The sequence below is a fragment of the Empidonax traillii genome, unplaced genomic scaffold, assembly GCF_003031625.1.
Source record: "Empidonax traillii isolate 1590-97213 ecotype Southwest subspecies unplaced genomic scaffold, ASM303162v1 scaffold210:size766637, whole genome shotgun sequence".
In the NCBI taxonomy this organism is placed as follows: domain Eukaryota; kingdom Metazoa; phylum Chordata; class Aves; order Passeriformes; family Tyrannidae; genus Empidonax; species Empidonax traillii.
This window is the reverse complement of record NW_020955403.1, coordinates 290,376-578,733: the sequence shown is the minus strand read 5'-3', so window position 1 is coordinate 578,733 and position 288,358 is coordinate 290,376. Positions and strand designations below refer to the sequence as shown.

At 37.2% G+C, this 288,358-nt stretch overlaps 3 protein-coding genes and 1 long non-coding RNA gene across 6 annotated transcripts in view; 1 reads left to right on the top strand and 3 right to left on the bottom strand.

The window, feature by feature from the left end:
- Positions 1-59,399: 59,399 nt before the first annotated feature.
- Positions 59,400-83,121, bottom strand: NEDD1 (neural precursor cell expressed, developmentally down-regulated 1). Of its 2 annotated transcripts, none has more exons than XM_027887442.1 (15): positions 83,078-83,121; positions 81,930-82,073; positions 79,899-79,993; positions 78,410-78,526; positions 77,184-77,324; positions 72,132-72,361; positions 70,921-71,122; positions 69,832-70,018; positions 66,962-67,093; positions 66,740-66,787; positions 66,078-66,298; positions 65,207-65,351; positions 64,744-64,900; positions 62,387-62,453; positions 59,400-61,701 (listed from the first exon to the last, which is right to left on the bottom strand). In XM_027887442.1, the coding sequence occupies exons 2-15, from the start codon at positions 82,063-82,065 to the stop codon at positions 61,597-61,599; spliced, it is 1,983 nt and encodes a 660-aa protein (XP_027743243.1). In that variant the 5' UTR covers positions 82,066-82,073; positions 83,078-83,121; the 3' UTR covers positions 59,400-61,596. The 2 variants fall into 2 exon arrangements, with proteins under 2 accessions (XP_027743243.1, XP_027743242.1); XM_027887441.1 differs by having other exon boundaries at positions 81,930-82,076; positions 83,078-83,118.
- A 6,995-nt stretch (positions 83,122-90,116) lies between these two features.
- Positions 90,117-197,817, bottom strand: CFAP54 (cilia and flagella associated protein 54). The gene is made up of 69 exons (XM_027887449.1): positions 197,673-197,817; positions 192,285-192,390; positions 188,175-188,321; positions 185,436-185,607; positions 183,491-183,549; positions 181,997-182,140; positions 181,573-181,686; positions 181,378-181,476; positions 180,645-180,849; positions 179,511-179,600; positions 178,123-178,235; positions 177,842-178,010; positions 177,149-177,234; positions 175,303-175,437; positions 174,101-174,248; positions 172,270-172,328; positions 171,137-171,265; positions 169,686-169,833; positions 168,813-168,890; positions 168,608-168,729; positions 166,825-166,998; positions 163,646-163,738; positions 161,168-161,353; positions 160,327-160,469; positions 157,623-157,770; positions 156,616-156,771; positions 154,898-155,020; positions 152,749-152,892; positions 151,088-151,184; positions 148,064-148,153; positions 147,276-147,402; positions 146,593-146,689; positions 145,484-145,599; positions 143,758-143,976; positions 143,213-143,349; positions 141,289-141,458; positions 140,642-140,869; positions 140,204-140,427; positions 139,970-140,105; positions 138,180-138,294; positions 137,465-137,617; positions 136,776-136,973; positions 135,813-135,900; positions 135,179-135,385; positions 133,576-133,639; positions 131,117-131,299; positions 128,575-128,661; positions 127,800-127,922; positions 124,851-124,904; positions 123,280-123,496; positions 122,853-122,947; positions 121,317-121,486; positions 114,361-114,463; positions 112,818-112,956; positions 111,728-111,885; positions 111,348-111,533; positions 109,961-110,087; positions 108,548-108,703; positions 107,357-107,465; positions 104,767-104,872; positions 103,947-104,039; positions 103,274-103,415; positions 100,957-101,157; positions 99,531-99,739; positions 96,351-96,533; positions 94,875-94,981; positions 93,870-94,059; positions 92,476-92,553; positions 90,117-90,393 (listed from the first exon to the last, which is right to left on the bottom strand). Exons 3-69 carry the CDS (start codon positions 188,244-188,246, stop codon positions 90,274-90,276), a joined length of 9,111 nt encoding a protein of 3,036 aa, XP_027743250.1. The 5' UTR covers positions 188,247-188,321; positions 192,285-192,390; positions 197,673-197,817; the 3' UTR covers positions 90,117-90,273.
- A 17,352-nt stretch (positions 197,818-215,169) lies between these two features.
- LOC114059241 lies at positions 215,170-218,941 on the bottom strand. Its single transcript, XR_003571619.1, has 2 exons — positions 218,208-218,941; positions 215,170-218,117 (listed from the first exon to the last, which is right to left on the bottom strand). It is a non-coding gene; the product is annotated as an uncharacterized LOC114059241 (long non-coding RNA).
- Positions 218,942-219,130: 189 nt separating this feature from the next.
- Positions 219,131-288,358, top strand: part of CDK17 (cyclin dependent kinase 17) — a 91,834-nt gene continuing 22,606 nt past the window's right edge. Inside the window, exons 1-5 of one of the 2 annotated variants that reach the window (XM_027887439.1) lie at positions 219,131-219,591; positions 256,542-256,690; positions 261,184-261,222; positions 269,812-269,976; positions 276,108-276,241. In XM_027887439.1, coding sequence (XP_027743240.1) covers positions 256,573-256,690; positions 261,184-261,222; positions 269,812-269,976; positions 276,108-276,241 — 456 coding nt within the window. In that variant the 5' untranslated portion in view covers positions 219,131-219,591; positions 256,542-256,572. The remainder of the gene's footprint in view (positions 219,592-256,541; positions 256,691-261,183; positions 261,223-269,811; positions 269,977-276,107; positions 276,242-288,358) is intronic. The other variant, XM_027887440.1, reaches the window with a different exon arrangement.

Below are 288,358 nucleotides of genomic sequence, written 5' to 3'. Positions count from 1 at the left end.
TTTATTGATGGTGTTAGTTCCGTAATGAGATATCTCCAAGAAAATTTCTTGGGCACAGAGCCTGACAGTCATTAGAAATCTATTTATATCTCAGCAAGACATTTTGCCAAGTAGATAGAGTTGTAACATTTTACACTGACATTACACAAAATGCTCAGAAAATGGTCTATTTCATTGTGTCACAAAAAATCAAAAATACATGCAAACACATATATAAGTAGCCCGAAGAATATTTTACTTTTGGTTACAATGCAGAATTATTCAGGAGTTTAACATACAATAAAAAAACTGATAAAACTACCATTTTCAGGAACTACAGCCAATGCTCCTTTGTGTCGAGCTCCCTTTGGCATTGCTCAAGTGATCCCCAGGATTAGCCAGGCATAAATAAGCAACAATTCAAAGTGGAGTCAATAAAAATTTGTCCTCTACTCTAACACTGGATTTATCTCGAGGGTATTTTTCTGATATGGATGGGGGCATACCTTCATACTGTCTCCAAAGTTTAACTGAAAAAACGCCACTGTTAATATTTTAACTTCTTTTTATAATGTTTCCTCAGTATTTCTTTGCTAGTGAGAGGACTTCCTGAGAAATAATCAGGCTGTACAATGCAACCACATGTTCTTTGTGGCCACACTAGCATTGAGTGATAATCCAGGACCCTTCATACATCTAGTTCTCACTGGGAATGTGAGACCAGCTATGAAAGATGGCTCATAAATCCTAGACACTAACAGCAACCAGCAGCACCTGAGTCATGGCAAGCCACAGAAGAATGATGAGGAAGAGGAGAAAGAAAAAAAAAAAAAAAAAAAAAAAAGACACAGTAAGGCCAGCAGGAGCAGAATCAAATCTCAGCTCTGTTAAACACACAGTGCCTGTCTGGCAATGGCCTTATCACCTGCTTGTCAGTATGGCCATGTAGTGTTCAAATAAAAATCAGAGAGTTAAAGTTACCAAAAACAACTATCAACTGAATTTCAAGTTCCAAAACTTGTAGTCAAAAGAAATAAGTGGTATGACCTCATATTTAAATCTTTTCCCTCACACAGTGCAGCCAAGTAATACTTCCATTTAGCAACAACACAGAAGGAAATCCAGTGGTCAGTATCGGCTCTGTTTAAATTTCAGCTAACTTGCTCTTCAGCTGTGTCTGCAAGAACAATGCAGACTCAGAAATAGGAGATACTAAGAAAACAATAGCAGAATATCCCTATCTGTGTCTTCCAATTCTGGGCACTTTGAAACAGGAAAGGATAAGATCTTTGGTTAAAACGAATAGAGCTTTTATATAATTCTGCTTGTAGAAGAGATACATGTTTTCTCTATATCCCCTCTGGTAGCTGCTGTTAACAGCTGCCAGTGTGTTACCACACTTTTTTCTCCTTGGCAGGACAGGCAAATTGCTCCCCATAGATCAGATGCCAGTCAACATGGCAAAAGGAACTGTGCTGAACATAGTTTCTCCTCCCGTAACACTAAGTTGTTTTTAAAATATTTGGCTGCATCAGACCTCTGCTTGGGGTGAGCTGTTGCTTCTATATTTGTTTTCTTTTGAGCACAACATTAAGTTGTACTCAATTTCCATAATCAATTAAGGAAATACAATGCATATTTTTACTTCAGAACCGTAACAAAATTTAACAAACCATTCAACTGAAAAAGGTCTTGTTAAAAAAACTATTGAAAACTTAATATTCAGCTAATTTATGTCTTAAAGATTAGTTTTGCACAGTATCACAAAAGCTGAATTCTACTACTCAATATAGTTCTCTACCAAGTTTTTCAGAAGATGATATTTGCTTTGCAAGGCTTCATGTCTAACACAACAAGATACTGCAATTTTGAATGGGGAGAGCTGCATGTAGGCTATAAACTACAGTGTGTAAATGTACAAATATATAAAATAAAGCTACATCCTGGCTGCTGCTTCAAAATAATTTTTTTTGCACTTTGTAAAAAAGTCCACTTTCTGAATGAAAACAAGAATTGCACTCTCTACTTGACTAATTAGCTTGAATTCATGCACGAGCCAGCGTACTCTCAGTATTAATGCAGATGGTTACTCAGACAACAAAAACATTCACTGAATCTTTCTGGAAATGGTAATGCTGACTTCTACCTTCTTAAAAACACATGTCAAAATCCAGAACAACTAAACAGAAATCTAAATCAAATTCAGCAAGATAAGTCTTCCCTTAAAGCAGAGAAGTTTTCAGCATAGTTTTACTACAAATCTGCTTTCAAAAAACAAATCTTACAACAAAACATAATTAGTACCATAGCTAGAATTAATAATGAGTTAAAGGAAAATGGACTTAGTTGGACAACAAACTAACCAGACTTAGGGAGGCTGTCAGTGGTGATATTTCTGTTTGGTTACAGAATTGTATGTGCATTTTCAGTGTTGCACGAATAATAATTAGCATGTCAATATTCCAACTAAGAAACACTACCCCCACACTAAAGTTTATACAAATCTTCTACCTCCAGTTTACAGACAAAAATTTTCCTCGTCTATCATTTGATATTCCAACTGTGGTCAAAAGAATGTCAAGATAGGAAGGCCATCCACAAGAGGGAATACAATTTGAGGGAACCATGGCACTTGAGTAACTCCCTAGTACACGAAAAAGGGGAAAGAAAAACCAAACCAAAACTCTTTCACTCTTGTCCTCTAAAATATTTCCATTTGAGAAGTGAGAATGTGTATTATTAAAGCAGGTAAGGTAGATAGGACAACATCTACAAAACATTAGCCATCATTAATAACTATGTGACCACTTTTGGCAGCTACAGTAGAGTGAAGATGTGCTCCCTAGAAAGCAATGCCTTGGTGCTATATGTCAGTAGAATGAGAGTCCAGATATTGGTGGATGCATCAATCTCCTATTTGGTCTTCGGCAACCAATTTGGGAGTTTTTTGTTGGTTTTTTTTTTTTTTTTTTTTTTTTTTTTTTTTTTTTCTGGTAAGATGGAAAGTAGATTGGTCATTTAAGCCCTGTTTCAAATTAATCTCTTCTTAAGTCTAAATAGTGAAAGGCAAAGAAAGCAAAACACCTGAATTCTCTGAGACTAAATTTAAGAAACAGCCTTCATCATCCTCACTTGCATCAACTGTATTTTCAATCTCACTTCCATGGCATTTCAAACCTTTTCCACAAAGATCTACTGCAAGTTTGAATGTTTAGTAATGACTTAAAAACCCTGATATTTTTCATTCAAAAATCAACAGCCCCATTTCATGCAATACTGAGGACTTCTGTGTCAACTAAGCTGTGGTACAACTCTCTATGGGCACTCAGAAGGAACTATTAGCATTTAATAACTACCTTTAGAACTCTCTTCTGTAACTGCTCCCTCCCTTTTGGTCCATTATCTCTCCAGAGTGGCTTCATCTGCCTGAAAGCACCCTTCTGCCACAAGCCTGGCAGCCAAAACCCTTGCAGTATTTTGAGGGAAGTACAAAGCGGGCTGGAAAAACCTCTGGATCAACCTTTTAAAAAAGATATCACATCAATCTTCCCAGGAATATCAAAGACAGCAATTAACATGGGAGAGGAATATCCAAGCACACAGGACAATGGTAGGGAAACAGTAGGTGAAAAAAGAAATCCCTAAATTCACCTGTTTAGTCTACATAAAGATGAGATAAACTTTAAACACTTAAATGCCACTGGACTTGCATTGTTATAATCCATTCTCACCCTCCCCTGAACCAGTTATCTGTGTTCCCAGGCAGGCACAAAGACCTTGAAGCCCTCAGTAGTGTTAACAGTGCAGGCTCCCCTCTTTACCGATGGGCATTTGTGATCACTAGAGCTAAAACACACAAAGTGTGCCTACTGAGTTGCACGATTCGGCACAAGACCTGTTGTTTTTGCCCTCAAAGCACTATGCATGCCTGAAGTGCTTTGAGATAGAACAGGAACCACTGCACCCCCAGGAAAAATAACTGTAGTCTCAAATTTATCAACTAACAGGATTTAAAAAAAAAAAAAAACACCTTTCTAAAAGCACAACTTGTTCAGTATATCTTAGCATAGGCAACACTGAAAGTAAAGTCTCTACCTTTTTCAGTTTTCAAACCTGCCCAAGTAGCAGATGAAGGAACAAGATAGTCATCTTTGGACATACAGACATACAGTGCAGCATCTCAGATATCTTCAAAACGCAGACTCTGCCTGAGCACCCTTATTCTGAAATAGAATGTCTGCTAGAAGAGGATATCATCATTACTTTTGTTATCCAATGTCAGAAAATCATAAGTCTTTAAGCAATGCAGGAATGAGCAATAAATTGGCTGACAATGCTGTCCTTTAACTCAGATTCAACACTAGCCTCGGCTGTGCCCACTTCCAGTACATGGTAATATGCTAGCATAAGAGCAATTGAAATCCTCTGTATTCTTTTTACTATTTTTATAACATTGATTCAGATCCTTGGCAAAAGAAGCAGAAGCAGTAGAAGTAGAAATATTCACTCAGTATCTGAAAAGTATAGATAAATTTCAAGACGCCTCAATCATGGTTTGAAATAAAAATCTGCTGATTTCTGGTATGGATCGGCTGGTTGAATTGCTTTGATTGCTAATCCACAGCCAAGCTCTTTTTTATTTATTCATTTACTCATTTGTTTCAGGGTTATAATAATCTGTTTCATAACAAATATGGAGAGTGACAACACTGTGCTGATTAACAAATATGATGTTCCCAATTTCTTTAACAGATTGCATTTTTTGTGTCTGCAAAATTGTCAGTCCTAAATTTTATCCATGCCTTTGCTGCCAAAACTTGGGGTTGATTTTCTTTGGATATGCTAAATTAATAGATGATGACAAAGCATGAAGAACTACAAGAAGAAAGACTACTTCGGCACTTGTCAAGTCACACCTGAAATACTGTGTTCAGTTTTGATCCCCACTATACAAAATAGATGTAGACAGGCTGGAGAGGGTTCAGAGAAGGGCCACAAAGGTCATCAGAGGGTTGGGAAGCCTGCCATGTCTGAAAGGAGAGGATTTGTTCACCTTGAGAAAAGGAGGCATTATCACCATGTTCCAGTAGTTAAGTTGCGGATATAAAGAAGAGGAAGACTCCCTTTTTACAAGCAATCATGTGGAAAAGACAAGGTGTTCTGGGTACAAGTTACTTCTGGTGAGATTCTGATTGGACATAGGAATAAAGCTTTTCACAATGAGACCAGCCATTGGAATAACCTCCCCAGGGCAGTGGTGGATTCCCCAGTATTGGACATGTCTAAGATTCAGCTGGACAAGTATTGGGCAACCTTCTCTAGACAGTGATTTTGCCATGAAAGTTTGGACCGGATGATCCTTGAGATCCCCTCCCACCATGGTTCTATGATTCTGTGGAATTGTATTATAAAGACACATTCTCCTCTAGCACAGGACAACTCTGAGCTGCAAACCACAGAAGGCTAAGAGTCTATCCTGGGGAAATACAAATACAGGTATGTGTATATTGACTCCAAAAAGAGAGCTCAGAGGCTTGATCACTTGTTGAGGGACTGAGTTCTTAACTCTAGAGTTGTTATAGCAGCCTTTTCTGATGTTAACTCTGATAATGTTTTATTTTCTTCCTCAATTTCCTCAACTTCTCTTGCAGCAGCTTTTGGTTGCCTTCTCATTTTATTAAGGACCTCCAAGAGTAGTCTTGCTCCAAATTCTCTATAATCTCCTTTTAGACAACTAAATACAGCAATTCAAACTTCCCCTTTGGTCTTCTACTCTCTATACTTAGCCAATCCAGCCCTCAGCTTTTTATGTTCCCTTTTTATCTTCATGTTCTTCAAAGCTTTCTAGCCAGGCAGCCCTCATTGTGTAGTGTTGAATACAGTTGTTCCACCGTAACTGCAGCAATCTGCATTTGTCTTTGCTGAAGGCAATGTTTCTAGAAGCCCATTTCTTCAACCTTTCGAGAGCACTCTAAAGAGCAATCCTGTGCTCCCACAAATTAACCCCTTCCCTCCAAAAGAGAAACATTGGGCAAACTTATGGAGATTGAATGCAATAGAATCATACAGGTTATTATGAAGAAGCTGTGCAGTACTGGCTCCAGCACTGAGCCCTATGAAACTTCTAGGTCAACCAACAACCTGATGCCAAGCTGAACTTCAGACCACTGACCCTAAGTCTTGGATTCTATCAGTCAAGCCTGTTTTACTGCTACCTTAGTCTGCCTAATTAGTATCTCATCAGTTTAGGTACCAAGACATTACTGAATCCTGAACTCCAGGGTTCTAATCTTGCTGTTCACCTTCCTTACTTCCCTCATGATCCTAAACTCCACCACAGTTATGGAAGCTACCACAGACCTTTACACTCTTCACCAGGTCCTCATTACTCATGAACACCCGATCACCTTCTCTGACTTACGGGGCAGCATTTACATCCAGACACATCCTCAACACATCCCAAAGATCTCCTCGGTTGCATAGGCCACAATATGTTACCCATCCAGCACATGTTGGCAGGTCAAAGTTGGCAACAAGAAACAGTGTTTCCAATCAAGCTTCTTCCAGTTCTCTTAAAAGAAGGCCTCAGACGATTCCTTTTTTTTGATCAGGCAGTCTGAAATAGATGGTCACTCAGAGGCATTCATGTTGGACTCTCCTTTGTTCTTGACCAGCTTGTTACTCCTTCCAAAGCCATTCTGGATCTGCAAATTCAAGTCCTTCTTTCATCTTACCAGCTAGTACTTCCAAAAGAGTCTGCATTCAGCCATTGCAGCAAACCACTTGTGTGAGCTATCCCTCACAACATTTTTGTGACCCTTAAGAGGTATTGTGATGGTACACAGAACTTCGTATTACTCCTTGTTTTCTATGCACTATTTGTTTCTGTACAGGTACTTCAGATAGGCCACCAGGGAAAGCAGGAAAGGCTTGCTCGTAATTCTGCAATTTAAGTACATCTCTGGCTCTCCTTTCTCCACTTCTCTCTGGGTTTCAGTCTTCATTTCCTGAAAGAAGACTTACTGAAGATACAGATTCATTGAAAGTGGTAATATCTTAGCCCAGGCTCAAACCCTTCTCCCTAGATTAACAAAAGCAGTTGTGTGCCAGAGAGTAATGACCCTATTACTTTCCAGCCAGGCTGCTCACTTTTCCTTACTCCCGCAGTCAGAAAGAATACCTTGGACAATGTGAATCTACCACATCTTGACTTAATGCTTACTTGAACCTGTAAATTACCTGAAAGGACAGTCCTAAAAACTACTAGCACCCATGCATCTTCATCAAAGCTTTTTAGACAGCTGTTCAGATTTAAGATCATATGTGAATCATTCTTCCCTGAGGATAATCTTCACATTGGAAGGACATAAATTTACGTTCATATTGTTGAAGAAGAGATCAGTAGAAACCACAGAACTCCAAAGGTGTACAAGATGCATGGGTGCACTTGCGATGAGCTCCTGAAATTACAGGAAGGCAACAACTATAGGTGGTTTGGTTATGCAATGAGATAAAGACATACATTATCTTTTCACCGCATGTTCCAGCAATGCTTCTTTTTCTACTACTTCATATCTCAGTAAAGCAGAATTTTCTGGCAAATCTGTTGTTAAAAACAAGTACAGTAACCTGCTGAGTACTGAGAATGAGCTACTTTTGTATCTGAAACTTCCCACTGTTCCTAAACAGATTTGTGACTCCATGCAGACTCATCTATCTCATTAATAAGAAATACTATTAGGGGAAAGACAGAAACCTTTGAATTTAATTAAAATTCAAGTACATTTTGTCTGAATGCACATTTTTATATATGTTGTTACATACAAAAGGAAGAACATTATAAAATTGTATCTATGCACTTGTTTACAGAGAAAGAATAATCAGCCAATATTTTGAGAGACTGCTACGAAAACACTCACACAGCAGGGGAAAAGACACCAAGTACTAAAGTTTGTCAACTCCTGCTTATATCTTATCTTTCTATGCCATGGCCTACTCCAAAAGTTACCCAGTGGAAAAGGATGCACCTTGCTACCATAATTTCAAAGCGATATTCAAGTGTGTTCCAGTGTAAATAAAAACAGTTGAAATGCAAAAGACCATGGAAATCCACTGACCAATTATTGAATGGTTTGAGTTGGAAGGGACCTTTAAAGGTCATCTAGTCCAGTACCCCTGCTATGACCAGGGACATCTTCAACCAGATCAGGTTGCTCAGAACCCCATCTAACCCGACCCTGAATCCCAACTCCCATTAACATTATCATGTGACTAGGAGGATGCACCAATAGAAAAGTCTTAATCATACAAACATATTTTTAAGTAACCTTGTAATTTCGGAGGACTACTTCACAGTTGCTTTAGATAACTGGTCACCTTTTTAGATTGCCTGCATAATGTGAAACACAAAGCCTAGCCACTGTAGGTTTTTTTAAATTATGTAGCCAGTGGATATCACAAAACCTATAATCCCCTTTCAAAAGTAAAACTAACAAAAAATACGTATTACCGAGAAAATATCCAGAAGAAGAGGGGAGGCTCATAAAGGTGTTGTAGAGAGAGAAGAGCGGGGGGAAGACAAAGCAGAAATAAGCATAGAGTTAAACCAGAATGAGTTTCAACTGTTCTTCATCTAAATTCTAAAATATTTCTACTGATATCACTGAAAGCACGCTTATTTTACTTTTTCTTCCCCACAAACTCAGGAAGGAGAGGGATTACCCAGGGAGGTTCACTGGACTTAAGACAGTTAATGAAAAATTCTGCCCTCATGCTCAGTGTCATACATTCTGTTTTGCACAGTGACTGACAAACACAAGATTCAAACAAACATCCACTTTGTTATAAATGCTCTATCCCTAGCCAAAAAAAAAAAGAAAAAGCCAAAGGTCAGTAAAAAAAGCAATCAAACAGAACCCAACAATAACAACTTCAGTGTCATAAGGGACCCTCTCCTTCAGAAGCAAAACACATCTGAGGAAGCCCATACACATGGTGGGTCTCTCCTGCAGCCTGAACATTACATATTACACTTGAAGATGGGCATTTTGAACCAATTTCCTGAGGTAAAGTCTCACTGACTTTTACTACTCCTTTGATGAAAGAGTATCAAAGGGGAGACATTTGTCTTGATCCTGTTTCAAATTCAATTTCTTCAGATACGTTCTATGGTATCCAATCTCCAACGTGAGAACTTGCTGACAAGATCCTCTGGTCACCCCTGCACACATGATGTGGAGCAATAGTGAATTCCAAGAGGCACAGTTACCGAATACAGCCCCAGGCAGCTTCTGGAAGCACAGCTCAGGCAGCTTGAGCATAGCCACCAGACTGCAATAAAGGCAACCCTACTTGACGCTGAGAGAACATTTCTCTCTGACTCTTCATCCTTAGCAAGCAGAGCAATAACACTAATTTCACTTGAGCAGGTTGCTACTGTGGCAGAATGGGAAAAAAAGACAGGGCGGTATGACAGCCCCACACTTCATGACGTGCTGCTGGACTGACTAACGTACGCATAATGGACCCACCCGGCTTATCTCTGGAAGCATAGGCTGCCAGTCCGGAGCACTTCATCAGTTTACCTACCCAATACATGTGAGGTGACTTCAGTCTGACAGCAAGCTCCTGGACTACAGTCACACTGTAGCTTGAAAGCGGTGATATCCTAAAGTCAGACCAACAAGATCCCAGTGGTAGTTCAGAAATGAGTGTTACAGAGATCAATATCCAGCTCAGAGGCCATACTCCTAGAGATCAAGATGATAAGGGCTGGAAGCTCAACCTTATAAGAGGTTATAGCTTGACCAGGAAAAACAGCAGTTACGTCCCTGTAACCTAGAAGGGTCCTATGCCTGTGAGATCCAGCACTCCAGATCTGGTTCTGGTCAAGACAGCAGACCCAGCATAAGAGATGAACCTCCCAAACACCATCCAAGCAACTTTCTTTTCTGAGTCATATCAAAAGGCCATCTAAACCAGCAGAAAACAGCTCATACTTGGATAAGGAACATAAGAAATGGCAAGTATGGAATGGTCATTCTCCAATTTTACCTTCTGGCTTCCACTAAAGCTGAAAGCTTTTTCTTTCTTTTCCCTGTAGGCACTCTTTCCATTTAATTCTACCCCTACAGAGTGCACTGCAAGCTATAAATATCAAGGCAGATCCACAGCCTTCCACCAGTCCCATGGCTACAAACACCTCACTCATATAGGAGTAACAGTCTTTTAGTTCCTGAGGTACAATACTGAGGCTCCCTTGTAGTGACAACACCCATTCAGTACCACACTTTCAGGAGCTATTGATTTGACAACTTAGTGGCATTAACATCTTCGACAAAGGCTGACACCGACCTGTGATACCTGGTATTCCAAACAGAACATCTTATTTCTGGGAAGTCATGAGACTTCTTTCTAATGAAGAAAATTAGCATGCAAGCTTCTCTCATTAAAAAAAGTATTGTATGCCAAGGAAAAGAATATTAATTTTCAGAAGCAGCAGGTTCCTGAGGAAAGGGGAAAAAAACCCCAAAGCAAAACAAATCAGACCAAAATCCAACATATCGCACACACAAATAAACAAGAAAACTTGGTCCCTCAAGTCAGGGTTCCAGAAACTTGCTCAACTTTTGCTTGACAAACTTCAGAATTCAGAAACTTTGAAAGTTTTCCACTGCAGTGAAAGGCAGAGTTCTAAAAAAAACAACAAGACTTTAATTAGACATTAAGTAAGATAGCCCTTTCCCAGCTCCATCCCCTAGGATATGTTCAAAGGAAGCTGCATTTGAACAATTTTCAGCACTGGTAAACAGTAGTCTGGGGAAAGAGCATTAACTTTCAAGGCTTTGCTTCTACAATCTGACAAAATCAGCCAGGTTGGAAAACTCTACCGACCTATCTCTGAAATACACCACAACATTTTAATGAAAACAGTTTTGTGCTTGTATCCTTTGATCTAGGATCAAAGATTATCACCCCAGATGAAGCTGAACCAAGTATCCAGGTATTTCAAATACTGAATGACAGGCCAACTGAGGATTAAAGGTCAGGCCAACAGCTTGAAATGTAGTAAAAACAGACAATACTGAAGAACATTTAGAAATGCATATAGCCTTCAGGCTTGCTATAAGTTTACTCAAAGTGAGACAGCATGATCTATTCAAGTTATGCTCCAGGCTGGATGTCTTAAGACAGGGTTGTGCTCATGACTGTGGTATCAATTTGCTGCATGATGTATTCCCTTGGATTCACTACCAACAGGGCAGATTTATTCTGCAGTTTCACATGAGTACCATGGGACTAAAACCCTATGGGATTTATATCATTTTACTTTGGCCTTCTTGCTGTCTGGCCAAAATGCTTTTGCATGCTGGTTTTTCATACAGGTGAAAACAAAGCTGAGGCTTCCTCAACAATCATGGTTTCTCAGGGACTATACATGAAATTGTTACTAGTCACAGAATAAATTCCCTGAAAATGCATATTGATGAGAGCAAGAATGCTCTTTTCAATGGTTTATTTAGCTGTTGACTTTAAGTTTCTTTTCCATGTAATAGCTTTCTGGGTCTTTTATTCAGAGACAAGAAAGTGTCTGAAAAGTTCTTCTGGTTTAATACTGGGCTATCAGATACTCAAAGCGTTACCAATAATTCATTAAGGGCCCCTCATGGCCTTAATCAACAGGTTTTGATTGAGATTTGCAAAACCATCACAGACTTTATTACAGGTCAATTGGAGCAACTAAGTCCAAGCAGTAACTTTGCCAACTGCCCTGGACCTCTCTTTTACAAATGCTTTTTGGATTATCTCCTGCCTGCAATCACCTGTCTGCAGCAAACCTCATTCAGCTACATGTTGATTGACATGGTATCACGGGAAACAATAATAACTTTTACTCCTTGCATCAGTTTGACACTATAATACTACTGTAGAGATACTGCACAGAAACGACTTCAAAATATGAATTAAAAAAATCACACACACACACATAGAAAAAGGCAAAAAAGGGTGATTTTTGTAACAAATCTCATCTTGAAAAACAAGTTTTGTCAGGTTTCCAGAAAAGGCGGATATTCACACAACTGAAGCTTAGCAGGCAGCTAATATCCTTTGGCTGCTCAATACACAACAGAGAAAGAAAGGCTTCTCCAGGAATAAATTCAGAGCAGAGACCCAGAATAAGCACTTGGTAGAAAAACTTTTTTCTAGAAGTGAAGAAAGCATAAAAGGAACACAAGAGAAACTATCTGACTGAGGCTTAGTGGTTCACACTGGAACACAGGGAAAGAGAAAAAGTCCTCATTATATCATACTGTTTCTTCAGGCTGGCAGAGTTCAATGAATCAGAATTTTGATATGACTGGATTACTGCCTTCTCATATTCTTTGAGGAGTCTCGCTCCCGGCAATTCTGAATGATGGCCACAGGAAATAGATTTCATGGGTATTTTGATAAGAAGGTAAACAGAGGTCATATCCTCCCACATAGAGATGATAATGTTTATCTAGTTTGGGCTTCTGTGGTTATACACTTTAATTAACCTCATGGCAATATCAGCATGATCTGTGGTACAATAAAAGATGAGGCTTGAGTTGTCTCACTGATTTCAGTTTTACTGTCAAGTTTCAAAGCAGTGATTGGGAAAGTAGAACAGAAAGATTCCTATCATATTCTACAAGATTCCTGAGCAATAGAGAAAGTACTGTAAATTACCTTCAATATGCAAACTACTGACCTTTTAATGTTACCAAATATAGAGATGCATTAGGAAAAGCTGATAATGTGGGTTTATGTCATCCACAACTCAAAGGTTTCAAGGACTCAAAGATTCATGGGTGCTCATCACCTGGTTAGTTAATAATCTCATTCATGGTCCTGTATTTGTTTAGGGAGCAGATATCTTTAAGATAAAGGACTTAGGTTCTTGATTCCATTTTATGTAAATCATGAGATCATAAGTCTGAATTATGCATTTTACAGGAGGGATGCATTTATGACAGTTTGCACTATGAAGAGCAATGGTAACACAATTCACCTTGAGAATACCTGAAAGTTAGTCAGAGCATATGGCAAGTAATTCACATTAAGTGGCAGATGGAATGGAGATTTTGCTGTGGAATGGAGATCAGATCTCCAGCATTGTAGACGTTCAGAGTTTTCTGAAACAAAAGATGTGATGATTTTCTGGTATTACTCAGAGGGTTTAACACATCCTAGATGAGTTACATTATTCAGGAATTTCTTACAGTAGATTCTAACCTTAGTCTTACTTATTGTCTTTTATTCTTAAAGAAAAAAAAAAAAGGGAAAATCTTTTCATTAGAGGAAACAAAAATATAAACTTTCTCATGGTTAGATTTTTTTCAGTTTCAGACTACGCCATTTGATAAGCATTTGCTCAATTCTTGCCCAAAACACTTCTGCACCCAGCTATAATAAGCACTTAAGATTAACAGGAGTCGCAGAGCACATAAGAATCCATAATCCAGGCTACAGCAGTCGCAGCCAACACAGTTTCAATGAAGGGAGAGTCCTGCTTGTCAAACCTGATTTTCTTCTACGACAGAGTAACCCACCTACTTGATCTAGGAAAACCATTAGGTGTAATCCTTCTAGACTTCAGCAAAGCTTTTGATACCATCTCTCACAGTATCCTTCTGGACAAAATTTCCCACACACAGCTGGATAACTGTGTTACAAAATGGATGAGCAACTGCCTCACCAAAGAGTTAAAGTGAATGGAGTAACATCAGGCATCCTGTCAGTAGTGGGGCTCCATAGGGCTCCACCCTTGACCCAGTTCTCTTCAACACCTTCATTAACAACCTGGACACAGGACTGGAAGGAATACTAAGTTTGCCAACTACACTAAACTAGGAGAAGATGTCAACTCCCTCGAGGGCAGAGAGGCCCTGCAGAGAGACCTCGGTAAATTAGAGGACTGAGCAATCACCAATCATATGAAGTTTAACAAGGGCAGGTGCCAGATTCTGTCCCTGGAACAGGAGGCTGGAGAGCAGTGCTGTGGAAAAGGACCTGGGGGCCATGGTCAATGGCAAGTTGAATATGAGTCAGCAGTGTGCCTTGGAGGGCCAACTCTGTCCTGTGTCCTGTTAAGCACAGCATCACCAGCTGGTCAAAGGAGGTGATTGTTCTCCTCTACTCTGCACTTGTGCAGCCTCACCTTCAGCACTCTGTTCAGTTTTGGGCACTACAAAATAAAAAAGACATAAAGCCGTTAGAGAGCATCCAAAGCGGGGCCACGAGGCTGGGGAGGGGTCTGGAGGGGAAGCCTTAAGAAGAGCAGTTGAGGTCGCTTGTTTTGTTCAGCCTGGAGAAGAAGAAACTGAGGAGGAACCTCATTGTGGTCTGCAACTTCCTCCTAAGAGGAACAGGACAGGCGAGTACCGATCTCTTCACTCTCATGACCAGGGACAGGACTTGAGAAAACAGAATGAAGCTGAGGGAGTGAAGGTTTAGGTTAAATGTCAGGAAAAGGCTTTTCACCCAAGTAGTGACTGAGCACTAGAACAGGCTTGCCACCTAAGTGGTCACAGCACAAAAGCTGCCTGAGCTCAAGAAGATTTAGACTACCCTGTCAGGCACACAGTGTGATTCTTGGGGTGTCCTGCACAGGGCCAGGAGCTGGACTTGACCCTGATGCGTCCTTTCCAACACAGCACATTCTGTGATTCTGTGATATCTGTTCCTCCATCTAGAATATGGGTAGAATCATATCAATTTTGGAGAAGGATGAGGAAACCATTGTGAAGAAGTTTCACTATGTTACATACAAAATAAAGAAGTTCGAACACTTCACATACTGATATATAAGATATCTTAAGTACTCTTTCAAGTGTGGATCACTTGTTAATACTTTTAGAATATCTCGGTTGATATTATTGACATAGAAAGGAACAATGTGCAAATACCAGACACATATCTCAGATCTTCTCTTTCACCCAAGACCTTTTCCTTCCTCCAAGTAATTTTTGTGAAAATAGTAATTTTCACTCAGAATATTCTTAAGAATATAAATTGCTCTAATACAAAGGTTACTAGCCAGTGAGATCAGATGTGCAATCTGCCTAATACCACGTGTTGGATATAGATAATAACATGTTACGCCTTATTTCTTGTTTTAATTTTGGCTGTGGATTTTTAAGGCTGGACTCTTCTATGAGTGATGTGATTGCAAACACATGCCTTAACCTTCCATTCTAGCCTCTGCCCCCCAGGTGTTCTTCAATGCTTGCTATAGAAGATCGAGTGATTACTGACATTTCTCAAAGGAAGGGATAAAAAAAGCAGTAAATGCAACAAAGTGCCATAGTGGCCTGGAATAATTTCAGAAGGGAAACTGAATGCAGGGCACAAAAAATTTTATATTGTATTATAAAAGTCTCATCAGTGCAACCGAAGAATAATTAGAAGCTCATAAACAACCTTTTTGGATTAATTTGCAGTCTGTGTCTGGTCATCTGTGACTGAATTTCAGTCAACAGAAGGAACAGAAGAGCAAGTACAGGACCTTAAACGAACTGTTCTTCGAGCAGCTAAACTAATTTGCCCGACGTCTCCTATGTCCCTCACAAATTCCAGTTTTCCTTCATATTCCTAACACGTGTCATTGTAACACCCCATATCCTCCCAGCATGCCCAGAGCCATACCAAGTTTATACGGATTTCTTCAGTTTCAGACTAAGCCAGCTGATATGCTTTTGTTCGATTCAAAATTCAATTCAACTAAAAATTTTGGTCAATTCACTTCTGCACACAACACCGTGTATTCAGGTTGGTTCCTAGACTCCTCAACACAGTACTCCTATCTTGCTTCCTTTTCTCCCAAACAACGATGCATCTAGCTTCTTCTAACAAGACATACTGAAAACGAAGGCGATAAGAGCAGAACTCTCCCTTCCTTCTTCACAATGGGAACATTAACATGGGTCTCTACTCCATGTCAACACCAATTTCATACAGCCTCTAAGACCTCAAAAATTTTTAGATCCTGCTTTAAATTGGACAGAAGATCCATTAGCTATTAGAGTGCAGATAGAGATGAAGTAACGGCATATACCTCATTTCCTTAAGCAGGAAGGCAACAAAGCAGGTAAAAGGATGCATTTTACAGAAGAATGTTCATTTCACTCTGTGTGCCATCTAAAATTTTCAAATTTTTAACTTATGTCACCTAATGCACATCCATTTGAAAATGGCAGATAAAGAAAGAATGTCAATATAAAAAATACTCAAAAACATTTCTTAAGCCTAGTGATACACATCCCAACATTATGCAGCTAGTTTAAATAAATAAATAAAATCTGTAATGTTTAGCTGGGTAACAGCAATAAAATTACTAGTGCTTTGCTGCCTTGACAGTAACTCAACATAAAAGATTTTAAAAAATGTTTCCTGTCATGTAAATGAGCTAAAATGCTGCTTTCTGAATAATAAATATTTGGACCATGCTGTGCTACAGCAAGTCCTTATAAACAGAATATGCAGTTAACAATAGAGATAATGGAAAAGCTGACACCTTAAACATTTTGTTATTTTGCATTTTTTTTCCTGAAATATGACAGTAAAACACTGTATGACACACTTCAGAGAAGTCCAAGAAAAGGACTCGGCAATTAAATTTCCCAAATTAATGACATTTTTGACATTTCTCTTCCCTTAAGAAACTTCATGACATATGGTGGTTTTTTTGTTCTGCTTTTTGCTAGAAAAAAAAAAAACAATCAGAATAATGATAGTAATTGGTAAACAGATGAGTGAGTGAGAAATCTCAGAAGCAATCTCATGTTAAAAGGCCACACTAGATATTACTGAGGAATACTGCTCTATAACATTTTTGGTTGACTCATAGATGGTTTATTTAGCTCTGGGTTGTTTGTTTTTTTTTTTCTTCAAATAAAACTCTCCAGAAAACAAGATGACACATTAGGAAGGTCTGAGCAGGTCACCTAATCCAGCTCCTGCCCCTGGTAGGATCAATCACTTCTGCTACAGACATCAACATAACTTCTCCAACTAGGACTTCTAGCAGCAGAGACCTCCACAACCCTCCCCAGGTGTCAGAGGAGGTTACTTCCCTCATTCACTTTCACAAAAGTAATTTCCTAACATCTAATACAAATCACTCTCATTGCAAAATAACTCCCTGCTTCTCCTGTTCTCAGTAGGCCTTGTAATTGCTCATTCTCCCCTCTGTTATTCTTACCTTCTCAATTCTGCTGTTTATCCCATTTTTCTTTAATTTTAGTGTCCCAAAGGTGATACATCACTTTTGACAATATCCTATTATACAAAACAAAATGTACTGCTATTTATAAATTATTTTTAAACAGCAGAACAGTTTTGATTCACATTTAGCACAGTATCCAGTACAGCTATCATAACCTTTTCTTCCATTTTGTCTAAGCAGGTGTTCCTTCACCTTGTATTTGTGCAGCTGATTATTCCAAAGTGTAGCACACTGCAAAAGTCCTTACTAAATTTCACCCGTTTATGAACTATTGCTTCAGCACGTTTATCTTAATCCTGTCCTCCAAGCTTCCTGCTTCTTCCTCCTCATGAGCACCTGCAAAGTAAATAAGTATGCTGTGCAGACCCAAACTAAACCCTCCAGAAACACATTCATTCCCCTATTCAATAGCAGATGCTCCACAGAATTAGTATGCACAGCTTTTAACTACTGGTTGATGCAGCTGTTTCATCTACCATGTATCTCTTTTGATAGCTTTTAAGTGCAGCGTGCAAAAAAAAGGTGTCCAGATATCTAATGCAAGATACAATTCTCATCCACAGCCTCTCTGACTCCAAGAGGCCTGCCACTTTTATTATATTAAAATTAAATTAGACTGGTTTGAAAAGAGTGGCTCTCAATCAAGACACCTTGTTTGGGTTTTTTTTTCAAAGTATTTGCCAAAGATTGTAAGCTCTAGCACTTTTCTTGAACTTAAGTTCAAAATTGCAAACACTGTTTGCATTTCTCTCATCCTCTTCTTTCTCTTCCATTCTCTTTTTCCCATCTTTCTAAAAACCCATTCTCTGCCAATGTTTCCTTGAACATGAATATTTTACCCGTTTGTCTAAATGGGATGACATTCATCATGATCAGCCAATACAGCAATCTTTTTCTTCCTCTTTCTACCCCTATATCGTTTACAATAATCATGCTAGTTACATGAGGAGATCACCATTAAATCCCTTTTTTTCCTTTAATGATTATCCATAGACTTTCATGCCCAAATTCCACTGCAGTCTGAACCTCAGAACAAGCACGTACAACCTTGATAAACCAATGTCACTCCTGTTAAAAAGGCAACATAAATATTCAAGTCTCTTCACCAAAGTTTTTTGAAGCATGTAACTTTGACAGTTTTTCCTCTGTATTTCTTGCATATCTTGTATGCCATTTAGAAATTTAAAAAGGATAGCAGACTGCTGCTTTCTTCTGTCCTCTCCCCCATGAGCCCATCAATCATGAAGTAGATATCAATATGTCCCGAGGTTACCAATAATATATATTTTAACATCATTATGCCATTTTTACAACACTTCCTTGACTCTCATATCAAGTTTTCCAGAAGAGATAAAAGCCACATTCCCATCCCAACAACCACTAACTCCAAGTGTCATAACCAGTGTCATTCTTGCTCACCTACCAACCCCAGAAACAAAAAGCCCAGCTGGACAGTGTAAGTGTGAATCTTGGCTCTAACAGCAATGTCTCCCCCCTCAAGCAGGACCTATCTGTGATAAACCAAAGCAGTTTATCACCTCCAAGAAAAAGGATACACGCAAACCCTATCTGTGACCCTTTCACCCCATTTTGCCTCCCCCACATACAAGAACTCCACTTTTAAGTCCCCCAGACAAAGAAACTACATGCATTGTCCTCTCTCAAATAGAGGCAAATAGAAATATTTTTCATTGAAATCAGAACAGATTAGCAGTAGTCGTTTTGAAAAGAGTATTGAGACTTCCAAAACTGAAAACATCACTTTAAATCTCTCAAGTATATAGTCAATTGTATTTAGACTTTAAGTGCTATGAAAGTATGTTGGAAAAACGGAACTGTCTTTTATTCTTGCTGTTAGCAAAAGATAAAAGGAAAGAAAATCAAATCTTTGTTGTTTTGGTTTTTGTTTAACCTCAACACTTCCAAGAAGTGAGATTCCAAGAAGTTTTGTTCACCTCAGGAAGTCTCCCATCATCCCCATATCACCATTGGTGAAACAGAGCTCAAATCAGTCCAGCAGTTTAATTACCTGGGAAGCATCATGTCCTCAGACAGTAAGATTGATGCAGATTCATTCATGGCTAGGCTTTGCGAACAGTTGCTGCTGCTTTTGAGAACACACACAGGATCACTCTCGAGGAGAAAAGACAATGCAGAAAGAATCGCGTCTCGTCGCTATCACCTGGGGAGTCTTTCTGCTGTACCTTCTGCAACCGGACTTGTCTATCTTACATTGGCCTTTTTAGCCATCAGCGTGCTTGTAGCAAGTGTGGGTAGAGCCCTTCTCGAATCTTTGTTCGCAAAGCCTAGCCATGGTAATGAACCTTAACACTTCTAAGAAGCGAGATTCCAAGTTTTGCTCAAATTACTTTAAATCTGCCAAAAGGAAAAAAAAACAAAAAAAACCAACAAAAATAAAACCAACAAAAAAAGTCAACAAACGAAAAAAATCACCTACAGTCTTAGACTTTACCAATATTATTGGACTTTTAGAAACATGCGGATCTTATTGAGGTTGTAGTTTATTAGGACTTAACGGGTTTGGTTTTTTTTTTTACACTCCTTCAGACACAATATTTATAGAATAAATTACAGCAAATTTCCTAAGATCAGAAACCAATGAATATACAGTGTCAAGAGCCTGTAAGCAGTGAGAGATAGCAAATAAACATTTTGCTAACAGAAAAAAGCATATATATGTTTTTTACAAGTATCTGTAAACCCCACACTAACTACACAGATTAAGAGCATGCATATAGATGTGCACACAGAGATCCCTATCTCATTTTATTAGTAATGAACTAAATCATTGGAAATTCGTAATAAATGTCATTCATTGTTCTCTCCTGTAAGTTGTTGGGCAGCTTTGGTATGTGTCCAAGCTCACTCTTCTGTAAACTTGTACTAGATCAATGTCCAGCTGCAAAGTAGGAAAAACGCCTCTGCACTGATTGCAGTCTCCAGTCTCAGGGTATCACAAGCCCATAACTCTGCATGTGACCCAAGTTTAGCTATAATCTTTATCTCAATTTCCAGAGGTGCTGTGCTATACAAAAACAACTGGCTTCTCTGGAATTTGGGATGTTGAGTATAATTAGCAGAGTTAAAATATGGATTTTTCAGGGGCCGTATTAAATTTTAATATCTAGTACTAGCAGGGTTTAGGAGACTTTTTAGCTGACAGACACAGGAAATGCTATATAACCTCAAATTTCTTCTTGTCTTCCCCTTCCTTTCTCTCCTCCCCCAATAGTAGATATTGTATTAAGTTTACCTATGAAGATCTTATTTCAAGAGTTCTTTGGGAGGGGAAGAAGGATTCCCCATTGTTTTCATTAAAATTATTATATTGTAATTTAGAAAAAAGGCATCACACCTCACATAATGGATGCCAAAAAAGGAAGAGCAATAACTTTCAGGAATAACTGATTGCCAAATCCTTCTTACCAGCAAGAGCAGGGTATATGTGAGTAGTGGTACTATCTCAACCATATTCTTTCCTGTGTTTCCTCACCCACCAAGATGTACCTGTCATCTTAAACACGTGACCAGCCGAATCTTAGCCCCATAGGTGGGAAGCAATCTGAACTGATTAATTTGTTTACCAAGAAGTGGAATGCCATTGGACTGCCTCTAGCCCACTGGTAGTAATTAATTATACAAACGTGCCCTATATAAACCTTCCAAAGGGATTCTAACACCCACGCCCCCACAATCCATTCTCAAATGCTGTTTTATGTTAACTACACAAAATACACAAAACTTCACCAGAACTGAAAATGGAAAATGCAGTTGCTAGTAAGAAATTAACTCCACTGTTAATACTCCCTGCCCTTCCCTGAATTAGAAAGACAGGCAAAAGATGTACATTTTGCAGATTTCTACTCTTCCAGCTTTATTCTTTTGTCACTACCTTAGTAGTGCCTCAATGTAACTACAGTATTTGGGGTTTTGTTTGGTTGGGCTTTTTATAAAAGATATTTGGTAAAGTCCAATATCACTCACAATATACCAAAAGCATAAATATTAAAAATAAAAAACAAATTATATTGAAGCAGCTAGAATATCAGCAAGCCTCTCTCTTCTTACTATGTAACCTTTTATTAAAATCTAATACTAACACCAGATTAATGTGACAGCCATGAGTATACAAACCAAGTTACAAAGGAAATAAGCTTTTATTACTTTTTCAAAGATACAGCTAGCTTAAAAGTAACAGAGGGATGATGAAAATTGCTAAGGGGGGAAAAAAACCCAGAGTACTTCTGGAAAAAAATATTCAAATTGCTAGGCAGTTAATTGGATTGCCAGGCTCACATTTAATACAGCAATTCTCCTCACACAAAGTCTTTACTTGTCCCGTGTATTGCCCCATGTATAAGACAAGAGAATTTAAATAAAAGTTTAGCATTTGAGGCATTTCAGTACTTATGATGGAGTTATGCACTAGTACACAGCACCAATACAGACAATAACCAGGACCAGTAAGAAAAAATAGAACTGGATTAGTCGGACGCCAAAAATACGCACAATAAACCACCTCAAAATAGGTTTTGTCCTGCTGGAATTCTCCAGGAGTGCTATGACTTCAAATGCAACAGTTGCAGAGCTCCAGCTGGAAGATTCCTTCTCAAAAAGTCATCAGACATCGGTGAGTCATTCTTTACTGAACATTAATGATAGAAAGCTTCAGTGCCATTAGTGAAGTCGAATGTTAAACTTTTTCTAAACCACTGAACAGATGTTTCAGCCTTTATGTTAGCATGACTTTTTTTCTAATTGCCTCTATTACATCCTACCAGAAACCTGTTGTTCTGGCAACTCTGCACAGGACTTGAACTTCAGATGAAACTTTTCTCATCTCCTTCCACCTCTGCAGTTCCTTTTGCCAATTCCCTTGCAGAGGAAACAGGAGCTAACACTTATGTTGCTAACAGAGCGAGGCCTTACAAGGAGATGAAGAGACAGAAGTAACAACAGCAGAGGAAGGAGGAATATTTGTCACAGGTGTGTCTGAGTACCAGAAAAGCACAGGGGTAGGCTAGGAGGGAGCACTGAGCAGAAAGGGGCCAGACACCAATCCAACTATCCTGTTTACATTGGTCCCTCAGCAAAAATTCATTATCATAGGTTAACGGCCTGCTAATCACAGAACAGGTCTTCAGAATGAGCTGTAACTAAGCCTTTTCTCTCCTTTACTCCTCCTCACCCTTAAAGGCCATTTACTGCATATCCTTCTGCCTTATAAGAGTCCTAAGAAGCTGGGAATGAAACCAACACACTTCTTTATTTTGAGAGGACATGACTGCAAACGGCTTCCAGCTGAAATACCAGAAATCTTTTCAAGTAAAGTGACTTGCTATGACTCATTTGCTAATGTCATAAGCCTGTGGCACAAAGCATCTTAAACAGTTTTGTCTAAATGCTTATTAAATAGAGTCAGTTTTTATATCACTATGTTTTTGTTTTCCTTCTACATCTCAAATAATCTAATTTCTCAACAATTAAGGAGTTTGCTTTAATATACTCCTGCTGATTTAGTCAGGAAACAATATAATTAAAAGAGTATAACCTTCATTAGGTCAGTGATAGTTTCAATAGGTTGCAGTAAATTAAAAATTTCATTATATGTAATTAACTAATTTCATCAATATAATTGTCTTTTTCTTCACTCTTTTAGCTGAGTATATTTAGTATATGCAAATAATTATATTGAGATATACACTCACACATACAATTTCCACCCACTAAACTTCTATATTATTTGCAGGTAAAAGTCAGTAATGTGGTTCTGAAAACCAGTTAAGAAACTACACCTAAAAAACAGCTTCCCATCATGGACAATAGTGTAAGAATCACCTTTACAGCTGTGTAAGTAAAACACATATCTGTTCCATACTGGCTCATTAGTTCATCATTCTCTAATTAAGCAGAGCCTATTTTTTTTCCAATTAGGGAGCCATGACAAGAGTCAGAACCTGGACTGAGATCTGAAATGCCATGCCACAGTGGAACGCTGCTCCACTAGCTGATAGAACATTGGTCTAAAACTTCATGTTTCCAACTTTGCAAAAGAGGGAGTTATGTTATGAAACTAGTATTAAAAAAAAAAGTCCAAAAAATGTTATGATTGTCTATCTTGCAGAAGGGAAGCAATTTTCAGCCGAGTAATTGGTACATTTTCTTAGTGCATTATGTTTCTCAAAACATGCTACTGTAGGTGGAGATTAGCATCCCTTTTCTTCAAGAGGAAAATTACTTGTCTTCTATAGTGACTGGAGCTGTCATTCCAAGAGCTGACAAATGTTAACAATCTCTGGAGGTGTTCTTTACAAACATCTCAAAAATAAATAAATATATTCAGATAAAGGATACAATGATCAAAGAGAGGTTATAAATAGAAGAAAAATACCACAGTTTGAATATTCAGATGCATCATCCATTCCAACATAAGGACAACTATTTTAAACTATTTTAACATAGCTTAATTGTCACATTAACAACTAATATGGAACTTTGGCAGAGAAAGAACACATTATTTATTTATTATTTATTAACAAAACAAAAACTTTGCTGAACCTCCCATTTTGCAGATAACATCAAAGAGAAAATGAAATTAGACAATAGCTTTTTTCCAGCCATCCAATCCAGTCATCTGTGCAGACAGATTAGTAAAACCCTTACATTTGCATTTAGAAAACTTTTCTTTAAATTGTGTGTTTGTTGTTCCTCATCATATTCTCACTGCATTTTCTTGAAGCTGTTTCCAGTGCTTGCAACAACAAAACATGAAGCTGTACTGCATTATCTTACATGCTGAAAGCAGATCCACGAAAATCCAAACAAACTAATTAGCTCATATCAAATTATTAAACCACAGTACCTACCATAATTTGTTCAAATTATGATGCCAATGCCCCAAGACACTTTCTATCTTATAACACACTTAAATATTTAAAATTTCAACAATAAAACTCATCTCTGTTTAAAAGATGTATAGTAATACACCAATACACACAACATGAAAAGACACACGAACACTATTCCTTCTTTGCAAGAAACTGTCAACAGCAAAACAAGGTGCTTTACTGAGATACTTTATCATACCCTTTCTGTAATACTTTCAAGAAGCAACTATTAAAATTAGAACCAAGTGGTGAAGCCTCTTTTCCCAAGGTGATACTTTTCCTAGGAGCCACCTACCAACATGTCAGAAAACCTTAGCTTAAATTACAACTATGCATGATGTAGGACAACCTTCAGAGAACTACAGTCTGAACAGCAATCAAAATAATAGGGAAAAAATTAAGCTCACTAATACAATACCCAAGAAAAGTAGGAAAGAAGGCACAGACTAGGAGATTCTCATTATACTTTCAACTTTTCATTTCTCAATCTCCCAATGTAAACCAAGGATTTAATTTTAATATAAAATTTGTGCTCTATCAGATGAATAACAGAAATATAAATAAATCAGCCTAGCAACTAGTTTAGCCCAGGGCTATAAATAACTCTTTCAAATGAACCAAGAAGCATGAATTCTCAATGCATTTAAAGAACCTCCTTCTTGGAAGAGATGGACCTTCTTCATCCTGCTCAGAGTTAAAATTGAGCACATCATCATCATGAGATGGGTTCTGGCCAAGACACAACTCCATGTAAATTCACAGACTAAACAATGCAATTTAGAAACTGCAGACAAAAAATTTGCTGTGGGGAGGAGAGGACGGAAAGCTTAAGATATTAATGACTTCACTCTTACTACAGAATTAGCATCTCAAGAATAAAGAAGACAAAGTAATGCAGATTGAAGGCATGCGAGCAGGCAATGTTTTTTTAGGATCAGACTATTTAAAAAAAAAAAAAAAACCTGCTTTGTGTAGTAAAATAAGAAATTACAGCTTCAAATCTAGAACTGCAAAATACCCCATTGGATACAAGGCAGAGCTTCATGTGTTCTTAGCTTTTCACCTTCTCCATTAGGAGGTCTGAACTTCGCCAGATGCAGTGCCCGATTTCAGCATTTTCTTTCGGTTACTGTGGAAACAGATCACATCCCCTCATTCTGCAGGTGGAAGGGACACAAGGCAGCCCACTATGGATGAAGTACACCTGCCCCATCTAAGAAAAATGTTTCATGTATCCTCCCACACTTAGCCAATTATTTACATCCTACAAAGTTTAGGAAACAGAATTATTCATCGGGATCAGATTTGTAACGGAAAGGTAGACATCAAAATTTTCTTCTGCTGATTAAATGAAAAAAGAGAACAATCTAGACCATTTAAGCCCCTGAAAGGCTTAAATGAAAGACTCACTGTCATTTTCTTCATTCAGTTCATTCCACGAAGGTTCATAGAGTGGAGAAAGGAAGGAAGCTGTGATATCCTATCAATTAATAGAAGGTCATTATTTAAAAAGTAAATGTAACTAATAAAAAGAATAATATGCACTGTAGAAAATAATTATGCAATATAATATGCACTATTTTATATAGAATACATTCTGCCTTTATACAGGTTAAGAGCCTGAGAAAAATACTGACTGTTTCTCCTAAAGACAGAATATCACATCCATACTTTTTACATCTATAAGTAGAACTGGATTTATTCCTTAAGTGACTGAAGCCTGCACTACAGTTCATACACCGACTCGGTGCAATGCCTGTTATTAGTGACTTATTTGATCATACACCTTCCTTGTTTGCAAATAGGAACAGCTTTTTGTCATTAGCCACGGTGAGGTGCCACTTACACTGGAACAAGGAAAATGTGGGAGTAAGCCAAACTTAAAACTTTCTGATACTAAACAGCAGGTTGCCTGATGTCTTCAGCATTAGCATTTAAGTTCACTGCAGCTCAACTCATTTTGTATCAGAGGAGATTTATATCAAGCAGTGGGAAAGCACGTCAGCTTCTGGTTCTGTCTTACAGAATTACCATCAAGAACACAGATTATAATAAGCAACAGATAAAAGCAAAGTTAGGGGAACATTTCCTTTGCTATCAAAAGTTGCAAAGGTTACTCTGGTGCTAGAAGTATTTTCTGAACATCTTGCCCTTTGAGATACTCTTGCAATGAAATCTTTTCTTTTTTAACTGAATTGTATCGTGAAGTGGAATTCTATACACATGCAAGCCAATATCAAACTACATAATTTTCTTTGTCCTACACCATTATGAAGTAAAATTTACTGTTCATTCATCCTTTTTTTGTCTTGAGTTTCCCAAAGGTGTAAAACAGTGCCAGCTGCAAACATTGACAAGGGCCTTTTGATGATCTCCCATTTAAGCTGAAGCTTGGTATGTACCATGCCCTTACTTACATTTTAGCTTAGACTGGTTTGGGTTGGAAGGGACCTTTAAAGGTCATATAGTCCAAGCCCCTTGCCATGGGCAGGAACATCTTTGGTATTATGAAGAAGGCATCATTTTTTCTGCATAATTCTTTCCCCTGAAAATAGGTACTTTCGCTACACAGAAATTGAAATTTGTGTTTGAAAGACCAAGCTTCTTTCCTTCTTTTATAAATCACAAAAATAATTATTCCACCACAAACTCACCAAGCAACACCAATTTACTTCTTTTTAAATACAGGTTAAAAACTGCCTATCGCATTAGCACGACAGAAATAAGGATTTCATCATCAAAAATCAGCAAAGTCTTCTACAGAATATCAATTTAATTACAGTATATCAACCCTGCAGCTCTGACAGCTTACATTAATTTAACAACGAAGAAAATAATTAGGGTTTCTTCACTTAACCAGTTAATAAAAAATGCAGGACTAGCTAACCAAAGTCTGGAACAGTTTGTTGCATGTGAGACCTGCATAAACATTCTTTAGAAACTACTACCTGTCCTAGCCTTGCTTTGCAATTTTTACATTATGGTATTTACATCCTTTACAATTTTTTCAAAAATTATTCCTATAATGAGCATTTTCTGGCTTTGAAAATGATAGTATTAGACTACTTAAATTGAGGAAAAAAGCACCTTAAGAGTGATACATAGGTAATTTATGTCCTGAAAAGAAAATCACAGTTTCTATCTGGGAAGGAGCAACAGAAAACCCAAGTAATTGTGATATTTCCTCTCTGATTTGTAAGCAAAAATGTTTCCAATAGCAATCTCAAATTTTCTCTTTGTTCAAATATACATATAGGAACATACTTTTTCAAACACAAAACAACTACCTAAAAGCAAGGAAATTTCACTGCCTGAAGATAGAACTTTATTGGAAAATGTTTGACATGACCAAGTCAAAGAGAGCCCACATCCAAAAAAATCCCTATTGTTCTACTGCATTCCATTCCTGTTACATCAGCCCAATATTTGTGACAAATTAACTCTACCCTGCAGCCTAGTGAATTTATATCAACGACTTATTATGGAGGAAAGTAAGAACAGCACAGTCGAGATCTCTGCCCATCAGACAAAGAAAGCTGTCATTCTGCTTAACTTCTACAATGAATATCCCCAGACCCACGAGAGAGAAAAGAAACACTATTTGGCATTTAAACTTGAGGTGCCAGGATGCATTAAAGCGGAAAACAAGCCTGGATTGATTACTCCGATTTAAAAGGTCACGAATTGCTAAGGTTTTTTTGTTTGTTTTAATGCATATTTAGTTGATTTACAAGGCAATTGTTTTAAATTGTAAATTATAACCTTGTATAATGGGTACTGCCTTAATTAGATTTTAACTATATGCTAATGTGAAAGGGAGGGGGTTGTTTCATGCTTTCTCAAGGTCTGCTAATAAAGACTGCATATCCCATAAAAATACTGATTCAGAACAATATAACTAACTTTTATAATTGAGTATATTCTTGTGGTTTAAAGTGCAGGGCTTCCACAAATGATTGCCAATGTCCACCAACAAATGAAAGCCTTTTTAAAACATTTAAATTTCATTGGAAAGTACCATTTTTACTTCCCTCACATGACCAACAATTTACAACAACCCTTTTCCAAACAGACATGGAGAGGAAAGAAGAGCAGAGCAGAACATAGTCACAGTAAAATAAGTAGACCAACTCATAAAGGCTTCATCCGTGCTATGTGGTTTCAAGATACATCATTAAAATCAAAGTTTAGCTTGGTCTCAAAATCAAACCAAGGACCTTCTAGAATCAGCACTAAAAAAACTTTTTCACCTTCAACATTTCCCTCAGGCTTTGCTCATGGACTCACACAAACCTGTAGCTATCTTTTTTCTCTTACAGATTGTACTGATCATTTTTATTCCTAACAAATTTACCACAGTGATGACCAAAGAAAAGATAGAAAGCTTATTGGTACAATCATTAGTAAAATAGCTGCAGTGTTATTTTCACTCATGACCTCATCTTTGAAAAACAAACTTTTTCAAAAGCATTTCTCCTTAAAGAAAGTAAACATTCTTTAGGCAGCAATGTCAAATTTAAGTCACTGGAAATTGAGAAGAAATAAGGCCAGGATGCCTGTTGTATCCATTAGACTAGGAAATGAATAGCAACCAAACCAGCCTCACCCTTGAATGCCTGGATTTGGGCTTGCAGATCCCCAAGGCGGAGAAGCAGTCAGAAGGGAGCAGAGGATGGCTGCACAGCTAACAGGATGTATCAATCCAATACAGCCACCACAGAAAAGGTGCTTTAATTTGGTGGTTACCACCTATCGCTCTAATATCTCGGTAACAGGAAGAAATGCAAGTATGTGCTTAAATATGCTGCTGACATCACACAAAAGTTAAAGGCTAATCTTACTTCCTTTACATCAATTACTCCAATGGAAAATTGGTATGGAGGCAGTTCTGTTGAATCTGACCTTTGCAGCTGCGTCACTGTCTGCAACCGCTGACCAAAATTACTGCATAAAGACTGCTCCACCCCTTCCCATATCTCAGTTTTCCACACACAGCCACCCAATTTCATCTTTAGCATTCTGATTAATAAAAGTATTATCACATGATCTAAAATGTATTTAAGGAAACTAGTTTAGACTTATTTAACTGTTTCAGAAAGGCTCTATGTTGGAGCATGATTAGCAATTTCTTTACAGGTAAGCTGTCCCTACACAGCATACACAAAACCTATGAAAAATCACTAGTACCTTCTCATGCTTCTGAAATAGCTAAAGACCAAAGATGTAATGAGAAGCAAAAATAATGCCCATACACTTTCCCCCCATTATGCATCACTTCAGAAGTTCTCTTCGGGACCAAAGTGCATCTTAAGTTACTTCTAGAGATACCCACACAGAAGTCCAGAAATGGATCGATCCAAATGCTCAAACAATGTGCACTAATGTGCACATCCAAATTCTCAAATGTGCACCGAACTCTGAGCAAAGCTGCACAGAAAGTCTTACCCAGCCATGCAATGAGATGTGGGAAGCAAATTAATTTTGATTTGTCAAAGCTGCCCATCTGGAGCTGTTAGTCACTTCTACATTTACACTGGAACTTCAAAGTGCACCTCAGTGAAAATATACGTTCCTCTTGAAGCTGCAGACCTAACATCCATCTTAGCACAAACTTACTTAATTTCTGTCCTGAGCAGCATTCCAGACACTATATACCATAACTATGACTTTTGTTATGGCTTTTTTTGTTGTTGTTTAGGAGTTTTGTTGTTGTTTTTAACTTGGGAGTACTTTACCTCTGCTAAAGCAAATTGCTTCTTCCCATAGTGCACTGTCAATGACAATCCTGCACACTAAAATGATGTTAAGTCTTCATAATGAGATTTTCTGTTGGGGCCCAGAAACACATCTGTGAGAAAGGATTTATTCAGAACTAGGTTTTTACATTAAAATATTATTGTTCCTGTTCCCTCTCCCTCACAGCTGCTGATGATTACAGACTCAAGATGAAACATAGGCAGAGGCTGGTTCTGAAATACAGACCTTAAATACTGCCCTTTTATATCACTATTTATCTTCTGATCTGACTCTTGCTATCCACAGTTTATAATCAACAAACATTTTTAAAAGCTTTCATATTTTAATTACAGATAGAGGTAGAACACAGGGAAAAAGACCTTCACACTCAAAGAGCTGGCTGTCTCCAAAACCGTGCCTGCCTATTTCACCCAGCAGATAGACTGAGTGCTGTTGGAAGGAAATTTAAAATGTCCTCTGGTGATAATAACTAGAATTTCCCAATGTCAGCCACACACTTGTGTCCAAAGTTGCTCCATGCAACATTGCCGTGTTTCTGCATGCTGCTGGTGTGCCTGTGAAGGAATTCACTTCCGTGTGCTGAACAGCACTTACCTAGCAATGAAGAAAGTATTTACTCAGCTTCTAGAAATGAAAGGACCCTAGGGTTTGAGCGCATCATCTACACACAATTTGGAAACAGGTATTTGTTTAATGCACATGTTTGCCTTTAAACATAACCTCTGGACACCAATATTACATTAACAGTAACCACCATTAGTCAGGATGCAACAGGAAACAGAACTGATACAAACAATTACCAGTTTCTTTCTGACTAATTGAAAAAAATTATTCATGTTGAAAGGGACCCCTGGAGGTCATCTGGTCAAATCCCTCACTTAAAGCAGGGCCAATCGCAGCAGGTTGCTCAGGGCTGCATCCAATCAAGTTTTGAATATCTCCAAGGATGGAGATGCCACAAAGTCTCTGGGCAGCCTGGTCCGTTATTCAGTTGCCCTGAAAGAATAAATAATTACTGCATCCAAACTTATTTTCCCGTATTTCAGATAGTGCCCATTGCCTCTTGTGATGCCAGTGGGGACCAGTGAGAAGAGCCTGACTCCAATTCTTTACTCTCCCGCCTCAGGCAGGTTGTTACACACATGGTTAAGATCTGTCTGAGCTTCCCCTCTCCAGGCTGAACCCTCTCAGCTCTCTCAGGCTCTCTGTGCATGTCAGATGCTCCAAGGTCTTTGATCCTCTCCATGGCACTTTGCTGGACACACTCCAGTATCTTGTAGTGAGACAGACAACACTAGACACAACCCTCCATCTGTGTCTCACCAAGGCTGAGTAAAGGGGAGTAGGATAAGTGAGTGTCTAATTCTAACTACATTCAATGTTCATACACTCTTCCCACATGGCTGAGAAGGAATAACCAATCTAAAAGCAAGAGCAATCCTACTTCAAAACTAGAGAATTTGAATTTATACTTCAAAAGTTCACACTCCTGTGAAAGTAAAACCGCTTTTATCCTGAGGTGTAAATCTAAGTTAATAAAAGAAAAGAAAATCATAATTCATGATGACCTCCAGCCTTCAGAACTTCTAGTAAAATAACACCAAATTAGACTTACAGCTAACAGCTAATAATAGTAATAGCTAATGCAAAATCTACATGACTCCATTTTTATATTTGTGTATGTATATAAATCACACACATACCCACACACACAATTCTAAAAAAGGACCGAGTTCATCTTAGATCTTAGAACTTCTGAGCTAACACAGGAGTAAATATAGCTAAAGTTTAAAACTCTTCCTGTGATGATTCATTTGTTTTTGCCATGTGCCTTGTGCAATGGGATCTATACATTAGGACAGTGAAACTGCCTTCCTCTGCGTGGGCAGTACCTAGTGTGCTGTCAAGGCTACTGAAATACAAGCAGAAACAATAAGATTAAAACTAGCTTTTGAATTCACGATATTTAAACAAAATTTAGAAAATAGATTTCCTGTCCTTTTTTTTTTTTTTTTTTTTTTTTTGGAAGCCTAATTCCACCTTACCAGATCATACAGTTCAGCTCCTCATACCAGAAATTTATGTAAGACACTGCATTACAAAAACAACTGATATGAAAGGGCATTTTTAAGAGTATTGGTGCAGTTATTAGAACAAGCCAATTGCTCCTTAATGGGAATACAAGTTCCGGCTGCCTTTTAAAAAAGCTGGTCTAACTTCACACAAGTTTTCACTTCCTAATGCTTAACATATTAGAACAGAACTGAAAAAAATTAACAAATGCATGAACACATCCCATTTTTGTACTACTGGGAGAAATCTTTGTAAAGTAATGTGGTCCTGTGATTCAAAATCTTGCACAGGCCCCCTCTATACCTTCAGGACTGTATATAATACCGTACAAGTGGATGCCTAGAATATCCCTGACCTAAGAAATGCTGGAATGACACACATTAACATATCTAGGAGACAGTCTCTAAATAAGTGGTTTACTTCAAGTAATTGCCCTTTTCAAGATTATAACTTTTTCTTTGTCATCTGTGAGTATACATACAGATACATATTTATCAGCAAAGGTTTAAAACTACAGCAGTAGGTAAATGCAAGCTCACTCTGTTCATGGATTAGGAAGACATTTCTTAGTAGGATACAATCAGACTGCATCATACATACCCAAGTCCCATAGCTTTTCTATTGTTTTTTTTTGTTTTGTTTGTGTTTTTTTTTTTTTCTTTTTCTATTCTGTTGCTATTGTTTACCAGATACCTCTCTGCAAAAAAACTGTTTAGGTACCTATTCTCACCTGTTTAGGTATTTTTGCCTTTCGTCATTTGAATGCCGTTATGCTTTCTTTAGATTTTTCCAGATATAGTTATGAATTACTAGTCAGTCAAAAAAATCCCATTTTTCTAGCAGGCATTTATAAAATTGAAGTTTAGAGAACAAAAATCCCATACAAGCCATTATGTCTTCCTTACTACCTCTTAAAGTCCCAGAGTTAAGCTCTTGCAATCCAGCAGAGATTGTATTTATAATCCAGGAGAAATTATTTCAAGTTAAGGTAAAACTCTGCCAATGAAGTTCAGTCAAAGCAGAAGGTATTTTCAGGTCCAGCCCTAACAGCATTTTATCTCTCTGCCCCCCCTCCCTCCAGTCCCCTGCCACCAATTCTGGTTCTCAGGTCCATGTACCTTCATGGGACTGACAGTTTAGTTCAGTGACAAACAGGAGCTGTTTTGAAAAGTGATTAATTCCACAACAGTAATGAAGTACTTCAAAACAGTCACTCAGCAGACTGTCACTAGCATAACATGGTATTATTTTAATACAGACACTGCAGATATTCTTCCTTTATGTTATAGGATCTTGAGGTATGAATCTGAATTTGACTTATACCTCCTTTGCAGAAAGAACACAAATGATGTCAAATCTCTTTTTATTCAGGTATAAAACTTGCTGCTAGAGACTAAATACTAAAGTTTGAAGGCACAGCCTTATTAAATATTAATATTCAGATGGATTTTTATATTCTATTTCAATATATTTGTGGCCAATATCCATCCATTTTCCCTCACTTGCAGAAGCTGAGCAGGTGTGCAGGTAACTGGTTACCAAGACAACATACTGGCAAGGGATTAGAGCAGACACTTGTATGTGTATAACTCTGAATAATGCAAACACTGTTAAGTGATACATTTTTCATTATTTGAATATCACATGATGTTTTATGCCATTTAATTTTTTTTTTTGCCTGTTGAACATGCTCCTGTTAAGAACCCAATTCAAACCTCACAAGCAAATGTAATTATAGTTTCATTATAACAATGAAAATACCACTTTATGCATTCCTTCCATGAGCTCAATAAGTACTTATCCAAACATCTGTTCCATTTCCTACATCTCACATTTAGAAGAACGAGGCAGCAAGACACAGACATTTATAAAAACAAAAGTAAGAGGAAGAAATGTATCAGAACTTTATCAAATATACCTGCACTTCACCGAGAAGTGAAGGTTGGGTACTTTGACAAGGCATATCTTTGCACTAATTCTCATCTCATTGCTCTAGAGACAGATATGAGTCCTCCAACAATATCTTTAATTTTGGATTGTTAAACGGTGGAAAGCACTGCAGAACATCTGTAACTTTTATATCAACAAACTTTGAATTCAAACGTTAAGCAACAACTTTTAATATAAGAAGTGAGCACAGGTAAATAGAAGCCACATATTAAAAAGCCTTTCTGTTCTTAGGGATAACTTGAAATGCACCTATTCAAAACCAAACCTTTAAGGAGATTTGAATATATACCACCACATACTAATTTCAGTGGTTCGTTTTTATTTTACACATACTGCCAGACGATAGAAAACCTAAGGCCCTCTCCATACCTCTCATAATAAGAGCACACTTTAACTACCAAAATATGTCATCTAGGAATGCACAAAATAATGAGAAATGGCCCTTTTTCAATACAAGATCATACAGCTATGTTTTATTATTCAGCAAACCTCAATCCCTGCTTTATTCACAACAATGGTCTATATTATGAGAGAGAGAAATGCTGAAGTTTCTTCATGCGGATGCAAACATTAAGTGCTACTGTCATTCTGCTTTCAGCAACATGAGGTACAAAGGGGTCCAAGTACACAGTCCTTCAAACATGTATTTCTAGAACTGGAACTAGAAGTAAAACTTTAAGTGCTGCTACTTTGAATTTGTAAATTTGAAAACTTAAAAGTAAAACCTGATATATATTAATGGATACTCTTAGCGTTTTCAAAAGCAAAGAAAGACAGAAAAGACAAGTTTGTGTGCTTTTCATCCTCCTTCTGTACTGTAACTGCTTTCTGCTATGAGCAAACCACCTTCCCTTGCCCAAAAGCATAGCAACACTTGTTCTGCCTCAACAGACATTTTCAGATTCATTTCAAAATCTTTATGAAAAGATCCCCAAAATGCTTAAAGTTACTTGGGTTTAAATCTCATTTCCAACTTTTCACTGAGCTCAGAAGACATAGAGGCATGTGGTGGATGTCATAAGCACTTCTACTAATTGAAACTATCCTTTCAAATACTTGATGGCTAAATAACTCACCTGTCCCGGTGCCTCTGAAAGTCCCACTAAAAACAAAAATGCCTTTGAAAAACCTGCACATTCAGGAACTAATGGTAGACAGGAACTAAGGCTAGAGTCTCAACAGCTGAGTACCTAAAAGCAAGCTTAGACAGCTGAAGTTTGTGGGGTTGCAGTAAGTGTTTTCGTATTTCTCAGTGGCTTTAGAGCCTTCAATATCACAGAAGGTCAGCAGAAATTAGACTCCCTGAGCTTGAAAAACCTTACTCTAGATCTTTACAGATTAAAGATGAAAACCCTGGAAACACTTCAGCACACGTGACTGACCACTGGAGAAATCTCACTGAGTTCAGTGAAGCAACTTGCATGACAAAATTATGCTTTTAATTAACTACTTCCAGAATAAGCGTTTTTAATTTTGCTAGACTGTGTTGAAATTCTTAGACTAACTTCCTCCAAAGAAATAGCCATCTGTTTCACATTGCAAACATCACTAATGTCTCATCCTGCTTTATACTGAATTTAAGAGAAATACCTCTTAAAATCAAAGATGACATCACACGAGGTGGAGTTAATACCTCCATAAGCTCATGGAAGTCAGTGCAACTTTACAATAGAATTAATTTGTCTAACTTCCGTTAAGTGCTTTGTCAGAAATGTCAACAAAATATTAGACAGGCTTTGTCAGGATGCCAAGGACACCCCAAGTATCACTGCCCCTGCCCAGCACCCCTGGGCTATCAGTCCCTGCCCCAGCAACTCAGCAGGAGTGCCAGTCTCCAGCTCCTCATGGCCCTGCCCTGCCTGGCCACTGGACTGCATTCTCAACTACCCACAGTAATGAAGGAAGATAAGAGATAACATGCATTAACTGAAATTCCAGATAAACCAAGATGTATTGAAATTAAAAACGGTGTAAGTATATTTCAGACTCTAATTTTTAAATAATTCAACTAGATCTCTGCTTCTATTGCTTTTCACAGAATATTTGTGCCTAGTGTGCAACAGTGGTATAAAACACAACTAAAGTTTCTTGCCATTGGAAGGCAGACCAGTATCTGGCTTAAACCTACCACAAGCACAAAGTGTTGGAGAAACCTTGGCAAACAGCCAAATGCCCACCCAGCTACTTGCTCACTCCTCTTCAGCAGGACAAGGGAAGAAAATAGTATGACAAGGCTTGTGGGTGGAGATAAAGGCAGGAATATTGCTTACCGATTACCTTTACATGCAAGACAGATTTGACATGAGGAAAATTCCTTCAATTTATTGCCAAGAGAAACACAGACACATTAAACTCTTTCTCCTTTCCCTCCCAGACTCGATTTCGCTCCTCCAGGCTTCTCCATTCTCCACCCCCTGAGCAGCACAGGGGGAACAAGGGGACAGAGACACACAGTGGTTCCTCTCTGCCACCTCTTCCCTCTCAATCTTCTGTCCTGCTCTGGCAGGGGCTCCTCCCAAATGCTATAGTCCTAAAGGAAAAATTTTGGTTCCAGTGGGGGCTCCTCCTCAGGCTGCAGTATCTGCTCAGACACCATGAAGCATCTCCTGCTGATGCTCCTCCTCCTTCTCTGACCTCTGTTTCCCTCTGCTGTTTGTCACACTTTCCCTCCTTCTTTTTCTGTTCAGCCTTTTTTGTCCCCTTGTCAGTTGTGGCTGATGGGCTCTCCTGTGTCCAGTGGTGGGTCCACTGGAGCTGACATGTCCAGCACAGGCAGACCTTGGACTCTTCTCACAGAGACCACCACTGCAGCTCATCACGTTCAAAACCCTCCAGGGACACCCAGTTCAATGCCAAACAGCATTCACATGCAACACCTAAAAGTTCTTGGGAAGAGACAGAGATTGAACAGTATATCCAAGTCTCAAGTCTCAGGCACAATCTAAACATCATGGCATCACCCACAAAGAATTACGGATTAGAATGGGCCAAAAGATGAAAACAATCCTTATGATACAGCATAGAGCTCCAAGGATTTTAAGGAACAGTAGGACAGATTTCATTCTCTCAAAATAGAACCATAAAGAAAACCACTTCATTTCAGCTCTTAGAGAAGGGGGAAGACAGTTTACTGACCTTAAAATCTGGTTCATCTTCGCAATATAAGCAAAATTTCTCAACTGCATTTACTGTAGGACTGCAAAAGGCTAAGCAGTGCTGTGGCAGCACAGAACAGTTTGTGCCACAGACATCACAGGCAGGTGAATAATTATCCACTCCGCTCCAGCCACTTGAGAGCTATTGGTTTTTGAGATTTTGTGATTCTTAACCTTTGTTTTATTGTGCTCATATCATGATCAATTATATAGGGTTTAGGTTGGTGCATTTGCCCAAGTGTTTGTGTTTTCAGTTATCTCTGCGCTTGTCAAACTTTGGTCTCTAAGCTTTCTTCATTAAAAAACATATGCTTGTATCAATACACACTACATTTGTTTACAGCATTTCCCTTGCTGAAGGGGACTATCTTACATGCCTTCAAACAAGGGTTTTCAAAGATGTAATATAAACATGACCCTGTTCAAGTTAACTACAATAGAAAGAGATAATTCCTGTGGTCTCTGAAACTCCAAACATTACAAAACAGAGAATTCAACTAAGAGCTAATCAGATTTTAAAAAACTTGTTTGCAAAACAGGTTTAGTTTAAGCATCCATAAGATTCTAACATGTTATATTTTATTTTCTTGAGGTTATGTATGTTATCTATTTAAGTTAGAATCTAATTCTACATTTTTAATAATAAATCTAAAGCATTTAAACTAATAGCTTTAAAAGATTCCATACCAATCACAGCCACCCTATTAATCATTATCACACACACATAGCTGCCTGTACAAACTGTGATGGCCTCCAGTAAACAAAACTGAAATAGAAATTAAATTTTCACACTAATATAAATACAACTCAGCAACTACTCTTTCATAAGTGATACTGTTTATATATCAAAGTAGTATTTTTCAGGCAAAATAAATTATAATATCCAATAGTTCTATCTTTCCATATGTTTTGGGTGGGATTTTTTGTTTTGTTTTTTTAAAAATCAAAGCACTGCTGTAATTTGATCTTCTAATTTGTTACCATAGCCTGAAACTTCTGAATTGCAAAACACCAATTTCTGCATCCTGCTGCTGATTCTTCTTTAATGAAAGAGAGCAAACACTGCTGGTCATCCTCTCCAGCCTTTCAAATACCTTTTACACAATCAACCTGATAGTTCTACTGAATCCTGTAGAGTTAAACTGAAGGATTTCTGATAAGGTTTTCTATCAAATCCAGTGCCACTCCAGAAACTGAGCATTAACAGTGTTTACAAAACTGCTCCACTATTTCCTCCCACTAACAAGGAAAAAAAATAAGCCAACTATACAGATTATAAAATCTTGTTGTCTTCCATATTTTCAGTGTCTAAAACTAGCAGAATTGCGGTTGTTTCAAATCTCTTTCTTTTCATAGCAAGAGACAGTTACAGGCACCTGTAAAGGTAACATTTTCAGCTGAGAACTCTTCCATGAATTGCTTTCCCTGGATATCCACTTTCTGTCAATGCACACACCAAGATGATGAGTGCTACAACACCCACAGTGGCAATTTCTCATCATGTTTCTCTAACATGTCTGACCTAATCATCCAGAGGGACAGCTAATTGATTTTATAGTTGTGGCTAAAATTTAGTCCACTTGAAGCTGAGGCAGTATGGCCAGAAGAAGACAAATGTTAAAACCTAGCAAGGATCTCAACTCATGCTTAAAGGGGTATGGTATGCCTCCGGTGTGCATTACGTGCTGAGACTGTGTTTTGATACTCATATGGAAGACAATCAATTGCATTATTTCTGCGTACACAATCATCTATTCTCCACACTCACATTTAGCACAGATGTAAAACATCCCGACACCCTACAACAACCTCCAGTTATAAAGCAGAACAATGGAAGACACAAATCTGGTGTGGAACAAAAATAGTCAGAGGTCAAGGGGACTGTCAACGGGCATGGAGGACCTTTAATAGCAGGAAGCTAGTTAGATCTGCTTTCTCTGATGATCACAATTATAGAAAGAAAGTAGATTGCATCTCAGATGAAAGAAAAGGTAAAAAATCCCTGCTGACTCCCAATAAGCAAGCAGCAGAATTCTTGAAGCCTACCTAGCATTTTTATATTATCATGGTACAGACACACATAACCAAACATTTATTCCTTTCCTGAATACTAAGTAAACAGATAGTTAAAACCATGTATCTTAAAGCTCATGCTATAGGCTCACCTCTACCTGTTAGAAGAACATACTGCATGTCATTTTAAAAAAATCATCACCATACACACAGATACATCAGCCTCGGTAAAGTGAAACAGCCATCTACTGCAGGTGCAGGTCCAGCTAAATCCAACCTACCTTTGTTTTACAGTTTACGCAGTTTGCCCTAGGAATGCTGCTTGCCTCAGCCAGATACTTTAGGAATTAAATTCCAAAACACCTGAGGTTAGTGTACCCAAACCTTTACAGAAAAACAAACAAACAAACAAACATGAAATCAGCTCAGGTTCACAGGCACTTGTCTCCTGCCCTGATTTAGTTCTAACAGGCTGGTTCTGCAACAATACTGGTGGGTCTGCATTGAATTCGCTAGCACTCTGATTCTGGGAAGACTTGCTAACTCACCATGGGCATAGCACGAAAATCTGGGTTAATTTCAAGTCTAGTGCTCCAACCTGATAAACTCTCCAGAAACCCAAGCACCTCTTCATGGACCTGACCTGGCCCTAGCAGGATTCACATGGTCAGGCCATGTCAAGAGACAGTAGTATTTCTGAGATGAACTCTGTAACAGCACAGTTCAGCATAAATCTCACAGTACTAGAGCTACCAAACCCTGCCAGAACTGAACAGGTTCTTCACGAGGTCAGTTCCCCCACACTGTTTCATTTTCTGATCACACACTCACAGCTGGAACCCCATTTTGCACCTGGACAAAAGATGTGGACATCTTCCTCCCACCACTCAGCGCTGTCTCCTCAGGTCGCAAACTGCTTCAGCTTCCAGAGTGCTACAGTTTCTCAGGTGGATGGATCACAGTGGACACATCTTACACACAAGGCAGCAGACATGGATATTTAAGATAACAATGGCAGCACACCACTCATAATATTTTCTGTGTCCTTTTAAGCAAGGTACCCTAACTTAATTTCTGTATTTCCACAGAAGCACCAGACCAAAACTAAAACCACCCCCGTGCTGCTTTCAGAAGGTAAAAAAGAGTCCATGAATTGTCCACACAGAATTAGACTGGTACAGTTTAGATTCATTCAGAACTCACTGCGTAGTTATGTCCTTATAATGGAGCAATTAAAGCTGGCTAAAATGTTTCTAAAACCATGTTGCTTTTGCACCACTACGATCATTTTCTGTTGTGTGAACTTTCTTCAGAAAGAAAAAGCTGGCATCAAAAGTCTGCAAAGTCCCTAATTGTTAGACTTCTAAAAAAACCCAGAAAGATAGATCAATGCTTTCAAATTCTTCCACAGAAACACTTTAAAATTCTATGGCTTATTTTGTGATCTGCTCCACTGGCAATGGAGGTGCTCTGGAGCATTTCAGAAATATTGAGCCTCTCCCTCAGTAGGTCATAGAAGGCCCAATACTAAAGAAAAGCAACTAGCTTCAGATTAATGAGAAGGTTTACCTGTAGTCTGCAATACTTTTTACAGAACATGCATGCACTGGCTCTCTTTTTTATTCGAAAGACAACCCATATCATCCCTCTGCACTCCCACAATAATTTTATTTCCATAAAGTCATCAAAAAAAGAACAACAGAGACCCTTCATGACATGTGTGCAGCAAGCTGAATTTCTTATTAAATCAGCCTCTATCCCAAGGGAAGAAAGTCTTCTAAGAGAAGGGTCCAGCCCCAAATAGTTACTAACTTCAAGTGAAGGAGAAACAGTAAAAGGAGATCTCACACATGGGAAAGGTTAACTGCTGATTGTGTTCTGCTATGCTAAAACTCACAAGCGTGTGTCCACAGAGTTCATGAGATACGGAGATAAAGGCACTGGTTGCTGGAAAAAACAAACAAACAAACAAACAAACAAAAAACCCAAAAAGCCCCACGCACCCAGCATAGGAAAGAAGCATGAAGTTCTTCATTGAAGTAGAGTGGATCTCATGTGCAATGTACACATTGCTTCCAAAAGAAATTACTATCTCCAATCACTAAAAAACAAAACAAACCCAAAACAAAACAGTATGATGTTGAACTGTAGAGCAGACACATGACAGCTAATAAGAATGAGTTTTCAGGGATAGAAATTACTGAGATGGAAGCAAAATCCAAAAAGCTTATTGCTGTCAAGTCTGGGTGGCAGAACAATCTTAATCACAGAACACCAAAAGAACTGGTACATGAAATTGCAAGTCTGATAGCACGGATATTAAATAAATCCATCAAATGAGGGAGTACCACATGACTGAAGAAAGCCAAATATGGTGCCTATACTTGGGAGGAAAGATAGAGGGAAAAAAGTCATTTTGGTAATACAGACATATCACTCATCTACATATAGCACACAAATCTTGAAGAAAGAATGGAAAACAAAAGCATATCAAATGAATTACAGAAGACCGATCATGGCATACTAGTCCAAAATGTCTCTTTTCTATTTTATTCCCTCAAAAAAATGTTGTGAATATAATATGTTTGGATTTTAATAAATCAATTGGCAAAGCACTACACAGGCTAAACTGGGAAAAGTGGGAAAAGTCAGCAGAAGTATAAGATGTATAAATCAGATCAACTAAACAAGAGCAAGGGAAAAGTATCAGAAAGAAAGCTCGTTACTAAGGAAGTTCCTTCGCAATGGTCTCCAAGGACATAGAGCTGATGATCAGAAGGTAAAAGTCATGACAGTGAACAGTTTAGGATGCAGCACCTGTAACAACTGCGAGTGCAAGTCCAGGATGATTCCAAACCATCAGCACAGCACCATCATGAGACCAGGAACGTGCAGCCAAGAGAACAAGCAAATGCAACTGATGTTGCTTGCAGAACTATTTTGAAGAAGGGCCCTGAGGCTGGCCAGAGGCTTGAGGTGGATCACACTATACTGAGATTTCTAAAGGCAAGCACAAGTTTTCTCCAGCAGACTTAAGTCTTCAGTCTCAAAAGTTAGGTTCTATTAAAACCCCCCAAAACCAGAATACTCAAATTGAGTGTGAACCTGGTCACCTGGTACTGACCTTTACACTGAGGCAAATGTGCTGCTATCAGTAAGCTCAAAGGTGTTTCAGGTGTGTCTACAGGGGCTCACTTGCAGAAACAACTCTACTGTAAGAGGAACACATGAGCATTTGTAATATGGGCACAAATAAATTTAAACTCAAGAAGACTGCTAAAGAGTTTGGTTCTAGAGCAGCTTTTCAGTAAAACAAACAGTGGGCAGTCATTTGACTGATGTGAGGATGAAGCTGAGCTGGTTTTGAGGAGAAGCTTCACCTGCAGAGAACTGTATGGGGCACCTGACAGTGTTAGAAGAGAATGAACTCCGTGATTGCGTAGCACTGCCCACCAATCAACACCAAACCCAGCCACATCTGCCCGTGCCATCCCATTCTCTCCTTTGCTTGTGTGTGTCACTCACTTGCTATGTCTTTCTCAATTCAGGTGGCAAACCCTCCAGGGCAGTAACTTGTTAGGTATACATAGGGTTCATGACTGAAGCCCTAGTAAAGCCTCAAGGCTTCAGCAAACACGCTTAGAAATTATGCAGGTGTGGATAAAGCAGTGGAGCTTAACGGGTGGGCAGGATCCATGAGCACGGTCAGTGAAACTGATGTCTAATGTGGTGGTGCAGTGGGAATTTAGACTGGTTGAGAGGTTAGATCAGACAATTTCTATTTGCTTCCTCCTGTATGGAACTGGTAAAACTCATACTACAAACTTAATCACAAAATATTGCATGTGTAAGAAAAGAAGCCCTCAAGACAAATCCTGTTTTGGATAACTTTCATCCTATTTAAATCATGTCTCAGGTTAGGTCACATCTATAAATAACAATATGTTTTGTCAAAACAATGCAAGAATGGTGCATATAGAGAGGGATAAATATATAAAAATATTAATATATTTTTATATATAAAACATACATATAATCAAAGTTCAAATAAGGTATACACGAACATTTTACAAGACAAAAAGTATAAACACTCTCTGAATCTCAGTGGTAAAAGACACTTATCTCTGCATGAGAAAACTCAAAGTGCAAATGCAGTGGCATCACCTGTCTTATGTGACAGGCAGAAATCGATGTGCAAAACCTGGTACCCAACCCCTGATCCAAAGACAGAACTTAGCCTGTCACAGGGACCCCTTCCTCAGGCTTGTGTAGCTCTTTATAGAAACCAGGGAGGGGTGAGGTTTGGGGACCAAAAGAGACACTTAGAGATGCATCTCTGAGCAGCCACAGAATATTCCAGTAGAATTCCTGTCTTCCAAGGCAACCTTCCTCTCTTTCCCACCTTGAGTCACCAGGGCCCATGTCCAAACCCCTCCTGTCTCATTCCTTCCCTTTTTCCACCTTCTGACACAGCCTGGCTTATATTTCATCTGCATTTAAATAGCCTGCTGATCACCTAGTGCTTTGGATACAGAAGCTCTTTTTCTGTTTCAGATTGCAATTTCACCTCAGCCTGCAGCAACAAGGAACTTCTTAGGAAGATGTGCTTAACCATACAGTAAATCCTGGGCTGCAATATTCTTGCTTGCTCAGCAAGGATGGGACATGTGCTGCTTAATTGCACAGAGATGACAGGTAAGCTTTCAGAATTTATTTCAGAGTTATTACTGACACATATTTTTCAGAGACTTCTAAACTTGGTGAGAATTAAATAGGAGCAGCGGAGTATTTTCCTCTAAAAACGCAGACTTCTGCCAAATCTACTCGGCAAAGCCCATGACACTGTGGTTGAAGGGGTTTTTGCAAGTGACAAAACATTTTTCCCCCGCATAATCATTCTCAAAAATAACCCTAAACATTTTGATGAGGCAACAAACAAAAAAGATAGCATGAAAATTTTCAATACCAATATTTAAGTTTTTTACAGCTCACCATGAGGGAGCTAGCAGGCCTGATAGAAAAAAAGAATATTCCCACCTTAGAGTTCAGTAAGCCAAATGTTTTTGATGCCTTGAGTTCCATATTAAACTCACTCCAAAAAACAGACTACATGCAGAGCAAAGGATATTTACTCTAGCAGAAATACCAGAAACCATTTGGAATTAAGAAAAAAAGAAAGCCTTCTCTATGAAGTTTAATTTTGAAAAAGACTGATAACTCAAATTGGGTTATCTGGTACAGATGAAATTGGGATGAAATATTGGGCCAGAACAAAAAACCACAACCAGCACCAAGCACCAACTTCATGGAAACCACAAACAGGAGGCTTAGAGAACAGAAATACCAGCTCAATCAGCTCCAGTGGGAACTGCAGTCAGCAGAAATACTAACTCCATTGTATTAAGGGGGGGGGGGGGGGGGGAAGGGGGGAGAAAAGAAGAAAAAGAGGCACATTGACTAAGATCTGAAGACAATGTTTACAAATCTAACAGTATATGCCGGCCTGGTAAACAGCAGACTGGTTCTCTCTGTATACTTCAAGTCACCATAGCATGCTGGACAGACTGCTTTAACCAAACTGCAGCACTGTAAAGCCTATACATTTGAGAAGGACCAAGTCAAGCCATTCCAGGTTATGCTAAGGTTCCATTTATGAAGCGACAAATTTCTCCCATTTGACCAGGGTTAGGCAGTATAACAGTAAATATAACGATAACCAGCCCATGCAAGTGCTTCCATTTTTGATGGCAAGGCTAAAGGTAAAGAAGCACTAGAGGAAACAGCTTAACAAATCCTAACAATGACAGCAACACCTGCACTGTGCAGAGAGGGAACCAGACAAGCGTTTATTGCTGCTGTTGATTGCACAGAAAGAAGAGCTTATCCACAATGTACCAAGTTAGCCAAAACTGTCTTTCCTCCTATACTAATGTAAGATGGCTGAAAAACCTACCATGTAGTCTGGCAGTGCTCCTCTAGTAAATTCTGAGCCAGACAGTTTCCACATTTACAGCACAAATCTCAAAGAATGCAATGGGGAAGAGCTACAGTAGTGCTCATTGGCTTCAGAGGTGTCTGGGAAGGCTGCAAGTAATGGTGGGTAACCAGATAAAAATGAAAGGTACTGAGAGGACATCCCCCACTGGGGATTTAGAGATGATGGATATCAACTTGATTGGATTGGTGAAGAGTGAACAAGAGTATACGAAACCAGATTTCATTGGTGCAAATATTTACAAATTATTGTTTCTTCATTTGTTGTGGTTATGTCCCATGCAATTCAAACTTGCCATGGTGAGGGGTGCAGAAAGAGGGAAGGAAGAAGTATAATACAACATTCCCTCTGTATCCCATTCCAAATGCCTCTGCATCCAGCTCCTGCTGCTCATGCATGCATCCTTCCTCACCTTCACTCCTCTCCATAGTGCAGTTTTATGTGAGTGTGAGAAAAACAAGGCTGCTGGAGCACACAGGTGGGACTCTCACATCTAATAACTTCTCAAATATTACTGCAAATCCCTTGCCATTCTCTCCAGAGACATCTTACTCCACTTATTATTTCATTTCCTGTTTGTTCCATTGTAAGTTTCCTTTTATTTAATTTCATGCAGCTTGGCAAAATAACATCAAGCAATTAAAATGAGGCGCACATAACACTCACAAAAATGCAAAAGTCTCCAATGTTCTCCATATCGTTTGAATTAATTCACATTTCACAGATACTGGCCTACGATGTGTCTTTTACTCTGTGCTTCATTCCCATTTGCAGGTATTACAGTTAAATTATATAAATGAATCATTATTCATCACCAGAACATCTAACTATCCACCTTCGATGTCTCTCATGCTAGAGTTGGCCCAGAGATGGTGACTCCCAAGGCAGGAAAGTTTCAGCAGCAGGAATGCAAACACTGATCTTGGCCCTCAACCACACAGTAAGTTTTCACTCGCTGTGGAAACTGCTCCTTGAGTGTGGGACCTCACCACATCAAAAACATAACCTTTAATTTAAGAACAAAACACATTCTCCATTCTCACAGTCATGAAATCATTGACATGGACCAAATGAAATCCAATGCAATATCATCTTCCTTACTCTGGAGACGGCCTGAGCAAATCTGAAAAATTAAGAACAGAGTTGTTCAGCTAATCAAGTTGATTCAGAAACCTAAATGGGGGAGGGGAGACAGGAGGGGAGGGAGGAAGGTCTTAATCAATTTTGTGTCCCTGATGAGCTTCTCAGGAACATCCAGTTAAAACTGTCAATCTAAATTCAAAACTGTTGAAGTGTTCAGCATCCTTTACAAAGCTATAAAAACTCAAAAGTCTTTCCAGCTCCTCTTTCAAAACTCAGCAATATAGTGAAGTACTGTCAATATAAAAGTATAGCATCTTAGCACAGAACATATAGAAAAATTATGTGAAATGCAACTCAATTCATAAGTTTCAGGCATCTGTTTATATGCTGCACTCCTCTACGTATCTATCTCACTTTTCCATGAGAAGCTGCTAAATGATTTCTAATTTACTGTAAAATTAGATGAGGATATGTCATACCTCCTATCGCATCTTTGCAACTCTATACTGGTGCACCAAAAACTCCAGCTCAGGAAATCTTCACTGCAAGTCTAATTTGCCCAGCAATCACGGAACGTAGAGCAATCTCTCTGAACACTGTGTTTCAAGATATCATGCATGTACTCACTCAGTCCTTACAGAAGCGCAGTTAAAATACTATGAGAGGTTGAATTTCCAAAGCCGCTAATAAATAAATCATCTGCAACTTCAGATCACAAGGGGGCACCACATTCACCGCACTATTCCAGGCCAATTAGCACATTGTTTGGGAATGAGCTCTTAGAACAACCAGTAAATTACAACATGAAAATAACAGTTTCCCAGTTGTTCTAATTAATGCAGAACAGGAAACTTGAACAAATCCTCTGCTGCTATAGATCGATCTTCTTCAGCTGAGCTCTGTTACAAATAATTTCAGCTTTATTACTTAGAAAGTATGCAAGTAACAATTCATTTGAAATGAAAAATCTCTGGCACTTTGAGTGGATCATCACATGACTATTAAGATAAAATTGATCACAGGTTTTCTATCTCACCTTGGTGGTTTTCATAGTTTCTCACTATTGTAGCAATGAGTCTATACTTCCTCCCTGTAAGTAAACAGTAAAACACTGTCTAGAAGTTAAAGAAGTTTCCTGAGTCATTACATTACCACAGCTATTTGTAGATTATAAAACTCCTACACTCTGTACCCGTTGGTTGTGTCTTTCCCCCAGCTTCAGGATAACCACCTCTTCACATAATGCAGCTTTACAATCTCAGAAAGCAAGATAACAGAATCACAAAACCAAACAGGTTGGAAAAGACCTCTGAGATCATCGGGTCCAACCTATGACCCAACACCACCCTGTCAATAGACCACAGCACTAAGTGCCACATTGAGTCTCTTCTTAAATATCTCCAGGGACGATGACTCCACCAACTGCCTGAGCAGTCCATTCCAATGTCTGATTACCCTCTCTCTAAAGAATTTCTTTCTAATATCCGACCTAAACCTCCCCTAGCAGAGTTAACACTGTGCCCTCCTGTCCTACTGCTGATTGCCTGGGAGAAGAGACCAATCCCCACCCGGCTACAACCTCCTTTCAGGGAGTTCTAGAGAGTAATGAGGTCTCCCCTGAGCCTCTTCTTCTCCAGGCTAAACAGCCCCAGCTCCCTCAGCCTCTCCTCACAGGACTTGTGCTCAAGTCCCTTCACCAACCTGGTTGCCCTTCTCTGGACCCGCTCCAGCACCTCAATATCCTTCCTGAACTGAGGAGCCCAGAACTGAACACAATACTCCAGGTGTGGCCTCACCAGCACTGAGTACAGGGGAAGGATCACTTCCCTGCTCCTGCTGGCCACACTGTTCTTGATGCAGGCCAGGATGCCATTGGCCTTCTCGGCCACCTGGGCACACTGTTGGCTCATGTTCAGCCTCCTGTCAATCAGCACCCCCAGGTCCCTTTCTGCCTGGCTGCTCTCCAGTCACTCTGTGCCCAGCCTGTAGCGCTGCAGGGGGTTGTTGTGGCCAAAGTGCAGAACCTGGCACTTGGTCTTATTAAATGTCATACCACTGGATTCAGCCCATTTATCCAGCCTGTTCAGGATCCTCTGCAGAGCCCTCCTACCCTCCAGCAGATTGACATTCCCCCCACAACTTGATGTCATCTGCAAATTTGCTAATGATGTATTCGATCCCCTTGTTCAGATCATCAGTAAAGATATTAAAATCCAGCCAATCATCTTCAGCCAAGCAACCAAGAAAGAAAGTGAACATCATAAGTTTCACTTTTAAAAGCTACTGTTCCTTAAAATGGGATAATACTTGTTTCAAATTTATTTACAAGTTGTTTATCTGACTCATGCAGCTCAATAAAATTAGAGGTTCATTATTCTGCCCTGCCTTGGCCACATTTTTGGTTCTTTATTTTCAGCTAAAACCACAAGTTCATCTCTGCTTGCTTTCCCAATACATTTCAAACCAAATAACCATCAACCTTCACATATGGTCTCAAGCAGACATTTGACTTTGTTTTTGTTTTCCTCTGCTTCAACACCTCCTCAGATTACTCAGCTTAATTCTCTCATACCAAACACCCATTAACATCCAGTCTTGTTTTATTTACTACCTCCTCCTGGGTTTCACCCACTCAAGATCTCCCTTATGGTTCTTCAAATCTGAAGCTGTATAGTGCCGAGCGCACGGTGCTTGTTTTCCCTGTACTACAAATTCATGCTACAAGCATCAGTGTGACTCAACTCCAAATGAGCATTAGAACAGTACTTGCATTAATTGTTAGTTATTTCCGACAGCCCTGGAGAGTCTTCACATTAAGAAATGGTCTCTTGAAACCATTTTAAGCTTGTTCCCCCATTACACGGCAACCAAAGGCCAAAAGGAACAGGAAAAAAAATAAGAGGGCACACACTAGAAATACACATTAAGAAAAGCTACACAGAAGGCAAAGAAGGTGCGATTTTACTCCATTTTAACAGAAAATGTACATATTGAAACTATTACAAACTGAGAAGATCGTGTTTTAAGGAAAAACAAGAACACTGAACTCCAAATTAATTGTCAAAAAAAATGATGTTCCTATAGACCACAGGAGAAAGTCATGTACATTGAAATTAATATTCCCCGTTACATTGTTTTAAAGTAGAAAAAGGAAAAAGAAGGGGGAAAAAGGCAAAAAAGAAGCAAATCTTTGTCCAACAGACCTAAGCAAAACCTTTCTTCTGGGCTTGTTATTCAGTAATTACTCACCACACCATGTCGCACACCTTCCTGAGGTACCAGATTCCAGCTAATATCAGAAACAGAGTATAAATCCAAACTACAGTGCTTAAGCCAGGACTTAACCCTAACATTTCAGACTCATGGAATAAAGCAGCAGTACCTTCTTCCCAATCTGGCAAACTTTGCTTTTATGCAGGTTTGTGATACTGTTCTTTATTGCTTTATTTCAGCCTGTTTGTCAGGAATATACTGCTTTTCTCCAAGTAAACAGAATAGCACTCTACTACATTTTCTAATAATAAAAGCAGAAGCTCAACATCAGTGCAGTGATAGATGAAGAATAAATAAAAGCCATCATAAAGTAGCTAGAATGAAGACAAATGCTTTAAAAATAAATATTTAAAATAGCTCATAAAGAACTATGCAGACACTGCTTTAACTAACATTATTAAAATCTTTGAACCCTGAACCATTGCTTTTGCTTAATGTCATACAAAATGTGGGTGTACCCTTTTTTCTGATGTAAATGCCAATGGTCATTACCATTAGTAAACAAGTGAAAGATAAAAACAGTCCATAGACTCTAGGGAAAAATAAGAGAAATGGAGGACAAGGTCTTTCAGTCATGTGAAAATGACTCCAAGACCTCACAGGTACCTTGCTCTTCCTTGTCCTCACTCCTTTAAGCACTCTACTCAACAGCAATGTTCAGCACAGGCAGCAAACCTGAAGTGAACCTGGACATGCCTGCAGACTGATGAAGGGAAGGATGTACACATAATACCCAACTTTGAGCTCTGAAATTATCTACCTGGGCTTCTAGTCATACCTCAATGGAGGGAAATGTTTCCCCAGAGACTTACGCTCCCATGTGCTGTCTTCACTGGGTGGAGAGAGGACCCAGCAAGGACAGCCGACAAGTTCGGCATCCATCCTCTTCTCCAAGTGTCAGGGACACATTTTTAAGCCAGACCCACTAGGAAGACAACCAAATAAAGCCTCACATGCTACAGTGTCCAAGGTCCCTCTCCAGACACAGCGTGTGAGAAAGCACGCATCACCAGATCTCTGACCAGTGAACCCTTCTGGAAATGGATGACATACAGCCACACATACTGCTCCTGGCCTCTTCCATAGCAACTAGAAGCACCAACCCCCAAAAGTCTCCTTTGTTGTGCCTGTGGTGGCATCATAGGTGTAACACATCTCCAAACACCTTCTCCTACCCAGAGAGCTATTATAGGAGAGCAACCCAAAGGCTCATAAGTGAAGATGTTACCCAGGGATGTTGCTCTCTGCTCCACCTCTCAGCTCTGCACTGAACACAGCATGTAGTTTTAAGCCTCACTCTCAATGAAAAACTGAGGAGCAAAGGCATCTGTAGTACCTATACCACCTACTGAGAACGTTTTTTACCCTAGGACCGCAGTTGCATGCTACCAAAACTAAGAAATTACCCCAGGAGAAGGCAGTGTCCTCAGTGGCATCCACAAAGCCAAGTAACTCAATCCTGAGAAATACGTGAATGACCAAAGAATCCACAAAAATTAACAAAAAATTCCCCTCCTTCCTGAACTACAGCCATTTTACACATAAACAGAGTCCTGGAGAACTTTTGTCAAGTTGAAATGGTTACAAAGAAGAAAAAGGTGTCTCTGAGGACATGCTGTGCACTGAAGCCTAAAACAGTGGAAACTAGTGAGACAGAGGCTTTAAAACCTCACTGTTGCCTTTAGTTCTTATTTCCTCTCCTACTGACCACAGGTTGATAGGAAATTTTCATATTGTTAAGAGATACAAACAGAACAGTCCAAGTAGCTCAGAACCCAATCAACACCTTACATAGTGGCCACAAATAACAATTCTGATCACAATTCCTCACCCTGTTGAATTAGCTTTAAGGTCATCTGGCCTTATTCTTGGTATTTTTTTTCCTATCACATTTCTAACTCCTTTAATCTATAAAGAATAGCTTGACCTGAATTTCCAACAAGTGAAAACAAGTGTATGAATTCATGCTAAAATGTCCCTTTAAGTATAAAAGCCAAATGCTAAAGTTGCCACCTGGCCCCTGTAACCATCTGGAGGACCCCCACTCTCTGCTGCAAGGTACATGAAGAACCACTAAAATCCTGACAACGCTGAGTAACCTTATGCCATAGTTTCTATCCAAGCTCTGGAAGGCACTAAATAAGATGGTCCCATGAATCATTCACAGGACCAGAACCAACATGAAGGTTATATATATGTATTTATATATATGCTACACAAAGGTGGCCATCGAGAGAGTATTGGTTCTGTGAGCAAGCTTTTGGAGTTGAGAGATGGTATCTTCAAATTCCTCCAAAACCCTCGTGAAAGGGAACAGGAAGATGAGACTGTATGTTTTCACTCCTTTAAAAGAAAGGACTGAGCTACATAGAGCCTTAATTCCACCACAATATGCCGCCCCGCCTTCCCGGCCCCCCCTCCGCATGCTGATGCAGCCCAGCCACCCTGGAGTCATGTCTGGCACTTTCTCTTAGTTATCTCACACAGATGAGACATTAGCAAGGATGGCTGTTCTCCAACAGCTGTCAGACCTTGTGTTAAGGTGACTATTTCAAGATTTAAGATAGCTTTTCTGGCAAATGAGAGTGAGTTTGATGATTACTAAAATATGACTAAAAGATGACATGTTCGCAGGCCGCCACTTATCAAGAATAAGGAGAATTTTACCTCTAGTCTCTTCTCTACCTGAAGTGAAACAGAAATACTGAATAATCCTTCTGTTTGGCCCTCTTGAGCTCCACTACGTAACCTTTCCTCGCAGCAAAGAGGTGCAGCAGAGCACCCCAAAATGTCAAAAAACACTTGGACCTTTGACTATAGGGTTACATGCAGTCTTCCTCTACTATCAGAGGTGCAGAATTACAATAACACTGGGTCAGAGAAGGTCTGGCCCTCTATGAAAGAGATTATAAATACTCCCTAAAATAGTTTAAACTACTTTTCCCCTTGCTCTAAGCTTTAGGAAGTTTACTCTTTTCACAGTGGAAGGAAATGGGCCAATGCAAAAGAGGACATCTGGGAGCATCCTGTTTCTTCTTTCACTCTCCCTTCTATCCCTAGAAAGTAATGCAACTCCTGGTGAATACGTCATATCTTAATTACCAAGAACAATAATCAATTAAGAAAAACCATTAAGGTGATATTGTTTTCATGTAGCTCTAAAACGAAACTTAAATCACTTTGCATCCCTTCAGCGTAAATTCGTTTAAGAGGCTTCTTCAAACCGGACCCAACCTGCTACACCAGACCACTGCCGTGCCGTGTCCATCAAGAGGATGGGCACGGGCAGAAGGAAGCCCGTTTCGGCCGCGGTGGTCACGGCTCACGCTGATGGGTAACTTACCCCGCCACGCCTGCCCCGCCCGGCTCCCAGCTCGGCACAGCCGCTCGCCCACGGTCGCAGCCCGGTTTGGGGCCGGGATTCACTCACGGAGAGCGGAGGGGGCGCCGAGCCCGCACCCAGCGCGGGGCGGCCCTGCCCTCTGCGGGGGCCGGGAGGTACTGCCGGGCCGGGCTCACACCTGCGGGCCGGCACACGGCTCTTACACCAGGGCGGGTCTAATGCCAAGGTGTAAGCGCGGGGTTGGGGACTCAGGGGAGCCTTTTCAGCAATCCTGGGCGGACCCCGTACGGAGCAGGAGCCCGCAGTTACCGCACCTGCCGCTCCCACCCCGCAGGGCACAGCTGGGTGGGGCGGGAGCGCCGGCGCCGCTGCTCCTGGGGCCACCGCCCTCCCTGCCCGCGGGCAGCGCTTCTTCCTTGCCTCCCTCCCTCCTGCCCGCCCACGCTCGCCGGCGGGAGCGGCTTCCACCTGTCCCGCCGGGCAGGGAAAAGGCAGTGCTCAAGCGGCCCGGGGAGCTGCGCGGCGGGGAAAGGAGATCTCGCCCGCCCGAGCTCGTGGGCTGCGGGCACAGAGTGCTGTGAAGCGAGACCTGGATCCACAGCGCAGCACCCGAGCACCGGGGCTGCTGCCGCCCCCACGGCGACTGTCTCATGCCTTCCAAGCTGAGCTAGGTCCCACTCATTGCCCATTAGCTCCATCCTTCCCTCCACCTCTGCCGTGTCAGTGTTCATCTCACAACCCCGCAGGTACCAATTTATTGTCATGTTTTTAAAAAAGCCCTCAGACAAGCTCTCTGAAGTCTGATCACTTAAGGTATCCCACCCTCGGGGACGTTAATTTGATCCCTGATGCTGAAATAGCAGGAGTAGCTGTACTGCTTTCTCCTCCAGAGCTTGCCATGGCATTATCAGGAAAACCCAATATGTGGCCGAGATAAGTATATGGATAGAAAAGTTTGTTTACGTTTAGCCTTGGTGTGATGGAGTGGATGCTCATTGAAAGAAGCATTTCAAGGACCTGGAGGGCTCCTGTTATTGAATCCTCAGTGCTGTGACTCAGTGTGTGGCAAGGGCTGTAAATCCTTGAGAGTTGTTTTTATTCTTAGATGCTCTTAACACACAGCAACAGTGGCAAGAAACGTCTTCATCTTTTCCTCTGCAGCTGGAGCTGGCTTCTATTAGCCACCTCCCTAGGTTAGGCTACTACCTAGTAATTTACTAGAAAGAGCAGCTTCATTGTAGAAAAACATGAAACAGCTAATCTGCAGTGTAAGGGAGACATTAGAGGGATTTTTTTTTTTTTTAAGCACATCAATTTAGAGGAGCAGTTGCACTAGCATTTAAGGTTTTCCCTTCAATTGTAGATCAGCTTCAAGGTGCCCATCTTCAAGGGAGATTGGCAGGTGAACCAGGTTAATTGCTCAGTCATCAGCAGGTCTGTCTCTCCTCCCTCCTTGAAGATGCTATCTATGAACAACAAGTAATAGGGTTTCTCAAGCCCGATGTTGATTCCTGGGAAAGGAGGACAAAATATACACAACACAGTGATCTGAGAGGTGGACTCTCGCCACTAGTCATACTCTCTGTGCAAAAAGGACACTGTTAAACTGATTGACAGCATTGCAATCAACTCCCTAAGAAAGACAAATATCCATGGTCCTGCTCAATACTCTGCCTTAGTAACTCTTGTACTATGTATGCAGAAGCTAAACTGATGGAAGGCAAAAGTGACAAACTGAGTGAATCATCAGTGAAATCTAAGCATTAGATGTGAAATATTTTGGTTTCTTGACTGTTGAGGAATACATTCAGTGCAGGTAGCTCTGTGTGCAGCTGCAGTGGGAGCTGCAGATTCAGTTCTGGGTGGCAAGAGCCACAGGAAAGGGGCCGTGACCTGCCGACCCTTTGTATAACAAAGGGCCCGGGGACCGTGGTGCAGGCCAGGGGACCAAGCACTTCAAAACACAGCAGGAGTCGAGGATTCCCAGACTTTGTGTGCTTAGATTGTAAGGGGATAAAAGTCCAGGGTTTCTTTTGTTCACGGTCCTCCCTCAGAGGAACCAGCTCAAGCTGTTATTTTGTTATTTAGTTATTGCACCACAGTTAAATTATTTTAAGGATCGGGACGTCTGAGACTCTGCTATAGGAAACCTGGGATCAAGCCAGTAAGAAAACCTGGTCTGACTGTGTGAGAGTGAGGTGTTTAGCTGCCAAGGGGCTTCGGTCCCAGCTCAGGTGGTGCAAGTGTGACTGCCAGAGCGACTCCTGGATGGTCGGACGACCAAGGATATTTTACCTTACCCTGAGACTTCTTGGCAAAGATGATTATTAGGTGGTGACTAGACTTGTCATTTCAGCAAGTGTAAAAGCCTTGGTCATTGTTGAGATTGAAATACTGACGACCTACCGATTCCCTTGCTCAGTATGAGACTACTCCCATGAAGTTTGCCACACAACTGCCACTTAAATAAGGCAGAAACAAAAGTCAAATGCTTTCAACAGCGAAATAAATGCACGTTTCATGACTAGGCATTGAATGTGTGAGAGGACAGCAGCAATTAAGTACTGTCAATTAACTAGAAGTGCATTTCAACTTTAAGAAGATAAACATTTTTAAAAAGATAGAGCAATGCTTATCCTGTTTTATCCCAATGGTACTTCCATGTGGGTTTCATACACAAATCCCTGTATTTCTAAGAAGCATGGCATAGCTTTCAAAGCATGCATACCACCGACCTCTATACTTTCCTTAGAGGCGGCGACACCTAGCAGTCACACCAATGCCGCTAGTGTTTGCCTAATATCTCGTGTAGAAAGTAACCCCAAAACTAAACAAAATAAACAGCAAAATCAACTATGAGATGTGTAAACACAGAAACCGTAGTATCATTTTTGGAGTATTATCATAGTATCGTCGTCTGTCACAGCTGGGTTTTCTGTCACTTCAGAATAGCACAGGACAACTCAAATACACGTGACTGAGGTGCTGTAACCTCCCTGCATTTCTCCTGTTGATCCTGGCTTTTTTGTCTTTTCCATTCTGAAGCATCAAAGTTACCATGGAAACAAGCAATGGCATTTATATAGATATTTGTGAGCCCTACCCATGTGAAGTCAGTCTCGATTAATGGTGTGACCTGCATCTGGTGGAGCACATCCCTGTGGAAGGACACCCTGCAGCAGGGTACAGGCTCTGGCAGAATGAGACAGTGCCAGCACCACCCTAGAGAGGGGCTCTATGAGCAGGGCCAAATGCCTCCGAGGAGACAGACTTGTCATTCCTTCTGCTATTGCTGAGAGGCAGGGAGTCAATAGCTTTCTCAGAGCTGGAGGAGCTGACAGGACTCAGGGGACAAATATTTTGGACACAGTGCAGTGACATTTCTCCACACTGTGGGGAACAGTGGGAGTGTGACCTCCAGCATCACATGCAATTTCTTTAAGGCAAACGTGTCATGGAAAGAATTTTGGGTATTGTGGCATGACATAGGGTCTATTTAATTTAAGCTTGCCTTGATTTGCTGACTTCTCTTGTCAAGAGGATATATTTTAGTAATAAAATAACCAGAGGACAAATCTGCAGACACTCGTGCAGTGTTGGAAATTTAAAACTTGAGTGCAGAACCTAAGTGCTCTGACTCTTAAAGCACTAGTGAGATCTAGCACCATTCTGTTTGTTCAGGTGGACTTGGATAACAAATTGCATCAGTATGTTGACTCATCAGGAAGTTCAGTGATGAGAACTGAAACAGCACAAACTCAGAACTGCTTGAGTTTAGATGCTAGGAAATTAGGGGGACAACTCCATCTACTTAGCCCAAAACTTTCAAAAAATGAGTAATTGGGTTTGTTCGCCCTAATTTTTGATTGGCCAATCTAAGACCTTATGAAAATATGAAGAATTGGTATTCAGAAAACACAGTACACTCTCTGCTACTTGATAATTATAAAAAATATCCCCAGCTGGACACCTCTGGGTATTCAGTAATTCTGGGAAGTAGTGTTATAGTAATGCAACTGAGCACTAGTATTTATTTACAGTACTAATTTTTAAAAATTAATTCCGAAACACTTCTGTCCTGTGTTAGTTAATACGTATTTTTATAACCAGGAAAGGCACTTGTATGTAAATAACCTGTATAGGAAATTGTGTTCTTTTCTCATGTGTCCTTTTCTCTGTGTAATTTCGTTCCTTCTCCATTTCTTAGATGACAACTAGGGACAAAAAGAATCAATCAGAATTATCATTCTTGCAAAATAATAGGCTGAAAAAACATTGTCTCTCGGTGATTTCCATATAGAGACAGAACTGCATAGTGTAAGAAATTGGAAAGGAACCACAATAACTTTCAATTACATGTGCCTTGGTATTTTTAGCTAGAGTGAGAGAACAAATGGTGAATTCAGGAGAGAGAGAGAGAGAGCCCAAGGCAGGAGCGTTTGTAGTGCAACTCACCCATTAGAACTAAAGGAGAAAAACATTCTGCTAATAAGAACAACAGAAGTTTCTACTGCTAGAACAGATATATAGTGACCTCCTCAGAGGTAAAATGATAGTTTTAAACTCCCTCCAAAGTCAGTTGTGGCTCCAGCTAGGCCAGTGGCTACATGGGAAAGAAGACAATACAGAGCTGAGCAGTTGTTTCAGAGAACTCCTATAGTACAGGATGGAGAGTGGATGGCTTAGGACATTCATCACCCAATTTTAGAGCTCCAGGCCAGACACACAAAATTCCAACATGGTTCAGCCTCAAAAAATATGGGCATTACTGTTCATATTGCACCAGCATTTGGAGACAGAACTGGTTCAAGATGGGCATAGTCCAAACTAAACAGGGCAGTTGTTGCTCTACCAAACATCTTCAGTCATGATAGAGTTTGTCCAGAAGAGACAACGATGCTTTCTACTTGAGTTTAGGTCTGAATGTTTTAAGTACCAATAAGGCTAAGGAATGAGTACCAGCAGTCTACACTTCTCTTTCCTCTACTTTTAGTCAGACGTTGTCTATATCCAGATGAAGAGAGAGAAACCTGGAACTTTCTAAAGATTTGAGTGGAGGTTTCTAAGCTTGCTCTCAAAGTTTGGGTGCCTTCTGGACCAGGAATATTTTTTCTTGTGTCATTATCTCATCTCATAAACATGCTCTTAAAAATCCACAATTCATTATATGCATTGCCCCAAAAGTTTCCCTGTTTATTTTGAAAACATTAGATATGCAGTCTAGCTCTAGAATAGCTTTCTACATAAAGAAATGAAAACATCTCATATAAGCCTCTACCTTTAGTAAAAGTGGCTCTTCAGCAAAAAGTGTTATTGGCAACTTATGCAGACAGCCCACTACACATGGCAGATCATTGTCCACAGTGGGAGGATTGTGGCTCTTTGTCCCACGACTGTATCACTACTTGGACTGCCAAAATTAGCTAAAAAGGATGTGGTTTCAATGACTTTTGAAACTGTCACTGAGCATAATTCCACTGTTTAGTTTCCTTGTACCATGGCTGGGCCAGAGACAAATATGAAGTGCACAGGTTCTGTCTGTACTCTTTGGCTAGAGACATCTGGACTCACAGCTACTTTTACAGTAATCTTGAAAACACTTGAGAATTTTTATTCTTGTTGCTCTAGCCTTATCTCTGCCAGTGTCTGCCACAGGATGCTTAAGGCAGAGTACGAGATTTTTTTTCTCATTTGTTCTTTGAGAACTTGTTAATCAGCATCCCCCAGGTGCACCACAAGTTACATGAAAATGGCTGTATTCAGCCAGACCAGAAGGTGCAGCTTTTGACAAGCACCAATAATGACCACACAAACACAAGTGCACTGGTGGGCAAGCACAGACCCAGCACCTGTCAATCTTAAACACTGAGCAGTATCAGATCTGTTACCTTTATGTACAAATAATCTGCAACTCGTTTGTATTTTCAGATTAAGTATCTAGGGTATCTGCTAGCAAGGAACTGTACACTTTGGCAAGGCAGTCTGTAAAGCATGTTCTTTCTTTCAGTATGCTGTGTTCCTTGTATAGGAGGGGCAGTGAGCAACTTCCAGATTCATCCTTGTGGTGCTTATGAAGATTACAGCGTGCCTATCAGGCACTCGTGGACTTGTGCCATGAAGTAAGGACACGCTGGCATCTTGCATTTTTATAAGAATAAATCAATCAGTCAAAATCAGTTTTCAAACCCTAAACACCTTGAAACTGCAAATAAACTTCTCATCACAAAGTCTGTATGTGCACAAGAGAAGGGAACTAACAAATGAAACATCTCTAAGTTAAACATTAGGAAGATGCGGGATCTCTAACTCACTGGGAGCTTAATAGACAAGATTATTCCCTCTGCCTAAAACATCTGCTTGAACATTATTTTTGGCTGTGAACTTGATCTCTTTGTTATGACTGTAAATTTTCAAGTTGGTAGAAGGAACTGCTCATCTGTCCTTTACTCCAAAAGCATGAGGTATTGTGAACATCTGTGAAAATCATTTGATGGTCTACATGAACCCACAGAGGCAGAAGAGAGATTACTCGAGAATTTTAGACAGATTGCACCTGCTGAGGCATAACAATCACAACACATTATTCTCTTTAATAAGCAGGTCAACACAGCATTTTTTTTCCTCAAAAAGGTTAAAACAAGCTTTATTTTAACATACAAATCAGATTGTGTACAAGGCAGAAACATACCCCTACAGTGATAGGCATATTGTGTCTCCACACAGCACTTGTGCTATAGTAATCCTGAGATATGGGAAAAAGCCCTAACAATCTTTTTTAAAAGGCAAAAATACCTCCTTTTAGTCACTCTTGCTATAGTCACCTTCATTTGGGAATTAAGAAAAAAGATTATTGAGTTCCAAGTCAAGAAAACAAATAACCTACAAGCAAAATACCCAAGATTTGTCTAATTCCCTGCTGTCATCGGGGTACACCAGCAAGAGCACTTGGGGAACAAATCAAGAGATGCAAATATGCAAAGTTAATTCTTTTAACATTGGAAAGCACGTAGAAGAATGCCAAAATATTTTTGCTACCTTCAGCTACTACTGTCTTCAAGACCTGTTTGGTCTATGTGTCAAGTTTACACATCCTATTAACTTAATCCTCTACACTGTGTGTTAAGTTAGTAAAAACATCCCAGCTATCTTTGCTATGAGGTTATACGTGATACAGAAATATCTTTAAAAGCTTGTAAGAGCAGGAGAACTACAGACATTTAAAGTCATGTTTCTAAGATTAAAGGCTACTTGAACACCTGCATTTTGCCAAAAGGCTGTATTTGTCATTAACTGACATTAAAAAAAGGAAGTCTCTTTTTAAAGTAAAAGTTAAGGGAAAGTTACAGATAAGTTTGGGGGTGTTTTTAGTTTTACAACATACAAAAATAAGTTACACTATATATTATGGCTTTCGTTGTCTACTCATTTAGTAGAAGAGTGTTACCATGGATTTAAACACTAGATGTTGTAACTAATTAACTTCCTGTGTTCTTCAGACTTTCCTTCTTTGAGTTTTCAATTTGTGAAAAGAAACAACCAAATATTAGAGGAAAAGTTTAAGAAGCTTCCCAAACAATTTAAATAGCAAGGAGCACTTGTAGAAGAATCTTTCAGAGAATAATTTATTTTTAAATTTTAATGTCATTTTAAAAGTAATTTAAAAATGAAGTTTTAATTTAATCTTCTTGGCATAAATAAAGGCCAAACCAAACATCCCCCACACTTCAACAGTCAGAACTTCATACTGAGCCTCATTTCAGAAATGTAGACACACCAGTATGATACTATTATGCTACTGAAGAAATGATTACTCTTTAATGTTTGTTATGTTAACCACGCAAGACAATAGTTAGATTTGGTATGCAGCTATTTTAAAAAGGCTACAATAATGTATAAGCCAGCAAGATGGAAAACTTCAACACAACTGCTCAACATTACGTCTTGTTCACTACAAATAGGGAGGGGAGGAGGGTGGGCACAAGATGCCCGATCAAAGACTGAAAAGATCTTGTTTATACGCTGCTGTATTATTAATGGCTGCGCATACTTACATTTTGAAGTCTAAAGTTGAATTCAAATTGGACAAGCTATGAAAATATTCAAATACATGTAAATAAAAAGAATTCTAGTTTCACAACTAAAGTAGTAAAAAAAAAAAACCACTCATTGTGCAGTTGAAGTAGCATTTGCAACAACAAAATTTACAGCAGACAAACAAATTTCACACTTACAAATTCGATAAGCAAGATCGTGGCACCAAATTTGAGAATATTTTCAAGCTCTCAATTCAGGACAGAAGAGTTGCCAGTTGAATAAATGTAACTGACTACTTTCCAGCTCCTTGTAAACAAGGCTCCATGTTGAACAAAAGAGGAGCTTTCTCTCCCCTTTTTCTTAAAGAGAAGCATCTGAAAGGCAAGCTGCAGTGGTTGTTTCTGACAGCAGTAGACTAAAGAAGCAGATAGAAAAGTAAGTATATAAAAATGTTCTTACAGAAAAGGGATCTGTCCTGGTTTGATTTTGTTTATGAAAAGGCACTTCATATTGCTAAAACTCAGATAACACAGTTGTCCTTTCAGTTCTTCCGTTAGAAGGCTGTATTTCAAGGTGGTTAGTATGAGTATGCAAATGTTCCTTATACAGTGTCTGTTACAAATTTTATAGTTGCATATAGTATCTTACACCAATTATTTAGAAGAACAGATTCATGTTCAAAATAATATCAGGTCTTGAAACGATACTTCAGTGATGATGGACGATCTGTCATAGGCAACGCACCACCTGTAGTGAGTTCATGCTAATAAAATCAGCAATATAAATCAGAAGTGAGTCCTCAGTCTTTTGTTTTCCTCTCGTAGTCTCTCAATTTCCGCTATTAAGCTTTCATTTACAGAGTACCTTTCAAGTAAAGCGTGCATTTCATTCTAGAGAAAAAAAAAAGTCACAATCAGTAGTAATAAAGTTAACAATTCCAGTTTTATCCTATCCATTTTCATATCTCTTTTGAAAATTAAATAACATAGATAATTCTAGTTTTAAAAACTTTTGATAAAAAAGGGGGGTTTTATGCTGACAGTATTTTGATCATTAATACATTAGTGAATATTTTATCAAAGGATATTTTGCAGACCTTCAGGAAGAGAATCTACTAATTCAGATTCCATTAAAATGCTCAGTACCCAGACAAGGTTTTTTTTAAGCAGATCAAAAGAACAAAGATTCATAAAAAGGTGAAGCTAAAGAATATAGAAAAGTTCAGTATGCATACAGTACCTACAAGTAAAGCTTTCTATTTGAATTCCATCTATCTCCTCCTTACCTCAGCCCTTGGCCCTTTCCAGTGGACAGCTGAATTTGTTTCCCTTTTGCCTTTTTTATAACTCTTGAAATACGGCATTCACACTCAGCCAATGCATATGTTCCCTTTAGGAAGCATAAAACAATTTAACAGATTCCCATTCATACTTTCTTCCTCCTTCACATCAAATCCTCACTTTTTTGGTCTTAATAAGCAAAATAGATTTTCAGTTTTGAGAGAAGATGGCATGCCTTGGTATTACCAAAATGGAAAACTGAATGTATTTCCCATCACATGGTCTTTGTACATACCAACTGCATATGGAATTGTTTGATCATCTCCACTTGCAAATTCACAATATCTCGATGGCACGCTTCTCTGGGGGAAGAATTGCAAAAGGACAATGCATAGATTTATTAAGGAAGCAGTCTTTCTCTCCAATCCTCAGCACCCAAAACTCCACAATTCCTCACTTAATAGCATCGTGAAACAAGAGTCTAAAAACCCTTAAATCATGAAACATAATCCTCTACAGCTTATTTTCTGGAATAATTTTGTTATGACATTGATTTTCATAAGTACCATTTTTTTCAGCATACAAAAAGGTGTAGGATCTTTTCTGTTTAGAAACTAATATATATATATATGGTAATATCAAGATTGTTTTTTTCACTTGCAAGCTGTAAGCTTCTCTCCTTTTTACCATTCAAAGCTGATTTTCAATCCCTAGATCACAAGCACCACAGAGAAAGATATGTATCTGTAATTGAAGATACAGCTTTTCCGTACATGACTTTCAACACTTTTGTAAGACGGCCCAAAATATCAACTGTGATAAGTGATACATTATTCTCAAGCCCACAGAATGCTCCAGGTTCATCTACATAAAAAGTAGTGGCAGTGCTGTCTGTGAAGTGATGTGAATTTGTTAATTCATGGACAGCCATTCCACATTACAAAAACCAGGCTTGAAAATAGCCTCTACCCACTACATTAATACAACACTTCCAGATGCTGAGGAAGAACAAGAACAGCTCACAGAAAAGCAGGAAAGCTCACAAGCCCTTCCTGAGCAGTGTATCACAGTGCAATCAGCTGAGACTGAATACTGTGCTACGGATACCAGTGGCCTGAGATAGTAACGCGTTTTTTAAGTAGACACACAGATCTTATTTCATTCTCCTTTCCTCAAACATAGACCAAACCCAAAGGGAAAACATTCTTCCCTTTCTCTTTACACAGTTTATTGTGCTGCAGAACTCCTATTGGAGGCAATCTTCTTTGAGTGTATCAAGTATAGATGCCAGCTGGCAGCTCAGAAATTCAAAGATGTAGGTTATCTCCCAAAGACGGGAAGATCAACAAACAAACAGCTGTTTGGAACCAAATGAATTATATATTCCTCCTGGTCCTTTTCTAAAGGTCCATGTTTTGGTTTTTTTTCCCATTAATGGAAGAGGAATGAATTTCAGGCAAGAAAGATAAAAATCCTTTCCTCAGATTCCACAGGCTGAAAGGCAGTTATATCGATAAGAACCTTGTAATGGCTCCATCCCTCTTAGTGACTCCATTACAAACAATCTTTTACTTTCAGTTTGAATGTATCTACAACTTACAGCTGGGAAAAGGACCAGCAGAGCCTTCCAGGCACTCCAGGATGTGTAGGTCAGAAGCCCCCAGATCTCAAGATACTGGAAGTAAGACTGGCAAGTGTACCTTCCAACTCTGGGATGCCTAACACAAACTTTTAAAAAGCCACATCTGCAATACATAGACTGCATTTTAAGTCATGTGAAAGTTACAGGTTTTAATCAGATGTGTGATTATTACCAAAAAATCCCAGGAGAGTTCCACTATACTATATTTATGCAAAGACATTTACTAACCTTCAGTGTATTTTTTCTGTTGGCAGATAAAGAACAGCCATGGCACACAGACCTACTAGGCTAGTACCTCACTGCTTTTTGTCATCAACACAGCAGTATAACCCCTGCCCAGCAATCCTTTTCCTCTGCATCACCTCCATCAACACACTTCACCTTAAACATCTTAACTGCTCCACCTTCTTCAAACTCCACTCTCATGCTAATTTGGCTTCTTTCATGACAATTGGAATGATGGTTAGATATCCACAAACTAAGTGATCTGACACCAACCATCATGTACAGCACAGACATTGTTTTAATGAGGAGCTTCACCAGTAGTAATACACACTCTCTATTTTACCTCACACATGCCATGCTAACGACAATCAAAGCCAACACAAATCAACCATCTAAATCAAACTCTCCACGGTGTCAGACTGAAGAGCAATTTCTCCTGCTGGAATGGAGAGACGAGCAGGAAGGGAATGAAATCAGCACAAAGCTTCAAGAAAAACAGGAAGGACCTCGTTATGCAGATTAAATTTACCATCCGAGAAATGTTCAAACACTCATTCTGAAAACACGTTATCAAAGTCATTCACTGGCAGCCTTCAGAGACATCAGTCTTATTAGTCATCAGAGCTATTAAAAACTAAGTTTCATACCTAGATTTCCAAAAACATGACTATAAATGGGTTATAAATTTTCTAATCCAAGTGGAAACTTGTTGAAGCAGATGCTAAAGCATCTTACTAAGAAAAGGCATCATTGAAAACAACAATATTCTGCCTGAACACCCGTACCTGAAGTCATCCATTGTTTCTTGTATCATGTTCTGAATGAAGTTTATTTGCATTGATGTCAGAGGCGCATTTGGTCTGCTACTCCCAATGGTTTCTACTATTTTTTCTGACAATGAACTTGCAACTCCAGCAGTGACAGGTGATGTTATCTTTGGACCTTTACAATTAAAAATAAATTAATTAAACAAATAATTTTTTTTTCAATAGCAGTGTAATCGAGTACAAGAGGATTTTTTATTTGTCTTGAGGTTTGTCAATATTTTACCTCAAAAATTACTTAGTTTAAAAAATAGATTCAGAATGAGTCTTTTCATAGGCAACTAGGGACATTCTAGGAGGGCTAGCTGGATTTATAGAAGAATCAAGATCAGATATTCTTTTTTAACGTTAAGTCCATTTTATCTGATTTCACATCAGTTTAAAATCAACCACATCTAGAACTGGGCCAAGATTGTCAACTTACTTGTTGAGGTAGTACCATTTACTGGTAGTTCACATGCAGGATGGGCCTGAATATTCTTCATTAGTCTCTCATTGGTATCAGGAGTGGATGATGGTGGAGGACTTAAAGTTATAGATTCTACGTTTGAAGAGCTTGGTTTTGAAACCTGACAAAAAAAATAGTGTTTTTTTAATAAAAAAAGATGAAATCTACATATTACAATTGTCTGATTGCACTTGAAGACTAAGTTTACAGGAATGCACTTTAGAACGTTTTTGCTTTTTGGAATCTACTCAGAAATATATGCTTTTCATTTCCTAGCAAGATATTGAAACACTGCTAAAACATTCAAAATTGCCTCAAGTGCACACACAGAAGTGAGTGCAAAAGGCGGGGGGGCCTCTTAATTTTCACATCCAACATTTTGTGATGAAGTTATAGCATCATTCCTAGCAAACTCAACTTCTGGAAAGCAATACAAAAGCAGCTAAGGTGTCCACATAGGCATATCAAAGATATTTCAAAAAGAAGAAAGAGAGAGATGAAGAACAGGGAAAGAATAAGGTGGAATTGATCTAATAAACAACAGTTATACTGATGCAATCACCTAGTGATCCTTCTTGATTTTCTAGAGAAATCAAAATATTTCTCAGGCTCCCCCAGTTTTGTTTCATGTGAACTTATGTTACCTGAGCTTATTTAAGAGAAACATCCATTTATCTTCCACTGCTGAAAGCCAATGCACTTAAACTGTGCAAGGTTTTACAGATTTGTATCAATAGTGTGTGAACAGAGTTGAAAAATAAGATTAGATGGGGCATTGCTAAGGATTTTTTCTTCAGGTAGCAGTATTCTGCCAAGATTCTAACAAGACAACTCATAATAAGAATACCTGCTTTAAGACTTCTTTAGTTTCTTGTTTTCCAAGACTTATTTTCTTATTGTCAGTCTCCGGATGTTCTTCTTCTTCTTCTTCTTTAATTGGAGACCCTACAAGTGCATGTATTGGGCTAGATTGTGCACTACTGCCCACTGGGTGTCTTTTTACTGGAAAGGCAGCAGTGAGCTGTGGGAGAAAATCCAAACCCGCAAGGTAGGATTGAAAGTCCAGACCTAAAACGAAACAGAAAGTTGAAACACACAGGTCAATAAACAAACTCATACCTAATCTATCCCACAATTGAAACGCCTGCACACCCATACAAAGCTAATTAACAAAACAAACAAACAAACAAACAAAAAAAGCACCCCCCAAAAACTAAATCCTTAAATCCAATTTATGCTGACACCATCCTTAAGAAAGTAATAAAACACGAAAAGCCTCTATAAATCACTAAAATTTGCGTAAAGAAAAAATAAAATAATCACTTTAGGACCATACTCTCGATTTCCTGTTGCCATGTTCTATCTTAGCACTTCAATGTGTAAATTTCCATCAAAGTTCATTTGTTTCAGTGTCTGCTTTTTTCATGTGTTTGTTTCCAATGGTATGACAAAACTAGTATGTGAGAACTAGTATAGACCTCCAGAGGCATATCACTGGCATATGCTTACCATTTCCTTTTCCTTGAGGATCTTCAGTCCCTTTATTTGTAATAACATCTAAAAAATACCAGAACATAGACAAATGAAGTATTTACTTGCGCATTAAATCAAGTTCATAATCAAAGACTAATTAAAATATCAAGTAGGTATCATGGTCAATAACACACAAATGACATGTCACACTATATGCAGATGGATGATGCTTTAAAAATTTCAGTATTAGCAACTTACCATCTCTGACCGGAGAAAACACATCTCCTAAACTACTTCGACCCAAATGATCAAAACTATTTAATTCGGCACTTTTCCCATGATCTGTTTCTTTAGATGGGATAACATCCAAGCTGCAACTATGGGGGAAACCTTAAAAGACGAAAACATTCAATTAGTAATTGAAATTTTCCAAAAATAACATACATTACGCCTAAACAATCTCCAGCAAGCATGATACCTGCAAAGTCCAGTAAGCACTTTAGAACCATCTACGTATAGCACTTAGAGGGTCACTTTAACTCCCTCATTTGGGCTGTCAGCAAAGGTGGATGTAACTAAAATCTAAGGTACTTTTTAACAAACGTAAGATACAGTTGGAACTAGTAACTGCACCTTCTGCTAAGAAGGTAACCACATTCTGATGACCAAAATTCAAATTTGCTCTGCAACAAGAGAAATTTTCTCCACTGGGGTCAGTAAGTATTCTAAGGGAAATTCTGTGTCACATCTCTTTTAAAGCTTACCTAATGATAATGCTTATTTCTAATATTAGGAAATCAAATTGGAGTTACAGCTGCAGGCAAAAATTAAAAAAAAAAAATAAAACACCAAAAAACCAACCACTTGTTCCCAGACCTTTCACCACTCTACCAGGGGAAAAAAGTTAGCTTTTGTAGGCATGGTACCAAGGACGCTTATCTAAAGAATGGAAGCATATTTTAAGTCCCCCCCCCCAAAAAAAAAAAAAAAACAGTAAATATTCAAACCAGTTTTTAAGAGATGTGAACTGAACTGCTCAGCCAGCCATCCAAATAACTTTCACAATGTAATATGTTTGAAAACCACATCCAGACTGCAAGCAAGCCATTATTCTGCTCTTACTGAGTACCCTAACTCAAAAAGTGTCTCAATTTTGAATCTGAGATCTAGGCACTGAGCATTAGTGCTGTGCAATATATAAATAAATCTTTTATAAATAAATCACCTGTACATACAGAAACTTTACTTTGGATCTACTTGAATTAAAAAAAAAAAAGGGCAAAACACCAAACAAACAAAGAAAAAAAACCCCACCACTGTTTATGAAACCCTTTAAGTACTTCTCTATGTGGGATTACTTGAGGAAGTGATCCAAATGTGACTGTGTGGATAGCTGCAGTTAATCATGTCCAAGTATCTACATTAACTGGAACCTGAGTCAGGTTTAAGATTTCACTTTTAAATGTATTAATATATCACACTTTCCAATCCTTCAGATGTGTCAGTTGCGGCACATACATAGGATTGCAACTTGCTAGTGAAGTAAATACTTGGCATACGGAGTCCAACTAGAAGTACAGTATCAACCTGTGCCAGAATCTAGAGGATCTATGTAGGAAAAAAGCACAACGCAAAATAGGGCAAGGAAGTCTTCTCTCCATTTTAACCTGTTCCCAGTAATTTAAACATAGTTAAGTACCTGAACTGGAGAGCTGCCAAATAGAAGTTTATGGGAAGCCAGCTCAAAGTACACCCAAATTTCTCATCACGTTCTGACACCTTATACTTTTGGAATTTAAAAATACCTGTGACAGAAAGCCTCAATTTTGTTTAAATATGCTATCAGACCACTTCACTGAATGCCCTATATTTCTCCAAAGTTACATCCCATAATCAGGATCTAGAAGAATTTCCAGAGAACAAACGCAGTTTGTGGTCTTTCATTCATTCCCATTTTTAGGGTTAAAGACCTATCTTCTGGAATATTCAGAGGTCTTTACTTCTAAAGTGAACACTCAGTTTAAGGACAACTATTTGTATTACTTGGTAAGCCTTTATTTTCTTCAAAGATTTATTTATCACGCATGGTCCTGTTTAAGGGGTAACAACCATCTTCAAATAAAGATAACAAATCATATATTTTAACTGCAATAAAATTTTCCAAACCGTTCAGTAACATTGATTAGCAACACCTCTTGCATACACAGGAAGCATCCTACTTCACCTGATACTTCACTGCATACCCAAGGGAGGTCATTAATACACGTCCCTATGGACTGCAGTGGCTTATTGCTCAATTACTGTTGCTAAATGTATTTCGCCTTATTTAAAAAGGGAGGGGGAAAGTGCTGTTGCTTTTAAATGGATTGAGGATTTCTTTCAAGAAGCAAACTAACAGTGCTACTGATCTGATCATATTAAATAATATGTCTTGAATTAAATAAAATTTTTAAGAATACATTTCACACAGTGGCAGAATTTTGGAATGCCTCAAACTCTTACAAAGAACTTGTTGATTTCAGACGCATAAATAGCAAGTACTGTTATACAACTAATCATACTTGTATCTATATTTAACCTCTTTCCTACCATGTGATAATGGAATCAGCCTCTCACAAAAATACAGTTCAGTTCTCACTTGGGTTTTTTGACTAGGTTTTTTTTCCCTGTGTTTTGTTTGGGTGTTTTTTTTATATAAGGTCTGTTACTCCTATTTATTAATAGATTTACAAACCATTAGCTCTGCATTTCATGCAGACATTGCATCAGAAACTGCATTACGTACATAAGGATAATCTACAGGAAGTCAGAACAAGACAGTCCTACAGTATCACCATGATTTTCTCCTTTAAAGTGTAAATATAGACTTCTACTTCAAGTCCAGAATTTAAGACTTCACATGTTCTAAAGCTTATAGAAGGATCCAGTTCACTTCCTACAGTCTGTGTAGGAAGTATGTGTAATGCAGTACAAGAGAAAAGAAGGTGCAGATGTGCATTACCCACAGTACTCCACACAAATGCTTTCCCCTCAGAGAAGATTTATACTGTAACAGTCAAAATGGGAAATATTCCATCCATCTTCCACATTATGCCAAATATTATTGCAAGAGTAGGAAGAAGACCTACCTGTTTTCTCCTGAAGAATCTCTCCTCCCTTATTCTCATTTGGCAACGTAAGATGAGAGGAAACTGTTGCTGATGTCTGAGAGGCAATGTTTTTGATGCCAGTATTTTGAATTCCTCCAAGATTACTACCAGCTTTGACTTCTACTCTTTTGGATCCAGGTTTATTTGAAGAACCTGTAAGGTTAGACTGAAGAAAAAAAATAGACCATATAAAGAGAAGTTATTCCCTTAGCTAAAAATAAAAATATTAGCCAATATACTTTCTGTTCCAAAACACTTTAAAAATACAGTTCAAGTTGCAAAGGTTGCCTAGGAGATATGTATGAAAAAGGTATCTTAATGCAACTTCAAAGAACATAGAAAACATCTGTATTAGAACATAAACGGCAACAGAACTTAAGGTAAGAATGGAGTGACCTGGCATGAGGCAATTTTGTTCCTAGGTTTAGACATAGGAGAAATAAGAGATTACATTATTAGGGACTCCAAATTTTATAGAAATAGTCAACCACTAGCAGCAAGTGTGCTAGAGGATGAGGAAAGTCTCAGAGTGGTAAAGAATCTACTTCAAAGTTTCCCTCACTCTCCACTAAATGAAAGCATGGGGTTTCTGGATACAGTAGAGCCTAAGTCTTGGAAGAACCTCTTAAGCCTTCTCTGTTATTTAACTTCTCCACTGCTTTTATATGTGCCTGCAAAAGACCATATATAGGACCATACAAAATACCTCAAGATGAGCAGCTCTGTGTCTTCCCCTTAAGTGGAAGGGCCATTACAGACCTTTCTGCTACTGCCTAAAAATGAACCTGAGGTGCCACAAACTGATCTGCAATGGCAGCATATCCACACCAGGAAATTTAATACTACTCATTTCTACACCGAGGCTAGGAGTTAAAACCCACTAAAACAGCACTTAGGATTGAGCAGTTTATAATTTCTGTGCTAGCATTTTGGCATTATCCAATTTTGTTGGCATCTGTAATGCTTAGAAAGTGAATGCTAACTTTTTTTTTAAGAACTTAAACTTACGCTTTGCTTTCACCAATCTGCATATTGAACAATAAAAAGGAAAGCTTTTTTTTTTTTTACCTTGGAAAAAGTGCTACTGAACTGAAGACGTATACATTTCACACAGCCTTTGTGAGCAATAACTGTTTTCACTGGTGATGTCAGTTGTCTTAAGTCATACTGGCAGATTTTTCCCCGGGAACATCCTATAGCCAAAGTAGTGCCATCAGGCATGAAGTCTACTGTTGTCAGAGGAAAATCAGCCACTATTGTTGTCAGTAACCTTCAAATAGGAGAAAGGACAGGATAAAGAAGCTTTTAGAATTCAAAAGTTAGACTTTTATAAGAGAGTATCTAAAAAAAAGAAAAAAATATATGAAAGCTTTCATAATTCAGCTACAGGTCAGTAGTTCCCCTTCTTCAGTGCCAAGTAAATTCAGTGACATATCTTATGAAACAGTGGATTATGTTTATACTAAGAATTCATGCTTAACAGCAAAAAAACTGCATATGACCCAAAAGATTTCACAAGGACAGGGTCGTATCACCTTCCTAAACAGCACTTCTCACACCAACATTATTTACTGGTATAATCGTTTCCGGCAGCAATCACACTACATACATCCTCTAGCTTCCCAAGTGTATCAACTCTAATCTTGCCACAACTCTAGGAAAGAACTTCAGGTCCTAGTTTGCATCCTTCTACTACACCTCTCCAAAATACAGACTTCTGCTGTTATTCAGCTAGAGGAAAAGCACCACTCACACTAGAACCAAGGTCCCACGAAACCACTTGCCATCCTACCCTCTTACTACATAGTACCATCAGCTGTGTCCCATACTTGCTGCTTTTTCAGCCAATACTCTCCCATATTTAAGGCTCACTATCTCAGCAGCTCTGTGCCACACAGTTACATCTTGTATATTTGAACTGGAAAAGCAGGCAAGTGAAGTTCAGGTGCCTGAAGATCCTCACAGATTGTACTGCCCCTCAGAGAAGTTATCTGCTCTGTATCAACAAGAAAAGCCCATAAGCACTGCAAGTGGTCACTCAGATGTAGCAACTCTATTAGTTCCCATATACCTTCTTTTTTCTATTGTTTACTTGGTTTTTAACTAAAAAAGGAAAATGGACTATGGGACAGGTTCCCCAGTAGTGATATGCCAACCACTTCAACCATTCTGAATGCAGACCGAACTAATCATGTCATGTCATAGCTAAGCATGGTTTTTCAGTTTTTAAAAGAATCCTTATTTTGGTTTTATAATCCAAAGGTCTTTAATATACTCACTTTTTACTTAAAGTGTCATAGAGAATAACTCTTTTATCCAAACCTACAGTTACAAGCAGAAGCTTATTGACTGGAGAAAAGCAGATTTCTGAGGCTGGTGCTTTATGAGTATTTTCAAAATTATGATATGGGTTCTGGCTATTTACATCCCACAGAGTTACATTTCCACTGTCGGAAACGCTGCCCAGCAAGGATTTCTTAAAGGATGAATATTTCAAGTGTCGAATAGGCTGTAAAACAGACATAAAAAATGAATTTTAATACCAATATCAAACACCATATTAAATTATTTTACAAAGGCTTCCACTCTGAAATATAAATAGTAAAACCCAGAAAATTCATTTCGCATTACAATGCCATTTTTGCTATTGGGGGCAGACTTTTTTTTTACCATTATACGGTATCATATGAGCTGATTAGCAAAATGAAGAATGAGAAAAAAAAAACTTCTAGAAAAGTTTCTTAATTTTTCAGCAAGTCATACAGGAAGAAACCACACCACATCTAAAATTAAAGGAGCAAAAAGGTACATTATCTCACCCACTGGTCTCCTGCCAAAAATGTTAAACTTAATTCCCCTTCACTGATTTTAAGCACTTGGATAGACGCCAATTTGATAAGACACACAGACTCCAGAGTTAAACAAGTATGTAGGTCCTGCAGAAGAACAGACTTCAACCTGTGGACTAGGACCACAGAAGAGGATAATATGCCTGGTTTATCATACACAGTCTTGCTATCATAGAACCACATAATACAGGAACTTAACTACCTGTCAGAAAAAGGTATTTTGTTTCCACTACATGGCTTAGGAAGATGTTTCAGAACCTCACCGATCTAATACTAAATTACATTGCTCAATTTCCTGATTAATTTTACCTATGACCCATCTGCACCAATTTACTCCTGTGGTCATAGTGCCCTTACACTTACACTGTTTCCTAACTCCTCAGTACTGCTTTCCTGTTTTAATGAACAGCAACCTCACCTTCATTCAAGCTTTATTTTGCTACAATCAGTAGGTCAGAGAGTTCCCCAAGACTGGTTTTCCAGTACTATCACAGTATCTTTGCAGCTCTCCCAGTTTGACTCTTCTTTGAATATGGACAACTAAAATCTTACATGATCCTCAAAATATTTTGCAAAGGCAGTAGCATTTCCTCCATTTTGTACTGTAAATACTCACCCTGAAATATCCTAGACTGCATTTTCTTTTTTGCGATCTAGACTGCTTGGGTTGCTTATTGTCATTTTATATCAAGAAATCCAAGTCCTTCTTTTCCTTGGGAATTTTCAAATCCTAGTCTAGTAAGAAAAGCCTCAGTTGTAACCTAAGTCTGGTACCTTGATTTCTATTCCATCGTAGTTGTTCCCATGTCTATTGTTTCAATCATTTTTGGATACTGACACAATCCTCTCTTATCGGCAATACCTTCAGACTGTGTTTCCTCACAGCTCTACTTGGAATCACAGAATCATTAAGGTTGGAAAAGATCTCAAAGATCATCGAGTCTGACCGTTAACCCAGCACCGCCACGTTCACCACCAAGCTATGTCCCAAAGTGCCACACCTACACGTTTTTGAATGCTTCCAGGGATGATGATTCCACCTGGGCAGCCTGTTCTGATGTCTGACCACCCTTTTAGAGAAGAATTTTTTTTCCTAATATTCAATCTAAACCTCTCCTGGTGCAACTTGAGGCCATTTTCTCTTGTCCTATTGCTTGTTACCTGTGCCAAGAGACCAACCCCCACCTTGCTACTACCTTTTTTCTGGTGGTTGTAAAGAGTGGTAACATCCCCCCATTTTTCCAGGCTAAACAACCTCAGCTGCTCCTCATCAGACTTGAGCTCCAGACCCTTAACCAGTTTTGTTCATCTCACTTTTGCTATCGTAAGTATTACTGAAAATACTAAACAAGATTAGATACTAAAAGATAACGTTTGTTTGGTTTATCAGTAGAACCAGTTTCTTACCCAATCTCTCTAATATTTTCTCACGAGGCAGTGAATCAAGTATTTCATTCTAGCCAATAACAGCTGTTACTATCTTATTTGCCTGAAAACGCTCTCAAAAAGCTATTGTATTGTTCTAGCATAGACCATACCACAATACCGGCTTTTATGCTATTTCTCTCTTTAACTTCATTTTAATGGAGATATGTGTTGGTTCATATGCCTCCAGCATCATTTCCAGCACTTGCACTGCATGTCTCACTGGAAGCCTAATTGCTTCAAATTGCTCTAAAGAGGTGGCACCTTCAACTGCATATTCCAACAGGATTGAATATGACTGTTCATCATTATTATGGTCTTCTACTGGACACAATGGAGATACCTTTATCATAATTTTTCAGGTTTTTATATTGAAGAAATACTAAGAGATTCAGGAATGACAGCTTCAATTACATACATGATCTACATGGGAAACATTCCTGTCCCTCACAGTTCTCTGCCATTTCCTTTTCTTCTTTATCCTTTTCATCTCACAGGTCTGTACAAGTTCTTCGTTTTCTTTCACATGAATAGATTCCCCATATTACCACTGCTCCCCATTTTTAGCTTTAAAAGCTGAAGACAATTTCACTTATATGGAGTGGCCAGAACCCATCACACTTCTTTACAAATCAGCCAGCTGTTCAAACAGCTAAACTAAATCCTGTTGCTAGGAGAATAGCACCAGGCAGCAAAGACTTGAACAAACATTATGTTTTGAAACAAACCTTAATTCATCCTCACAACAGCAAGTAGATAAGAATCTGGTAGTCTAAATGAATGCCAACAGCAAAGACAAATTATGGGATCTGCAAACAACTCTGTGCAAGAACTCAGTTCTAATAAAGCACACAGGTGTTTCTAAATTAAAATCAATTAATAGAATATAGGCCAATACTCCTATGAAGAGAAAATTGTTTAAAGTCACAGAAAGCACTGCAACCTTGGGCTATTCTACTACTTGTAGAATCTACACAATACCAGAAATTAACTGGCGAGGAAACTACATTCCATCATGCTGAATCAAACACAGACAAGCTAAAATTTATAAGGTTAGTTTGACTTCACATTCCCCAACTCAAAAAAAAGTTACTAGGGAGTGGTGACCCCTCCTAAGCCAGACAGCTAATGCCAGGATCAAACAGGATAATGCACTGTTTATCTATTCAAGCTTAGTCTTAAAGAAAACGAGCCTCTAAGCCATAAATCAAGTAAAGGCTTTTTAAATTTAACAGAATTACACAAGTCTTCAGATATTTGCTTCACTGCAGAATTAATCCTGCAATTCTCTACAAGTACCAATTAAAATCCAAAACAATAATAAAGCTATTTTTGCACATAAAAGTAAAGATCATTTTTAGGATCGAAGATAAGCTGATAAACTGAGATAACCAACTAGCTAACCTATCACAAAATTACAGCTCAATTCCATTTTAAATTAAAGCTGTAATCAAATAACTGCCCTCCTTAAGAAAATGTTATATACCCTTTAGAATGTGAACAGGAGCTCTGTGTTTGCAATTACTTCAACACTTCAAATAGCTTTATCTATCCTAAAGGTCACTCAGCTTTGCAGCAGGCCTTTTGATTTCATCTGACAAAATAGTTATTCATGGCGTGTCACTTACTGCTAATCACTTCTTGGTGGAAAGCACTGAATATATCAAACAGGTTGATGCAAGTCGTCCTCACAAGAATTTCTCCATTTTCCAATTAACTGGCAGCACAGTCCCCACTCTGGATATTCACCTGAGCTGCACAACCCAGCCACGGACTTCCCTGTAGCTCCTGCCTCACATCCACATTCTTCCTAAGATTGTAACAATCAAATCAGAAAAATGAACTGACTACATAGATGGATTTTTAAGCTCAAACCAAGTATGAAGTACAATTTTGCTTCAATATAAGTATGAGACTGGTGATAGATCAAAAACACTGCAGCACCTAAGAGCAGAGATAGTTTGAATTTAACAGAGATTTTTCAACAGAAAGTATACCATAATTCCCAAGATGCTATGAGGTTGTAAGGGATTTTTCACCAAGTTACATTGTTCGTGTTAGACAGGAGAAAAATTTAACTTGACACTATCTGCAATCTAGGACTGAAAAAGTTGTTGCCGTAACGGAAAAGGAATAAGTCACAACTTCAGTATTCTTTGCAACATTAAAGGCCAGGTTTAGGACCAAAGCAACAGTTCTGCATCCCCATGGCAGCTCCTACCTCTGTAAAAATGATTCAGTAAAAAATGAAAGAATGCCTAAAACACAAACACATGGCTGTCTGTAAGACAACATTCACACCAAGAGCACACACTGGAATTTCCAATGAGACAACACAGCTCATTTACTATTGCAAATGCTCTCGTATCAAGGGAATTGCCCATGTGATAACCACAAATTCTTTTAATATCTTTTGAGTCTGCAGAAAGGAACTGCAGTGCCTACCAAGGTCCTCTAAGTAGTACACATGCTTTGTGTTAGTCTTCTGCACGGTCTTCCTTCAAACTACTTCTCCCAAATATTATCTAAACACCTAAATAGATAAAATAAAATCTCATCACTTTTCTCTTTGATCAGCTGTGCAAGTTTAATCTCCAGATTAAATAAATTTATTATTCCAAATACAGGCTTATATTCACCCTTACTGTACAGATGGCTTTCAATAAGTAAATCAGAACCCAGGCTACATGGTCTTGGTCCTTTGTAGCAATAATTGAGTCGTGCATTGAAATCCTGCTTTGGTTTCTCGAGCCAACTGTGTTTTGATCAGCTCTGAGATCTAGAAATTTTTTCTTGAGGAACCAGTGTCTACCAAGTAAAATTTGCTGTAACCTTTATAGAAGCAAAGGTACTTGAGAAATTTGTATTTCAATGCTACCTATTATTTAAGGCTAGAATGCACACAGTAGTCTGTTTTTTCCTTTCCTTAAGGGCACTCTTAAAGATTAAAATGAAACAGAATAACAAAACGTAAAAGCTGTCGATACATACCTTCAATTTCTAAAGACTGTCAATTAAAGCTTGGTAGTTGAAAATAACTTAATACAGATAGCCTACCTGTCGGCTGCCATAACCAAAGGGAGTACTTGATAAATTGGTGGTAACATTGTGTAGGATAATTTCACCACTCAAAGATCCAGATGCAATGTAGCCATCATTACAATTATATGCAATGCATGTGACTTCATCTTTATGATCCTGTAGGGAACGGAGGTTAGAGGGAGAGCGTTAAAGATGTTCTTCCTAATTTGTGCTTTTGCAGGAAAACTTGGGGTTGATTGGGGTATTTTTCTGACCATCTGTAACACTTTAAAATATTATTTACGAGTTATAATGGAATATCACAGAAAACAGCAGCAGAACATGCTGAAGATAAATCACAATAACTTTAACCACTTCTGATTTTTTGCAGAAGATGGTTTTAATAAGTTAGTAAAGATAATGGTGTAATTGTATACAATGTTTTAATAAGACAGCAAACAGCTATATCTACCACAGGTGTTATTAATGTTATTTTAAAAGTAAAGTCTCCCAGAAACCAGATATGTGAATACACTTTCTGTTAATCTGATGTACTACGGCCAGCTTCCCCTTCTGCATTAACACATATGTTTAACAACTAGCTTTTCAGTATAGTCATTTGCAATGATGATATTGTTTTTAATGAATATATAAGGGAAGATAACCCAAAACTTAGGAATAGATATTTTTAAGTATTGTATTATCTACTTAGCAGTTTTGTTTCAAACTCTGACTCTGGAAGTCCATGAAAAAAGAATAAATCAAAGCTGTAGTTTCATAGCCTCTTAAGTCAGTGGTGCTAAACGAGAGCAAATCATCTGCTGAAGGCATACTAGACCATCCTATGTTTTGTGCATCATACAGAGTTTTTAGAGATCAGTTAAAAGACAGCTATCTCCCAGTTTTCCATAACACTAGTTATACTACAGTATTCCACAAATACAAGTCTTTTCTCACTTCACACATCAGAAGGAGCAATTATCTGGAATGTATCCCTTGAAAAAAAGCCCAAACAGAGAATATCAATAAAAAAATGCAAAATTAGAAGTCCATTCTGAAAATTTAAACATGTAATATTATAGAATTGTACTCTGAAGGCATTGAGTTATGCATGCTTATTAAATTTGCTATTTACAGCATATAAAGAACACAAACTTGAACAAGACACAGATGTGTGCTAGCTCCTATCTGTGACCTTGATCCTACAGATACAGCTGGCAGCAAAACCTGGAAGACTACAGTTCTTCCTCAGCCAAACTTACCTTAAGGCTGCGATAAATCCTTCTGGATTTCAAATCCCAGATATTGACTGTGCTATCAAGGCCTCCACTCACAATATATGAAGAACTAGAATTCAAGCTCACACATGTCTGTTTTGCCTGATGGAGAAGAGGGGGGGGGGGAAGTATGTTAAAGATAATTAAGGGATTTATTCAAATCTACTTAAAAGCACATTGATGTGTTTTTGTTTTCATCAGTCCCACTGACGGACAGAACTATTAGTAATCTACAGTCATTTTCCATAAAAAGGCATTTAAAATCCAGTCCAATTTGAGCATACATTTAATATACTTTAAGATCTAAATATATTAATTAATAAACTCTCAAATGTTCACATTTTCCTATTCCCATTTCAAATTTTTTTAGCACCTTTTCCTTCAATATGCGTTTCCCCTTTAAACTATAGCTGTGTAAAGGATAATCACCATCTTCTATTCAGTACTGGGTTTATAAAAAGAAAAAATCCTAAGTTAAGGAAAAAAAAACTCCTTAGAAGAAAATCAGAAAGTTGTCTAAGTCCCGTACTTCACATTCCCTAAACATTACAGAGAATATTATAGCAGCAGACCTCATAATTCGGTTAAGTGATTCTTTTTAAAATAATCACTGAAGTACTAGCTTTTGAAAAAAATGTCAATCTTAATGATAGACCTACATCGAGGACAAATTATTATTCAGTTCTATCATGTTGAAAATTCACTTTTAAGTTCTCAATATTTGAGTGAAGAAAAAACAAGTCCATCTAATTATTGACATGGTAAAATCGGAAGGGATTGAATTAGTTATAGATCAGTGAAATCTCCAGGAGAAACACTCCACCTTTGAAAGTGTTTGCTTCAGCACCCTAAAAGCAAGGTTTGAACAACTTTACAGAAAATTTCCCAGTCCAAAGTAGCATTAGGACAGCTATCCAAGCAGAATAATTAGAATGGTTTAGAACACTAACAAGTCATTCAAATGATCACGCTAAGAGAGTCTTCTTCTAAAACAAAGTCCAGCTTCTTGAAGTTCATAGTACCACACTTCCATTTAACAGGAAAAAGAAGCTTTGACTTTAACAGAAATTCTGCTGTTTATAATTCCATAAGCTGGCTCCAAGAACAACCTCTAAATAGATTCTTATGTTTTTCAGTGTACAATTCAGACGTGCACAATACTGACATTTCAAGTTGGAAAATGAAGTTTGAACTTGAGCTCTGTTCTGTCCCCTACACATTAGATCACATTTGAACCACTGACTGCCTCAGGTTATCAGTATTACTGCATTTGTATTTTCCTACTGTATCTTCTAATTTTTATTCCTTCCCCCCCTTTATATATATTTAACAATACACAAGGAAATGTTTTTACATACATGCCTTAAGTCATACTAAAATTAAACTGATCCCAATATGCAGAACAGATTTGAGAAACACAGGATGCAAGGTGAAGTGGGGGAAAAAACAGGGACAAGCATTTACTCATACTTACTCCTTCAGCTATTTCAAAGAGTGGAACAGGTTTGCTTTTACAGCTTGAAACAACTATTTTATCACCAGCAGCAGAAGCACTGGCCAGGTATCTATCTTTGTCACAAGTTAAGAACCATAATTTTAGGATACCAGTGAGTAATAAAAGCAACAGAAAGTTTCCCTTACTGAACAGAAGACAGATTGTCTAAACAGCCTAAAGCACTGTACCTTGAAGAGACCTAGAAATAGAACCATAAGGCTATTTTCCAAGCTTTCATTAAGAAGCTCTTGAATTAACTACAGCCCTTACTTTCCAATAAAAGGCAGAGCAATTTCTTTCAGAGAGAAGATGAGAAATATCTGGCAGATATTATTTAAGAGCTCTTTACCACTAAGGCAGCTTATTCGGTCTACAATTCTGTTTCACCACCACCCCACTGTAAGAGTCCCATTTATCACTGCAGTTCAAACAAATGTCTGATGCTGTTAGCAGACTATGGATTTAAAGTATGGTTCTGTTCATGACACATGTTAAACTACTTGACCATACAGTTTCTAGAGCACAGTGAGCACATGCCAATTTGTCCCCCTCTTTACTTAATGAAGAACACCAAAAGCCCAAATAGTACCTTTTTCTGAAACCAAGTACCCTAAAGTAATAAGAAAAAATATTCTATATAGAGCTATGGAAAAGGAAGACTGCCTCTGCACTCCCACCAAATAAACCAAGTAATTATTTAGATCAGTGCCCTCTATGTCTTCAGGCCAATGCCCACTGTGATTTTATATTTGCTTATGTAAGAATAATACAAGTTAACTGGCTGGCTTTAATACAAGAGAACCAGTAGGCAGAGTAGTGCTTGCTACTCCTTTCATTTTTTTAAGGCACTTTTTTAGCTTACAGAATTATGCAGAACCAAAACTAATGCTCTATCCCTAACAAATTAACAAATATATATGGAGCTCAATACTTCATTGTTTCTGTTTTGAGAGCTGAAGAGGAAGCATGACAAGACCAGACCTATAGCTAAAGTTAATTAAACACATGTATGTGTGTATATATACACATGAAAATACTACATCTATGTTTCAATTTCTCTCCAAGCTCCACAGCTGAAACATTCACTTGTGTTCTGATTGTTTAAACTTTTCATCTATTCACTTATTTGCAGACTTAGAGGACAGACATTCAGAACTTGCAGGACTTAACTGCCATGTGCCAGCATACTGTCCTCCTTTCACATCAAGCTGAGGCACCACCACTTTTTCCTGTGACTGCCATACAAGCTGTTCACTTGACAGCACACTGAAACTTCTCATATATTCACCTGACAGTTAGCACCTTTTATCCTTATCCTAGAACAGGCTTCCAAGTCAGAGGTGAAAGATCTAAATGGGTCAGATCCATTTTGATGCATAAATCACCACCATCCTACGGATGTTTTTCTACACAACCAATGCATTTGTACTTCGTCTCAACACGCTACCAACAATGCAAAGAAAATCAGGACCTACAGAGTAAGAGGTAAGTGCTATCAAAGACTATCAGAATCAATGAGAAGCTGTTCCAGGAAAAAAAAAAATCTTTGATTACAACTCTTTTCTACACAATGTATGGAATTCTACTACAACAGTAATCGCTTTTGTTCAACCTTGTCAGTAAATTAAGCATTGCCTTGAAAGCGAGTACCGTAATCAACTACTGAAGAAACAAATGAGTAAGGTTTGTTTACAGCTGGCAGGCAATTCAGGCATATCATAATCATTAAAAAAGTTTTTGCCTCCTAAAGGATGAGAAACTTCTAGAGCATCATTTACTGCTGTGAGTTGATTCTCTTCAACACAGAGAACCACAACGTTTTCTTCACAATATACAAAAAATCATTATATACAAAACTTCAAAAAGGCATCAGGCCTGTGTTCTGCAAACACCTTAGTAAAAGAAACAAAAACGAAAACCTCAAAAACAAGACGACAAAACAAAACAAAAACAGCACCAAAAAACCTCACTGGAATTTTGCACAAAACTGACTGAAACTGTAAAGGATACTGTTGCTGGCCCAGCATAGTGAGCTGACTGGATGCGAAGGTGTATGTGGGTTGAACTGCTCCACCACAGTCAGCGATGAGGAATCCCATATTTTAATGTCATCTCCTGATGATGCAAAACGTATGCTTTCTTGCATGGTTGCACCTGCTTTTGCAGAAATAAGTAGGTGAAAATACATGTAGTAAAAAATACAATAGGCAACCTCACAAGTCATAAGTAACTTCATCTGTACCATTTAAGATTGTTTTCTTGATAACCGTGACACTTATCTGGAGAGTTACACAATGAATACTGTTCAGAGCCATACACCAGTGAAAGCAGCAGACACCCCACACTTTCGTTACTTGAATTCTTGCAGGAAACGTGTGCTTTCCTTTTCACAATGCCACCCCCTCTATGGTATCAAGAAACTAAAATGAAGCTTTTATCTCCACAGTTTACAGCTGCCTACCAAGAAACCGCGAGTATTCCAAGGACCCACTTCCCACCAGTAGATGGGGATATAGAAACCAGAATTAAACTGTTGCGGGGGAAGGCTGGAAGTTTAGACCTAAAGGACTCACTTCAGCGTTAGTCTCACCACCCTAAAGGAGACATACGAGACTCCTTTAAATTAAATCTCTGACAATAGAATACGAGTGACAACGAGTTACCTTTCATCGCAGCTTACAAAACATCAAAAAAGAAACAGGCCAAGAACAACGTACAGCTACTTGTTCTGACTAACACCGTTTTAAGAGCTAAAGCCGATCTAACCGATTCCTGGTTTGTAAAGTTTATACTCCGCGCTTTACTACGGGTAATTGCAAACTGCCAGCAAACAAGGACTCAAAACGTGAGCCTTCCCTTCAGCTGGAAGCACAGCCGAAGTTTCCGGGACGTTCCTGCACAGCTTTAGGCCATTCATTCGCACTGCCGCCAGTGCTAACGCTGACACCACCAGTCACGAAACTCAAGGTCCACATACGCCTTCGCTCGGCATCAGCCCATGGGGCTGCTCCTCCCGCCGCACACGAAGCTCCTCTCCCGCTCCTCGCTCCAGGCCCGCGGGCCGCGGCAGGAGCCGCTCCCGCGTCCCGCTTTCCCGGCCTCCATCGGCACCGCCTGGCCCCGGCCCCCTCCCGCGCTCTCCCCGCTGCGCTGCGCACCTGGCCGGCCGGGCAGCGGGCCGAGCCCCCGCTGATTCCCCCGCCGGGCCGGCCCGGCGCCGCCTCAGGGGCCGGGACAGGGGCCGGCTATCCGCGGGCACCGCGCGCGCTCCGGGGCGGCTCCGCGCGCCGGTCCCGCTCAACATACCCCGTCCCGGCAGCCCCCGCGCGCCGCCAGGCCGTACGGCGGCCCGGAGGGACGGAGCGGGATCCAGCGCCAGGATGGGCCGGGGACACCGGGAGCCGTGCCGGGTCACAGACCTGTGCCGGGTCACGGAGCCGTGCCAGGTCACCGAGCTGGGCCGGGTCACCGAGCCCGGCGGGGCAGGCGGGGGCGCTTCGGAGGGGTGACGGGGCGCTGAGCCCCTTTCTGGAAACTGCTGAGGGAGGTGGCGCCGGCCACGTCTTGGCAATGAACCCGCCGCAGGTGGGTTTGAGGGGCGCCACACCCGGCATAGGCCGCGGCCGGTGCGAGGTCTGCGCGAGGTCTGCGCTCACAGCCGGCGCGGGCCGTGCAGCGGGGACACCGCGACATCGCCGTGTCAGGGCGAAATAAATGACAGCAGTTCATACACTGACAACAGAGAATTTCCCGATCTGAATCATTAAACTCAGTTTTGAATTGCAGACTTTGTGTTAAGAACATACCTATTTATAACATACCCTGTTACACCCTTTGAGTTACTTCCAGTGACATCAGTTGGATTGCTGCGTCTGTTTCCTGGTTGGAATGTAGCTGTTACTCTGGCCATGCTGAATTTTACAGATGGAGAGACGTTTTTGTTATTTTCATCTGGCACAATAAAAGCTAGCACTTCCTTTAAGGTAATATGTGTTTTAACTACCTTTGCTTTCTAAACCTAAGCACACTTTTTTTTACTAAAAGATTGTCTTTAGAGGAATATTAGATGTGGAACCTGTAGCAAAACGGTTTCTGTAGAGATCTAGTTTCGAGTGAGTCTTCACCCCATGTACTCTCAGAGCCAGTAGATCTGAAATGCCTGATTTACCTTCTTTTCTGATGGAGTCTCGATTTTCCAAGTTCATTTAATTTCTAGTCTGCATAAGTGAACTCAGAATCAGGGAAAAAGAAATCATGCCACTGTTATACAAAATGCCGTTATTATTATTTCCCTACAGCAATGAGGATCATGTCTTTGTTGCATCTATTAATCCTCATTAACCAATCAATCACATTTTATATCATCTATCGTCTGCCTTCTCAGACAGATGACTGTTAAGGGATCCACAGCATTACTACAAGTCTTTTGCCCTCACTCAGTTGTCCTAATTTGCTTTTAAACCTGTCATGTTTCACTGCTGAGGCCAATATTCCTTATTCTGTCCTAGCTTTAATACAGACAATCTAAAGCCTTTTCTTTCCCACAACCATATCCTCTGGTTTATTTTCCTTATCTCCTCACTGTGAAGCATAACTGTTTACAGACAAGTATATGAGTATCTGCTTTCCAAGACTTGAAGGCTTGAAGTTGAACAATTAGAAATTCTGAGGGTTTTAAGTAAACATGATCAGCATTTTTTGCTTCATTCTGTGACAGCCCCTTAATTAAATTAGTTTTTCCTGCTGGTAGGACCTTTGCTGGCATTTTTTGTATGCCAGTGACTGTGCTGTGTTTCTTCTTGGTATCTCTAAGAAACCACTAGGACATCCTTTCTTGGGGAGGGGACCACAGCAAGAAGCCCAAATCGTAGAGCAGAGTGGTGCTGTCACTGCACGGGCCACCTGTGCAAGGCAGGACATTCCCAGCAATTGTGCAAGGCTGTGAAAGAGACTCCCCAGGAAAGCTCCCTCACACCTGAGACAGACAGACCTGGTTTGGAGGGAACCTACCTTGCAGGTAAATCCTCTTCAAGGAGCTTTCCAAATGAGGAGAACTGGCCCATCTCTGGGAATCTCAGCCACATACATAGTCTGTGACTAATGGTCTTGTACAGCACTCCAAAAGGAAGTAACTTTCATCTTGCAGGTTGCACTCCTTTCACGAAGCTTTTTGCTGCATACATGTTCAGATTTTTAAGCAGATTAAAAAGTCCAATCGATTTCCTACCGCTGAGAAGAAAAGGGAGCAGTTGCATCGCAGCTGGCATAATGGCACAACGTGGGGAAGTGCAGTCTGGGCAGGACAGCTCAGGCCTTGAGGACTGGAGGCTCAGGACAGAGGAGAGGAGTACAGGCATGGGATGAGAAAGGCTGGAGCACATCTCTGGCACTGCAAATCCCACAGCTACAAATGACTTGCAGACCTCGTGCTGGACAAAAACAGTTTTCATGTGTAACAAAGAGAAGAAACCCAATTACCTGACGTGTAAAATAGCATGTATATTGAATTTAGGTGTAACATGAAACTACAAACCCATGAAGAAAGAGCAAGGTGCGTGTCAAACACATAACACACATCCAAATTGATCCTAGAGCAAGGGAGAAGAAAACATCAACACTGTATTCTTCCTGGCCCATGACTCCAGATATTATGGAGTCACTTCCTAACAACTCCTCACACACACACCAGCATGAAACCACTGACCTCCAGACGCAGGGAAACTGTGGAAGTGTAAGCAATACACAGGTGAGGAGGGGTAAAATTAGTAACAGTTTATATAATAATTTTAATTGTATTGTTGTTGTTATTAAAACTTTTTCTGCACAGAAGTATTATTTCTTTTCTCATAATAATTAGATCTGGATTAATAATGATTCTTGTATTAGGGTAAGATTTCAATTATACTAATACATTTTTGGCTTTAAAAACACATCAGTTTCCTCTTTGCCCATAAACAAGGTTTTTATTGTAGCAGCAGTGACAAACAGTAGGTTCTGAATGATGAGCTGCAGAGCTCCTGGGCAATAAGACCAGTCAGGACAGTAGAGAAAAAAAACCCTGGATTTCTTTAAAATTACTCTTTTAAGTGTTTTTGAAACAGTTGGTATTACTCCACTTGGTAGTGGAATTCTAAGAACGTAACAGCTAATTAACACAATACATATTGACGATGACAAAATGTATTCAGTAATTTTGTAGGATAGACAGACTACTGACTGTTACCAATAGCTCTGCCGTATACTAGCTATCTTATGCCACAATCCATGGGGAATGGAGCAAGCATGATGGCCAAGAAGCAAGGAGCTTTGACTAGGACACTGACATTTTTTGGTGACTGCTGAAATGTTCTTTTCAACTCTGGATGTCTGGCCAGGAGCTAAACTAGCCCTGTAAGTGCTCTGTGTCTTCACAGAGCTTCACCCTCCACACACAACCATAGTGCCAGGTCTGTCACCACATGATGATTCCCTTTGTACCATATTCTGGTTTCTCACTGTGTGACACTGAGATTTTTGGTATAATTTGCTTCAATACATACTTTTTTTTTTCATTGCACATTAAGTAGAATCCTAAATCATGCTGACATGGGAGACAAATGAGAATAATTCTAATTATCTCTGGGGTTTCAAAGAAAATTAAATTGCAGTGGTAAATATTTGACTTAAGCACTTGCCTCTGGACCCTTTCACCCCCTGTATTTTAAAGATTAACCTATGCTTCATATTTTCACTTTTCTCATTTGATGATGTACTCAGTATCTTTTAACTCAAAGAAATCTTTGGCAAGCATAAATGGATCTCTCTACTGGCTTAATTAGTTCAGCATATTAGCTTGTAATTCCAACAATTAATTCTAGTTCCATCATTATTCTTTTTAAGAATCTTTCTTCTTGGATTTCACTGAAAATGGATTTGGAAACAAATGATGATGCCTTTTACAGTGTGTCTCAACTGATTAATAGCATAAATTCCCTTTCTCTTTCATTCAAGGATCTGAAAATATTTTCCAAATGTTTATGCAGAAAACTTCAAGTCCCTCACTGATGAGGGGATTACTATTATCTTCAGATAAAGAAACTGAGGCAAGTGAGGCTAATTACTTCAATTATTTTCTTAGATTGACATCATCAAAAAATTAGATAAAAACTTTGGCCAACAAATAATAAGTGTGAATTGGAGCTACCGTGGAATTTAAAAACCAGTCACATACAACTGAATAAATCTGTGTGAAATTACTCATTTCCATATCATAAAATTAATTTAGCCAGACATCATTTCATGTTGCCAGACGTAATTTCAAGTTGCTATATATTTGTAGGCATGAAGCAAATCTTGCGAATGCCTTGAATATACAACTCTCTTTCAGGGGAGCAGTATAACTTAAAACTATATTGAAACAGTATTTTAAAACTAAAATATTCTAAAATCCATTCAGACCTTTCAATGTTAAGCTCCCTGTTCAATTTCAATTTAAGCTCTAGCATGTTCTTGGTCATGCAGTTATTAATTACAGGACCAGAAACTATTTTAGTTCTCAGAATGCTTAGTTCAGTTCACAGAAACAGAAAATACCAAATGAATTTAAAAACTCCAACACCTCTTTTTACTGTTCTTCCATATAGGTCCTTCTTGTCCCTCACCCAGGGGCTGTGCTGAAGATAAAATGTGATTCAATTCAGAATCTTTCCTTTTGCCCCCACAGTGCTCTTTGCTCTCTCTCTTTCCTTGCTCTGTCCCACAACTTATCAGAGAGGGAAGCACTATCCATTCCTTTCACAGATGTAGAATGGAGAAATATTTCAGTTAAAATTTGAAAAGAATTGGTAAATGTGCCAGTGGTTCAAAGCTGTCAGTATGGTAAGTAGCCCTTCAGCACTGTTGTATGGGGCAGTTCATAGAGCAGACCTTCCCACAGCAGGAGGCACGTCCCTTACACAGTGAAATCAAAGAAGAAGCCTTTCCCCTCTTCCTTTTCTGTTTTGGAGACAGTGACACAGACAAGTATTCTATCGAAATTGAGAATGGTGCTGACACAAATTTATTCTGGTTTCACATATTGAAAGCTTTAGTCTGCATTCATTGCTAAGGGAAAAAAACCACCCAAAATACTGTAATGCATAAAACAAGAAGCAATTTACTTTGCAATTAACTTTATACTTTTATTCTGTGCAATTACTGGAGATGTTCAGATATGAGCTTCCTCCCTTACAAGCAGATATTAACTAAAGAGTTTAATTATATGCTAAAAGAAAAATGTTGTCTCCAATGTTTTCTTCTGAAACCAGCACTGAATACTTTATCCTGTGTTTATGAGAATAAAATCTGCTGCTATGGTTACAGTGAGGTCAACATTTCAACATTATTATTTTATTGTGCTGTGTTAAAGGAGATGGTAGGAAAATATTTTTCTTTCAACAAAAATATCTTAGAAAGTATAATGTATTTTAAATGAATATGTAAAGCCTTTTATTTAATATTTCTCTTTCAAGCGTAGGAATTATAACAAGGTCCAGGCAGACAGCATGAAAAAACACCTTGTCTATAACAGAATTTTACTTCCATTTTCATCTGATGCTATAGTGTGTTTTACAAATATTAATTGAGCTGCACAAAAGTCCTACGATAATCCTCAAGGTGACCCCAAACAGAAAAAGAAAAGTTTATACTTTTTACGAAGCACAAGGAAAGACTGAACAGCTTTTTTAAAAAAAGAGAGAAAAATGAGTAGTCAATTTTTATCTTTCCTGCTTTTTGAAGCACTGCAGAACAATAAACTCTTTTAATGAAAGAATAATGCTAAGGAGCATCTCCTCCAAGCTGTCTGTTAGGCAGTTGAGTTAAATAATCATGCTAACTCAGTTTTAAAATTGTTTTGGAAAAATACCTTTCCTATCAATTACTCGGGTTTTGCTTTCTCTTCATCATTGTATGATAATCCTTCTAACTTTTCTACTACCTACAGCATTCCAGAAGAGACGACACAAAAAAGAGCACAACTTTTAAAAGCCACACATAACACAAATACATCCAGTCTTCATTCTTTTATAGTCTTCTCTCTTTTATAGGAGAAAAGTAGCAGAAAACCTCACCCTATTTCTTCTTGTACTGATCACATTGAAGATACTCATTATGCTGAAACCTCTCTCTCCCTCTCTTTCCCTTGAAGAAACTTCACTTAACCAACCAGGTAGTATTTTTCTGAAAAGTAGAAGCCCAAGGTAAATGTGCGATTTCCAAATAGCTAAAAACAGTTTATTGTTTTATCATTGGGCTACAGTACAGGGAGAGCCTGACTGAATTGAAAGGGACCGGCATTTTTCACAGAAAATGAACCCAGGAGTGGTAACTATTAGTCCTGAATTTTCATGGCAGCACAGAAGCATAACTAGTGATCGAGCAAGTCTCTCTCACAGGACTTCTGCCCAAATGTCCTGGTTTTTTTGCTGTTTGTTGCAAGCCTGGCCTTGGGATATGAGCAAAACCAAAGGGCCGTGAGCACTCTCTTGTGTGCAGTGGTCAACTAACTCCATTATTCATGTCAGATTCTCCATCTCTAGCACTGGACAAGCATATTGTTGTTAGGACTCATTTGTGTTTCTTCAGCGCTTTAAAATAATATTTACAGCAACACATAGAGGTTTTATTAGCTTTTTAGAATGATATGAAAAATGTTCTATATTGTACCATTTTATTCTTTGTGCTGGCTTGGGAGGGGTTAGGTTATTTTTTGTGGGTTTTTTTTGTTTTAGTTGCTGTGTTTTGTTTTGTTTTCAAAAAAATGCTTTGAAATTGTAAAGACATCTGAATGATCACTTGCACCCTCAACAACCTGAAATGCTAGTTTCCAAATAGAGATATAAAAGAACAAACTCAGTGATGATTTTAGGCCCTCCCAAAAATTCTCAACCTCATAAATAACACCAACTTTTGATAACTGCAAAAGCAACTTAAGAGTTGCTGATGAGAATAAAACTTCTGGGAAAAAGGAGTATCTATTAGCAGGCACTAGGAGGTTACAGATCTATTCAACTTTTCTAAACAATAACCAATTATTGAAAAGCTAGAAAATCCTCTTATTAAGAAACTACTTTTAAAACACCTAATTCCTACCATTTTTAAATGGTAGGAATTTTTAAAATTTTTTAAAATTTTAAATTTAATTAATTTTTAAAATTTAAAATTTTAAAAAAGTTAAAACTATGTTTAAATATTTTAAAGTAAGAGAAAAATAAAAATTGTAAAACACATCAGGAGCCAAATCCTGATGTGATTTATAAAGCTGTTTCTCTAACATTAGAACTTAAGTCTAAATCTATAGCACTCAGCAACTGATTAAGTTACTGCAAAAGGGAATTTAGTGAAGCAGAGAAACGATCCAATTGAAAAGATTTTCTTCAGTTATTATACATCCATTGGCAGGATCAAACATATCTTCCAGACTTGCTATTGATTGCAAAGTAATATCAAATGGGATCTGAAAAATAAAAAAAGGAAAAAATACCAATTTAATAACTTTATTAAGCTTAGAGGTACCAAAAAATACAAACAACTCCCCATGAAAGCTATATTTCTGACCCACAATCAATAAATAAGTTAGAAATACTTATTGCCTCAGTATAAATTAGTGGTTGATGACATCTCTTGCAATAAACTGGTAAAAGAGGATTCAAGGGAGAAAATTTCTGTGAACAGTCTTACTCACAAAGTTTATCCTGATCATCTGTAGGTAAAATGAAGATATCAGACAAGAGCAGCAAAAATTATTAGTAATTTGGAAGGCTTTTCCTAAGATGAGAAGCTGAAAGAGTTGAGCTAACTGTAAAAGGCGAAACAGGGCAATGAAAAACTGGGTTTTGTGTCCACTGAACGTAGAGAACTATTTAGCTGTTTTGGATATCAATGAAAAACCAATTAAAGGAAGATAATTTGTAGTAGGCTACCTAGGGAGGTTAATTTTTAATGAAATTCTTTTATTTATGAATTTACTTTTAACATTTGAGATTGCAGCTTCCAAATACTATACTTTGTCTCCCTCAAGGACATAGCTCTTCATTAAATAGCATTGAAAACAAGCAGGCTGATCAATTTTTATTCTTAAAACATGAACAGTTTTGTTATTTTAAATGAATAATTCAATAAAAATGCATTTTTTCCATTTATAAATGTAATCCAGGGCTGAATCAAAAGCACCATAAGACACAAGAACAGAAATAAGAGAATCAGAGAAGGTGGAACACGATAGGAGTTAAAGTGTGACAGCTCAGACAGTGAGAAAACAAATACCACAAATTAGAACTGACTTTGTCCAATTAATTCACCAAAAGATGAGCAACAAAAACACTGTGTGGTGGGAGAATGATGTAAAACTACATATAAGCAATGTATCTGCTGCCTTCTCTTGCCTGCTGGAAAACAAAGAGAATGTACTGCTTTATGGTGTGCATAGTCCCACACAAAGCTTTCTGTCTCTAGCTGAGGTAACACCTGCATACAACTTATTTGAAAGTTTGGAAATACTACTTTGAACTGTGCTATACATAATGAAGGGCTGAACACCCTACAGGTTCCATTGACTTCAGAGAATCAGAGAATCAGCTGGGTTGGAAAAGACCTCTGAGATCATCAAGTCCAACCCTTGATCCACTACTGGCATGGTTACTAGACCATGGCACTCAGTGCCACATCCAGTCTCACCTTAAAAACCTCCAGGGACAGAGAATCCACCAACTCCCTGGGCAGCCCCTTCCAGTGCCTGATTAACTCTCACTGTAAAGAATTTCTTCCTAATATTCAACCTAAACCTTCCCTGGCAGAGCTTAAGACCATGCTCTCTTGTCTTAATGAATTTATACTGGAAGTCTACAGTGGATGCTTTATCATTATCATTCCATTGTGAACAATTAAGACATTTGAGGATTAGTTGAAGGAGTGATACGTCACAGTGAATTCCAAAATCCTGCTTGGAGTCCCTTGAGCCCTGGCAGCTGTGGTCCTTTCCTGATCTCCCTACAGTGTCTGAGAACACTGAACCAGACTGCTGCTCACTGTGGGCCACTTCCCATAATCTCCTCTGGGATACTGACTACAGCTGGGTAACAAAATGAATGCAACAGCCTGGACAAAAAAATGGCATGCTAGCTCTCAGAACATGTCATGGGCAAGGCAGAGAAAGCTAAAGAAAATAGAAGCAAAGCCTGAATAACTGCAAAAATGCAAGGACGGAAGGAAATTGATTTGGCAATTGCATCATGGAAATTCACTGGAGTCTGTGTAAACAATGACCAGAGAATGGTGTACAGCCTATGTTAACCGTTGTAAGCAAGATTCCCTTTTAATACATTTTTGTATGTATGAAAAGGTGATTCTAATGAACAGTGCAGATATTCATAGTTTGTAATCATGCACATTTGTATCTAAAAATAAAACCCAAACAGAAAGCCCAAAATTGTATGAGAAAAATGGGAAGATACTTAGGGGAATAATCCATGTTTCAGTTTACCTGAACAATTGTTTTACTGTAGAAAACAGATTTTTACTCTTAATGAGAACAGCATACCTCAGTTAATGGGGAGGACAGGGCTGGAACAACAGACAGCAATGCTTTGACTTCAGATAAACACCTTTTAGCCATTTCCTAATGGTATAAAACAAGAAAAAAATGATGCTGTACTATCAGTCTCCTCCAATAAGCTAACAGATGGCTCAGCCTTACAAAATTTTTCAGAGCATTCAAGTTTTAGGTTATTCTAATTGAATTCACTGCAAAATAAACTTTAGCTGATGAATATAAATTTTCTGCAACACAAATAGTTGCGTTTGCTGTACAAACACAAGTGCCCAAACTTTATAGCTTCTATTGAGGCAAAATTGCCCCTGGTTCAGGTTTTAGATCCAATGACTGAGCATACTTTTGCTCCATGTTTACTGAAGACATTATAAACAAACACCTTGACAAGATTATATTTATATACGTATAACGCATGGCATGTTAATCTTATTAGTATTCTAAATATTGTTTTTCCAGTTACTGACATATATTAATGAAAGTTTGAGCAAACCCCTTCAGGTAATCAGAAACACCCACTAAAGGACAGCTCTGTCTACCTCCTGAGAACTATGATTGGCCAAAATACCATTTGTTCTCCAAGCTGGTCAAAATACAGCCTCATAATAATGGCACAGTGCACAACTGTCACTGTTTCACAGCATCCATCAGACAAAGTGACAGCCTCTACATCATTAATCATTTCATATAATAGATATAAAGAGAATTCTGTCACATGATAAATGTCTCCCACTTTGAAAATAAACGTCTATTTTGCCTTGGCATTTATCAAGCAGCAGTTATGCTGTGGCAACATTCTATTCCAATGACATTATCTCAAACAGACCATATGGAAAATTCTGAAATTACCTTTTCTGTGTGTGTGTATGTGGGGAGAGTTATTTGCTTATGGACCATATTCAGCTTTGCTAATAAAGGAGGGAGGTGGCATAGAGAAAATGAAAATAAATTTACTGTCAGTAATTATTATTAGAAGGTTCTTATTTAAGAAATCACCACTGCCCGTTGAATATTCAACTTTTGCATTGAAAATGTTTAACTGATTTTTAAAAAGCACTTTCAGATTGATCACCTTGCTGATTTATCACAGAGCCAAGGTTTTTCTGATGTAGATTACCATAAATTAGGCATCAGTTTTTAAATCTATGTACCTGAAGATGTAGCCTTTATTTTCAAGTGAAAGGTGAGAAAATGCTGGAGTTTTTTGTAAAGTGACAAGCAATATATAAAGAAGAGAAAAACTTAAATATTAAGAATGAAAGTATTTCAACATTTCTTGAAAAATTAATGTCTGTCTTTATGCCTGCCTTCCAAGTTACCTGTCATTTATTTCCCCAAAACAGAAATTTTAAATAAAGCCAGAAATATATAAGAGCAGAACTTACTTCTGTTTTTTCATCAAGATGCACTTTTGCAACACTCATTTGGGGTTTTTTTGAAGGACTTAACTTTAAAGTTTCACTCTGTTCAAGAAAACCTGTAGATTCTAAAGCTGATGACAAACTTTTAGACCCTTGCATCAATATTTCAACTTGCTCCTTCAGATTAGCCAGTTTCTTCCTTAAAGAAATAATTCTGAGAGAAAACAAGGGTTCTCATTCTTGCTGTTAAAAAACAACATTAGTTGTTTCCAGTTTATAATTAAGCTGACCTTGCTTTTATCACATATTGATTAGGTTCTACATTTTCTTTCATTTCATCATGCTCTCATGATTTCATCTTATGATCTCATAATTTTACAAAAATAAATTTTCCATTAGAGAAAGTGGAGATATGGAATGCTTTTTACATTAAAAATTATAAGAAGTATTATTTTAGGAATTCATCTCTAAGAAAAGGTTTTTTTAACCCAACCAGTACAAGAGTGGCAGAGAATGCAACTCTTCTTGGCCTGTTTTTCCTTCCCTTCCACCTGCTCAGCAGTCCCAAAAATTTTGAGGCTAGATGAAGGACAAGGAAGAGGTAATGAAAAATGCCACTCAAAGTAAAATTAAGGGCTGCATCTGGGGCTACATGTGAGAAAAATCCTGGCACGCTCAGAGTTTTAATATGGTGTGGAGAAACTACTTGATCCAATGAGAGAATGAGAATAAATGCTGGGACTGCTTCTTAGATCTGCTGTGTTGCTATGCCAGTGTAACATAATTAGTATGTGTTACTCAGTTCTTTAAGAATCAAAACTAAAATGCTAATGCATTGAAAAAGCATTTGTTTGGATGGGTTTAACACTTTGTACAACATCTTACAGTTTTTATAGTGAAAAGCAAAAATGTATGCTTTTACAGATTTACAGCTCTTTGAAATTTTGTACTTTTTTTTCTCTCATCCTAAATGGTTGACTGATCTTTAATACAGCATGAAATAAGAGGATAAAGTCAGTGATTATTTACCCAGCCAATGGAATCCACAAGTGGCCTGAAAACACAGACATTGAACTGAAAATCTTGATATTGCTAATCTTGACAGGCTGTGTATTATAAGCATAAAGCAGCAAAACCTGTAAAACAAGATGGAATGGCTAAGATGTCATGCAGTATGGTATAGTAGACCTGAGCTATTTCAGTGATACAAGATTAGAATAAATATCAAATACAGTGTATTGATGAAGTCATAGATAACTGACGTTCATAAAAGAGGGGAGTGTGACCTCATATGAATTTCTGCTATACTCATTTTTTATAGGTCTTAAAGCAATATAATTATGAACATAATTTCTGTGAGTCTGAAAATAAATGATACGCCATAGGGTCATCGTCAAAATCCCACTGTTGTCCTGATCCTGGTCAATCCATCCCACTTACACTCATGTCCAAAGTTTCAACTGAAGTTAGGCTGAATAGAGAGCTTTTACTGAATTTCCAAAGGCCCTATACAATTAGCTATATTTCCTATATGGCCTTGTGCACGGCTGTCATGATACCAGGTTTAAGTCCATGAAGTGTGCGTAACTCACCAATCTAATAAAGCTGCATCAATATAAGAAAATTAAATAGAATGTTCGCATATTTCACTGCAATAGTTTGATAGTATGGTTGAAAATACGTTTCCTAGTGGTAGCTGAATATTTTGACTATATGGATAATGCCAAGAATATAGCATTCGTGTATGAGGTGTTCAGAAGAGTTGTCTCTGTACCTCTACCGATCTGTATGGCCATGATAAAGTAACCTGCAAAACTATATTAAGAGGTACATTATTTGCATGAACTCCACAGGGCTTCTATAGCTTACATAGACACTTTAAACACTAAAATAGTGTTTAAAGAGTCTAGTAGAAATTTAGACACCAGTCTGCTATGCCAAAAATTTTGGCGATCATGGATTTCTATTGCAGAAGCAGAAATTTTAACTACACGTTGATCCCTTGTTTAAAAATAAAACAAATTCCATGTACTAGTCTCTTGCTTTCCTGTAGCCTCTTTTATCTTTCATGTTTAGTCTGATCCTTTAGGAAAATGAGTTTACAAAATCCCATTTTCCTTGTATATATATAAATATATTTCCTTTCCCAACAGCCTCCCATCAAACTACAATTAGACTGTATCGGTCAGCTGTAAGCAAACTTAACAGAGCGGGGATCTTAAAGACACGAGGGATCTGCAACAGGCATGAATACAACATGGCCTGGAAGCTCTATATGGTAAAAAAAAGTGGTTTTTTGGCTTGCCAACAAAAAACTGTCAGGGCATTCTGTTTTCCTGCAGAGCAGGTTTGTGCACAGTAAATATATAGCTCCCTGCTGTCCAGCTTGCCTACCAGCATATGTATAATTCAATTAAAAAGCTGATCAGTCATAACATAAATAATCATTGGAAATGAGATTTAATTTGTTCCAATACCTAAGGAACTGCTTTGCCCTAGTTATACCTTAGTTTCCGTATGATTTGATGGCTTTGCCATAGAAGAAATGTACCACTGAATGTTAATTTCCTTATTTGAAGCATTTGCTGCCCTACTCTCAATCTCACTGTCTTCTGCGATGACAGAAACTGGAGAAGCTATCCTCACATGTGACACTTCTGATGTCATTTCTGTAACTTCAAGAGAAATCTGAAACACAAAAATTTAAATTATGTATTTTTTCTAGAGAAACATGCAAAATCTCTTATAGTACCTTCTAGAATTGGTGTGACTTTCACTCCTGCACAGATATGTGCTCCTTTAGATAAATAGGTGGTTTTAAAAGGTGTCCATTTCACCAAGCTAAGGCTTTTCAAAGCTCACATGATAAGACATTCTAAAGGTAACGCAAAACACCTCTGGGCTGGATTAGAGAACCCGCAGTAATAATGGCTGTTGCCTTTGACTTAGAATCGTCATGGCATTATGTTTTTTGCCCAAATTATTATTTGACAAGCTGATCATACAAAATATACTGCTGAAAAAGTAATCTGTCAGCTATACATATTGGTAATTAAACCAGCATTCTGAATGTTAGGCTAATGCTTTATTTATGTTTACCTATCTGTTTTCTGATTATCTGTGCAACTAAAAAAATTTCTTCAAACTTTCTTCTTTGCTGAAAATTCCATCAACAAATTTTTGAGAATTTGTTGTATTTACTAAAATACATACAGAACATTAGCAGGCCATTGATCAAATAATTACTGTTGGCTGTATTTACCAGGGAAGTAATGGAGGAAAACTGTCAACCAACATTCATTCGTGAACAAAAACTTCCTTAAAAATTGTGGAACATTTGATTTAAAGGCTGAACAGCACCACACCATCTCTACTTTTTAAAGTGTTACACAGCTATGCAAAGACACAGAAGAGCAGCCAAACAGTGGCATTTTGTGGGAATATGGAAGCTATTTGAAAAGGTCCTTAGTGTCTCCATCATTGATTCCAAAATGTGGACACTGAAAACAGCTGCCTTGGGAGTTAGTTGTTTTCAAATTTTGAATGTTCATTGCTAAAAAAAAAAAAGGGGAGAATTTTACACACTTTATTTTCAGAAGATACAGTTCATGACCAATATAGGGCAGTAAATCCAAGTGAGCAGAAGACAGGTTTTGCACAATAACTTAATCTTAAGCCGTAAATGAACTTAACATCCCACATCAAAATTTAGTAGAAGGGAAGATAAAGCTGAATCCATGCATGGGAAGTCATGTGTTTGAGCATATGGATATGCCTTCAGTAGGCAGTGATAACTTTGGTCATAACCCATGGCATGCCATGAGATGTGCATGGATGACCCACCTACTACAACCATCTTTTACATTCGGGACCTTCAGTTCAGGAATGAAACACCCACTATCCTGCTAGCGTGGAGTGTAAACAAAATTAGGAGAAAACACATATATGGAGGTGGAAACAACCTAATTTATGCTGTGCCCCTGAACTAGACCTCCTAAAATTCCACTTTGTGCTATATATTTCTTTATAAAATGTATGTTATGTTTCCTTTTTTGGCTTTTTTACATCATATGGAATCTTTTTGAGGGAGGATATTACAGCTGCTCTTGACAAACTGGAGGGTTGCTGAATTATGTACATAAACTTTCTCAAAAGCCTGAAAACAACAAATTGTCTTAGTTAAGTGTTTCCAGTCTTACAGACCATCATGGAGTGGAATAAAAAACAAGCATGCGAAACGTAACAGGACAGAGAATTTTAATTAGACTTAATGTAATTTGGATTCTTTGTTCAGCAGACCTTAAAAAACCTTCAGAAATAAAAAACAGAACTACAAAGACACATGTAAGTGAACATAAAAATCATACTTTCAAAAACTGTATCTTCTTGTGCTGTTAAAAATCCCAGTACTAAATTACATTTTAAAAATAACTTATACAGCCTTCTGAATAGTAAAGGATTCTAAAAATGTTGTGATAAAAATCAATGAAGCTTAGAATTAAAAAAAGTAAGAGCTTTATGCTTGTTAGCTGTCTACAATAGCGAAGCTAACACATGATTATGCAGCTTGCACCCATCACGAACATGACAGGGAGCTCCGAAGCTTATTATTCCATGACACTGTAATACTAATTATGTCAAAAAAAGAACAGACAGAGTAAAATAATTCTTGATATATGATGGCTGTTATAAATGTCACATACCATATATTTACAATTTATTCAGTGGCACAGTCAGCTCTTTGTTGGGAAATGAGTAATGATATGCTGTCCAACACTGCAGAAAGTTCACCAACTCTAGAAGAGCTATCACAAAAGTATTTTTATTCATTTTTATAAGATACCAAGTTCTCCATCCTCAAGGCTCCTCTGTCTCCATCTAAGACTGAACAGAATAGCTAAAAAATAAGCCATAGAGATTGATTTTTCAGTTTAATTTTTTTAGTGTTACAATAATTATTGATGTGAGAAGTGGGATGGAGAAACTTTGAAGACAATTATTTTTACATTGGACAAATTGCATTCAATGTTTAATACATGTGCCATGGTCAGCATAGATTCCAGAATTCCAATTCAGGATTTCTCTGAGTAATATATTCTGAGTTGCCTACATTTTAAAGCTCAAATAGGTTGTTTGCAAGATGGATGTCTAAAAATGTTGATTTTCTAGCTGGATGATAATCCGTGAAAAAAACTGGCACACAAGGCCTTCAAGAAATTTTGAGAAAACATAACATATACTTTTTGAAAATCATGTTTTCATTATAGACCAAATTAACAATACAGAGACTTGTACATATAAGTTACAAAACAAACATCTGGACATTTTTGGTTTGAAACATAGAGACCTACAAGATCTAAAGCCTCAGTCCTACTGAGTAGAGGAGCCAACTTAATTAACTAATAAAAAAAATATCTTTTAAATTTCATTCTGCATAATCTTCTAGGGTCTAAATACACTGGCTGTGGGATTGAGATTGTTTTTGCAGGAATGAATAACACATGGATATTTGCATTTGTTAACTAAATACTTCGCTGCCTGCACAGGATTTTGGTTTGATACTGATCCTCTGCATAATGAATTTCATTTCTCTCTAGTGCTCCCGGAAATATCACCCTTGGAACTATCAAATCTGAACGAAATGCCAGTATAATATTTTTGAAACATCCGAAAGAACATAATTACCTCTGAAGAATCAGCTGGCCTACTGAGTGGCAATTCTACGTCATGTAGCTCTTCCGGAAAATTTTCAAGACAACACATTGAATATTCAAACAAATTTTCTTTAAGAAAGGAATGCATTTCTGCTATGCGTAGAACAATTCCTGTGTCAGAAACAACACTAAAGTGTCCATCTCTTGCAGAAAGTGATCCAGGTCCTGAGTTAGGAGCAGCTTTGAAAAGAAATGTTTTTATTACATCGTTATTTGCCATTAAAATGTAAGGTTTCTACAGCTCATCTATACTCATAAATTTTGAAAATAGAATAAACTATGTAAACAGATTCAACATCAAATAAATGGATTTCCAATAATTATATTGATTGTCCTTAAGTATTACTAGCTTATGCTATTTGTATTGTAATTTTTCACCAATGATCTGAAAATGAAACAACCTCTGTCTAGACATTTTAAAGTAGCGTAAAACGGGAGGTGCAATTTTGAAGTTTAGGTACTTACGTTCAGATGTGTAAGCATCAGTATGTTCAGTAGATATCTAAGTACCCACCAGAATAAATGCATGTGTATTCATGACAGTCAAAATAAGCTTTAAGAACTTTTAAGACTCCAGTGCTCTCTAGGCAAGCTGAGAGGCATGCACATGCGTGGGGCATGCACATCTTGACACCTACTTGTGACACCTTACTGTCCTTACAGTTCTGTGGTGAACCAGAATACTTTCCCTTCACTTGGTTCTACAAGTTAAAAACCCATCCCTCTCTGAAATTATTATTTTCAGAGTTGCTAGATTTCTCTCTAAACAGCACCTACATGTGCACTCTAGTTCTGTTCTCACCTATCAGGTCATCACTTGTATAGCCAGAAGCCGGCCATGCAATGTAGATGCATGGTATTAGGGCCTTGTAATCAATGAATTCTTAGTCTGTTTGGAAGGTCCTATCTGTAACAATCTTCTGTTTAGAGTGAAATAACCCAAGTACGTGGATCACATCTGGGGTTTTAGTCAAAACACACTCAATCATGCTCAGCCTTCCCAGCTACACGAGACTCAGTTTTCAAAAACAGTACCTCAAACTGAACAGATTTATTCCTGATGGGACTTAAGTTTGATATATCTAGAACTAAAAATAAATACTGATTATGAATTATTTATAATGTTTCAGATATAGTAATAAAAATTAAGTTTTGAGGGGTCTTTCCTGGTTTTGTGAAGGCTTATGAATGCTTATGAAGAAAAGCAGTAATATCTTCACTTAAAACACTTGTAATCTGACATAAATCTTGATTTCAGTGAAGATTTTTTGCAATTAGAGAATTTAAAGGAAATCAAAATTACGCAATTTCAGATAGCCTTTGAATCTGACTCTGTTGGCCCTTAAGAACAGTACCTCACCAATGGCAATTTTCTAGAAGGAAATAAAAATACATACCAGATTGAAGGTTTGTGTTAGAAAGCCTTTTTAAATAACTGTGGTAGCGAATTAGGTGAACCCATGTTATTGTATCTTCCTTCTCACTGGCCTTGGTGTCAAGACTTTCTGCTCCTTCACTTTCACTCTGCTTGTCTTCTATGATTTCTTTGTTTTCAGCAGAAGATACTCTGGGACTTTCAGAGACAACATTGTACCCATCTGCAAATCCAACAAGAATTCCAGAACACACACTAAGTGATTGGAATTCCAAAGCTATTTCTGCATTGAGTCCGAATTGACCAATCTGTAACTTATGACTTGTGAACCTGGTTATGTTTTTCTTATAAGGAAAATTCTTTCTATTCTGCTTTAATGTTAATTGAAAAATTAAAAAAATTGTTTCTCAGATCATGGCCAGGAACCTGACTGGTCCTAGCAAGAAGTTAAAAGGACTAGAGAGCAAGGTGCTTTCTCTCTCTCTGAATTTGCATATAAACCCATTCTTCCTATACATAGTTCAATGAAAAATATTTACAAAATGGAAACAATACAAGGAGTCATCGCTCATAACTGCAGTAGTTGAACTTCCCAGTTATACTGACCTGAACTCAGTACAGTTACGTATTCTGAAATGTTTATTGTTAACTTCAATCCAGTCCCTTTTAGATATTAAGCACATTTTCCATTAAATGTGTTCTTGATTATGGAATAAAACAAAAAATGATCTTTTCTTTGTTCTACCTTAAAGTTACAATTATGCAAAAAGAGGAAAAAAAAAATACCAGTACAGGTATCACTACATCACTACTTATATTCAATATTTTGTTTCACTGTATTAGTACATGGCTCTCTCTAAAGCGTACACAATTCTTCTGCCGTTTTGCACTCCAAGCTGAACAAACATTATGTTATAGTAATTCCTAATAGTAAACTTCCAGAAAATAATTAGGAGTGCTTCTATACAATCTGAATGTCTCTGTTATTCCTGACATTTTACTGTCAATTCCAAAAGTTAAAATGGCCACATTGTTTATAAGTGAAAACTTAAACAATGTGTTTCACTCGGGGTTTTACAGAAAATATTCAGTGTGCTATGCTGAGAATTTCCTTTTTAATTTACCTTTTTATATTTTAGCCTACTATTGCTTTTCTACATTTTCTATTCTTCTTTGTATTGGCTAACAGACCTATCAGGAGAAACACCTGCTGCATTTGGTAAAAGAAGAAATTATCTGTAATTGTAAGCAAATAGAGCTACTACAAAACAATCAGATTGATGGGAAGTCTTAGCATACAACACTTGTTTTCATAAACCAATCAAAACACATATGTTTAAACACTGTACAGTAAGCAGACATTGCTCAGCCTTGCCAGCAGCTATCAGGCAGAGAAATTCAGTCTTTGTCAGTCACTTGGGATGATTGAAGTTAAGCCACTGAGCCAAAATTTGATCACTAAATTAACATTTCCAAGTTTAAAAATAAATATGGATTTTTGCCTTAGTGTTTATGTAACATCTAGCAATCACTGTTCCAATATTCCTAGTTTCATTGGGGGGGGGAGGTTTTAAATCAAAAAATCCATTACATCAACTCCATTAGCTGAAAAATAAATGCAGAAGTTGGAGATAAATCGGGCAAAGTTCTACCAAGCTAATGGAAGCATCTCTAAATGATAATCCATTGGACTGAAAGGACAGTGAAAATTGTACTGACTTTGACTTTCAGAATACAGTACCCAGGCAGATGATTTCGCAGGAGTTTGGGCTTGTTGGTTTTGGTGGGTTTTGTTGTTTGCAGTTTTGTTGGGTTTGGTTTTCTTTGTAGGGAGATGATGATGTGGGGAGAGACAAGCTATTCAACACCAACATCTCTTTGCAAAATCAAGACTAAACTTGAAAATCTCCAAGGGAAAGCTAATATACCTAGGGAAAAAGATCGGTTATAAGTCAGTGATTGAAGAGAAAAAGTAGTGATGTCTGATAGGAGGCCCAAGACCAACTTTAGAAGTCTAGGGAAGTCCTGTAACAAAGGACCACCTGTTTTTCCAAAGTTATCGTAGTATGTGCGTTCTGTGTCTCTGAGCCACAGAATGCAAACAACAAATTTTTCTTAACATATTGAACACATGGACAGGCTGTTATTTGAAGACCCATGAGGTTTCTACTTAATATTTTGTACTGCTATGCAGGATGAGGATTTTGCTTTTACTTTCTAAAACTGACTTACGATTTTTCAAAAATCAAAATTAGATATTAAATTTATTACTAGATTACATGGCATATATAGCTTATTAGTTATTTAATGTTCTGATATTACTAGGTATAAAGGAATACCAGATAAGAAATCTCTGTACGAAGAAAGAAGATCCATAGAAGCAAATTCTGGGATTTTCTGTTGCACTTCGTCCTTCATGCTGTGTTCTTTAACACTCTTCATTCCAATTAATAGCTGAGAAGCAAGCACAGCTTCACTGACCTAAGAATAATATTTATTTTATTCAGAACCAGTTCACTACAATATTTATATATATTTAAAAATACCAAAGTAGAAAGATGATGAAAAAAATTAATTATTAAACATACTGTATTTTTTAAAGACAGGAAAATATTTTATTTCTTTTTGACATATGGCACACATTATACTTAAATAAATCATTACTGCCGACAGCTTAATTACTACAGAAGTGATTTCAAACTAGATATCCTCATCTGGATGCCACTGGTGTCTACCCACATGTCAAATACATGTGTACACATATCAGGTCACGTGCTGTTTTATTTGCACTGAACCCACGCTGAATTAAACAGAGTCAGATCTGTCCAAGAGAGATTAAACACGCTATTTAGACTGTTCCATTTTAATTTCCTCAAATATTACCCATGCCAGAAATTTCAGAAAATCTTAATACTTGTCTTGTTTGCATTGTCATGTTTGCTTGTGTAAGTAGTGTAAGATGAAATGTTAAAACCCCCCCCCAAGAACTCCCCTTCAGAATATTGCACCAACCTGTGTAGCAGCTCTTATTGCAATCCAGGCTTGTCCTTTGTAGACTTCTGATTTCAAAGCCTCCTCAGGAGAGGAGAGTTCTTCAGAAAAGTTCTAAAATTAGACACCAGTTCATAATTAGGATTTGAAATACATTATGAAAATATACATTTTAACAATTATTAATTGTTTTATTTGCAAGTTGTAAAAAATGGCATGAATTGTGAATCCATGGATTAATTGCTAAAAATGAAAAAAAATATCCAGAGCATACTAATTCGCTGCTCCTGAAAAAATTTTCTCAGAGCAGCTCATACCATGGTCACTACTGCACACAGTTTTGCTATAATTTTCCATTTTCTGGAATCTTAGTTACCTCTTCTCTCTAACGTTAAACATTTTGCTTTCCATCTCTGGCTTCTAGGAACTATAACATGGTTAAGACACTTATTTTTCTCATGCGGTAATTCATATTTGTAGGAAAACTGAACTCTGGTGAAGTGCAAATATTCGCATTTTAAAAAACAAGTTTAAATGTTGTGTTTTCTTTGCAAGGTACAAATTAATTTGTACATAATTGGAATTGAAAACATTGTTAGTTCTGTGTCTTCCTATCTTAATATTTTAAATATTATCAGTCATTGCAATAAAAATCAGAGATAACATCAAACAAGATCAAATCCTACTATATGATTTCTTTGTGTGATTTTTCTAGGAGGATTTTCAGCATCAGTATGATTTATAAGTCACCGTAAGTAGTAATATGCCAAGGTGCACAATGTTCTAGCAGAAATATATTTCCTGCTTTGAAGAGGCAGTAGTCAAAAGATAGAAAACATACACTTGACTTGGAAGGCACCATCTTATCTGTCTGTGATACAGCCTCATTATTTGTGGCAAAATGCAAATATAATAGTGCTATTTCAAGGTATGACCGTCTTATTAACCTGTAAGAAACAACACACAGAACAATCAACATTATTATCAAAGTAAGCATTACAATGATACAATCTGACTTTTGCATAAGACCAGCCCGGTAGCCTCACCAAATAAATCATTCATCCAGCCCTCATCATCCACCTAAAGTGTACCTTCTTTCAGAAAGCCATGGGATCCCGTTTTAAAGTCATGTGAATCTAAAACATCTCTGTTGTATGCTTAAAAAAAAATACATTGACTTCTCAGTATATGAAATATAATTTGCATTATGCGCAACAAATATTCTGTAAATGAATTGCAAATGTTTAGTATGAAATCCATAATTCTGCAAGGGAAGAGATCTTTCTGTACTATGTCTCTTCCTTCCTCAAGGCATATATCCATTGTCCTGGTTTCCCTGAAACACAGGTGGCTGAATTTGGATACGGGTCCTCAGTCAAACTCTTGCAAGAATCAGCAAAAATACTCACAGTGACCAAAACAGTCTTTTATTTCCTCATTGGGTTCAGCTGAGGAACCTTCTTAATTCTGAGTTCTGTACCAGAACACCTTGCATCTTGAGACAGCGCTCACTAATTCCTACTCTCTCCTATGCTTCCTCCTCTTTTCAGTGATTTTTACAGTAGTATTATTTTACAGTATTATTATACAGTAGTAAACCAAACAAAAATCATAGGATTATAGATTGGTTGGGGTTGGAAGGGACCTTTATAAGTCATCTAGTCCAACTCCACTGCAATAAGCTGGGACATCTTCAACTACATCAGGTTACTCAGAGGCCCCTCCAAACTGAACTTCAATGTTTTGAGGTAGGAGGCATCTACCACCTCTCTGAGCTGCAGTGTCTCACCACCCTCACTGTAAAAACTTTCTGCCTTATATCTAGTCTGAATGTACCCTCTTGTGGTTTAAAACCATTAGCCCTTTTCCTATCACTACAAGCCCTATTAAAAGGTCTGTCCCCTTTAACTATTGAAAGGCTGTCATAACGTCTCTCTGGAGCCTTTTCATCTCCAGACTGAACAACTCCAACTCTCTCAGCCTTTTCTCATACGATAGGTGTTCAAACCCTCTTGTAACTGTTGTGGCTCTTCTCTGGACCTGCTCTAACAGGTCCATGTTTTTCTTCTGCCGAGAACTCCAGAGCTAGATTCAGTATTCTAGGTGGGATTTGACCAGATTAGAGTAGAGGGGCAGAATTACTTCTCTCAACCTGCTGAAAATCACTATATCTGGAGAACTTCTCAAAAATTTCTATTCCCAGTGGGTTTATAACAGTCTTTTTATGCAGATTCCTCCTGGCTCTGCAGATTTCTCCAGATCTCCCTTGTGAATTAACTTTTCCAAGCATAGCAACAAACTCCTGCTCATGTAGTTACTATTCTGGACAGAGTCATATTGCACAGAGTTGGTTGTTTATACAGTACAGTAAATTCCAGCTTTAGTATGATTTCTGTAAAGCAAACTGCAAAAGTCAAAGGGTACCATTCAGCTCAAGGTAGAGCAAACTAAGTGGAAGATGGCAAATTCAACACTTACTCTGCAACAATTTAGTGAACTTTCTATTCTTGCTAACAAAACAGGATTTGAGATATTAAGAAGCAATTTTAATTAAACAATCCCATAGATATCACAGGGCTTGTATAAATGTGATCAGGATGTTTAGTTGTCTAAAACAGGAAACCTGAAGTCCATTGATGCTGCTGTACATTCTTTAGAAAATTAAATAAGAGTGTAGCAAATTAAACTTGCAAAACATCACCACAGTCCATTTCTGTACCATCTTCCATCATGCTGACTGCTTGTTGAGGTTTATTACTATGCTACTGCTTCTGTGTTGAGAGTTCTGGTTCATTAACTTAAGTAACAGAATACCCAAACAAGCAAGGTAAATTGCTGCCTTTACACTGTCTGTAACTAGACATGGCACATTATTCATTTAGACTGGTCAAGAAACTAAAAAAAACCTGAAGTCTAATGTATTAGAGCTACTTGACAGAATTTATTGGCTGTCTTGGCTCAGCTCTTCAGGCATCTTCTAGGCTGATAACTAATTCCAAAGTCACTGTCCTGATATCAGTTACAAACACATTTCCTATGCTCCTTCTGCCTCTGCTCTTCTATTTTTGGCTGCTAACCTTTTCAAGCTGTATTTCTGTTATCTGGAAGGGGGCAGACCACAGCTCATCTTCTGAAATATGAATAAACCCTCTATTTAATTGATAGCTCTTTTCCTGGTGTTGACAGAGAGGTTACAAATTTGGAAACAGAACAGAAAGCTGTAACTTTTCTATGGTGTAAAAAATGCTTTAAATGTTCTCAGCATTTGTTTTAAATAAGACAGTAAATACCTTTCTATATTGCAACAGAAGAAAACTCTCTAAAACATAAAAGACGTTCCATAGTAGAAGTCCCAGACCAAATCTCAAAAAACTGTTCAAAATTCATGTATTATTTAAATTATTTTGAAAGTTACATAGCTAGCTTCTTACTCATATTTTTGATCATGTTGCTGGCTGAGTTTTATAGCTTCCAATAGGTTTTCAACAGCTTGAGATGACTTGTTATTGCCTGCTTCAGTTATCTGGCATTCTACCTTACCTAAGAGATAAATATAGAAAGTAGATTTTCAAGATGTTATTAATTTTTTTTCAGTAAGACACAATCTGTTTTTCCCTCCAGGAAAGTTGAACAACATAGTACATTATCTATTCTCCTCCCAATAAGCAACATCTTTTCCAGTTTGTTTAAAAGGTAATGCACACAATGCTTGTATAACAACTCTCTTCATAGAGTAGCTAAAATAATCAAATTTGGGAGTCATAATGACCCCTGACATTTACTGATCCTGACTAGCAGACCAGTGTACGTGGAAGAGTTAATGCACAGGCACAGGCCTGTGCTGTGCTGTGCTCTGCTGCACATAAGAGTGTGGCCTTCAAGCCCATGTTGTGCTGTGCACATCCCATAGCTACAGGATAAATGTAGCCAGCTTGCTGTAACAGAAGAGCCTGTTGGCAGCATCTTCTCAGTACCAGTGATACACCACCTGCCCTTTCTGCCAAAGTGAAGCAGGAGGTTCTTATGTGAGTATGCCTTTTGTTTGACAGTAGAAATGATGAATAGAATTGTTTTCTTTTAAGGAAGTCCTCTAACAACTCAAAAGACCAAAATGAGGCAAGCTTTCCACAGATGGGATCTGCTTGTTGTGCTACCCTCTGATTGGAAGTGTTTCAGTACTGCACAACTTGGGGTTCTCAGCCTCTGCAAGAATTTAAGATTATTTGCACTATCTCCTTTTTCTTTTATAATGTTAACTCCAATAAATGGCAATTTAATATATACGTTCGAGAGAGTCTTGAATGTCCTTCTGGCTGGGATCCTCACAAGCCAACAGCCCCTGGTGCAAAACATAATGTCCTTAATCTCGTTGGCTACACCTTTTGATCTCTGATAACATACAGATGAAAGAAGTCCTACTGCAGTTCTGAAATTATTTGTAGCATAATGCATTCTGAACTATGCTGGTATGATACTAAACATAGGAGAGAGATCTGCAGCTAGACAGTGATAAATATCCAGTTCTGTTCTAGATTTACAGTAAAATGTCTCCATTTTAAGAGAGGCCACATGCATAACATTGCCTAGGAAGGCAATCATGATGTACAAATGGGTTTATTTACCTATCTGAAAAAGGAGTTCGGCTTCCATGTCTAGCTTTTTGGTTGCAGATGCTCTGCAAAGTTTCAATGCTGATTCTAATTGTCTGAGAGCATGTAGCCATTGCAAGGGATCTCCTCTTGCAGCTGTACAAGCTACTTTTTCAGCTAATGTGCATCCTAAAGGGAAAAAAAACCCAGTTCTTAGTAAATTATTTAATAGACAACCAATTTATGCAAAAGAAAGCAAATTCCTTAGAACAAACGCTGTTATCTATTTACTGTTACAACCCAATTCCCAAAAATTCAAGTGATTGATGGATATAAATACAGAAGTATAATGTCATTTCACTATCTTATGATGCCATTGAGGTTTACCTCAGAAAGAAGCCCAAGCTACACAAATCAACTCTTTCACAAACTAAATGGAAAGACTAGCAGTAAGCCACTTCATAACTTGACTGACCTGGCAGCTGTAGCCAAAATGTAAACTTCTCAGAGCATTTCAAAATTCCCAGATTCCTTTTGTACTAACAACTTCTAGAGGCTTCTTTGATGTATTGCATACCTCTTACACTGTCCTCCCCAATACTTATCTGTATTCCTAGGCTCTTCCTAAAAATGTGGATTCAGAAACATGAACAGGCCAAACGCAATCATTACTATGAGCCTGCTCTGACAAGAAATAGAGCACAATAAAAGAGTGAATCTTCAGAGCAAACCAGCTGGTATTGAAGATCTGACAGCCAGAGCAGTTCTATTTCAGAGTGTTTACTTTGGACTACCTCTATTCTAGTCCTAAGGGCTGCATACAAAGTAGCGGTTGGAGTGCACCAATGTTATTTTGGAGCATATCTTCCTGAAAAATCCAGAATACACTGAGGCTGCTCCACAATATGTACTAAAGTGCAGTAAGTGAATTCTAGATTTTGTAGTCTATTATAAGTCAGATGTACTACAAACTAAGTTTAGCAGAAGGAACATGGAGACAGTATCCCTTTCCCTATATTTGATATACAGCAACAAATCTCAGACAGATGTTCAAGGTTATCTTCTGATAGTAGTCAACATATTTCCCACCTTCTATATAAAGCTGTCAAGAAAAGTTGTTAAAGGGGGGCAATGATAACAGACACTATATATTTTATTGGGATAGAGAATTAGCACTGAAAAAAAATGTTCTCTTTAATTTCATCAAGCTATAACATTGACATTTAAGTCTTTATTGATTATAGTTTCTGTAATTGTACCTTGCTCATGCACATTGCATGGAGCCAAACAGGCATCTACTGTTGGTTTTCAGAATACTTTATTTGTATAATGAAAAAAAGGATTTACTACTTTTACTTGTGATGCATCAGTTTATCTGCTGTTGCATAAAATATGAAAGAAAATTAACTAAAACTTAAAAATAACAACAACTTGCATTTTTCTTACCGATTTTCATTTTGACTTGGGCTAGCAAGTTAATATGTGGCAGGTAGATATTTTTTGTAGGTAAAACCAGGCAAGTCAATGTACTGTCTTCTATTTGCCATTCAATGGGTTGGCCACAAGCAAAAATCTATGAAAAGAGTATGCTTAGTAAAATCAAGTTGCAGACAGCAAATTAAATAGCAGTTTGAAAAAGTAAGCTAGTTATTGCAAAGCCCTGGAACTCAAATGTGTCTTGTAAAAGAGCATTAGAAAAGGACTTGATATGCCTGAACTCCTTTCCTTTATTTCATACTTGTATTGCAGAGGACTCTGGTAATGCAAATGAACAATCAACGAACTGTTGATTGAATTTAATAATGTTAGTCTTTGGTTTTTAGAAGAAAACTCCCTCAAATCAGTCTTTAGAAATAGATCTCACAATTAACTCGAGCCCTAGAAAGAAACTGTCACTTCTACAAGAAATCTGACATTCAACAAAGGCCACAAAAGAAAAAGAAAATTGCATGTATGGACCAGTCAAACTTTTCATTCATGGAGATAAGAGGATGTGGGACATGCTGTAAAGTGTCAAGTCTCTTGATGGCTATCAAGCCTCACAATTGGAAGTCTGAGTCTGAAGTGATTAATATGATTCTTTATTACTTAGGGAAGTAAATACTTGAATGGATTACCGGTCTGTTTTAGGAAATATGAGGAAAGAATTGTATAAAAACCTTTCTCTATAAACTGTAACAAGAACATATATGTATGTAGAAGTACATATGTATTTTGGGATTATAAAAATAGTTAAATAGTTCAGTACTATACATTTCTCTCCCAGATTTCATGTCCTTAATTTTTTTTACCACATATTTAAATTTTTACATGGAAATTATTTCTTTATATCAATTGTAACAATCTGTCAATCTAAAAAACATCATGCTACTTTACGAAGATTGTCCTGATTCAAATTACTCTAAGATACAAAGCTAAACTCTTGAACTTGGATGCTCAAGAGTTAGGAATTTAATGAGAGGTACATCCTCCCTGAGGTGTTGAGTATGAAGATGTGCCTCATTTCAAATGGGAAAACTGAGTGTTCTGCATTTCTTTAAAAGTCAAACTACATTTCAGTTTTAACATCTGGATGTGCATTTTGGAAGTATTCAATATTTTTAAATTCTGTCAAAATACCAGACTACATACATGAATATGCATCATGAGTATGGATAAATAACTCTGGTCAAACGAATTACTTCTTTACATTATTCTAATCTCGGTAAAACTGAAGTGATCAGTCAATAAAAATAGCCCTTTTTAATAAATTGTTCAAAAAACTTTCAGAATAGATAATTAAGACTGTTGGAAGGACTTGCAAATGCTGTATAAATCATCGACAGATACTCACTGCTTTAATGGTAAGCTCATGTGCCAAAACAAGTAAGTTTAATGGTTCCACTGAAGAAGAGCAATGTTCTGTATCCTCTACTATCTGCAGTGGTAGTATGTCTGCCAGCAGAAGCATACTTTTCACAAGAGTCAAAGAAGCTGGAGGGGAAATGAATGTATCTTCTCGGAGTAAACTGATGATGTTCTGTTTGGACACAGAAAACATAAACCAAAGTAGTTACTACTTTCACTGTCTGTTCATGAGGACAAATCACAGACATTGAAAAAAAATCTATTTTACAGGCAATATTTCAAGCTTATTTAATGCTGCCATCAGCTGTTCTGACTACACGAAAAATGCATCAAAGAAAGTGAACAGTTTCTCCTTTGTGCTCAAACCTGCAAAAGAAGTTTAATGCCTTCCATGGGACGTTTTTCTTGCAGGTCAAGAATAGCAGCTTGTACCATAATTTCAGCCTGAGTCTCAATATCACCAAAGGCTTCTGCCTGTAGTATTACTTCTTTTATCACACTTCTGCGCTGGGCCACATCAGTTTCTAAAAGAAAAGAATATATGAATAGCAAAAATACAATAGAAAATACTTTATTATGCCTTCTACCATTCTTAAGAAGTCACTTCTACACTAAAAAGTTACAGAAAAATATGAAATTATAGATTCCACACTTACCATTTCATCAATTCTTTGTCAAATTTACTCTTAAAAGAAAGCAAGCTGCTTTGTTTCTAAACTGCACTCTGTTTAAGTTCATCCAAATGCATGGTTTATATGTAAGCCACCAGCATAAATAATAAGATATTGTAGATCTATCCTACATATTCAAAAATCTGATTTTAGTTAGAATTCCAAAATAGTAACAGCCTCCACAGGAATTATCCAAAAGTAATTAAATTAAAGTTTGGCTATAGACTTATACTGTGACTTTGATACTTGAGGTGAGCAGTAGCGTTTATTTTAAGTTCATAGAGCTAAAGAACGAAAAACATTTTATTCATAACTAAACTGCAGTAAATTTATTTTGTAACATCTCACCTAAATTCTTTTAAAAATAATCTTAAACATTTTTAGGAGCTATATAGGAACATTTCATTTACAGAACATTTAAAAAGTGAAAATAATTTGAGACTTTTAAAACTAGAAGTACTTAGCAGCATAATCTTTTAAAACAAGTATACTTTCTTAATTACACTAGAACATTTGAAACTTCTACACACAAGTGATTTATCAAAAAATAATGACCATTAAAATGAAAATTAATATAATACTGTTTGTTTCCATGATCTAGGGAGAGACTGTACACAGAAACATATTTTCCTTATTGGACTGGATGAATTTAATATAAATACTTGTTCAGTGATAATACAGCTGCAGAATAATGTTAATATTTTTTATTTATGAGTAAGAATTGTGCCTGAATAGTCTCACTTGTTCATTATAATTCAAAAATCTAAACCAAAATAGAGTAATACCTTTCATATTACCAACGCCATGTATCTGTGTTAACAGTGCAGTCACTAACATTGTACGACACCTTAGCCACAAATGCACATTCAAATGGTCTCGTGCTATTTCACTATGAGGCAGCTGAACATCTTCAGTTTTGGAGTCCTAATAATTTTCAAAAGCAAGAAAAATGTTACTTTCTGAGTCACATACTTTACTACAAACAAAGCAGCAGGGCAGCATCAGTCTAAAATAAATCAAATTAATACAAATATATCACAAATAAAAACATTCTAAACAAAAGTTGATTTGAAGGTTGACTACATATTTTTAATAACAGGAGGACATTTATTATTTAAATTCTCTCTATATATGTAAATAATTTTAAAAATTGAAAATTAAACCAGTTTTTATGTGAGACTAAATAAATATAACCATTTAATATATTGTTTATGGAGAATAATTCTAACAGTTTGGATTTTATTCTTCTCAAACAGGGACATTACACAAAATTCTAAGGCACATAAAATTCTAACTGTAGAGCAGGATCAATATAAATTTCTGGTACCTCACTAATGACTACAACGAAATTTTTATTTTTGATTTCTAGTTTTTTGTGTATCCGGTGCTTAGAAACAAATATTAATGTAATGTAGTATTAGAATGTTTGTGAGAATTCTCAGCTCAATTTCCTATGCCATCTTCACACATTATAAACAGTCTTTCTGTTACTAAAATTCTACAGTACAACTTGTTTTAGCAAGCGATCAATGAACAATGCACCACCTGCATTTTCTTTTTACAAAAAATCATCATGACTGACTTGCATTGATGCAAATGAGGAAAAAATATATCTCAGCTACTGTCTACAGGAATGTCCTACGTAAACCTAAAAGCAAGTGCAGAGAGACAAGACCCTGATATGCAACAGCGACAGAAAATAATTACACTGCATGTGAGAAAGTCCAGTCTCATTATCGTTATTCGTTACAAAATCTGGCCTCGCTGCTCCACTGCTCTGTCCATGTGAGTTAGTTTGACTCACAGTTGTGGTGTCTGACCAACAGGCTTTGCACAGGGGTTTCCAAAGCACACCTCAGTGTCCCTGTGTGTCAGACAACAGAAGTCAGCTGAAATCTTGCTCAGTGCAGAACACAGCAATGATGTGAACTGGTCAGTCTGTCTCTTAGAAAGGGAATAATCTGAAGTAGGTTTTTCATTGAAAAACTTAAAATACCTTAACTGAATAATGTAAGATTTTCACCTGATAGTTATTTTTTACACTTCCTGGTTGCTTGGGGATTTTTAAACAAGAGGAGATTTTCAGTACTGCCATTTGAGAGTAGACAAACAAAAACTAACCACACACAAATTATAATGACGATTACAGACACATGAGTACATCTTAGGCAATCAGCTACCTGAAGCATGTCAAAGATCATTTTTTCCCCAGGTTAATGATAAATGTAAATGACTGCTACGTTCTAGTATTATGAAAAATCACTCAATACTTAATACAAGACTTCATATACTAAGAAAGATTAGTTTAAAGCAAATATCCAAACATACCAAACACTCCTGTTCATCCTTTTCTTCTTGAAAAGGTGTCACTTCCATCCTAAAAACTTTTGCTTCTTGGAGAAGTCGAATTGCAGAGAAAGCCAAAGCAGCACTGTGATACAGAGCAATGTCATTTAAAAATACTAATTATATTTGCCACTTTGTGCTTCTAATAAAATAGGTACTTAATTTTTTACTATTTCAGAGATGTAAATCAGCAGTTACAGATTTGTGCTTCAGTAGAATAAAAAAATTGCACTCAGACTATTTTCTGAATTTGTAGGCACTGCATTATGAAAGAGAGAAAACAGCAGTAAGAGAAGTTTTGCCTTAACCCAATAAAAACAGATCAACTAATACATATCATATTCTGTTGGAGCAATCAAAACAGAACTCTGTTGTAACTTTCAGTTACACACAGAATAATAGAATCATTTTGACTGTAAGAGACCTTTAAGATCATCAAGTCCAACTGTTAGATCTAGTCCAACCAGTAGATCAAGACCGACGATGGCACATCTGTCTTCAGGGATGGGTTCTTAGAAATTAGAAGGTGTAAAAATACTGAAAATGACAATATTTATTAGGAGAGTTCTGTATCTCATCCACAACTGGAAAGGAAAGGTAACACCTTCCTCCTTAAAGCCTTTCCAGGCTACGTGTTAATCCCTCTATTAAATGCACCTAGCCAAATACCCACAGGATCCCAGTAAACACCAAAATTGATCTAGGTGCTGTCCTGGCAAAACCTCATCAGTAAGCAATCACATGGCAACCAATTCCTCCCCTCTTGTCCCCCAAAGTCCTAAATTCTTTTCTAGAGTTCACTCTGAAAGGAATCTAGAAAGATACAGATACCACCATTAGGACTGGTGCAGCATTCAACGCCCCATGTCAAAAAATGGGCTGGGATCTCAAAATATTGTCAAGTTTCTTGAAATGTTGACTACTGGTTTTTTTTTCCTTTTATGCTGTCTTTTTAAAGCTCTCAGATACACTGCTCCAGGTTCATTACATGTATAAAAATGTATATCATATATAAAAATGTATAACAGCAAACTTTGTGAATACAATTATTTTTGTGCAATGAAGACACTTGCAAAGCCATCACAGTGATAAGATCTTCTTCATAACACGACTGTTGTCAAGAGAACACGCCACTCAAAATATTCTGAAAATGGCCAAAATCAATGTCTATTTGGTTTTCTATCTCTAATTGCACATTTTCCTCTATATCTGTAAATCTCTACTTTCCTACCTCTTCTCTAAAACATTTTTTTAGTTTTGTGTTTGGGGGGGGGGTGTTTTGTCTTTTTTTTTACAATTCTAGTTACTCTCATCCCACAGAAAGATTTTGAGTATCCCTACCTTACCACTTAAAAGATATATCAACAGATTAGTTGTTCAAAATGCATAACCATGAGTTCTCATCTATGCTAGTTTTTTACACAGAGAGACTGTTCTTATATAAAAACTGGCTGCTATGTAGCATATGGGGAAAAAAAGGAATTATGAACACCCTCAAGTCCTTGTTACACTGCTGGAACACTGTAAAGAGCTTTTAATGCAAGAGAGATTAAGGGTCTGTGGGAATTTACTACTTTTGAGGTGTTCTAGACTAATGGTTGCAAAGGCAAAGATCTTGCACAAAGAAGTCTGAACAAGAGCTGCACTACTAAATTACTCACATTATTCTGTCAACATATATCTAACCACAGGATGGAAAACCTCCAGAGATAAGAGGGTAGTTAAAGCCTTCCTGTCATTTCTGATTCTATCCTGCTTGCTGTTTTTGTGACACAGACCTGGATGGATTACACCAATTCAACACAAATAGACCCCAAAGTAACAATGAGAAAGCAAGCTGTTAATATCTTGCCTTTTCCCTCTCAGAATTCAATCCTTATGAATCTCCTTCATCATCCCTTTACCTCAGTTTTATTCAACAAAATGAAAACAGAATAAATCAATGTTGAATTTGATGATAAGCTTCTCTCTAGCAATGGGAAAGGCGAAACAGAATTTGCTTATTAAAGCAAACAGACAGTAAAGATAATTCAATGAAATATTCCAACTGCTTTTCTTTCCTTTTTTTAAGATTTCTCCCCTGAAACCAGGCATCAAAGTTAAAAGTACAGCAAAACCTGACTTTTTTCAAAACACTGTTTGAGATGCTATGGTTACGCTATCTCAAATACATTGGACAAGGTACAACACCTAAGAGTATATATAGGCTTTTAAGGAATATTAACCTAACTTGCTGAACAACACTGCCTTCAGTTTACTGATGTTGTCAACATTTAGCAATTCTGAAAATGAGGCTATTTTCACCTACATGCGTCCATAAAAATTCCATAAGTGAAAGCCCAAAAATTCATGTATGTATTGTTTCAAACAGTAACTTATTCACATAAACAGACCAAGACATATTTAGGTAATTAAAAAGCTCACATTCTTAGGACAAACACCATGTAATACTCTCCTTGAGATCAATGGAATTAGTCCCATACATAAACTTATTCTGAGGCATACATTTTTTGCAAGACAGAAGCTGTAAAGTTGAAGCTTCCCTTGATGAAATTTTTGTGACCCTCTTCTGCTGTCAGCAAGAGTGATGTGTCTATATATTTCCCTTGACAAAATACACATCCTTTTATCAGCTGAATCAGAAAGTGACAAGATGATCAAAATAGGAAAGTACAGCTGACTATAACAATTTCACCACTAAGTCATTTTGCCAAAGGAAAAAAAAGATGAATTTCTGTAATATCATGCAAAGTTTGATTTCTAGGCTGGCAGACAGAAAACATTCAGCTGTCTGAAGAAATGTTTCACTTGTATCTGAGGCAGATATATCAGCAGTTGCCATGGATGGCAGTGCAATAAAATTGTAAAATAGGTTCAAAACCCCAAAACCCTTGCTTTGTTTTGTGATGCCTTTTTTTCCTGCTGCTGACCACTACCAATATATAAGGCACATTAAACACCTATCAAAAATCTGAGTCACAAAAAATGATCCATAAAATGCTTGACATCCATTGAAGTCCTTGATATTTGACAAAAAATTTCTTCAGTCTAAGACAATTTATAAACCAACAGAGAAACTAGACTCTAGGATATAACTGCATGGCAAAGTGAAGGGTCCTGCACTGAAAATGGGTGGCGTTCTGGAACCAGTTTAGCAGGGTGACAAAGTTTGGGACAGAACTTTACTAATGCAGGCTTTCCCAAGCCTAGTATCAAGCTAAGGTTATCCACAAGATATTTCATAAGTCTGCAAATTTCTCTTTGTTTACTAGCACTGTATTTTATGAAATCCATGACACTCAAAAGCATGATGAGGTCACTGTCCAGTGACTGGTTGATTTCTCTTTGACAATTTATGGTAAATTAATCTAATTCAAAAGGCACTTAAGTAGACTTTTATTTCATGATGAGAAACGTCCACAAATAGCCTACAACTTCTCACCTTGCATCTTGACTAATGACTTTACTACTCAATCACAGAATCGCAGAATATACTTGGTTGGAAGGGATGCACAAGCATCCTCAAGTCCAATCTTTGGCCCTGCACAGGACCATTCCCAAAAGTCACACCATGTGCCTGAGAATATCATCCAAATGCTTCTTGAACTCTGTCAGGCTTGGTGCTGTGACCACTTCCCTGGGGAGCCTGTTCCAGTGCCCGGCCACTCTCTGGGTGAAGAACATTTTTCTAATATCCAACCTAAACCTCCCCTGACACAACTTCAGGCCATTCCCTTGGGTCCTGTCACCAGTCACCACAGAGAACAGATCAGTGCCTGCCCCTCCTCTTCTCCTCATGAGGAAGTTTTAGACTGCAATGAGGTCTCCCCTCAGTCTCCTCCAGGCTGAACAGACCAAGTGACCCTAGCCACTTCTAATATGGCTTCTCCTCAAGACCCTTCACCATCTTCATTGCCCTCCTTTAGACACTCTCTAACAGCTTAATATCTTTCTTCTACTGCAGTACCCAAAACTGCACACAATATGCAAGGTGAGGCCGCCCCAGTGCAGAGCAGAGCAGGCCAATCCCTTCCATCGAGCAGCTGACGATGCTTTGCCTGATGCCCCCCAGGACACGGTTGGTCCTCCTGACTGCCAGGGCACTGCTGACAGATTCAACTTGCCACCAACCAGGACCCCCAGGTCCTTTTCTGTGGCACTGCTTTCCAGCATCTCATTCCCCAGTCTGTACAAACACACAGGGTTGCCCCAGCCCAGGTGCAGAATCCAGAAATTTCCCTTGTTGAACTTCATATGGTGGGTGATTGCCCAGTCCTCTAATTTGTGGAGGTCTCTCTGCAGGGCCTCCCTGCCTCTGAGGAAGTCAGCAGCTCCTCCCAGGTTTGTGTCATCTGCAAACTTGCCTAGTATCCCTTCCAGTCCTGCATCCAAGTCATTTATGAAGATGTTGAAGAGCACAGGGCCTAAGATGGAACCCTGTGGAATCCCGCTAGTGACAGGTCGCCAGTCTGATGTCAACCCCATTCACTGTTTGTTGGGGTGAGCAGCAAGCCCGCGGAGCCCCTGATGAAGGATGCAGGGGTGAAGGATTTTGACGTAGACATTTTGAGGCCATTTCCCTGGGGAAAAGCAGGGACTGCGAAAGACTTGAAAAGGTGCCAGTGCTGACCAGTAAGGAAAGAATGTAAATAAGAAGTAACATCCAATTACAAGTGAAGGCTGGTAATAAATTATAGATAAAGAGCTAATAATAGTAATGGTATGTAAGGTTCTGTACACAGTGTGTGAGTGCAGACGTGTGAGAACAAGAAGTAATATACTGGATAAAGTAATAAAAGCTGAATGTTTGCCATCATCAATAAAGGTGCCCAAATTTATTTTCATGACCGTCCTCAACTTACTACGACAACTGTTACCCTCTGTGCTTGACTCATGAGCCAATTGCTCAGTCACCACATGACATGTTTGTCCAGGTGTGTGCTGGACATTTTGTCCAGAAGGTTTCTGTGAGAGACAGAATTGAAAGCTTTACTGAAATCCAAAAAGATTACATCAACTGGCTTCCCTTGATGAACTAGGTGGGTTACCTTGTCATAAAAGGAAATCAGGTTTGATATGCAGGACTTTCCTCTCATGAAGCCGTGCTGGCTGCAACCAATGACTGCATTGTCTTTCAGGTGCTTTTCAGTACTTTCCAGAATAATCTTCTCCATAACTTTACCAGGCACTGAAGTGAGACTGACAGGTTCCAAGGTCCTCTTTCTCAACCTTCTTGAAAATCAGGACAATGTTCGCCAGCTTCCAGTCAGCTGGGACTTCTCCAGATTACCAAGACTGCTCAAAAATCATCAAGAGAAATTCTGTGATGACATCAGCCAGCTCTTCAGGATTTCTGGGATGAATCCCATCAGGCCACATAGACTTGTAGGGATCTAGCTGGAGCAGCAGATCCCGCACAATTGACTGGGTTGACTGGGAGTACAGTCCTAATACCTGAACTTTTGGGAAACTTCTATCTTTTAAAATAAGATAAACAAAACCTGGGTGAAAGACCACGCTGCAGTATTACTGTTTTCAGTTCAGTAGTCTACACAGCACTGTGAAGCTCCTGCCTCTGTTAATTTTTTTTTTTCCTGTATGATAGCAACACAAAAGAAATTGTGCTATTTAAAAGGTATTGATTTGGAGGTTTGTTTATTCACCTAAGGGAGCTGAGAGAAGAAAGGTGGTTTGTTTTGTCATAGAATAAATTTTATTTTTTTTTTAATTGGGTAAAAAATCCCACTGAGACTAATTTATCTATTGGCCTGATGAATCACCAACCACTTCATCAGTAGGAGTGTTAAGCAGACTTCACCACTATTGCAGTTATAAAAAAGGGTGGGTTTGTTTTTGGGGTTTTTTTGATGCTTACTGTGATAGAAGATTTATTTTACCAACTCCAGTGTGTTTAGTCAGATTAGACCTAAAAAAATTACAAATACTGATTACATTGTACCTAATCTCAATATAGTCTTGCAAGTGATAGTGCTACACCTCTGTATGCTGCATCTGTAGTTAGCCATTTGTATCCTCAAAGATTTTTCCATCTAATAAAAAATCAGATTAAAAGAGCTTCACATTAATAAAATTAAACTACTATCCTTCTGACCCAGATTAATGTAAAATTACAGGTATGCTAAACAGAAGAATGCTCCTAGCTAAAAGATATAAACAGTGTTTGGAATTTAACATCTACAAAGAGTTAATATATTTCTGTATGTCAAATATATTCAAAGAAAATCAATTTTTCTTTCAATAAATTCTCCAAAAGAAATCAGAATCTAAAAAAAAAACAAAAAACAACCACACACAGAATTTGGGAATTGTAATTTGGGGAAAATATCAGGCAGATCCTGTAAATACAACAGTATTTTATACACTATCACTACCTATATAAATAATGTCTGCTAAAATCTCCTCTAAGATGTTAAAGGTTGCATCGATGGTTTTCAATCACATAATTTATAAAATGTATTTTTTACATTTTAATTTGAAACCAATAAGTACATCAAGAAGAAATGTTCTTTAGAACAGTAACACAGGGCATTCCAGAACAAAGCAGAATTCAGTAGTTAAGAGATAACATTAGTGCTCCGTTGTACACTTTAAATCTTAAGAAAATGCATGATCTAACATACCTAGACTTTTACTTCAACAACAACAGTGGACATTGTAACCTTTTATTTGGTTTTATATAATGTTGTGTCACAGAAACAGCTCACAGAGAAATCATAGAGATGATCACATTTTAAAAAGTAAAATAAAGCAATAATGAAAAAATTAAATGCCTGTGTATCTTACATTTGTAAATATATTAATGAAGTTTTTCTAGATGACTATTAATACTTAGAATATTAACATAGAAACAAAGAATTTTTTAAAAATCTTTGGTAGTCAAGGATGCGCAAAATAAGGTTGTTCATAACATTACTTACCTGAAAGCTGCTTGATGCCTTTGCTGAGAAATATAAGCAAGCTCAAGTTTGGCCTCAATAAGAGCCTCTAAATCTTCTGTAGAATACTGAGATATGTTGCCTTCGTATTTTTCCTGTATGTTCCGTACAAGATGACTAAGACTTTCTTCAGCTTCTGTCAATAAAATCCCCTAGAGAAGAACACAGTGTTGTATGATTTCAAAAAATAATTAAGGAAATAAAAAATTTCTTTGAAAGTAATTTTTTTCTGTTATAGCCAGCTATCACCACACCTTAAAGTAAATCAACTTAAATGCAATATGCCTTTTCTATAAATGGGGCAGCTGTGTGTGTAATTTTGCTGTTCTCAGGTTTATAGAATTATTGTGTTCAAAGCAGCAACTGTGCCCGTATTATTGCCTACATATTTTAAGGCTCAGCAATATCACTCACTAATTTCCCATTCTTTATCTAATACCTATACTTGATAATTTTATACTATACTACTAGCTATGCTTAGTAATTTTAAGCAATAAAATACAGTATTAAAAACAACATTAAATATGTTGCAAGAAGTATTACACTCTTTACTAGCTATACTTTGACATATCGTTGAGTGCAGTATTTATCCTGAAAGCTCAACTATAATTTACACTCTTTCTGACAAACAAAGCCATAAGCAGCTGTGAAAAACAAATCTAAACAGAAGTTAATTATAAAGAAAAGCTCAACTGTGGAGCTTTAAGCAGAATTAAAAATGAATTTAAAGGTCTGTATCTTCCAATACCTTTTTTGATCAGTTTTGTCAATGAATTCAGAGCTCTACTTCTATTTCTATTTTAATTCTTTTCAGGATGCTATTTTCAAGTTATACTAAAACTTTCAAGTATTTAGTTATGACCTATACCAATTGCCATATAAAATCATCTTCCCTTCTCCAGATGTATTTTGTGTATTATTTTGTTTGTAACAATGGCCAAAAGTAGATACTTCCAAGACCCCTTTGAAATAAGAGCCCTTAATTTGGGGTTTTTTGTGATGTGAAATTGCCAAACATGAAGTTTACAATTAAACAAAAAAAAATACAACCGAACAAAACCCCTTCAAACAAAGAAGCTAATAAGCTGTGGTATGTTTTCTTCAAAATAAAGTATCAGAAAGAACAACATGAAAAATTTGAGATATTTCACATATGGTAGAGAATGGTTTTCTATTTGTTTGTAGAGCATACTGCACCATCAGAGTCTCTGACTCTCTAAAGATGGCACCCTCTGAAAGGAGATGATTTTATCTTGAAATCCCATTCAGTCTTTACCCTTTATGCTCAGTCAGATTGAGATCTGATGGTGAAAATATTTCCCATAATTTGAAAAACTGCACCAAACAATCAACATTTCATGCACGCCTAGAAAGATTACAGTCAGATTAAAAACAGATTTCTAGTCCCCTCATTCATACCATCCCCTCATCATAATTTCTGTTACACTGAAAGCATTAGCAATGTTTTTGGCAAAATCTGCAGTTTCTTATTCCTTTTTTCCTAAAAACCAAAATTACCTTCAGCATGGCCATATTTAATTCATCTTTACAGTCAACAAGCTGCACCATTGTGTCTCTTTGTTCCTTTTGTCTTGCATTCTGATCACCATCACCTGTCCAATACAAATCAAATAAGATAACAGAACCAAAGAATTCTCGGTAATTTGAAGAATATGGCCCTTTTCTCTCTACTTACAACTAGGAATTTCAATATCAAAATAAGTAAGTTATAATGGAATACAACTCTACTATTAGAGACACTAGCTAAAAAAATCTTGACAAACCTAATGCTTATTATTTCAATAATGACTGTTTTTTTTAGCAACATTTAATATTAATATTGCCCATAATATGACATATTGATTCATATGCAGTTAAAAGCAGAAAAAACATGCTTGAAACAAGTTGCAGAATAAATGTGCTTTTCCACTATCCTTATAATTACCTTTGATTTTTGATGTTGCTATTTTGCTTGGCTCCATCAAGCTGTTGCTGTCACCAGAATATACATATTTTTCAACTTTTGCAGGTATGTTATTTATTGTGGCAGAAAGACAAACGATGAAATGCATTTTGGCTAAGGTTAATTTATTCATAATTTGTTGGTTGCACAGTGGCACCATTGTTAAAGACAGACTCCAATTAAATATGTCCTCCAGTACCTACAACAAAGTTAGCAATGAGGACTATTTGAAATCACATATTTTACATTCTTCTGTAGCAACATATATTCTGCTTCTATTAATAATTACACTTATCAACAACTAACATGAATAATATTAGTAATATGTTCCATTCTGAATGAGTTGCTGTTTCTCTTTCCAAACTTCACCCTTAGTAGCACTTGTTACAGTTTCAGTGATCACTTTTTCAGCAGAAGGTACATCTATGAAGCTACAGCTCTTACTCTGTGCAAGTTCTAGTTTTCTGCATTGCAGGTATTCCTGTAGTTCAGAAATTTCAACCCTAAGGAAAGTGCGTTGTTACAATTCACCATAACTAGAAAGATTAAACAAGGAAAAAATTCTTTTATGAGACTATTCTAGTATATTTCATGGAATCTTTTCGTTATTCATTACAGCATACTTGTTTTATCTCGAGTTGAATATTCTCACTTCAGTTTAATAAATTTAGAAGTTGAAATTCTATACAGATTTGAAAAATCCTAAGGAGACCAGTAAGAGCCCCACAAGTACTGTGAATTGTTCCAATCAAAAGCTCAGGATAACGCATTACTTCAAAATAAATCTGAAATTGGTGAGATCAAAAGCTGTCAAGATAGACTTCTCATTTCCATCTTCTAATATCAACTGTTGTAGAAGACACACAAGTTTAGTGTAAAAAAAACGGAGAAAAGGGGAGGGGAAAAGGGGAGGGGGTTTAATTTATCAATTTAATGGTACAACTTTTTCACATTCTGCTAACATTTACCCCTGCTAGCTCAATGAATCTATGACAAGGTTAATAAAAGGAAATTTTATTAAAATTGAAAAAAACAAAATAAGTTATGGATGAATATGTGATTTAAAATAAAATGAGAAAATGACTGTTCACCAACTGGTTTACACCATTTTAATTTTTTTGTTCCTCCAGAAATGGACTTCAATTCCCATCTGAATTACGACAAGTCTATGAAGACAGCTATGGTTGATAGAAATGATAACATTAAATGACTGATACTCTCAGTATTTTAGCAGGATAAACACCAAACCTTATATATCACAACAAAACCTAAATCATTCTACTAATGTTTTGCATAGACAAGTCACAGATTTTTATGTATTAGTTCTTCCATGAGAAAAATGGTGATAATGGTACTTGCCTCTCCCTTGAGAGGTCTGCCATAAAATATAAAATTTAGGAAATGGTTACCCATTTAGAAGAATATGTTTTCTATTTACTGAGTTTCTTAATAACAATAAGTAGCATTTCTGGACTAGATGATCTCTGCCTTAAGCCAGAGAAATAAATATTTACATATAGCATAAAACTTGTAACTCTTTCAGATTTTTTTACCTGCAAGTTTGTAACAGTCATGAGAGATTTTGAGGAGTCAAATTTCCGTAATGCCTGTAAAACAGACAAAACCAAAAATAAGTAATATGTTAAAATATGAGTATAGAATAAAAGAGTTATCAGAGCAGTGAACAAGTGTAGTGCATTTCCAACTCTACTTTGAGAACTCTGAAAATACCAACAATTGCTTCGCTTCTATGGATTTTACACTTCTAAACAATAACCTGAGACACAAAACTACCCCTACACCTCCTATGCCATTCACCAGGAAAAAGGCATAAACCAATAAAAATCCTTTTCCAAATTCTAGGAGCTCTATGGACACCAACCATCAATTGCCTTTATGTTCTTTACATTTCTGAATCCCAAAGGTAACTGCAGAGGCTTAGCACACTCAGCTCTTCACCAGAGCACAGATCTGTGAATGGAATGAAAACAAGAGCTACAAATCAAAATGAACCTGAGACCTTAGCCTCATCTGAGCTCTTAAAACAACTATTTTTTTCCTTTAGATGTGCTTCAATTTTCTAAATCCTAATGCTAATTCTAGCCCTTGCTCAAAAAGCTCTTTACCTTTTCACCGGGAGACAAATCCACCTACTGAGGGGGAGAAAAAGGCAGAAGATCATTTCCAGCCTTCATTTATTAACTCCATATCATGTATATGTATATCACTATACCAGATGTAGCCCTATATCATCTTTGTCATTCCCTGGAACATGGGTCCTTTTTATTCTGAGAGCTGTGCAAAAGTCCAGCTAGCACTTAGCTTCTACACGTCACACCCTAACTACAGATCTGATGCTGAACCTCCTCTACTGTTGACCCAAACACTCATCTGTGAGGTGACAAGGGACAAATCAAACAGACTTCACTAATTCTGTGAGCTCTTCAGATAATACACAAATAAGGAAAAGGACTTAAAGATGCATTTTAACCTGATTAGTATCAGTAAGGAGTCAATGCCTCCCTCCTGTAGCCATGAACAGGAAAGCGTTGCAGAAGCAGTTCCAGTGAGGATGCTCATAACTCTTTATGGCTCAACCGAGAGAGACTGTAATGCTGCTTTTGCTCTAAGGAAAGTCCCTGCATTTGAGTTTCTTATCTTCCCATGCATTTAGTTTGAAACTGTCAGTGGCAAATTAAAAAGGTCACCTTTTTGATATGTATTTTAATTCTACTTTTTATTAAGTTCATGTTTCATTTAAAACTGAATACCACTGCAGGTTATTCTAGGAGCAGTGCTTGTCCATATTTCTGGGGTTTTTTAAATGCAAAAGTTTGGCATTCTATCATAAATGCAATTCTAATTATTCCATTATTAATTAGCTTAGACATTGATTTATTGGCTATTGCCAAAAAAGATACTGTTGTTCTGTGCTAGTTATAGCAATTGTGAGGCTGCAGTGTAAAAAGATGCAAGGCCATAGGTCAGATGGTAACTCCCTCTCAGAAATTGGTGAGGTGTGAGAGGGAAAATTTCCCTTCAACTCAGGTCATTAAACTCAATTTTCTTCGCAATGCCAGCTTCACTGTTTGCAATACAGGGTAAAGGAAGCAAACATGAAATCATGGAGATCAGTTAGGAATTCCATTTTCAGCACTAGCCTCTAATTATCTCCAGGTTAGAAATATCATAGAAATGTCATTAGAAATACCACATATTGCACAGATGGAATGTGGCTGTACAATCAAGTTAAATCCATGCTGCTGTCAAAAGGGGTGTCTCAACCTGTCCCACTAGTCTTCTACCAAAGAGAGTCTTAGAATCATTCAGAGGTTGAAAAAGACCTTTGAGATGATCATGTTCAGCTGTAAACCTAATGCTGCCAAGTCCCACTAAACCATGTCCATAAGCACAATGTCTACGCATCTTTTAAATGCCTTCAGGGATGGTGTCTCAACCACTTCTCTGGGCAGCCTGCTCCAATGTTTGACATCCCTTTTGGTGAAGAAATTTTCCCTGCTATTCAATCTAAACCTCACCTGGTGTTCAGTCCAGATCTCTAGTGCTGGCACACATACTTTGTCATGTCACCTACCCAAAAACACCACTCAGATAGGGGAGACCTCGATTACATTCATCCAGGATTAAATCATTAGATTATTTTGGTATGGGCTTGGAAAACAAGGAAAGGATACAACACTCTTATGGGGGAACCTTGCCCAGTAACCCAATCTGCCTGCACAAGTGTGCTCACAGGTAAGGCAACAGTCCAGGTCATTTGTTAACAGCTTCTAGCACATTAGTGGCTAGATACAGAGAAAATCAAACTGGCCTGGGGTGATGTGACTGTCAAGGCTCTGAGGGCATCAATAGGTCGTACTGCCCAGCATCTCCTGACGCTGCCCCCACCCTGCCCAGGACCCCATGTCAGCTCCCTGGGCCATCAGCAGGCCAGTCTCCAGTCCCCACAGCCCTGCCCTACCACAGATCCCCTGAGCTGTTCCCAGCCAGACTCAGTAGCCCTGTGCGGCCATCCTGGAGCTGTGTCTGAGCCCGGTTCTCCTCCCCATGCTTGAGCCTGCCCCCCATCTGCAGGCTGATGTCCTGGCACAGCCCCAGCCTGTCCGTGGCCCCAGAGAGGTTGGGGCTGCTCCAGCTGCCCCTCAGCTGCCCTGTTCCTGGCTGGGGAAGTGGAAGTTTGGCCATTAATGGCATAAGAATTTTATCCATATTTTTCATATGGATATATACAAAATCACTTTTGTTTTTTACAGTATTATCTGCAGTACTCACTGTATAAAACCGCACATATGTTTCAAAATTGATTTTTTTGTTCCTGTTGTTCAGTGAGAGAAATTAATGTCATTCAATGCCTACTATTTGACCCATCTATTGAAAGAAATGTAGGAATTTCTTGGGAATATGTAATAACTTGCAGATATGGAGTATGTGCAGTTTCATTAAGGAAATGGAGTACTCAGCGTTATACTTTTCTGGTATACCTTCACTTGTTCAGTTGCTCTGTATCCTTCAGGTATTTTCCATGGAATTCTCTCTCCATAGTTAAGCAAAGATAGTTCATGAAAGGCTTCTGTAAAAAATCCTATATCTGTAAGTACTTTAATCTGTGAAAAAAAAAAAAAGTTACCTAACCCATATTAGCATTTCCTGAAAATATATAAAACCAATAATACTTTGCCTCTTTGACCAGTTCGATTCCTTAAAAACAAAACAAACCAAAAAACCCCCACAAATTATTAAGAAAAAAAATTTAAAACAAAATCAACAAGCAAACATTAGTGAAATGACAAAAATCTGTTCCCAGATTTAGCGGAGCCTTGTTCAACCATGATAATGGTAACAAATCCAGAAGTGAACATTTTGAATAAAAAATCATTGATGTTTTGCACTTAAGAAAACATTTAAAAGAAAAGTAGAACAAGGTAAAAAATACCAATTAAAAAGTTTGGATTTAGGAAGAAAAACCTCCTAAGAGAGGATATAAAGAAATGATGGAAGTACTCAACAGCCTCTGTAGAAAATGAACAGTAAAACTGTATAAATAACTCTGCATACTATTAAAATTGAGAATATAAATAATAATTTCCTTTAGAAAGTAGCCCTACAATCTGTTCTGATAAGAAACTAAGCAACAGCTGAACCTTATAGACTTATTTTTCATACTAGTGATATATGAACATTAAATTGACTACATTTAACAAACAAATAAAAGGTTAATTGGAATACAGTGTGTTATGAGAAAGTTTATTTGATTACCTTGAAGATTCTTCCTTCAATACATTTAGCTGGGTCCTTACAAATCTCAGAAACAATATATTGGTACAATGTGAACAATGGTAAAATCTGTAGTAAAATAGTGTCATCTTATTATAAACATCATACAGGGTACAATTAAGGAAATACGTATTGCAATTACATATCACAAATACAGAGATAATATGGGATTAGTGCTTTGACTGTCACATATCACTGCTATTTCTCTTATGCTCTATGAAAGATGAATGTGTTAAAAAGTTCTTCAGCTGGCTAAAGCTAACCCCTGATACCACCTTATATGCAATTCACAACGCAGTAAGTGAATTTTCTCCAAATTATTCTCTGTGTTCAAGGTGGGGTTTTTTACTACATCATTAGTGAGTAAACTGATTGGAAATAAGTTGATATAAGGGATTTCTAAAACTCTCTGCATTTTGATGCCATATTTTTTCAGTATATGTAACAGAAGAATGGAATCATACCAATTGTAAACTAAACTAGATGGCGATGAGGCTTATTGACAAATTTATTTGTATTCATTTCAAACTGAACATTTTTGTAGGGGCAACTAAAAAAAAAAAAAAAAACCCCAAACATTTTAAAACTGAGTTCTATTAAAGTATACAGACTGTATATCCTTCCAGTATCCAAAGGGGGCCTACAGGGAGAGGGACTCTTTGTCAGGAGCTGTAGTGATAGGAGAAAGCGTAATGGATACAAATTGAAAGAGCAGAAATTTAGGTTAGATATTAGGAAGAAGTTGTTTATTGTGAGGGTGCAGATGCACTGGAGCAGGTTACCCAGGGAGGCTGTGGATGCCCCAGCCTCGGCAGTATTCAAGGCCAGGCTGGATAAGACCTTGAGCAACCTGGTCTGATGAGAGGTGTCCCTCCCCATGGCAGGGGAGGTTGGGACTAGAAGATCTTTAAGGTCCCTTCCAACCCTCAACATTCTATGATTCTATTATTTATTGTGATTCAATATTTCAGAAAAAGACGATTCTTTCCTAACAGGTTTATTTGTTATTGAAAATGAAGAAACTTCCAAAATTTAATTAATGTTCAGCTTTTACATTAAAGCTCCACTTTAAAATGCCCCCAAGCTTGGAAAATGCTAACAGCATTGTGAGATTTTTGGCAAATTCACTTCAAGTTTTCATAATGTAGCTTAACACTTCTGAATTTGGATTACAAATGCTTGAGGCAAATGTTTTAATTGTACCCATACAGTTTCCTACTGATATTTTGAAGTAGTTCAACAAAATTAGTCTTTGAAGTTTTATTTTTAATAAAATATGAATCTTGATGTATTTTGATTTAAGTGTCAAATCAACTTAGTGCCCACGATCTAAAACATTCCCACACAATAAGCTTTCAGTGGAAATGAAGCTCTCATCCTGCTAAAACTACAATTGCTTTGACCATGATCTATGACCTGGATTTATATTCTGCTGGTACAAGTGCAGAAAGAATCAAAAATGTGCAGGGCCACATAAAGCAAGAGTCAGATTAAGTGCCCCGACCTCTAGGTAACTGTCTGCTCCTTGATTTTACTTGATCTCCCATAGCAAGGACAGTTAGATAAATAAGCTAAATAAGGAAGCTAACTAACAAAGTGAACTCCAGTAAAGCAGGATGGGAAGAAGCAACAATGGAAGGCAAGATAGACAGTTAGTCTGAAGTTCCAAAAGAAATTAATACAACAAATGGCTTGCTGACAAAAAAAAAAAAAAAAAAGTGTAACATCTTTCTGCATCCTCCTAACTCATCTTCCATATCTACCACTTCATCTTTTCTTACTCCCCTGCTGCCAGCCAAGCAAACTTTCCCCCCTCCCTTGCACTGGCTCTGCTACTTGCAGGACCTTGCCACAAGTGCATTCAACTCATTAAAGCAGAAGGAAACACTTTTTCTGATGGAAAGTTTTCTGTCATGGTTAGAGTTATTTATAGAGTTATAAAATAACACCTGACATGAAATTCTGTTAGAGCATACAGGATTAAACTAAAAAAGAATTGCACCTTTCCCAGTCCTAGTAATCAATTCAAACTATTTATTCCAATGCACCTTTGAAAGAAGTTGGATTAAAGTGAAAATGGTCAGACACTGAATGGAGGGAATAAGCACATGATCAGTGTAAGAGAGAAGCTGTAAAAACACCGCTGCGTACAGAAGAATAGCAGAACATGAGAAGGAGAAAGGCAGAAGAGACTTTTACTTACTGAATGTGAATGTAAAATTATTGAAAGCATTCTGGACATAATGCCTTTAAAGTAATTCTCAGAACAGTGTATTTTAAATTGTAGATAACAGATTTCCTCTAAAATGCCTAAGCTAAGTGAACCGTGTGTTGTTATCTTCCAGAATAAACAAGTTCCCTGGACATTCTAAAACTTGTATATCTTGCTCTATCTCAGTGCCACAGAACTAACTATTACAGGTATTTTGGTAGAGGTTCTGAGGGATCTCTTAAGTACACCCACAGAGAAAAGTAAGACTTGGTGTCTTAAAATTCATTTCCAGAGTATGAAACTAATACTTACTATTAAATTTTGTTTTGCACAATGAAGTTCAAACATAAGGAAATCCAGACTTGCAACTACAGTAGAGATATCAGCTCTGTAGCGATCAGAGAACAGGTCGATACCAGGAATAAGAGTATTTGTTTCATATTGTACAAAGTCACAGTCAGATGTCGGATGTGGAAGAGAGGCTCTAAACAGGGTCTGAAAGTAATAACAGTGAACTAATTGTGAAACGATGTACAGGTATTAGTGAGACACTATGAACTCCAACTCATAAATGACTTCATAAATGAAACTTCCATCAATGTCTTAAGCATCCAGCTGTTTCTAGAAAAATACATGAAAAACCTTTTTAGAAAAAATGCTTTATGTGTGAACTTGATGGAGGAAAAAAAAAGGATGCAAATAGTCTAAGGACAGTCTCTCTCCCATCGTTTCTAGGAGAACTGCTGACTGTAAGGCCAGTTAAAAGCTAGTTCCACCCTGGCTGCACCTTTAACTAGGTCACATGGTGCAGCTTATCAGCTAGTGCACTTAAATCATATAACTAAAAACAACATGAAATTTAAGGAAATCATTTAAATGCTTCTCCTTTAAAAATGGAGATATGCTAACATTGTATCTGATGTTGGATATTCCTTCCCAATTGTGTTTATTTCAGTGTAATTAGCAATGATATGCTAGAGAAATTTGCATTTACATACTCAGATCTGAGATATTAACAAGCCTAAAGCCTATACCAGAGGTGGAATTTAAATAGGGTTATAAAAGATTTCCAATTCAAAGAACAAATTATGGGCTTGAACTTCGTGAGGCACAGTGACAGTAATTGATTATATTTTTCAAGACAATCACCCTGCAAGCTGCTCCTATCCCAATTAATATCAGACCCACTTCAGTCAAATCACAATTATTTCTACCATTATACAACTGGAACAAATGCTTTCTATATTTCTGTCAAAAGGAGGAATCACCATTATTCAACTTTGTAATTGTTCAGGATTACAGTGCTAAAAGTAAATAAAAATTATCCTTTATCTTTGTTTCTTCAAGTTGTTCCCCCTTTGGTGAATTTAATGAAATTTTAAGTGTAGCCTAGTGTGGTGGTTTTAATCTAGGCCTTCCCTGGTTACCAGTTTGTAACCAAGGAAGGGGCAGTGTTCCCAGTATTCCATACAATTTTTACATAAATCGTGGTATAAATAAGAAGGGAGAAGAAGCCTTCGCTCTCTCTTCTCTTCCGCCGGAGTTCGGGAACAGTGGGTCCCTGCATTGGTCTCGCTTATCTAAGGCTGAGGCCTGCAGCATCCACTGACCTGCCACGTGGAGGCTTGGAGAGTGCTGGCAGTGTCTGCCAAGCCTGCTTTCTAAGGGACGTGGTGAGATTTGTTTTACTAGTTATTTTACTAGTTCTAGGGTTTGATTGTGCATATCTATTCAGTGTCCCTTTTTGTTTCCTTTTGTCCCTTTTTCCCCTTTCCCTATTCCTTCGGGGGGTGTTTGGATTCTCTTTTGCTGTGTACATAGCATCTTAACTGTAATATACATAAAATATATTTTTTATATAACTAGCTTGGTTTTCAGGTTCTTCAGTTTGCATAGTTTTTTTTCCCTTTGCCCTGGGGGAAGTAGAAAGGGGGGAAGAGAGGGGCTGCTACTGGGGGTTTGTGCATTTGGCAGGGAGCCAAGTCTGAACCATCACAGCTAGCACAGGTCACACAGTTACAGACATGTAGCTTCGTGAAGCTGCAATGGGATGAGTAATCATTGATCCAGTAGAGTACAACTGGCAGAATACTTGCAGGGCTTTTTCCCTATACTACTTTTGTTACTAGTATCTTAAAACTTCCATTTAAAAGTAAACTGAAATGTTTTTTTTCCTCTATATTATTTTCTGGAAGTTTCCAAACTTCATTTTAATGATCATATTTACTTTGTAGGTGAAACTGGATCATTTTTACTATCCTCTACTTTTAGTGCTAACTTCTTAGAGAGCTGAGATTTTAGTATTACAAACTAATATCTTGCAGTGCTAAAAAAGACTCAAAAATTTCTTTTTCTAAAGTCTGTGCTCTTGGTTGAAAATTTAAGATAATCTGTGAAGACTCTACAGGTCTCAAAGAGAACATTGTGCTGTTGTTGATGTCATTCAGCTCTTCCTGAGCAGAGTACTTCAAGAGAAGAAAAATATATTTGACTGTCAAATATTTTAGTCATCTTCACTTTTCAGTATTTCATTATTTCTCTGAGACACTAGTCTCCTATTGAAGTGATAATTTTTAAGCTGTAATGCAGGAATAATGTTAAAAAACAAAGAATAAAAACATCATATCTAACGTGCATAAATTCTCAACTACCTCTGATCTCCATTTTTCCTGTACAATCAAAATAAAAAAAGAAATATTTTAACAGAGGGTCATAGAGATTTAAGAGATTCATGACAACCTCATGAATTTGAACCGAAATTACATTCTTACCTTAAAAAGTGTAGCAGAAAAATAGCAGTATTTTGTTCTTAATCTTATCTGTGTTGTTATATACCTAAGGTACAACAAATAATAAGAAATATGAATGTGCCCCTCCACATAAATTTTTTTTTTTTTTTTTTTTTTAAGTCTAATGTAATAAAAGTACTAACACAATCTAGATGTTTTTCCTACTGGAAAACAGGTGCCTGTTCTGTAGATAGGTGCTCAGCCATGCCATGCAAAGAAAGAAGCACTTGACCAAAGCCACACCTAGACAGAAGTGAGTTGTCAAGATTCTCTTTAAAGAAGAGATCCAGGCAATCTAAGTGAAAAATTAATCTCATACAGGACTGAAAAGATTAAGTAGATTAGGCAACTCACACTTTAAAGTGTATTTCTTTCCATAAAGGAAGCCTAAGGTAGATATCACATGGTAGATATCTAGATAAATATAATGACTCCCACAAAATACCTTATCAGAGCTTTAAATCACCCTGGTAGCAGGAAACCACTCTCATCTACATGAATCTTTAATTCAATATTATAATCCTTTAATCTGCATTTTACAGCCTGTGACTACAACTCAAAGGAGTTTAACTCAAAGTTTAACAATCAAAGTCAAGCCTGAACACAAAAGAACAACCTGAGGCAGAAGCCAAGAGGATGGCTCCCTCCAAATCCTGCCACGATTTGGAATGCACATATTAGCAGTAAATGGATAGTACACAGGGCAGCAAAGAGGTACCACAAATACCTGTAGAAGCAGCTGAGGATTGGGTTTTGCTATTTGGACCCGAGACTGAACCACAGCTCAGAATTAGAAGAGCTGTGGTTTACAATTCACTTAAACTCACTCCTTTTCCTTTTGGATGCTTATTTTAAGTGTGGCAATGACATTTAATCCTGAAATACCCATGTTAATACTTTCAAAGCTGTCTTGGTTTATGATATTTTACAGTGCTATTACTATGATCTGCTCCACAGATAAGGCAGTTTACTGGGATGAAGCTCTGCCTTTTCATGGTTGTAATGTTTCTAAGGTCATTTAAAGTTGTCTTGGATAGTTCTAGATTTTATGTTTTGTCGATACATTGAGGAACAGCTCAGAATTACGTCCATAGTGTTTTACCAGCAGTCAAGGAGTACTGGGTGGAAATATTTATTGATGGTAGACTTTAATAAATTAATTCAAATTTCTTTTAGTTTTAATTCACCAGAAAACTAGTACTTTAGGCAGTAAATCTGCTCTCAAGATACATTAATATTTAATACATGTAATGACTTGGGACATGTGATGTTTTGATTGAAAATCAGTATGATTGTAAAATCCTATATAAAATGACTTTTTATCATTCTGTTTTATTTCAATGATCTCTTCATAAAATATACAGCTACAATTATGATCAAAGATGAGCACTTTGATCATAAAGGGAACCAACAATATTCACCAAAAGAATAACTTTCTTTGTGAAAGGAAAAATTCCTCTGTTTTGACAAGTCCTTTTTATACCAACTCTTTATTGATTCTTAATTAATTTCAAATTGTGCAATGTCCTGAATGACCAACTTGTTTAAAAAACAAAAGAAATACATATACAGATAAGATACTTACTGAGCTATCTTAGCCACTAAGACTGCTGCATGTAAACAACCCCAAGCTCCAGCCTGAGAAAGAAATTTCTGACTCGTATCAGTCCATCTTTCAACTGCAAAGCAGTCTGGAGCATCTTTTGGTAACCCTAACTCTTGCCAGTTGTTAAGAGCATCAGCAATGTTCAGTGTTTCATCAAGGGCTTGACTCCAATATTTAAAAGCATCTCTGTGACAAAAAACATGATGTTGCTGACATTTTCCAAAGTAAGATAAGATTTGCTTCATTTGACCATTATTACCCGAGATATAACTAATTCTGATTGGGTCAAAAACTTAAATACAGTTTCTACAACACAAAAATGACACCATTCCTGGACAAAAAAATTATTGGGACGCAAATCATCAAGCAATAGATATTACTTCTTAAAAACACAGAGATACAAAATTAATTTGCTTAATGGCAATTAGGTAACTAAGAAAAATTAACAATGTCTAGGAAAAAAGCCTCCCAAAATATACCTAATAGTGAGTTAGAAGAAAGAAGTTATAAAGACTTGAGGACAGCATAAGAACTTACATGACAGTTGAGGGGTATAGGACTGCCAATTAAAAGAAATGAAACAATGCACTTTTTTAACACAGTAAATATGTACCTTTTGTTTCCTGCATAAAAGTGAAGATTTCCAAGTTCATGTAGAGCCTGTACCTTGAGGTCTCTCTGGTTATTCATTTCAAGGATTCCTGTTATTTATTTTTAATCAATTAAAAAAAAATAGTCACATCACTAAACCAGTTCTTGATTTTTGAACAAATTTTGCTTGAGTAGACATGAATTCACATGTAATTCAATGCATTAACTTTTTTTTTTTTTAATTTAGTGGACTTGTGTATTTTACCTCCAAATGTACCATTTCTTATTTCTACTAACTTTTAAAACAAGAGTAGGATGTATTTATGGACCTAAGTTTTTGTAGTTTTGTCTTTTTAGACCTCTCAAATTTCTTCCTCTGGAAGATAAAGTGCAAAGCATGTCATTTGCCCTGCTAAACAACACTGCCTGCATACAGCACAGTATCACTCCCATAGGCTTCTTTTTTAATCCCTTACTTCAAATAAAATCACTTAGAGCATGTGTTGACCCAGTACACTTGACCTGATTTGCCATGCAGCAAAAAAAAGAGGTAGTAGTGAGGAGCTGTAACTGTATGAGTAAAACCATAATGGAATATAAGATGGAAGCCAAGTAACTCTGTCTCATATTCAAATGCATAAAATCTGAAGTTTGCTAGAAGAAAAATAACTGTCATGGCATTAAGATTAATCTGCTGAACATTACATCAAGTTCTGAATTGTGGATTCATCAGTAATATCACTCAAATAATGCTTTTTCATAAGATAACTGGAGAGATTATGAACCAGGTGGTGGCTTGTTTACCATCTAATGCAGATTTTCTCAATCAACAGGAAAAAGTGTTGTGTATTCCTGGAAACCAGCTTTCAGACAGTTACAGCTATCTGACAGAGGAAAATAACACTGGAATAAACATATATAAACACAGACAGGCAGAATGTTGCTATTCTTAGCTTTAAGTAGAAATTTATAAAAAAAAAATTACCTATTGTTTGTTCATAGGAAGAGATAATTACTGAAAGCTGTGATTGTGGTATTGGTTTACTCTCAACCGTAATGGAGAAATTAAATTTTTCTTGAGAAAGGTCACATGGTGTTGATTGAAATATCAGTTCAGCTCCCATGTTAAATTTCAGCCTTTTCTTTGAAGAGATATGACTGCTGATTGCTTTTCCATCATTTTCTAGATCAAAAAAGTGATTTATATGATCAGCCTGGAAAAGTACTATACTATTTCTAGCACCACAAATACTTCCACACCACGTTAGTCAAACAAATATACAATGCCTGAGCACCTTATTTTCATTTGGTTTCTTATGCTATAATTCTGTGTGTCTCCTAATTAATCTTATTGGACATAATTCATTGGCCAGTGTAACCAAATGAAAATATGTGCTCTGCTAGTGAAAATAAACTTGGGAAGACCTGCCAGTCAGTCCTCTGCCTGGCCTCAGAGGTATGGCTGCAGACAGACAAATGACACAGCTTCATGAAAATAAAAATCAGGCTTAGAGCTTGTGCTTATAGAACTTCATAAATAACTTCATATTCTACCTTTTTTTTTTAGTTATCAATAACAATAAAACTTAAATTTAGAAAAATCTGTTCCTTTCACTCTTTATTATTTTAAATGCATATAGACTTTATTAAATGAGAAACACTTCAATAACTCACCTTGTGTGTGTGCAAGAAACAATGAAAGTAGTTTTCTGCTGTGTCTTAGTGCTCTGCTGTGATATTTAGATTTTTGTAGAGTTTCTCTAAAACATCTCAGTGTATCATTCACATCAAGAGGCACACAAACTAGGGCTTTTGCCTGACTGTAATCTAAAAGGAATTAATAATTATGGAGAATAATTTTGTAATACATATAGAAATATTTTTAGTAAATCACCCTGTAAAACATACTTGAACAATTTCAGAACTTTAAAACTAAAGTATATTAAAATTTTCAGCTTTGTTTCCCATTGTTTTTTGAATTAAACCAGATTATTAATCACCAAGAACGTTGATTCCATCAGTAACAGTGCTGGTTCACACTGACTTCTGGGTACCTGGCTGGGTATCCAACAATACTGACAGTAAACTGGACCAAGACCACCTGGCTCACTCATGTACTGTAGTTCATCTGACATCTGAAAGACAACTGCTTTTCTCTGCTTTCAGACACAGTTCGAATATATTTTGAAAGATCTTAACAACATTACTACCCATCCAAAATATCAAGAACAATAAATTTGAAGACAAAGCTGGGTTTATATTAAAAGAAACATTATAGGAGTAGTGAAAGAACTACAATAAGGAGGAGGGGAAAAAATTAAAAATCCAGTATGAAACAAAGAAAAGAGTTTGGCAGAAAAGAACATACAATACTGAAATGTGCTCTGACCTGTAGAATCAGTTTTCATCTCAGGAGAGGAAAAAGATCCAGGAAAAATCTCTTCACTGGCTGAATGGGCAACAAGCAGTTGTAATTTGTGTCCTATATAGTTTCTGCAACTCATCTAAAAAGTAAGTTTTGTTTCATGATAATTGAATAATATTCAGAAAAATCAATATTTGGTGCTTTAAGTTAAGAATCTAAACAGTTATACGAAAAAAATAAAAAGAGGACTAATTAACAAAGACACCCATGACCTGTAACTCATATTCTTGTCAGTAAGAGGTGAAACATTCACACCATTTAAAAATTGGATATAAGTGTTTTGAAGTTACTGAACTAAACTCTTATGTTATTTGGTATTTGCCAAAATCATGAGAAAAGCCTTGATGTTCATCAAATATTCCACATTTCTTTCTTCAGATGAATGCATGATTGCACAGGACCTGTCACTGTAAATGTGCCTAAAGGGCACACTGCCTGTAAAACACAATGTAATGCTGCATAGGGATATACGAAATAGCTCTAAGCAAGAAACAAAAGCAGCATAATCCTGTCAAAGAAGCCTCCACACTTCTATAAAGGATTAATCTCGAAGAGACTTTTTATTTTTGCTAATGTAGTTACATCACTTCAGAAGCAGAAGAACCAATTCAGGACTATTTCTAGAACCTCTGAAAGGCCCTGCATTATAAAATGTAGCCATAACCTCCAAATCTCCAACTCAGTGATGTCTTTTTTGAACAATCCTTATTACTGTTAACTAACACTAGTCTTTATTCTCTAAGTTCTTTCTGTAAGTCTTTCCAAACTATGATTACTTTTCCAAACTGCTCAGTTATCAGCGGTATGTGGTGGTTTGCCAAGGTGCCCTTTTTAAGACACAGGACTATGCTCTGAATGACAGGGCCTGACAAAAGTCAGCAGTAAATAGATGCAGAAAGACAAGACAGAGCACACCTCAGCTGCCCTTCATGAGCCAGGAGTGACTCCAGAGTCCCTACAAGCCCTGGGCAGCAGTGTTCTGTCTCTACACAAGGCAGTGGCTCCTGAACCCCATGTTCGTGTTCAGAACAAACCTCTTTGGTATTCCAAATGCCACTTTCCCCTCCTCTCCTTCAAGTCCTGTCCTAATTTTAGTAATAGAAACATATTAAAGATATACACAGTGTGATTAACTTTAACAGAACTTCTTAGAAATAAATCTTATATTAAAAAAATAAAAAGGAAAATCCCAATTTCTATTTGATAACTGGATGAAAAATTCTCAAGTTTCACTGCTAAATATAAAGAGTCTTGTTTTTTAATGAGAGGAACTTGCTGAGCATCCTAGGGGATTTTTTGTTGGTGATCAAGTTTTTTTCAGTTTTTTTATCGGCACTGTCAGTGTTTGGGCTAACTCAATTTTACTAACTTTGTTCTTTAGGAACAGTGTTTCAATGCAGACATACAGCAATCTTTGTATTTAATGTTAATTAATTACAAAGATTGCACAATATCCAAATAAATGTTTTCAGGTTAGAAGGGCGGCATTAAGAACCAACATGAAATTAGATTTAGGCTCATAATATGGAATGGGTATGTTATGCATGGAAAAAATGTTCCTTGGGTCATCTGCTGCTCTTGGAATCATGTAATATAAGCCTTTTCATGCACTGCAATCAATTATGGTAATTAATATTATAATTTGACTATTTGGGAACATTATGAGAAAACATATTAATCTAACCAGTGAAAGTGCTTCTCCATATTTAGTTCACATTATGAGTCAGTGCCCCAAAAAGAAATCTGTGTTTCACCTTATGTGCATTATCAGACAGGTATTTTATGAAACGAGATTTACGTCTGTCTGGGCCACTGATTTGCTGTATCCTTTCCAGCAGCTGCCTCTGAGCATACACCAGCAATGGACTCACTTGCTCTGCGTATCTCTCACTAGAAAAAAAGCAAATTACAGTAATTAAGCAAAATAATCTTATATTTAGCTACACGGTGTTAGTTTTTTAGTTTTGATTGGAGCTGTTGTAACTTACTGTGTAAATATATTAAATTGTACAGTTATGTGTACCAGTGCTTCCCACTTCTTCATTTGATATAACAGTTCTATCGTTTTAAGAATCAGATTACATATCCATTTCAAGTCAATCACATTCACATCATCCAGGGGAGGCTGTGGATGAAGATTCGAACCACCATGCTCATCCGTAATACCTCCTAAACAACTGGGAATGCAGAAGTCTCCCTCAGGTTCCACAATCTACAGGGAAAAACATTATTCTACCTGTTATTTTCAAATGTGATTTTAGGACAAATAAATAATAAAGATTAGAAAAAACTGTAATCATCCAAAAAACTTGTTACAGAGAATAACTTGGATTTATATTGCAGAATATAATGCAAAAAAGAGAAAACTACCCCTAGTAAAGATGTAATTATAAAGAGTATATTGTCTTAACAAAAACAATTTCTACCTTAAGAGAACTGCTTGCTTGTAATTCAGTTATCATATCAATGATCATGTCTGATGCCAAATAAAATGGCAACCAGATGGTGTTCCTAAGAAAACCCCAGGTAATGGGAAATGTATCCCTTTGGGAATGTGAATGGTTAGCAATCAATTGTAAGTCTTGAGTATAGTTCCAAAGTTCTCGACAAGCATTTTGAAGCAATGTCCAATGGCCACCACGGTGAGCAAGAACCTATGTAATTAAAATAAAATAAACAAAAAGAGTAGTTAGTCTGCATTTCCTTTCAATCACTGTTTCTTCTGTTTATAGTGTGACATTCACTAAGACCTGTAAAGGGAAGGGTAAGTTTGCAAGTATTTTCAGAAAAATTTAACAAACAAAAGAAGGAAAGTTATGAAGATGAAATGAAAAATAGAACAATTACATTTAATTTTGTATGTTTGATAGAAATACACATTATGATAGATGATATGGATATGACTGACATTTCGTACATTGAACCTGTCAGAAGATGTGAAATCATTGTTTCTACCCACTAAAATTTTTTTTCAAATTTCTGAAGTTTGCTTTTTTTTAACGTATAAAGTAGTAAGTATCATAACACAATGCTTAGAAATAAATAAAAAGTTTAATAAGAAATCGTATCTTACCACTGCTCTTCTTAAATGCAAGAAGATTTCTGTAAAATGCTTCAATAAAATGGTATTTGACTGAAACTGGTTCTGTTCTTCTGGGACGATGGATATTATTTTCTCTTTTGTTGTTTGAGTTTGAGGACTTGGACTCTGTTTAATTCTGCGCTTAGAAGATTTATCTGTACCTGAAAAGTAGAAGTTCACTGGTTAAAAATCAGTTAAAGTTCTCAAAGAAAATATAAAAAATAATTTTTAAAAAATCAGTCAGCTAGGATTTTCCTGTGGCAGCTAAATACTTGAATGTTATGAAATGCCAGTGTTAAGGTTATCATATTGGTAAGGTTATGATATTTAAAATATAAGATGCTGTTACTTAAGCATTGGGAGAAGCAGGGAGGAAAATAAGTTTGAGCAAACTAGTAATGGGTACCAAATAGTTTTCAGCCTCAAAGCCAAAACACAGCTCTCACAGAAGTTAAGTCTTAGGCAAGAAATCACTTGGCAAGCTCCCAAGAATGTTTCTGAAATAGAGGCCTCTTAAAAGGAGGCATTAGGAAAAAAGGAAAATTTCTGACAAATCTCAGGTATGTGTATAATTGCTTCATTATTTTACTAATACCAAATATCCCCCAAGAGGCAACACAAAAGTTCATGGTTCTGGAATACAATAACACCTGAACTATTTCTGTTTCAGGCAGAAGCTAATTTCAAGCTATATAGTATTTGAACTATGTGGTAAACTACAGACTTCATGTAATTCTTTTGTTCAGAATTGCTGCAAAGGTTAGGAGATAGCAAACAGGACTTTTATCAGGTTTCAGCAACTTTCATTGACTTGTAAGCATGAAGACAAACTGTTTATCTAAAAGTAAGCTGTTGCAAAGAGAACCAGTGAATTCAGGTGCTAGGTTTTGCCACACCTCTTTGGAAAAGGCAAAGAGGACAGTTGATTCTACCTAAGGAAGTCCTACATGGACTGACAGGAGAATTTCGATCTGTACAGCTCTGGCAGAATGTGTCCCTGAAGTGCTATTGAAAAGACCAGGCTTGTGATTTCTTCTTGAACTTATGGAGCCTAGGTAGACTCCTCTGTGTTGACTTTTGTGTTATCACTAACATCTGAGGAAATTATGGTCCTGTATTTCACAGTCACCCACAAACAGGAACCTTTTGCCTCCTGTTGAAATCTCACAGGTTGTAATTGAAAATAGCTGGAACAATAAAACAGCTGAACGTGAAAGACAGAAAACTGAAGTGAAAGTGGTAGAAAACCAAAAAATGGTCCTGAGATAGCTTCTTGACAAAGAAAACACTGGAGAGCAAGTAGCAGAGAAGGAAAACTAAATTCTACTTAAAACTTGAAAGGTAATAATAAGCTTCTGTCTATAATGTTAAGAATGACTTACAGAATGAACCAGGAAATTCCTGGACTGCTAGGAAATGTAAAGGAAACTACAGACCAACTAGAAACCTCAGAAACTGAAAAAAATTATCAATGCATTCAGAATAATCTGGTATATTATCAATGTAATAGCTCTAGGTAGTGTCGTATCTGCAAATCTAAAGCTAGTATCATTAATTTTGTAGAACCTATAAACTTGTTACTAAAGTATAGGATAAAGAACTTGATAAAAGGTAACATAAAGTTAGTAAAAATAGTAAAACTATGCGATAAAATGTAACATATTTATCAAATAAAATAAAAACCGCTCACAATTATTAGATATGCCCCATCACTGACTACGGCTTTTGTTATACTAGGTATGCCAAAAAAGTACAGAGGACAGCTGAAATCTAGAAACGTCTTCTCTTAACTTGGCATGACTGTTTTTCCAAAAGTGATGTGGAGGACTAATGATGGAGGGCAAGACAGAATTTAAGAGAGAGAAAAAGTTAAGTTGAAATGGATTTCAGTTGTGTGCCCAATAGAAGATCTTACCAGTTCGGTCTTCAGGCGTTTCCAACCTTTCAAGGAGAGGAGGAGTTGGTTTTCTCATGTTAATCTCTATGGCTTCTCTCACCATCACAGTTCCAGAATTGTTTAGTGAGAATATCTCAGGATCCAAAATATTGTAACTGTAGAATGGGAGAAAGAGAAGAAAGCACAAAAGAAGAACCCCAGACACAATATCAAAAAGAATTCAGAATACAAAAATTCAGTTTCTCAGAAGTGATTACTTTCTTACAGCTTCAGGAATCAGAAATCTTGAATGACAGACAAATGTTATAAGGAACCAAAAAACAACACAGATAACATATTTCAAAGCTGTCATCTGACCAGACAAGTGAGCAACCAAAAATATGCATGATGTCCACATGATGGAAAGCTAAACTCGTTACATAGTAAATCAATTTGTATTTGGAAGCTGAACTGTTCATAAGACAAACTGACTGATGACATTGTCATTCAGATCTGTCTACATTAACAGCAATAATATAATAAGCTATATTAGTAGGAATCACTGATAATGCAGTAAGATATACCTCTCCAGTTGCTGTGAACCACAAATTCCAATATTATATTCCTCCTCCAGGTTCTTTTTAAATAAGTGGTAGTGTGCAACTGCCAGATAGATATTCATCTGGGACTTCCAGGGCATCTCTTCAAGACACATGTGACGAAACTTTCTTCGCTTAAAGTGATTACCCAGCAGTACCACTAAGGTCTGCTGAGCTGCTTTTTGCAACTTTTCCTTCCCTTTCCTACACCAAAACATATGAAGTAGCAAACAATGAAACTGTGTTTTCCTGAAGTTCTAGAAAAGAAAATTATGGTAAAGATACACAAAAGTATCCCACTGCATATCCACAGACTTATATTAACTCTGAAGCATGTGACATTTCTAAGGAAAAGATTCTTGCTTTAGTAAAGAAAAGCAATTTAGTTTTCCCTCTTTAAGTGCACTTAATACACATTAAATCCCATTTTATATTTTATCAGCTTCCATGATATTTGCCTTAGTACTTAGGAAATTTAGTTTAGTTATTCGTACCTGAATCATCCAAACAGTATTATAGCAAATACAACGTGCTTCACACAGTCTATTCAGGAGATGGAGAGTCTACTATTAAACTATGAATTTGGATAATTCTTTTTATTACTTTGCTTTGGTAGCTAATCATCCTCACTGTGAAGAAAACAAGTTATTTCAGATTTGGATGCCAGGCTTTAATTTCCAGCCATAGTTTTTTTCTATGTTTCTCTGCCAGATCAAACAATTCTGTATTACCTCGCACACAAACATTGCTATATTCAACCCAAATCTCATTTTTTCTTTTTTTTTTTTTTAATGAACTGTAAACTGATTCCTTTATCAAACTAAATTATTTTTTCTGCCTGTTTTCCACCTTTAAAATGTGAGCAGAATAGTATACTATATAGAATTATGATTATATTATACAGTACTACTATTATGTAAGATACAAAAGCAAAAAAAAACAGGATAAGTTTAACATCTCCACTTTGGCTGAAAGCCATGGAAATCACTTTAAGTAAGGTGGAGTTTGTTTTTTTAAGGAGGATAAAATGGAATATTTAGATGATTACATGTAAGACTTTTTTAAACACTTCTAGAATCAATTACATGATTGCTTATATGCAAATATTTATAGCTTTCTACTTGCTAATTGCTGGAACCATAGGTGACCCAAACACCAGGAAATGAATACTACATATTCTTTTAGGTTAGAAGCTAGTGTTATTAAAATATAGAAATACCTGCCAAAAAAAGAGGTGAATGAATATTTATTTGGTTTTATCAGGAAAAAATTTTCTGAAAGCTACAGAACACACAAAAAAAAACTAGCACAAGGATGACAGAAATCATTCTGAAATTACCTGAACATCAGGAAATAATAAACATTTTTTCATTAGATTTGTGTCAGGTAAACTCCCCAACACAGTTTGAAAAGCATTATAATATCCACCTTGATGAATTAACATGCGAACACAAATGAAATAAAATCTTTAATTATTAATACAAAGACTTGAAAATCTTCAACAATTATTTTCTAGAACAGAAATGAGACAGATTCTGTTTTCCTGAGAGGAAGCCAATTTTATACTCAACTAAAGCAGAAAAGTTGGAGGACTATGCATAAATCCATCCCTTTGATATACAAAAAAATTAAATACACACTTAATGGCAAACTAGATTTTAGTCAAAATATTTTGTTTCTGTATATAAACCTGACAATTCTATTCATTTACCTTTGTCCTTCTGGAGAACTCATTATATCTGGCTGTTTCTTTAAAAGCTCTCTAAGAGTCTGTTCTTTTCTAGCAGTTGATTTCTTCGAAGGTGATGCTTTTGTTGCCTTTGGTTTCTTCAAAGAAAGAAGGCATTCTCTTTAAAAAAAATCTTCCATGAAAATCCTAAATATATTTCAAATACTTATTTATATGTTCATTATCAATTATTTGAGGCATGCAGCAGTTTGGCTTATGCAGGAACAGAAAAGAATATTAAAAAAATCTGGAACTGGTTGTCAAAATAAGATTGCAAAATGAATACTTAAAAATTCCAGAAAGCTTCACAATTTTTCTGGAAAGTCCATGTCAAACGCCTGACACTAAGAAGCCAGCCAAGTTCCCAGGTATTTACTTTCATATACTAGTATTTTCATTGCAAAAATAATGACATTTCTTTTCCTATTCTTATAAATTATTTTTATTTATTATTTTAAATAATAAAACTTTGCAATGCAAAATCTGAGACAGAAAAATCCTTTCCCTAATCTATTTCAGATGCTACCAGTGTTACAACATTACTAGGTGGTTATGAAGAAGAAAACTCTTCCTCCAAAACAGTACAAATCCATTATTCTTACCTTTCAATAAAAACAATAATTTATTTTAAAATAATTCTGAACAAAGAGTCTTTACAGTGCCATTAGAGTATCTGCACAAGGAGTTAACCATGAACAACTACTCATGAAAAAGTGTAAGCACAATATATTGTACAAAAAGGCCTGAGCTGATCTCCTTTTCTTAATGTGATGGTACCCAAGGCCTTTTCTATTAACACTGGGGGTTTTTTAAGGGAGTTGAGGAAAGTTTCCACTGATTTTTTAATGCATTACTCTGACTTATCTCAAAGTCTCACAACTGGTCTGTCAGATAAATCCCACACCAACTTTTCTTCCTGGTTTTAGGAATGCAGAGGTGAGCTGAGGACTAGAGTTTGTATCCCAAATTTTAGCAATAGAGCATGTCTCTAATTGAGGTTTTTACAAGACAAATTTTAAAAATTTATTTTTAGTGCTTATAGTATTGCTGCCCAGGAAAAACATACGTGACTCCTTAAAAATAAAACTCACTTTCTCAACTCCTGCAGTGCGTGTGCCTTCTTGCAGAGGGAGAGAACTTGCTTCTTGTGTTGTAATTCCATCACTACCTAGAATGATGTCATTCCTCCTGACAAAAAAAAAATTGTTAAAATCATCATCATCTTCTTCATCATTATAATCATCATGTTAAACTCCTTTCTTACTTAAAAGGTTATCTTTGGGAACATACAGAGCACATGAAATTCCTATCTCATTGGCAGTTTTAAAATCAGTAGATTTTCTTTCCTTTCTTGCCTTCAGAAAATAGGAAGTGCTCACCTTCAAAGTTTATTACAGAACTCTGAATTTGGAAGTAACAACTATCTCACCTTCCTAACTCCTAGTAAAACAAAAACATTTCCTTCACTATCCAAATTAGACTACAGAATTCTACAAAGAACTTCTTGTCCAATTTTTTTGGTCTCTTTTAACAGCAGTTCCTGTTCCCTAAAATATATATATCTCCTTTTCATTGATCATTTTCCATTCAGATTTTAGAAATGCCAGTGTGCACTTTTAAAAAAGATAAAGTTCTTTGGGATCCTTTCAGGTGAGTACCTACAATTTGATTCCACTTACCTTTTCTGTGACACTTATAGGTAGGCCCTGGTCAGTTTGCTTTTGATTTAAAACCTAAGTAGTAGTTTTTTGCTACTATTCTAATAGAGATTTACCTTTTCAAGTAATCTTGCACATTGTCTGCCCATTGCAGAACGCATTGAAAGTTCTCTTCATTCAGAACTTTTTGCAAAAGTTGAACAAAGAACTCAAGGAAACGTGATTGGTTTCTGAACTTAATCACTGCAATAAAGTAACATATATCACAGGTTTTTTATTTATGCTGTAAAATGATTCTGCATTCAGCTACAATTACAGTTATGTAAGTCTTAAATCACATATTTATATCATGTTGCATGCTGAGGAAGAAAAGTCATACTGATACTGAAATTAGAGATACACAAGAGCAGTTGCTAAATACTTCTTGTTGTTGGGCACCCAGAATCACAAGTTCACTCTATTTACACTCCTAGGATGGCAAGATTTCTAGGGACAGAGACTTATGTGAATTCCTCTTCCAGTAAAATAAATAAATGTGGAAATGTGGTGCCTCAATTTTAAAAGAACATTTAACACAAACAGAATCTTTAAAAAACTTGGCAAAAAAACCATTTTTTTTAATTAGCTAATTTCTAAGATTACTAGAAAATAAACATAATTCAATTTAAAATATTAGTATTTTATATTCTTAGCCTCAATATCCAAAATAATTTGTTGCATACACTTCTATATGTGACTATAGTAAGAACTTTTTATAGGCTGTGTTTCACTTAATTTTGTTTATTTGGAAACGAATGAAGATAATATTTCCAAGAGCTTATTTCAAGCAAAAACAAGACAGCTTTCTGACAGCTTTCTAATGTAAAGAAGCCTTTACAATTAAAATAAACACAAATTATCCTACCTTCTCGATAAGCACGATCTGATTTCCAACATGAAATTACAGGGTAGAGGAACAAAGGATATTCCTTTCCTGTGAGCTCTGTTCGAGGACCTAGACCAATAACCAAATCAAATCTGTTATGATAAGCAGTGATACTGTGCAATAGAAACTCTACCAGGGACCGTAACCGAAGACTAGAAAAATCCTTCTTTAGAACAGAGTTTGCTTTTAAATCTCTCACTGTCATCCACAGAGAAATTCAAATGCTTGCTCTTTTCTTCTAACAGAAGTAGCCATGCAACTTAAATAATGAAGAGTTTACAGATGTGACTGATGAACTTCCAGCTACCAGACTAATACAGAGAATGTCTGGAGTTCACCAGAGGTTTAACAAAGATCCATGCAAATCATATGTGGAGGATAATATGCAGAAAGGACATGTCAAAAAATGTATTTAAGGCTATTCAGCATGAACTGATCACACAATGCTACTAGTGACCATTGTTTACATACATGCTCCTGATATGGACAGCGTATGTAGGGAAAGGATTTTTTTCCTTATTCTAAATATTTACACAAATATATGTCTACAGAAGTGTTTATATTCTATAACTAATACATTCATATATAGATAATATAAATAATACATACAATATATAGCTATAAATAGTATATATAATATAGGGTAATAATTTGGATTCAAGCCTCTGAGAGTTAAATGCAACTGCATTACCAGCTGATGAGCACCAGAACAATGTTACATGTGTTAGTTCTTATTTTGTCTTGATAAAGAAACATGACCTACAAATTTTGTGTTTAGGCAAGTCCTGTGGTTGAAAAAGATCAATACAGCAAGTCCCTGAAAAAAGCAAGGTTAAAAGTACTCTCTGGAACAAGTTGTAACAGTGGATCAATAGCTACACCTTCCAGTGATAGCAGTCATTTTATGTCTGTTGAATGCAAATAATGTCCAATCAAATACAACAGACAGCAGAAAAAGCAGACTTTTAAAAATTTTCTTCTTAGGACAATTCACACTGTTTGTTAGTACTCTCTCCTATTTGGCAAGTTCAAAAATATATTGCTTCAAATAAGCATTTTCACAAAGAATAATACCTCCCCAAAATTTGTAAATGGAAAAAGATTTGAAATTCCAGAATTTAAATCATACCGTGTATGAAATATTTTGGCTCTCTTCTTTTGAAAGAGGCAGATTTTTTTCCATTTTTCTTATAGATTGTATTGTTCCACTTTTAATGATTTCCCATGACAAGTTTTTTTCCAAAATATTTTTAGCAGCATGCCCTACAGGTGTGCACATTTTCCTAAAACATATTTGTAAGGACAGCGGTAAACTTTGCATGGATTCAGCAAAAGGCTTCTTCTCAATTTGTATTTGGTAACTTACTGACAAATATGCTATTTCAGCAACAGAGCAGACTTCAGAGATCAAGTATTTGCCAACTACTGAAAATGTGTTCTTTTCCAACTGACCCATCCATCAATTTAACTTTCTATTAAGTAACAATGGAACAACTTTTTTTTTTAAGTAACCAATGCAATTTTCAATTAACTAACAAAGTTCTTTCATTCTGTAACTTGTTCTGCAGGAATGCAGGCATCAATGTCAGTAGCAAAAATGAAGGATCAGTGCACAGATGAATGGAATTTTTGCATTGCTCTTTATGCTTTCTCTTCTGAGACAAATGCATATACAGAGATGATGGATGATAACTAGAGCATGAGTCATCAGTGTGGTCTGGCAGTAAAGGCCAGTTGTGTACTAGGCTATATTAGAAACAGCGCAGCCAGTGAGTCAAGGTAAATGACTGTTCGCCTCTATTCAGCACTTGTGAAATCACATCCAGATTACTGTGTGTGGTTTTGGACAAGGTAGTACAAGAACTGACATACTGGAGGAAGTCCAGTGAGGGACAACCAAGATGATAAGGAGTTACAGTGAACAACAAAGCAAGAAGAGGATGAGGAAATTTGATTTATTCAGTCTTAAGAAGGGAAGGCTAAGAGCAGTCTACACCTACCTAATAGGAAAAATACAGAACGTGGAGAAAGACTATCCTCAGTGGTAGCAAAACAAATAGAAACAAGCTGGAAATCAGAAAGATCCAAACAGATATAAAGAAAAACCTTTCAACCCATAAGGGTGGTCAACTATAGAAACAGGTTGCCCATAAAGGTTGCAAAATGTCTTTCTTCAGAGATTCAAAACCCGACAAGTCCGAGAACAACCTGATCTAATTGTACCCATTTTGACAAGGGGGTTGGAATAAATACCTTCCAGAAATCCCTTCCCACCTAAATTATTCTCTGAGTCTATCCAGGCTTCAAGGAACACAAGATCCCATGCAGACATCATGGAAAAAAAAAATCAGTAGTGGCTCTGAGTGGCTCTTAAGTTCTAATTAAATTTTCTTTATAATTCCTAATTGTCAATTTATCTAACTTTGGCAGAATTATTAGCTGAAAATTCTTATGCTTAGTCCAGACCCTAAAATATTTCAAAGTTGATATACTCATTCCTGAGTTAAAAGATAGTTAAATGCTGGTATACATGCAAATCTTTCACAAAAAGGATAATTTCTGTTAACTTTCTTTAGGATGCGTTTTCTCTCCTAAAATTTCCTGCAGTGGTCATTGTTACTAGCACTGGTAGAGTACTAAGACATGCTATAAATGTACAGTGGTCTTTGCCACTGCGTCTTCTGATTTAGGAAGATAGAGAAAGCCTACATAAGATGGAATCCAATTTACACAGACTGGGAGAACATACATATTTGCAGAATAACCACAAATGAACATTCCTTTGAAAGAAGAAATGAAAGTTCTGGTGAAAATTATGAAAAATATGATTAAAGGTCATTATCAGGTATAAATAAGATCACTGCAATTATTTTATTATTTGGGTTGATTTATCATGGATGAGATAAGAAATAAAAATATTTTATTTCTTAGGTAAATATTTTTTACAAATAAAACAGAGAAAACTCCATAGAAAAAGGTAAGAAGTGTTTCAGTAGTACCCACCTGGTTCTGTCAGTCTGAGGAGATCTGATTCAAGAGTGCTTAGATTTTCTGTTGCTTTTGCCATTGCAGCTAAATGGGATGCCCTTGAGGAACTGGCCTGAAATATCCAACACTTTGTTATGAAAGCTTAGCTTTAACTTAACTAAAACCAGCATGTCAGTAGTGGAATTTAGGTTAGATCTGAAGTCTTCTGAATCTATATCTGATAATTTCATCAATATTCTCTCATTTCTCTTTTGAAGTGAAATAAAAATGGTGTTCATGATTTTTTTTAGTATAGCATATTTTGTTAAGCAGTCTGTTAAATATGTTGTCATCATAGTATGCACAACTTCCTTAAAAACCTATTTGGTAGTAGAGCAACTCCACTTACTCCCTTGGAGATTAATCCAGGATGAATCATTGCCAGGTTTTTGGTTTGACAAAACATGCCATTTTCCAGAATACATAATCTTTTTTAGTTTACTTACTGCTTACAGAAATCAAAATCTTCCTTTGGAAAGAAAGTTCTTTTTTTTGTTTGTTTGTTTGGTGAAAATATACTTTTCAGTCAGCCCTACTTGGATGAAGATATTCTATTGTTCCTACGATCTTAGATACCTTTCTCTTTCTTTGGTATGAACCTGGGAGCAGCTAACACAAACTCAGCAATAAACAAGAGATAAAATTTTGACCAGTGTTGTACAGAAACCCTTTCCTGTAAGCCAGTTGACTTTTTGACTCTCTTTAATATATCTCCATTTCATGCCCCCACTGCTTCCTTTCTTCCCCTCTCATTTATTCCTACTTTCTCGCCTCTTTTTCAAATCTCCTCTTCAGTAAAATCTCTTTTAAGATTATTAAAAAAAAAAAAAATAACAGAACTGGTTTTGAGAACAGTATGAAGAATCAATATTTTACTTTGATTCTAAGTTGCAGGAAATCCTTGCAACCTGCTTCATCTCTTTGTAATTGAAGTACTATGGTCTTTGAGGCTGGAAGTTCTTCCTCCCTTGAGATATATTTTTCAGTCCATAAAATTTCTAAGATACTCCTATATGACTTGGTTTCAAGCAACTTCTACATGAAGTGAAATGCTACATTTCTACACTATTTGGGGTATTTTTGCTCTTCTTTACTTAAACATTTATTTAATTGTTCTTTTTCTGTCTCACACAGTCTATAATTCTTGGAAACTATATGTGAAGATCAGTTAGGGATGCTTGTACAAATATCTGCAGAAGCCTCTTGGCTCTGAACAGTAATATTGCTAACTGCTGTCCAGTTCAACTAGATGAGAACCTGTACACACTGCAATTTTATACTGTCTTAACAAAGATGGCTACAATTAAATAGAAGCCTTTCAGCTGTACTTGGGGAACTTTAATTCTGCAAGGAAACTCTTCTTCCATACAATTGCCTCTGAAGTGCCCAGAGAGGTTGTAGACTCCCCAGCCCTGGAGGTGTTCAAGGCCTGGTTGGATGGGGCCTTGAGCAACCTGGTCTAGTGGACGGTGCCCCTGGTCATGAGAGGGGCATTGGAACTTTATGATCTTTAAGATCCCTTCCAACTCAAACCATTCTATGATTCTAAAACAAAAAAAAAAAATGAAAAAATCTAGTCTTCAAAATTATACAATAAAGCATTTGAAGAAAATAAAATTAAAACCAAGAGCAATTACTTTTACTTCTTTGCCAGGGCGTGTTTCTTCATCTTTCATAGCTCCAGACAGGCAGAGGGAGACTGTTTGTGAGGAATCCAACAATTTTTTCCCATAGTTAATGATAATTACTGCAAGTTCATATTCTTTCCATGAACGTAGTACCTATTAAAGAATCATCTGTTATATGTTTTTTTGTTTACATAACATGTAATTTTTCATTATAGTCTACTTATAATTGTCAAAATGCATGAATATTAGAAATAGAAATTAATTACTCAATACTCAAGTTTCTTTTAATTAAAAATGAAGACTATAGACCTGTAAAATAATTGGAATTGCAGATACATTATCTATGTGTTCTACTTCTGCTTAACCTATCCCTCAGAGAATAGAAGTATCTATTTCTGTGATTGACACTCTCCCCGTTCTCAGGCAGAACTGCTATCAAAGAACATAAAGGGTAACTAAATGATTCTCATTTACCTCTCTGGTACCAAGGGCATATTTTAAAATCCCAACTGTATTAGTGAAAGGAGTGGTGAAATTTATTTTTAAGTTACAAAATTTATAAATTAACAGTATAGGAAATGTTTTTAGGCTTTATCTTCTTGAGATAGAGCTCTAAAGGCCCAAGTGCTTTCTACTATGTACAAGCTAGCTTCATGTAAGGATGTTTGCCTTTGCAATACTAAAAAAGTGTATAGATTACCTTAGCATAAATACAGTACATGAGCTGACTGTAACTCAAAAGAAAACCATATACCATGGTTTAATCAGGAGCATTTGCATTTCACTCATTCTGTTTGCTATTCTGTATGCGATTCTGTTTAAATGCTACCTCTAAGGAAAAAAATCAGCAATGTAAGTGACAGTCACTTAGCTGAGGAATCCAACAACAAACAAACACTTAATCAAGGTTTCAAGGTTCCTAACAGGCTTTATTTGCCTTTATAGCATCCACCTGGGTCCTCCCAGTGTGGGGCCAGGAGCTTCCTCTCAACTCAAGCCTAAACCTAGAGTTCCTGCCAGCTCCTGTGTATCAGGAATGCTGGTCTCCAGCTTGGTCCAAGCCCTCCACTGGTCTGGGCATCTGACGCATGGACCAACTTCTCAGCTTGATCTCAGACTGTTCCTATTGTGATGGACCAGCTTGCTACACTTACCACACCTTAGCCTGACCTGTGGACTAACTTTCCAGCTTCAGTTCTGACCTGCCTCATCACCACAAACTCACCTGATAATCTGGTTGAACCTGACTACCAAGTGCTGCTCTACCAGCCATGGCATTGCCCTTGACTCCTGGCCTCACAGCCATGAAATATATTTGCTTCATACAAAGAAAACGACAACACTAAGGCTTAAGATACTCATCTTTAAAGAAAGAATGAAAACTGGGTCTTCTTTCAGAGAATTTTTAGGGTCATTTGATATTGATCTGGTCTTGTGAGGTGCGCACAGAGATTCAGCTCCTATAAAGCTGAAAATTAGCCATAGCCTAGCTTGAATATGAGCTCTTAATTGAGGTGTACTCAAACCTAGAGGAAAGCTGACTTTCTCAGTATCATACATTTATGATGGTGAGTAATTTAACTGTAGCATGTCTCTATACCTGGGGTAAAAAAATTCAGTACCATCTTTCTCCTTATCTCACTAAATAGATTATTTGAATCATAAATGTAATCTACAGATATATATTATGGTTAAAATTCAAGGTGTTTATATTTCTGCCAGCATGTGAGAAAAATAATACAAAGTCTCATATCTAATTAGCAAATAAACCAGAAGTGTTAATCTGATTAAAACTACAAATATGGCTTATTTGCAGTAAGTAGACTTTTAAACTCGTATATTACATGTAGGTCTTACTGAAAATAGTACTACCTTAAATGTAAAAATACACACAATGATAAAAAATATAGATTTGATGTCATGGAGTAATAGTTTCAGTTTATTTTCTGAACAAATGAATATTAAAAAGTCAGAATGTTATTATTATATAAAATGCACTGATACAAACATACTAAAAAATATTTGTATACCTTTACTGTTTAAGAGTGCTGGTTCTCTAAGATATCATTCTGAAGGCCAGCTTACTACAACTCTTTTTTTTCCTCTAAATGACAAGAGCTGTATCTCAAATTAAGCTCTAAGCACAATAACATCATACCTTTGCTGTATAAAATGAAGTACAAGCTATCATATGCTGAATACTCTCATAACATCCTTCTTGTCTTCTCTGCAAAATATCACTTGGAATTTCTTGGAGGACAGCCAAGCACTTAATGAGAATCTGTAAATACAAGGGTTAAAACAAAGTTTGGAGTCTGCCACACACTTACAAGCCTGTCCCTCTGTACAGCTTATTGTATTTGATGGTGAACTTTAAAAATACTTTGAAATCTAATGGGTAGAATCAATGTTAGCTCTACAAGTGCCAATAATAAAATTACCTTTTAATTTAACAATGTCAAGATTTCAACCACAGCCCTCTGGAATAAAGGACACGTTCACATGAAATCACCGATCCTAAATTTACAGATACATGATGGATATTTTTGCTGACTTAATTAACATAAAATTCAAGAATGCTTAATTCAGTGAGATGACATACTCCTTCTACTGGAGAACTGCTTAAAAAGATATCAAAGTGGTCACAATTTCAAAAGAAATGAAAATATTTCCCATATGCTGTAAAAATAAAATACTTCTTTCCACCATTTTTGTCTATCAGACACGAAAAAACCATGTGACTAATTTATTTTCACTTAAATTAGGAAATCTGCTGTTCCTTTCACAGGTCATCATAGCCAATGACTTCTTAAGAAAGAGGCTACCCCTAATGAAATAGATTATATTTTTCTTCTAAACATTCTTCTAAAAACTTCTCAGAGTCCTCAATGCTCCAGTAGTCCTCCCCTGTGCATCCTCACTTGAGCCATCCCCTCACACCTTCTGCTCAAGGGCCCAAGAGTCCCAATTAAACTCCGACACAAGCCTTCAGTCCCCGCTTGAGCTGTGGTATTGGTGCGCTGGCCTTCAGTTCTTTCTCTTGGATGGACCTCAGACCTGTGCTGTAGCCTTGTCTCCAGTCTCTGGCTCCAGCTGCTGCGGCTCTTGACTTTTCCTCATGGATGGACCCCGGGCCAGCCAAATAACTTCACCTTCTCTGGACCGTCAGTGGATCCTCTCACTCATGCCCTGCTCTGTCTGCCATGTTCAGATGCTGCTGGTCTGTGCCTTGCCTGCAGTGCAGTTACCTCATTCTTTCTCACAGAGCAGACATGCTCTCACTGCTGCCCCCTAACAAAGCTATGTAATAACAGGGGGAGAAAGGATTGCACCTTTCTGCTGAATCTAAAAACCACATCAGCTCCTTCAGAAATGGCAGGAAAGGATTCAGGCACTGTTTTCAAAGAAAAGGTGCTCGCTTCTGGAAAGGAGCACATGGCTGAAAACTAAAGACTGCATTAGCAAAACACTGAATAGCTTTCTTTTTTAAGAAGAAACTTGTATATGAAGCAAACATTCAAAAAAATCCCCAACAAACTCCATACACAAATTCCTCAAAATTGCCATCTGCAAATAACATTCAAGTAGAAGTTACATCATAGATTCTACTACAGGTTAAAATACCAACAAATCATCCTGAAGAAACAGTCAATATTCTGCAGTTTCCTTGTCATACCTGAGACCAGAACGTGTGCAGCTTACACTGAATATATATGCACTGGGGACACATAAACTATAAAAGACTTTTCTTTCATCAGCTATTGAGAACTCAAAGCCTAGATATTTAGCTCTCCCACTGTACTCTCTACTCTAAGTTTAATTTGAATCACTGTAACTGCAGGACTTGAGAGCTGCTTTATCTTAAAATGCTCTCACCTGAACTACTGGCACTGAAAAAATCTTGTGATAAACAAGTGGAGCAAGGAGACCGTAACATTGTACAACAGACTGCAGGCTGTAACTTGCATCATTCAACCAGTTGCTAAGTTCAATTGCGACAGTCATTGTTTCACATTCTGCTAATCTAGCAACCTGTAAAAGAAAAACACGTTTTGATTTAAATATGAATTCTGGTGCTTGAAATCATTTGAGAGTGGAAGAAGACAAATGCTACTGCAGTTTCAAAAGCAGAGTATGCAGCAAGTAAGATAAAAGTTTAAAAATTAATTTACATTGACACCTGTTAGAAGTGTATTAAAAATGGGATATTATTCATTATTCTAAAAGAAACAATTTCTCTTGATCTAATTGTGCACTCTGAGTTTGCTCATATAATTTACAAAACCTGGTTAACAAACTCAGCCTGTGTGGAGTGGAAACTTCACATGCTAACCTCTCAGACTAGGTAAGGGTAGGATAACAGTTCCTTCCTTTCCCTTCAAGTTACCTGCTGTAGTCCTTGCAAGCATGAGTAGATCCAGTAAAATCACTGAGTGATCAACTGCTCACATTTTTTACAAGACAAGTACTTCAGCAAAGAAAAGAATAGAATAGGAATGTAATAATACAGAAGGCAAAGCTTGATTATCCAAATAAAAAAGAAAGGAGTTTTTTGTCATTAATATGCCATTATACTATAAAAAAGTCTGAAATAAGGTAGAAGAAGATTAGCATATTAAAACCATGAAATCCTGTTAGAAGTTAAATCTTAATTAAAATATATGTATTAAATAGCAGAAATGTTTAAAATAAAAAATTCAATGTACATCTTAGTAGGACAAAAATAACAGTTATTATACTTATTTCTTAAATTATAATCTACCACCACTGAAGTAAAGGAAAATTCTTCCTCAGTAGGAAGAATTATTTCATCTTGCAATGATGAAATAAAGCTGATCAAAAAGTAAAATCAAATCCAGTATATTATTTTAAACCAGACATACTTGTTCCTTATAAAATATCTCATTGGAAGAGATGGAATCACAGAAGAGTGCTCCTTCCATGACACTAATGTCAGAGATAGCAAACATATTCCTCAGGAAGAGGTGCAAGGTAATAGGAGAAGTCTGAGATACAGCTTCAAAACGTAACCTACGAAATACAAGAGCAAAAGAACAGTAAAAGCATGTTAATTATGATTCAGATCCTTGCACGCCTGAAACTGCATTATATTAAAATGGATTCTTTAGTTTTAAAATCATGGAGAAAAAGGTTTACTACAGCTTCTTCTGGAAATAAAATTCATACATTAAACTGAAAAAATAGGTTAACATTTATAAAAAAAATAAATAAAAATTACTTCCTTTCAAATTGCTGTCCACTTTCTACTATTCTAAGACAAGTTTTCCTTATTTCTCTCATCAAATCCAGTGAAACCTATTTTCAACTTTTTTTGAAAACTTGGGATTCTACAGCTTATTTATTTTCACTGTCTCCCTTCACACGTCATTCTTCTGTATTCTGACAATGGCACATGCAGTTGTGAAGCCCATTACTGAGTATCACTAACAGACTCCTTTTCATCAGTGATGTCTTGTATTACAAGTCTCAAAAGAATTTTTCTTCTCCCTGCTTTGCCGTCCCATTGTTTTTTGGCCGGTTTTTTTCTTCCCTGGAGCTAGGGAGGCATTTGTCCTTGTTATATTTTTTTTTATATTTTTGTTACAGTAAAAATCCTATGATTATGAAATACAAGAAATAAATTCCTTCTTCTCCCCGATTGTATTTCTTGAAAAAGACTGAAATTCGAGAAGAAAGATCGAATAGACACATTCACATACTTGACATTACCAAGGTATCACCAACAGGGCTTCTGGCTGGAATCAAGAGGTTTTCTTTCCTTCCAGCTCCCTCTGCTGTCTCTTTAGTTTGTGTCAACTTTCAAGTTAGTCTAATTTCTTAGCTACTAATCAGTAAAACTGAAACTGCCTGATACTGCATGTTAATTGTAAAAAAAAAAAATAAATAAAATAATAGGCTTGGACATAACTGTCAGAAAAGCAAAATCCCTGAAATTGCTTTGCACATCTATTTAAAATTTTCTGCCTTCATTTGATTTATCTGAAAGTAGACTCATTCAAATGTTATCTCTAGAGCTGCATGTGTTCAAAAAAGAAATAATTGCTTATGAAAAAAAATATTAATGAAAAACAAATGCAAAAAAACCAGCACAATAACCAGACTGGCATTCCTGCTTTGTTGCCTAGGCCAGGGGTAGATTTAAAAAAACTACATAATCATGAAATAGGATGTCTAGTGATTATCTGCTTGCATCAATGCAGTCCGCAGCCTGCCCGTAAATCCCAGATGCTGCCATGGCATGTAACACCAAGACCCTTGGTCAATTTGTATGCCTCGTATCGGACACATGGTGGCATTTGAAGGACAGACAGGATATACACCAGTGGTCTGGCTGAGCCTGGAATAATAAGAATACACTTACCCGCACTACTTTCTCCCATAACAGGAATCAAAACACACAAAGTCTATGCTATCTGCTTGCAACCAAACAGAATTACCATGAGAAAACCATGGGCTCTGATGCAAGTATATAAAAACAATATAGAGATAAAACTTGCTACATCTCAGAATAGCTGATTACTGGTTATTCTGTGTGTAAAGTGGAAATGGAAGTATTCTGACAAACCTTAGAGGAAATCCCTCTAATACCTATTTCTTGAAACAAAGATTTTAGTTTCTTCTTTAATTCTTGAAACATTCAAGAGCTATTAATACACATGCAATAAAGTTGCTTCTTGTCATTATGATTTCAAGACTAAGAGCCAGTCTGTCAAACTGAAACAGAGATGCTGTGAAACTTTTCCGTACCTCCTCCGCAAGTTTGCCAAAACTTTTCTAATGAACGGATTAGTTTTAAAAGAATTACATACAAGTGAGGATGATTATGTGTGTTCAATTATATTGGATGTTAATTCATTTTCAAATCACAAATAGTTGACTTACAACTGAAATTATTTTATTACAATATTTCATGTTTATTACTTAATGAAAATCTCTTTTATCTGGGAGTAAATTAAGTTTTGATGTATTTTGAATCTGGATCTATTGAATTTCAGTAAATGCAACCACAAAATTTCTAGCTGGGCTTTGTCATCATGAAAAACTTGCAATATTATGGTTCAACGTTTCAAATTTATTTATAAAAAAATTAATTTGAAATATCTCTTCTAAAGCCCTTTTAATATATGCAAATGTTATTGGCAGATAATATAGCCACTCCAAAACAAAATTAGCAACCTATCTTGGGTGGTGTTCTCAATAAAATTTTCACAGTTTCTGAACTCTACTGTTCCCTTAATTGAAAAGTCAGTAACCCAGTACATATTATAAATTTTACATATGAAAATGCATCACCCAGAACTAGCACCCACTTCATATGTTTCCCAATTATCTTAAGAAAGCAGTCATTATAAAGAACTAGGTGTGTAAATCTTAGCAGTTCCATAAATAGCAAAAATCCTCTGCTAATTGTAAAGCACTATATTTTTATAACACATTTCACACTTCTTTTTTCAGAATGTTTTTCATTTCATAAGCCTTAGCAAAACTGCACAACCTGGAACTCTTTAAAATAAAATGTGCATATCTATAATTAACTATTATTTTAATTTTGTTTTCAGCAGTTACCTTTTTTCAGATATAGTCAAATTACTACTTGCAGAAATAATAGCTGCAGTGGCAGGCAGTGGAGAAGAATTTAATACAAAATAATCCCACACTGGTGAAAATGCTTCTCTGGCTAATCTAAAGTTTCCAGTCTGATAGGCTACCTACAAAACAAATAAACAAAATTTAGCAAGTTGACATGTTCATCAAATAACCATGCCAGATATGATTATAGTATAATACAGGTTATAAAACTCCCCCTAACATACAATTTCAGTAAGAATATTCTAGCATACTTGAATAAAATATATGTAGTAACAGTCTGATTCTATTAGTATTAGTTTGGTTCAGATTTAACATCAGGGAAAGCAAGAGTTTCTTGACCTAACTTTCCTTTGTGGAATACTTCACAGGTCTCCTGTTGCAGTTTTCGAAAGCATATTTTTTCATCTAAGTTTATTTTACTTTTGCTAACACTGCAGAATACCCCGCTTCTCTGGATAATGGGATTTAAATGAAGCCAAACAAGTAGGTATAAATTCTTACTCTGGAATACTTTAGGAAATGCTCTAATCACTCCCCACAAAAGAAGAAAGGAGTTAAATGTAGACTGAAAAACAGGGACAAAGGTAAGAAAACTATTTGAGAGAGTCCTTTACCCTTAACATGGAATTTTCAATAATTTTGAATTGAGAACTGAGATACTCAGATCCACCATTTGTTATGCTAAACCTGCTTATCAGGTTTTTGGCAAGAAGGTCTTGAGTTTTTACCATATGCAGTTCAGTTTTAGAGCTACCAGTGACAACAAGTAATTACAACCAAACTAAAGTTTGTGTTTATTATCAGACTCTAACCTTACCTGAGTTAGATAGGATCGAGCAGTAGTAGTAGAAAGGGGGGGATAAGCAAGGATTGGCTTAGTCATTTCCCCAATGGCATCACCAATAAGTTTTCCATCAGAAGAATATGCTGCAACTGCAAATACATATTTCTCATTGGCATCTAAGCCCTGTATTTCCAAGAGGCACTTCCCATCAGCTGGTATCTATAAATAAAAATATTTTCAAGTTACACCTACTGTACATAGCAAAACCAAATCTCACATTCTAAACTTTCATTGTTAAATTATTTAATGATCTTTGATAGAAAGTATAATCTAGATTGTGCTGTTTTCATGTAATACTAGGTTCTTGAATACAGTGAGAAAACAGTGAAATGACAAGTGAAAAAAATATATCAGTTTTCTCTGGAATACTGTCGCGTATACAGAGCACATAACCTAAGAGAACAGTTAAGTATCAGGAGCTGGAGTTTTTCTAAGATACTTTTGTCCATTTAAACATTCACACTGTGATTGTGCATGCCTGCAGTCATTGAGCTGCAAACATTCTGTCCCTGAGCTGTCTTCCAGAGAAAGAGCATATTGCTCTCCTCCATACATGCCACCTTCTGGGATCGGATATGAGCAGAGGATATCCCAGGTCCTTTCAGCACCATTAAGAGCATTTTGGAGTCTGTGAAGAAAACATCATACTTCCAAGCAGTTTTGCACCTGCACTTTAACACCACAGCTCACTCCTAGCATGCTTTTCTACCTTGCCCCCTATAACCAGGACAACTTACACAAGGAAAGTTTGAAGGCTGAAGGTTTTTGAGATCATCATAATGTAGCATCAATACAGTGCTCTTCATCAAACACAGTCTGGCCTTCATAAGGAGACCTCTGAACAACAGAAATCCCTTCAAATGCTGGGCCTGAATGCTGAACCAGCAGACCAGAAATTAGAGCACAACAGTCCATAGCATCCCTTTAGAGCAAGACTTTCCAAAGTCAATAAGTTGATAAGCTGGGGGTCGTTTGACCACCAAGAATTTTTCTTGGAGCAGGCAGATAGTGACTTTGTCTGCAGGTCAACATTTTGCAAAAGCATATTCTAAAGCAAACGGAAACTCCGTTGCTGAGGCATATGGTTAACAGGTCTGTGCATCTCCAGTGCCTGCCACAGCTAACAGCCAGTGGCTTGGATGGATTGCAGCAAATTTCACAGAAAGAACAGCTGTCAGTGGGGTAAAAGTCAGTGAAACAACTCATTAGGAGAAACTAATTCACTGAACATCACAGAAAACTTGATTCTCTGGATTTGATCATCAGAGTATCAGGAAAAACATCAAAGCCTCTATTGCCAGTAGTACCTCCACAGACCTTCTCTTTTCATACACCTTCCTTTTAGGGAAGGAGCTGGGACAAGAGGTGTAATCGGAAAGATTTCCTCTCCATCACCAAAGACAAGTCCATCAGTGTTAGTATAGAGCTTGCTTACAAAGCCATGAAAGCTTGAAACATCAGATAAAAGAGGTTGAGGTCACTCTTCTGTCACAGAACCAAACAAAGACCTGCTCTGTAAAGAACAGACCTCTCCATGAGGATTTCCAGATATAAAAATGATCACTCGGGTCTGAGACTACAGAAAAATCTGCTAAAGAGGATGTGTTGAAGCTTTTTAGCCCTTTTCTTAAATCACAAAATGCACAGCATTTGGATGGATCACAGTTGTCATTCATGAGGACAATTTAATAGCGTGCACAAGTGAATGAAAACCAGAACTCTCTGTGCAGAAACAGTGGAATGTGATCCAAAGGAAAAAAAATGAAAACTACATTAATGCAAAACAAAAACAAAACAAAAACAAAACAAAAATTTTAAAAAATTTCAAAAAATTAAGCATCAAAATATAATGAATAAATAACATAAGACTACCAACACAGTCAATGTGATCAGTCATAATTAATCAAAGGTGTGTGGGTTGATTACCCATATCACATGCTCACAGCATGAAAAGGAAAAAGCATGAACCTACAAGTCAATCGAGTCTGCACCTGTAGGTTATTGAAGGACTTACATTATCATGTTGTCGGAATTAGGTAATAAAAGGCAATATCTAGTGAAGAAGAAATGGCTGATAGAAGTTACACAACTAAGAAAAATAATAATTTCTTTATCCATTTACAATTCCTCTTTCTTTGAATTCATGGAGCACACTCTAAAATGTGTCTGGAGCACACTCTAAAAATACACCATATACTTTTACTTTTGCATTTCTTAGATATCACTCAAAAAAACATAACAGAAGGGACAGAAACTTGCTTAACTTTAAGTTTTTGAATAATTTATTATTAAAAAAAGATTCCTATAAGTTTTTTGGTGTTAAGATCAAAGACTTTGTCAAATGCTTGGCCAGTTACATGATTAAAATATATGTCAGATATATAGATTTAGAAAGGTGATGTGTTTTTGAGGAAGAGAGTATGACCTAAACAAGTTTTACCTCTGTCTTACCTGTTCTCCTGACTTTGGAAGTTTATTGTTATTTAACCTTACTTTCATATTACTTCCTCCTGCTACAGAGCCAAAAATACTGTACCATGAAACCTTTGAAAAAAAAGGAGAACAAAATTCGTTGATACACCATACTATTTCCAACTTTTGCATAGTGTAGAATGTACAAATTTTGTGAAAACAGTCCCTGCAAAAAACCCCACCTTAGTTATAAAAAAGTATAGTCTAACTGCACTAGAAACATCAATTATTTAGCTGGAGAACTAGACATACTAGTGTAGTGGGTTTCTGTGGCTGGGTTTTGGTAGCTGGGGGGACTACAGGGGAGCTTCTGTTAGAAGCTGCTGGAAGCTTCCCCTGTCCCATGGAGCCAATGCCAGCCAGTTCCAGGATGGGCTTCCTGCCTCTGGCCAAGGCCAAGCCAATTAGGAGCAATAGTAACGCCTCTGTGATAACATATTTAGGAACAGAAGGTTGTTGCACAGAAAGAATTCCAGCCAGGAAGGAGCAGAATGAGAACATGGGAACAGCAACGTAGACACCAAGGTCAGTGGAGAAGGAGGGGCAGGAGGAGCTCCAGGCACTGGAGCTGTGCCCTGCAGACCGTGGTGGAGCAGCTGTGCCCCTGCAGCCCATGGAGGAACATTGGGGTGCAGAGACCCCTCTGCAGCACATGCTGGAGCAGGTGGATGCATGAAGAAGGTTGTTACCCCATGGGAGGCCCATGATGGAGCAGGGTCCTGCTGGAGACCTGCAGCCCATGAAGCGGGAAGCCCACTCTGGAGCAGGTTTTTTCCCGGGTAGGACTTTTGGCCCCTGTGGAGGACCCACACCAGTACAGCTCATTTGTGAAGGACTGCACCCCGTGGAGGAGTGACCCAGTTTGGACCGTCTCTGGTGCGAGAGACCCCATAGGAGCAGGGGAAGGACTCCTCTCCCTGAGCAGTGGCAGAAACAACAACTGACTGCAACCTCCATTCCCCATCACTCTGCACTGCTGTGGAGGAGGAGGAGAGAGAACATGGAAGGAAAGAGGGGTGAAAGGAAGGTGATTTTAAGATTATTTTACTCCTCTCTCTTTTGCTCTGACCTTGTTGGTAATAAATTCAATTAATATCCCCACTTTGAATCTGTTTTGCCCATGATGGTGATCAGTAAGTGACCTCTTCCAGCTCTTAACTTATGACTCCTTTGCTGGTTTTTTTTCTCTCCTCTGTCCAGTTGCAGAGGGGAGTGAGAGAGCGGCTTTAGTGGGTACCCAGCATCCAGCCAGGGTCAACCCACTGCAACTACAATAGCAATAAAAGCAAATGACTCTCCACTGTCCTATTTTCTATCCTAAGCTATGCTATTCCTCAAAGTTATCTCAAAACACAAACTCTAGAGTTCATCCCATGGATTTGAAGGCACTTAGATGCATTATTTGATGGAGAAGAATGGTATTCTTCTAAAGCTGGCATCAGGTTCTGATTCAGCAAAACTACTTGTGGACAGATCCTTAAAATCAGGCAAAAGAAATGCAGATATGAAGCAATGCAACATTCAAACCACATCTTTCTACTCTCCAGAAGTCACCTGTCCCTGGCTCCACTGACTGTGCATTTCTTTCTTACTCCTCAGTTTGAGAAGCAGATCCTTGCTCGGCCATGCTGGTTTCCAGCCTGCCTTGCTTGATTTCCACACCTGGAGAGAGAGCTCTTGAGCTCTAAGAAAATTTCTCTTGCAATGAATACCCACTGTTTTTCAGAAGGAGTTATTGAAATTGAGAAGATAATTTTCAGCAAGAGCTTTAATATCAGAAAATTTTAGAGATATTTTGACTCCTAGTACAAGAACTACATAGGTCCAATTAAATCCTGGGTATACATCTATCCTAAGAAACTAGTAATCCTAAGTATCCAGTTAATAATTTCTTCATTAAAAACACATTTCATGTCTGCTCAACAGCTATGCATAACTTTAGAAAAAAAAATATTCGAGACTATCTGGATATAAGAATTACAAGAATAACAATATATAATAATATATTAAAAAATAGTGATCTTATTTCTCCATCTAGTGGCTCAATATGGTGCATTCACTCTCTTGTATCAAAGAAAATGAAGTTTGAAAACTTACTGAAACAAAAGAACTACTGAATTTTAAAGATTTTTTTTAAATTTTATTTCAGACTCCTTAAGTAAAAATGTTTTCCCTAGCTAATTAATTTGAAATTCACTAATAAAATTGCAAGTTATAAAATAACTGTTCACAGAAGCATTCTTACTACTATTAATAAGATTTGAGTGTAGCTAGTGTATTCAGTCTTTTTGAACCCTTTTGGGACATGGTAAGGAAATAAGGTAGAACAGTCAGCATGGATTTACCAAGGGCAAATCATATCTGATCACCAGGATGGGCCCTGTGACAAAACTACTTGATTAGCAGAGGAAGGGAGAGAAGTAGATGCCATTTACTTTTCACAGTAGTGCATCCTAGGAGGATGAGAAACAATAGACTTAAACTGACGCAAGGGATATTCCAACTGTACATACAAAAAAGAGTTTTCCATATGCACATGTTGCCCCGTTGGAACACATTGCCCAGAGAAGCTGTTCAGTCTCTATTCTTGGAAGTCTTCAGAATTGACTGCATAAAGCCCTGAGCAACCTGGTCTAATCTCACCAACAACCCTACTTGGAGCAGAAGGTTGGACGTGAGACCTCTCCTAAAATCCCTTATAATCTGCATAGTTCTGTGACTCTACATGTTCAACAGAAAGTAAATTTTTCCACATGAATTATGTCACTTCAACACTTCATAAATAGAGACTTCAGTGTGGTACTTTCTTGCATCATATTATGCAGCAGTCTCACATTTCTTTAGAAGGTAGCTAAGAGTATATCAACCCCCAGGCAAGTAAATGAGTTTTTGGTAAGTGGAATAAATAAGTGTTAGACAACAGAAGCACCAAGAAACATGATGCACTACATTAAGAAAGTTTCATACAAAACTGAAGATCAAAACAGTGAATCACAGTTGACCCAAAGAGGGGGGAAAAAAATGATACTTAATTAAATCAGAATAACATAATCTTCTTAAAAACAGAGAAAAATGTGATGGTACAGCGCTGTTGAAACAACTTTTTATCTAGTCTATTGTTTAGTTATTTCTCATGCAGTCATAATGAAACACATTACCTGAACATCTGAAGAGAATGGGGCTGGTTTAAATGTCATGGAACAATGTGATCTAGAAAGTAAAAGAGGAGGAGGAGGAGTTCTGCTTTTTTTCTTGCTACTCATAACTTCTTTGATACTGTGATACAACGTACTTTGTTCAGCTTCGACTTGCTCAATTAACGTTAGTGCTGCCTATGATTTAAATTAAAATAAAAGGGAGAAACTATTAAAATATAACAATCAGAGAGATTTAGCACTCCTAAATAGTTTTCAAGCTATCATAAAAAAATTCCCTGCTACGTAGAAAACTTACAGATTTTCCCATTATCTTACATTCTAAATGAGGATAAACGGTACTTTGTGTAAGTTTACATATGTAGAGTAATTTCACAATTAGGGAATGCAGGGTTGCATATGAAAGAGATAGGGTTGAGGCATATCCAGTTTTGGAAGAATCTATAGGAAAAAAGCAGATGATTACAAATAATGTTGAAACAATTAGTGCCAACCAGGGATTAGCTCCAACAAGAACCAAAGAGATATCAAGTATTATTGGGGAGAGAGCTGGAAACCCAATCTGTGGAATTTCTGAATGAGCTGAGGAAGTGCTTAGACTGATTTTCTGTACTTCAAAAGTAAAGGAAAGAAATTAGGTCTAGAAATTAAGAAAGAAGAGGAGAATATGAGAAGCGTCCATACCTGGATGAGAAGTGGTTATTTTAATGCTCCTCTTATTTACTGCATGAAAAGTGGTTATTTTAATGCTCCTCAAAATAAAATGAACTGCTTCCTATTTTGCTATATAATAATAACAGACTTAGATGTGCTGGGTACAGTAGAAAAGGCCAGAATTTTTAAAGTAATTCTATATAGAGCTCCATAATAAAGAAGGTAAAAGCATGAAAAGAAGGGGTTTGTTGTTTTCAGGTTTTTTGCTGTTTATTAAGTGAGCACTGTCTACTTCAAGGAGGAAAAATGAAAAATAATTGAGCATATAATATCAAAGGAGATCATACTAAGTTTGTCCAGACAAAGTGAATTCTTACATTTTCTGGCAAACAGCTGCAGATATATTATATTCTTTTATCTACATCTTTCTTAGTGAAAAGTGAACAGAAGCAAAATACAGTGAAGGTCAGTATAAGGCCTTGACAAATACTTGTTTGGGATACTTGGGATAATCACACATTTCTTGGAAATTGCTTTTAAGTCTTCACTGGTGACTACAGTTACAACCTTCATACCATATCACTACATCTGGTATTCATAAATAAAATATTCTACAAATATATGAGAGATTTTTAATGTATATCTTTGTAATCCAGTTTTTTAATTCTTCTGACATAAAAGATATATGCATTAATTATCATGCTTCCAAATTTGTGGCATTTAAAAGAAAAACACTTTCTAGTAACTTCTTCTTTAAAATCCTCTGTTATCTATTATATGCTGAAAATTGTAGATTCTGTTATGTGTTGTACAGGCTCTTAGGCACACGTTCATAACTGCAAAGTCTGGGTGATTAAGTATAGAAAGAAAGACCATATCTTCTTTCAGGTTTCCCAAAATCTCCATGTGTGCACAAAATTTGGGGATGTGCTCTTTCCTTGTTTTAAGGTCACTTTGTTCTTTTATCATAATTAAACTTCTCAGGAAAAAAATTGACAATAGAAATCCAAAACATACACTATTCCTCAAGTTCCTTCCATTTTTCTCCTTTTTGTAAGGAGTAATCCCCGATTTAATTACACAGAACATGAAAAACAATAAAGAATTTCTATCGTAAGATATTTCTTATTACCTCCAGTAGCTGCCTTTGGGAAGTAGCAGTTAACTCTTCAGGGAACTTCTGTGCAGCCTTCTGCATCAAAAAGATTGCTCTAGATAGCTTATTCCTTTTTATTTTTTTCATTATAAGTGCCTCTATAAAATAGATATTTTAAGACATCTATACAACAGCAGCAATAATTTATTATACTTCTTAAATCTTAATTAATGGGCCTTACCTGTTAAATAGTGGAAATCTTTAATATTCTTCACATGAGACTTACTAGACTTAAGACTTCTGTCATCTACTTCACCACCTGTGTGGGAAGGAAATACCAAGTTATTTATTTTGATGGTGCTATTGTGAAAAATTCAGTGAGAGAGTTTAATACATAGTTTTGTAGTAAAGCTCTGTTCCATCTGATGTTCTTCTCTTTGGCTCAAGTAGAATTTCTTGGACAGATCATGCCACTAAAAATATTCCACCCTCCTGCTCTAACACCTCTAGTAGTTATGCTAACATCACAGAAAAAGAGAGCTCTTGTTTCATCATAGGGAGCAGGGCACAGGGGAGCTCTACAGCGTCAAAGCTTTTCATTTTAAAATAACAAAACAACTCTAAGAATGAGTAGAGTTTTTTCAGAAGCCATTTGGCAAGAGTGGGATATCCGCTGACTGAAAAGATATAAAGACAACATCACAGCAGTAGAAATTCAAATTACAAAGAGCATTGAATAAAATATTCAAGGCATTCTCTTGAGAGAAAATCAGCATTACAGAAAAAAAAATCTGCAGAATATCTCCCCATTTTTCTTTACTGGCACTGTAATAGTTAGTAACTAAAATACAACAACAAACTGTCTAGGAATGAAATCCACTACTTGTAGCAAAGTTTAGCTTCCATTGGTTGAGTAGAGGTTAGAGACTAGTGTCATGCAAATCTAAATACTGCAAATTCAGTACATTATTTCTGTCTATATGAGGCATACAAACTGCCCAACATCAGCTCCTCTTCAGAAAGCAGACACTCCTTTATTTCTTAGATTACAAAATATAATAACAAAAGGACTATAATCAAGCTATGAAGATTATTTAACTTTACTGAAACCTACCTTGTGTAATTTTAAGAAGTTTCACAGCTACTCGATGTTGGGCTTGAATGAGCTCCAGGTGTAAATCTGCTACAAAACCATTATCTGTTTCTGTTTTATCATTACCACATCCCAAAACAGAATTCAAATTCTGATCATTTGAGTCCACCTAATAAGCAGGAAGTGACAATTAGGCAAATACAAACTTTTTTTACTTAGCTTACTGCATTTTTCTTAACACTGATATTATTTCAGTAAATTGACAAACATTGAAATTTGTCATATCTGTGTAATATGCAGTCAATCAGGAAAGCATGGAAGGAAGGAGAATGACCAGGCAGAGAAAGCATAGATAACAGAGAGAGTAAACTAGACAAAATCTGAGTATGAATAGGAAATTGGATCAATAATAAAGATGAAACTGCAGAAAAATACATTTTATTAATCCACACAAAAAAATTCATATTAGTGTAGAATGGTAGTATTTAGAAAATCTGAACTCCCATCAACAGCAAAAATTATTTTAATAATAAACAGTTGCAAGCAATAAATATTAAAAGAAAATTTGTTTTTAATTTATAGAAGAAATCTATATGTTATAATTATTTCAAAAGAAAATTGTGAAGAAAACATAAAAGAGTTCATAATTTACTACTGAAAGAGAAAAATGCTATTTCAGCTTGTGCTGGTTTTGGCTGAGGTAGAGTTAATAATCTTCAAAGTAGCTGGCATGGGGCTGTGTTTTGTATTTGTGCTGGGAACAGTATCAATAATGTTGTCTTCATTATTGCTGAGCAGTGCTCACACAGCATCAAGGCCTTTTCTGCTCCTCATACCACCCCACCAGCAAAGAGGCTGAGGGTGCACAGGTAGATGGGAGGGAACACAACCAGGACAGCTGACCCCAGCTAGTTGTATGGTATGGTATGGGATATCCCATATCCCACACCCCATATGGTGTGGGATATCCCATACCATATAACCTCATGATCAGAACCTAAATCTGGGTGAAGATGAAATGAGGGGGTTGTTCAGAGTGATGGTGTTTGTCTTCCCAAGTAACTGTTATGAGTGATGGAGTCCTGCCTTCCTGGAAATGGCTAAACACCTGCCTGCCCATGAGAAGCAGTGAATAAATTCCTTGTTTTGCTCTGCTTGTGTGCACAGCTTTTGCTGTACCTATTAAACTGTCTTTATCTCAACCTATGAGTTTTCTCAGTTTTACCCTTCCCCCATGTCCCTGGGAGGGATCGAATAAGCTACTATGTGGGGCTCGGTTGCCAGCTGGGGTCAAACCACAACACTAATAAACAGAGATTTATTTTTGCTATTATCTTCTTACACGGGGCAGGAAGGCGAGGTACATTTGATAGTGCTAAGATTACTAACTATAAAAGAAATATGAGGTTTGTGTCATCAAAATACACAAACCTCATAGATTCTTTTGCAGTGTAGCTCTTCGTAAACTTTACCTTTGTACAGCAGTTGTCAAATATCGACTTTCCATTTGGTAGAAGGGTCATTAACCGAGATGCATTCATTCCATTAATTGCTTTTTCGAGACTTTCATAAGCAATTTGTAATTGTTCCGTAGGAGTTTTCTGAAATGAAAACACATATAAACAGATTTTATTAGATAACAGCATTAAAAACTTTAACATGGACTATCAAAAGCAAATTGCTATAGTTTTTAGCTGTTGACCTTTAAAATTTCTCACATTATCTTTACATAGGCACTGTTTCCCATGCTTTCATATACTAATATCAATGACTTAAATTCCAAGTAGGACTGATTTTCCTTCAACTCTAAAAAAAAAAAAACAAAAAAAAAAACACAACAACTACCAGGCGTTAGCTTAAAGCAGAATGAAACTGAACTTAAGGAATTAAGTTAAAAACACAGTATTTCTCACAAGCAGTTTTTCAATGTTCTATTAGATGTTGTTAAGAAAACACTGTTTTTTCAGAAAACACCACCTTTAAATACACTGTTGATGAATTAAGCCTTCTCTATGTGTAAGCATTAGACATACCACTGACAAAAGTCCTGAATCCTCAGACTAGTGCATATCTTTCCTTCTTAATGTGTTTTAGTGAGTCATTTGATTGGACAATTCTGCAAACTGCTGAGCACTTAACACACTGAGCAAAGTAAGGACACTCCAGATGTTTCATCTATTCCATACAACCCTTACAAAAACAAAGAAGTAAAAGTACAACCCAAAATATTTTCCTAAATAAAGCAAGGACTAAAATTTCTACCATCTTTAAAAAAAAAAGTGCTATTAAACCATTTAAAGCTGGTACTACACATTGGCATTTAAAAAAAAGTGTTTAACAGAAAACAATATGACCATGCTGTAAAAATTTCAAATAAAACTTCTGCCACATAGAGGATTGATAAAAAAGACTCAGGGAAAATTTTCAAATTTTATTTCATTTGAAAAAAAAAAAAAACTTTGTTTTTTTTCCTCTGCACTAGCAAGATTGTGTGAAACATTTAATCTTTGTAAAAGTAAATATAAAATGTTATGAAAAGCTTCAAGCAGAAATATTCTTATGCTATTCAAAATCATTGTATTAATGAAGATAAATTAGATGTTACCATCAGTATTTCAGGGATATCACAGGTTTCATCTTGTGACAGAAGGGCACTTCTTTCTCCTTTTTTATAGGAAGAAAATCAGAAGCGAAAATTAAATTAACTCAGAAAATGTTAGATCCATTTGATTAGCTCTACTACTAATGTAAGAATCTGGCAATAATTCAGTTCTTCAGTGCTTGGCTCTGAGAGGTAGTTATATTGATTCTTGGCAACCTTTCTGGGGTTTAGACACATAGCTACAATATGTACACTTACACTAATACAGGATATTATTATCCAGTGATTTTGCATTTTTAAATTTACCCTATTTTTCACACAAACATTACATCCAAGCCAGCGAAACTTGGACTCATTTTGTAGTTCCTTACATTGTTGTATAATTCATATCAATTCCCCATTTTGAAATCAATTCAAATCTATTATATCTGATTCATAGTGGATTTAACACTAACTTTACTTACAGAAGCATTTTTAAGTATAGGAGGTCATATTTTTATGATATATATAATTTCAATTTAATATTTCTCTAAGCACTATTATCACTTTTTAATGTTCACTTAGATTGTTTAAATCATTTTCACTTATAAAGAATGCATCCAGGCTTGTGTTTTCCTTTTCAAAACAAGAGGAAGCAATTTATTAGTTCTGGGTTGCAGCCCTCTAACTTCATTTCTTCGCTGAAGTAAATCAATTTTTTACCCTTTCAGAGGGGCAACCTTCTAGTCACTCCACTTTTGCCTGCTTATTTCTGCTAGTTCACCATCTCTTTCTCATAAATATGAAAATCTACATTCACTCCATTTACTAAATAGACTTTAGCATAAAAATCTGTTTGACTGGTTATTTTACAGCCTGTTTTGACCAATAGCTCCTATCTATTCAGGGGTTTTTTTCCTCCAAAAACACATATTTAAACAGAATGGAAAAGAATAGAAGTGGTTCTAAAAGGAGGATTCTTCCAGTCTCCCTGAGAACAGTATCATTTTCATAACACCACCAAAAACAATACTTACTTCACCTTTATAACAAATAGTAGTTTTCCAAGATTTTTTTTACTTTCAAAAGAGCAAAGTTATTGTCATTCCTTTCTGTTTCTAGATATGGTCTAAAAGGATCCTTAACATTTACTGTAACATCTAGTTACAGTAAAACATTTATTTGAACTATGATACATATTCCAAAATACACAATAACAAAGAACTTCTAAAAGTGTGTCTAAATATTCATATTTTACTGCATTAGTCAGGTTTTGGAAGGAATTTTTTTTAATGTAATTACAACTGCATTATATCCCAATAGTGTCAGCCAAGTTCAATTTCAAAGACAATTGAATTCCTATACAAAAATCTAGGCTATGTAGACAAGAAAACCAAACTGATGACCCAGTAAAAGCAAAGCTTCAGTATGACATCAATATTTTCCTCTTTTGTTTGACCTGCCACTAGTCAACCAGCATTTGAATGCTCCAAATGAGCCATAGTACGTGCTGCCTTCTGCCCAGCCAATATTCAGAGAACATATCAGTGATCTGAGGCTACTCTGAAGGGGCTAAGACACATGTAGACCTATGGGGAGGGCGAGTAATGAGGTGTAATTCAAAATGAGGTTACTCTGGTGTAACTGGAAATGTAAGGAAATAAGGCATAATTCTTATGAAAAAAAGGTTTCAGTAGTTCCAATTACAGATGAAATTCTGTGCAAAAAATTATCATTCTACTCTCAACAATCTCTTTACAACATTTTTTGAATACTTATGTTTGTCAAACCCAGGAAAGTTCCTAACTTGAAAGTCATTCTTGAAAGAAAACCAAATGTTTGTTGAAAGCTTTACCTTCTTTTTTCTTAGATTCACTCATAGAATCAGCTATGTTTTCCAATACTGTAGTTAGACATAAGCTTATCTCTGCAAACATGACATTAGTGTCTGCTATGCGGCTCTTCTCAATTACTTCATTTATTATCCAGAGTATATGAACCCACTAAAAATTGGGGGAGAAGAAAGAAAAAGAGTCAAGAGAGTTAAAACAAATTTTTGGAAGATATTTATGTACTAGAGAGGTAGATGTGGTTTTGCACTCAAAATTGTTTAAAAATATTCATAAGCATGCACACAACTCCTTTCTTGGCTTGGGCTTCTTTTTTTTTTTGAATGCCACCAGACTAAGTTGGTGAATTTATGCTGCTCAACAGCCCCTGTTTCTTCAGACAGCAGACTTTTTTTCTTTTAGAATGTTATTATTCTTGCCGTTTCTTTGAGAAAGGTTGATGAATGTTCTACAGCCACAACTTTTATACCTTGGTATAGTGTAGTGATTCTTCCAGTAGATTTGATCATAGGCCTCTCATTTATCCCCACATCTTCCCACTTGAACAGTATAAAAGAGACCTGAATGCTATTGTTGTACATACAGAGGAAAGTAACCACAAACTACCTCTTGGTGAATCTCTGAACAATTTTACTACAGGAACCAGGTCACAAAATTAACTCCTCCAGAAACTGTTTGGTTAGCATCAACTGGCAGCCCAGAGAAACCAGCAAGAATTATCTTCAGAAGACTGCACTTCACCAAGAGCCTCCCAGTCTCAGGAAAAGTTCAAGGTAAGGTTGTGACTGTCCAGTGGGCCAAATAAATACTATTGCCCCCCCTCTGCCTTGTCTTAAGCTGTAAGGTTTTTGCCACTTCATTCAACTTTCTAGAGAACTTCTGTGAAATATATTTATATTTTCTGCCACAACATATCAAATACTTCTTCTTACACATGTCCAAATGCTTTCACTATTTTAGCTTCTTAACACCATGGCCCACTGGCAGAGAATGAGTCCCTTTATTGCAAAAAGACTATGAGATATTTTGATGCTGACATACGGGAGCAGTTTGTTCAAAGCATATATACAATTCCTATTTTCAGTGAAGAAGATTATCTGCATTTCACCATAAGAAAATATACTTAGGCTGGATATCAGTATTTTATCTTGGCTTAACTATAATAGACTGCATTCATTAAGAGAAATACATTATAATAAAGGAGTACTTGGTAAGCTTTGTATTTGTGGATATATTCTAAGTAGTCACTTCCACTTGTTTGGATTTGCTGAAGTTCCATCTTACATTTCTGCCACAAACACATTATTACATCAAAAAGTATTTCTTTGTCAGGATAGACATTCTGGAAAGAAAAAACAATATAATTGTGGAAGCAGGTAGGCATACAAACACACAAATAACCCAGTATATCAAGAGTCTCAACTTTTTTCAACGTAAGTAAGTAAACCATTATCATATGTAATTTTCTTCCAAGGAATGACAACATTTTGGCAACATCTTGAAAGACTAAGAAGTACTTTTAAAAAGTAATTTCTTCTCCCAACAATACAAGTGGATTTAGAGATTTAGAGTATTGGGAGCTTTTTTTTTTTCTTTTTTTTTTTTTTTTTTTATGACAAACCCTTAAAAGTAACACAGACAAAGAAAGAAGTGAAATGAAAATTACATGAGAAAGAAAATTATCCGTGAAAGGTTATAATAATCAACATTCTGGAGAAACTTTACTTTTTTTAATTACAATATTTAAATATTTGCAGAAGAAAATCTAAATTAGTAGTTTCACTTTGCACTGACAGAGTACTTCCATGGTTCGTTGGTGCATCTCAGATGATGGAGTAGAGAACAACTTAAAGAACTAGGAAAAAAGCTTGGACTGAAATATCTAACAACTGAAAGACATGTTAAACGACATCTGCATCTTGTGAAGAGAATACTTAACAAATTCAAATCTCTGTTCCATTACCCTCCTAATCAACACATTTTAAAAGGCAATAGTCCATATACACCATGTTAAACACATTCTGATCAGAGTGTAAGGATCAGTACACATCCCTATCATCATTTATACCAGAGTTGTATTAGTGCCTCAGGTGCAGTGAAACCTGTATATCCAACTATCTATACACTCATACATGTTTGAGCGAAAAGACTTCAGGGATACTGACAATGAAAGTGGGGGGAGACAAAGACTGGAAAAGAAGTAAATCAAAATCACTTTTGCCACTGGTTTGGTAGCAGCAAGCTATTAGACTGCCTCAGCTATATCATGCAACTTCATCATCAGTGAATGCTCTGTTAAGGAGGGGAGAATTTGTCTTACTTTCCCAGACAGATTAGGTATCAAAGAGATTTGTGGGGAAGTGTAGAAGAACCAGAAGAGTTTAAATCTAGGTAACTGCCTCCGTGATACAGAAGTCATGTTAAAAAACTGACAAATAAATATATACAACACTATGTTTTCCCCTCTCAATAGCACATTAAGGGGAAATCTCAGTTTGAGGATATAATATAAAAGTGGGAATAAACAATCAGAGGTATAATGGGATTAATTCTTCAGCACAGGGAGTCCCACTCTCATTGATTTTGTTGTTGTTGCTGCTTCTTTTGGGGTTTTTGCAGTGAGAATTTACTTTAAATTGCATACATACTGCTGCTATAAAGACATCATTCCTTAGGGTAACTGCCCCCATTTCTATAAATATTGCAGAAATGTTTTCTACAGCTGAGGATATTTGCCTACCTAAGTCTAACACACATAAAGAAATTTGATCTCTGCTTGATAAGCTGAAACATACAATCAGCTCTATGATCTTCCAAACAGATTTAATATATATTAAACATTTTTAAGTAGCCTGATTACACTGCACCAATTTTAGAAAATTAAACCATTTTTTAAATTACACATTGATCAAATTTTGTAAGTATATTTTTTCATTTTTTTATATTCATGCAGGTTGTTAATCATGCAGCTGATTCCTTTGGTCTTCAATTATATGCATTAATCACAGATTAAGTCATACACTTAAAAGAAATGTCTCTAGTTCTGTTATTACCTGCTGAGATGTGGAAATATAGGAAAACACTGTTGTTGCCAAAATGGTAAGATCATTATAAGGCTCTCCATGCTTTAAGGAACCCTCTATGTTCAGTGTTTATAAAAAAGAAAGAAAAGGAAAGGCAAGACATTACATCTAATTACAAACCTATGTTTGAAAACATCTGAGTGAATTGACTTACCAAAATATGCCAGCAGATAATGTGGTCTAAGAAACAGTAAATACAGTGGGGACAGATATTCCCAAGTTTACTCACTTCTGCGAAAAGTGAGCATTTCTATTTTAGGTAACAGAAAGTTTTCAAGAAATTTTCAGGTTTTTTTGATTGTCATAGAATTAAACTGCAGTTACTCTAACAAGTTTTTCTTGCTTCTATGGAAAGAAATTTTGCATAAATTAAGTATAAGAATGGGGAAAACCCCTTTTTTTTTCTGAAAGCATCCATTCATTTTATATCTTTGCTTATAACTTGATGCATGTTCAACATCCATCATGCATTTCACACTTGAGGGGACTGGCACAGTCGTATTTTGGCCAATGAAAACTGGACAAAGTTCGATAGGTGGCAGTTTCTCAGTTGCTACTTTTTGTCATATACTGCACCATATTACAGTTTTTAAATAATTAACAAAATCTCTTGCTGCAAAAATATTTGAAATTCCAACGTAACTATAACTGAACAACACTCACCACTAAATGTTTGCGTCTTTTCAGAACCTTGGGTTGGGCTACCTTCTTTGCTATTATCTTCACTAACAGAAGGAACACGTTCAAATTTTTTTGGAAATAGTAAAGGTTGCAGCAATGTAAGAAGCTTGAGCTCCATTTCAGCTTTCTTCCATGCTGGGTCATCTTGAGCCTAATTGAAAGGGGAAAAAACATAGAAAATGGTCTTTAAAATATGTACTTTTAATACTTACCCTCATAAAAAAAAGACTAAATAAAGAATGTCTAAAAAGCATCCAGATTACCTGAAGAAACTTAACAACAAGTTGAATAGCAGAATCAAACACTTCCCATTCTTCATAGCTGAAAGCTAATTTTATGAATTTCACAGCAGCATCTCCAGACACCCCCTTTTCTCCTGCAGTGATGACAAAAATATTTTCTCTGTTTTATATATATGTATATTCAGAAGTTTATTTAAAGTTTAATTTAATTTAATAATTTGGGTATTGATAAGTACAAAGATAAAACTCCATGTGTTCTGAACAATCAGCATAATCATGAAGGATGCTTTCATTGTTCTACAAGAAACGACAGCTTTATTATTTCATGATAATGTCTGTGCTTCCATGCTACTTTAATGATGTATCTGCAATCATAGAACCATAAAGGTTTGAAGAGACCTCCAAGATCATCAAGTCCAACTTTTAACCAAATACCACCATGCCCACTTAACCATATCACAATGTCCAGTTACATTCCAAAGAGGTTGTACTATTACTGGTATTAACATACCCCTGTACAGAATACCAAGGATCTAGTCCTTTCTGTTGCAGGAAGAGCTTAAGTCTGGAATCACCCCAATTGTGACCCTTACTGACAGAAATTTAGATTGAAATTTACATAGAAACACGGGCAATTTCTTTCAAGATAGTTAATCATTTCTCATTACTGTGTCAGAAAATGTTCATGTATACATAGGGAGCCTATTTTCTCACTCTTCAAGTTTATTCAAACACCAGCAAGGCAGAAAAGGGACTTCATGGTCCTTGGAACTCTAAGCAAGTATCTCAGCTAACATATTTATTCAGCAGTGTTCTGCAGTCCTGGCAATATGCCACAGTCACTATCATATCCCCTGGGCACATGGTCACTCATCTAAAGATGTTAGCAGTATTAACTTAGTAATGTAACTTAGCTGTAATTTCCAAAATGATTGGTCCAAGGATCTCAACAATCTTTGTGTTACTGCATCCCACTTCTCTTCTGTAAGAAGGTACCAGGACATCACTGCAGAATTTGGCCTTTCAACTACTGTTTAGGGGCATTAACATATCTAGATGAACTTCTATGCTGAACAGTATGTGATTACAGTGTCCAGATATTACTGTATGTTACTTAAATAATTCTTGTGTTAAGAAAACTGTAACAGTATATGTTCATAATCCCTTTCGGATACCTTAACATTATATGTATAAACAAACATATCTCATAGAATATCCTGAGTTGGAAGGGAAGGGAACTACAGGGATCATCAAAGTCCAGGTCCTGGCCCTGCACAAAACCCCTCCAGGTGGACACCATTTTGCAGTCTCTTTATTCATGCAATGACTACTAATGTGAAAATTATATCTGCTTACTGAACATTTGCATCACTGGGTACAGAATATTTTGAAATTCAAAGTTAGCTTACCTGTTAGTATCAACTGCAGAAGGGTTGATGATGGATTAATGTTACCAAAATGACTGGTGCGACGGCTTGCTCCACCTTCAATAGAGACAACTCATTAAATCAATTTATAATGTCTTTGATTTGTTACATTCTAATTAGCCAGTAATCATATAAAGAAAATATCATTCCAAAGGGTATTTAATCTCTATAAATTCTTGACAAAATGACATCATATTTCTTACCTATGGTTATATTCAGCCCAGAGCCCAACAAAAAAGGTGTGGTAGGAATCATCTAGTCCAGTTTTTTTCTCGAGTTTTTTAATCTAACTTTGGGTTATTTTTAAAAACAAACAAACAAACAAATGCAAAAACCATCAAACACCATGGTATTTGGCCTTGCCTGGCTTCTAGCACCCAGCTGTTCTCTCACTCCCACTCCACAGCAGGACAGGGGGAAAAAATAAGATGGAAAGCTCACAGGTTGGGATAAAATACAGTTTAATGAGAAAAGAAAGCTATAACTGTGTAAACAAGGGGATTTATTCAATATTTCCCATAGGCAGGCAGATATCCAGTCACCTTCCGGAAAGCAGGGCTTCAGGATGTGTAGCAGTTTCTTGGGAAGTGTCCCCATCCTCTCCCTTAACCACGGGTGTTACTGCTGAACACGATGTTTTATCATGGAACAGACACTAGGTGGGTACAGGTCGGCTATGCCAGTTGTGTCCTCTGACAGCCTCCTGCCTACCCCCAACCTGCCTGCCTTAGGGTACAGGAGGGTTGGATACACAGCCTTGATGCTGTGCAGCCACTGCTCAGCAATAGTAAAGACACTGGTGTGTTAAGAACACTGTTTTAGCTATAAATGCAAGGCACAGCACTGTAAAGGCTGCTACAAAGAAAGTGAACTCCAGTTTACTTAGAAAACATATGCATAAACTACTGCAGATTTTAACTAATATAAAGGACGACAGAATCAACCCAGATTTTTATCTCCCATTTCATGAAGATAGGAAAGATTACCTGTGTTTACAGGTGCTATTGTTACAAATGAAATATATGCCTTCAGGCAATTTTTTTTTTTAATACGAAAAAAAATACAATATAACAGAGGTCTAGGCTCCTCATCAACACCCTTTTTGCTTCTTTAAGCTGTTACCTGAGAGGATTTCTAGGCCTGCACAAAAAAGCTCTGAAATGACATCACAAATTTCGATTTCATCAGGAACAGGTGGATGAGGGTGCAAGACATTCCTGCTACTATCAGAGAGTGCTTCCAGGATGGCAAGGAACTGAGCTGCAGGACCATCAAACATTTCCACCAGCAGCCGTTCGGTGATAGTGCGAGGCCACGACAACTGAGCAAGAAAAGATAATTTAAGCCTTGTGACATCTCAACTGACTTACAATAGAGCAAAATTTCTTTCAAAACACTTCTCCATCAGAAAGTAAATACACATTTAAAACAGAAAATAACACACTGTAAAATATATTGCTGTTATTAATTTCATACTTCAAAGGCATAGCAAAGCCTTATGCTAAGAGGGCACAGTACTTAAGAATGGTAATAATTTCATAGCAACCAGATGCCCCGCTGCACGGCATTTTACTTCAAAAATAATACAATAGAAATTATGAGTGAGAGTATTAAGACCATGTAGTTTAAAGCTAAGCAGATCTCTCCTCATAATTTTCTGAAATAGTAGTTACTACATCTTCCCCTCTTTTGAGTTTCTTCTCAGTTTTATTAATAAATTCTGCTAACTAGGAAGCAGAAAAAGTAGAACTTTCTGCTTGTGTATAGCACCGTGTGTATTTAGAAGAATTATATTTATCACATGCATAGAGTAAATGAAGAGAAGGCTTACACAAAACGTTAGACTTACATTCGGTGCTTCCTTTGTGCTAACTCTTGGGTCACGTTGAAAGCTTTTTGACTTTCTTCTGGATTCATATACTGCTCTTTTGAAAATCATCACTGACATCTGACACAAAGAAAAAAAGCAAGTAAATAACTATGTTACATCTTCTGTTCACAGAGATTGTAACTACTCTGTTTATAATAAATTGCAAGATGATACCTTTAGAGTGGCCTCTTTAAAAATCTTTTGCGTTTCTGAATTTTCTGGGGAAGAACTGATATTTTCTAATTGCTTCAGTTCATCAATTTTAATCAGACCACGGCGAGCAAATACCTGTCCAAAGAATTAAAAAACAAGAAATGATACTCTATGCTCATATTCTGCATGTTGGTATTTAATTTTAGAGCTGGCCACTGCTTAATGCTAGACGTCTGTGACTGTGAGTGTATTACAAAGTATTATTGCATTTAACTTTGAGTTGATATACTCATTTACATGTGGAAACACATCTCCACTTCGCAGTTAAAATTTGGAATACTGGCAGAACTCTAAATGCATACAGTCTGATAATAAGCAGGAATATTTAAATAAATATTTCTCATTTGATTGCATCTGAAATGCTACATAAGGTAAATCAGGATACCTCTCCATGAATGCTGGCTTGACAATCAAAATAACACTGAGAAACTGCAGTATATAGGGTGGCTCTCCATGTCAAATAATGTACAGATAAGAGTGGAATGGATGATTCCATGCATATACTGGCCCACAGTAAGTACTCCAGAACCTGTATTGAAGAAATCCAGTTTCAAAATGAATGTATTTTAACCTACATACATATACTTCCTACTACTAAAGGAGAGATACGAAGACTTATCCTCACCTGGTAGGACAAATTAAAGGGGGAGGGGGCGGATCACAGAAATTGTATTAATTTTTAACATTTTTATTGACTTCAAGCATTCCTCCTGCATAATGTTGCTTTTTTCCATCTGAAACTGTGGTCAATCATTATATTTTAGCCTCCAAACTGCCTTAACCACTCCAGTTCAAGATAGCCTTGCCACCAGAGATCCTGCCTTTTTCTCTCCTCTGCTCTTACCTCGACAGTTATCCCTCTCCCTTCTGGCAGCTCTAGCAATCCGTTTTCAACGACATCAGCAAGCTTATTTGGGATGCAATGGAGTCTGTCTTCTTTGAGGACAGATTAATGTTTGATGACAAGATTAATTTATAACCATGGAACTATACTGTCAGCTCTTAATGGGTGGAGCAACATAGTCTCATTTTCAGATCAACAGCAGTCTCATTTTAAGAATTAGTCCTACTAAATTGATTGAACAATATCTTCCCCTTACTATTTTCTTTGGGTCACCTGTTCCCTGAGATATATAAAATGTGCACAACCACGGTCCTAAATTAAATCAATATACAGATTTTCTTTTAGTCTGAATTTAAAGAATCTGAAATACCTGTGATCAATTCATCTGTTTCCTGTATAGTAGGAACCTGAATATGTTAAAGGAGGTGCTTAATCACTTCTGACTTCAACAAAAGATGTTGAAAGAGAAAAAATCTTTCCTGCTCAATGAAGATGATTATAACCAACATATAAGAAAATATACTGTATTAAGGCTGAATCATATTCTGTTCAAGTTTTAGGTGAAAAGAGTAAAGCTAAGACAAACAAATATTACATTGAGTCAAGAAGAAAAAAGCAGGAGGGAAAGGCCAGGTTACTTTTCATCAACTATTTTCAACTAAAAAACCCAGCCACCAGGTGTCAGTACATTTCCACATTTTAGGAAACAAAAGACCAGTTCTTGGGGCACGGTATAGTTGTCCGAAACCAAGCACCCATAATCCTCTCAAACTGCCTAACATATGCCATCTCAATGTCCAGCAAGACATTACTCTGGGCTCCATTCGAGAGCTGAGGAAGGAGCAGACTCATGAAGGCATGAGGGCTTAGAAATTGGCCACTTCGCAATCTAACCATTTTATTTCCTTGTGATCAAGCAGTACTCTTGGCAATGACAATGAAATAGAGAAGTCAGGGCACGATGTTATGCAAAATACAGGTGCATTTTCCAAACTTTTGTAAATTTTTCAAGCCTTTCAATATATTTTGCCATACCTGAGCAGACTGACCTATCGTCATCAAATGTCTGCATATGGTGTAAATATAAATAGTACCTGCAAAAATAAATTAAAATAAATTTAAAAACCAGGTAAGTTCCATCATCCGACGTAAAATTTTGTTATGTTAACTAACTGAAACTTTTTTTTATTGTCCAGGTTGTTATTTCCAGAGAGAAAGAAACTACTGACTTTTCATTAAAAAACAAATTGAAAAATAAACTAATTATTTTTCTATAAAAACTTTTAGAGATGATGAAGCCATTAAATTCTTTCGTGATAATACTTTCAAAAATAACTACATAATGAAGTAGTAGCATAAAAGAATTAAATGATAAAAAATTATCAAATTTTTATTAAGTAACTGATAGAGAGAAAAATCTTTTCATACCCAAATGCCAAGGTCTTTAAAACAAAATACTACTTCCCCTCACAGACCTTACCTTACATGATTCTTTTAGTCTTTCATGGCACTGCCCTGGCAGACAACACCACTATTACATGATATTAAGTATGATAATTGACATGAAGAAAATTGATAGCAAGTAGAGTTTTCAAGACCATCAAAGTGACTTACAAATAAAAACCTGTCAAAAATTTACTTAACTTAACTATGTCATCAAATTGCTTTTCAAAAATCAGCCCTAGAAGTATAAAAGACACTGCAGTTCTGGGAAAAAGAAAAAGCCTATTCTTCTGTCTGTATGAATGCTCAGAAAGGGCCACCTGTGGCAGCAGGAGGCATCACAGTGTCAATTGTCATAGCTAGAAGGGTGTTATTATGCCAGTAAGCTCGAATGGAGCAAGCAGTAGGAAGATTTCTTTTTGTCAGTCAAATGTGTAATGAGGCACAAAATCTATTGTTTGAAATTGCAGAAAAATGCTCAGGAACTTGGGGAAATCTGAATTCCTGCCTGAGTTCCTGGCTAGGATAGGTACAGATACCTGTCTCACACACAAGTAGCGGGACGTAAGAATGGCAGGTGAGTGTACTTTAATTTTGATTCTTCTCCCATGGAAACAGACAATAAAACACACACTTCAAAAGTAGGGATGGCAAAGGCAGTCCCAGCAAAACAGAAGGATAAGAATTTTGACCAATTATAGCTCAGAGAAAGTAAATTTTTTAAAATGAAATTAAAAACATATTATCTCCTCAATTTGTATTGCAACAATTGACCATAATACAAAAAATTCATAACAGTGTTTTGACTTTGGACTAAATAACATAGCATTTCAAAGCAAAAATATACTGTTGTTGTTCCTGAAATTAAAATTTTGATACACCCTTCTCTTTTTATCTAGCCTGCAGAAGTTCCATTCTTTCTTCAACTTTTTGCTAATTCAAGCATTTACAAGTAGCACATTAAAGTCTTATATGGAGATTAAAATTCTTAAATTTCATATGGTATTTTTTAGAATAGTTTTATTACTAATTGTAGCCTTCAATGTACTTTAAAAAATACAAATATGTAATGGCAGACAATAATTTTCTACTCTTGGAGCTATATTCCACTTTTTCATAAAAAAACAAACCCAAACCCAAAACAAACTCATAAACACAAACATTTATTGACAAAGAAATCCTAAGGGTTTTTTTGTTCATCAGGATCTACTCAAAAAATGCCCTTACTGTGTTGTTGGATTTCTTTTTATTAGTACACTGTAAACAGCTATGATGAAAAAGCTGTTGCTTTTACAAGAGTTCACCTGAAAAGGCACACTATGTAGAAACTTCCATCTTAAAGTCCCTTCTTTTAGAAAAAAACAAACAAACAAAACACAAAAAAACCTCCTAGGACAACATCACCAAAAAAAACCCCCTAATGTGAGTGAAGACTAACTGGAAGACTAACTAGAGATTTATTCATGACCCTTAGGTTGACCTTAAAGAATATGTACAAAAGTTTCCCTCCAGAGCTTTGCTTAGCAAAGGAACGTACCGTTGTAGATAAGCCAACACAAATTCTCCTGAGGTAGAGCCACTTGCATAGTGAGTCGTAATGAGGTCAAGACATCGAAACAAGTCTGCAGGGACTCTTGATTCTGGAGATTTCTGTCACTGCTGCAAACCATCTGATAAATGCAAACATTTCTTGCTTGCAAAGCATGGAACTAAAACACAGAAACATATATAAAATTAATTAAAATACCAGAATATGTCCGTTCACATCAGCAAAGTACAACAAAATGGTGAGCTGGAAAAGATTGAGCATACCAGAAAAAAAATCAGCATGACATTGAAATGAGCATTAGAATACAGATAAAGTGCTAAAGCTTTAGAGTTACTGTACCATTAGCCTGAACCAGTTTCCACTGCGTCACGGGATGAAAATGCACACCGTGCACTAGGACTGCTGGAAGGAGCGAAGGGAGAAAGAGGCATTAAACTGCTGCAGCCCGGTAAGGAAGTGGAGATGGACACCGCTGTTGTTGGAGTGCTCAGCCAAAACCTCAGAGTAAAACAAGAGGGGCTGCGACACCAAGACGCGTGACCAGCTAGCGAGCCGAAATGGCGTCCCCAAGCGAGGGACGAACAGGGGTTTATATAGGGTAGGAGGGAGAAGGGTCTAGAACATGGGAGGAGTTTAAGGATTGGCAAGGGCTACAACCAATAGGGAACCGTACAGAGAAAATGCCATAATGAACAACCAATAGGAAACGAATCACCTCAGCTAAGCCCACCCATGCTGCAGCTGTAACCGTCCAATCCTAGCTGAGGGATCTTAACCAATGGGAGCACAGCATTCCACGAGGGGAACAGAACCCTGAATAAAAACCTACACTAACACAATACAATTATGAGTCTTACAACAAACATTAAACACATGAGACATTATAAAACTGTCCAATCATGTAACTGCATATGTCCTTTTAATATTTCTCATGTAGTTCCTTCCAGCGATGGAAGTCTGCTCTCTTTTTGTCCTCCTCATTAAACTGCTATTCAAAGAATCTGGCTTTAACTCTTGGCTTCTCTGTACATGCCTTCCATAAACTAAGGCAAGTCTTAACTTTTCTGGACTTGTCCACCTGTATCACCAATATCTTACTTCTCACTCACATCTGTTACTTTTGTCTTCTTTGTAATACCTGACCTGACATGATCACAGTGTTGTCTGGAGTATGTCATCATCTGAACAAACCAACATGTGAGAAAACAAGCTGAGACACAGATAGTCAGTACCTATCAACCTCTCAGAAGACTACTAACCTGATAATATATGATTTTTTTTTCAGTTAATTATCTGAAGCTGAAAGTTTTGAGCCCTGAAACTCCCTTTTAATGATTTTCTTAGTGTTATATTAAAAAATCCCAAAAGCTAGCTGCAGAAACCTGGCCAAAAAAAAATATTGCTTCTAAAGCCTTTAGATGCAATTTGACACATTATCATTTTCCATTTCCAATTGTAGGGACTATTGTCAAATTAGGTTCCATATCTGAAAATTTATAGTTATCTCAGTCTCTAAAGTTATAGAACAGGTATTTTAGTATAGACTATGATAACATTTGGCACTAGTGTTGTTTCAAGGTCAGGGCAGACATAGAAAACAGAAGAAAGCAACTTCGAATGTATTTACAAAACACTTTTAAAAAGTTGGTTAACGTAGTCTTTGATCATATTCTTTCTAGGAAGCTGAACCACATTTGGAAAACCAAAAAAATTATACGAACAGAGTATCTCTTCTATCATGGCATCTGCTTCTAGCTTTTAAGCAAACTGTCTGCTTTTTTCTCTTTTCTAAACACCTATTTGCACTCTAACTCTGACTAGAGGAATATGAATTTGATTAGTTCAATACACAGGAGATGCTTACTATTTCTGTTCATTGTTGTTGATCACAGAGTAACTTTCATTAGTTAATTCAAAATATCCACCACTTATGAAGATAGACCTTCTCAGCAAAGAACTGCTTATGGTAAAATCTAACACATTTTTAGCATTCTCCCTATATCTACTGACACACTTTCTTCCATGGATAACAAAAGATACACTGCAAGTCGCTACCTCAATCAGCAAATAACAAAAAAGGGTTCCAACACACTCTTGAGGTCACTCAGCTTCCCAGATCTTAAAGCACTTACAAAACTATCCAGCATTCTGCATTTTTTGTTCATAGCAAGCAAATAAGCTACAGGGAGTAATGCAATGCTGCTTTGTTTACTGTCATGAGCTTTTTTACATGTAGCATTTTTGTGCATTAATACAAATTACAGGACAATGTTTTAATTGTCTTACACTCTGCCTAGTTCTTAGATCATACAGTACAGAAATGTCTACAGTTGCAGTACATTTATCAAATTTTGCTCATATCCTAATTCTGACAGTGAATAATAGCAACTATTTCAGGGAAAAAAACTGCTGTAAACAGTTACAGAATAACCAGTTCAGAGAAACATTATCAACATTACCATATCAACATTAAGTTGATAGTGGTTGGCTTATGCCACAAAAGCATTAAGCACTTATATCCTCTTAAAAATATACCCCAACTCCAGATGTTCATATCATGCACATGATCATTAAATCTCAATACAATTTATAGCAACAAATTAATAAAGATTAGTTAATGTTAATATATAATTAATATGAACACATTTGGGGAGGATAAAGTAAGCTACTTACTTGGAATATCTTAATGTCTTTGACCAAGAAAATGAAAAAAAACCCACAACCTACCGTAAGTGCAGCATTTTTGTCTCTGAAACCATTTGGAAAAAAGGTGGATTTAAATTGATGCACATCATCCATGATATCATCAAGGTTCACAGAAACAAATTGCTGAAGGTATCTTTCATAGCAGTGGAGAAGTGCCAACTTATATTCCTGAAAAATGAATAACATGTTCTTTTCATAGTGTGTATATTATGTTTCTATTTCTACAAAACATATTATTTTTTAGTATCCTCATGTAAAAAAGTATCAATGTGAAAGAGCAACTGGGAGAAAAACATTACAGTTTTATATAATTATTCAACAATGCAGTGTGAGCACTCAGCATATGAAAGGTTGAAATACTTAAAAGAATGGTTTGCAAGCTTTTGTGAGTTTCTGTTTATTTTATTCATAGATATGAGCTATCACAGAACAAGGATCCCGGGATAAAGATAAATAACTCAAAGGGTTCCTCAAATGTTCTGCAGCTTTGCAGCAATAATGACAATGACAATACGATTCTGAGAAAAGTATTTAATAATGTAGAACTTTATAAACAATACAGACATCATCACTTCTCTCCTTGTTTCTCTGTTGTCAAAGCCCTTTTTTTTTTTTTATAAAAGCACAGAGGAAGATTAAGATGCACTAAAAAAGAATGAAACAAGTGACAATTGGAATTTACATATATCCGAGAAATCAGCCACTGGGTCTTTAAGAACTGTTAACAAACAGATGTTGAGCTTTATATTTCATTCAAAATAGAGCTTCCCAGCAGCATGTTGAACCACTAACATCATGCTGAAACTATGCTTCAGATCTGACTCAGATGTGGAAGTCCCATTTACTGAATCACTACCATCTCTTCCGCAGCAAAGATTATATAGAGGTTTCTCTACCAACTTCACTAATTCTATCACCAACTTCACTAATTCTATCACACACTCTAAATAAATGCTCAAGGAAAAAGTAACTAATTCCTATTTGTAAAAACGATCCTTTCATGTTTAATCACACAAAGTCCTTACGTATTTCTTTGTACTCACTTTTTTTCCTACCACCATAGTAACACTTACCTTGAATTTTTAATCATCTCAGGAGCCTAACTCACATGGCCCTACTATCCACTTTGCTGTGTGACAGCAGCAGCCATACACCGAGGCTTTGACCTTCCATGGACAGCAATGGGCAGTCGGTCACTTGCGTGACTTAACACATAGATTCAGGCTGTGATAACACTTAGAATCCAAAGCCGTGGATCAGAATACCATTAAGGTAGTTACTGATACATAACAAAAAGGTAATTTCTCTCCTAAACAGTTCAAAATATGGGTGTATGACCAGAGATAGCAGGCAGACACAGGCAGAGAGGGAAGTGGGGAAAAAAATGAGTCAGTACTGATCAGTATGATGACTAATGGACTAAGTAATTTCCAGATATCATGAATGTAGGTGTATCCTAAAAAATACATAGCAGATGTATAATAGGAAGAATCTAAAGTAAGAAGGCATTAAAAAAAATGGCAGCAGGACAGACAGGTAAGTTGGTGATTACCCACTGACTACTCATATGCAATAATTACTTTTTAAAGACTACACATCATTAATTATTATATAATGTAAAAGCAGATCAAAAATAATCAACAGTCATTTTCAACTATGAGTCAAGAGAGGTACTTATGGAATGGGCTTTACACCACCTGTCACAGAACTTGGTGTTACACCTTTCCTGTAATACATTTAAAATATGCATATCTATCTCATGTTGTTTCTTTCATTTTTGCCCCTCAGGAAAAATACGGATAAAATGGAAAAGAGATTTTGATTCTAAAATTAACTCAAAGAAATACACTTAAAAATGGGAGTTCCAAAAAAAAAACCACCTCATCTCAAAGTTTTAGTCTGGCCAGCAGAACGGTTTTTTCAACAACATCGCTAACTTGACTTCTACTGTAGAAAAACACATTACACTAGAGGACTGAAGTTGGAAGCAGAAGTCTTTACCCAGAACTCTAGATTACTTTTAGGCACCAAGCAGAAACCATTAGTGAGAACTCTAGATTACTTCTAGGCAATATAGGCCAGGCTATCAAGCATTTGAATACCAAGGACCAAATATTTGAGTGGTGCTATGGGAAGCCAATGTAAAGTATAGAGAGCAGGGTTTGATGTGTTTGAAATAACCCTACTGCGCACACTGTAAGAGCAGCAGTTCCCAAGTACTAAAAGCTTCATATAATGTTCCAAGCAATTCCTAGGGTCCAGAAGCTAAGAAAACTTCAGGAAATTATGAACATGAAGAAAACATGAATGTGCTTGCCTAGGCAATGAGGGGACTATTAACAACTGCTGTTATTCAAGCGTCCTTAAGCATTTCTACATTTCTATTTTTCTAAACCTACACCACAACCTTCAATTAGAATGGCTCCACAAATGCAATGATATCTAAACTACATAACATAACTTCATATACACTTTCCACAAACAGCACAGCTAGCATTTATCATTGCTGTTTTCCATAAGTGAAGGACATTAATAGTGAAAGAACAGCTTCACTAGATTTGTTCTTCAAAAAGATGGCCCCTCAAGCAATCTTGATACATTTCCAATTGTTCCCTCTTCTTTTCTGGGGCAAAAAAAGGAATCTTAAGTGACATATGCTGCAAAGAATAAAAAAGGGTGAATACAGGTGACAATTGGCACTTAACTGCTTTTCGAACACAGAAGTCAAATCCTAAAAATTATTTCAATTTAAACACGATGTCAGCTAAGTTTATCATTCCATGGTGGCAGGAGAGGAGGGGAGAACTAAAATGTAATATTCCTCTTGTGAAAAAAATACAAACTTTGTTTAAGGTAATTTTTTATTCTCATTATGTTAAAAAAATAAGTAAAAGTTACAGAAACCATTACAAAAGCATGGAAGAATTCCACTAATAAATTACAGACTTTATATATATATAAATTATATATATAAAAATTATATATATATATATATAAATTATATATATATAATTATATACATAAAAATTATATATATAATTATTTATAATATATATTATATGTAGAAATTTATATGTATATGAATACGTATAAAATTATATATAAATTTTATCAAAAAAATATAATTTTCCTATGAAAATTGACTATTTAGAAGAGGAATATCAAAAATCTGTGTCTGAAATAAGTCTGAAAGACTGAAGGACAAAGTCAAAATATGTACTTCACTGTTCCATAACACTGACAAATTAAATAGCCAGAGTTTTAAGCCAGGAAAGTATATTGACCAAATAAATATCTTCTAATATTTTCATGGAAAAAAGTTTAAAAATCCACTTGAATGCCCCAGATTTCATTACATGATCTTCTGACACAAATACCACTGATGCAGTAAATGGTATGGCCTTGATGGATTTTTTTTTTCCCATAAAACACAAAGGACAAATACTTTATAAGAATATATTTGCCTTACTGAGTCACATCAATAGTTACAAGCCTGGTATTGCATCTCCAACAGTAGCTAGTAACAGATGACTCAGTAAGACTATAAAAATACAGTTATCACATAGTGAAACCCCTGTCAAATACTCTCAATCTTCAACAATCTAGCTCCCTGTTTCCGTTGTGATCTAAATTTTTTTATGAGATCAGAAGTGCAAATAATTCAAGATGCAGGAGTATCACCAATACATATAGCTGTAATTGCACTCTGGTTCTTATGCTCTGTTCCTCTCCTGTCTTTTTGTTCACATTCGGTTAACTGAGCACCGATTTGAGTCAGTGGAAAGGCTCTATCATTGCCAATTTGTACTTAAACAGCATCTAAAGGCACAATCAGATATTATCCTCTAGTGTGCTGAAACATCAAACAAATATTAAAGAAAAATGTAGGGTTGTTAAAAAAGGCATTGGGTCATAGAAAATACAGATATAGAAAACATACCAAAATATCAGGGCAATTTCACAAAAATAAGCAAGAGATACAAATCACCAACTCTCACTGGAATTATTTTGTAAAAGTCTTAGCTACTTTCTAAATAGCTGCCAGTAAAATATGATTAAAAATTAAAGTAGCACAGAAACATAATGAAACAAACTCTGTGACTGAAACTTTTCTAATTTCATATGACTTACTTTGATCTGAGCAAGGGAATCACCAACTTGCACGAGTCTTTCATTGTAATACCACTCTGGTAGTTTTGACTTATATTTGATCCAAATGTTAAACAAAGCATTTGCTCTAAAAAAGATACAGGAGAAAAGGTTTCAGATTAAACTGGCAGCAGACCTGTCATAACAAATAAACAAATCAGAAACTTGAAATGGTGAAAACTCCTTTCTTCCAAATCTATTTGAACTTCTACATATTTCAAAACAAGTGATCATTAAAGCTGGATTTAACAGGCAGACAAGGACATTTCTGGGTCTCATTTCTGTCACCAGTTTCTATCACACATTTTAAATAGGATGAATTTTCTCCCGTGTAAATTCTTATTAAAACATCTTAATATTAATCCCCTTGCATTGGTCAAACGTGGTCACAAGTGGAAAATCTGTCCCACCTTTCAGCTAGTATTTGAGAGGTTCTGTTTGAAGAAACAATTTGATATTTTAAACTCAATGAATTACAGCTCACAGCAATTAATGGACTGGAAATACAGATGTTGTGAGCAGGAAAATAGATCCCAAAGTAACAGTGTATGTAAAGTAGCTGCAACCTTGGGAACTGGTAGCTATGAAATAAACTGAGCTACAGAGTGTATAGAATATATATATATATATATATATATACTCTATAGACTACATAGAACTATGGTATATAAAGCTCATACCATGAGCTACACCATGAATCATGAAAGAAGTGCTCAGGAATTTTGAACTGTAAGGGGTAGGATTCAGAGAGAACCAAATGACACACTTGTTAAAATATACAGGATTTTATGGCAATAGTGGTGATGCTCTTCTGTTGCCTCTGGTATTGTAGCCACAGCTGCCATCAAAGATGTCTTTGTGTAACAAATTTCTCATTTTGCTGAACCAGCAAGCCTCCCATCAATGGTAACTAACTCTAAGCATTTTGCCTCCACTGCAAAAGCACTGACTACATCATGCCAGTACTACAGTGCCTACTGACTGTGGCTCCATGGCCCAGTGCCCTCATGTGTACAACATCCCCACACTACACTTCTTTAAGAAAGCTACATTCAAACAGGAAAACAATAACTGGTCAGACAGACTGTCCATAAGCACTAAGACTTTTTCTGGAAGAGAATCCCATTACCAAATCATTAACAGTATTGACAGTGTTCACAATGCCAGGCATCTCTTACATTTAAAAAATAATGGCCAGTCTCTTCGCGAACGAAGAACCAGGGAAGGTCTTTCCACCTTCCAGCCTGCGCATTGGATTTTTTAGGTGAGACACAGTGTGCGCAGAACTGAGCCCACCCTTTAATCCTGAGGTTCATCTGCCGGGGCCAAGCACGCTTGGACGGTGGCAGCGAGGTCCTCAGGACGTAGATGGATTGCCTTATGGGCTAACGAGCTCCATCTACCCGGGGAGGGGCCCCGACCGGGAATCGAACCCGGGTCTCCGCAGTGACAGTGCAGTGAATTTTCCCCTGGACCACCCTTAACAAATCACTTGTACAGAAACCTCAGCAAAGACTGCCTTGAGAAACCACAACTGCTCAATTATTCATATACAGTAATTTATGAGATTAAAAAAAAAAAAAAACTGAAGAAAGAAATTAACATTTGAAAAGACCCATCTAGCTGAATTGTCATGTGTAAACCTTATGCTTACTGGTGTGAGGTGGCTGGAACTTTACAATCTCTTAAAACAGGTATGATAGACTAGAATGCAAGACACTTTCCGAAACTGTTTTCTAACACTCAGGAACTTGGAATCCATTCTCATGGCGTCTCATACAGCTCTTCATTTCAGCTTGTAAGAACACTCCCAATAAAAAAAAAGCACAGTAAATAACACCTTTTCCACACAGAAAGCTGCAAACCACCTTCACATTTCAAGGTGAAACAGATGGCTTTATAAGAAACTTGTCAAAATGATCTTTACAACAAAGAATTGCAACAATCATAATCCTTTTTTTCCCTCTAAAAGTATCAGCTCAGCACAATTCTCAGTTCTTGAAAGTAAGCAGTAGAGAAATAAGTAGGACATTCTAGAGGTGTATCCTGAAGGAAAAATGCAGTCACAGCACAAACTAGGCCAAAAGCAACAATCTGAATAAAATGTTTTAAGGCATTTTTAAGGTGAATTATTTTGAAGGAAACCATAGCCCAATCTAATGAAGGGCACCTTCCAAATGGGACTGATTCCCTCCTGGTCCACCCATAACATTTAACAGGCTTCTCCTAATGAGAGAATTATTCCACACCAGTTAGTATCTGCAAAGAGGTTAATTAGTCAAGCATCTGAGCAGAGTTCCCTTGAACTGCCAAAGGAACAAGCTTAGGAAAAGAGAGATTTGATGCATATTATGGGGTTGAAGAGGGGGGATGGGAAGAAGTGGGAAAAAGGATAGTAAGAATGACTGTGGATAAAGCTCTGGAAAGGTGAGACTGACACATTTCTTTAAGACCCATCAGCTGGAAAGTCCCTAGTGAAGGTAATCTTCATTTTTTGTTTCAAATGTTCATATTAACATATGAGATTCTTAGATGTAATAAACGAGTAACAAAACTGTAAGAAACTACTTTGGCAAAGTAGTGACAAACCTGACCAGACTTTCAACTTCAATTGGAAAATTAGGTAAACTGGTTCACTACAAGTGAGTTCATGACACAATGTTTCTTTGAAACAGACAAAGAATGGGAGTGACACACTTCCCAAACAGATCATCAGGCTTTCCTTTAAACCGGCCCGAGTAACAAGTTAAGCAAGTGAATTCTTAAAAAAACACTGACCTGTGGGAGCTCAGACATGAAATTTCTTTATTCCCAATCATTCTATGAACAACAGAAAAAATTTCCCTATGGTTCACCCTTAAATAGTGTGCACAAGTTAAGGCTCTCATGGCTACAATCTTTACTACAAGTAGTAAAGGATTTTCTGATACTGATCAAAAGATGTATTAAATAAGGTTGGCTAAGCCATACAACATGAGATAAAATCCATAGTTCAAGGCAATGTCTTGGTGGCCCTGTTGCCATGAGAAATGGGGTAAAATAACTTCTTGTTTAGTTGAGGAAAAATTACTTTTGATTGCTACTTCGGGTTGAAAAGATTTGTGATTCCAGAGCAGGTCCTCGGTAATTTTTGTTTTACATTAGAACATTGCAAGTGCCTAAATTATGGCCTTACTCTTGACCTATCAAGGGTTGAAAGCATTGGAGGAATGAAGCTGATAATTTTATTTTTCTAAACTGAACATACTTGCCATGTGGAAGCTGGTTTTCTTGCTCCTTGAATAACAAGAACACTTTGATCTAAACCCAGACCAGGAAAGGTAGATTGACAAATAACGCAGCAAGAAGTCTTTAGAGCATTTAGGAAAGCATCTGCAATAGCCATTACCTTCAGAAGTTTTTAGGAACAACAAGAGTAAGGCTGGTTCTGCAAGCAGCACATGCTCCAACTTTGAGTTATCAAACAATGAAAGGCTGGGGAGAAACAACCCTGAAATTTCACAATAGCAAATAAATAGTCATGACTTTGCTGGCTGCCTGAACGTATGCCAATAACCAGAATTCCAGGGTTCTACCTCTGTACTGTCCCTATACCAGTGAAGAACACCTGAGGATGCAGAGCTACGGGGAGCCTCATGACACACAACATTCTCAGTGCCCAGAAATTTTGGTAGGGATCAGCACCACTATTGTCTTCTGGGATCAAGATGTTGGTAGCATTACCATAGATTTCTTCAGATGTGAAAATGCTCTCATGCCAACTGAGTTATGCACAGTCACGGGTCACATTCACAAAATACGAGTTTGAATAACACAGAACCTATTTAGATCAAAATATTTGAGAGGGTAAAGAAAGGCTTGGAGACCCTGTTTACAAAAACTGGTAATTTGGCAATCCATTGCAAAGTGGAAGATTCAGCATGCCCACCTCCCAACCAAAAATGCTGAAGCAGTGAAGGAGGCCTAGAGAGGATAACTTTTAAAATAATAATAATACAGATCAGCTTAAAAAAAACCAAAACAAACAAACAACACACACACAAAAAACCTGAAACTACAGAAAGCCTTCAAAGTTGCAAAATACTGAAATCAGCTGCTGAAGCAATTAAGATCTCCAGTTCAGACAAAGGCCAGGCTGCACAACCTGAGTACCTTCTGAAAATGCAAACAGCTCCTTTAGAGAAGGGTCATTTGTCGACTACATCCAGGAAAACTACTCAGTGAAATATGCAAGTGTAGAAGCCGCACCTAAGTGACAAGGTAACCACCCTGCAACCTAATTCCTGTGCCGTTTTTGAAGGAACTTTTGATATCCTGGGAAATTTGAGGGTTTTGTGTTAACGACTTGTAAATTTAGGATAGAACACTGTTCGGAGAACAATAGAAAATTAACTATTTACCTTACAAGAACCAGTTGAGCTCTTATATCACAACGTACCTAAATGCTACATGAGAAATGCACAGTCTGTAAAAGACATATGCATGCACTATGAATCATACACCCATTCCAGTTGCTCTATCTTAACTGCAGTGCAAAATCTAGATTTATGCATACCCACAGATATGCATGTATGCAGGCAAACAAATATGCACTATTATACTCGCCATATGCTCTGCCCGCACTTATGTGTATAAAAATATACCAACGCAGACAGAGACATATGCACAAAGAGAGCTGTGTGGTGTTATCCTCGTGTAGCCCTACTGCAAGCGCATCCTTTAAAGGCATGTACGTGCCCGCAATGTTCACCCTCGCACGCAGCCGCACACACTGGTGCTCTGCCAGTTGCTCCAGCACTGTGAAGGGATTTTCCTACCAGAAAGCTCAGGCAGCTCTGATAGAGCCAACAGTGGTGGCTGCCAACTTCCACAACACCTTGTGCTTTTCCCCTAAAGTATAGACTTCTAGGAAGTTTGGAAAAAAAAAAAAAAAAGGGCTGTCTTCAGATTTTGAAGGGGTTTTAATTATAACGAAAAGAAAAGAGAAAAGAAAGAAATAAAAAGAGGAAAGGGGTTACCAGTTCTTTGGCACAGTGCTGGAAAAGCTGACCGGGTGACCAAACTCCTGGCTAGCTTCCAGTCCAGGAGGAGTATGAGGGAAGGGGCTGCCCAGCCCCGTGGAAAGCGGCGTCAGGGGGGAGCCGGGCAAGAGGGAAAGGGCGAGGGGGGACTGGGAAGAGCAGCTCGAGAGCCGCGGGGAGGCGGCGCGGAAAGCCCCGTGGGGCGGCCGAGGGGACGGGGCTGGAGCAACAGAGCAAAAGAAGAGGAGTGCAGCCGAGGAACGGGGTTTGAGGCAGGGGAAGGGGGAACGGCAAGCGGCTCCCGGAGCGGTCGGCGACTCGGGGACAAGGGGCGGCGGCGCAGCCCTACCCGCGGCGGTGCAGCTCGTGCTGCGGCGGCTTGGCCTCCCCCGGCCCCGCGCCTCCCAGCCGCCGCAGGAGGCCCAGGGCGCTCCGCAGCTCGGCCTCGAAGCTCTCCACCGCCAGGTTGCCCCGCGGCGCGGCCCCCAAGGAAGCGGCGGCGCGGAGCGGCAGCGCGGCGGGGCCCGCCATGGCTCGGCCCGGCCACGGCGGGGACGCGCAGCCGTCGCCGGGCAACGGCCGCGGGCAGCGGCCCCGAGGAGCCACTCCGGGCAGGCCGGGAGGGACAGAATCACAAAATACGCTGAGCTGGAAGGGACCCGCAGGGATCAGCGAGTCCAGCTCTTACCCCTGAACAGAACCTTCCTCAAGAGTCACAACAGCGTATTTCACCGGGGATGTCACTTCGAACTTAGTGATTGTGACACGGAGTCTGCCTGCTGCATGGCTATGGAAAAAAGGTGACAGCGTGCTTACCCTCTTAATGGTTATATTTGTCTATTAAAAAAAAAAAAAAGGTGGCAAACTAGGAAAAAACAGCCATATTAATGATCTAGGAGGTGGCCATAGCAACCTATGTGTTTTGAAGTTCATTACAGACACATATGGTAAAGAGGTTTGGGAGGGATGTGAAGGAAACCGGCTCCGTTGTCGTGCCCATCATCGTGATGAGCACAAGGGACAGCTTAATTGAACACATGAAAGTGAATGCCTAGAAATGTAAGTGAGCAATGGTAGCCAGGGCCAGCTGGAGGCAGTTTCTTGACACTGAATGGAAAACGATCAATAGAGAAGGATAAGGCAAAGCAGTACTGGAAAAAATCATCCTAGGAATTCATAGATGACAGTAGAGGAACTGGAACTTCGAACAACTGCAAAAATGGAGCATCAGCATGCTGAATGATTGGAATCAGAAAATACTGTATTACCGAGGCCAAATAAACAATATGGGAATCATCTACTACATATTATGGGTAAGATGCAGAAATTTTAATTAATTTATGACTAACGTGTCTGACTCATTTTACACACTGATTTTGTATTGTATCCCACCTGCTGGGAATTGTGTGGATCCCTGCGCAACAAGTATTTTGCAACTATGGGAAGATGTTAGCAGGAATCATTACAGGCAATTCGTATGCATGTAGTTAATTCCAGTGACGATGTCTATGCATTTAGGTGGGAGCAATTTAGGCTGAATGCAAGAGGAAGTGGATTCCTCCAATTTCTGTGGAGATAGTAGAAAACGAAGACACGGCAAAAAGGTGTTGATTCAGGGATTTAGAAATCATTGGGTACAAAAACAAATTTTACAGGACAAATGAAATATGAGAACCTGGCACGAAGAGCAATTACTGATACATTTAAAGATTTTGCCTGTGCTTTATGCTAACCAAAGAGCTCCCCGTGATGGATTCCAGATGACCAATAAACACTGGCCTCTTGTCAAAGGCAGCTTGTGCCACCCTGAGTACTGCTAGTGGCATCCGTTTCAAGTCCCTATGAAGTTCTGAGCTAGTTTGCCTCACTAGGTGGTGCTGCATCCCAAAGGGCTGACCTTCAAATTCACGAGACGCAGAGACAGCACTTCACAAACCAGCAGTGCCAGAAGCTTCAAGGGGAACTTGAGAAACTGGAAACGAGATGGCTCAGTAAAACTGTGCATATCTCTAATATTTTGCTAGCACATGATGGAATGAGTGTAACATTTGCAATTTGGATTAGTGTTTCAGCCATAGAAACAAACTGAGTCAAAGAAAACAGAGAGAGGGAGTATAGCCATTCTCCAAAGGAAGAGATTACAGAACTATGTTAAGATAAAGCTTTAACCACTGGGAGGTTACCCAGGGCGTAGCTCGTCAGCCAGCTCATGTACAGTGTTCGGTCTAAAGTTCACGTGTGAGCTCAACAGGGTCCAAGTGACCATCCCCTGCTACGTGGAGGTTTAGTGCAAGGAGGGCAGTTCTGACCCTCTCAGCACTCAGGGTGGATCGTAGCAGGGAACTACACTGCAGCAAACACTATAGTGTGTGTGTCATTTCAACTACACTGCAGCACACTATATTGTGTGTGTCATTTCAATTCTGGGTGCTTACAAGACTGATTCCTATTTTACTGCTGAGGAAGACTCGAATTTACACTTCAAATCTCCATCTAACATTTAATGGGTTGGGCATTTAATGGGTCCAAAAGACAAAAAGGCTTATAGATAAATGAATAGAACTTTTTAACTTTGGAAAGAGTATAGATTCTTCAGAAGCATTCAGCTTGTATAATCTTATCTTTACAGAGAAAAACCTGGTGTGTGCAAAACAATAAGAGACTGATGGCTACTGAAGTTGCAACAAATAGGATAATTTCCTCAAAAACTTAAGTTTAGACTTGGAAGGTTCGTAACAATTTTTTGAATTACATACATCCCTACACCCTAAAAAAATGTGATCTGGTGATTGGAAGGCTAATGATTTATTCATCACTGGTAGGTGAACATTTAGATAGTAATTTGAATTACAGTAACATTAGGGAGAAAGGAAGTGAGATTATGGAGTACTGGCACAGACAGTTCCCAATAACTGGAATTTAGGTAAATCCATTGAACCAAGCTGAGAGGTTACAGCAACCTGTGATTTAACACCACCAAGTCAGATAGGATAAAGCTGCTTCAGAAACAGAAGGACCCACAAAGAGTTAATTTATTGGAAGTGTCTGCTCCCATGGCTATAGGACTAAGAGTATGATTGAGTTGGAAAGGGGGAAAACTTTGCTGTTAACTCATCAAGCTGCCTGCTTACTTCTCGTGTTCCACTTGTGTGAATAGCAGTGGTTACCAAGAGCAGACAAAGGGGGGAAACACTGTATGATCACAGCAGAGCTGGGCAGGAAGAGTGTCCAGTGATATCTAGGCACAGGAGCTGAGGTAATGTCTGCTGAGCCCTATTTAGTGCATCAGTAGAAGTTTGTTTCCTATGAATAATTCCGAGATGCATGTTCAGATCCCTTCCTAGATGCTTGTAGCAAATGTACACCTGAATTATGGTGCCCAAAGATTTTGCTGTATGATATTCAGAGACGAGAGGTGGTCATGGATGCTGTGTTACCGGACTTCAGGGTCCGGTAGGGTAACATGACAGTCCTCAGAGATTTGAAAGAGCTACATTTATGTCATCTCTTCCTTGATGCTTTCAGGAAAAATAGTCTGAGTAAAAGTGATTTTGGCCCATCACTTAGCATCTTCAGGCTATTAGGCTAATGAAGACATGATACTTTAAAATAATGCTTAACATATTTATGTACTAGCATATTCAGAGCTGGGATCTGCATTTACTCTACTTGCAGTATGCCTGCCAGTTCCTAAGTGCCAGTGGGAATCCACTTTCAGTAGGGAATTCCCCCTTTGAGTAGGAGTGCATTGTTGGATTTAAAAAATAGAAGTAAATCTAGAGAAAGAAGCAGTGGCAGGTGTGTGCTGGTTCTTATGGATAAATTCAGTTTGCGAGTTAGTCAAGGAAAAGAAGGTCAAGGAAACACAATGTCTTATATGAGAATACAACATTTGCTATTCAGATGGTATAGGGGAATCAGATACGTTACGAAATAGTAGCTCTAAGTTACCTGATAAAGGTCCTTAAAAAGCCACCAGATAGTTGGAAGGTGTGAACTAAGTTGCTGAATGCCAGGAGTACTGGCACTTTATAAATGTGATGAAGTTGTCCAATGGGAGGGAGAAAAGGGAGAATTTGTACTGAGCTTACAAGAGGCAAAATGCGCACTTGAATCAATGTACCTTTAAAATAACTAACTGTAGAGGAAGCAGAGAGGTGCAGCAGACCTGCATGTTTATTGCTATTGCAACCTGTGGCACTTGCCTATACCTACAGCTCATGAGACAGATATGGGAATATAGGGCTTTTGTGGACAGCCATGAGAGATTACAGTCATCATTTCCTTCCCGCCTTCATGTTTTAGGGCTGTTTGGTAGTGCTGCTTGTGGCAGCTGATAGTGTCTTTAGACTCAGATGCCTTACCTAAATCTGCCTTTACATTTAATCAGAATTTGTGGACTCCTAACCTTATCTAAGGGCTACCTGCTACCTTCTAATGGAAGAGTTAGTAAGGAGATGAGAGATATACTGTCATATTTTGACAGCATTTGCATATTTTTTGCTGTACCATGAAGAAACATGTCCTGAATTAAGATAAATGTCTGATTGCAAAGGTAGGGAAATGTGTAAAGATGGTGGAAATGGCTTACCTAGAAAACAATATAGATAACTTTTCAAAAAAACCCAGCTGTTCCAGCCCTTTACTAAGACAGTGACACATATTTGTAAAATATTCCAAAACTGTTCCTGTCAGTGAGCAGTATACAAAATTTGTTAGACAATGGAATGATCTTTGAACTCTGGACCATAGATTAACCAAACAGCTGAGGCGTGTGTGTCTATTGACAACCAACTGGTGGTCTTTTAAGATATATTGAAAGCAGATCTAGGACAGTTTTAATGCAAGTGAATGCTAAGAGAAGGAAAATGCTAAGTTATCACTTGAAAACGGTTGTTAGCTTCTTTTCTGATCTAATTCATCAGTGTTGTAAGAGGAAGGGAAAAGAGTGATCAATACGAGAAAGAACTGTAATGACTGAGAACTGTGCAAGTGCCAGGTTCTTCTGGAGCTGTGTTCGAGTTTGGGGTGACAGTTGTCACTGTGTTCGATTGTATCATAGGAAAGGTTTCAGCGCCAAACTGTAAAGATGAAGTGTCAGCTTTCAAGGTTATAATATAAAAGTAATTTTTTTTTAATGTGAGTGTGAATGCTTACAAAAAGGTTTTCTCAGTTTCCTTTTATCATTAGGGAAATATTCTTAAGCATATAGATGAATCTCAGTTGACTTGCAGAAAATATGTTATCTGGGAGAAGTGACCTCGTTCAGCTGAATCTCCCCCCCCCCCCCCCAAGTTGTAGGAGTGTATAATACTTGTGTGAACAATCTGTGAGATTTGACTCACCCACTCAGGTTGTATTGTTATGCACTGAGTGGGTTAACCCTTTGGGAAGGGAGATGCAGAAGGGTTTTTATATAGCTGTCTGAGTTTGTCAGAGATTTAAATTGAAACACGACAGATTCTAAAATCTGCTTTATGGACTTAAGTACCAGAGGTAACAGTTGAATATATCAAAGTCCTTTAATGACTTTACAAAATAGAAATATTGCTTCAATGAGAGAGTTTGCCTACAGTTCATGTTATTTTCTATATTTGTTTAAGATACTTTTCCAGTTTACAAATATTTTCCAGTTTACAAGTAAATTCTATTCAAATAGACATCATTTGATATAGCTTATTTTGTAAAGACTTCCAGGAACTCGTAAATGTTTTGTCTAAGGATGTACTAATTTCAGTTCACTAGACAGACCATGGAGGAAAGTTCTCATCTCACTCAAAGATCTTGCATCAAATCTCAGGAAACTGTAGGGGTTCTTCTAGTGAAGGAGCTATGCCTAAGGCTAGTTAGAGCAACAGAAAAGAAGTCTTTTGAAAAAGCCCTTCCAATCATGAAAAAGTGAAAGTCTGAACAACATTTTTAGTAATATGCATGGAAGCTGCATCTTAGAAACACACTAAAAAAGTAGAACACTTAGCTATCTATATAAAATCTTAGAGAGGGGCCTGAGCTAAAGACAACATCCAGTTTATTGAGCAGAGAGACAGACATTCCATTTCTATGGAATATGAACAAAGAAGTGGCAGAGCAGGACTGTGGAAATTATTTCTATTTTAACTACATTCAGCTAAAGCTGGCTGCTAGGTAGACATCTAGTAACAAGATTAGATTTTGGAAAAAATGGTGACTTTTATTTAAAATGCATTTTCCTAATTTCATAAATATTCTCAAGACAAACTAAATGTAAGTATGGCCTATTCCAAGAAATAAATTAGTTCTGAAGATCTTCCCAAATTCTCTTGAATCCAAGTATGACAGTGCATTTTTATTCATATTCTCCTGATATACATTTGCTGTTTATAATTCTGAGCTGCTGTAAATGCTGTAAATAGAAATCTTCTTGTTTGTATATATAACTCCTGAGTAGCCAAATGCATCCTTATCATAACACTTTCTCTGTTGTGCATTTGGTCTGGGAGTACTCACAGGATTGAAATAGACTCTTCTAGGAATTATCTATTGGCAACAAACAAAGGGTCGCCTAAAATAACCTGGTGCTGCCCTTCAGTATTTTTAGATCAATGCATTTCTGTTCAGGCCGTTTCTTCCTGCGTCACAGTATGAATTTTGAAACTTTTTGGCATCATTGCTTCCATTTTCCATTCTTATAGTTTTGTGCTCGCAAGAATATTTCACTCCAAGGTCAGCGTATCTGCTGATTGAGGTTTTTTCAAGCAGCTGACAGAAATTGTTTGGGGCAATAGCCTGACCTTGAACCAGGAGATTTAGCAGCCTGGAAGCATCACTTATTCAAGAAAGTAGAAAAAATACCTTTGTTTTCACATAGTTATTTTGAGTTTTCATATTTTTCAATAGTACTTTTTAGAATTTTCTATGTAATTAATTTTTCTAGTTTATTCTTTCTAATAATATAAACCTTTTTGAGCTTTTGATATATATTATTTTTAAAAATGATATATGTAATTATGTAATTGTAAGCTTTTATCTTAATACTTTGGAATTTTAAGAAAATTAATGTTTAATAACAAGTGATTGTTCTGCATTTTATATACATGTGAAAAGATTAAATAAAAATAAATTGTAAACTTCACCCTTTTCTCCCTCAGGATTTTGAATTAGCAGAATTGAACTATTGCCTTTTCTCTACATGATGATACTTTAGAAAAAACAGAAATTGCTATCAGCCCTTTACCATGTTTAATTGATGCAATAATAAAAAGTGGTTAGACCTTGGCCTCACCAATGTAGATGAAATTTTGGTTGCAAGTTTTGAAGCTAAATTGCTTTTAGGTAGACATATGGTTCTTCCTCTGTTAGGTATGGATATATGAGTTGGTTTTTTTACTCAGTGGATCTATTTCATATACTCTGGCATATTTATTACATTTAGTGACAAAAACGTAGTATTTGTGTTTGTAGAATCAAAGTAAATGAGCTAGATTATATTCTTCTGTATTGTTAGCAGTAGAGTTGCTTAATAAATTATCCTTAAAGAAGCAAATTTTGTTACGTGGTACCTGTATAATTCCATTATAAGACTGACAGAATGGTTCCTTAAAGAAGGCAGACAGAGCTTCCCTGAAGTAAAGCATTATACATCCATCTGAGTTAGCATAAAGGTAATTTAAATATGATTTTAACATCAGAAAAATAATCACTAGGTAGCAAGCATGAATAATAAAAAAAAACATGATAATTTTTAGGTCTGAGATGCATCTACATTAGCAATTTGGTTGTGATCAAGAGTACACTTCTGAAGTATCCCCAGTTCTGCACTTGTTGCATGTTACAAAGTGATTGTGAGTGTGTGAATTGAACTACTCTAAATGGACCTAAAATGAAATGTGCGCTCCACGAGCATGTCCAACATCTTCCAACTGGTACTGGCAATTCAGTCTCTAGAAACAGACTAGAACAAGTTCAAAGTAAAACCCCCAAAATGGGCATTACGTGAACATTTGGTCGTGGAATTAGTTTCACAGTATAGATCTGCTCTAATTACACTGTTTTCCTTGTTAATATAGCCATAGACTACTTTGCTGATTGGGAAACAACATTTTTTTTGAAGCAGGATGAAAAACAATTATGTCATTTTGGGAGAGCTGTTTTTAAAATATCTCTACTTGAAGACAGCCTTCTAAGGCACCACTGTTCCACTTTTCTTTGCAGACAGAGGAGAGGGAAATGCTTACAAACTTTATGCCATAAGTTGAGCATTTTTTACTTGTGACAGAACTACATCTTCTGTTTGTCTTAAAGAGTGAAAGAGAAGATTTTTAGAGTCTTGTCAATGCTATTAACACAGAGGACAAAACTGCAGTGATTATAAACACCTAACAAAACATGCCAGTGCATTGTGTGTGGTATGGTATCACTTTCGAGGTTAAAGTTTACAAATAGGGCCTATGCCCCTGGTTTGTAGTTTGTCTCATGATTTAGTTAAGAAAAAAGGACCACTTTATTAAGCTCTTCTATAAAAAGTGCTCTCCAGCTCCGGAATTACAATGTCCTTTTCTTTATATCTTTGGTTTATTTCTTTAAAATAACAAACTCTAATGCATCATGTACTTTCATAAGAGCTTCCATTTTTTCTAGGCTACTCTCCATAGACCATCCACCTATAAATGCTGCCCTTAAGCCAGAGACCACTGTGTCTGGGCAGATCAGTTGGTAGGCAGCAGATCAGTCTCAGACTGTAAGACTCAGTGAGACAGCTCTGTTCACACTGTTTCACTACAGTCATTTGCAGGGACTGAGAGACTAGAGAGACTGCAGATATGCACGGTTCCTCCAGAGAACCCATAATAATTTCCTTAAAACACCTACTAAGAAGCATGTCTGAGGATAACGTTTATGCTACAGCTGTTGGTTCAGCTATCCCAGCAATACCCACCTAGCCCTCACATGCACACTCCAAAGAATGTGCTTCTCCCCTCTGACTTCTCAGCATTTATATGATCTGTAGTTCACAGGAGCCTAAACACTCAGGGAGAATATTCAGGTATGTTTTCAGGAAAGTGTAAGAAAAAAAGGAAATGAGTGGACCAGTGCTATAATGCCAAATCCCCATTTCAGTGAGAGGTCAGATGACTCTGTTGCCAGTTCTGATCTGACATCAGATGCAGTATCTGAGCCAGCTCTGATTAGGCTTAGCCACTTGGCATAGTGCTGAACTGTGTGGAAATACCACAACAATGTAATTACAGCAGAAGGACGTACCAGAACAGTCTGTCTCTGAAGTCAGTGTATCTGGGATCATGTTGCGTAGTTGTGCTTGGGTGCTACTTTGCATATGTGGGTTCACATTTAATGGCCAGTGTTCGTAGTACAACAGGTGCACAAAGTGAAGGATCTGGTAAATAAAAGTATGGAGATGACAAGATGGGAAAGACTTGATAACAGGATGCAGAGACTGCAATTTGATTTGGAAGGCTCAAGGGCTCTGTAAGATGAGGCATCTGGCATACAGGGAGAAGGAAGTGTAGTAGATGGTAGTACAACTTCTGTTGTAGTTCTGGAGGATGGAAAAGAGCATGCGAATGGTATTCACTTTTGGTATTCTCAGGAGGACAGTCTTCCCTTAAGAGAAAAGAAATCATGCCTTGAACACTGCTGGAAGTAGATCTCTTAAGTACAGCTCCAAAGGTTGCTCAGGGGAATAGTGAGAGACATTCTAGACAGAAGAAGGAAATACCTGAAAAAGAAAAAATGATACCTTCTTCAGAATCCTTCCTGAAAGAGATACTTTCACTTTCATATGTTTGCTGTGGTCAGGATTTTTGGGCAAAGAGCAGAATGAATTTAGCTATGGCAGTCCCTAGCTTCTATTTTTCAGATCTAAAATTGGGCAAATTTCCCTCTGATACCAGCAACACTGACTACTATCTACTCCAGCTACAAGCATGATAGTGATGTTGGCTGCCTTCAGACATTAAAAGGGGGAAATGGGAGTTCCAGGCTTATTTTCTGGGGAAAAGGGTCTTAATTCGTGAGGTTGGTTTTGGGTTTTGTTTTGTTTTGCATTTTTTTGGTTGGTTGGTTTGGGTTTTTTTTTGTTTTGGGTGGGGTTTTTTGTCCTGTTTGTTGTTGTTGTTGTGTTGTTTTTTAATTTTTGGTTTTAGGGTTTTTTAGTTAGTTGGTTTTTTGTTTTGTTTTGTTTGGGGGGTTGGAGTTTTTGTTTGTTTATTTTGTTTTGGTTTGTTGTTTTTGTTTTGAAAAGGTCTACAGTTTCCATTATCTGAGGTGTTCTTTGGAGAAGCAGCTGGAGTAGAAGTCAGAAAGTGGGAGTGCTGAATGGTAAGGTGAGGGGGTCGGACAGATCTCCGCACAGCAGGTGGAGCTCCCTCAAGCTTCAGACTTACATATTTAGAGTCAGAAAATTCAGGATTGACAGTGCCAATTATATTTGCTGGATATGGCAGAGATCTGAGATAAAGAGATAATGGTCTTCCTTGTAGCAAGAGAAAGGCAGTAGCTGAGAGCAATAGAAGAAGACAGCAGGAAGAAAGAAAAAACATTTAGTGGGAGTAGGTCAAGGCATATGTTTTAGCAATGGTGCTGGAATTTCAGGTCTTTAAACCTCCTCAACAGGTGATACTTCCTCTCTGGGGCTCTGTAGCTGTTAATATGGAAGCGAGACATTGAAATATAGAGAGACTGTCTGGCGCTTAGTCCCTGAGAAGTTTGCAGATAGGGAGCTAGCTGTGGGAAACGTCCTCAAGGAAAAGTGTTTTGCCCTGAGGCTATAAATGGTGAAACATATTTTCAGTGTTGTTCCTAAGCAAAGGGACCTAGGGAGGTTCAGACCAAAATGGTCTTCTCTGCATTAGTGAGCTGTAAGAGGTCTCAGTGTGTTTTGGAAGGCTTGAAGATGTTGCTCTTTGTAAGAGTCATGGGATGACTTTTCAGGTTCACCCTGTTGTAGCCTGAACGATTTGATAATGCTTACACTACACGTCTCTTACAGCCTAGGGATGTCAGGATGTCTCTCTGCTTCATTAACTTTCTTGCTAATACATTTGTTACTCAGCTTTGGTCTGGTGAGTGTATTTTGTGTCTTTTTAAAATTTAATTTCATTTTATTTTACTTTTTTTTTTTTTATTTTGCCATCCAGTGTAAGGTGGTTACTGCACTTTAATAACTGAAATTACTGTGGCATTTGGGAAGTAAACAGTTGATCAGTAGTTAGGCTGAATTCAATTCCCCTTAAAAGGCCAGTTACCCAATGACAGGTCACCTGTGAACTTAAAGGATATCAACAGCAGCCTGTAGCTATTCTACAGTGTACTGTTCAGTGAGTAGACAAATTTGTTAGATTTCAATAATAATAGTTCCTCAGGCATCATTACTGTGTATGAATTTATTCCTCTTTTTTTTTTTTTTACTGTTCTGTGCATTTCTGTATCACCTCTATTATCACAATTTACTACATCTCTATCATTTCCTTTGACTATTATTTTCAATAGATAATACCTCAAAAGTAGACACAATTAAATTACTGAATAATGCAAACCAAAAGAGACATTTACAGAGAGGAAAAAGAAAATCCAAGCTAATGGCTAGCTCAACCCTCATTAAATACAAAATACAAAATTTATGGCAGGGTTTCCAAATTCCTTGAGCATCCTATACAGCCCAAGGCCTTTGTTTCAACCCTAGAGCCGTGCAGCCCTTCCATTTAATGTGCACGATATCTGTTCAGGGGAAAGAAGATTTTAGCATTTGCAGATGCATATGCGTTCAGTAAAACAGTCTTCAGCAATTAGTGAGTAAAGTTCTCCACATCCTTTCTACCTCAGTAGGACCTGCAGAACTTAAAAACACACTGCTTTCTGAATCCCCTTCTAAAAGTCACTCTGATGTTGGAGACGTTGTTATTTTATCTCAACTCAGTTTATCCTGGTCAGCACCTCAGGCGTCTTCTCTGTTATAGTTATTTGCCATCCAACCTCAGTGCACACTATTAGGCTCTTCTATTGCAAAGCACTAAAAATCATCATGGTGAATACTTGTATCCCTCCAGAAGACATTATCATTTAAAAAACTCCTCACGGTGCATGTAGCATGAGTATGTTTTAATAGGATAAACTAAAGCAAAACAAATATCTTAATTTTACTTCTCTACTTTCTGAGAGAAACAGGAAATACAAAAGGAAATTAATACATCCAGCACTCTTGGGTAATAATTAGCATAGGCGTTTGAAAAGCAGTCACACAGAGAAGAATATGTGCAGAGTCAGAGACTGCAGTGACCTCCCACACTGTGAAGTTCTTTAGAATTACTGAAATTATAAACAAAGTAAAAGCTCTTATTTCTGAAACAGCCACCTCGATGTCACTTGTTTCCACATTCCGGCTTCTGTCGCTGCATCCCACACTCTCTCTGTTGCTAAGTGCTTTAGGCTTCTGCAATATGTTCCAGCAGCTCCCTGTATCTCTCAGATCTCCAAATGTGCTATCATCTGAGAGCAGAATGTCTAGGTTTATCTGACATGGTAAGAAAAAAAGATTAAACTGTACAAATTGCAGCTTCCTAAAGAACACTAGAATTTTCCATATGAAAAAAAAGGTCTTTGTAATTTTGCATGTCCTTTCATAACATTTTGTTAGAATATGTTTTCAATTCACTGTAGGATATGAGAGGGACTGGGGCACGTTATGGCTCCTGGGAGCAGCTGTAACTACATCTTGACTGTGACAATAGCAGCGGAGAGGACTGGGTACTTGCAGAAGCTTAGATCAGTGCTGCCACTGAGCTATGCAAATAAAGAAGCTCATAAATAAATGGAAATCATAGGAAAAGTGGGAAAAAAATTACAACATTTAAGAATTTACATAATTTTGTAATTATATTAGTAAATACAGACTGTTACATCTATTCATTATTCTGACTTAAACAATTGTTTGGTTTCTTCCAGCCTCATAGCAGACACAATAGTAGCTTCCATTTAGGAGAGAATGTTGTCACAGTTATTAACCCAGCTATAGCTGTCTTTTTTTCCTTGGTGAGTAGGCATCTTACAAAGTGCAGTTTTCAGCCTGTGTGCCTTTACCCATCCTGGGGTACAGTTCCACAGCTCTCCCTGTATCCTTGGCTACGGTACCAGCATACCTACTATTGTGATTGCTGGCAGGTTTTGCTGTCTCTCTTCCATTCAAGTTAAGATGAGCAACATCAGCTCTTTAATAGAGATTGAAGAGCTGTTTTTAGAGATTAAAGAACTAACATATGTAATTAAACTGTGTGGGCACCCCCCCCATCAGATTCAAGACACATTCTAGGTACATTTTTAGGTTAGATATGGCATTTCCCAAAGCCAGCTTAAGGTACAGGCAAAGCAGGAAGTATTTTCTTGAGAAAGTAATCCAGCACATAAGGAATGGATTGGTAGAACAAAACAGCTGATACTAAGGCACCTCATTTTTCCATGGTATGTATTTTTATTTTTTTTTCTGGATTATATTTAGCCCAGTCACCAGAGCCAAACACCTCCACTACACATGCGTTTCAAAGCTTTCTGAGAAGAAAAGTGTTAGGTATGTGCTAGAGGACCTTGAGATGATGCAGCTCACACGCTATTTTGGAAGCTCTTATCCCCATTAGCACTAGAGTGTATGCGGAGCAGATTTGAAGCAGAGCTGCTGTTTTCATTTCCTCCTTAAGGAATTTAGTCTGTATGCACCAAAACCACTTGGAGAACTGAAATACCACATGGTAAGTGAAGACAATGCCCTATTGCTTTGAAACAAATAGCTAATGTAGACACAGCCTTTGACAGCTGCTGAGGGAGCAATCTGTTGGTTCTGCTAGGGCCTAGGAGAGGAGATCAGCTGCTTTAGGCTGAATCTGTTCCCTCTGTATAGACCACCTTTCAGTATCACTTCAGGCCTTCCTGCTTTTCTATCAGTGCTCTGTCTTATTCCTTTTTCCATGTCCATTCTCACATGGGAAACGGTCCCTGGCCTGCCCCTTACCATCTATGTGGAAGGCAAAGGAAGCGAACTGTGGCTGCTGAAAGATGGTGCAGGCTGTAGAGTGAGGACCAACAGCTGCATGAGACCTGAGCATGGAAATGCCGTAGCCAAAGAGAACTGAGAGAAGTGTGTCTCTCATTCTGAGAACTTGCTAGTGCTGCAAATTTAGATTAACTACACAAATACAAAAAATTTAAAACCATGTATCAGCAAGATGCTTTCTCTCTGCCTCATTCTTCCTACACGGTAGGTAAGAAAATTTCTTGTTAAATCTGTCTGGTTTCTCCTGGTTCCTGGGCCTCATCTTTGCCTCCAGATATGTTCTTTTAATAACTGTGTGCTGAGATGGATATCTTGCCTCTGCTTTCATTCCCTCAGTTAGTCTGAGCCTGAGACCAAAGCTGATAACCACTCTTCTCCTTAATGAAAACCTAGGATGAGATGTTCCATTGCTTGACATCTTAAAAGCTTCTGTGGAGGGCTGGGATTAGGACACCCTTTACCCTATACCCATCCTGGGTTATTTTGAAGCAGAGAAGAATACCAGCCAAGGCAGGCAATATGCAGCAAATAACAACTACAGAGCAGGGCAAAAATCAGATGAAAATCATGCTTCATTCCTTTCTACCTGGACAAAGTAATGGCATGGCCCCAACCAACCATGTAAGGTACATGTAAGGGACACAGAGCCCCTGCACCACTCTACTTCCTGCTTCTTCTCCCCTGAAGCTCTGGTTAAACTATGCAGATTTTACAGTGTAGTCATATGCTCAACTTGCTAATAATCACACTGTCCTGCAGAGAAGCTCAAATGTCATTGTAACCGTTCCCTTGGATCACTTCAGCGTGGTAAGGAACAGAGAGAACAAAGATGCCAGAGAACAAACAGGTGTGCTACAGCAAACATGGAAGAGCAGAAAGGAGAGAAGCAAAACTGCAGCAGAGCTGGTAAAGCTAGGGTCACCTGAAGTCACCCAGCTCGACTGATATGGTGGAAAAGTAATGCCCTACAGAGCAACTGCAGATCCACATGAGGTTACACCAGTGATACAATTTTCAAGATTTGTCTATGTTAGAAAGACTGGGAAAAAATCAGGGACAGTAGTCAAAACAGTTTTAATTCATCTGACAAGGGCCAAAAGCACTAAGTGTTTATGTAGTTCATCAGGTAGCATCCAATTAAAATCAAACCAAAAAAACAAAATGCCAGCTGTAAGGGACAGCAGTTTGACATCTTTGCTGATATGCTCTTATGAAGGGCAAGGAATAATGTGGGTAGAAGCGACCCACATCTCATGTGCAAGATCAACCTACGAAGCACCAAGGCATGTTGTATTGCAGTGCTGTGTCTGTTACAATTGCAGAAAGACAACTCTCACATTCTTTTGTAACAACTACAAATGTCTCTTTAAGGGTAGTATACACGGATGCAGTGTATTCCCTGAACTCTATTCTTGGTATGTTACTAAGATACGCCTGTTTCTATGGAGAGTTTATTGGTGGGCAAAATAAACTATTTTGATGAATTATAAAAAAGATAAATTAATTTTTCAAAACAAAATATTGCATGAGAATGCTACCGATGTGAAATCACACTAACATAGAATTTCACATATATAGTTGCCTCCTCTTGTTTATTGTTTTTCTAATTTCTAGTAGACATTTATCCTAAATTCTGTATTGTCTATAAACTGTTATAAATTATTATCTGTCTTGCAAAATAGTTAACTAACTGTAATAGCCACCTATGTAAAGGCTACAAAAGCTCCAACTGAATATTTCTTTGTTTTTGAAAGGTAAGTATAATTGTACAGCAATTTACTGTGGATTATGAGTATCTGCATGACCATGAATATGCCATATTGTAAAGTGAATAAAAGAGCTTTGAAATAAGAACAGTAAAGGCAAAGGAAGAGAGAACAAATGAGTATGTTAAATAAAGCTCAGCATTTAATTTTAACATGCTTCTGTGGTAACAGCTAGACTCTACAGATGACAAGTAATAAATATGTGGGGGTTTGTGGCATTCCTGCTTCTTTTTTGTTTATAGCTCTCATTATTTTATTCTGTGCTGAAACAGACCTTGAAAAATGCTATTCTTGACTTAAAGAATAGTTTACTTGATCAATCGATTTGGCAAAGTAAGCTACGCAAAAAGAAATCAGTGAGGAATTTCACAATTAAATCAATTGGAATTTATGAGTAACCTCTATTTTTTTTTATCTTTAAAATCTTATCTGTAAAAACGATTAATCTCATTTGAAGATGCACTTCGGTATTTTCAGTGTCAGAAATATTCTATAGGTTACCTATCAGTTTAATCAAACTTAAATGTATATGTAGGTATGTAAGGTTTCTCACTGGTACCTACGACGCAGCATTTCTTACCATGAGCGGATGAAGCTGCCATCTATATCCTTCTATTTTTATGCCACCCTTTCTTGTCTCTCACTTGTCTTCCAAGGTTGGAGTCTTCCGAATCTAGCACCACCATATGAATATACACATGGCTGCCTAAAGCAGGAGGATTCATAGGACAGGAAAAATTAATTAAGAGAAGCCTGACTGATCTCCTGTGCTGATTTAAAAAAAAAAAATTACAGACCTCACTGCTTTGTCCCTCCCAAGTGCCAGAGGGTGCTATCCCTACAGGAGGTGTGGCAGTAGACACTACAGGCATCTGACTCACCTGCCTCGATGTCCTCACTGGTGGTTAAAGCTAATTGCCACACTATACAGGGAAATAGGTATGGTTCCCATCTCCTCTCCCTCGGGGTGTAACAGCTTGCAGCAGAAGGGTAGGGCAACTAGCTAGGGCAGTAACGCATTAAAAAGTAACATCTTCGTTCTGACACCTCTAGTCTTGTAACTGCAGGAGTCTCTGTGTATTTAGTACTTTAACTTCAAATTCACTAAGTATTTTGAACTGGCAATGGTGCAAACGTTCTGAGACTCACTGATAGCATTTCTAATCAATTCAGTGAATAATGACTGCAAATTTTTATGAAGCAATTTACTTGCAATGAAGAAGAGAGATGCTTTCTATTCTGTCTGCGACACTGAACCTGCATGAAAGAAACAGAGGAGAAGAATAGGAGTCTCTTCCCTGGACATTTCATAAAGCGAGAAGTGTATCGATGAATGGGACTTGAAAAGGAGAAGCGGCAGAGATGTGTATACACAAGTGACCAGTTTTCATTACCTGCAGATCTTCATTGTTTTGCTCAAAATCTTTTCATCAGTTTTACTCTCCAACACAAAATGTAAACAACATATAGATTAAAAAAAAAGTTTCTATCACTAGGCTAGGGTTTAATAATGACCTATCATCTACTGCACAAACCTCATTTATAGACAATCTACAGAAAATACTTAACCATTTCCTATCTGAGTATGGTAATTGCACTGGGTTGAGGTAGGCCTAATATCTTGTGTTTTGAAAAGCAGGATGTCCTGCCTTTCAGAGCAGTAGTAGAGAAATAAAGGAGTGCCTAGTGTTTGTTTGCACACTCAGGCAGAACTGTACAAAAAAATCTCCATGCTATCAACATCCTTTTACAAGGATTAAGCTGACTCTTGCTGAAGTTAATAGAAAGACTTCATTTACATTAGCTGGAGGAATCTCCAACTGGAGAAAATAATAATCAGAGAAAACAAGTAATGAAACTAGATTTTTCACTAAAGCAATGCTCCAGATCCCACAACTGGTAGACATTTTGTAAATTCAAGTCCCAGAAATGCCAAATATAAGTAAAAGCATCAACTCTGGTTTTGTAAAGATACAAAAATTATCTTCACGAATGATAAATATTCTTCAAAATTTAGAAATACAAGGTGATACAAGAAATACAAGGTACAAATGAGAAACAATATTTAAGTAGCATTCTGATAGGATAATGTGAAATTACATATGGGAACTAAAAGGTTAAGCAACATAAAGGAAGAAAACAGTGACAATGATATGTCATATGTATGTCATGTCATATATTACAAATAATTATATGGTAATAAATAACAAAATAGAGATAGGGAATATGGATAGGATGACACAGACCTTCCAGTTATGGTAATTTCTCCAGCAGTTGATTGGTCTCCAAACACCTGTATTACTACAAAAATGAAAATCTCAATGAACACCCCACTATTTGCACTTCCCTGCTTGGCAAAAAGCAAGGTTTACAAAAACAAATAGCAGCTTTCCCTCTTTCTATGTGAAATATACAGTGCAACTAAATTAAAGTGCAACTAAGTCAATGACCAGTTAACAGTGACTGAACTCGTGGTAGAAATGGCTACAGCTCTTGTTAGCAGACAAAACTTTTGTTTCTTGCAAGGGTGACCTTGCAAGGTCCTTCTTGTTGCTACTTCCTGCTTCCATTAATTAAAGAGAAAGGGGTTTGGTCTTTGACTGAGGTAAGAGAATTTTACTTTTTTTAGCCTAAAGGCCTTGTACCAAATTCAAGTAACCTGGAAAACACTCTATATGAATACCAACCTTGATATAAGAAAGCAAGAAACTATCTTAATTTGATTATTTTAAATGGATTGAAGTTTGCGTAGGTAGAAGACAATCATCACACAAAGGAGTGCTACATAGACTAATATAAAAATAGCTCCTGCTGTGAGGAGAACAATAGCTCTGTTTCTTTTCTCGGAGCACAGATACAATTAGTTAGAGGATATTGCTTTCTTCAGAAATTTTTGGCATCCAATAGAAAAAAACAATTGCATTTCAAAACAGAATATTGTATTTGAAAATCATTTCCTCTTTTAATAACCTGCCGAGACTTTCAGTCTTTCCCCTGCAAATGAACATATCCCTTGTAGTTTAGCACAATGCTTTCCCACACTGCTGGCTGACTGCGAGGTTGCTGACTCCTGATGCTGTGACACAGAATCCTGAGCCTGGCTTTTGGCAGGAAAGTAACTGCTTTCCACATACACTGTGTGAAAAATGCATACGTTTCTGTAAGGTTTCCACCTGCCGTTATGTGAACTCCACTGATTTAACTCCTATACTTTTACTGTCACAGGAAAACCATGTACTTTTGTTCAATAAATGCAGAGGCAAAGCCAGTAGATTCATTTTCAAAGCAGGAAATCTCAGTCCCCTGACAGCACTGTATTCCTACTGCTGGATTTATATTCTAAAGGCTGATGTAGATTTCATCAGATTGTCCAGGGGCAATAATTCATTCCATGTAACCTGGGTGTATTCCATTCTCACTGGCTTAGAGAGCAGACCTATTGCACTCACCAGCCAATCCATCTTAAACTAGTTTAAAATATTAATAATCATGGTTAGCTAGATGGAAATATGATTGATTGCTACATAATCCACTAAATAATAAAACAAATCAATAGATGTAGCTATAAAACCAGGCCTATGGGAAAAATTAATCAAAATCAGTGCCTACATTTCAAACTTAACGTCTGTCACTCTGTCTTGCTTCTGTGCAGTCTTTTGCCCAGATGTGAAAATCTTAGTCTGAGGACACGAAGTAGTGGCAGATACAATGACCAAATGGATATCAAGTGTTATACTGTTCCAAACTCTTCCCTCTTAATAACTAATTATTCTCCCATTACAAGTGGAAAACCTTAAAATACTCTCATTACACTGCAATCAGTGTTGACCCCTAGGGTTACTCATCCTAAGTGCTTATTTTTTTAGTTTCTTCTTTTGTTTGCCATAATTACTTTTCCTGTCATAACCGAAGTATCAACAGCAAACATGAATATGTATCAAGTAAAACAAGCATATTTTACTGATATTTTTAACACTTAAAAACATGGCTGCATAAACTTCCGCCTTCTCTCTGTACCTCATATATGGAACAGCATTTACTTGGATGTGCTGCAATAAACGCACTCATTGCTGTGCTGTCTCATAAACTTGTTTCACAAATCATGTATATAGTAACAAACTTGCACACTATCATTTATAATTATATTACTTACCTAAAATTGAATAAGATAAAACAAAACACACATCATCTTGTTAGCATTTAAAGATTAGAAGAACTGGTAGGTCTAGCTAGAACTGGTAGTTCCTGAGCTTTAAAGGAGATCTGTAAGGAGTATCTTTGCATTACCAGGAAGTTCAAAGCTTGAGTGTCTGCTTTCCCTGTGTTATTAAAAATCCCACAAGTTTTGCAAATATAAGGTAGCTATCCTACATCTTGAAAACATTCAGAAATACCTTGGTAATCATGTTTTGTCTGTAGAAACAGCAGGTTTGTTTCTGAGTCATATTTACTTCTTTTTTATCCTAAACCAATTTCACTAGAGGTCTACATTAGTATGAGCAAAGTGAATTTCTGTGCATGTAAGAAGTGGTTTCATGCTTGCACTCCTTTTTTAGGCAAGAGCAAATGACTTCTGTTTACTGGGAAACATACTCGTCTGTATTCTGGTTTGCTTGTGCTGCTGGAAGGGTCAACAGAGCTGGAAGCAGGGGAATTTTCAGCTGGCACTGCTCCTGTGAAGGCAGCTCCCACTCGGCCCTGCTGTGGAGAAGGACTGGCTAGCATAAGCTGCATATGGAGTTCCTCGAGATCAGGAGCTTGGTGCTGTTGCAAATTAATATATATGCTGGTCTCCACCTAGCCAGCACATGCAGATCTGCTTGCAGAACAAAGGAGCTTCGACCTCCCTCAGCAGTCACAGCAGTGGGGTGAAGCAAATACCTGCAAGACCTGCAAGTGAGTTCAGAGCCTGTGATGTGACCTGGCATATTCAGTCAGTAACCCTGGTCTCCACGAGGGTGGGCAAAGGCCCTGTGACACTGAACTTGAGCTGAAGAAGTAAGAGAGCAGGCAGGCAGCGAGGATCAGCAGACGTCCAAAAGGAAAAAAAATAATTTGCCAAATTCCAGCCTAAGTGTACCTATGATCTGCTACTTGGAGTTCAAACCCATGTCACTAAAATCACTTCAGATTTGGCCTTCCTGATAGATCTTGCTCTTTGTGTGGTGGAAATGTGAAAACAAGAGTGCAGAATAGCTGGCCCTCAAGACTAGCTTTTAGGTCTTGCTCATTAACACAGAGCCTAAGAAATTTGGGGGTGGAAAGGGCTGAGAAGTGAGGAAAAACACTGGGAAGTGAGGAAACACTGAATCACTTTGAAGGGAAAAAGATTCAAAGCACAGGAAGGCAGCGTAGTTGGTGCTGGCAGAACGATCACAATGCAGACAAGAGGGACAGTACAGGGACCATGAATGCAGGAGACAAAGGAAATAAAGTACCGCAAGAATAAATATGGAAAAACACGAGTTAGAAATCGATCTAAAAAGCCACACGATTTCCCTTCAGTTACTGATGTGTCAGCCGTGGGAAGGGGGAAGCAGGAGGATGCCTCAGAGATGAGCTAAATCGCCCCACAAACCCAAGAGGAAACGCTGCCAGAAACCGGAAAAAATGAAAGGAGCAAACGCCCCTTTCCCACCCTGCCCTCCCCGAAACCGCTCAGGGAGACCCCTCGGTCGGCCAGCAGTGGGCAAGGCCTCGGGGCGGCTTCCCGGGAGCGTTTGCCGAGCAGACCCACTTCCTCCCGCAGGAGGAGGCGGCCGCGCAGGGCCGCTGAGAGCAGGGAAGGGCAGCAGCGCCCCGCTCGGCTCGGCTCGGCTCAGCCGGGGTCCCCCGCAACGGGGAGGGCGGCCCAGGGAAGCGCTGCGGCAGCCCCCGCTGCCCGCCCGAGGCATTGCCCGCGGCGCGGGCCCCGCGCTCCGGCCTGACCCCCGGGCTCGCCGCGCAGCCGCCAGCGCAGCGGGGCTGCCGCCAGGTGTCGCCGGCGCCCGGGCGTCCCCGGCCCCTCCTGCGCCTGGAGCCGGCGGGGCTGGCTCAGTGCGAGCGGGCGGAGGCGTCAGCCCGCAGCGGGGACGCGCAGCCCAGCCCGGCTCGCCTTGGCTCGCCCCTTCCTCGCACACCCCCGCGGCCCGGCTCGGCTCGGCTGACGCTCTCGGCACCGCCAGCGGCCGCCCGGGAGGCTCCCGACCACGGCCTGCGGCCGCTCTCCGGCGGCGGCAGCGGGGAGCCTTGGCGAGGCGAAGGCGGCTGCTGCGGCGGCGGGGGGAGCAGCCATGTTGGAGCGGGGAATAAAGTGACTTTCCTCGGGGAGGGAGCTCGGCCGGCGGCGGCGAAGGCACTCAGGGCAGCCAGGGGACGGAGGGGTTCGGCTCCCGGCGGCCAGATACCGCTCCTGGGCGGAGGAGAAGGGGAAGGAGAAGGGGGAGAGGAACCGCCCCCGGACCCGCGGAGCTCCGGCGCTGCTGGTGAGTGGTGGCTGCTCATTGTCTCCCGGCCCCGGGGTGCGGGTCCGGCTCGCGGGGGGTGTCGGCTCTCGGCCTGCGGTGCGCGGGACGTGGCGGGGGGTGATGTGACAGCCCGGCCCCGCAGGAGCGGGGGCAGCGGTGGGGGAGCGCCCCGCGGGAAGGCCGGGGGCCGCCCGGGAGCCCTCGGGGACGGGCAGGGCCGCTCGGCGCCCCCGGGTAGGGTCGGGCCGGGTTGTGGGGGATTTCCGCTGCCCGGTGGCCGCTGGGAGCGGCTCCGCGGGGGCCGGGGGGCAGCTCCGGCAGGCTGAGCCCTCTGCGAGGGGAGCGCAGGGAAGCCGGGCCGGAGGGGTGAGTCGGGGCTGCGAGCCCGTGAGCACCGCCGGGATTTTTTGGTGAGCTTGCATTCGTCACCGTCCTTTCCCACCGCCTCCACCGCTTCAAGCGAGGCAGCGTTCTCCTGACAGTTCTTCTCCTCGCAGCCTCCGCACGTATGACACATATTGCAGGTCTCCCCCCACACGCACACCCAAAATATATAGGTTTCAGTGCGTGGTATAGGAGTTTTTGTGCCCTGAGCTTTGAGTTCGAAGATGACAGGATACGTGAACACTGGCTGACCCTGAACTTCTCTGAACTCCTCCCTCCCCTTCCTCTCTCGGATATGTAATGGCTTGAGACCAGTGAGAGCAAAATGGTTCTCTCCAAAAGACGGGGGGAAAATCGTGTGGAATTACGTTTATTTTATATTTCATGGAAATTTTTTACATCCACCAGTGCCAGTGTACCATGTTCGTAGGAATGGATTAGCTGTTGCATTAGAAGAATGCTGACCTTGATCCCCTTTGTCTTTTCTGCAACAATTTTGGGAGCTGGCTGGAGTTGTCTTAAACTCATTGCCGTATTTGGCACTTTACTAATGGTGGTTAACATTATTATGGGTGTTATGAGCAAAACGGGGATGAGTTATATCATAGTCCAACTCAATAATTTAAAAAGCATCCATTTCCTTTTTTTTATGTTTTAATTTTGGTGAATAATTTATATTATTTTTGTAATTTAACAGAAGATCAATAGCAACTTTCTTGTAGCTATCACGGCATAGATGTAAGGATAAATCCTGGTTGGACGTTCTTCCATTTCTTCTCCCCGCCCCCTCCCTTCTTTTTTAATTGTATTAATTGAACTGGAAACTAGATCACCAAAGGTTAAATACCAGGAAGATGCAGGGCAGAAGAAAATATTTATGAAAGGAGACTTAGTACCGAATTCAGCTTTGTTTTCTTATTAGAACTGGGTAAAAATTAAATAGGTGATTGGGTATTTTATATACTTAAGATGTTAAAGAAATTGCCATATTGCTTTGTTGTAAGAATTCTGTCTTCTTGTACACAGCTCTTGTTATTTATATCTGCACTTCAATAAGTGACAGGAGGAAAGCTTGTTTTGAATAATTAACACAGAAGTAACAGATACGAAAATGTCACATCACATGTTTGAAATGCATAGTGAAAAATTTCCTTAAAAATTGCTTGTGCTTGAAAAACAAACTGAATTTACTTCTCCAGCATAGATAAACCATTATAATATTAACTTGGCATTAAAAGGGACACATAAATTGGAAAGATGAAAGCATCCCTTTTTTTAGTGGCATTATTTAAATACTACTTTAATGATAATGACTCTGACTTACAAAAATCTGTAGGAAGGTTAATGCAGTGAAGTTCATACCTTTTATTTGCATGTTGTATGGTATAGCCCTGTGTTTACCTGGGATAGAACTTTATACAAATTAGGAGGTGGGTTCTGCCTACATCCGTACCAAAGAGTTTGCAAATTAGAGCCCGTGTTGTCTGAAGCAAATTATAGTTTGAAAGTGGCGAGTCATTTATTTTAAGCTTGGCTAAGGGTGTGCATTAATTGATCTTTTTAATATGTAGAATGCAACTAAGGTGTAGTGAAATACTTGATCTACAATTAGAAATATAATTCAGGTGGGGAAACAGATCAGGGCTGTGTATTTCCCCTGAATGGCTCTGGCTTCAGTTTCTGCCTAGCACTGCAGTGTGAAAATATGATACAGCTTATGACAGGGATGTTAAGATGTTCTGTATGCCTCTGTTACTGTTACAATGTGGAGCTCTTACAGTAAAACTGCAGGATTTTTTGGATGGCCTACTAACATAGAAGATCTTAGAATTTCTTAAATGACTACTACTGCAAGGGAAAAAACCAGAATATTTCACTCCTCTTAATAAGTTTTGGTTCTGCACAGTACGTTTGAGTAATTACACCTAAAAAGCGCAGTCAGGAAAGGCTTCGTTGGAGTTCAGTTCAGTGAACAGTCTACATCATAATCTTTCTCTGAATTTCGTCTTTATCCTCTTTTCATGTTAATGAAAGCTGTTGATATTTCACATACTAATCAGCTTTTGTTTGTTGTCCAAGGAAGCTAATCAGCTGTAGTCTAAAAACACGTATATACTGGTTGTGTTCTTATTGAATGCATTATCTGGTAGGATGTGAAAATGGACAAGATCATGTCTAAAAATCAAGCTCAATAATAATAAAGCTTTCCTAGTGTAAATTCACTAAATATTGCTTAAAGTTCTTGAGTTACAGATATCTTCAGTTGTTAGCTGCATGCCTTTTAATGCTCACTTTTTTTATTTTTGCAGCAAGCTCTGAGTAGCTGTTGAGGAAGCTGGACAGAACTGTGATCAGTGGCACTTCAGAATTTGATTAATACACTACTGCATAACTTTAGCATGTAAAAACGCTTTTGAAATGCTAAATGTTTACTTGACAGTTAGACTTCACATTTAAAGGACAAACTAAGCTGTTGCTAGTGATCACTGTCCTTTTTTTTTGCAGTGCATGTAGTTATAGCAATATACTCCTTCTGAGGATGAGAACTAAATTATTTTTTTTTGTACCTGTTCACATATTGATATAGGGACTTGGATGTTAGAAGTAAAAGTATTTTATATTTGAATATGTTAATCACTAGACAAAAATTTTAAAAAACAAGTCTAGGGGGCTTTTTAATAAACTTTCTAAATATTTCATATTCTCTGTATATACGTTCTGGGCCCTAGTAACATTTTCCCCCATGAAGCAAGAAAGAACAGGGCTTTCTCCAGAAATACCTGCTAATGGTTGGGATGTTTTCTTTTTCCTGTGTATTTTGTGAAGAGTTGTGATGCCCTTTTGACAGCTTCTATCTGAAGAGTGAAAGTTAGTGCTTGTTTGGACAAATAATTTTTTGGTAATTCTGTATTGAATACAAATCCATGTATACACACTTTTAACTAACTTGATGGATTGGCAATCCTTTCAGAGTTGTTGGTTTCCTGGATTCCTTTTAGTAGTGATGTCAACTCCAGAGTTTAGTAGAACTGACTAATTAGAACATCTACAAACAGCGGTTTAAACCTCGAGTGATTAACCACTGATGTTGATAGTCACAGGGAATAAACAAAACTGGAACTTGGGCTAATTTGCCAACTTGGAACACAAGAACATTTGGAAGAGAGAGAAAAAAAAAGAATTCTTTTTTTCTGTGGTCCACTTAAATGGAAAACAATAACCTTAATGTACGCATAGATCAGGTAATGTGCATTGGACTGGCTTTTGATACATCCGTCCTTGGATAATAAGGCTTTTACCACATCCTTGGAGATCACTAAACCCTATGTTTGGGTGTAAATATAATATAGTAAAATACTGTAGACTCATTGATACTGGACATCATTGTAACTCTGCTTTTCTGGCATATTCGGGCTTTTGTGGTCTAGTGCCTATTTTTAAAGGATTAAAGATGTCATTCACTAGGAAACATCAGTTTATGGAGGTGTGTTATGCATAAGCATGAATACTGGAGAAAAAAGAAATGTGACAGCAGCATCCTCAGTGCAGCAGCAGAAGAAATAACTGTCAAGTCACGTTTAATTTTTCATGTGGTAGGACAGAATTAGGCTTAATGATTTTAAGAAGACTGAAAAGTATCTACTTTATAGCATTTTTAACTAAACACTCAAAGGCTTCTCTGAATTGCAGGACAATTTTCTGCTTGCTTATTTCAGTAATACCTTAAAAATGCAGTAAACTGAAGGATAGTTTTATCCTAGGTTTTGATTCTGACCTTTTTTCCCTATTTTTTTTTTTTAAATTTATCTTCTCTAGAGCAACTTGTTGGGCATATGTTGCATTGATCAGGGCTGTGTTATTATACCAGAACAAAGAAATTACATGTCTTAGAGTCGCACTCCTAGCAACAGTTCTTACCTGTCTTTGATTTTAGGTTGAACTTGTAAGGTATCTTGCATTAGTGAATGTTACTTTCTGCCCTCTAATCGTATTTCATGTAATTATAATCTGTACCTCGTAATTGCACTCCTTTCCCCGACTGCTGTTGTTTTCAAAGGTTTGGTAGAGTTGCACGATGATCTCTGATTTTTAACATGTGCATTTTGTCAGCTTCACTAAAGATACTTGCATGCTTTCAGTTTGTGTTTTAAGTTGTCAGAATCATGACATTCTCTCCTTTGCTTGGCCTGCATTTTTCAGGCACAAAGCTGTACTGATACAGTAATATTGTAGTCAAGTGCCATAACCTGCATAGTCTCTCAGAAATTTCCAAGTATTTCTGACTTCCTATTCTTAACTTACATGGAAGTATCTTTGTTTGTTTGCATGTTGTTCAGGTACGTGCAATATGTCTTTATACAGCAGTCATTAAAGTTAACATTTAATGAGGTTTACAGTCATGAGTATTAATTAGTGTTCACTGAAATAAATATATTTATGAAATATGGATTACTGAGAATTAGTAGTCATCAGCATCATCATTAGTCATCAGCAAACCCATTGTCCTGTAATTGAGAGAAAACTGTTTGGGTTAAAAAGTTACAGTCGCCTATAGGTCAGTTTGCAAAAAATGTAAAGAAACCAGTTTACAAAAGTATGAAGAAATTGAAGTTGAGATCAGTTAATACGATTGATAAGAGGCCAAAGGCTATGATGAGGAAAACCCGTTCTATGGCTAGCCATTATATTAAGGCAAGGTGTATTTTAGGAGGAAATTGAATTCTAACAAGGCCATTAGCCTTTTAAAAATGTAAAAAAAATGTTAGCATTTGTTGTTCTTAGAATAGGTTGATGTTCATTAAATATTGCTGTTCATAAGTAAACCAGCTGATAGTCATATATGGCTCTCTGAGACTTCCACAGAGAACCCAAAAGGTTTTAAACAGCTGCCACTGAAGTTGTGTGGTAAGTATTGTAAAAGTTTATAGGGCATTTTCTGAAATGGTAATGCTGGTCACATTTCTCAGTATGTCTCAGAACACTGAGAAATTGTGTCATTTTTGCACAATGTAAGGTTTCTTTCAGTGGTTTTAAAAGTTAGGAATAAGCACAGTAATGGATATTGACGGAGCAGGAGTTTAAGAAAATAGCTCTCGTTCAACATATATTTACAGAGGACCGATCTTGTGAAATTAACTTCTGGTTCTCTTGATAAGATTAAAAAATTTGTTTGGTATGTTGTTGATATTGCAGACAAGCTTCTCTGAAACTTTTTACTTGGCTGTTACATGGAATTTTGATTATAAGGAACTAGAATGAGAGATCAAGTGTCTACATATGAAATGGTTTAGAATCTAATGGATAATATGAATCAAGTGGTTAACTATAAATAGTTGCTGTTACGTAACTGCATGTGATGAGGGCTCCTCATCGTCAAAGTAAGTTCCCGAAGGGGCATGGGGAAACCTGCTCCGTGCCAGCTGCTGGGCATTGCCACTAATGAAGTGAAGCCCAGTGAAAATTGCTGATGATTTCTGTAGCTCGCAGAAAACTGCGAAAACAATAGACACTGCAGCATGGGTAATGAGCACAGGGTGGATGCTTGGTAAAATGGCAGTTTCCTGATTGTTTACTTGATGTGGTATTTTATATCAGGCTTTAAAAGGCTGAATACAGTGTGCTAACTTTTAAAAATAAATTACTTATATTTTGTGATCGAATCACATTTAAGCAGTTAATAATATTATCTTTGAGCTTGGGAATTTATTTTGTGAAAGTTTCAAATTTTCATGTATAATACAGAACAGATATTAAGTGTTGACCTGCATTCAGTATGTGGGCTTTAGGGAAGGCTTTTATTTTGAAAATATAGTAATAGAAGTAATTATATGAAAGAGGAGGAAAACCAGTTATGGAATAATAGATTGCATTTTATATTTCCATCAGTTTTCCATATGTCTTGGAGCAAAGTTGAATTTCTGAATGTAGAATTTGTAAATGTTTTGTGTAGGCCAAAAAAGATGTGGCCATATACGTATTTAACTGGGGAAAATTAAAAGCCTTTTTTCAGTCTGTCCTTAGTTAGTTACCAGCGCAGCTTCCTCTGTTCTTTCTCTCTTTGTCAGGATCTGGTTGTCATAACCAGCAGTATTTACATATGGAGGGGGATTGTTTCTTTCTTAACCACCATTTAGTCTTAAAGCCGTGTCATAAATACGTTACTAAATTGTTTAAGCTTCTGCTTGTAGAGTGCAAAACTATTTCATAATTCACTTTATTTATGTTTGCTCTGAAAGCTAAATATAAAACTAAGGTCTTCCTATATGACTGTGGGAGACTAAGCTTGGGCAGGTGCTGCCTGTGAAATGACTTCGTTGCTGGAATAGTTCAGTCTGGAATAACTTTGCCACTATTGCTCAAAACTGTGGTGGTTTTCCCCTTTGCTGGCTACTCTCTCATCCCCACACTCCTGCCTTTGTACCAGCAGGTGTCTTGTGACTGTCGGGGAATGAAGGAGGTTACAGTAGCTATTTGGGTTCAACTTTACTTTTGTGTTTACATGTAAATAATAGTCACTCTCTGCAGAATCAATGTAAAACCAGCAGTTTGTAATGACTTATTTTTTTAAATATCCTGAGCAGATGGGAGGGGAAACTTCCTGTGTACAGATAGGAAAGGAGGTGCTCAGCTGCTAAATATATCAATCATATATTCTATACTAATATATTTTAAAAATTATGTGTAAAACAGCAGCTTAGAAGCTTACTTTGGTACTCAGTAAGAAGGGACAGTGGGGAAATAATTACTGATAAATCTTATATATTCTTAATTTTTAATATGAGTACATCTTTGAAGTGAAGTTATGAAAAGCAATAGGAGTTGTGGAAAACGCTAGCGTTGGAAGAAAGAAACCTGAGAAAACTAAAAGTTATATTTATTCATACAAATAATATTTAAAAACTGAACTACATAAGCTGAAATTGAGCTACAGAAGGAGTTTGAAAAATTTTGGGACATGCAAAAATAAAAAATCACTTAATTACTATAATACTCATATTTTAAAGGAGCCCAGTAGTGGAGTTGTGCAGGGTCCTTTTTTTTCTTCTGAAAAACTGGTTGCCTCTGGAGAGACTAGATGAGATCTTTGGCTTCATGGAAGATGCAGTTTGGATGTAGAACACTGAAATTTACACTGAGTGTTCTTAAAGAGTGAGAAAAATGTCCCGCACAAATACTCAGGTAACGCAATTTCAGAAGCAGTTCCAAAAATTGAAGATTCTCCATAATGTTTCATTACTTTTGTCAATGTGATTCAGTAGGTTATGGCAAAGAAGGAAAATATTTTGAAGCTTATGCTATTTACCTTCAGGATTAAACCAGATAAACAGCTTACAGTGTTCCCATATGCACAAGTCACAGTATTTTTAAACCTGCTGCTTGTAATTCGGGGTTGTTTATCAGGGAATACAGTTAACCTAAATGTTTTTTGAAGGCTTGTTTCTGATACAACTCAGTATAATTCTCAAAAACAAAGTGTTTGATCCATGAGCCAAAAAAATAGCTTTAAAATGTATTTAGGCAGAAGACAGCTTTTAGTTACTAAGCATACTCTCTTTGGTTTGTGTTTTTTTTTTTTTTAAATTATTCCGGACAGCACAGAAGAAACAACATATTGGTGTATAGTAATTGGTTTATTCAGTAGTTAAATGCTTTTCTTCTTGAATTATGCAATTTTAGTAATTTAGGAGCAAAGTAGATTATGAGTTCTGAAGGTATGAGTTTGATATGCTTTGGTATTAAGCTTAGTTACTGCATTTTAAAATGTTTTTGGGTTTAGTTTATGTATGAAGTGTTGAGTACTGTTAACTAAGAGTTCTGAACCTGCTTCCTTTAAAATGAGCTTTTTTTTTTTTTTTTTTCTGGTGGTTTTACATAATAGGAGTTTTGGTTTTCTGGTATTTGTGAGTATTTCTGATACTAGTAGAGGCAGACATTAGTTGAAGATTTGAGCTGTTAGTTGTTTGTCCTCGTTAAAAGTTATTTTGGGGATGAAGGGATAGCCAGTGATCATTTTCACTTGTAGCTGTGTCTTAATAAAATACCTACATTCTTCTTCATGATCTGTTTCTAGGAGTGGGTAGATAAAACCTGGGTTTTTTTGTAAATGCATATGTCTATAATCAGGAGAGAGAAACCGGTTCAGAGGGTAATCCAAAGACCTTAATGTAGAGCTGTCTCTCTTTCCACATCTACCTGCAAAGGAGCCCATCACAGCCATTGTTTTTGTATTGCAGCATTACAGTTTGAGCTGAATTAGGTGCTTACTTCAGAATAATTTTTGTTGCATCAGTAAATGGAAGAGGTTTCCACAACTGTGTGCAAAATACTGGAGGGAAGAGAGAGGGCAGGCATTACGCAGTCGATGGTGAAGAAGGAAGAGAGGGTGGATGGGGGATGGAGTCAAGCATTTTCTTACTAGTGGTGGGAAACTGTAAATTTCTGTAAATAAACTGTAAAATTGACTCTAGAACTGGTATGAAATTTTCTCCTAAGTGCCTCAGGTACCTAAAGATGAACAGTGTCCCATCCCCCTGCAATTTATGCATTTGAGTCTTTTAATATGTAAGCAATAAAACCTGCAGACTTTCTTTATTCGTCACTTCTTCTTGCAAATGCTTAGCATTAATTAAAATTCTAGTCATGTGAATAGTCGTGATAGTATATTTTAATGCTGAAATAGGTTCCTGAATAATTTGTGTTCATTTTATGTCTTGTGGCAATTTCAGAATCCAGGGTTGCAAAATAATAACTATCTGGTTTGGGTATTCTTGTGGTATGAGAACCTGGTTCTTAGAATATATGTGTTCTGTGATAAAGTAAGCCTAGTGAATATTTGGGCACATCCTACACCTGCAGTTGATGTTTGTTACTGACTTTTTAACAATATAACGCTGTATTAAACTAATGGTGAATTTGCATCTTTACATGATGGGATTGACATATCTGCTCTTGGTAATTGAAATTACATCTTAACTCAGAGTTTGTATTTTTGATTTTGCTTGGAAGATAGGATGTAAAGTCTTTATTTTACTTGTATATTGGGAATTATTTTCTTGAGCTGATTAATGTTATTTGCCAAATTCTATGCTAGTTTAGATAACCCGTTGAAGATGCTATTTTAGGATATGTCTGCAACAGGCTTTGTGTAGTGACATTGGCCAGTTCTCATGAAAAGAAGTGCATCACTACCTAAAGGTGTATGTAGGAGTGCATTCTACAATTTTTGGTTACATGACTTGAGGCTTCTTAAAGATACTGATCTTTAGGGTGTGAGTGCTGAGGATGTTTTGAAAATCAGCCTTAACAGGGTTGTCTGCAGAGGCCTGTTAACAGAAATAATACCCCAACGGTGAAACAACTGAAGGAGAAGCAAAGCTTGTGTATCTATAAAATACTAATGAGCCACCCTTATACTAACAGAATAGGCTAGCTTTCCTTTTCCTATGGCTAGGTGTTATCCCACTCTCAGTCTTTTTATGCCAATGTAAATGAATCTAACCTGGATTACTTAATCTACGTTAATGCTTTGTGTCTCAGTCTGGTTAATTGCACAGGGCCTCTTCCAGTCGTATGTCAGATAGAACTAGCACATACGTAACCTCACTACTTCCAGCCAGATCTGAAATACAGATTTGGAAAGCAGCCCTGTTGACTGTCTTCTATAGGGAGTCTTCTCTCTTAACTGCATTTGGTATACAGAGCTTTCAGTCGTAGACTGTTGAAAAAAAAACCCACAAAGGTCTTTGTCACTGAAGGAGGAAAAAAGCCTCAAATGTCTGATAAAGCACAGGAAGCAAAATTGTTGACAAAGAAAATTCCTTTTCTGTATAGTCACTTTTATGAGAAGAGCCACACCCCAAAGGTAATATATTTAACTGTTGGTGGATCCTAGTAACATAATAGATTTTTTTTTGTCTCTCTTGTATTCAGAGGTTTAAAAGGGATAAAGAAAATTATGTGAGTTTATATCCTTCCAGAGTTATTTGTCGTAGTTGCCACGTTATTGTATTACGTTCTAATTGTAATGTTTGCCTCTCCATGATCGTAGGAAGCTTTGGAAAAATAACATGTACCACTTTGTGCAGAAGTGGGAAACATGGATGATGACTCTTTTATGTTGTTTAACTCCAGTCAAAGCTCCTTCCACAGTGTGTTCAAGTCTTGCCTTTTCTGCTAGGTAGTAATATTCCAGTTGGATTGAGTTATCATGGCTCTTTATCATAAAGTCTAGGGAGCTTTTTGATTAAGCAGTCTGAAATACAGAGAAGCTGCACTCTGTTTTACAGCATAGAGATACATTTTTATTTTTAATAATGTCCCTTTCCCCTCTTTGGATGAGTAGCTCTGCTGTATTTTTGAACCGAACCTTAGGGTTAGCTGTGGTTTTATTGGGTAGCAGAAGGGGCAGACCAAGGTGGGGAGAGAAGTGCATAACTGGGGCCGTATGAAAGCTATACAGGTAGGGCATGGTGTTGCTGTGCACTCATCCAGAATCACGTTACTGGAGCATGTTTTTGTGAAATACTGGGAATCTGGTAGGGTGGGGGCTTTGGGTTTGTTTTTTTTTTTTTTGGTTGGTTGTTTTTAATTTTTGGGGAGGGGTTGCCTTTGTGGAGTTTTTTGTTTGTTTGTTTGGGTTTTTTTTGGTTTTGCTTTTTGGTGGGTTTTTTTGGTGATGTTTTTTAGCCAGAGGAAGACCTAGGGGTTGTCTTAGAGCTTTACCATCCATGCTATCAATAGTATTTAGACCTTAAAAGTCAGACATCTGTGTTTATCTAGTGAAAAACAGTATATGTAAATCTGCGCTTAGATTCTTGCAGGTTTTCTTTGAGAAGTGCTGCATACAGTATTGTTCATGATACATGCTCATTTTATGTTCTAAGGATAATTAAATGTTTTGAACTCTAGTAGGCCACAGGAATGTACCCAGGTGNTTTTAAATTCTAGTCATGAAATGCTGTGGATTGAATATTACGATGTAAGAAAACTAGAGGTGATTACTGAATGGTGGTGTTGATTGATGTCAAACCCATGCTTTGCAGCACCTAAATTTTTGGGACAGAAAGACTAAATTGAGACTAAGAAATGTTTTATGTGTCCTGATGGATTGTCTGGTTGTGATACCAGTTTAATCCATGGTTCTGGCACAATTTTTCATTGACCAGCTCTTTACCAGAGAGCCCTGTTCGCATCTGCACCTCTGTACCCATGAATGGAGTGATGGGCTCACAGTTATGCTATGAAATGCCTTGCCCTACTCTTTTTTTTAGTACCTTGAAGCTTTAAGTGCATGAAAGTTAAATATTGGGAGTTCTGTTAATAAGGTTTAAAGTTCTGAAAGGCAAAAGGCATCTTTTCTCCCTAATTTCTAGTATAGTTTTGTTATCTTTTTTTTTGTCCAGCAATATTTTGGGAAGTGCTGTGTTTCCTTAAAAATGTCAGTAGGGAACGTCAGAAGAGGCAAACTATATTTTTATATACTTTTATATACCTAAATCTTTGCAGCTTATCTCTTTTTTTTGTCCTTGTCTTTTCTTAGTAATTTGATTTCTACTAGAAATGACTAATATTTGAATTTGTTGAATTTGAAATGTTTAATTTTAGAGTTTTTAAGAGCCCTTAGAATATGTTTTTATCTGCTGTGTTGATCAGATGTCAAATCTGAAATTTTTGATGTTAGCTCAACCATCTAACATCACTGAGAGGCAAAGTTAGTCATAGAACCTTCTTCTCAGCCCACGTTTTCCATACTCTATCCTGTTTTTTTTCCTACATACGTTGTTCACAAATTTATTTACTCAAATAATTCCATGATATTAGGTGTAAGAAATTGTATTATAATAAAGATGGAAACTTGTAGCTTCTGATCTGGAAAGGCTGTGTTTGAAAACAGTAGAAGATTGTAGAATTAGTTAGTTCTTTGTCATTTTGAGACACTACTTAGAGACTGCATATCTATTATATCGAAGGGATTTTTTATGTTGAATTTTTCAAATGGTATGCTATCTAACTCTGAAATTCAAATGAGTAGAAAGAGAAAACATTATCTATCTTAAATGTTGAATAAATTAATAGAAGATAGAAGAACATTCTGACCTTGTAGAAAATAGAAGGTATTTAGGATTATAATAAGCATTAGTAGGCCTTTGCATATTTTACTTAAGGGGTCTCAAAGTAACTTTAACAAATGTGATCTATTTTTAGAGTTTGGTCTATTGAAAATCCTGCTTATGATGTATTTGGAACTTGAAAGATGCAATGAAAGTTTCAGGTATTCCTATAGCGAAGCATTCACATATATTGAAAGGAGGAGATTGAAATTGCAATATTATGCCTGGGTGAAATTTGTCTATAGCAAATGAGATGTAAAAAAAGGCAGCTACAGTTACTTTTGTTGCACACTTCATGATTAGTTAATGCACGTTGGGCATGTTTAAATGCATGTCTGGCATATCAGAATATGATTTATACTGTGTAAATCATAAATACTTTATTCAGTATTTTCACTGCTCATTACACAGAATTGTCTAGCAGCACTTGAGAGAGTAAATGAATTCTCCTAAGACACTTCTAAGTGCTGTCATCAGCAATATCTATGTATTTACATTCTCAACTGCGTGGACCACTTTTTAAAATAATCCACTGTGTGAATAAATCCACTGTGTGTCTTTGTCATGCTAAAGTAGAAGTTTAATGCAAGCACTAAATAAATTAAATGTACTGTTCCTTTTTGGTAGTGAAACTGTCTCAAATTTAGGCATCCAGGCTCAAAACAGCAGTTATTAATCATTTAGCTGGGTTAAAGAGGTAGTTGCTTTTAAAAAGTTCTTTGTAATCATTCAAAGCTAATAGTTTATTTTAAAGGAGTAGGGACCTTTCTTGCTATAAAATGGTGTGCAGTGCTGAAATGAACCTAATTTGTACCATGTGATGTACTGTTTATCAAAATGATGCGCTGTAATTTAGAATCATTTAATTAAAATAGTAGTATCTTCTAGGTGTTTTTATTTATACAATCAGATCAACATAAAATGAATTAAAAAAAAAAAAGCTTAAAGTTGTTTTTCTTTGTTTTTTTACAAGACTTTATGCCTCTCTAGGTGTACAGATGCTTGGGAGTGGCATTCCTGGGCTGGAGGGTGGAAGGCTGAATGGGTCAGGGCATGACAGGGAATGGGCTCTTTGTAGCCTGACTGTGCCATGAACAGTGACCTGGCCACCATTGCTGCCCTTTTGGTGGCTCTAGTGTGTGCATTCTGCAATGATAACACTAGCTTTAAAGCTCCAAAAAGCATCTTAAATTATTGCATTAATCCTTTCTACTAGGGATATTTGGTAAATTCCGAGTTCTTGTTCCTGTCTGTATTCTCACTAACTTGGTCATTTGGTCTTCCTAGCTGGCAGACATACACTCAGTTAAAATGTAATGTTGGTACCAAGATAAAAGTTTCTGTCTCTAACAAAGAGACTAGGTTGAGAATAGTGTGAGCTACAGGGAAATGAACATTTGCAGGATATTTACCTGTTTGCATCATACTTGTTTTGAGGATAGGTTCAAGTGTAGGAAAGCTTTGAAATGAATGTGTATTTACTGTTACCTCCAAAGGTCTTTACTGACTACATTACTGCCAATATGGACAGGATCCTGTTGTGGTAAAGCATTTTCTTTTTTAGCTCTACCTGTCCATACAAAAGCTAGTAAATCTCTGTGTTACTCTGACTTAGGGGTTTAGTTCATCAAAGCTGTAATGTGAGGCACAAACAAAAACTTTACTGCAATACTATAAAAAGGTTTCTTGAACTGAAGATTTGTGCCTGGCATTATTCCCTGCTATTCTAGAGATCCAGCAAAAAAAGTGAATATAAGCCTGCTTTGATGGCACTGGTAAATGTCTTTATGTATAAAATCTGGACAGGAGGGTGTGTGTATTTGTTTTTTACTACAAGGCTGTTCTGAGGCTGAACCGAGTTTAATAAATGTTTTTTCCTCTGCTATACTGTACACGAGGCTGAAAATAAAGTTATGAAAAAGTTAACTGGAAATGACCATGAGTAGCATTAACTCCACTTGCTTTAATCTTGGCTCCAGACTGTTTTCCTTTAATGTGGTGGTGATTAGACTGGAGTAGAAAGATGGCCTTTTCCATTGTCTGCTGCTCCAGGGCAGCTTTCCTACCCTGCAGACTTCACCGAAGGATTCCCACCATAGGGTGGTAAATACATAATGGTTTTCTCTCTTGAGTTGTAGTGTAATTTAATGGCATTTAGAGGCGCTCAGGGTTACCCATCTCTTTCTCTTAGGTTAGTTATTCACTGTGAAGCTCTCTGCTCTCTATGCTCGTTGACCTAAGCATTAGTGTGTCAAACTGCTGATAATCAAACATTACACATTTGCAATTTGTCCTCCAAGATGCTCTGCACAATTAGTGCAGTGTACTACATAGCGGAGGGAGATGGTTAGGTCTTCTAGTTGACTTGGTGATTAAATTAGGTAATTCTCACAGAGGATACTTTTGACACTGGTTATAATTTAAGTGGTCACATGAAACCTGCTCATTACAAGACTAATTAATAAGAAACATATTCTATACTTACACCTCATAACCTCATCTTGTTTTACTGAATGTCACCTAGTATAGTACATAATTAAAATATTTTGAACAATTTCTCAAGTATCATAATAAATTGTGAAACAAATTCTGTCAATCCTCTAAGTCATATCAAAACAAGCTGCTTTTTGAGCTTATTGTGCTCTCTTAGTGAGAATTTTTTGGTAGTGGTTTACAAAACATGAACTGGGGTAGAAATTAATTTCCAGAAGTCTGCTGAGGTGTAGATAGAGTAATTCTCTTTTGATAGTAGTAAAAAGACTGATCCTTATTCTTCCTTTTATTTCATTGTGAAGATTCAGTGTTTGAGTACAAGGGGTTCAGCATGATATTTACAATGGGACGTGTTTTTGTTATACCTGAGATTGGAAAGTTTAGCATTGGGTGTCCTGCTAGTATGAAAGGCAGTATGTGTTTTGTTTCTTAGCCTCCCCCCCCCTCCTTTTTTTTTTAATGTTCAATTGGCTCTGTGTTACTGTGAAGAAAATATAATAATATGTATTTTAAAGAGTTGATACTAGATACAGAGTGTATTTCAAGGATGTATAAATCATCAGATTTGGCTTAAAAAATTTTCTTGGTCTCTACATGTACCGACTGCATTGGAATGCCACATGTGTGTAGCTTAGATTCCAATTTGGTTTTTTTTATCTCAAAAGTTGTCTTTCTTCTACCAAATAACAGTTTAGTTTGACCTACTGTATTTTGATATTTTATATCATCTTGCTGGGATACTCATGAGCCTTTAAAATGTTAATTTTCTTTATATTGGAATTTCTAATCAGCTGGAAGTCTTTTCTGCTTGACTTTTGTACTCCTTTCTGTCATGCTTCAATGGTAAACAAGAGCTAATCTAGTCTGGAAGAAGCAGGATACCTTGTTTATTTAACTCTGTTGTAACACCACAACATGCAGCCAGTACGTGTAGCAAGAACAGACTTAAGAAGAGTTGTTCCCAACCTTTCTTTGCTTTGTAAATCCTATTTGAATGTTTAACATGCAAATTTAATGATGAACGTGCATTTGAAAAACAAATCGATGGTAATTTTATTAACCCTGTAGATGGGACATTCATTAATGGAATGATAGAGAATTTTATTTTGAAGTCTTGTTGGAGTGATCAAGAAGTGTGGAACATGGATGTGGAAAAAAGGGCAGCTCTTACAGATTAGTCAGTCTCATTCCTAGGGCACCCTGGCTGTGTGTGTGTGTGTGTGTGTGTGTGTGTGTGTGTGTTACTGACATGCAGCATGTGAGCTCTGTATATCTAATTTGGGATACTTAGTAAATTTTATGATCTTTTAAATTTTTTTCAAATTCGAAATTCAGAGCTTTTTCAAACAGGTTGTCAGGTAGTTGTATGTTTGGTTACTGCAGCTCAGAAGTTAACTGTGCAAATATGGTAATTTGTTCCTTGTTGAAGGGAGAAGCTGCTCTTCAGGCATCAGTTTATCAGGTGCAGTATAAATGTATCAGTGTGAGTCGTGATCTCTACATGAGTCCAAGATCTTTGTATCCGTGTAGACCTGCAAGCTTCATGTAGTTATGTTTGCATGTTCAGTTGGGGTTTTTTTCCAGTCTCTAATACTTAATGAAGTTCTTCAGGCTTATTGCGGGTATGGATTAATTCTTCGGAATGTAGTTGATCTGTGTCTACTGAATTTGTGTTGCATGTGGGAAGCATATTATCTTTGTTAAAGACCTGATTAGAGTTCATGGAAGCATGTAATGGTGAATTAGATGTTGGGAAAAGAGTTACCTCTGTGCTTGACTTGTTTCAGATTTGCCATGGTAATGTTTGACTGTCTTTGCTTTTTTGCTGTCAAAATGTCATTATTTGGATCTTTCCCAATGTTTTTATTCAAGTGATAGGGAACAGAAGGGAAGGAACTAATTGGTATGAGTCTGGAAAACATGCTCTGAATACACGTACAGCATTTGTGCTTTCTTATCCAGATTTCCAGCATGTGAGATATGTGATGGCAGAAGCATCACTGACAATGTAGTTACAGCTTGTGGGGAGTCCAAAATGTATTTTTATCCTCACTGCCACTAAAGCAAAGTGTGTGTATTTCTCTCCTTATGAAGGTTCTCTTAAATTCTTGCTGTATAATGAGGAGCTTGTCTTGCTAGTTCATTAGTAATGGCTGCATCCTACCATCTCTTTTGCCAGCAGGGGTAGGAATTCCTCCTACACCCAGGAAATAGGCCAGATTAATCACTGCTTCTGTAAGACAGCAGTTTGTTCTGTAGATTTTACATAAGGGGTATCTTTAGGGGACCAGGCAACGCTGATGTTGCTGTGCAAAGGATATTTCCACGTAGGTCATCTGCTTGCATTTGGACAAGTTTGCGTGTATTGATGTTACACATTTGATTAAGGCGTAATGGAAAGGTATCTGCAATTCAGAAGCACTTGGTACCTTGGTTGCTTCACTGCAGGAGGTCAAGGCATTTGTAAAACTCACTAAAATCCTAAACTGTCAAGCTTATGATTCTGTTTGTGCTTCAGCATATTGCAAGGGCCATATAGGTGGCAACACTGTAAACGAAAGCATGATAGGAAATAGTCTGTGGTGGGTTGCATATCATTTTTATTATTTTCTGTGGGTACTGTCACAACAGCAGTGATACTTGAGCTGGTTATAAAGTAATCTGTTTGCATATTGCTACTGACAAAATCCTTTCACTGGAAATGGTTGCAAAAAATGTTATAAAACTTTCTATGAAGTCTTCCAGTCACTTCCCTGCGTGACTTGAAGTTTTTTATTCCCTGCAGGTTAAAAACCTTTCACTTTTCCATTTTCTGTTTGGCTTTAGCATTTGGGGACTGGAGTCAGTGTTTTTTCAGAGTTAATCTGTTTTTGGGTCTGTGCCAGCGAGTGATCAGTGAATGTTTATTTCTCCCTCACCCTAAGAATTTGCTATACAATTTGAAAATACAGTCTATTATGGCATGTCATGCTAAGTTGAGATGTTTGCTGAGGCTGTGCAAAGCAAGAGCTTGTTTGGAAAATGTATTTTGTTGGATTGTCATCACCTGCTATCATATTACAAGTTTCCAAATCTTAAAATATTCCACTGCTGGTACTGAAATACACAATATCAAAATGTTATATGAGAAACAATATTTGACAGTCCTTTTGATATTCTTTTCTATCCACTGTTATCATGCTAGTAGACGTTTTTCTTGTGGGGATAGGCAGCTTAAAACATCCGTATGTGTTCAGAGAAGTGTATGAGTGTAAGTGGTCATGAGCTTAAATGGTCACGATCTCCATTTGAATCATCAGTATGAGTTATGTTATAAAACTGGTTGTGTGGCATTGCTGACACTTCATTCTACTGAACAAGAAAATGGTTTGCAACTTCTTGCCTGTAGACCAAACCTTTTTTTTTTTTTTTTGTGCACATGCAAGATCAGATAGTTGGTTTTCAGGAAACCGCTTTTACCTTTTTTCTTCTTTGTTTGTTTAATAGTTTGATTGTTTTGCCTTTCTCTAGACACCAGGTGTCCACAAGCATAATGACTGTTAGCTCTAGTTGACTTTCGTATTGTCAATCTAATGGCAAGATTGAGATATAAGTTCATAAAGACAAATAATACTTAGCAAAAATGGAGAGGGGGGAAAAATTAATGGATTTTTTTTAAAGTGATAAGAGTATGAAGTATATTTGTTTAAATTCAGATGGCTTCTAATATTTTTAAGGTTAAGGTATAACATTTCTGCTGATTTTCCAGTCTATAGGATGGATAATTTTTGGTTCTTGGGGATCACTACTTGGGCTGAATATTTTGATGGCTGATAAAGAAATGGATTCAGTATTTCAGATTTGCTAACAAGGTGGAAGTTACAGATTTTAGCCAGAAAAACTAAATCAAATGTGATCTTTATTTTTTTTTCCAAAGAACTTGATTGCATATATCTTTACTGTGATCCCTGTTATTTTTTCAGCTTTTCTTCACAATAATTTATTTGACTCAAGTTTGTGAACTACAGAAAAATGATACGATTTCTTACGTATTTCTTACGTATGCTGAAAGGGGTAGGATTTCCTACGTAATTCACTCAGCATCTCTCAACACTAAAAATAGATCTGTGAAATTCTTTCAATTTTTTTGTAATTTCTCATTGTAAATGTGCAATTTTGGATTTCTTTTATTTATAATAAATACTGTAGCTGATGTTTAAACAAGCTTCAGGCTAGCTTGAAAGTGGAAATTTTTAAAATCAAACCTAGAAGAGAGGAAAAAATCACTACTAAAAATATTTGTCAGTATTTTAGCCTTAGAGTAGCTCATTTCTGATGCTTTCAATAGAAGCCTCTGTCAGAGATTATTTTGTTCTTTAGATTTGAAATCTTCTTTGTAGCTTTGTTTATTTGACTATATGTATTTCTTTACATCCAGAAAGGTTACCTTCAGCAGTATGGGAGAACTTAATCCGTTTCCTATCTAGTGCAATCAGATATAAGCTTTGACACACAAGGAAGAGTAGGCTAAAGAGCAGAAATGCATATTAAAGTACTCTTACATAAGGGGAGTATTTTTAAATGATGCTGGCTTAGTGGTGTGGATTTTGTAGAGGCACTCATATGGTCTTGTAAACACATGCAGTTAAAAAGCAAGACTGTCTTAAGCATGAGAATTTTGATTCTGTTGAGGTCATGGAGGGCTGAAAGACTACTAAATCCATTGTCAGTGTTCTTTCTCCTTTTACTTGAAAGGTTTGAGGGTTATTTACTGGTGGGTTTTTTTGTGGTAGCTTTTACTTCAGAACCAGATTCAGCTTGCATGCATTTTGCAAGAGCTTTAACAATTTCCTTTTTTAATGCTTTTATTAAACAAGATAAAAAATAAGAGAAAAAGATAAACACAAAAAAATCCCACTACCTCCGAGGCATACTCAAGATTCTGAAAATGCTTCTCTGAGTAGTGTCCATCATAATGGAATCTGAATCAGACTGGAAGCAACTGTAATACCATTTGCTTTCTTCCATTGCTGAAACAGCAAGATGTGAACCTCAGCACATCAAAAGTGGTGTGGCCAATGGGTCAAGGGAGGGAATTCTGCCCCTTGCTCTACTCTGGTGTGACCCCATCTGGAGTGCTGCATCCAACTCTGGGGTCCCCAGCACAGGAAGGACATGGACCTGTTGGTTTTGAGGCCACCGAGATGATGAGAGGCACAGAGCACCCCTGCAGTGAGAAAAGGCTGAGAGAACTGGGATTGTTCAGCCTGGAGAAGGGAAGGCTACGAGGTGACCTAATTGCAGCCTTCCAGTACTTGAAGGGAAACGACAAGAAAGATGGAAAGAGGCTTCTTCCAAGGGTTTGTGGTGATAGGACATGGATGAACGGAATGAATTCAAACTCAAAGACATTAGTTTTAGATTACATATTAGGAAGAAATTATTTATTGTGAAGGTGGTGAGATGCTGGAACAGGTTGCCCAGAGAAGTTGTGGCTGCCCCATCCCTGGAAGTGTTCAAAGAAAGGTTGGATGGGGCTTTGAGCAACCTGGTCTCGTGGGAGGTGTCCCTGTCCACTGCAGAGGGGTTGGAATGAGATGATCTTTAAGGTCCCTACCAATGCAATTCTGTGATTCGCAGAATCTTACCGTAGAATCACAGAATGGCCTGCTCTGTAAGTCTAAATATGGCTTTGATATTTGTTTATGCTATTACAAAAGGTAAAATAATTGTAGCTTACATAACAAGGGAAGAAGATGGAAAAATGGATTTGAAAACAATATTCATATTTAATGCTTTGATACTAGGTTAGTACTTGAATTTGTAGCAAGGTTAACTGTCCTGAAATCTGTCAGGGGAAAATGAATATGTTTCTGTATTGACTTACTGACCACTTTATACTGTTCCTTGTTTGATTTTGATGCATAACTATTCTGAACATGTTGCATGTTTCAGTTCCTTGAAAACTTTCATCCTGGCATTGAATCCCAATTTGTCTACTCTTGCTACGGAGAACTGGAGATTGCTACATACATTTGTCTAGAGGACATCTCTCTTTGAAGATTAGTGTATAGATTCATTGTTTACATTATTTTCTTTCCAGAAATACTGTTTTTAATTGCATACTTGTCAACAGTAGCCATGCAAGTACAGTGAAAGAAGTTGTGATTATTTTTGTATTAATAATTTCCTTGTTAAATTAATCAATTTGCGACAAAATAGTGGGAAAAATGCATCAAATAGTTGTTTAAGCGTCTATATTGCTATATATTTTTCCATCTGTTGTTTAGCCATACCTGTTCTTATATATAATCAAATATTGTAAATGTTTTAAGTGTAGCTTCAGTAACAATGCATTTATTTCCAAGCAGTCTTGTTGCTGTTGACTGAAGTTAACATAAAATGTGCAGCATTGAGAAAATGAACAGATAAATCAACAGTGATGGCCAGATAGCCTTTAGCTGTTGTGTATTACTTTAAATAGTGAAAAAGAATCTTTTTTGCTCCCAAGAAATCAATTCCGTCATTAATATTGAGGCTTAAAGAATTTGCTATTGCATGACTGCTAGTGTATTCATCATATTTTATGGATTCAGACAAAAATTTATTGCAGGTTAATAGCTTATTGTATCAGACATTTTAGTTGTAATTGCTTCAAAACCAGATAAAAATATGCATTGTGATAATGCTGAATTATGTAAAATATCAAACGTTCCTGTCAAATTGGCTGAGTCACATATTTCTCTCAACTTTTCTTTTTTTGTTAAATTATTTCAAATTTAAGGAACTGTTGTGCAGGGTACAAGATAATTAGAAATAATAACACACTTCAGTATTTTTACTTGAATAGTTTCAGCTGCATGAAATTTAAATTTGCCATCTAAGGTAAGGGGCTGAACACAGATGGCAGAGTAATGGCTGGCTAGTGATCTACTTCAGAGTTGAAAGGAGTACTTTAATTTTACAGGCAAGAAAGTCTAGTATTAAAAACAGACTAGAACAATTAATTTTGTAGAGCAAATAGTTTAAGAGAGTAGAACACGATATTAAAACTGAATAACTTTTAAGTGTTTTGCCTTTCCTTTAAAATATATCAGATTCAACAAAACCAGTAAATTTATTTGCAGCACACACTGACAATTTTATCTAGATAGTGTAAGAAGGAGGTTTGTGTACTGCTCTGTTTCTTACTCTGTGTAAGAGTTGTCATTTGTTTCTGTGCTGCCATCTTCACATAAATCACAGCATCTGTCTTTTGCTGTTTCTGAAAAAGAAGGAAATTGTTATCGGTTTACCTGCAGGGGGATGAGTTACAATTCTCTTAAAGAGACATTTTGAATTTTACCATATTTCTGAATAAAACAAAATTCCTTTTTGGGTTTTGAGGACTTTTGATGTTCTTGTTCTTAGACTTTATTCTTCATTTTCTCATGGCGTGACTTCTGGTTTCTTCACACTTTTGGTCTTTCCACCTTTTATGAGGATTGGATAAGTGAAGAGGTACCAAAATAGAGCTTGCATAATATATTTGTGTCTCCGAGGAATTAGATAATTTCTGTGGTATCTGTACTCATTATTCCTTTGACCAAATGATTTTGAGATAGTAACACTGAGTTGACTTAAGGCGTCCTGTGTACAGTAAAGGAAACCAGAGATCTTTGAAGCTCTGGAGATCTTGTGTCTCATTCTCCTTTAAAGATTAAAACTTGCCATAGGCACTTAAGGGCTCACTAACTGGATGTGGCAAATCATTAATATATTTTGTGATAGAGTTAAAGAGATGATATATCTTCAATCTTTCTTGAATTATTCTTGTATGAAGATTGCACAACTGCAAACTAGCCCAAACTTTGTCCTTTACTCTTGAGTGTCCTTCTTGGGAGTCATTTCTGAAGGAACAACCCTTTGAAACTAGACACATTATAGATATCTGACTAATTTTGCAAAGTTAAGTAAAAAGTAAAAATCATGACATTGAGTCAAGAGGAGAATGTTATCTTGACTGAACACTTCAGTTCTTGTTCCTGGGCAAGACAGAGCCATAGTTTCCAGATAGTCTTGGTTCTTAAGCTTAGGAGCAGTTACAGAACTTTTTTATTGAAAACACTTGAGAATTGGGACACCACAGATTTGGAAAATAGAAGATTTCATATTTTACTATAAACTTTCTTGAGCTGATATAAATTTTTGAAAACTTCCATTCACAAATGAAATTTAAAGTAAGGGTTTTAGTCTCTGAGGTGTCTTACATTGGTCTGATGGTTCTCCAGGAGGTTGATAGGAGTTTTAATGTCTTCATTGGGAGAGTAGTTAGACCAACAATAGAAATAAAAGAAAAGAGACAAATTTTACTCAGTCAGGTAATGGTGGAAAATATTTTTTAAACAGCGTATTAAGTAAGAACATCAACCTATAGTTGGGCTTCTTGAAAACCCTTGTTTCTTTGATGCCTGGAATAAGATTGCTTAGGGGGCTGTAGGGCTTTCTGATTGCTGTTTTACTCTGGAAAGCTGTCACTACAGCTGTCTCCATGCAAGCTCCTGTACTGCAGATCTCAGCTGCACCTCTAGCAATAGCAGATTTGTTCATTACTCTCACTGCAGGATCACTCAGCAGTGCAAACTTGGTCCAGATGAAGTGTAAGCAAATAATAACACTTCTGTTGACTTGATCAGGACATGTAACAATGCTGCTTTTCAGCTTTCTGGTGGCTGTTGTAGGACAGTTGATCCTCTGTTTAGTGTAGGTTTGGAACAGAGTTACACTTAAAGTGTTTTGAACAGATTTGTACAGAAAAGCTGGAGAACTCTGTTGCTTTGCATCGTGTGAATGTGTGGGCTTTTGATCTAGTAATTAGGCAGCATAATACTCAGTTTGCTGTCTTGAAATGTACCTCAAATCTCTTGTCATTTTCCCTTTCTGTTGGTGAGAAAACTTGTTGCATACAGCTTACTCCAGTCCTTTCTCTCACTTGTTTTCAATACCTTGTGAGTCTCCAGTATTCTTCAGTTTCTTCTCTCTTGTAATTTCATAGTTTGTGCCTGTCATTCATTGCCCATTGCTGTTCCTTGCTCAGGCTTCATTCTCCAGTGGCTCTAGTTGCTTTCTCATGGAAGCATCAATATATCTTTAACCTTAAAATTTGTTTTGTTGCAACTTTTTAAATTGTACGTTCCAGAGTAACTTCTCTTAACAAGAGCAAGCTGTGTACTGCGTCACAGTCTTTTTTAACAGATGTTTAAATGTTGGTAGGATACTAATTGAAAATAGCTGATTGCTTTTTTCTTTTCCCTAAGACCGAAAAGTGATCGGACATAATTCCTCTTCAATAGGTTATATGCTTTAATGTAATTGAAGACTGATAAGCTGAACAGACAACTGAAATAGCTTTTATATAAATTATAATGTGGAAAAAAAAGTAGAGCTTGAGCTGTTAAAGTGAAGATTGCAGCAAGATTAGGAGTGTGTTTTGATCATTATAATCTGTGCAGTTCTTGTATGTTGACCTGGCTGCTTGCCATCCTCAAAGATATTTCTGTGAGATTTTGCTCTCTTTTTTTTTTCTGTCTGTTTGGTTTCAGTAACAGTATACCAGGATAATACGTATTTTCACTTGTTTCTCTGAATTATTTTTTTTAACAAACTCTTTTTAATTTAGCAAATTTAGTCTTTCTTCTTGAAAACCACCTTTGCTTTCATTAACCTGAGTTTGGTTCATATTTTTTGTATAAAGCCAAAGTGAATATGCTTCTACTATGATTTTAGCCAGACAGAAGCACTTTGTGCATAGCACATTTGCTACCATCAGGTTTCTCCTACAGCTCTTTTCTCAATAATCATAGTGAATTCAGAAAGGAAGTATTTCATAACCACATAACAGTTTATGTTTGTTTTATCTTTATTCATGATAAATGGCTCCATTTTGGACCCTGCTTCCAACAGTAGAGATAGCTAAGTTGTGAAGATCCAAAGCTATAGGATTGTAGAATGGTTTGGGTTGGAAGGGACCTTAAAGATCATCTCATTCCAACACCCCTGCCATGGCAAGGAACACCTTCCACTAGACCAGGTTGGTCAAAGTCCCATCCAGCCTTGCTTTGAACACTTCCAGGGATCCCTTCTAAAAGTGTTCCTTATAACCTCTGCTAGGGACATACAAGGTTCAGAGATGGACAGCTGAGAAACGTCGTACAGTGTGGAATAAAAGATACAAATATCCCAGAAAACTATTTGAGCAGTTAGATGGTCCCAATTGTTTTCAATGACAATAATAAACAAAGAAGAGTCTGTGAGATTAATGAAGTCAACTGATACTTAACTGTATTTAGGTTTGCTCTCAGTTCCAGTAAATTTAGTTTAAGGGTATGGCTTGTTCTGGTGCAAGAAATGGTAATGCTTAGAGGATTACTGTTAGAAACAGTACCTATATAACCTGTACTATGTTGGAAAGGAAAAGGTATGAGTTTATTTTGCTCTATGAATGTATAATATACTTTTAGATGGGATATTGGCTGGACTGCAATCCAACAGTTTATTTCATATGATTAAAATCAGAAATGGCAGAAATGAAGAGTGCATGTCAACCACTGAGCGGAAGGAAGCATACACAGTTCAGTAGACAGATATGGTTGCTATAACCAGGCCTTCATTAAAACTATTTCTTTGTAACTAGTGTAACTTTGTAACTAACTTTACTTATTGTCACTGAACACAAGCATAAATTTGTCCAATTGTGTATGTGTATCTTGTCTCTGGGTGAAGTAAACCTGTAGTTTACTGCAGTACATAGTAATAGTGAAAGACTATCATTCTGGTTTATCATTCAACTAGCGAGAAGTTTAATTCTCAAGTTGTGTTATAAAGGTGTACTAAAAACACAGAGGACAGGGAGATAAAAAAAATCACTTCATGGCAACAGCCTGGCAGATTTTTATTCTGATGTTTTCATCAGAATGTAAGAGTGAGATAATTGTGTAAGAAGAACCTTAAATGTTTGGGTTTTTTGGTTATTTAATTTTAAAAAACCTTCTCTAAAAGAAAGTGTAGTTTGTTTTTCATAGTAAAAAAAATCTAACAGCTCATTTTATTTACTTCAAAGGTCTGTTTACAGGTGTTGTGCTGAAACTGCATTCAAGATGCACAACTTAAATTTCAGTATGATAGTACTTGATTATTTTGTGCTTCTACAAATTACTGATGAGACCTCGATCCCTGGTTCTTTTGAAGGTGTTCTCCTGGGTTTCCTTTTATTAAACAGAAATGTAGACTAATTTTAGAGAAAGCAAAGCTATAAATCTGAATTACAAGTTCTGCAAGTGAAAACTAGAAGGTCCTTGGACTGTTTAATTTCAGGCTGATGGATTGTAGTAATCATAGAATCAGTCAGGTTGGAAAGGACCTCTGAAATCATCAGGTCCAGCCCTTGATCCACCACCACCATGATTACTAGACCATGGCACTAAGTGCCACATCCAGTCTCACCTTAAAAACCTCCAGGGACAGAGAATCCACGAACTCCCTGGGCCATTCCAATGCCTGATTACCCTCTCTCTAAAGAATTTCTTCCTAATATCCAACCTAAACCTCCCTTGGCACAGCTTAAGAGCATGCCACTTGTCTTACTGCTGGTTGCCTGGGACCCTGACTGACCCCCACCTGGCTACAACTTTCTTTCAGGGAGTTGTAGAGAGTGATGAGGTCTCCCCTGAGCCTCCTCTTCTCCAGACTAAACAACCCCAGCTCCCTCAGCCTCTCCTCATAGGACTTGTGCTCAAGTCCCTTCACCAACCTGGTTGCTCTTCTCTGGACCCACTCCAGCACCTCAATATCCTTCCTGAACTGAGGAGCCCAGAACTGAACACAATACTCCAGGTGTGGCCTCACCAGCACTGAGTAAAGGGGAAGGATCACTTCCCTGCTCCTGCTGGCCACACTGTTCCTGATCCAGGTCCGGATGCCATTGGCCTTCTTGGCCACCTGGGCACACTGCTGGCTCATGTTCAGCCTCCTGTCAATCCAGACTCCTAGATCACTTTCTGCCTGGCTGCTCTCCAGCCACTCTGTGCCCAGCCTGTAGCGCTGCAGGGGGTTGTTGTGGCCAAAGTGCAGGACCCGGCACTTGGCCTTGTTGAACCTCATTCTATTGGTATCAGCCCAACTCTTTAGTCTGCCCAGGTCCCTCTGAAGAGCCCTCCTGCCTTCCAGCAGATCAACATTCCCCCCTAACTTGGTGTCATCTGCAAATTTGCTAATGGTGGACTCAATCCCCTCATCTAAATCATCAGTAAAGATACTAAACAGAACTAGGCCCAACACTGATCCCTGGGGGACACCACCAGTGACCGTCAGCTTTATCCAGGTCACTGACAGCAATAGCAATATCAGCCTCTGCAATGTGATTTAACATCCAGAATGGGAATTAGTTTGCTGTAGAAGGGTTTGGCCCAACGTTAGTCCTTGCCAGGATGAGACTCTGTAAGCATTAGGCTTTAACAGCAGAAGAATGCTGGTGTTTATAAATCAGAAGAAATTATTTTGAAGACAAATACAAATTGTCACTTCTTTTCTTCTTGCTCAAGAAACAAAAGAAAGCAAATGGGTCTGCCCAGCACAACTACATGTTTCAGACCAGTGCTCTGTACGTACTGTGTGATCCTTTCACTGCTGCTTTACGGAGATTTTTGTAATAAAATATCCGTCTGTCCTTACTCAGCCTTTAAACTGTAGCTTGCAGGATCCTAGAGAAATACTGATTTGCCATGTGTGTGGGCTTGCTTTTGTTGACAGTATCAGTGTTGCTTGCCTGGTATTAGTCACAGTTATTTTACCTTCTTTAAATTCTGTTAAAAAGAAATCTGGAGACTACTTGTCTTTCAGGTTTTGTTTGCTAATTCTTTATGTCTGGTTTAATGGTATTGACTGGCATTAATAGTTGTTACTTTCCGAGGTTTCCTATATACTAATGCTGTCTTACTGATCTAACATTCACTTACAAATACATATTTTTTCCTTTTTTATTTGTTGCCATTTGTCTCCTCCTTACTGAGTCACACTGAAGTCTTGTCAGTGTCTCAGTTCTGTATAACCTGTTGTTGTTTCTTAATCTTCAGCTGGTCTCTGTTCAAGGTCCAGAAAACTTGTTTGGATACCTTCAGGTAGAGAATTGTTTATAGTAAGTGAAGGTAATGTGATGTTTGAGTAAGTGTCCTTTGATGTGCCAGACTGTTTGCTCAGTCTGGGAGGGAGTGGCCTCTCAAACTGATTAACCGGAGTCGCCCAGATTACGTAGTTGTAATTTAGTTGTTCTGCTTAGTTTCAGAATCTGGGAACTCTTGTCTGAATAGCTTAAGTTACCTGGAGGAAGACCAATATATAAGATTGTGAAAGACACACAGGGAGGAGTTATCTGTACAGGCAAAGAAAAGGAGCATCAAGTGATCTTTAGTCTCCGTATGTGCTAGTCTCCATGTAGGGTTCTTGTTTTTTAAGCCAACAGTGACAGTTGTGACAACTTGATGCATGGCAGTTGCTTTATTTTGTATATTTAAATGAAGATGTAACTCTTTTTTTCCCTTGGCTCCTGGAACCCTGAAGAATACCTGTTGTAAGGCTGTCAGCTGTTGAGACTTAATATGGGAGCAGGATGTTGATGAAGGAGAAGTATAGAGATAGAAAAAGAGGCGTTTGCATGTAGTTACTTGGTGGTGGGAATCCTAAGGGGCTGAACCTACTGCAGAGAATGAAAGCACTTGTGCTTCTCTCTATTTCACATGCATTTGTTTTTGTTTTCCCATGTCATCTTTCCCCAACAGCATTTGCTGTAGTTCTTTATTTTGTTCAGAGATAGTTTTATTTCAGACCTCAGTTTTTGTTTAGCTAAGCTAAATAAGCTTAAGGCAAAACTGCATTTTTTCAGGCTGCTTTTCTGGTACACAGCAGTTCTGTCATAGTGCTCCCTGTGAGGACAGTCTTACCTTGGATTTGATTTGCACTAGTAATCACTACTCTGCTTCTGTAGAGATATTAAATTGGCTTAAGCAGGCTCACGCTTTCCTCTCTGCCTTGGAGGGCATATTGCCACCACCTTTTTGTTGTCAAAATAGCTATTTGTGAAGCCTCTTGGCAAACATATGTTAAAGCTCTTCTTTCTTTCCCAGGTTGTCAGCTAGATAATAATTTGCATTAAGAATAGTGCCTTTCATGTTTAGTATCCTTGGCAGTGGATACTGAAATGATCCATGTGTGCATATTCAGTTGACCATTAAATGGCACCATGAACACTTCAGACAGATGTAGCGACATTTGTCTGAATGTTACAACAGAACAAATTGGTGCCATGCTGGGATATCTTGACTGCTATGTAAAAATCAATACAGCAGAAAAAAATTGTAATTGTCTGTTGTTCAGAGATTTTCTGTTACTGAGGAATCTCTGAGGTTCCACCAATTACAGGATTGGAGAAGGGAAGAAAAGACAGTAATTTGCGAGTTTTAAAAAATTATTAAATCAGAGCAGTTTATAAGTTTAGATAAAAGACATTCATGAATTTGAACAAATTTTTGAACCACAGTTCAAAGATTGTTTTTTGCAAGAATAAGTTTATTTACTGCTCCTTTGGAATTACTTTTGGAATACCTCAGTGGAGGTATTAAATGTGCTCAGCCTGACTATAAGAAACCTGCTTAGGCTGTTGTTTCTGTCAGTAGTTGCTTTCTTCGTTGTAGCCAAGGTATTCTATCTGTCTGTTACTTCAGGAACAGTAATTGTACCACTGGCAATATTTCTATCATCAGAAGTCTCTAGAAAAATATGGAATACAGAAAAGACTGATAAAGCATACGGATTAAATGTCTTCAAAGTGTCAGTTCTATCATACAGTTTTTTTCTTTGAGTCTTGTTCTGCATCTCAGTGTAATGCCTTCAGTGCGTCAGATCTTATATGTGGCTTGTTGCATGTTAGAAAAATGTACATATATGTCATCAGTGCTGTAGAACACAATCTGTACCATGCTGCTTATTGGTCTCTTAATTCACTAATTGAAAATTCTTCCAGTGTTACTATATTGTCCTTTCTTAAAAAAATAAAAAATAAAAAAATCAACAAAACCAAACTGTCAGTTACTGTGAAAGAACTTTGTTTCTCCTGAGCTGTCTTTTTGGGTTTTTTTATCTTCTGCACGTACATAGAAACGTAACAGAAATGCATCCAAAGCTGTCTGTTTTTAAACCATTCATGGCTCTTTAACATTACTGTTAGGCACAGTCATCTGCCTACAGTAATTATGGAAGGGTTTGATTTTACATTTGCTTTGTGGGCTTTAATGTCAGGCCTTTCTAAGTTGCTTGGTGGGGCTTTTTTTGTATTCACAACTATACAGAACATGTATTCAGGTTCAACATGTAATAAACCCAAAAATTTGACATATGTAGGAGAAATTCTGAGCTGTAAATTTACAGTGATTAGCCACAGAAAACTAATTTTTTATGACTGCCTTTGTTTTGTCTGCAGTCTTAACAGTTACAAAGATTTTTTTTTTTTTTTCCCCTGGGATGAGCTCTCACTTGGTGGTTAATTTCCAGGCAGGCCATCATAAAGTTTCCTAAACAGCTTCCCCACTGTAATAAATCTTTTGTTTAAGAGAAAAAGGCCAAACTAGGGTTTTTTTATCTTGTTGAGAAACTTGTGCCCCTCTTCTTTGTTGATCCAAATCAGGTGTCTCTTTCATTTTTACCTTGGTTTATATTGTTCAGGTGTCTTTGTTGCGTCTCAGTGCTTGATTCAAGAATATCGAAATAAATTGAAAACTTGTCATTGCCTTAGGTCTCATATTGTAAATAAAACTTTCTTGTGAGCACAAGAAGAAGCAAATGTGGAAGACTCTGGTTGTAGGAGTTCAGATGCTTACGGGACAGGTGGTGCTGGGCTGAGAGCTACTGGAGTTTGGGAGAAGGATCTTTGGTATGAGATTCTTTTCTTTGATGCTTGAATTGCAAGGGGGGGGAAAATAAAAAAGCAAGCCTTGAAAATCATGCCTTTTCTTGACAGAATTGCTCAGGTTTACAAAAGATTGCAGATGCTTTTCAGTCTTAATACCAACCTTGTCTTCTAGAACCCAGAAGAGGTTTTCCACTCAATTTTTTTCCAGAAACTTGCTGGTTTGCGAGACTGAGGAAAATTGTTCTAGAAGTGATGACTGTAACATTGTAGCAAGTTTTGTGTGCACAGCTTTTTTTTATTATTATTATTTTTATTATTTTATTTTTTCCTGAATGCTGCATTAAGGCTTAATACTCACTAATCAAAGCTCATAAAATTACAGATATTATTTTCATTTCCACTGCTCACTATATCTTCCAGGATTTAAAGTTCTGTGGCTCTGTGGTAGCATTTATGCTACATCCATGCATAAACAGTTTTTGTCTTTCCCTTCAATAGAAAAAGGACTTTCAATTTATGGATCTGAGAGCAAGTGCAAGAAGCTTTGCCAGTCAGCTCATTTGTTTTGTTGGCTTAAATGTCAGCCAATTTAACCAGACTCATACTGTGTTTTTTCACTTGGCAGTTGAGAGAACAGAGCCTTTGATAATTAGCATGGACTTATTAATCAGTACAATCTATCTAATCTAGGGAGATCTATCAAATAGTATGTCTCTGGTGATTTAGCTATTTGATATGGCTTGAATCTGTGTGGGAGAGAATACATGTCTATGTTGCAGAGAATGTAGTCTTGCTGTGATTACCTGAGTAAAGTTTATTGAGTCCAGAGAAAGAAACACATGATATGAAAAAAAAACTGCAAGATTTGACCCTCTTGGCAGATTTGGTGTTTTTGTTGATTTTTTTTCATTTGTTTAAATTGTATACCAGTAGGGTAGTTAAATAGACCTGTAGTAATGATCAATATACTTTTTAACTTAAAGGATTAATTAAAAAGAAACCAAAACCTCTTCTAATAATTTCTGTCCTTCTTTGCTCTTTAAAGGCAAAGGGATTGGGTGGGGGGGTAAAGATACAGAAAAGTATTCACAGGCTAAATTAAATTAGAACAGGATAATTTCCATATATTTCCTCTGTTTGCAATGGTTCTTCCAGTTGATGATCTAGATCAAGAGCTGAATATAGATGCTCTCATTCCATCTGTGAGGAGCCTCTTTGCCTACATGAACTAGTAAAACTATCCTCAAAATAAAAAGTTAACCTTTGTGAGTACCTTTCTACCTCCAATTTTGAGTAGTTGTTTGGCTGTGATTGTATAAGTACATAAAAAGGGGCTTCGCATAAAAAGTTTAGTTCCATATTGGATATTTTTTTATTCATAAGAAAAAGGCTCTGAGGGTCCTTTTGCCCTTCTTGCACTTGGGAGGTCAAACTAAGCTGTGGTATTGACTCCACAGTTATTTTTCTTTCATCAGTAACAAAAGCCTTGTTTGTCAGATGTTGTTTATATCTGTACAGTGTCAGTTCTTTGACCCAATGCAGCATAAAGCTAATAACTTTTTAAGTAGCTGTGTTCCTGACAAGGGAGTCTAATTGGTGAGTCTCATATTGTTTCTGAAGACTAGAGGTAGAAAAATACTTCTCATTAGTGTAATTAATAGTTTGCTTTGTATTTGATGTGCAACATATTGATGTGATCAATAGTTTTGTTTTTCTAATTCAGGTAGATTGAGAACAGTTTATTAAATATAGATTACTTGATGGAAAGCTGGTTTTCTTTTTAGAATTCTTTTTTCCTTGACAGGTGTTTCCTGTTTCTGGTCTCAATTAATACCATTTGCAGCTCTTTAAGCTTTTCAGACCTCTCTTTCTGACACAAGGAGTTCATATGGGAGTGCTGTTACCTGCTCTCTTTGATGTCTTATGCCTGTGGCTTTAGTTTGCTAACCTGTCCTTAGGGGCTGTGCTGCATCCATGCTGTTGCTCATGCTGTTAGGAAGGGTTTCTGATCCTCTCCCTTCCTTCCCACTTCAGCTGTTACCTTACAGGTGAATTTTCCAGAACAAGAACTGCCTTTAGATGTTTGGAAGACACCTATTACCTTGTAAAGCAGCTTGTAAAAGCAGTCAAATAGCAACTTCAGTGTGTATCTAAGTTGAAAAGTACTTTTAAAATGCTTAATCTCTATATAGATGTATCTTAATGCAGTATGACTTCTGGAAGCAGAAGAGTCAGCACTTAGGCTGATGCAAAGCTTATTGAAGGACAGGTTCCCTTTGATTTCAAAGGGCTTTGAATCAGCAAAATCTTAGTAATCTTTTGGTATTTGTGACCCTCCTGAAATCAACTGGCTAAAATTTAAGCTGTTAAATAGCTTAATTAATTTTGAAAATTTTAGCTGAATTTTTTTAAAGTTACAAGGATTAAGCACACATGTTAATTGTGTATGAAGATCTTATGCAGTCCTTTTTTTCCACTACCAATGGTCTGGGAGATTGAAGGAAGTGGTAGGGTTTTTTTGAGAATTTTAACCGTTGGCAGTCTAAGACCTCTGATTTTTGGTGAATATATGAGTGTGGCATCTGGTTGAGTTACTTCTTTTGGAATCAAAATGCTTTAATGTCTGTCTGCTGTATAGCCAGGGTGTTGTGAACATCTGTGTGTGCTCAATGTGAAGTGCTGTACTACAGGCATTGTGGGAAGGATTGGTCTGATTTAGAGAAAGTGAGCCAGAACCCACATTTTTAAATCTGATCTTAACCTGGATGATTTAAAAACTGAAGTTTGTTTTCAGAACTGTATTATAAAGATAACTTTTTAAGAGACTTTGAGTTCAAAATGGCTTTAAGACTATTGAAACGAACTGAGTTAATGACAGTGTTGGAAAACAGAAAATGTAAATGTTAGCATTTTTTTTCAAGGATTAACTTATGTTGCTTTTGAAGACAAAAAGACCAATTTGTCAGGGTAAGACTGCAGATCCTTTGTAAGAAGCAGCAGTTCCTTTAGTACATTGTTGCTTCCTTCATTTCATATCAGTATAAGAATTGAACAAATATGTCTTTGCCAGCTTTCGTGGGTTGTATCAGATAGTATCATATGAGATAGCTTGTCCTCATTCTGTCTGCAGAAGATTAGAATTTGCCTTAGTTGCATTTAAGTGTGTGCATCTATCTGCTGTGACATCTAAAATATTTGATTTGCGTATTATGTATTCAGAGTAGATAAATTTGCAGAATAGAATAGTCAAGCTGTGGGTTCTGTTCTAAAACTAAATATAAAAATTACAGTGTATTCTTCTCACAAATTTTAAGAATTCGGAGAAACATCATGAGTCTTGCTACATCTAATCATTGCTACTACGTGTCTGTTAGTAATCAAGTAATTCCACTTTGGATTTAAATTAGATTTACTGTTAAAAGGAGATAAGTATGTGTCTGTTATGAATTGGTGAAAATGAGTGTCAGATAATTTCCCTCCAGTTTTGTTAAACTGAATTAAAATGGACTTTTCTGCGAAACTGTTGTCATTTTAGAGAAACAGCGCTAGCTTTGGATTGTATAGGTGACATTTTCAAAGCTCTATTCACTGATGTCTGGTCTCAAACTACCAAGACTTAGCAAGGCTCTACAACTTTGGTTGTGAGAATAAAGAAGTCAGAAAGATAGGATGTTTCCAACTGCTCAATACTAGTCACTCCTCCTTCCATTCTTTTTTCCCCTCTCCTTTACAAGTCTGAATTAGCAAGAATACTGGTGCTTTAAGGGAGGAAAAATTGGTTTCATTTCTCTGAGTATCTTTTCCTTTAAAAAAACGGAATTACATTTCAGTAGAAGAAAGCATTCGCTCACATGTACATTCCCACTCCTTATTCCTTTTTACTGTTAAATTCTTGGAAAATCAAGCTGTGAACTTATTCAGAATCTTAGCAAAAATGGTATTTCATTGCTCCATGAAACCTTCCTTTAACAGGAGAAATGTTGTAACTATAGTTAAGAAAATACTTGGTTTTTTATTAGCTTGAGATTTTAGAACATCTCTTAGATTTTCTAATCCACCCATCTGTTAATTTATATTTAATATTCTTCAGCAGTAGGCCTTCTTTTCAATTAAAAAAATTTTGTAAGGTTAAATACTTGCAGGATCAAAATCCAGGAGCAGCCTGTTTACCTATAAAGGCACCTGTTTTTTCGGTTACTACCCAAGTGGAAAATTGGAAAGAAATTGTTGTGCTGTCAGGTAGCTTTAGGGTATTACATAGCTAAAAATTGCGTGTGTCTTTTTGAGAATAATACATGTAGGAAGATGCAAGTTTCAAAGAATACTGTGGGAGAATTGAGAAAACTACATATAAATGATGTGTCCTTCCGAATTTTTTACAAAACTGGGTTTTTAAGAGAAACAGAGGCCATTGTTTTGGAAAAGTTAAATGCAGAAATAAAACCTTTTCAAGTAAGGCCTTTAAAGCTGGTCCTGAACAGGAGAATTAAATGTTCCCCTTGGAATGTTTTCTGAATGCAGTTTTTTAACAACAAGCACATCCTGCTTTTGAATGAGAGAGAGCAAAATTACTTATACTAAGATGTGGCTTTATTGCACATACAGGAGTGCATTAAAGGGGCAGTTTAGAAACTGCTGTCTTAACTGTATCTCCATCGCTACATTTCACTTTCTATATGTCTGTACCTAGTACCCCACTATTTCTGCTTATACTAACTGTGGTTGTCTGAGATGTTACCCTGTTTTGTAATCCACCTCTTTCCCTTTGGATGCAGCTGTTGCTTTGCCAGTGATTTTACTGTTCATCTCAGACTTTAGAGCTCATATCCCAAAGGTCTTCTTTTATCCATCCCTAATGTGTTACTTTCTTTCCTAAGCAATCTAGTCTTGTGATAGTTTAGTCTGTGTTTAGTCCATTCTCCTACCACAAGCAGCCACTTCCAGGTTTGTTCCACCAATTTGTTTTCCTTTTTTATTATGGAGCATCTAAACAAAGAGAAGTTCCACAGCTGAAATGTGTATACTTTAGGGAATGCTGTCAATATAATAAATGTAGAATTTTAGCATACTACTTTTTTCATTTCTCTGTTTAAAGGAGGACATTGAGGAAAATTTGATTTTGTATGTGAATGACACATTTTGGAGTGCAAAGAAGCTGATGGAGGGGAAAAAATATATGAGCTCAGACTTAAAACTATGCTCTGCTTGTGTTGGACACTGCACATGTGAATCTGGGAGGCTATGAGCAGATGAACAAGTTACTGTAAAATAACGTCAGGGTTGAATTGTCCATATAGACCAAGAAAGGACTTGTGCCTCTTGTCATGCAAGGGCAAACATACGGCACACCACAAAGTTCACTTACCAGCTTAGACTTGTGGCAACACTTTTATTGACCTGGACCTTTGTTAATATGGCTTGTTAGCTTACCACTTTCGATGGAGAAAGTGCCTTCTGCTTTGTTCTCAGTTTAGTCTTACTGCTCAGCTCTAGAGCAATAGCTGTTTTAGTCATGATTATCAGGCCCTGGCTGTCTTATTTCCCTAGGTGGGATCGGGTTTGAGAATTGCTTTTGTGTTTAAGGCTTTCAGCGTTGTCCCCTTCCTCCTTTTGTGAAAAGGGCAAAATATAGAGGAGTTCAGTAAGTTATCATCATAAACAAATGGGCTTCAAAAGAGAAGGTTACAGTCTCCTTCTGGAGGATTTGGTGGAAAAGACTGTGGAGAATGCTGTGGAGTACATACTCATCAAGTTTTCAGATAACTGTTTGTTTCATTATCAGCTTGTAAAATTAGTGATCAAATTAGCTGTTTTGTTGTTTGTTTGGTTTTTTTAAACACAAAGATTCTCATTTTTCCAAACAGAAATAAAAATTATAAAAGTTTATGGGCATCTACCGACATTCTTCTTTCATCCAGTAGAGTAATCTTGCTTTAAGGATATTAAGGATAACTTGGATATTGCCTAAATTTTCTGTAAGCCTTCCTATATTTTTATGTCAGGCAATTAAATTTCATTTTCTGCTTAATTTTTTCTCATTTGTTGTTGTTTATTTTTGTTTGCAGGCTTCCTTAAGCCAGACTTAATATTGATAGAATGAAAAAATTTAAGAGGAGACTTTCCTTAACCTTGCGGGGAAGCCAGACCATTGATGAATCGCTGTCTGAGCTGGCAGAACAAATGACAATTGAAGAAAACAGCAGCAAAGATAACGGTAAGCATATCTTTCACTTCGTAGGAAGTGTAAGAATTTTGTCAGGCCCCACTCAAGTGAGTGTTGCGGGGGTTTATTTTAGTTTTCACAACTGCAGGGACTTCCTCCCTAACCATTTCTTTTGGTTTATCTTATATTCAACTGCCCTGGTTATTTCAACAGGTTGGTATTTATCAAAATATCAAAAAATACCAATATTTATCAGAAGTATCAAAACAGCTTTTTATCAAAAGCTACCTAAATTTATCTTTCTATGTCATGTGCAACAAAGGTCATAGATGCTCTTTCAGTATTGTATGAATTTACTGGGTCTCAGATCAGCTTCATATGGCTTCAAATTGAGTCTTTTCTCAAAATCATTTAGTAATCGATAATAATTGCTTAAGTATTATAAATAAAACTGTTTACCTTCCCATTGGTGGTGCAGGGCACTGAATTGTGTCATCTCTTCATGTCTCTCAGTAGTACTTTTCTTCACCAATATGAGGGTGACTAGGAGCATTCAGGATAACCAGCTTGCCCCTGTGTATCTTACATAAGTCTTTGGCTGATCCCATAAATCTAGTGGCTGCTGTAAAGTCCACATTAATGATGATACAGCTTTTGAATGCAACCTGCAGTAATAATGACTGGAAGAAGTTTTGTTGCTTGTTCTGTTTCCTGGGCTGAAGCATTTAACTCATATTTCATCTTCAGTGCTGATTAGTGTTATTTTTTTACTCTGCTGACATCTAAGATTTTTCTCAATTATCAAGTGGTCTGAATTTTATTTTTCCCCCACTTCACACCAATAAATAATTCTGAATTTTCCCACTGAAAACTGACAGGGCCAAGAAATTTGAGCAGGGGTAGATGCAATGGAATTTGCCTTGCAGACATTTAAAACCCCATTCCAGTTAAGTTGCATACCAAGGTTTTGGAAGTTGTATTTACTTTTGGCAAAACAAAGTTAGTTACATTTTTTGGTTTTGCCCTTCATCCCTGGTATATTCATTGCTTTTGTCCTGTTTTTATCACGGGCCATGCCCAGTATTTTGGGAAACAAGGTTTATTACAACTTTTTATGTGTTGATACAGCAAGTCTCCTCTGAAGCAACAATTACAGTATTTTTGCACTGATATTTACTAAGTCCTTTCTGAGACACTGAGTTGTCCCACGTGATCTTGTTTGTATTCACCTTAGTTACTGATGCATATTTTCTTCAGACCTGTATAAACTTCTGCAAGATTGATTTTGTTATGTAAATAAGTGCTGAGAAAATTATTTTCACACTAAGAAATGAGCATGAAAAATTGTTGCCAGCATCAGTGAATGTAGTGGACTGGATTGCTGAATTGATTCATTTGAAAATTGAATCCAGGAAGAATAAAAGCATTTTACTTTAAACTGGACCATGTCCTGGCTGTCCACTCAAGGGACAGAGAACACAATAACTTGCTTACAATAATGTGAGCTTATGCCATCTTAAACCATGTGTGAATCCATTTGTGGCTTGTAATATTTATCTGAGAATTATCCCAAACAGCCATACTTAGATGTCTTCTGCATGCTTGTTGCCAAACTGTGACAAGCTTAATTTCTCAGCAGATACTTAAAGTGATAAAAATGCAATTCAAGAAAATGTTTCTAATTGCAATGGTTTTATTTAGCTTTTAGTGCTCCTTTTATTTTGCTTTCCATGTTATTTAATTGACCAAAAGGAACTTCATATGCTAATATTATGATACAGTATATGCTATAACATGCAGAATGTTGTTGATACCTTAGTAGAGTCTTTTCGGATGCATTCGAAGTGTTGTTGGTCCTCCTGAAAGAAGAAGAAATACAAACTGTACTTTTACTGTGCGTAACCTTTACTCATCATATTCTGTCACTAAAAAAAGTTTTACTGACACTTGCTACTTTTTTCGGATTCTTCCAGAATGCATTTATTAGTATCTGTCCTATCTTTGATCTTGCAGAGATGAACAAGATACTACATTATGAATTTTTATTTTCCTTTGTTTTTGCCTTCCAACTCTTTCCCTTCCAACCTACTTTTCTTAGAAAGTAGAGTTGGAAAATGCTTGCTAGTCCTGCTTTCCTAAAGGAAGCTCGAACTTTCCCACAGATGAAGATATTTTGGAAAGAGTAGGGTTTGGGCAATGACAAGTGCTGGAAAAACAGTCAAGAAATGAGTTCTCTCTTTTGGTGAAAGATAAGTTTGGTAGAGAACATAGCCTGGAAAGAAATCCTTCAGTGGGCATTTAAAATAATTGCTTACAAAGGATTGCTTAAATGAGAATGGTTTGCCTTGGCATCTTTATAAAATCAGAGTGGTAAGAAGCCTGTACTAACTGTAAATATCCTGCTGGGACACATGAGAGGATGTAGTCTCTGGAAGAATATTTTATAAAGGGATAGCTGCATTAAGATCTTGAAAGTGCATCCTTTACTGTGACGGTGCTGATCTCAGAAGGCAGCAGTAACCGTCTCCTTAGTTCTGTTTTTAAGAACAAACAGCTCCTTTGCCTTAAGGAACAGAGAAAACCAAATGTGCCCAGTTTACAGGCTTTGAATCTGCTCTTAAAGAAACTTAAAAAGCACAGTTTAAAAACTTTAAAAGGCATGCCAGTATCTTGATCTATGGAGAATCAAAGCCAGGGATACAAATAGCCTTCAGAAAGTAGTTCTTCATGTATGCTTTATTTTCAAGCAGTCGTACATCATCAACTTGAGAAGTGAGAGTTGAAGGGCGTTGCAACTGTGCATTTCATGCCAGAAGTCAAGGCTAGACCCTGAACACTGAAGACCTTTACAGCAGCGTTTTGTTCCAGTGTTGTTGTCCAATTTTAGTTTTTTTACTTTCTAGCAAATTGCTCATCTTGTCTCCTGTCATTCCATGCTGATGGCTGTGTTCACTTAAGGTTATAATTTTATACATGCTAGCTTTTTTCCTTCCTAGGAAACAGCTGTGTTAATGGACTGTAGAGATTGTAGAGACTATGTCCACAGAAAATCACATCTGTGCTGACCTAGAATCTGTGCTTGTCTCCTTCTGATTTTCACATACATATTCTGTAAAATCTCTAAAATAAAGTTTCAGTTCAGCGCTGCCATTCCAGGTGTAGATCACTTGTACACAGTACCAGGGACCTTTCCTTATGATCACCCTTTGGCAATAACCTGTATTGTTTAGCCTCCTATCAAATGTTTCTTCTCCCAAACAATTGCCTGTGATTTCAAATAACTGGTGCTCCCATCTGGAGGCCCACCTTGTCATTAGCTCCAGCTTTGAGTGGGTTGTTTCAAGACTGAAAGAACAGTACTCCTAATGCAGAACAAATTGTCCCATTTGTAGTTCACAGACGTAAAAATAGATACATAACTTTTGATTTCTTTGCAGTACACGGATACCACTGAATCAGCTAACCTTTTGTGTGCAATCTCATTTCATACACAACCTCCTTCATCATGTGATGTCAGTACAATCTCAGTATGCATCACTCATCCGTGAGCAGCAAAATGGGATTAGCAGGGATCAACCCATATTGTTCAATGCAGTAGCACAGAGCTATTGCGCTGAATGTAGAAGAACCATTAGTTTTGTGGTTTTTTGAACACCATCAAATTATTTAGTGACCAGAAACCTATGTATAATCAAATCTTCCTTACAAATTATGTTCATCGTAATTGGTTTCTGGGTGAGGAAGCATTGCCAAATCAGATGCATAAACCGTAAAAATAAAGTGACCAGTGAAATGCATAATAATCCATCTGAAGCCTTATGAACTGTGGGCTGTATGAAGTATACTTTGGGCTAGCCTTTTAGCTAAGTACAAAAGCTTTTCATGGTCTCTGATGTTTCAACACATAAAATAAATTAGGTGGATTTGTTGTTTATTTTTCATTCTGCCATGTTTTCATTCAGCATACTAACAATGTGCCAGCTTGCTTTTTTAATTCTAGGTTCTACCTTAATATATGTATTCACATTAATATTGTAAATACTAAATGGTAATTTGTAGGAGTTGATGACTAAATTTGCTCCTGAATTTTTTCTTTGCCAGTGACATACTAATATAATTTGGCTAGAAGTAACATCCAAATCATGCATATTTTAAGCCCAATTCAGTGTAAAATTTATGCAAATACTTTAAATACATATGCTCTCTAATGAAAGTGAAAAATGTGACTGTATTTTCTAATATTATGAAATTCATTATCACAAACTCCAGGCATGCTTTTAATAATAATTGCAAGACATGTTCCAAAATATGTCCACAGCTCTTACATGTAAGTAACTTGGAAAGCATTCTATTTGTCAAGTTTTGGTTTTATATATAGAAAGATACACATGCACATAATAACCAAAACAAGTGAGGTTCTGGTAGAAATGACTACATGAATTTGTAGAATTATATTTATCCCCATTTAGTCTGTTTTAGCTCGGTGATGTGATCATAGGATCCATTCTCACGAACACTTGCATAATTTTTTTGTAATTTTACAGGTGTGAGTAATAATGGAAGGATCAGCTACGGTAAAGTGCGTAAGTGTTTTTTAGGTTTAAGGCATTAATGACTAGTTAATGCTCTGATAAGAGGGGTGAATGTTTATAAAAATTGACACATTGCAATACTATCTCAGAACATCCAAATGCCTTTGTGGCTGTAATCATGTCATGTCATTAACAGAGCTGAGAAACTCCCATTCCATCTGCTTTGTGTGATTCCTTGAGCGTGGAAGTAAAACAGTGTGTTACAACATATTTTCAAGACAGTGTTCTTGAATTGAAAATATGAGCATAGAAATGCTTACTGGTATTTAATCAGTAATTTTTTTCTGTTGATGCTGGAGGAAAGTATCAGTATAAAAATGTGGGGGGGTGGGAGGGAAGAAATTCCCAGAATTGCTAGAGCTCATTCTAGAGCTACAGATAACTGCAAGTCACTGGCAGTTGTCACAGCTAAACACTGCACCTTGTACTGTCCCTTGCACCGTGCTGACAGTGTTTTTATTATAGTCTGTATGTACCCTTCTGTGCTGTGGTATACATCCATTTTTATTATTACTGTTCAATATGGTTTCTCCATCCCACGTACACTGCACAGCATAGTGTTCTCTCTTCCCTTTCTGCTTTGTTTCTTCCCACAAAACCTAGAGGCTCTGTTCATGTGCAGAAGTGCTTATAAAGTGAAGTGAGCATGAAAATTCCATGCCTGAAAGCATGCTGCAGTAGCCTTGGAGGGCCTTGTGGAGGTCTTGTCCAGTTGTAATTGTTTTCCTTCACAAGTAGAATACAGGTTTGGCAGAAGACGATGCTTAGATGCAGAACTGGACTCACTAAATATACCAAATTTCTGTTAGTGTAGGCTCACTGATGTGTGTGTAGAGATTTGTTCTTAAATGGTATTCAGATGGACTTCCTTAGTACAGAAAAGTAAAATACACATAACTAACCAACACAAATTATTTCTGAAAGCTGGGCAAAAAGGAGCCAGATCCTCTGTTTCCTGGTTTGGTTGGCAGTGTGATTTCACAGATGTTTGCATTGGGAGTTACAGGGTAGTTGTGTGTGTGGATGCAAGGATAGAGGCCAGGGATGCTTGTAACTTGGCTATAATGCTGACTCACATTGATTTAAATTGTAGCTAAAACAGTTTTTTGAAGGATTTGGTGTAGTGTGATGCCTTCTGCCGCTGTGATTTTAAACTGATGGTTTGCTCTGCTTATATGATTTGAGGTACAGAACTACCATGCCTGTGTTCCAGCGCAGATTCTGATGAGAAAAAATACTGTCTGAGAATTATCTTCTAAACACTATGAAATATGTAAATCTCAAATGCAGGTTTTTGGCTTTGATATATTTCACTTGACTGTAATCTTCTTTGTCTTGGTATCCAGACCAAAGGCAAAACCTCACTGCATGTGAAGTCAACTTTGAAAGGCTTTTTTGGGTGTTTTTTGTAGATGTCTTGATCTCATTCCTTATCTTGTGTATTATTTCTTCGTTTTGTAGTTTAAACAGAAGCCTTGGAAAAATTTCTGCCCTTTTTGTCCCAAATAAAAAAAAAAGATTACAGGACATTACAGTGCCATTTTAGTAATGGAGGTACTTCATTTCTCATCAAAGGTTGAAGGTCATGTTTCTCTGAGTTTCTGTCAACATATTTCTTCAAATTTGCTGCCAAATATTTTTTGCCCCGTGTCGTCCAAGTGAAGAATATTTGTTCTGGACATGACTGCTGTACTCAAATGGATAAATTTGAGCAATGGAAGGAATCCCTTGAGGTTTTGCTAAGTTTTTAATATTTTAGTAGTCAATAGTTCAGAGATTTCATCTTATTATTTAATGAATAAATTCTATTTTAAGTGATATTGAGTGGTTGCTCTGTTTTTATATCTTATATGGGACCTGTCACCTGCAATGAAGTAATTTTACTGAGTGGATCTGACTGCCTTATAGCAGTGTAATTAAGTATTGTACAGCGCAGAATGCCAGCTCTAAAATGTCAGAAATTCACCTGCCTGCATTCTACACTTTCTGAAGAAATAAAGAGCTTCTTGACAACAGCTTCTTCAGCAGTTTGTTCAAAATATTTTTTATTTCAATTAAAAAAATTTCCATTTTTATTGCTGAGAGACATTTAAAAACTGAGTAATTATTAACAGAGCATGCATTCAGATCAGTTAAGTGAATTTGTAGTAGATGATGCCAAAATATGATTAAGCTATATGACAGTGGCATTTGAGAGGCCTATATAAATATTCTTAAAAGCTTGTCATGATGCATCACAAGCTTCATGAATGCAAGGCTGTTTAGAGAAAGAATATTTAGTTTCACAAATATAGATTTTTTTGGCACTTCTTCCTTCTCTATCAAAATGGAAAATTCAAAAAAATCAGCCTTGGAATTTTTCTGGAGCAAGGGTGAGGTCAAGGTGGGTGGAAAAGAAACTACGTAGAATCCTGACCTATAAAAACCGGTAGTGGATTCTGGGAACATTTACTGAGTTTTTGTTATAGTTGAGCCAGTCCAAAGTCAAGTTGCAGCTAAGAGTGGTGAGTGAGGTTCTGCCTCCACCCTTCTGCCAGCACCCGCTCTGTGTGCCCCATGGTGATCTAGTTCTAAAACCTAAATCAAAATTACACTTCTTTTCTGTGGGGGGAGGACCTTGAGCCACATTTCAGGTAGCAGCAGTGAATTGTGGCAGCCTTGCTGTCGCCCAGAGTTCATCCTTAGTTAGAGTATGAAACATGCCTGGGTTCAGTCCACATTCTGTACCCAAATCAGCAATCAAATTCTATGTCTCCAATATCACTTATTTTTATTAGAAAAAACTCCACTTGTGTACTTTATTTGCAGACTTAATCAGCTCTGTCAGAGATGTTTGATTTAAGGGATAATGTTGCGCTGTATGACAGGTGATTTTGGTTCTTTATTAAAGCTAGCTGAAGTAAGTATCGTTCCAAAATTTAGGCAGTGAAATATGAAAACCAGCTCGGTCTTTTTGTCACATAATAGAGATACTCATGGGACATAAAAAAAGAAAGAGATAGTTGAGTATGTGATATTATATATTCATAAAATGTGTTTTAAAATGCATTTACATTCCTAATGAAAACACTTTCTTTCTTTAATCCACCAGCTGACTGATGTGTGACAGTATGTCAGTTGCTGAGGCCTTGCCAAGAAATGCCAGGCAATTCTGCAGGCTCTCTGGAGCTCAGATTAAGTAAATCCAGTTAAGTAAATCCAGTACAGGAAAGAAAGTGGTAGTGTAGGTCTTTGTTCTTGTAGATGGACAAGGAAAAGAAACATCATGGATTTATTGAAAAATTGCTTAACTCGGGAGTAATTTCAGGTCAGGCTTTGTGGATAATTTAAATTGCAGTTAAAGGAAAAATCTTTATGAAATAGTTGGTTTTAGGTAATTCCTCAGACAGGCTTCTTGGTTATGTACACCAGTGTCTTACTTGACTCTGACGTTTTTGTAATTATGAAGTAATAAAACAGTGTCAGTTCCATTTACATTAAAACATAAATTCATGTAATTTCATAACTGAAAGATTTCAATGTCTTGTTTGAGTTATCTTCTGGGTTTGTTTTTGTTAGCGTTAGCATTGGCATTATTTCAAACTTAGCAAAGCAGTGGTTCCTTACTGGGTACTGTGTTTTCTTAAAGTGTATGTATGTATTCTAAAGCAGATCAGTAACATGGTCTAGCGACTCCTACAACATTAGTAAGCCAGACTGGTTGTATTTTAAACAGTGTTGACTTTGAATAGTGCTGTTGTATTTATTTTGGGTCATGCTAATAGTAACGGAAGTTTGAGTGACAGAACGTGGGAAATACAAGACAATTATCCAAATGAAATAAACGGTCAGCTCAGCATTCACCAGACTTGAAAATTGAGTAATACAACAGTGCATAGTCACCGTGCATTGCCCAGTCTTCAGCCTTGCTGAAGGTGCACACTTAAACAAGATAACATGAACGTGGCATTAAAAAAAGGGAGGTGTGTGTATATATGTTTTTATAGATATAAAATTAATGTCTTTATATAGATAAAAAAATTTTATTGTAAAAAGTGTTTAGGGACTTTGACAATAAATACATGCCATTCTGTACATCAGTATAATACTTACATAATTTATGATACATAACTTATATTCTTATTGAGAATGTTAACTTTTTCCACACTTAAAGACTAGACTTGTGTGATAGCTTAGTAGGCTGCATAAGAAATGTAAGAGTTGAAATGGCATTTCTTGAAAGATGAGTCAAAGATCACATGATTTTTTTAGCCAAAATAAGAAGAGAATATAATAACAACTGACGAAATACAGTTTAAAAAGAACCACTGAGAAGTGTCTGCTTCAGCTTCTTTGTATATCAGTTTGGAATTACAGATTATAGAGCAGGGTAAGGAAAGAGAGCTGGAGATAAATAATTAACAAGACCCTTGCTGGAATGGTTGTGGCAGCGAGAGCCAACACAATTGAACTTCCCAGGTGCTGCAGAAGTCTTGCGCTGTAAGGACAGCTGGAGTTCTCCCTGTCCGTTCTCCAGTCTCTGAGGATGACATTTGAGGGCAAGTCTAAGATTAGAGCTCAAACTATAACATCATTTCCCCAGAGAACTGTACTGGTTTCTAGCTCAGAGGCTTCCTGAACTAGGCAAGTCTCAGAGCGGCTGGTAACCCTGAACAGGTTTCTTGTTTGGTCTCCCCTTGAGCCTTGTAAGTTCTGATAGCCATAAGCATCCTGTGGTGAGGAAACACCACAGACTGTGTGGTGTGAAGAATCATTTTGTGTTCCGTTTTCAACCTGCCACAGCTGACTCTTTCACTACCCTTGTGCTGAAGGAGGTTGTGGATGCAGCTGATTCCTAGGTGCCCTCTTGCGCCCTTCACCAAGTCTGTGGGTTGTATCATACTTCTGCTGGTTTAATCTGTGTGAGAGAGGAAGACCAGAACTGTGCATGATACCAAAATGCAGTAGATCTGTACACTTGCACAGTGAATTTTCTATTGTTTTTTTTTTACTCCCCTTTTAATTTCCATCATTCATGTTGACTGTGACTGAATATTAAAGCAGTAGCAGCATGAAAATACCTGCTGTGCTGCTGGAGACACCTCCGTCATGTCAGCTAAGGTTTTGAGTGGTTACTTAGTACAGTGACACTAAGGTAAGGAGCGTTTGTGAGTTTCATATAGGGAAATATTTTTTTTAAAGGCAAATCAAACCTATAATCACAGAGATAAAATTATAGGAAGCAGTTTATAGATGTATGTAGTATAGGCATTTAACTTTTACACTTTAGGCATATTTTATTCAAGATTAGACAGTGTCACTAAATTCACATCTTAAAAACAGCAGTGTGATACTTTAAATGTAGTGATTCAACATATTAATACAATCCTGAAAGAAATTAAGTGAACTAAATGACATTGTAACTTCAAAAGAAGTACTTGAGGGTCTTTGGAGAGAGTGAGTTAAGTAGTTTTTTCAAAAGTACTTATTTAAACTCTTGTATCTCATAAATGCATGAAAATAGTAACAGTCATGTAAATTAATTTCCAGCAAGAGTTTGCTTGATCATTTTCAATATTTTTCAATATTGAAATAATTTTTCAATATTCCAGCTCTTGGTAGTTATTGTCACATTTGCAGGGAGGAGGCAACATGGTGCAGAATTCATGTAACCGTTTCTTTAAAAGTCCTAGCAACGCCAACTTAATTGTATATAACAAAAATACTCTTCCAGACATAAGCCTACATGTTATACTGTCATATGCCATATGATCCCTCCTTTTTGTAAATTAATGTGTATTAGGATTTTAAAACCTGTAAGCATGTAGTATTAATACTTCTTTTAGTCAGAATTATAGATTCTTAAGACCTCCACTTCACTGTCTGTCGGTAGTTATGCCTGTCCTACTACATGACCTAAATTATTGTTCCTAAATTTTATAATGGACTCCACAATTTAGTACAGTACTTAGGACAGTGCATAAAGATAATAGTTGCCTATTATGACAGAAGTTATTTCTGTATAATTTGAACTTATTACATCAACCATTTGTCATTCTTTTTTGTGTAAATTTACTGTGTGCTCATTAATGTGATCAGTGTTTATCCTTATATTTTAGTTGAACTTTGCCTGTGTTAGGATAGTGCAGGAATTTTGTTTTAAACTGTAAAATACATGCAAATTTACCAATTCATCTCTGAGTTGGCTCTCTTTTTTCATAATTTAGTTTCAGAAACAATGAAAGTGAAGAAGTACATGCTTAATGTATATAATATATTGCTTATATGGTGAATAGAAATGAAGTAAATAACTTGGAAGTTTTGCGTAGTAAGCGCTTAAAACCACTAAGCATCAAAGTTACAATTGATGATGACTGTCTCTACAAAACAAACTGAAAATCCAAATGTTTGATGAATATATATAGCATTACCCTTCATTTGTTCACCACTGTATGTAACTCAGTGTGAGGATTTTAGACTAGAAACTTGATCAAATTCAAATCAAATCAGGCCAGGATGACAGTTAGAAAGCAGAAAGAAGATTTTAATTTATCAAAAGCAGTATGTGAACCTGTGTCCTGTCACGTGGAATAACTAATAGATTCTATTTAAAAATTTATGAGGAATTTGCTGCCTGCTGCCCTAGGATAAATGTACTGTTAAAGGAACACAGGAAGGGAGCTTATATCGCGCTTAGGTCAAAAGGAATGATACAGAGTATTAGAAACGTAAATAAGCATTTGGGACAGAGATGTGCAGAGTTTTGAAGACCCTGATTAAACTTCATGAGCATATACATGGATGTGTGGTGAATTTTTCATCATGTTCACCCACTTTGAAGCTGTGTTTATGAAGGATGGTAACTGAAGGATGCAGGCAGGTTTGTAACACTGCTGACATGTTCTTTCACATTTGGTTTTCTGCCTGTAGCATGTTTTTTTTTCCCTTTTTTTTTTTTTTCTGCAGCAACTGAGTTAGTCTTTTCTTGATGTTTCTTTTTGAGTTTTTTATGTTTGGTGGGGTTTTTTTTTGTCTCACTCTGTTACACATGTTTATTTGCAAAAATTCGTTACATAATTATTTCTTTAAGTCACTGCCCTGTCCTTGGATAGTTCTGTGTACTTCTGTCTCTTTGCTTCAGACTAGTCATAATAATATATCCACAAGGTTTTTGTATTTGTGGGGAGAGAGTGGGTTCCCATCAGAATCCTGCTTTTATTAGATTACTAGGTGTTTCTTGCTGTTATTTTCCTTCACCATCAAAATTATGCCTTCCATACAATATTTTCTCCTAGCTATATTATTCTTCTTACCTTATTTTAGGAGGGAAGGCAAGATTTTGGGGTCCCTGCATGTGGGAATATAAGTTGGGTGATGAAATGGCATCCCAGACCACTCCCTATCCCAGTAGGCACAAGTGGAGTTCTGAGCAGATCCTGCCTGTGCTATACTCGGGGGTTAATGGCTCCAGTAACACCTTTGATGGGTGTTGCTCTGTTCAGTAGCACTTGTGCTGAGGTTGCTCAATGGCTGCTGCATTTTCTGTCTTCTGAATAGAACCAAACAACACGAATCTGTAATGTTAATAAGAATTAAATGATGGAAAAATAAAATTAATTGAATCGCAAGTGTTTTTTTGGCATATCTTCTGGTCTTCACCCTACTACGAGGATGGTGCTAGCATGTAGCTGCCAAATGACTCTTATCTCTTTTTCTGAAGTGAGAGCACTTCTCTTTTTTTTTTCTTTTATAAATGACTTCATTGGCAGTTCTGGTAAGTCCAATTTTGTGACAGTCAGTGCAAGCTGACATCTGTTCTGCTTCCTCTAAAATCCTCTGGTGTTCTTACAGTTAATCTGCTTCTAGTACCATGTCGATCCTTGGAGTGCTAGTCCGTGTGTGCAGAGTCAGGTTGCTGAGAGAGCATGAACACTCTATTTCTGTGCACACTTGTAAATAAGATTTAAAAATTAAGTTTAACTTCTGTGAACTGCCTAAAGTACAATCCAGTAGAAAGCCAAAATAACAAATTGAACACTTAATTTTTCTTATATCCTGTAAGTTAATAACCTTAATTATGGCATGACAGCTCTGGTAGGTATGGACAAGTATGTTTACTGCTAAGGACACCCAGTAGCAAGACCTTGCTACTAGTGACACGCAAGAATTTTGGGAGGGAGAATATTTTCAAGGCTTGCAGTTGAATTTGCTCATCATAGTTGATCTAACAGCTGTTCTGTTTAAATTATAGTAAAGATTAAACATTGTGCAGTAAGACAGTAGAAAATAATTACAGCGTTCTCATTTCCTTGGAATTCTAAGGCTGTATATTCAGTGCATTTGCTCATTCAGCATCAAGTGACAGAATTTAATAAAATTAAATTTGGGTAATACTTAATGCCATGTTTTGGACTCATTTCTTAATAGAGAAATGGCAGTAGTATGATGGTCTACTGTAAGCATGAAAGATAATCTTAGCAGACTGATGATTTCCTGTTTAGTAACTGGTTTTTTTTTCTTTTTCTTTTTTTTTCCTTCTGGCATGTTCCTGACACTCCTCCTTGCTCGTGGCAATGAATATTTTGATCTTGTGACTTATAGAGCCTATAGTGAAGAATGGCAGGCCTCCAACGTCTCACAGCATGCACTCATTTCTCCACCAATACACGGGATCTTTCAAGAAGCCCCCTTTGCGGAGACCACATAGCGTCATAGGGGGCAGCCTCGGCTCCTTCATGGCAATGCCCAGAAATGGGAGCAGATTAGGTAATTTCCTACGTTGTTTGTTTAAGTTAAGTTTTCTGTGAAAAGTAATGTTTGTGTTGATTCTTGGCACGAGATAGAAGTTATTCTAATGCTTTAATAAATCTCTGGGTATGCGGTAATTTTTTCTGGAGTTGTTTGAGAATTTTGTTTTTGAGGCGCTGAATGTCTCCTAAGATTTTCAGGAAGAAAGCAATCACACAGATATCACTCATGAATTTTTAACAACTTGCAATGTTACAAAAGTTACAAAATACTCTTTCTAAATACTTTGCATGGAACCCATGTATACATCTCAGTTAAGCATTGGCAAGAAGTACAATAAATGTAATACGTTAAAAACAGAGAATAATCATCCCATATGTGGAGTTTTAAAAGAACTGGTGTATTATTTCTCATTATTATAAGGAAAAAAAAATATTTTTTTCAGTGACAAATTAAGGCCACTCAACTATAATTATCTTTTTGTTGTGGTCCCGAGGTATATTTGTGCTTCTGTGAAACAAATACGCTATGAAATATTTTCTCTTCTACAAGTAATTTGTCATGTTGCTGCCTCCAGTCACCATTAATTTTTTACCCTGCTTTTATGTTATTTTAGATTATGCTTAATTAATTGATCCTAGAAAATGAGAGCAAGTCACAGCTTAATTAGAATTTTATGATTTTTTCAATCTTTTGCCCTCCTTTAGAAGTGTGTGATAAACTAATATTCAAGATAGTAGTCAAACCACTTATATCCTCCTCTACTGTAATATCAGTCATCATGTTCAAAAACTTGCCTTTTTACTGCTTGTGCTACCATTCAAACTGAATCTGCCTTCTTCAAACTGTCCTCTTGAATTGACTATAGCAACTGTTATCACACAAGAAAATGGGGGTTACTGTGCACAGCTTGACTGCTATATCAATTCCTGATTCACTCAAGTCCTGTACACAGTATTTTTAAATTTTTCTTTTATTTTTTTCCAAGCCAGTCTTTAGTTAACTTGCTAAGAATCTAACAGGAAGACAAAGTTTAAAAAAAATTATTGTGTACTTAAAGAAATCTGTGTTTAGGAATATTTAGTCTTCTAAGGGTTATTTGTCTGACTAGATATATGTGCTTGTACTCTTGTACTTGTGTGTTGACTTTATCACTAATCTCTAACATTTTGAAATATAAATTTACCAGTGACTTATTCCTCTTCAGAATTTCACTTCCTCTTCATGAACTTCGAATGAGCTTTGCAAAAGGAAAATTCATACACAGAATCAGAGAATATTCTGAGTTGGAAGGGATCCTCGAGGATCATTGATATCAACTCTGAAGTGAATGTCACATAACAGTTTTTGTTTTCTTTTTTTTGTTTTCTCTTAATGATCCTTCAGTTTTCTCCACCTTTCACTGAAGGTTGCTCTTTATGTGTACATTAAACACCTCTTTTTGCTTTGGATATGATGATACCATTTTTTTTACTCCTTATTTGATGAAAATGTAAGCTACTTGTACATGTTATACAGTGGTAGAAAACACAAATACAAGTATATGCAAGCATAATTATTCTTTCTGCTCCTTTTTCCCATTTTTCCTCCTTTTGTTCCTGCCACATGAGAATGGTTATTGCTCAGCAGGAAGCTGAGATTTTGCCTGTTGGGATAATGACATCACAAATGAAACAAGTCAAATATACTACGCTACATGAAACTTTTATTTTCTTTGCTTTCTTCACCTGTCCTCTTTTCTTTACAGTTCTTCTCTATTTCATAGGTAGAAAAATGCGGTCAGAGAGATATCCTAGAATTATCACAAAATTAAGGAAGTTAAAGGATGATTATTTGGTTTAAAAAAAACAGATAAAACTGAAACCTGCCATAGGTGCATCTTCATGGCTGCTTGTTTTTGAATAAGATTATCAACATAAAAATCCATTGAAAGGCCAAGGAGTGTTTTGGAGTTTTGTTTACTTTTTGAGTATTGTGCTTGAGTTCCTGCAGTTGTGGTAATGTGTAAAATCCAGAAACGCTTTAAAAAGAATTTCTGCTTGGAAACTCTCCGTTAGCTTTAGATTTTGTAAAATACTGTGTAAAGTAAAAATTTTTGAACTGTACCTCTTTAAAATTTGTTAGCAATTATTTAATTTAGTATTCGGTAATCAGGATGATTTTAAATAATATAGATGATTCCCAGGCCAGACTGTGAAACCACTGAATGAGGGTCTAGCTGAGGGATTTTTTTTAGCTCACTTGGATCTAAACGGCTTCTACAGTCATGTCCCTCTGGAAACATTTAACTGCTACAGTCCATGATGAAGCAAGAGCTAATAAACTCTTTGTGGTCCTGACCTGGCTGAATGCAGAGCAAACCTAATTGTCCTTGTTCCATACTTACATTAATGGCACCTCTGGAAAGGCACCTGGATAGTGCAGAGCCATCTAAACTGACCCTCCTGGTGAACTGTAGTAACAGCCAGGAGGGAGTTTATCCCTGCTTTTGCCAGTTGTGCTGATATAGTTGTGGAGAAGTTAGTATTAATTGAAAGGAATAATGTTTCCATACAGCTTTCATAGTTCAGGAACAATAACAGCAAAGGCAGTTTCTATGGCCTTCCTCAATTTGAATTTTATTCTTAGTGAAACTGATCTTAATGTAGTCATTTCATAGAAGTGACTTAATGTAGTCACTTCATAGAAGAGTAAGCTTTGGAAAAGTGTGCCTTGAAAGGAAACCAATATGCAAGTCACGTGATTATTTTTGTAATCATTTGAAATGGGGGGAAAGATCATGCAGTCTGACTCAGTGCTGACTAATTAGTGCCTTTGATTATGGCTCACCTGGAGGAGTTCTCCTTTGCTGCTCTGTAGGTTCCCTGTATTAATTTCTTCTGTGGTGCGTTGCTCGCAGCTGAAATGTGGACAGCCTTTTCCTTTAAATGTGCTCCCATAGTTACCCTGTTACATTGTAATCATCTACAGCTTTTTATTACTTGGCCATACTGGATATTTAATAAGACCTGTAGAGTACATTGAAATAAGTACCCGTGTAAGAGAATGGCTTGGGTGTTCAGTGGGAGCAGTTCAATACATTATTGAATGTTTAAAACCTCAGAATACCATGCAAGTAGGCTCTGATGCAAAAGCACTTGTCTACAGAAAAGCTTACTGAAATTAAGGAAATATTTCCATGATTTTCATCATTGCTTAATCAAATGTCATCATGCACCTGTGTAAAAATTATTAAAATGTCTAGGTTAATGCCTTGGTCTGGGGTTTATGCTATTAAAATAATGAATGTAAGGCTCTACTAATGCTTTTTTAATTGAATAAAATAAAAGGATGAATTTATATTAGATGATGACAAATTATTTTTAAAAGCTTAAAATTATATCTATTTAGAAAATAATTAAAACATCTGCAAACCCTTACAGATAAGAGCAGTTGGGTATTTAGCCCATTGGAAATTCAGGCATGCGCTTAATGATACATTTTTGGATGCCACAGCCAGTATCCTGCTTAAGCCTGCTTGGTTATGGGTATGTAGCTTATCCAGACTTACCAGAATTAATCAAATCACAAGAGTAGTCAAAATCATCGTCTTATGTAAGTCTGAAATACTGCATCTTTAGACTTGTATGGTACAGACCACTTTGTCTTCACATTCTTGATTTATAAAAAACAGGATCTCCTTGCAGCTATTTTCTGTCCCAAATGTATGGGCTTGTGTTACTAGTTCTTGAAGTAGTCCTTAGTGGTGTGTCATTACATAGCTAATCTCCTTAACAGAAGAATTACCTTTGTCAACTGGAGTGCTCTTTGCAGTTCTGCACGTTGCATTTCGAATTGCTGGTTTTTTACTAGTAACTTCATAATACAGATGCTTTTGTGAATTGAACGTGAAAAGTATGACAGTATCAATCCCATAATTACTTTTTAATAAGTCTCAGTCTTTTTGAAAAAGGAAATTATGTCATTGCTCCGTGGCTTAAAAGACAGTACTACTTTAATTTTGTCAGTTTTATTTTGTGGGATTGCTGCAATAACTGTCTCTTATCTATCTTCCATAAAGAAAATAGACTTTGAGGCCCAGTCAATGGGCTTGTGCTAACATGAGGATAAATAGATTGGGGAACCACTGTCAGTAACTGCTACACATTTTGCAAACAGAATCTCTAGAGCTGTAATTTAAAAGGGGATATTTATTAAATAACTGATACTGTGAATGTGATTCTTTACCAGATACAACGGCACTGTCATAGCAGCTTTGCTGCAAATAGTGTTTTCAATGATGCTTTTATATTACTAAAAATAATTTCCCACAATTTGTTAAAGATTTTTAAAAAGACAGCTGTCAAGTCACTACAGAGGATAAGAGAGATTTCTTAGAGATCTGGCAAAAGAGAGTCACATTTTGTCTGCTTAGCTTTAAGTTAAGACTGATCTTTAGAAACCACTTCCTGGAAATCTTTTCCTGTGGTTCAAACTACTGTGCCTTTTGAAGCATTGATGAGTATTTACCTTGTTTGAAACCGAAAGATTACTTCTTATTATGTAAGGAGTGCAGGTTAATTTTTCTTATTCGGTCCAAATCTGAGCATGACTTGCACAGAAAATTCTAATGCAGTGTGGATTTTCAATCAAAATCCAATATAAATCCACTTTGCTGTTGGAAAATATGCTTTGTGCATGAGATGCATGCTTAGTTTGTGTGTTTAATTACAACATTTTGAGTAAAAATACGTGTTGCTAATGCCTATGAGTTAATCTTTCTTTTTATGTCCATTCTGTTTTCTGTAAAAGGAAATTCTTTGTACTGAAGAAGAATTTGTTCCTTTGAAGTCTGCATGATTCTGTGTGAAACAAACTAGACAAATGAAGATATGCTGATAAGAAGCATTGGCCTAATGGCTTTTATCCCCCCTAGAAAATCCAGCCTTCTTGCTTCTTGATAGTGAAAAAATTTGTAGTTATTCTTTTTTGTTGTTTTAGGATTTTTTTTAGTTGCTATGTTTTGCAAGTGATAAATATTTTTTTGTGTGTTGGTGGTAAGACTGAATTGATCTCTGTGTGTTTTCCTAATATTAGCATTTTTTTATGGTTAGAATTCTGATGTTTTTAGTTCCTCAGGTTCTCTTTTACCTTGTACAAGACAATGCTTAATATCAAGGATCAGGAGAGGGCAAGGAAATGGGTGGTTTTTGAAGCACTTAGTATTTAATCACTAGATTAATTTCTAGTTCAAGTATTTCAAAAGTAATAATGAAGCATTACTCGTAGTGAATTGCTTGGATGACCAATTTCCCATGTGTGTCCTTTTGCAAGTCATTTGGCTCTCTGCTGTTAATGACACCGCCTTGATTTCCTCCTGTTCATTACAGTGTCTTCCAAAGTCTGGAAAATTCTTTGGTGCTAAAAAGTAATGTATATTATACACATAAACTCCTTTTGTGGACGAATCTAAAGGATTGTTTTAAAAATACCAATTTCATGTTGACAGGAAGATCCTGCAACATCACATAACTCAGGCACTCTGTTAAGTAAATTCCTCCATAAGGTCACAAGTTTCACTTAATTGCTCTTAAATGTCAGGTCCTCCGCTGAATGCACTTCTTGTATGTTTTGGGCCTCTATTTAGATGGTCATAATACATCCTATTGCTCCACACTTGGCCACCAGAGCATTTTATTTCTGAAGTTCCCTTATTTGTCATTTCTGAAAATAATGCCTATACCTCTCTGTTTTGGTTTTTTTTTTAAGCTTTCTGAAGATGCATTTAGGTTACTGAGGTCGGGTATTCTGATTTGAAAATGCTAAATATTCTCACTAATGTTGTGTATCGTGGAGCAGTTAAAGAGAGAAGAAGTACTGAGGGAGTTTAGCCGGATTAAAATTGGGATTGTTTGTCTTTTGTTTTGGAAAACTGAGTTCTGCTGCAATCCAAATAAGAGAAAGAATGATAAAGTCTTCATAGAAGTCCTATAAAGTAAACCTGTTCATTTTGTGATTATTCCTGAGCCATAAAAAGTATATCAAGGCTGCGTGGCTGCGATGAGCCTTTGACTCTGCCGTGTAACCTGAAGCGCAGTAACAATTGAATTGTTTTCCATCTCTACAAAAGAGCTGATTAACTGTTTTCAATTCTTTGGATTATTTTTAAGATATTGTTCATGAAAATCTGAAAATGGGGTCAGATGGGGAAAGTGACCAAGCTTCTGGAACATCATCTGATGAAGTTCAGTCTCCCACAGGTGTTTGTCTCAGAAACCGGATACACAGACGAATCTCCATGGAGGTAATTTACTTTTCATATAAGGATCATTTAAATTGACAAGAGACTTGGGGATTGCTTTAATTGTTTGTTGTAACTGGTTGTCTTCTCAATTAACTGTAATTGTTCTGACATAAAATAGTTTAAATTCTGCACAAAATATGCCTCCATTTGTCACACAGAAAGATGGTTATCTTGCACTGTTTATGAGCTGTTAATTTTGAAAATCTACATATGTTTTGAAACTGGGTTTTTTTGGGAGGAATTTTTTAAGTGTAGCACTGGAATAGCTTTCTGCCACATTCTGTGCAGTTCACTGAATGTATTCAAGAAGTTTTCTAGTCTTTTCAAAACTAATGCTACAGCAGCAATGGTCCTGACTGCTTCAGCCTTTTCCTCTCTTCCTGTTTTTTTTCATGAACGGAACTTTACAGGATGGTAAACAAAAGGAGGAAAAGTACCTTATGAATAACTGTGCGCATAATTTCCTTTATTTATGAGTCTCATTATGAATACTAGCCACCCTTGTGCTTGCTTTGTTGTCATTTCCCTTTGTGGACTAAAACAGAACACTTCCTTTTTCTTGAGTGTATAAAAGTTATGGTTATAATGATGTCTTTGTTACAGAAGCATGTAAAATTTTGTAGTTGCTGCTTTATGGTATACATAGCAATAAGCATAGTTTGTAAGATCTTAAATTTTCATTCAAAGCCTCATATCAAATACTTGATTGGGAAACAGATTTGGATAAGTTACAGTAGGGTGTACGTGCCAAAAATTTTTTATTTGTGAGGCGTTCTGTTATGCTTGGAATTCCAAGACTCCAAGCATGTAATGCAGATATGAATCCAAGAATGTGTGAATTAGCTCTATTGATTATTTATATAATTTCTTGCACATGAAAGGTTTTGTCTTCAAAGAGCCTGAATTTGTAAGTTAATCTCAGGTTTGATCTAAAGACTTCATTGTCCCAAGTTTCCTTGCTGGATTTTACTTGGGAGAACTAAGGTGGGCCTATTGGTTTATGCAGGATACTTAAATTAAGAAAAAGAAGTCATTGTAAAAACTTGCTTATCAGACTGTATGCTGGAGATACTAAAAATCAAGGAAATTATTTAAAAGGATTATTAATTTTTTGTTCATTGTCCGTTTCCTCTGCATTTTGAAATGCGCACTTAAGACAGGAAAGAAATAAGGAAATTAATGATGCATAATGAAATTGACTAACTGAAATGGAAATCTGTCAAGTCTTCCAGAGAGGGATAAGAACCATTAAAGGATTCTCTTTTATAGTAGTATTCAAGAACTCTAAAACAAATTAGAACTCAGGAATAGTCAATAAAGTTCAGGAAATTTCTGTGTCGTTTTTCATAAGGTGTCAAATAAAAGCATCTTTTCACTAGCCTCTTTAATTGAGTAACAAACCTAATATTACTGTTTTAAGAGGCTTTGAGAAGCTTCTGAGTTTTGTTTATGCAGTGCTGATTTTCTCATTTTTCTCCAAATTCCAATGCTTGTTTCTGACTGTTGAAGTTAACATTATTTCTTTATTGACTGGCTCAGTCAACAAGAGCAGGAATGTTTTCTTGGCAGCTATTCATGTATATTCTGTGAGAAGTGCAATGTTTCCCTCAAATCACTTTAGTACTGATATGGTGACTTTTCCCATAAGATTTCATGCTATTGTCTGCCAACAATTCTGAATTTTAGGAATGCTGCCATTGAGAGATACTTGTGGTGGACTTAAGTTTACTTCTTAGAAGTGCTTTGTAGGAGAGTAGGTGGGACTTTTACCTGTTAGTGCATTCCAGAGGGAGAAAACTATAACAATTTTTGTAGCTTTGGTTCAAATACCTTTTTTTTCGGTCAACTTTCTCGTTTCCTTAGTGAAAAGGCTTTAAGTTATTACTTTGTCTACCTGTCTTTCCCTCCTCCTATTTATCCCATGGGTCATTTTTGGTCAGTTTTGATGAGGGGGTAGAAATCTCAAATGCTAATTTTCTATTAATTTATGTGAAAAAAAGCTCTGCATCGGGAGACATTGTTAACGTATCCACTGCTAGGAAAGATGCAGACTTTATGAAATGCCACAGGATCCATATATGAGTCGAGTTTCAAGATACAAGTCTGTAGAAAACCCAGTTTTTCTCGTTTTGCTGTTTGTGGAACAGGATTGCTTACTTCCTTGGCCTTTGAGGGAACCAAACAAAGGTTTTGTCTTGCAAAAAGTCCTGCCTGCACGCCTTGTGTGATTTGTGCCATGGGACTGGCTGGTTCAATAGTAGCAATGTGATTATATAAAGAGAAAGAAACAATCTGTGTTGTGAAGTAAGTCTCTGTTATTTCAGTTTCATTTTGCTGACTTGTGGGGATCTGTCATCTCTAGTCATCATTGAGTAGCCTAAGAACATACTCCCTTTGTAGCCCTTTAGGCTGAGTTATTAGCTGTATGCTGTACATACAGGTTGGAGTAAATTAGTGTATGTGTGATAGTATGTTTTTGCTGTAGCCTGCTGAAGTCACCAGTCCCACTTGAAATCCATTGTAGAATGTATTTGAGTAAATACACGCAGTTGGATAAATGCAATAAAGCAATACTCTTGTTCCCCCACATTAAGATGAATGTGCCTGTCACATTATGGCTATGTGCTTTTTATGTGTTTAGCTTGGCCAATATTCACTGTATTTATAATGGCTTTGTATGTAATTTCTTTGTTATATATGTTTGTTTCTCTCTGCTGAATTGACAGAAGTCCTGATTTGTTTTGAAGTTAACTAATCAGGTAAAGCTGAAACCTTAGAACAGTCCTTTTTACTTGTAAGAAATTCGTGCATATAACCAGAGTTTTCATGCTTAGCTTGACCTTCCTCTAGAATCCTGAATATTATCAGCCCATCAAAGGAAAACTCAAACCTTTTTTTAAAGTGCTTGCTAAAAACAAGCATACTGTACTCAAAATGCTGATTAGAAAAACTGAGTGTTAATATTCCTGACATTTTTTGTCCATTAGAATACACATCTTGATTTTTAGTGCAGTTAAATAATGCAGAGCTAGAAATAAAATGTTGTTGAAGAGCAGACATATTATCTGCGACAGAGTATATGAAAGATTCTGTTGGGAAATAAAACTGGTGTTTCTAAAATTTTTGTGTAGAAATATCTTGGAAGATAGAGAAAATGCAAAATAGACAACGGAGAGAGAAATGGAAAACGTGTTTGTTGTGGCAGAATCTCCACAGCAATAGAAAGCTGAAATTTCATAACCTTAAATTGCCCTGCTCTAGATAGGAAATCATCAAACTGCAGTGTAACCTAAATACAAAGCATTTTAGATGTGAAGTGGTGATAGTGTAATGAGAAATAATCCTGCTCTGCGGTGAGAAGTCTGCTGGGGTGAAAACTTTCCATCCATGGAGATACCGGCTTTCAATTTGTCATATCCTCCCCCTCGGCCCCCCCTCTGACATACAGTTTAGACCAGCATGACTGCTGCAGACAGGGAGATGGTGTGCATTTGCTTCTGAATTCGACAACACTGCGGTTGTGGTTCTAAATTTTTATTTTTTTTTAATGATTGTTTCTTGTTATCATGTGCTTAGAAAACAAAGAGAACGTACCAGAATCTCATTGTGTTGCCTAGATAAAGTTTATTTTGCCTGTAATCCACAGGCTACAAATTGTCGGTAAAGCCGTTGCCTTTTTTTTTTCTCCTTGCTTCCACTCATTCAGGCAGGAACCATGCTGACAGTAGGTGTGAGCATCTATTGTGTGAGGAGTTTGGCTTCAAACAGCTGTTAGGTTTCAATTAAAATGTCTACAATTTTCGTACTACTATTAATGATTACTTAGTAAATCAGTAAAATTATCAAAACAGTTGTATGGAATAATTTTTTCAAGTGACAGAAGCAATGCAGCTTGAGAATGACTACATGTGTATCTCTATGTGCTTTTGTCATGTAATGAGAAACACTTCTCTAGATCATGGAGCTGCAACTTAAAGCATTTTTCACTTTCATTTTGCTTGAAAAGAAGACGTGGGCAGTAATGCATTAATATAAATTCATGTTTCAAGCTGTAAGGGTTCACTGGGGTCCCTGTGCCCATGCACTGGATAGTGAATGCATCATTAAGAGCTGTGGTGGATAAAAAATACGGAGAAACAGTCTGTGCAAATTGAAACATCTGTTTCCCTTTCCCAGAAGTCCAAGGTCTGTAAGCTGTTTTAGCATGTGAACTGGCCGAGGGCCATAACCCACTGTTCACCAGCCTGTTTCCCAGATATTTTATCCTGAGAAACAGTTCCTATCTGTCTGACTGTCACATTAGTGACAGAAGTGTGTTCCAGATCAGACTGCTCCTACCACACTGCTATAGGGTATAATTCTCCCCTGGGAGAATTAGCTGCAGGGTTATACTTTTAGCTGAACAGAAGGAATTACAAAGGCTGTGAATTGATGCTGTAAGCAGGCGTGCATTGTGCTGGTCACCTTCCAAAAGAAAGTGTGTAGATGAAAAAAAAGTTTTCAGTCAGCTTCACTCTTTAGCAGGGCTGTGACTGGTTTAGGGGCCTTGACGCAGTCTGAGTTACTCAATCTGCCGTTGGTACAGCTGGGCAAGTGTACCTTCTCCTGAGAAAACCCCACAAAATTAATTGATGTTTCAACTGACACAGTGTTAGGATTTTGTTCATAGGCTTCAGATTAGAATGTGATTTATAGTTCCCCATTCACGTGTGCTAACAGGACACTCTTGAGTCTGTTCAATTGCTTAAATGCTTGAACAGCAGCCTGGATGGCAGTACTGACACAGGTTTTTGGTTGGGGTAGTGCAGTATTTTCTCCTTCTATTAGTTTTGGAAGCAGGAAGCCACAGTATCCAAGAGAGCCTGAGTATTCAACCCTACGTATCTTCCCCCTCAAGAGGCTCCCACAGATCCCCAGCAGACATTACTACATGGTACCTTCTCTGAGCAAAGTTTCTGCCTTCCCCCTTCCTTCTGTGCCTGGCAGCTGCAGAACTCTTCCTGGTTATTTACTGGGTTTTGTCTAATTTCCTTCTCTTCGGCTCCTGAGAATGCATAACTCTTTCTCCTCTTGTCTCTTCTGTGAATCTAAGTATGTGATCACCTACCAGAAGATTTCAGTACTAAACAGACAAAAAGTTGAAGCTAAATACAATCAAGATTTTTTTGGTTTTCAGTGGTCACTGTATTATCCTCATTCAGTCATGCTTGGCAGCTGTCTCAACTTTTTTCAAGGTAACACTAGAAAATGTGTTATCATCTTTGTTAACTCCTGCTTTCAAGTTCATAGGAAGCTTGGTGATTTCAGAATCCCTCTTCTAAAACCACAATTATATGTTATAAATTACTAATACGGTTTTGATGAAACTGATGGACCTTCTTTTGTTCTGTTTGATTAGCAGACTTTTAGCTCTTTTACAGAAGAAAACTGTCACTGCAACAAGAAAAGTAATTTCAGTTTGGATAACAGAGGACTTTAACCTGTTCTTTGCTAGATTTTTTTAAAGGATAACTGTCTTTGTTATAAGCAGTTGATGCTTTTTTTGCCTTTCTGTTAGGAACCTCTGTATTCCTGGTGCTAAAGTTCTTACATTCCACTTGGAAATGCTCCTTCCTTTAGAAAAGCCACTGTGCTAGGCAGTACTCTTTCTGTAAGGAGGGAATGTATGCTTTTTTGGTTTTGCATTTTCATAACTTGGATTTCCTTTAAAGTTCCATTTAGGAGTAAGTCTGGTATAACATTGGATGTGTTCAGCCATCTGTAAAACACATTTCTAGTAATCACTGGAATGCATCTGATGAGAAGTCAGTAATAGGGTGCAGTTTCATGCCCTGCACTCCAGCCACACTTCTATCCAGGAAGGCCAGATTTCCCATTTTCATATTCAAGAAGTTGGTTTATTTTTAATTAGCTAGTTTCTTCATGGGACTTTCCATTTGGTACTTGTAACTTTGTTGATGGTGTGAGTGCTGGTGTTAATAATTAATATTACACAGAATTGTTTTAAAGGTCCAAGTTTGCATTTTTGCAGTGGCATGTTCTGTTTTGTTTCTGATGGTGTTTTTTCCTTCCTCTTTGCCTCATTCGTATTGTAAGCTGATAAATTTATGCTTCCTTCTTTCTTCTGGGCAGTTTCTCCTATTACTACGTTACAGAAACCGATGAAAACATACAGAAATCTATGTTTAAAAATCAGGAGGGTGTAGTAGTAAAAGAGGCAGAGCTTGCTTTATTAGCTTCTATTACTGCCCAGCATGTACCACTGAGCCAAACAGCCATCAGACCCTGGATTTCAGCAGGGTTTATGTTGAGGCTAATGCCACAGAGTGATGTCTTGATAGGTGATAATTTAGCCAAGCAAACAAAATCAGACATGATCTTTTTAGGGTTATTTTTTTTCCATATTCTTCCTCATATTCTCTAAGTTCACTTCCTTACAAGCTCTCTGAGATGCAATAAAATAATAACAAAACAAAATTAAAAGAAAAACCACAGAAGAAGAATTTTTAAGTATTTCTGGCATGATCTGTCACAGATTTCCTGTGTAGTCATACACTTGATAAAAAGAAAGTTAATGTCTCACATTTTGAGTTTCGTTTCTCCTTTCTCAGGTTTTTCAAAACTGCTTTTATGACACAGGTATTTTTTTTGGTTTTGTTTCATTGGCTGTGAATAGAAGCTCCTGGAATGCAGTTTCTGAATACTCTGTGCTGAACAGTTTCAGCCTTTTCCTCTAAAACTACTGGGAGATATGAAGTAAATAAAAAAACCTGCTTGTGTTTTTTTGGAAAAAAGAAACAACAGTTTTTATTCAGCCAGTTATTAGTCTAAGCATCATATCCATGAAACCAAAATTCTTGCTAAAAGTATTTTGAAAAGAAAGTGTTCAGAATTCATATATTTGACTGCTTCCATGAAAAAACCTATTGTCCTGTAATTCTAATTTTGTGCCTTCAGAAATACTAATTGTTGCAAATACTACTGAAAAGATATTCAGCACATTTCATAAGTTTTTCATGGTGCTAAAGTAAATTAAGGCAAGATACCCTAACTTGGTTTCTGTGCTTTTTATTTTTATATTATTTATTTTATATTTTTATTTGGCCATAGCTGCTATAGATATTAGCAACAACTTTCTTCAACGGCTAGCAGTAAAGTCCTTGCTTTGTTGATGATACTAGATATGCTGGAAAAATGTGACACCTAGTCCCAAAAGAGAGATTAAACCTTAGAATTCTTAATAGTAATATTTCACTGATTACACTTGGCTCCATGTCTTTTCCTGGCATCTCAAAATCAAATCTGACAAGCTCTGTTTCTGTTGAGGAAAAGGCAGAGAATATGCATTGTCTGTGGTCAGTGGTATTTCTTCTGGGTCTGAAATAGCCTGTGGACTCAATCTTGTGATAAATATCTGAAAGTGCTTTGTGTACTTGATTAGCATATTGAAAGAAAAGGCTTGATTTAATTAATGAAGGAATTCCGTATTTGGGGTGAATTCTCTCCCAAATATAAAAGGCCACTTGATTCAGTGCTCCAAATTGATGCTTTCTTAAATTGTGTTGCATTTCAATAGACTGGCTGAAAACCAGCATGGATTTATGGTATGAGAAGTAGCAGTGATCCTTTGTAGTCTTAAGATTATATTCCTTATTGCTGTTAACGGTAGAAAAGGTTCTTTGACAATCCTTTCCTTAAGTCTACCAGAATAGTAATTGATTAATTGTGATTTAATGTTTTCAGTGAAATAATAGCAACAACATTTAAGTATAAAGAAAAAAATGTAGTATTCAGATATAAATCACTCTGCTGAAGGCACTTTATGCATCATAATGAAATTATAGCTAAAGCTGTCAGTTTGTGTGGGGGATGAATGATGGTTTTATACACATGTAAGGAAGACTGGTATAGATAACTCATCCCAGCTGTTAAAATAGTCTTTCTTGTTACGGTAATTGAGGCCTATTTATAAAGGTGTTAAAATAGCATCCTGCAAGGATGCTGTAGGGTTTTTTTGATGGATGTATATACTGGTGTTTTTGATTCAAGACCTCAGAGGTATGCAGAGCTCTAACCAAACACAGTTCTTTGCAAATATATTCTCTGATTTGGGGTTAGGTTTTTTCCTATTTGCTTTTGCCTCTAGCAGTCTTGTTGTATGTCATGGTTTTGTAGAGGATCCAGTTGGCTTCAACTGTGCTGTCACTTGACAAAAATGCACTGAAATTTGATAAGGCAACTTTCAGAAAAAACTCCACATGCTAAATTATTGCAATAAGTACATACTTACAAGGTTGTATATTGGAATGTTTAAATTCTCACTGGCATAAGCAAGTGTCCTAAAATTAAATTGTTTGCTTTATGTATAATGAAGTAGCACCTAACACACATTTTTAGTTAAAATATGCAAGGCAAGAATAGAGGGAAATGTCGGTTGTTTTAGGTTTTTTTTACAGTAAGCACGTCATGAAGTTGAAGTGCGCTGCATAGAGGGTTATATGATGTGGCATCATAGATGTCATTAAGCATTCTCTAGTGAACAAAAGCACTGTGACTTACTAGGGAACAGCTTGTGGTTGCAGCTGACACGTCTCGCTGGTCCTTGCTGAAACCGGTGAGAAGGCTCATTCAGACCAATGCTTGCACAAGAGAGCATTTTCATTTGATCTGTAGTGGATTGTTTGGCTGTCAGACTGATGCCTGTATACTTGGCAGAACAATTCTGTTTTCTTTGTGAGGCCATAACAAAATTTTACAGATGGAATTTAGCAATATTAACTCTTAAAAGGTAAGGTACTGTTTAAGGGAGAGGTGGACAGCAAGTTGTCTGCTGCCTTATACTAAAGTAATGATTGGTCTGGAAATGTAACTTACCAATGAACTGAAAAGCCAAAACAATAAGTATTGGTATATAATGGTGTAGCTTGACAGTGTACACTGTCATCCACTGACAGAGACAGCTTTCTTATCCCTTGGCTTCTAAACTTGTATCAGTGGATAATTACTCGCTTTGTTTTGAAAGGGTAGTTGTCTGATAGTTCACTTTCTTACGCCACATCACTGCATCATCACCTTAGAGCCCCTTCTCCTCCAAATCCATCTGGCCACACATAAGGAAATACAGGTTTTGGAGGTACTCAACTGTTAGGTTTGCTAAATGAAACATTCAAGTAAGAGTCAGCTGTGACTGATGTTATCATGGTTTTCTAACAAGTCATTTGGTATTACAGCATTGCCCTTCTTGGGGTTTTTTTGTGTGTCCTGCTACTTCACTGGCAGAGACACGAATCTTTCCTCTCTTGTTGCAATTTTGAGTGCAGTGCCATTTGTAGCCCAGTAGATTTGAGAGAGACTTACTGTTGCCACAAGAAAGAAGCAGTTGGCAAAGTGGCACTTTGTTAATGGATAAAAATAAAAGTAGCCTAATTTTTTCTGCTTTTTGCAGTGTTGTAAAAATTGGGTTCAGGAAGACCTTAACAAATCCTTCCCTGGGGCAATTTTCTGGTTATGTATTTTATTTTTGATTGTAGTTTTTCTGTTTTGTCAAAAATATTTGTGTCTGTTGTGTAAATGTGCTATATACGTCAAAGATGTAATGACTCGAGTTGTCAGAAGACAGACTAAAAAGTGTGAGTGTTTCAAATTATTTATTTTTTGGGGAAGTTTGAACATGTAGAGTTCAAACATTCCCTATCCTGTTTTAGATACATCTTTTTTTTTAACTTCAGTGAAATTTAGTGAAGTATCTAGTACATCTGGGCAAAAAAATAAAAAGGTAAGTTAAGCAAATCCAGAAGATTTTGTTATATCTGATTTAAAGTGTGAAAAGTTAACAGTGTTCATTTCACAAATAAAAGTAGGTTTATCCTGTGGAAAAATGTACTTTTTTGACGGGGTCCAAGAGAAGTGAAAATTGATCTGTTGATCAGGAATGAGACTTTCTGAAAAGTGTCATGCTGTGACACCAAAGAATATTCTATGAGTCAAGTCAGGAAACTATAAAGCTGGGAAGATTTTTTTTAAGGAGAATAGGAGATGAGAAAAGGATAAGTAGCAAAGAAGAAGTTTGACAGATGTAAAAAACAGGATGTGATAGAAAAATTCTAGTATTAAAGTCTTGTGAATGGTTTACTATTGGTGCAAGACAAGAAGCTGATATTTGCAGGAGTATTTTAGGCATCCAAAGAGGACCATAAGAAATACAAAAGTGTTAGGAGTTTCATTTTTTATTTTATGTGTGAAAAGCAGGCTAAGTTTGGAGGTTTTGGCCCTGGTATTTGTTTGTTTGTTTGTTCGTTTTTAATGTAGAAGACGTGTGTTTACTCTATAATGTTAAATTCCTCAGCTCACAGGACCTACAAGATTTAAGCTGGAAATTGCCTGCCTCCTTTTCTAGTGCCCAAGTGTAAATAGTCAGTGGTAGACAGAACATGCACATCAAGTTACAGCAACACAGTTGGGTGCTAGCCAGATGAAAGAAAAGGCTCCACAAAGTGTAGCTCTTCTCAGAGCATTTGCTGTAGCTGGCATTAGAAATAGATGGTAAAGACAAGCACGAGTTAGGGTAGTTTATCTCCACAGAAAACAAAGTGATATTAGTGTCACAAGTGCTTACATGTTTATCTGCCATCAAGCAGGGTAGGACAAATGTGGTTCTCATTTCAGACAAATTATAAAAATAGATTGCATTTCTCTGCCAGTAATACCAGTAGTAAAGCAAAACTGAGAATAAGCATTGCATATGAGGATACAAAATGTGTTTTTAAGTTGTAGAAGGAGGGGGGAAAATGCCACAAGCATTCTGGTTTCCCTAGCAAATCAAATGGTGCCTGAATATGTTCCCCAGAAGTATAGTCTGGAACTGGATCAAAAAATAGCTCATTAAGTAACATACAGTTAACCCTAGGCATTTGAGCATTTACAGTACCACACTGATATATTTTGTTGCAAGTTGACCCTAAAAATAACCATAAAGGAATTAACTAGAAAATGCTATGAATTGGCAAAAACTTTTTCATATATCTAGACCTCATTTGGAAAACCAAATTCTAAGTGACACCGAAGAAAATAATATAAATTTAATTTTTTAAAATGTGGTTTGTTATACCTGAAGTACTTTGCTGTCCCTAAAAGCTTAGGTTCCACATTCCAGTAAACATTTTGTCTCTTAAGATTCATAAAGGAATGTACCCAAATTCCCTCTGCATAGTTGAGGGTCTGTGTACACCACTTACATACTTGTTATGTTTAAGAAAAGATATATAAAATAACATAGAGAGTTGCTCTATTTTACTACCTTTAAAAATAAAATTTTTTAAAAAATGAAGATTTATAAAGGGATGCAAAATTAGTGTTAAAGATGGGCATTTAACTCTGTAGTACTGACAGTCTCATAATTGTAAGTATCTGAAGTTAAAGAGGATGGGAAAACTCAGACCTGCCATTAATTTTACATGCTTCCTTATTCTTTAAACAGCATTGTAGCAAGCTCTTCTAACAGCCTGCATTTTTAACAGTCTGCTATAGTTTCCATTATAAAAGCTTTCTTGGTTTTAGTTTGGTTTATTTTCTTATGAGAAATGCTAACAGGTCATTGGATTCAGTTGGTCATTGAAATTAGTGTGGACAAAGTCCTCTGTCCAGAGCATCTTTTTTCATCGTTTCACGGAATTCTGCAGAGATTTAAGAGAATTAGAAATTCTTAAAAATCACTGTTTTCTACTGTTGCTGGCATTGCGGCCTGGTTCACACCAAAACAGCAGCAAGCTGTGGGGCCTGGAAGAGCAGGTTTTGCTGCTAGTAAAGCAGCAGCGGCAGGATTGTGGTGGGATGGCAGCACGAGCAGCGTGAGGGAGCAGAGCTGGAGATTGCATCTAACATGCAGCTCCGGGCTTCCTACTCCAAGGGCAGCCTCTCTGCAGAGGCTGTTCAGCACCACCAGGGAAACAGGGCTCCCCTGGGCTCAACAGCCAACCCAAACTGGCCAAAGGGCTATTCTGTGCCATCTGGCGTGGCACTCAGCAGTAAAAGCTGGAAGTAGGAGGGAGGAAGGGAGAATATTTGCAGGAATGGGGGAGGAAGGGAGGACATTTGTCTTCCACTTTTTGAGCCACTGCT

Bases quoted from the DNA above. Each gene is read 5' to 3' on its own strand.
- CFAP54 (XM_027887449.1), bottom strand. From the start codon at position 188,246: ATGGATGATGTGCATCAATTTAAATCCACCTTTTTTCCAAATGGTTTC. The intron at 181,687-181,996 runs GTATCCTGATTT...TTCTTTGGACAG, and splicing joins AAGCCAGCATTCATGGAGAG to GTATTTGCTCGCCGTGGTCT. The intron at 107,466-108,547 runs GTAAATAAACCC...TTTATCTCTTAG, and splicing joins CGAACTCCTTTTTCAGATAG to GTAAGGTAGAATGCCAGATA.
- NEDD1 (XM_027887442.1), bottom strand. From the start codon at position 82,065: ATGCAAGAAAGCATACGTTTTGCATCATCAGGAGATGACATTAAAATA. The intron at 77,325-78,409 runs GTAAGTTTGGCT...CGTTCCCTACAG, and splicing joins GGATTTATCGCAGCCTTAAG to GATCATAAAGATGAAGTCAC. The intron at 61,702-62,386 runs GTATGTACAAAG...TTTTTTCTCTAG, and splicing joins AACAATTCCATATGCAGTTG to AATGAAATGCACGCTTTACT.